Source organism: Pseudophryne corroboree, chromosome 10, assembly GCF_028390025.1.
Source record: "Pseudophryne corroboree isolate aPseCor3 chromosome 10, aPseCor3.hap2, whole genome shotgun sequence".
Lineage (NCBI taxonomy): Eukaryota > Metazoa > Chordata > Amphibia > Anura > Myobatrachidae > Pseudophryne > Pseudophryne corroboree.
The window spans coordinates 87,121,952-87,410,309 of record NC_086453.1 but is presented as its reverse complement, the minus strand read 5'-3'; the positions used below and the strand labels follow the sequence as shown (position 1 = coordinate 87,410,309).

Below are 288,358 nucleotides of genomic sequence, written 5' to 3'. Positions count from 1 at the left end.
GTGCCGACACAGAGGTAGCCACAGCCGTGAACTACCGCACTGTACTGTGTCTGCTGCTAATATATAGACTGGTTGATAAAGAGATAGTATACTCGTAACTAGTATGTATGTATAAAGAAAGAAAAAAAAACCACGGTTAGGTGGTATATACAATTATGGACGGGCTGCCGAGTGCCGACACAGAGGTAGCCACAGCCGTGAACTACCGCACTGTACTGTGTCTGCTGCTAATATATAGACTGGTTGATAAAGAGATAGTATACTCGTAACTAGTATGTATGTATAAAGAAAGAAAAAAAAAACCACGGTTAGGTGGTATATACAATTATGGACGGGCTGCCGAGTGCCGACACAGAGGTAGCCACAGCCGTGAACTACCGCACTGTACTGTGTCTGCTGCTAATATATAGACTGGTTGATAAAGAGATAGTATACTCGTAACTAGTATGTATGTATAAAGAAAGAAAAAAAAACCACGGTTAGGTGGTATATACAATTATGGACGGGCTGCCGAGTGCCGACACAGAGGTAGCCACAGCCGTGAACTACCGCACTGTACTGTGTCTGCTGCTAATATATAGACTGGTTGATAAAGAGATAGTATACTCGTAACTAGTATGTATGTATAAAGAAAGAAAAAAAAACCACGGTTAGGTGGTATATACAATTATGGACGGGCTGCCGAGTGCCGACACAGAGGTAGCCACAGCCGTGAACTACCGCACTGTACTGTGTCTGCTGCTAATATATAGACTGGTTGATAAAGAGATAGTATACTCGTAACTAGTATGTATGTATAAAGAAAGAAAAAAAAACCACGGTTAGGTGGTATATACAATTATGGACGGGCTGCCGAGTGCCGACACAGAGGTAGCCACAGCCGTGAACTACCGCACTGTACTGTGTCTGCTGCTAATATATAGACTGGTTGATAAAGAGATAGTATACTCGTAACTAGTATGTATGTATAAAGAAAGAAAAAAAAACCACGGTTAGGTGGTATATACAATTATGGACGGGCTGCCGAGTGCCGACACAGAGGTAGCCACAGCCGTGAACTACCGCACTGTACTGTGTCTGCTGCTAATATATAGACTGGTTGATAAAGAGATAGTATACTCGTAACTAGTATGTATGTATAAAGAAAGAAAAAAAAACCACGGTTAGGTGGTATATACAATTATGGACGGGCTGCCGAGTGCCGACACAGAGGTAGCCACAGCCGTGAACTACCGCACTGTACTGTGTCTGCTGCTAATATATAGACTGGTTGATAAAGAGATAGTATACTCGTAACTAGTATGTATGTATAAAGAAAGAAAAAAAAACCACGGTTAGGTGGTATATACAATTATGGACGGGCTGCCGAGTGCCGACACAGAGGTAGCCACAGCCGTGAACTACCGCACTGTACTGTGTCCGCTGCTAATATATAGACTGGTTGATAAAGAGATAGTATACTCGTAACTAGTATGTATGTATAAAGAAAGAAAAAAAAACCACGGTTAGGTGGTATATACAATTATGGACGGGCTGCCGAGTGCCGACACAGAGGTAGCCACAGCCGTGAACTACCGCACTGTACTGTGTCTGCTGCTAATATATAGACTGGTTGATAAAGAGATAGTATACTCGTAACTAGTATGTATGTATAAAGAAAGAAAAAAAAACCACGGTTAGGTGGTATATACAATTATGGACGGGCTGCCGAGTGCCGACACAGAGGTAGCCACAGCCGTGAACTACCGCACTGTGCTAATATATAGACTGGTTGATAAAGAGATAGTATACTCGTAACTAGTATGTATGTATAAAGAAAGAAAAAAAAACCACGGTTAGGTCACTGGTATATACAATTATGGACGGGCTGCCGAGTGCCGACACAGAGGTAGCCACAGCCGTGAACTACCGCACTGTACTGTGTCTGCTGCTAATATAGACTGGTTGATAAAGAGATAGTATACTACTAATATTATATACTGGTGGTCAGGTCACTGGTCACTAGTCACACTGGCAGTGGCACTCCTGCAGCAAAAGTGTGCACTGTTTAATTTTAATATAATATTATGTACTCCTGGCTCCTGCTATAACCTATAACTGGCACTGCAGTAGTGCTCCCCAGTCTCCCCCACAATTATAAGCTGTGTGAGCTGAGCAGTCAGACAGATATATAATATATATAGATGATGCAGCACACTGGCCTGAGCCTGAGCAGTGCACACAGATATGGTATGTGACTGAGTCACTGTGTGCTGTGTATCGCTTTTTTCAGGCAGAGAACGGATTATAAATAAAAGTGGTGGTCACTGGTCACTATCAGCAAAACTCTGCACTGTACACTACTGAGTACTCCTAATGCTCCCCAAAATTAGTAAATCAAGTGTCTCTCTAATCTATTCTAATTCTAAACGGAGAGGACGCCAGCCACGTCCTCTCCCTATCAATCTCAATGCACGTGTGAAAATGGCGGCGACGCGCGGCTCCTTATATAGAATCCGAGTCTCGCGATAGAATCCGAGCCTCGCGAGAATCCGACAGCGTCATGATGACGTTCGGGCGCGCTCGGGTTAACCGAGCAAGGCGGGAAGATCCGAGTCGCTCGGACCCGTGAAAAAAAACATGAAGTTCTGGCGGGTTCGGATTCAGAGAAACCGAACCCGCTCATCTCTACTCTGAACTGTAGGACTCTGCAATCTCCCCATTTGGTGTCATCTCTTCTAGGGGTAGACTATTCCACCCTGTGTAATCCTACGCAGTGCGCCCAAGATGGCTGCCGCACCTGGTACCTTGTGAGGGTGGAATATACAACCCTTGGAAGTTATTACCCAAAATGCCTACACCAATCATGCATTATGCTTTCTCTGAGCTCAAGGTTTTCTTGTATGTCTGTGTGGCTTATATATTGCTGTATTACTTAAATCTTCTGTATTATGAGGGTCATTCCAAGTTGATCGCTAGCTGCAGTTCGCAGCGCAGCGATCAGGCAAAAAAATCGGCATTTCTGCGCATGCGTATGGACCACAATGCTCACGCGAGACGTACGGGTACAAAGGCCTTTGTGGTTTTGCACAGGTTCTAGCGACGTTTTCATTCGCACTGGCGGCCGCAAGAAGATCGACAGGAAGGGGGCGTTTCTGGGTGTGAACTGACCGTTTTGAGGGAGTGCTTAGAAAAACGCAGGCATGCCAGGGAAAACGCAGGCATGGCTGGCCAAACACTGGGCGGGTGTGTGACGTCAAAAGCCAACCCACCAACGTTAAAATCAATACACACAAAGAGTAACTACAGGACTGGTCTTGTTTTGCACAAAATGTTTTTGTAAGTGCTCTGATGCACAGGCGTTCGCACTTCTGCAAATCGAAAATACACTCCCCGGTGGGCGACGACAATGCGTTTGCACGGCTGCTAAAAACTGCTAGCGAGCGATCAACTCGGAAAGACTGTGTATGTAGGGCATATAATGTGACCGAGCAGCATAAACTCACCGTCTGGGCTTACGGCGCGCCTCTCAATGCAACACCTTGGCTTGGAAGGGGTTAATGTTTTTTGGTGGGAGGAACTTAGGGAAAACGTTCAGGATCTTGATTGGCTGGATCGTGGATAGGGGCTGGTCTGTCATACATATAGGTTGCTGACCTAGGACTTCCTGCCTCTTGCCAGTTTTCTCGTGGACTGCTATGTGCTATAGAATTATTAATACCTACTTCATACCTACTTCATTCTCAATAATCCTTTACATTTCCTAGATCTTTCTCTCTTGTTCTTTCCCTACTCTTCCTTCTATCCCCTCCCTGCTGTCTCCTATTCCTGCAACCTTTCCTGTTCTTTAGTGCTCCTTTTTTCTAATGGCCGCCAGACCCAGGCGCAGCGCGGGCCTCCCACCCGGCTCATGGACTCCGCTGAGGTCCGGCCAGCCCAGGGTAGAACTGCTGCGGCTGCAGTACGGGGGACTCTGGGCGCGCGCGGGCGGGTGCTCCCCTATGTCCGTGTTCTCCTTCTCCGTCACCGCCGCTGGCTGCGGCGGTGAACGGAGCGCCGGGGGTCCGGGGGCGTCTGAGGCGGCCTGATAGGGACGGCTGGCGGCCGCGCGAGTCACGTGGGGCCGGGACAGCGTTCCCGCCCTGCGGCTCGGCGGATCTCTCTTGCCAGGGAGGGCAGCCCCCATTCTTCACCAACACGCTCCAGCGGGCGGGCGGGGGGTCGCGCAGCTGCCGGACGCGAGGGGTCTGGGCGGCGCGTGCGTGCCGGTTTTCATACAGTCACCAGGGGGCCCATATGAGGCCTACTCCCGCTGGTGCTGATCCCCATGTACACTCCCGGGTCCGGGCAGTGCCCTCCCACGATGGGGCGGGGCGACACGCCCGCTCTGCGGCTGCGGATGGGCTGTTGCCGCCAGTGGTCATTGCAGGGCCCGTCGGGCGGGGGCTTGCCGCGTCCGCCCGCGGTGGGATGGTCCACCTGGCCTCTCCTGCCGTGGATGGACCCGTGGCACAAGCCCCTGCCGGGTTGGCTCGCATGGCAGTTAGTACTGCCGCCTGCCGTGGCCGTGCGGCCCCTGCCGGTCACAGGCCGGGGTCTCAGCTGCCGGTCACTCACCCCTTACGGGGAGCGGCGTGCACAGGCGGGTGGTGAGCGATCTGGCCCTCACCGCATCCAGACGTCTACTTCCGACGCTGCAGCGGACAGCCCTCAGTCTGACGTTGCGCTGCCTCTTTCTAGTAGTGACGACTCTCCGGTTTCTCATCCTGAGGCCAATGCTCGGGATAGGAGGAGGTCGTGGCGCAGGCGGTTCGGGCGGGGTTTATCGCAGCAGGATGGATGTGCCGTGATACCCAACAGTGAGGGATCATCCGGGTCCTTGCTCCCGACAGGAGGTTTGCGAACCTCCCGTGGGGCGCGCGACTCGCGTGTCGGGTCTGATCTTAGAGCACCTGCCACGGGGGCTGCACCCTTGGTGGACGCCACCGTCTTGTCCGCCATATGTGCCGCTGTCGTGTCGGCGGTGGCTACCTTGTTATCCTCCGTACTCGGGGGACTGGGGCGGCCCACTGCTTCTTTGGCAGATAGCATTGCGCAAACTCTTACTCCGCTCCTGTCCTCTGGTGCGACGGTCGCCCCGCCAGCCCCGCTCCTGGCGACTGCGGGACCGTTGGGGGAGCAGGGGAGCAATGTCTCTTTTGTCTCCCCTGATGTGGACGTCGGCTCAGGAATGGAGTCAGTCGGTGCATCCACAAGTCGTCCGGAGGCTGCTGGGATGGACGGAGTTCCCTTTCGTGCAGGTGAGTCTTCATCGGACCCTGACTGGTCCAAAGGGAGCGCGGTTACCCCCATAGCGGCTTGGGATCCAGTACTCAGTCCCGCTCCTCTAGCGGCGGCAGCAGTATGCGTAGGGTTTCCAGCAAGCGCAGTAGACACAGACGCAGGCATCGAGGCACGGACTCTTCCCTTGCCTCCACGTCCTCGGAGGGTGTGTCCTCCGGCGGCGGTTTGCACAGGGTCAAGCGGCGCAAGCGGCGCAAGTGCCGGTATTCAACCTCTTCCACCTCGCAAGTATCGGTGGAGTCAGACACCGTTCACTGCGCCAACACAGCAGTGCAACGTGGGCTCAGGCCCCGGGTCCGGGACCGGATCCGTAAGGGCCAATACGTCAATATTTTTGCTCTTACTAGCGACGATCGTAAAGCCTTGCTTTCAGCTAAGAAAAAGGGCCAGGGTAGCGAGGACGCTTTGCGATCCTACCCGAATTGGGTTAGATGCATGTTGATCTTCGTGGCGTGTTACTTAGAAACGCGCCCGGACGAACACATGAACATTGTGCGCTATCAGTTCCTTATACACGTGCTGTACGATAAGTACAAAGGGTCGGCTTGGCGACGGTACGATGAGGACTTCCGGCGCAAACAACACGGACGGCAGATCTATAACTTTGGTAAAAAGGATGTGGAATTGTGCTCGGAGCTGACGCAGGGTTCAGACGGCACGGAGGAGAGCCCTACAGCGAGACGTTGGGCAAAACGACCTGCCTCTCGTTCTGCCTGCTTTCAAGGGGGTTCATTGCGCGCGGGGCATGAAAAATGCTTCGCTTTCAATAATGCCCAATGCGACTTGGGGGGGGGGGGGGGGGGGGTGCGGGTGTCGTTTTCGTCACTCCTGCATCAGATGTGGCGGAGGCCACGGGATCAAGGACTGCCCCAGTCCAGGGACCGGGGGTAATTCCGGCCCGCAGACCCGGCAGAGCTGCGCTCCCGCGGCCCCCGGCGCTGGCCACAGCCCCCACCCCAATTAGACTTCGGGCACTCATTCCCTTGCCGATACATGGACTGGTGGGTCCCGGGGCTGGTACGAACCTGCGTTCGGCTATGGAGTTTCCGGACATGCTACGGCAGAAGGTTGAGGCCGAGGTGTCGTTAGGCAGAATGATGGGCCCTTTTCGGGACCCCCCCCCCTTACCAGACTTGGTATTGTCCCCCGTAGGCATAGTGCCCAAAAAGACCGCGGGCAAATTTCGGCTCATTCAACATCTTTCCTGCCCTCTCGGGTCATCGGTCAATGGGGGTAATTCCAAGTTGATCGCAGCAGGATTTTTGATAGCAATTGGGCAAAACCATGTGCACTGCAGGGGAGGCAGATATAACGTGCAGAAAGAGTTAGATTTGGGTGGGTTATATTATTTCTGTGCAGGGTAAATACTGGCTGCTTTATTTTTACACTGCAAATTAGATTGCAGATTGAACACACCCCACCCAAATCTAACTCTCTCTGCACATGTTATATCTGCCTCCCCTGCAGTGCACATGATTTTGCCCAATTGCTAACAAAAATCCTGCTGCGATCAACTTGGAATTACCCCCAATGATGCTATCCCTTATGATCAGTGTAGGGTTGTTTACCTATCTTTTGATTCGGCCATAGACACCATCCGGTCTTTTGGTCCGGGGGCAGTGATGTGTAAATTGGACATCCAGTCAGCGTTTCGTCTCCTCCCGCTGCACCCTTCCGCCTTTCGATTTATGGGTTTTAAACTGGACGATGGCTATTACATCGATCGATGCCTCCCTATGGGTTGTTCTATCTCTTGCACATACTTCGAAAGATTCAGTTCTTTCCTCCACTCAGGGCCGGTGCAAGGTTTCTTAGCACCCTAGGCAAAACTTCAGCCTACTGCCCCCCCCCCCCCCCCCCCCTCACACTTATTTTTCAGCCAGGCACTGCCGACAGTGCCGAGGCTGTGTAGTGCTGTCATCCTGGAATGCTGTGTGCGTGTGTGCCTGCAGTCACTACTGGTGTCCTGCATGGGAGACAATGGCATACATACAGTCTGTAGACCCCTGTTAATATATTAATCGCGTCTAGAGCTGGCAGTGCCCCCACCAGACCAGGCTCCAGCCACAGGGGAGGATGCACTCAGTGTGACCAGTACAGTCACAATCACACTATCCTAAGTCCATATGGTTCTGCTCAGGGACTCTCTGCTGTTAGTGGGTCTCCTGGGGGTTGCCCATGCTTCCACAAAGAGTTGCAGGGATGGATAAGCTGGTGAAGCTGTGACACAGGATCTGGGCACATGAAGGGGGAGAGGGACACAAGACCTTGGGGCATGAGCGGGGTGGTGGGAGAGGGAGGAGGGACACAGGACCTGGGGACATGAGGGGGAATGGTAGCGTCTAGTTTACCTTCGTGGAGAGGACCTTTCCCATAACCCCCTGCGTCCAAGTCACAATCTATTTGTAATAGTAAAGTGTGGCGAGCGGAGCGAGACACCGAGCCCGAAGCGTGGCGAGCGTCCAATGCTGCATAGAAAAATAAAATTCCCCCAAATGAACGGAGAACGAAGAAGACATTTAGGTGCTGTAAGGGCGGAAGTTCTCTCCTGCCCTCTCATTTTATCACTTCCAGGTCCTGAGCACGTAGGGAACATAGACACAACCGAGGGGGAATGACACGGGACATGCGGACATGAGGGCGATGGGGTGTGGGAGGAGGGACACAGGACACGAGGGGGTGTGGCACAGGATTTTGGCACATGAGGGGGGAAGAGACACAAGACATGAGGGGGAAAGGCGAGGAGAGACACCGGACCTGGGGACATGGGGGGGGCGGGGGGAAATGACATAGGACTTAGGAGGATGACAAAGGACCTGTGCATATGAGGGGGAGAGGGTGACACGGGAAATGGGGGGGGGGGCACAAGACCTGGATGCATGATGGACACAGGATTTAGGGGATTGACACAGGGCCATAGAACATGAGGGAGAAGGTGGGGGGTGGAGAGGGGGAGTTGGGACACAGGACCTGGGTACTTGAGGGGGGGTGACACAGGACCTGGGTACCTGAGGGGGGAGGGGGTGCCACTGGACATGAGGGGGAGGAGAAATACATGACCTGGGCACTTGAGGGGGGAGGGGCTGCCAAGGGACATGAGGGGGAGGAGGGACACATGACCTGGGTACTTGGGGGAGAGCATCACGGAACGTGGGGACATGACGGGGTGGAGAGGGGGAGGAGGGACACACGTTGTCACACAACCTGGGGACATGAGGGGGGGTGACACAGGACCTGGGGAAAAACGGGGAGAAGGGGGGCTACAGGATACCAAACTTTTTTGGATGGAGACCTGCTCACTAAAAGCTTTATATGCCACAATAACAGAGTTCTGTACAGTTAGAGACGGCTGCTGGGAATCTGATGCACCTCAAGGTGTCAAATGGACGTCCTTTTACTTAACAGCGGGCTGTACCCTTAATGGCTGTCAGTGTCACCCACCTGACACCACGGAACGCTCCCCTCAAAAAAGTGCTGTCAGGACGCTGTAAGAAGTGAATCAACGGTAAGTATAACAAACGCCAGATTGGTCTAATTTGGCCGCACACTGACGAGCTGTAACTGGACATTACTCAGCCACTTAGCACGAGCATTCACATCTGGGCACCTTTATGCTGTCCTGCGCTGTACGAGCGGGGAAGGGAGGGCGGGCGGCCAGGCGGCGGGCGGCGGAGACGGTATCTTCCCTCACCTCGGCTGGGCTCGGATCAGTTTCATCTCCTCCTCAGCAAACGTGCGCCTCTACAGGAACGGACGTCGAGGGGCGGTGCTTGTGACTAAGGCTGTCAGCGCTGTGCCCTCTCTCCCTGGTGCCGATCTGTAGGCTGGGAGTTACTTGTGCCTGAGGAGCTGTGTGGCCACATACACTGCTCCGCTCTTATGCCGACAATAGAAAGCTATTTCAGAGATTTTTTTCTTCTACGCAGCCGTAGCAGGCCGCCCTCAGGTACCGCCGCCCATAGGCAGCTGCCTAAAGCTGCCTAGTGGAAGCGCCGGCCCTGCCTCCACTGGTGTTTGTAGCAGGCGACGGGCAAGCGGGGAATTTCGCATTACTTGGATGATTTTCTTTTGATCGGCCCACCGGGCTCAAATCGCTGCGTCAACTTGCTGCAGAGGGCATTGGCCCTCTTCGCACACTTTGGGGGCTTCTGTTGCACCAGAAAAGACGGAGGGTCCCTCCGCCTACTTGGTTTACCTCGGGATTCAGATTGATATGGTCGGTGGTCTCTGTAGGCTCCCTGTGGACAAGGTGTTGCGTCTTCACGATGGTATCCTCTATGGGCTCGCGGCGGGCAAGCTTACTCTGAAGCAGGCTCAATCCTTATTGGGCCTGTTTAATTTTGCTTGCAAGGTTATCCCCATGGGTAGGGTTTTCTGTAGGAAATTGGAACGGGCGACAGTTGGGATTAGACGCCCGCATCATTTTCTTAGATTATCACTCGAAATCCGGAGGGATTTACATATTTGGGATGAATTTCTAGTTCGTTTCAACGGCGTCTGTATTTGGCAGGAGGCGCTCGTGTCTAGCTCGGCCCTGGAGCTTTTCACGGACGCCTCGGGTGCTTTCGGTTTCGGAGCTTATTTCGCTGGCTGATGGTGCGCGTCTCCTTGGCCGCGTGCCTGGATTAGCGAGCGCCTCACGACAAACATGCTGTTGCTGGAAATTTTTCCCATTCTGGTCGCATTGGAATTGTGGTGCGATGCCCTGTGTAACAAACAGGTTATCTTCTGGTGCGACAATTTGGGCGTGGTTTTTGCCATAAACCTGCAGAAATCCACATCTTTGCCTGTCCTGCGGGTCCTTGCGCAGCTAGTCTTGCTATGCTTGGTGAACAACATTACGTTGCGAGCCAAGCATGTCCCAGGCGCGCGTAACGAAATTGCTGATTGCCTTTCTCGCGGCGACTGGCAGCGGTTTAAGCGCTTGGCTCCTGCAGCTCTAATCCAAGGGGAACCATGTTCTGCTTATGTGTGGCAGGTTATCTGCCCGGATTGGAGGATTTAGCCCACAGGTCGTTGGCCCCTGCAATTTTCACGGCTTATCTGGCCGCCTGGGAGCGGTGGAGTCGCTTCCTCCTGGAGAGAGGCCATAGTGGTAAGACCTCTCACGACTTACTTTTAGATTACATCTGGGTTTTGTGCACCTTCGGGATTTCGCGGGCGTATGTTGGTAGGGTTCTGGCGGGTATATCTTACTTTCTGCAGCTTCAGGGGGAGGAGGACTTTACCAAGTCCTTTTTCCTTCGGAGGGTGTTGAAAGGATGGGCTCGGGCGATCCCGCCCAGGCCAGACAATCGCCGGCCTATCACTGGGTCTTTGCTGAGGCGAATTTTGGGATCCCTACGGAGTATTTGCTCTTCTGGGTACGAGGTTTGCCTCTTCATGACGGCCTTTACGATGGCCTTCCACGGTGTGTTCAGGGTGGGTGAGCTGGTGTCCGTTTCTCGGACTTCTGCCTCGCCCATGCTGGCGGCCCATGTCGTCATACGCCCCGACGGTTTGTGGTGTAGGATTCAGCGCTCCAAGACTGACATAGTCGGCAGGGGGCAGTGGGTTCGAATGGGTCGGGCTTGTGTTCGGGGCATTTGTCCAGTTATCGCGGCCTGGTCTTATTCATCCGTACGGCCTCCAACGCCTACCGGGTGGCTCGTCCATAGTGACGGTTCCCCGTTGACCAGATATCAATTCCGGTCGGTTTTGGGGCGTTGTATTTTATACCTGGGTCTTCGGCCGACTATGGGACTCACTCTTTCTGCATCGGCGCTGCTTTAGCAGCCACTGCGGTGGGTTGGTCCGAAGTCGAAGTCCGGGCACTGGGTCGGTGGAGGTCTGGTGCAGTCAGGCGCTATATCAGGCCTTTTCCTCCCAGTGCGCCCATTTGAGGATTAGCTACTCGTCGCAGTTGCAATTTGCGATTGCGGGGGCCTTGAGGAATTTTTGTTTTATCGTTGGTTTTAATTACGGCTTTTGCCGGCTGACGGAGTTTTGCGTTTTTGCCTCAAGTCAAATTGGGCGACCCCCCCCCCCCCCCCCCCCCCTTCCCGTTAGGGATGCAGTTTAGGTTGCCCATTTTCTCATACTACCTATATTTCGTTTATTAACCTCGTCACACCCTTCTTTTGCAGGACGGTGGTTAGATCCACACTTTATATGGTTTGTCGGCCATTCCTACATATACTGGCTGTCAGTGTCGGCTCTGGCTTGTGACATGATCTGGCTTGTGACATGATCCGGTTTCCGGAGCTGCAGGCTGTGCGCTGGTTGGGGCATAGAGGCCTCCGCTGGGACGGCCTGCAGGATTGGCTGAGGTCGGCAGTCGGCCGATTCGGGTATCCGCTTTTTCTGGTCTTGCATCTGGGTGGCAATGATCTGGTACGCCGCACTGGGCTTGACATTCGCCTCGAGATCAGACATCAACTGTTGGAGCTTATGGCAGACTGGCCATGTTGCCTGATCCTCTGGTCAGACATCGTCCCTCGGAGGTCTTGGCGCGGAGCCTTTAACCCCGGGGCGATTGACCTGGTTCGGAGGCGGGTCAATTCGGTGGTCGGTCGTGCTGTCCACCAGCATGGCGGGCTGGTAGTGGCGCACGGTAGAATTTCTTTCCGTGATCCGACGCAGTACTGGTCTGACGGGGTGCATTTGTCGCTAGCGGGTATGCTGATCTTCTTGGAGGACATTATTCGGGTCCTTCGGTCTCTTTGTTCTGCTTTGTTTAGTTGAGTTGGGTTAGGTCTCTTTAGATAGTATTCTGCTTTGTTTAGTTGAGTTGGGTTTTTGAGTTCGGTGGCGGTGGCAGGTTGGTAACCTGGCATTTGGTCGGTTTCTGAACGGTTATTTTAGTTTAATTTAGGAGTTCAATGGGGGTAATTCCAACTTGATCGCAGCAGGAAATTTTTAAGCAGTTGGGAAAAACCATGTGCACTGCAGGGGGGCAGATATAACATTTGCAGAGCGAGTTAGATTTGGGTGGGTTATTTTGTTTCTGTGCAGGGTAAATACTGGCTGCTTTATTTTTATACTGCAATTTAGATTGCAGATTGAACACACCACACCCAAATCTATCTCTCTCTGCACATGTTATATCTGCCTCCCCTGCAGTGCACATGGTTTTGCCCAACTGCTACAAAATTTCCTGCTGCGATCAACTTGGAATTACCCCCAATGTTAGTAAGTTCGGGTGTACTTTCAGGTAAATTTGATAGTTTTATAATTAATTTACGGGCATCACTGTACCAGGTGGGTCCATATGATAGATATAAACATATGTGGATGTCTGGGCCAGTGGCCCAATTTTTACCCCGTAGGGGCGGAGTGTACCTCCATCCCTACAACTGTTGGTGGGCAGGGGTAGTGGCAGAAGGTCGACCCCTGTCCTTGGAGTTTTGATTTCCGATGTCTGGGATGGAGGCAGGAGGCTTGATCCTGGAACATCTGGGGTAGAAGGCTCCCTCACACACAGGGCCGGATTAAGGGCCACTTAGGCTTGGAGCTGAAAATATTCAAGGGCCTATTATGAGAAACAAGGGAGGTGTGATCAGTGCTGTGTGGGTGTGGCCAGAGCCATGTGGGTGTGTACTTCCCCTACACTATCAGCTACAATGTCTCCCAAAATATATAAAAACATACCCTCCAACTGTACCTTTTTGCCAGGTACAGTACCTTTTTTATATGGTCTGTAGCTGTACCGATTTCTGACTCTCCAAATGTCCATTGAAAGTATAGGAAAAGGGGCATGGCCAAACCCCCTTTACCCGTGACCATGCCCACTTTCCCGATTTGTACCGATTTTTATGTATAGAATGTAGGAGGGTATATAAAAATATAAAAAATTGCATAATTTTGTGAGAAAAATAGAAATGCAATGTTAATATTAGGATTTATCGGCAACCATGTGGCCAGCTGGTGGCTAGTGATCATCATACTGCCATGATGATGGGCCTATTTTTATGTGGAGGCCTGGAGCTGGAGCTCCAGCCGCCCCATTGTTAATCTGGCCCTGCTCACACATATGTTTTTTATTGCTTGTTTTTCGTATTATAATGTTGATCACCCACGTTACGTTTTTATCATGTTTAACCGTTCTTCTCCCCGCCACCTTAGTTAGAGAGGGAAGTCTGCAGTTTAGTTTTAGCATTAATAGGCCTTTCTCTCAGTCAGAAAATAAAAGCTGACCCCTTTCACGCCAATTACAGTTGTTGTGTCTTTATTTAATAAGATAAGTGTGCTTGAGTGGCGCGCGTATGCATCTGACGTGTGAGGTTTATGACCACCTATGTGCATTGTTTTTGATGTCTGTAAAGCACCTTGAGTCCTGTTGGAGAAAGAGCGCTATATAAATACAATTATTATTATTATTATTATTATTATTACACCGGGCAGATGCATGTATGAATGATCAGTCACACCGGCAGGCGTCCCTGCAATGTGTTCAGAGTGGTTCCGGTACTCGTGCATTCACATGCCTCTACATAAGGACCTGGCTCTGGTACATTTTCCTGCTTAGTCAACGTACTTGATTGTGCAGAGCCAGATCTCCATATGTAGCATTGCGCTTCAAGCAGACATATTACAGACTGAAGGGAATGCAATCTGCACCAACTTATCCGTGCCATTCTGCAAACCTATTAAATCCAGAAAGACTTCACAGTGGCTGTAATCCTGGGTACACACTACAGGACATAACGGCTGATATATAATTTTGACACGGATCGGAAATTATATATCAGCCACATCACATAGTGTGTACCGCGATTGTGCGCTCCCGGCCATCATCAACTGAGTCATGCAGTAAATCCGATAGGCCGTTTCGGCGAACAACAGCACACAGGCAATGTAGGGTGCACCAATATATCTCACCATTGTGCAATATATCGTGTAGTGTGTACCCAGCCTAAGATAAAGCTAAGCAATATCCCTGTTGTCTCTGGACAATGCTAAAGGCTTCTATTATAATTTAGGGCCTAATTCAGACCTGATCACAGCAGCAAATTTGTTAGCAAGTGGGCAAAACCATGTGCACTGCAGGGGGGCAGAGATATCGTGCAGAGAGACTTAGATTTGGGTGGGGTGTATTCAAACTGAAATCTAATTTTCAGTGTAAAAATAAAGCAGGCAGTATTTACCCTGCACAGAAACAATATAACCCACCCAAATCTAACTCTTTCTGCACATGTTATATCTGCCCGCAGTGCACATGGGGCCTAATTCAGACCTGATCGTAGCCGTGCAAAATTTTGCACGGCTACGATCAGCCACCCTGACATGTGGGGAGACGCCCAGCACAGGGCTAGTCCACCCCGCATGTCTGGCTCTCCCCCCGCCGCACAGGTGGCCCTCCCCCCTCGCACGGCGGCGATGCTTTTGTACCTGAAAAGTAGCTATCTACCAGCGCAGCTCCTGCACGCTGGCAGGGAGCTACCTGACGCTCTCCGGGTTGCAGCGACTGCGTGTGATGTCACGCAGCCGCGGGCCCCCCCAAACGGTCCAGGCACGCCTGCGTTGCCCAGACGCGACCCCAAAATGGCGGCCCAACGCCGCCGGCCCTCCCCCTTCCTCCCCTTTGGCAGAGGCAATCACTGGGCAGAGATGCCGATTGTATCTCTGGCATGCGCCGGCGCACTGCAGCGCCTGTGCAGTGCAGACCTGATCGCCCGCTGTGCGAAAACTCACAGCAGCGATCAACTCTGAATTAGGCCCTAGGTTTTGCCCATTAGCTAACAAATTTACTCCTGTGATCAGATCTGAATTAGGAAAAAGGCTTCTTGACAGATGATCTGCAGTCATATCATTATACCTGCGACAAACTGTTCATCTGCTGAGCTGATGATTTCTAATACTTCACAGAACGTTCTTCATGTTTTTGAAAAATGTTTAAATTAATTTCCTGAAGACTCAATGAAGAGCTCTGTAACAGCTTCACCAGCAGAGGCAAAGACCCAGAGGTCTTCACGATACAATCTGCACATGAAAATTATAAAGCAGTTTCTGTCTTGAATGACATGCATAAAATGTGTAGGAATAATTTGTTAAGCCCAATAAGGCATAACATGCTGAAAACTAGACAACCTACTACATCATTTGACCCATGATTTTATGTGTGGGACATTACGGCATTATACAGTACCTGACCCCGAACCTGAAAACCTTAATACTTTCCCTAGTGCAGGGAGTTATTGTCGCAGAATCATCAGACAGTGACTGCTAAAGTAACTACTGAAAGACTGAACTATTCTCTTTTAAATGTGTTCCCCTCTAGTTTCATCCAGGATGGATGAGATGGGACAATTTTAGTTATGTGGGCATTAGCAACAGTGACCACTAGCTGGCGCCTTTATTTGACAGAGGGTACTCCCCTGAGTATGAGTTTCATGAAGCCATAATGGGGGACATCCATGTGTATCATTGCAATTTACCTCTAATATATTGTGGGACAGCTGCCACATACCCTCCAACTAAAAAAACTGTAAAATTAGGAAAAGGGACGTGGCCACGCCCCCTTTCCAATACGTTCAATGGAAATTCAAAAATCGGTACAAAGCCCTTTTTGACTGGTACAGACCATAAAAAAACTCAACTTAGGTCAACAGTCATTAGGTCGACCACTGAATGTCGACATGAGCATTAGGTCGACATGCACTAGGTCGACCTGGGCATTAGGTAAGACATGTACTAGGTCGACAGGTAAAAAGGCCGACATGAGTTTTTTTACTCTTTTGGAGTCATTTTCTTCGTAAAGTGACGGGGAACCCCAATTAGTGCACCGTGTCCCCTCGCATAGCTCGCTTCGCTGCCCATGCTTCGGGCAGGTTACCATTCCAATCATAGTCCACGTGGATCGTCAAGAATGGAAAAATAAAAAAAATTTAAATTAAAAACTCATGTCGACCTTTTGACATTTTCACCTAGTACATGTCGACATAATGAACATGTCGACATTCAGTGGTTGACCTAATGACTGCCGACTTAAGTTGTGTCGACCTAACGACCACATCCCAAAAAAACTGTACTGTACCGGCCAAAAAGGTACAGTTGGAGGGTATGTGGTCTGATTCTCAGTTACAGTGATACCAGCTGACAGCAGTAGAGCTGGACTTTATGCTTCAGCGACAAGCCTTTATGCATATGCAGCTCCAGTTCCACGCTCTGCAAATAAAATTAATACAGTAATGAATAAAGTATATAAAAAATAATATACAGCAAATATGTTGCCATGCTGAATTGCTCAGATTGCTTTACTCAACATGAATTATCCAATTAGTAAAGTGCTTGTGTTATTGTGTGGATAATTTCATGCACGGTACATTCAGTGGGTGGACCCAGGGCCGGTTCTTGCCCTTTTGGCGCCCCGGGCGGGAAATATGGGCGTGGCTTCATAAGGGGGTGTGGTCAGTTACGCCCCCTGTACAGTAGAGTAGCACCGCTGTAAAAGAAAAAAAAAAAAGAAATTTAATACTTACTATCCCCGCTCCCGACCGCTGCAGACCTCCACCGGCGCCGCTCCTCTCCTCGGATCTGGCATAGACAGACACTAGAGGTCAATTATGACCCCTAACGTCTGTGTCTGTCCCACAATGCTGTGCGGTGCGCTATGACATCATCGCGCATTGCACAGCAAAGGTCCTCTCCACGAAGGGAAACTAGACGCGTAGCGTCTAGTTCCCTTCACAGCGGGGGACCAGCGGGGTGGCGGGGGACACAGCGGGCAGCGGGAGGCACAGCAGTAGCGGATCTTGCCATGGTGCGGCACCCTCGAATGGCGGCGCCCCGGGCAAAAGTCCTGCTTGCCCATGGCAAGATCCGCTACTGGGTGGACCTAATTAGATCGACCGATTAATAAGTGTTTATAAAGGGATTCAACTCACTGCTCCACAAAGTGGAAACACTCACACAGATCTTTCACAACAGTAATGTTCACCCAATGAGTATATTCTATATTCAGGGCCAGTTCTGGGACTTTGCGCGCCCCGGGCGGCAATGGGGGGCGTGGCTTCGTACAGGGGACGTGGTCATTTACGCCCCCTGTACAGACTACTGTAGCGCTCTGAAATGTGCCCGCCGCTGGCCGCTGTGAAGCCCTTCGTGGAGAGGTCCTTTAATGTGCGGTGCGCGATGATGTCATCGCACACCGCACAGTAACGGTCCTCTCCACGAAGGGAAACTAGACGCGTAGCGTCTAGTTCCCTTCGTGGAGAGTACCTTTGCTGTGCGGTGCGCGATGACGTCATCGCGCACCGCACAGTAAAGGACCTCTCCACGAAGGGAAACTCTAGTTTCCCTTCACAGCAGGCAGCAGGGGGCACAGCAGCAGCGGATCTTGCCCTGGTGCGGCGCCCTCCAGATGGCGCCGGCGCCCTCCGGAAGGCGGCGCCCCGGGCAAAAGTCTTGCTTGCCCGTGGCAAGATCCGCTACTGTCTATATTGCAGCACTGCTCTTTATAACTTCTGCCGATCACTCACATTTACATAAGTGACATCAAAAATCCATGCCTAAAAACAAAAAATGTTAATGGACAATAAAAATGTTTGCTAGCCCTCAAATATATACACAGAGTGGCTACTTTATTAGGTACACCTGTATACCTGCTCATTAATGCACATGTCAGTAACTTAATGTAATAAAGCATGAAAACATGGTCAAGAGGTTCAGTTTTTTTGGTTAGATCAAACCACAAGAAATGACTTTTACTGTGGAATGATGTAAATAACATAAATCCAACCTACCAAATGTCTGAAAATCATGCTGTTGGTGGTGATGGTGTAAGGGAGTGGGGAATTTTTATGTGGCCCCTAAATACCAGCTGAGCATGACTTAAATGCCATAGCATACATGAGTACTCCCACTGATCATGTGCATCCCTTTATGGCAACAGTCTTCTAATGGCTGCTTCAAGCAGGATAACGGCACATGTCACAAAGCACACGTCATCTGGTTTCATGAACATAACAATGAGTTCAGTGATCATCAATGACCTCCACAGTCACCAGATTTCACTCCAATACAGCACATTTGTTCCAGATGGGAACTGGAGATTTGTAACATGACTGCGCAGCCAGCAAATCTTTAGCAATTGCATGATGCTACCATGTCACCATGGATCAGAGGCCCTAAGGAATGCTTCCAGCATTGTATTGAATCCATGCAAAGAAGAATTCCAGCTGTGCTGAGGGCAAAGACTAGCCAGTTCTAGAACAGTGTAAATAATACAGAGTCCACTGAATAAATGAGTATATATATGGCACTGGATCTCTGGTGTACTCCTATACTACTTCTCTGCTCTTGTACGAAGGTTATGCATTGTACTAGTCCTAACTAATCTGAAAGTGGTGTAAATAAATATATAAGTTCTATACAAGTAAGGGCAACAACTAGTAATGTATTGCATACAGATTTACACACATACATGCATACCTAATGATCTGTCCCTTCTTTCTCCCTCTTCCTTGTGCACATCTTGGTGCCATCATAAAATATTTTTTTTTCTCAATTAAGTAAAACAATAAAATACAAAATAATGTCAGCACTCCCACATCAGCCATTTGCTGCTTCCTAGTATGGCCTCACATGTCCCTCAGACCTTGTAGATATCCCTTAGACCTTCAGCATGTCCCTCAGACCTTCTACATGTCCTTCAGATCTTCCACATATCCCTCAGACATTCTACATACTCATCAGACCTTCCACATGACCTTCAGACCTTCTACATATCCCTTTGACCTTTTGCATGTCTCTCAGGCCTTCTACATGTCCCTTAGACCTTCTACATGTCCCTCGGACCTCATACATGTGCCTCAGAGCTTGTAGGTGTCCTTCCGACCATCTGTGTGTCCCTCAGACCTTCCACATGTCCCTCAAAACTTCCAAATATGCTTCAGACAGTGTACATGTCCCTCATACCATCTACATGGTCCTCAGAACTTCTGCATGTAACTCAGACCTTCCACAAGTACATGTTCCAGAGACATCCCACAAGTCGCCCGGACTTTACACATGTCCATCAGACCTTGTACACATCCTTCAAACCATCCACATGTGATTCAGCCCCTCCCCCCAGCAATAAAATGCTTCAACCACAAAACAACCACGTCTCTCAGCTCTATACTTGCTCCAAAATGCCCCATATACCACTGAGACCTCCCACTTTCTCCAAAATAATCCGGCTCAACCAAAAACCTAGATCAATCAGATCTCACAAAGTAATATCCCCAAGTAACCACAAAATACCCCCTTTCCCCATAGATATCATATGTACTCCAAAACTCAATGTAGACTTCCTTACTATTCACACAGAGCTCCCCATATCCCCACTTACTAGGAGTAACAGTGCCCCCCCCACACACACACACACTACTAAACAAGTGCCCATTAACTAGTCACTAATCAATACCAATGAAGCTACCACAAACCTAAATCAATGATTGCAGCTTTCTCCAACCATGGAAAGAGTGGACACCACATGGTGCAGACTGCACTGCACTGTCAGATGTACTGCTTGTGCAGAGCATGTCATGTAAAACTGGAGTGGGCTGCTTTGATCTCATTCAGTATTATTCTCTTCTTTATGGTAGGCTGGGGACGGAATACAAATGTATTCCCGGCAGACGGGATGCTGGCTGTCAGTACCCCGACAGCGACATCCCATCCGCCAGAATGCCGGCAGCGGGGCAAGTGCCATGAATACCCTTGCGGGCTTGCTGCGCTCGCCACGCTGTGGGCACGGCGCTCGCTGCGCTCACAATAGAATCTATTCCCAGTCTATGGATGTCGTGGACACCCACGAGTGGGAATAGCCCCTGTGAGCTGGTATTCCGGCTGGCAGCATTGCCAGCTGGCAGGATTCCGGTATCGGTATCCTGACCGCCGGGATCCCGACAGCCGGCAAATTGATTGCCTCCTCTGGGGACATGTCATGCTATAGATCTGTTCTCACTTATGTACTATTCTATTAGTAGATCATATTGGGTATGTTGATATTAATATAATTAGTATTAAGATTTCAATTTGGTACATGCCACCACAGGATTTTTTATACTTGGGTTTGCGGTATGATGTGCACAATCCCTTATTTCCTTTAAATTAATATATCTCCATTTCCTCATTGAGCCAGCATCTGTTACTTCCCCATAACATGTTGTTCTAACTAGTTTCAACATCCTGCTGCAGCATTTGCTCTTCACTTCTGTCTTTGTTACACCATTTGGCATGAAGTCAAAGTCCTTACTTACTATATATCTCCAACAGTTTGCCAATGACCATGTTATTGTCTTTTTAGTTTACTTTAATTATGCATCATAGGCAAAAAGATACTGCAGCATTATTTCTGACAAAAATATCTGCTTATTGTAGTTTGGCTCTAAAAAGGGGCCCCCAAAGGTATGTGAAAAGTAACTAAGAATTCATGTTAGAAACTGGCCCTTGACCCGTCCTCCCTCTCCAGTTGTTGACCCATTTCTCTACTTCCATTTGCTTCCAAACTTCTTGAGCTATTTGTTTTCAACCAACTGACACATTTCCACATCGCCAGCCAACTTCATGACCCTCTTCAGTCTGATTTCCACCCTTTTCACACTGCAGAAAGTGCTCTCATTAAAGAGACCAGTGACCTACTCCTAGTTAAGTTTAAGGGCCACGTTACTGTCTTCCATTTACCAGCTTTGCCAGTGTCAATCACTCTCTTCTCCTTAACACTCTCCATCCCCAGCACATTCAGGACACTGCCCTCTGCTGGTTCGCCTCCTACAGATGGAGCCTCGCTCATCTGAGGCGGCTCCATCACAGGTGTGCACTCCCAGCGTGACTAGGCGATCCGTCCGCCTTACCCCACCGGGAGTGCACAGAGACGCTCTCCCATTCACTAGAATGCCGCGCATCTCCGTCAGCATCTCAGTCCACCCCATTCTAGTGAATGGGGTGCGTCTCCATCACGAGCGCATGTACCCGCTGGACGGAGACGCTGTAGTCGTAGGCGTGCCAATCGGGCACGCCCAGGCACAGGCGATGCCGCAATTAGAGTGGCTCCATCTGTACCTCTGTATCGTCACTCCTTAAGTGTCTCTATTCATCATTCTTGCTCTTCTCACCTCCTCCTCTCGCTCAGGGTCCCCCAAGGTTCTGTTTTCATCCCTTTATTCTTCTCTCTCTACACTGCCTTTCTAGAAGAACTCATATCCTCCTTTGTTTTCTGCTATCTTCTCAATGCTGATGACACTCAAATCTACCTTCCCCCCCTGACCACCTGGATGACTCAACATCACCTCAAGTTTAATTTGTCCAAATCTGAGCTTGAGATCTTTTCTCCTCCTCTAAGGCAATATCTCTGTCACATTTAACAACATAACTCTCTCCACCCTCTCTCATCAGTTACACTACAAGACATCCCAACCATACCTCTGACATTGTCACCAGATATATCCTTTCTCAACCTCTCCACTCTGCCAAAGACTTTACCCTCTTCTGCCCGCTTATAACCTCCTCTCATTTCTGGCTGCATGATTCATCCTACACAGCCCCTCACTCTGGACTCCTTACATCGTCCTACCAGATTTTATCTACCCTTCCTGCTTTTAGATTCCAACATTGCATTTTTTTCCTCCTTCTTCTGTTATACTCCACATTCACGTATATCCTGTATGTCCCATCTGCTCCTACTGTCTCTCACTTCTCTAGACTTTAAGCTCTTACGAACTGGGTCCTCTCTATAGTATACTGTAGCAGTGATAGAAGGAGCAATATCTAAGGGTTCAGGACATGAGAGGGGCACCAGTCAATCCACTCAGCCGGCCCCCACACTGCTTCAGTGAGCATGTATATGGGGCCAGTGTATACTGAGTGAAATTATATTTCAGTTACATCCGTTTTATAAACATAGGGCTCCATATTATCGCAGTGATATGAAATGAATGTCATTGATATTCATCATTACTTACCTCACCGGCAAGGTCTAGTGATGCCCCCTCTTCAGTGGCATCTCCTGCTCCATTGCTGGCAGCCTAACTCTGCCTGTGATGGGCTGCTGAGTCACGCGCTTGCGCTATGGCCAGTCTGTGCCAACAGTTTCACACCTGGCGGGGACCTGGCAGTGCCTGGAAGGCTTTGCTGAACCCAGAAAGGCTGCGTTGGGTTCCCATTGCTGGCAGTGGGGACAGTAGCACTCTTGCAAGAGGGTAAGAATCACAGGGTCTACCCTAATTAGGGCAACAGTCATTATGTTGACCACTGTTGGTCAACATTGTGTCAGGTTGATATTATGAAAAGGTCGACATGGTCAAAAGGTTGACACTGGAAAAGGTTGACATGCCAAATGGTCAACACAAACATTATTATTATTATTTTTTTATATTTTTTTTATGTCATTTTACTGCCATACCAAATGGAACCCCAATTTGTGTACCACGTCCCCTCACATGGCTCTCTTTGCTTGCCATGCTTCGGTTAAGGCTACTTTCCCAATTGTAGTCCACGTGGATGGTAAAGTACATAAAAGTTGTAAAAAAATGAAAAAAATAAAAAAATCCACCAAAAAGCAGTGTTGACCATATGTGTGTCAACAATTTGCACCTGTAGATCTTTTGTACTTGTTGATTGTTTACATGTCGACCTAATGTCCATGTTGACATTTTATTTATGTCAACCTAATGCATGTCGACCATTAGTGGTCGACCTATTGCCTGTCGACCTATCATCCAGATAGTATGATACCCTCTTGAGAGCAATACAGTGACAAACAGTGGTAAACTTAGTTTACCACTGTTTATTGAATACAGAAAGGAGGCCATAACCCCTTTAGGGGTCTATTTACTAAGCCTTGGATGGAGATAAAGTCACTGGAGATAAAGTACCAGCCAATCGGCTCCTAACTGCCATGTCACAGGCTGTTTGAAAAATGACAGTTAGGAGCTGATTGGCCGGTACTTTATCTCCAGCGACTTTATCTCCATCCAAGCCTTAGTAAATAGACCCCTTAGTGAGTGCCAAATGGGGCCCTAAATATGTTATCAATGCTCTTCACTCTACAGAACAGCATCCCATGTTAGGAGAAAGTGCTTTCTCTAACTGGATGAACAGAGAAGAAGATTATTTATGAAGCACAGTTGATGAGCACAACATACGGATTCGTACATAGGAGAAGAGGCCGGTGATGTCAGAGCATCTCAGTCTCAGCTTGTTGACCTGTATCAGATCCAATCCATGAATGTAGGTAGAGTTGTGGCTGTCTGCAATGGTGTGGGATGCTGTACTTTTGGGCAAAGCTGCTTGTGATGCCAGGTTAATGCTCACAATTTTACAATCATGGGGCCTGATTCAGATTTGTACGGTGTTGCACAGCCGCAGTGTTTTATACCGTGCAACTAAAATGCAAATACAGCATCTATTTCCTACTGTAGGAAATAGCCTCCTCCTGCCTTCATCTGCGATCAGAGGTTCTGTGTCCATAGACACAACATGGGTCAGTCTGTGTAAGCCGAAGCATACTCAGACTGGCCGTCGGAACTGGCCAGCCGGGTCCAGGAAGTCTACAACTGACGACACAGACTTTGGGCTCGGTACGCCTACAAAATGAGGTGCCGGGTCACCGCCATTGCTCCGCCCCCCAAGCGCCACAGCATATCGATCATGCTGCAGCTTAAGGGGGGACTGCAAGCAATCTGCACATGTGCAGTTCCCCCACCATTGGATTTGCGTGCGAATCACAATCGGGCCCATGGTTCATACTGTGGGTAGATTTATCAAAGCTTGGAGAGAGAGATAAAGTACTGAGCAAATCAGCTTCTAACTGCCATGTGACAGGTTGTGTTTGAAAAATGACTGTTAGGAGCTGATTGGCTGGTACTTTATTTCTCTCCACTTTATCACTCTCCAATTTTCATAGATCTGCCACTGTATCTGAAAACAGAAGCTTTAAGCTATTATTTATTGTAGTCTGTGGATTTTTCTGATGGAACAAATAGCTCCAGCTACTGTACATTGGGCCTAATTCAGATCTGATCGCTGCTGTGCGTTTTCGCACAGCAGCCGATCAGGTCTGAACTGCGCAGGTCTGAACAGGCAGAGGCGGTCGCTAGGCGGGAGGGGGCTGGCCGGCGGCATTTGGCCGCCGTTTAGGGGGCGCAGTCCGGGCAACGCAGGCGTGCCCAGACCGTTGGGGGGGGGGGGGGTGGGCGGGCTGCGGCGACTGCGTGACATCACATGCAGCCGCTGCGACCCTCACAGCGACGAGTAGCTCCAGGAGCTGTGTTGGCAGGGAGCTACTCCTACAGTACAAAAGCATCGCCACTGTGCGATGCTTTTGTACTTGTGCAGGGGGGGGGTCGGGCCTGACATGGGAGGCGGACTAGCCCTGTGCTGGGTGTCCCCCCGCATGTCAGTGTGCCTGATCGTAGATGTGCTAAATTTAACACATCTACGATCAGGTCTGAATTAGGCCCATAATTGGTAATGCAGAGCTTGCAATCCGTGTTAGCTTTTATTCCATGTTGTGTCTGGACAGACTTGCTACCTCTATCACTGCTCACCACTGTCAGTACTAGGCTGCAGGAATCACAGAGCTGTAAGAAGGGCTGTGTGCAGGATGGCATTATATGACTACATTAATGTCTGAAACTTCTATCCCCAGGCTACACTCTTATCTCCCCCCTGCCATCGCCCCCTCCCCTCTCCTTGAACCCTCCCCACAGCGTTGGCAATTAGTGCTCCTCCTGTTCGCTCCAGCGCCCTGATTCGAGGTGACCACACTGCAGTTCACAGTGACAGCTTCCTGGCGCTCAGGGGCACAACTGTGTGCAGAGGCAAAGGAAGGCAAGAGAGAGCGAAAGGGATAGGGGGCATTTGTAGGGAGAAGGGGGATGGATTCAGGGAAATATATGACTGGGTGAAGAGCTGTGTAATATAGCACGCTTCATTGTATTACTAAAAGGGATTGTACTTTTACATTTTACACCTAATTTAATCAAATATAATCTGTGTAAACACATTCCTCGGTTCTCTCTCAGAGTTTAGCAGAGGGCCTATATACATATACTGTAAGTAAATGTACATGTGCTCTGAGAGAGTCATTTCCTTACATGTCACAGGCTGTGGTCAGGATTTTGTGTGAGCGCTTGTCAAATAATTATGGTACATCATCCCGATATGCCTAATTCACCTGAGTACGCCCATTAATATCATTATGACCCTTGTCTAGTGTTAACTGATGAGCTGTATATATCCAGACACAGATGAAATGCATACTCCGTATGGCTTTACTGATGAGATTTCACAGGTATTACTGCAATCAGGGCCGGTGCTAGGGTGTTCGGTGCCCCCCTGCAAACTATAAATTTGCGCCCTCTCATACTTTACAAAGGGACATCGCACGCCTTTGGACCGCAACAAAAAAGGGGTGTGGTCTTACAAGGAAGAGAAATGGCCACACAATAGTATCACCATTTAAAATTTTGCCACACAGTAGCACAATCTTATTCACATTACACCGCACGTAGTAGTGATGCTTATAAATAATGCACCAAGTTGTGGCGCCACTTATACACATAAGGCCCACAGTAGTGGCGCCACTTACAAGTAATGCACCAGTAGTAATGCTGCTTATACCTAATGCTCCCAGTAGTGGCACCGCTTATACACATAACGCCTCCTGTAGCAGTGCCACTTATACACACAACGCCCTCTGTAGCAGTGATACTTACATACACAATGCACCCTGTAGCAGTGACGTAAGGACATATAACGCACCCCTGTGGCAGCGCCGATTAAACATGTAACACCCACTGTAGCAGTAACGCTTACACATATAAGGCCCCCTGTAGCAGTGACGCTTAAACAGATAACACCCCCTGTAGCAGTGATGCTTACACATATAATGCCCCCGTAGCAGTGATGCTTAAACATATAACGCCCCCCGTAGCAGTGATGCTTAAACATATAACACCCACCTTAGGAGTGATGCTTACACATATAATGCCCCTATAGCAGTGATGCTTACAGATATAACGCTCCCCCGTAGCAGTGACGCTTACACATATGACGCCCCCCTGTAGCAGTGACACTTACAAATATAAGGCCCCCTGTAGCAGTGACGCTTACAGATATAATGCCCCCTGTAGCAGTGACGCTTACACATGTAACACCCACCTGTAGCAGTGACGCTTACACATGTAACACCCACCTGTAGCAGTGACGCTTACACATGTAACGCCCACCTGTAGCAGTGACGCTTACACGTATAACACTCCCCTGTAGCAGTGACGCTTACACGTATAACGCACAAGCGATCGCTCTCTGGCACAGCGTTTACCCGCTCGCCTGTAGGTGGCGATTATCTGGTCGCAGCAGTGCAAAAATCCGCCTGCGTGCGACCAGGTCGGAATTACCCCCATTGTCCGATCTGGCTGGTTGGAATGAAAATCTGGTAATGTATGTGAGCAAATGACAATTGACCATTTGCTCCGAAATGCTGGAAGACAGACAAAAACGGTCGTTCAGACAAATTGGTTAAATCGAATGGATGCATTCGCATAGAAAAGCCACAAAGCCATATTCAATATTTTATCTATATAGTGCATCATTTACACATAGTCTATACACACTTCACCAGCAAGTTACTGTGGGGCAGATTTATTAAGCTCGGTGAAGTGATAAAGTGGAAGGTGATAAAGGACCAGCCAGTCATTTTTCAAACCCAGCCTGTAACGCGGCAGTTAGAATCTGATTGGCTGGTGCTTTATCACCTTCCACTTTATCACTTCACCAAGCTTAATAAATTTGCCCCTGTGTGCATTATGGTAGAACAGGCATGTGTTAAATGAAAAATCATATTGTCACAAAATAGCAAATCTCTCTTACACACACATTCAAAGGTGATACTTCCAAGAATACAATACAAAGTGTATTTCTTAAACGTATCTGACTGTCTTGTTTAAGCAGACATGATCATGGAAGATGGACCTTGAACTGAGGGAATGTGTAAATACCGTTGTTTGCCCCAATTGTTTGGGAGTTGTATATTGAGTCAACAGATACTGGACTGTCATTGTCACACTAAAGGTCAGAACAAACAAGAACACAATAACATACACAAACACAAGCCAGACCATTGTTTGGTTAATACCTTTCAAGAGTACCAAAAAAGGTGACATTACAAACCAGACATTTGATGTATGATAATAAGAATTTACTTACCGATAATTCTATTTCTCGTAGTCCGTAGTGGATGCTGGGGACTCCGTAAGGACCATGGGGAATAGCGGCTCCGCAGGAGACTGGGCACAAAAGTAAAGCTTTAGAACTACCTGGTGTGCACTGGCTCCTCCCCCTATGACCCTCCTCCAAGCCTCAGGATACTGTGCCCGGACGAGCGTACACAATAAGGAAGGATTTTGAATCCCGGGTAAGACTCATACCAGCCACACCAATCACACCATATAACTTGTGATCTAAACCCAGTTAACAGCATGATAACAGAGGAGCCTCTAGAAAAGATGGCTCACTACAGCAATAACCCGATTTTTTTGGTAACAATAACTATGTACCAGTATTGCAGACAATCCGCACTTGGGATGGGCGCCCAGCATCCACTACGGACTACGAGAAATAGAATTATCGGTAAGTAAATTCTTATTTTCTCTGACGTCCTAGTGGATGCTGGGGACTCCGTAAGGACCATGGGGATTATACCAAAGCTCCCAAACGGGCGGGAGAGTGCGGATGACTCTGCAGCACCAAATGAGAGAACTCCAGGTCCTCCTCAGCCAGGGTATCAAATTTGTAGAATTTTACAAACGTATTTGCTCCTGACCAAGTAGCTGCTCGGCAAAGTTGTAAAGCCGAGACCCCTCGGGCAGCCGCCCAAGATGAGCCCACCTTCCTTGTGGAATGGGCTTTTACAGATTTTGTCTGTGGCAGGCCTGCCACAGAATGTGCAAGCTGAATTGTACTACAAATCCAACGAGCAATAGTCTGCTTAGAAGCAGGAGCACCCAGCTTGTTGGGTGCATACAGAATAAACAACGAGTCAGATTTTCTGACTCCAGCCGTCCTGGAAACCTATATTTCCAGGGCCCTGACAACGTCTAGCAACTTGGAGTCCTCCAAGTCCCTAGTAGCCGCAGGCACCACAATAGGTTGATTCAGGTGAAACGCTGAAAACCACCTTAGGGAGAAACTGAGGACAAGTCCTCAATTCCGCCCTGTCCGAATGGAAAATCAGATGAGGGCTTTTACAGGATAAAGCCGCCAATTCTGACACGCACCTGGCCCAGGCCAGGGCCAACAGCATGACCACTTTCCATGTGAGATATTTTAACTCCACATATTTAAGTGGTTCAAACCAATGTGACTTTTGGAACCCAAAAACTACATTTAGATCCCAAGGTGCCACTGGAGGCACAAAAGGAGGCTGTATATACAGTACCCCTTTCACAAACGTCTGAACTTCAGGGACTGAAGCTAGTTCTTTTTGGAAGAAAATTGACAGGGCCGAAATTTGAACCTTAATGGACCCCCATTTCAGGCCCATAGACACTCCTGTTTGCAGGAAATGTAGGAATCGACCTAGTTGAAAATTCCTCCGTCGGGGCCTTACTGGCCTCGCACCACGCAACATATTTTCGCCAAATGCGGTGATAATGTTTTGCGGTTATATCTTTCCTGGCTTTGATCAGGATAGGAATGACTTCATCCGGAATGCCTTTCTCCTTCAGGATCCGGCGTTCAACCGCCATGCCGTCAAACGCAGTCGCGGTAAGTCTTGGAACAGACAGGGTCCTTGCTGGAGCAGGTCCCTTCTTAGAGGTAGAGGCCACGGATCCTCCGTGAGCATCTCTTGAAGTTCCGGTTACCAAGTCCTTCTTGGCCAATCCGGAGCCCGAATATAGTGCTTACTCCTCTCCATCTTATAATTCTCAGTACCTTGGGTATGAGAGGCAGAGGAGGGAACACATACACTGACTGGTACACCCACTGTGTTACCAGAGCGTCTACAGCTATTGCCGGAGGGTCCCTTGACCCGGCGCAATACTTGTCGAGTTTTATAAACATGTGGAAGACTTCTGGGTGAAGTCCCCACTTGCTGACAGTGCTATCACATGATTTTCCGCCCAGCGAAGAATCCTTGCAGCTTCTGCCATTGCCCTCCTGCTTCTTGTGTCACCCTGTCTGTTTACGTGGGTGACTGCCGTGATGTTGTCCGAATGGATCAACTCCGGGTGACCTTGAAGCAGAGGTCTTGCTGAGCTTAGAGCATTGTAAATGGCCCTTAGCTTCAGGATATTTATGTGAAGTGATGTCTCCAGGCTTGACCATAAGCTCTGGAAATTCCTTCCCTGTGTGACTGCTCCCCAGCCTCGCAGGCTGGCATCCGTGGTCACCAGGACCCAGTCCTGTGTCGAATCTGCGGCCCTCTAGAAGATGAGCACTCTGCAACCACCACAGGAGAGACACCCTTGTGCTTGGTGACAGGGTTATCCGCTGATGCATCTGAAGATGCGACCTGGACCATTTGTCCAGCAGGTCCCACTGGAAAGTTCTTGCGTGGAATCTGCCGAATGGGATTGCTTCGTAGGAAGCCACCATTTTTCCCAGAACCCTTTCATTGATGTACTGAGACTTGGCTCGGTTATAGGAGGTTCCCGACTAGCTCGGATAACTCCCTGACTTTCTTCTCCGGGAGAAACACCTTTTTCTGGACTGTGTCCAGGATCATCCCTAGGAACAGACGACGAGTCGTCGGAATCAGCTGCGATTTTGGAATATTGAGAATCCAATCGTGCTGCCACAACACTACCTGAGATAGTGCTACACCGACCTCCAACTGTTCCCTGGATCTTACCCTTATCAGGGAATCGTCCAAGTAAGGGATAACTAAAATTCCCTTCCTTCGAAGGAGTATCATCATTTCGGCCATTACCTTGGTAAAGACCCGGGGTGCCGTGGACCATCCATACGGCAGCGTCTGAAACTGATAGTGACAGTTCTGTACCATAAACCTGAGGTACCCTTGGTGAGAAGGGTAAATTGGGACATGAAGATAAGCATCCTTGATGTCCCGAGACATCATGTAGTCCCCTTCTTCCAGGTTCGCAATCACTGCTCTGAGTGACTCAATCTTGAATTTGAACCTCCGTATGTAAGTGTTCAAGATTTTAGATTTAGAATCGGTCTCACCGAGCCGTCCGGCTTCGGTACCACAACAGTGTGGAATAATACCCCGTTCCCTGTTGCAGGAGGGGTACCTTGATTATCACCTGCTGGGAATACAGCTTGTGAATGGCTTCCAAAACTGCCTCCCTGTCAGAAGGAGACATCGGTAAAGCCGACTTTAGGAAACGGCGAGGGAGAGACGTCTCGAATTCCAATTTGTACCCCTGAGATATCACCTGAAGGATCCAGGGGTCTACTTGCGAGTGAGCCCACTGCGCGCTGAAATTCATTGAGACGGGCCCCCACCGTGCCTGATTCTGCTTGTAAAGCCCCAGCGTCATACTGAGGGCTTGGCAGAGGCGGGAGAGGGCTTCTGTTCCTGGGAACTGGCTGATTTCTGCAGCCTTTTTCCTCTCCCTCTGTCACGGGGCAGAAATGAGGAACCTTTTGCCCGCTTGCCCACGAAAAGACTGCGCCTGATAATACGGCGTCTTCTTATGTTGAGAGGCGACCTGGGGTACAAACGTGGATTTCCCAGCTGTTGCCGTGGCCACCAGGTCTGAAAGACCGACCCCAAATAACTCCTCCCCTTAATAAGGCAATACTTCCAAATGCCGTTTGGAATCCGCATCACCTGACCACTGTCGTGTCCATAACCCTCTACTGGCAGAAATGGACAACGCACTTAGACTTGATGCCAGTCGGCAAATATTCCGGTCAGAACTGCGCATATGCTGCAGTCCGCTGGCGCATGCCAGATGGCCGAAGAGCGTTGCTGCGCTATGATCACCTTTGTCTGATTAACAGGCAGAGGCGGTCGCTGGGCGGGGGGGGGGGGGGCGGAATGGCGACGTTTGGCCAGCGTTTTGTGGGCGCAGTCCGGCCAACACAGGCATGGCCAGACTGTGCGGGAGGCAGGCCGCAGCGGCTTCATGACGTCACACGCAGCCACTGCGGGCTGGGGAGCGACAAGTAGCTCCCAGCCAGCACGCTAAAGCTGCTCTGGCCGGGTGCTACGCCTAAAGTGCAAAAGCATCGCCGCTGTGCGATGCTTTTGCACTTCTGCTGGGGGGGGGGGGGGGGCGGCACTGACATACGGGGCGGGATGGCCCTGTGCTGGGCGTCCCCCTGCATGTCTATGGTCATGATCGTAGCCCTGCAAACTTTTGCAGGGCTACGATCAACTCGGAATCACCCCCATTATGCCTTCTATTTATGGTGGTCATTCCGAGTTGATCGCACGTAGCAACTTTTTGCTGCTCGTGCGATCAACTAGACGCCTCCTATGGGGGAGTGTATTTTAGCATAGCAGTGCTGTGAACACTTGTGCAGCCCTGCTATGCTAAAAAAGTTTCCTACAAAACAAGACCAGGGTCAGACTTACTTACATTGTGCGACAGATCCAGCGACGAAGGTCCCGGATTTGACGTCAGACATCCACCCTCCAAACGCCTGGACACGCCTGCATTCGGATCTCCACGCCCAGAAAACGGTGAGTAGATGCCCCGGAACGCCTCCTCGCTGTCAATCTTCTTGCGATCGCGCTAGCGATCACTTTCTTCTTTGTTCTAGCTGTGCGCATTGCGTCCGCCGCGCATGTGCAGTTCCGACACGTTCGCACTGCAGCAAAGAACCGCTGCGTGCGAACAGATCGGAATGTGTCTAATGTCTACACACATGGCCTATTTATGGCCCTCATTCCGAGTTGTTCGCTCGTTTTTTTTTTTTCGCATCGCAGCGATTTTCCGCTAACTGCGCATGCGCAATGTTCGCACTGCGGCTGCGCCAAGTAAATTTGCTAAGAAGTTTGGTATTTTACTCACGGCATTACGAGGTTTTTTCTTCGTTCTGGTGATCGGAGTGTGATTGACAGGAAGTGGGTGTTTCTGGGCGGAAACTGGCCGTTTTATGGGTGTGTGTGAAAAAACGCTGCTGTTTCTGGGAAAAACGCGGGAGTGGCTAGAGAAACGGGGGAGTGTCTGGGCGAACGCTGGGTGTGTTTGTGACGTCAAACCAGGAACGACAAGCACTGAACTGATCGCACTGGAAGAGTAAGTCTGGAGCTACTCAGAAACTGCACAGAAAAATCTTTTCGCAATATTGCGATTCTTTCGTTCGCAATTCTGCTAAGATAAGATTCATTCCCAGAGGGCGGCGGCTTAGCGTGTGCACTGCTGCGAAAAGCGGCTTGCGAGCGAACAACTCGGAATGAGGGCCTATGTTCAAAAATGTAAGAAGCAGTTTAAACTGTAAAGATGTTATATTTAAAATGATACATGTGAGGTAACATGTACATTACTTTTTCATAAACAATAAAACCAAAACTTTTTTGCAACATATCCCTTGTGTCCTCTATTGTGTCCTAGCAGTGAGGATGTTACGGATTTCCTCAGCACTGCCACTAATTATCTCCCCCTCGTAGGCTGCTTCTGCTGCTTCTACCGAAGTATCGCACAGTTCAGAGTTCTTAACATTCCACTCTGGTAAAAAGTGTTCCTTCTGTATCTCACAGAAGTTGTGGAGGATACAACAAGCAGCAACCACATCCGGCACCAGGGTGATGGCAATGTCATTGCGCTTTAGTAGTCACCGCCAGCGCCCCTTCAGTCTCCCAAAGGCGTTCTTCACCACCATCCTGGCCGAGCTGAGAGTGTGGGTGAAATGCACTTGTTCCGGAGAGAGGGGGAGATGCTGTGTGAAGCCCTTGATGAGCCAACGCCTCAAAGGGTATGCCTCATCTCCAAGAAGGTGCACCAGGATCTCCACCCCATCAACAAACTTTGATTTCTGTAATGGGAATTTTTCTTTCTCTGACGTCCTAGTGGATGCTGGGAACTCCGTAAGGACCATGGGGAATAGCGGCTCCGCAGGAGTCTGGGCACAACTAAAAGAAAGCTTTTAGACTACCTGGTGTGCACTGGCTCCTCCCACTATGACCCTCCTCCAAGCCTCAGTTAGATTTTTGTGCCCGGCCGAGCTGGATGCACACTAGGGGCTCTCCTGAGCTCTTAGAAAGAAAGTATATTTTAGGTTTTTTATTTTACAGTGAGACCTGCTGGCAACAGGCTCACTGCAACGAGGGACTAAGGGGAGAAGAAGCGAACCTACCTGCTTGCAGCTAGCTTGGGCTTCTTAGGCTACTGGACACCATTAGCTCCAGAGGGATCGACCGCATGGAACTGGCCTTGGTGTTCGGTCCCGGAGACGCGCCGCCGCCCCCTTACAGAGCCAGAAGCAAGAAGAAGTCCGGAAAATCGGCGGCATGAAGACTTCTGTCTTCATCAAGGTAGCGCACAGCACTGCAGCTGTGCACCATTGCACCTCATACACACTTCACACTCCGGTCACTGAGGGTGCAGGGCGCTGGGGGGGGGGGCGCCCTGAGCAGCAATAAAAACACCTTGGCTGGCAAAACAATCACAATATATAGCCCCAGAGGCTATATATGTGATAATTACCCCTGCCAGAATCCTTAAAAAAGCGTGAGAAAAGTCCGCGAAAAAGGGGCGGAGCTATCTCCTTCAGCACACTGGCGCCATTTCTCACTCACAGCTCCGCTGTAAGGAAGCTCCCTGGCTCTCCCCTGCAGTCTACACTACAGAAAAGGGTAAAAAAGAGAGGGGGGGGCACTAAATTTAGGCGCAGTAAATATTATAGCAGCTATAGGGGACATAATTCAGTTAGTCCCTGCATTATATAGCGCTCTGGTGTGTGCTGGCATACTCTCTCTCTGTCTCCCCAAAGGGCTTCTGTGGGGTCCTGTCCTCTGTTAGAGCATTCCCGGTGTGTGTGCGGTGTGTCGGTACGGCTGTGTCGACATGTTTGATGAGGAAAATTATGTGGAGGCGGAGCAGATGCCTATAGAAGTGATGTCACCCCCTGCGGGGCAGACACCTGAGTGGATGGTTTTATGGAAGGAATTACGTGCAAGTGTCGACTCCTTACACAAAAAATTTGACGACATGCCAAATGCGGGACAGCCGGCTTCTCAGCTCGTGCCTGCCCTGGTGTCTCAAAGGCCATCAGGGGCTCTAAAACGCCCGCTACCTCAGATGGCAGACGCAGATGTCGACACGGATACTGATACCAGTGTCGACGACGATGAGTCTAATCTAATGTCCACTAGGGCCATTCGTTGCATGATTGAGGCAATGAAAGAGGTTTTACACATTTCGGATATAAACCCAGGTACTACTAAAAAGGGTATTATGTTTGGGGAGAAAAAACTACCCGTAGTTTTTCCCCCATCTGAAGAATTAAATGAAGTGTGTGAAGAAGCGTGGGCTTTCCCCGATAAAAGATTGGTAATCTCTAAAAAATTACTAATGGCGTTCCCTTTCCCGCCAGAGGATAGGGCACGTTGGGAAACACCTCCTAGGGTGGATAAAGCGCTCACACGTTTGTCTAAAAAGGTGGCACTTCCGTCTCCGGATACGGCCGCCCTAAAGGAGCCTGCGGATAGAAAGCAGGAGGCGATCCTGAAGTCTGTATATACACACTCAGGCATTATACTTAGACCAGCTATTGCGTCAGCATGGATGTGCAGTGCTGCCGCTGCATGGTCAGATTCCCTGTCAGAAAATGTTGACACCCTAGACAGGGACACTATTCTCCTAACCATAGAGCATATAAAAGACTCAGTCTTATACATGAGAGATGCACAGAGGGAGATCTGCCGGCTGGCATCTAAAATAAGTGCATTGTCCATTTCTGCTAGGAGAGGCTTATGGACTCGGCAGTGGACAGGGGATGCAGATTCCAAAAGGCACATGGAAGTTTTGCCTTATAAGGGTGAGGAGTTATTCGGGGATGGTCTCTCGGACCTAGTTTCCACAGCGACAGCTGGGAAGTCAGCATTTTTACCCCATGTTCCCTCACAGCCTAAAAAAGCGCCGTTTTATCAGGTACAGTCCTTTCGGACCCAGAGAAACAGGCGAGGAAAAGGCGGGTCCTTTCTGTCCAGAGGCAGAGGTAGGGGAAAAAGGCTGCAACAAACAGCAGGTTCCCAGGAGCAAAAGTCCTCCCCCGCTTCTTCCAAGTCCACCGCATGACGGTGGGGCTCCACAGGCGGAGCCAGGTACGGTGGGGGGCCGCCTCAAAAATTTCAGCCATCAGTGGGCTCGCTCACAGGTGGATCCCTGGATCTTGCAAGTAGTGTCTCAGGGGTACAAGCTGGAATTCGAGGCGTCTCCCCCCCGCCGTTTCCTCAAATCTGCCTTGCCAACAACTCCCTCAGGCAGGGAGGTTGTGCTAGAGGCAATTCACACCAGCAGGTGATAGTCAAGGTGCCCCTACTTCAACAAGGACGGGGTTACTATTCCACACTGTTTGTGGTACCGAAACCGGACGGTTCGGTGAGACCCATTTTAAATTTGAAATCCTTTAACACATACATAAAAAAATTCAAGTTCAAGATGGAATCGCTCAGGGCGGTTATTGCAAGCCTGGACGAGGGGGATTACATGGTATCCCTGGACATCAAGGATGCTTACCTGCATGTCCCCATTTATCATCCTCACCAGGAGTACCTCAGATTTGCGGTACAAAATTGCCATTACCAATTCCAGACGCTGCCGTTTGGACTGTCCACGGCACCGAGGGTGTTTACCAAGGTAATGGCGGAAATGATGATACTCCTTCGAAAAAAGGGAGTTTTAATTATCCCGTACTTGGACGATCTCCTAATAAAGGCGAGATCCAGGGAGCAGTTGTTGGTAGGAGTAGCACTATCTCAGGAGGTGCTACACCAGCACGGCTGGATTCTAAATATTCCAAAGTCACAGCTGGTTCCGACGACACGTCTACTGTTCCTGGGAATGATTCTGGACACAGTCCAGAAAAAAGTGTTTCTCCCGGAGGAGAAAGCCAAGGAGCTGTCATCTCTAGTCAGAGACCTCCTGAAACCAAAACAGGTGTCGGTGCATCACTGCACGCGAGTCCTGGGAAAGATGGTGGCTTCTTACGAAGCAATTCCTTTCGGCAGGTTCCATGCCAGAATCTTTCAGTGGGACCTGTTGGACCAATGGTCCGGATCGCATCTTCAGATGCATCGGCTAATAACCCTGTCTCCAAGAACCAGGGTGTCTCTGCTGTGGTGGCTGCAGAGTGCTCATCTACTAGAGGGCCGCAGATTCGGCATACAGGACTGGGTCCTGGTGACCACGGATGCCAGCCTTCGAGGCTGGGGGGCAGTCACACAGGGAAGAAACTTCCAAGGACTATGGTCGAGTCAGGAGACTTCCCTACACATAAATATTCTAGAACTAAGGGCCATTTACAATGCCCTAAGTCAGGCAAAACCCCTGCTTCTACACCAGCCGGTACTGATCCAGTCAGACAACATCGCGGCGGTCGCCCATGTAAACCGACAGGGCGGCACAAGAAGCAGGACGGCAATGGCAGAAGCCACAAGGATTCTCCGATGGGCGGAAAATCACGTGCTAGCACTGTCAGCAGTGTTCATTCCGGGAGTGGACAACTGGGAAGCAGACTTCCTCAGCAGGCACGACCTCCACCCGGGAGAGTGGGGACTTCATCCAGAAGTCTTCACGCTGATTGTAAATCGTTGGGAACGGCCACAGGTGGACATGATGGCGTCCCGCCTAAACAAAAAACTGGAGAGATATTGCGCCAGGTCAAGGGACCCTCAGGCGATAGCGGTGGACGCTCTAGTGACACCGTGGGTGTACCAGTCAGTTTATGTGTTCCCTCCTCTGCCTCTCATACCAAAGGTACTGAGAATAATAAGAAAACGAGGAGTAAGGACAATACTCGTGGTTCCGGATTGGCCAAGAAGAGCTTGGTACCCGGAACTTCAAGAGATGATCTCAGAGGACCCATGGCCTCTGCCGCTCAGACAGGACCTGCTGCAGCAGGGGCCCTGTCTGTTCCAAGACTTACCGCGGCTGCGTCTGACGGCATGGCGGTTGAACGCCGGATCCTAAAGGAAAAGGGCATTCCGGAGGATGTCATTCCTACGCTGATTAAAGCCAGGAAAGATGTAACGGTAAAACATTATCACCGCATATGGCGGAAATATGTTGCTTGGTGTGAGGCCAATAAGGCCCCAACAGAGGAATTTCAGCTGGGTCGATTTCTGCACTTCCTACAGGCAGGAGTGACTATGGGCCTAAAATTAGGCTCCATTAAGGTACAGATATCGGCTCTGTCGATTTTCTTCCAAAAAGAACTAGCTTCACTACCTGAAGTTCAGACATTTGTAAAAGGAGTGCTGCATATTCAGCCCCCTTTTGTGCCTCCAGTGGCACCCTGGGATCTCAACGTGGTGTTGAATTTCCTAAAATCACATTGGTTTGAGCCACTAAAGACCGTGGATTTAAAATATCTCACGTGGAAAGTGGTCATGTTATTGGCCTTGGCTTCGGCCAGGCGTGTATCAGAATTGGCGGCTTTGTCATTTAAAAGCCCTTATCTGATTTTCCATATGGATAGGGCAGAATTGAGGACTCGTCCCCAGTTTCTCCCTAAGGTGGTATCTGCTTTTCACTTGAACCAACCTATTGTAGTGCCTGCGGCTACTAGCGACTTGGAGGATTCCAAGTTACTGGACGTAGTCAGGGCCTTGAAAATTTATGTTTCCAGGACGGCTGGAGTCAGGAAAACTGACTCGCTATTTATCCTGTATGCACCCAACAAACTGGGTGCTCCTGCTTCTAAGCAGACTATTGCTCGCTGGATTTGTAGCACAATTCAGCTGGCGCATTCTGCGGCTGGACTGCCGCATCCTAAATCAGTTAAAGCCCATTCTACAAGGAAGGTGGGCTCATCTTGGGCGGCTGCCCGAGGGGTCTCGGCTTTACAACTTTGCCGAGCTGCTACTTGGTCAGGGGCAAACACGTTTGCAAAATTCTACAAATTTGATACCCTGGCTGAGGAGGACCTTGAGTTCTCTCATTCGGTGCTGCAGAGTCATCCGCACTCTCCCGCCCGTTTGGGAGCTTTGGTATAATCCCCATGGTCCTTACGGAGTTCCCAGCATCCACTAGGACGTCAGAGAAAATAAGAATTTACTCACCGGTAATTCTATTTCTCGTAGTCCGTAGTGGATGCTGGGCGCCCGTCCCAAGTGCGGACTGTCTGCAATACTTGTACATAGTTATTGTTCACTAAAGGGTTACTGTTATGAGCCATCTGTTGAGAGGCTCAGTTATGTTTCATACTGTTAACTGGATATGGTATCACGAGTTATACGGTGTGATTGGTGTGACTGGTATGAGTCTTACCCGGGATTCAAAATCCTTCCTTCTTGTGTCAGCTCTTCCGGGCACAGTATCCTAACTGAGGCTTGGAGGAGGGTCATAGTGGGAGGAGCCAGTGCACACCAGGTAGTCTAAAAGCTTTCTTTTAGTTGTGCCCAGACTCCTGCGGAGCCGCTATTCCCCATGGTCCTTACGGAGTTCCCAGCATCCACTACGGACTACGAGAAATAGAATTACCGGTGAGTAAATTCTTATTTTATATATAGTATAGGTGGCATACATAATGTTCAGGAAAGTACAGGGAATAATTAGGAATTCCAACAATCTAATCCTGACATGGGTGAGATAAATATCCTAAACCCTTCCACCCCTCCCCTACCGCCTAACCCTCCCTTTTTGCAGCCTAACCCTTCCCTCCATCCATCCATCCCCACCTTGGGGGTCACAGCTGTGAGGATCCTCACTGCAAACCTTTCCCATATTCCATGGAGAAACATAATGGTGTTAAACTTGCGTGCCTCCAGCTGTAGTGGAACTACACATGCCAGCATGCCCTGCCACAGTTGCAGCACCCCCAAATAGAAAATTTGTGGCAGGGGCAGGCTGGGAGGTTTAGGTCCACAGCAGCTATAGTTTAACACACCTGCTACACAGCGCAAGAGGCCGGCCCTATACCATCATTGCAATCTATTGTATTATTATTCTGCTGTGAAAAATATAACCCATCAAAAGAGATATATTTACTTCTCTAGGGAACAACCAGCCATGTTGGTTCTTTTCTGCAATCTGGAACAATTCAGAGTTGCCAAGTACTCTGGAGTCGTGAGCACGACCCGGCCAGCCAATGAAGACATCTGTGAAACTGAACAGTAGGAGAGAGAATTGACTGCATAGGAAAGGAAAGAGTTAAACATCTGGTGAGGGGTGGACCTAGCTGTGAGGAAAGTACAGCCTTTTTTGGAAGGGGAGGGTTTAATATATATAGGGAAGGTGAGGCCATTTTAGCTCTCTCTTGTGGTGATTTGCCTTGTGGGTGAGTGCTGCAGTGCAGAAATTTTTCCCACATAAATTGTGAGAGTGTTTTTACACAGCCACTTTGTCCCCTCTGCCTGTTTAATCTTCCCTGCAATTGATCATGTCTGCCCGCCCTCAACGTTCCGCCGGGCCTCCAGCTCGGTACCGCGTTTCTGGCGGTGGAGCTGGGCCAGGGGAAGGGGTGGTTGGCCTGGGGGACGGGGCTCCGTCCCCCGGGGCCTCCACGAGCGCGGGCAGGAGCACAATGCGGCGGACCAGGTCGGCCTCGCCGCTGGGGGCCGGGCCGGCGTTGCCGGCCAGGCGCGGGCAGCGGGGGGGGGGGGGGCGGAGGTCCGTTCAGGCCACCCGGAGGTTGACGGGCATCGGCCCTCGCCTCCGGGAGCGGCGGTTTCAGCGGCGGCGGCGGGCGCGCGCATGCGCACCGTGGAGGGCGCCGGGCGGTGCGTCCGGACCCGGCCTATATCGTCCCCCCCTTGCCGCGGCCGGGTGGAAGTGCCGGGCGGGGGGAGAGGGCCGGACGGGGGTCGTGTGGTCGCCGCGCGGGGCCTGTCTCGGAGCCTCGCGCGGCGACGGTGACTGATGCGGCGGCCGGGAGCTCCGTGGCGGGAAGCAGTGGGACACTCGCACGAGGTGCGCGCGCGCCCACGCTCGCCACAGGCGGCGCACGGGTACGCGCAGCGGCGCCGCCAGCACCTCTGTCCCCACTCATAACTCCCCGGCTGCCGGAGTCCGGCAGGGGCCGGGGGGCGGGGGGGAGGAGCAGGGGGGTGCAGCAATGTCAGTTAAGAGACAGCGCTGGGCAGGAGAGGGCAAGGCAGGCAAATGGGGACACGGCAGTGAGCGGTGATGGGGCGCGCGCACGGGATGCGCGCGTGCCCACTGCGGGCGGGGCAGTGCGCGCGCGACCGCGGTTTTCCCTGTCTCCCCATAACACTCCACCGGAGCCGGGATACAGCGGCTTTCGGGGGAGGAGGGGGGACAGGGAATGGGTTAGTGGCCGCAGGGCCGCGGTACGCGCTGCTTGGCATGGCGGCGGGTCCTCCCCAGGATCGGGAAATAGTTCTGATCTGCAAGGGGAGGAAGCGTTTTCGGAGGGGGAGAGTGAGGGCTCCGACAGGGGTGCCCCCGCTTTCCCGCTGGGGCGGCGGGCGTCGGGTGCCCGGGTCACGACTGTCGGGCGGAGGGCGCGGGATCGCGCCCAGGCACGGGCCGGGGGTCCTTCGGGGTCCGTTGCCGAGTTTCACGGCGGTCGGGACCCTTCCGGGGCGCTGGCGTCGGCCCTGGCCACAGTGGTGGAGGCGTTGGGGCCGCTAGCCGCGGTGGCCTCCCCGAGGGCGGCGGCAAGTTCCGGCGCGTCTGCAGGGGCAGGCGGGTCCGGCAGGCGGAGGGCCTCAGCGGCGCAGCGGGTGGCACGCGCCTGCCGGGAGCTTGGAGCGGCCGCCGCGGAATTGGAGCTAGGTCCGGGACAGGATGGGCAGGGGCGCGCGGCCGCAGCGCCCCCCCCCACGTAGGGCTCGGCATGCGCCGCGAGTACGGGCCGGGTCCCCCTCTTCTTTATCTTTTATAGGAGACCACGAGGAATTAGAGATGGCAGACTCCATGGAGGAAGACGTCGAGATGGACGCGCCAGAGGATTCCATGTCGGGGCGGTCGACGGCATCAGGTGAGGTGGTGTAGTCGGTATCTGGTTCCCCCACGAGCTCTAGTTCTCGTAGTTCTTCTTCTTCCTCCTCTTCATCTTCTCTGTCGTCGCAGGCGTCCGAAGTAAGTAGCACTACTAGGGCGAAGAAGAGGGCGGCGAAATTTGCCAAGCGGGCAGCAGGTCAGCAGAAGAGGCGAAAGAGGCGCAAGCGGCTTAGCGAGGAAGCTCGTAGGGCCAAGAAGCGCCGCGATTTGCCCGGGGTCGTTCGCTGCGACTACACTGCCGTAATGCGAGGGCTGCGGGATAGCTGCCGCAAGAAGATTCGCAGGGGTGACTTCGTGGATGTGTTTGTATTGACGAAGGCCACGAAGAAGGATTATAAGGCGGCGGCCGCGAAGAAGGGCATCGGGGCTGAGGCATTCCGGACCTTCGATAATTGGCTGGCCGGTTTCTGGGTATTTGCGGCGTGCTACCTGGAGGACAGGCCGGAAGAGCACATGAATGTAATCCGGTACCTGCATCTCGTACACGACATGCAGCGCACATCCTCGGGCTCTGAGTGGCGTCGGTATGACCAGGAATTTAGGGAAAAGCAGGACGGTTTGCGGGTCATGGACTTTGGGTTCAAGGATGTGGAGGTCTGGCTCAAGGTAACTCGGACCTCGCAGCAGGCTGAGGAACCCCAAAAACCGGGGGCGGACGGGCGCCGCGCAGGGTCGTCCGCCCAGGGGTCCGGCGCGGACGGTGGATTGGCCAAAGCAGGTGGGTCGGCCGTCCGTGCAGGGGGGCGAGCCGCCACAAGAGGAAAGTGTTTCGCATTTAACAGCGCGACATGTTCCTTCGGCAAGCAGTGTCGTTTTCGACACTCCTGCCTGCAGTGTGGCGGATCCCACCCAGCCTCCTCCTGCTTCAAAGGCAGTCGGCAGGGAGCGCGGGGTAAGCAAGCTTACCCCAGACAGGCCGCGAGCGGGGCCGCTCTGCAGAGCTCCAACACCAATTAACTTGGAGACTATGGGTCGGTGGTTGGACTTGTATCCGAATAGGGAGGATGCAAATTTTTTTGTTTTCCGGTTTTCAGTTTGGGTTTCGCTTGCCTGTTGCGAGCGAGGTGTCCGTGCGGGCACAGAGGAACCTCCAATCTGCCCGAGCCTTGCCGTTAGTGCTACGGGAGAAAGTGGATAAAGAGGTCAGGTTGGGCAGGATGGAGGGACCGTTTATATCACCCCCGGTGGATGACTTGGTCATCTCTCCGGTCGGGGTGGTTCCTAAGAAGACTCCAGGTACTTTCCGGCTCATTCAGCATCTTTCTTACCCGTCGGGGGCGTCGGTCAATGACGCGATACCGCCGGCTCATTGCTCGGTGGTATATCAGTCGTTTGACGAAGCGTTAGAGATGGTCCGCAGCTACGGGACTGGGGCCCTCATGGCTAAGATTGATGTTGAGTCAGCTTTTCGGTTATTGCCGTTGCATCCGGACTCATTCCGTTTTATGGGTTTCCGGATTGGGGCGGAATATTTCATCGACAAATGTTTGCCGATGGGATGTTCCGTTTCATGCTCATTTTTCGAGCGTTTTAGCACATTTTTACATTGGTGCGTGGCGTCTTCGTCAGGGGGTCACGGGGTCGCCCATTACCTCGATGACTTCCTGTGTGCGGGTCCGGCAAATTCTCCACGCTGCGGCGACTTGCTTTTTAGCATCCGAGCTCTGTTTTACCACTTCGGCGTTCCCGTGGCCGTGGATAAAACAGAGGGTCCGGCCTCCTGTTTGTCATTTTTGGGGATTGAAATTGACACTGTGGCGGGAGAGTGTCGACTGCCTCGGGACAAGGTTTCGAAGCTCCGTGACGCTATTTGCCGGTTCAAGGGGTCGCGTAAAGTCACGCTGCGGCAGGCGCAGTCCTTGCTGGGCATGTTGAACTTTGCTTGTCGGGTGATACCGATTGGCAGGGTTTTCTGCCGGAAGCTAGAAAGGGCGACGGCGGGGTGTGCCAGACCACACCATTTCGTGCGGTTGTCCTCCGAAATAAAAAGGGATTTGGCCGTATGGGCCTCGTTCTTGGAGGATTTCAACCGGGTGTGTATATGGCAGGCGCCAGCGGTGGACAGCGAGCGGTTGCAGCTGTTCACCGACGCAGCAGGTGCCTCTGGATTCGGTTGCTATCTGGAGGGATCTTGGTGCGCGGCATCCTGGCCGGCGGAATGGCATAGCGAAGGTTTAACTAAGGACCTGGTGCTTCTGGAGCTTTTCCCCATTATGGTGGCGTTGGAGGTCTGGGGCGATCGGCTGGCTCATCGCAGCATTTTGTTTAGATGCGATAATCTGGGCGTGGTGCATGCAATTAATAACCAGAGGGCAAAGTCGCTGGTGGTTCTGCGGGTGCTGGGGCAGTTGCTATTGACATGCTTGCGCAGGAACCTTTGGTTCCGCGCGCAGCATGTGCCCAGTCTTGAGAATGGAATTGCCGACGCTTTGTCGCGAGGGCAGTGGGAAAGGTTTTGGTTGTTGGCACCCGAGGCTGACGAGCACGGTTTTCACTGTCCCGGTTATGTTTGGCAGGTGATCGGGCCGGACTGGAGGGTCTAGCGTTGCGATCAGTAGCGCCAGCCACGCTCAAGGCTTACGGACAAGCTTGGAGCGAGTGGGAAGAGTTTGTTCAAGGACGTAAGCAACAAGGTAAGGGCAGGCATCGGATGATGCTTTCTTTTATTTGGCAGCTGTATGTTTCGGGTAGGTCCAGAGCGGTGGTATCCCGGTACTTGGCTGGCGTATCGTTTTTCAGCAAACTGCGGGGCGTCCCTGACGTGACTAAAAGCGATGTTCTGCGGAAGGCGATGAAAGGATGGGCGAGAGTTGCGCCGACGCCACCTGACAGGAGGCGGCCCATCGATGCGGCTTTGTTGCCGGCTGTCATAGCGGCGGTTGGACGAGTTGCCTCGTCCAGGTTTGAGTCGCTATTGTTCAGTTTGGCTTTCTCAATGGCTTACCACAGGGCCTTTAGGGTTTCGGAGTTGGTAGCACCTTCTAAGAGAACAGATTCGCGCATGCTGGTCGGAGACGTGGTGGTGGGTGAGAGGTCCTTGCTATGCAGATTGCGGCGCTCTAAGACGGACCAAGTGGGGAGAGGTCGTTGGGTCACTTTGGTTCCGGCGCTTGAGGAGAGCGTTTGCCCAGTAGGTTTGGCGGTGCAATATGTGGCGGTGCGACCCGTTAGGAGGGGTCATGGCTGCTGCATTATGACGGGCTGCCGGTGACGAAATACCAATTTCGTTGGATGCTGGGTCGTTGTTTGGCGAGCTTGGGCCTCCCACCCGCTGCGTTCGGGACCCATTCCTTTCGCATAGGTGCTGCGACGTCGGCTGCGGCGGCGGGTTTGTCCGGGACTGAAATCCAGGCGGTGGGGCGATGGAAGTCGTCAAGTTACAGACGATATATTCGCCCCGTGGCATGAGAGGTCGGATTGCGCGTGGTGTTTTGTTATTTACCTTGTATGATCTTGTTGTTACAGTTCTGTGCGTTATGGTATTGTGCGTTTGTTTGTCACCCCTTTTTTATCCTACTCAGGGATTAGCTACTCGCCGTTGCTGGCATGAGCTGGCAGCGGGGGTCTGGAGTTCTTTTGCGAATTTTTGCCTGACTTGACGGACTGAATTCTAATCTACAATTCAGCTGATCAGTTCTAATCAAAGTCCCTCAGCAGGTTTTTACGCTTTCACCTCCAGCTGAGTTATTACATGTGTTTCCCATTTTATACCCCCCCCCCCCCGTTTTATTTTTGTTGACTTTAATTTGGATTTCCCCACTGTGTGTTTATGTTCGCTTCAAATTGGCTAGAAGCTTGTGCAGATCGGCTAGGCCGTGACTACTGCAATATCGAGAACTAAAAGTTTTTCTTTTTGGCAGATCCTTCAGGTGAATGCAATTAATGAAACTTATTAGTAATCAATTTTACCCCCTTTTTCCCCCTCTTCAGGTTGGTTTGAAGACGAGTTGGCTATTTGGGTGGTCGGCCACTCTTATGTATACTGGGCCGCCAAGTTTGTGGCCTAGGAGGGGGCTCAGACGTTGCCTAGAGCTCAGGGTGTTAGATGGCTTGGCTGGCGAGGGATGATGTGGAGCGAGCTGAGGAGTAGGCTAGTTAGTCAGGCCAGCAAGCATGGAGTCCCTAGGGTCTTGGTTGTCCATCTAGGTGGCAACGACCTGGGGAAGAGGACATCCTTGGATCTGCGGTGGGCCATGATACAGGATCTGGCAAGTGTGGCCGCAGCATGGACCAATTGCGTATTGGTTTTCTCCTTGATGGTGCCAAGGTTGAGTTGGAGGGGTGTGGCGGATGGTCGCCAGATTGATGAGGCCCGGAAAAAGGTGAATGGGGCGGTGGCGAAGTGGGTACTGTCCCACGGAGGCAAGGTAGTTCGCCACCCTAGGATTCGGTTCAGAGACAGTCACCTTTTTCGGCCTGATGGGGTACATCTATCCAATGAGGGGATGATGTTTTTCCTGGAGGATCTGGGTTTCGTTTTGCAGGAGTTAGGGTAGGTTATGGTGGCGGTGCGAAGACTTTGGGGATGAGTCTTTCGCTGTTGGCGGAAAAGAACGGCAGTTTGTATTTGTATGGTAAGCTGTAGTGTTTTACAGTTTGGTGTGGTTTAGGTGCACTCACCTCCATCGACTTATTGGCCGCTTGACCACCCGTCCGGGAAGGCAGCGGCAGGGCACCCATCAGGGTGGGTAGTCACTGCGGGGGTTGAGTTGTCACCTATTACCGTTTTTTTGATAGTTGTAGTAAAATTAGGATGGTTTTCGAATTTTTAGATTTTACGGTTAATTTAGGTTAATAGAGCCGTTCTTTTTGCTGCCACCATATGCCGGCTGGATCGGCATCTTAATAAAATTTTCTATTACAGGTTTGCTATTTGTTAGGGTCAAATAAATAGCTAGCAATTTTTCTGCCAAAATTCAAGTCTCTGTGTCTTTATTTCTGGGTTTGAAGGTAATGAATGCTTTACTTTGAAGGAAGGGGGTCCACCAAATATCACTAGGATGTTTAGGAGAGAGAATTGACTGCATAGGAAAGGAAAGAGTTAAACATCTGGTGAGGGGTGGACCTAGCGGTGAGGAAAGTACAGCCTTTTTTGGAAGGGGAGGGTTTAATATATATAGGGAAGGTGAGGCCATTTTAGCTCTCTCTTGTGGTGATTTGCCTTCCCACCCTCCCGCCCCTTTTGTCAGAAGTTCTGGCACGTGGTGCCTTGGCGTTAAATTGTTGGCTGGTTTATCGTTGGCTATTTATTGGCGGAAAAGAACGGCAGTTTGTATTTGTATGGTAAGCTGTAGTGTTTTACAGTTTGGTGTGGTTTAGGTGCACTCACCTCCATCGACTTATTGGCCGCTTGACACCCGTCCGGGAAGGCAGCGGCAGGGCACCCATCAGGGTGGGTAGTCACTGTGGGGGTTGAGTTGTCACCTATTACCGGTTTTTTGATAGTTGTAGTAAAATTAGGATGGTTTTCGAATTTTTAGATTTTACGGTTAATTTAGGTTAATAGAGCCGTTCTTTTTGCTGCCACCATATGCCGGCTGGATCGGCATCTTAATAAAATTTTCTATTACAGGTTTGCTATTGGTTAGGGTCAAATAAATAGCTAGCAATTTTTCTGCCAAAATTCAAGTCTCCGTGTCTTTATTTCTGGGTTTGAAGGTAATGAATGCTTTACTTTGAAGGAAGGGGGTCCACCAAATATCACTAGGATGTTTATACGTATTAGCTGTGTTTAACAATACACATCATGGGCCCAGCATATGACTCACATTAAAACACACCATACTACTTACCAATACTTATGGTCCACTACAGCCTGCAGGATGATGGAGTGCAAGCTTTTTTTGGTTATAGTAATCGGCTGGGTTATCTCTGGGGGCAATAATGGGTATGTGGGTCCCATCTATGGCTCCAGCACACTGGGGATAATTACGTTGCAGGAAACCTTTTATGGTATCATCCAGCCAGGCACCTTGCGGTAAGGAGATGAAGCAGTGGTAAAGGGTTTCCAACAATGCCTGGGTCACTTCCCTCACTAGCACACACACCATCGATATGCCAACACTGAACAAGCAGGAGATGGTGCGGTATTCCCCCGGGGTTGCATACCACCACAACAAAATCGTCTTTCTCCTGCACGGCTCAATAGTCTTGCGGTAGTTGGGGCTTCCCCTGGTGAGCGCTGGAGTGAGAAGTTCCAGCAGGTAGCAAAACGTGCCACACAATATCCGAAAGTGTGACATCCACTGCTCTGGCTGATAAGCTTCCATGGTTGCCCAGAAAGCTTGTCCATGCCTGCGGTCCCTGGCCAACAACGATTGTTTAGTCATGCTGGTAAATCTCAGGGTAGATGTAATGCTGGCCAGAATCAGGGCTCTCCTCCGGTGCAAATACCTGCGTTGAGTATTAGCCCTCTGCCAGAAATTGCTCCCTTCTCCTCTTGGTATAAGACTGTGCAGGTAGCACAGTGCAAGCAGCTGCATCAGGCTCTCATTTGCTGTGTGAAACAGCAAAAAACAGCAAGAACTCAGGAACTCCGGGCTACTCAGCAGTAACTCGTCGGCCATGGTTACTGCAATGCTGTGAGCAGTCACCACTCACTTTTCATGACCTCATCTCTGTGTGCCATAAAAAGTCAATTTCTTATGACACACAAGTCTATTGTAGGGCTGACACGGGTTCTGTCTGAAAGGGATCGACCGGGGAATAATCCGGATTAAATGTGATGTGTGAATTTGTGAAATGGGGGTAGGAACTGTAACCCAGGGTTTTCTCGGCTTCACAAAACCGGGGGAAAACGTGAATTTTAGATTTTTCTGTCTGAAAGTGGTAATAGAGTAACAATGTATAAATCAGGTACACAGTCTGGAAACTAATCACCAGGGGAGGGAGTGGGCCCTCAGGCAGTGCAGCCCACAGGGGATAAACCCATCCCCAACCCCACCGACCCAAGTCCAACCCTGGGTAGGGTTATGGTTAGATTAGCGTTAGGGTTAGGCTCATATTACAAGTGAACAGGAAATTGCATTGTCGATATGCTGACCGTCTAGATCCACAATTTCAACTTAATAAACCAGTAATATAGGCAGTGCCGTAACTAGACATCTTAGCACCATTTGCAAGAAACAGCATGCCCCCCCCCCCCCATACTTAAAACAAGGCAAGTGCACGGCGTAGGTGCGTGCCAAAAATATAGGTGCTTGGCTTCTTGGGGAAGGGGTGTGGCCACAAAATAATGCCAGTTCCTTTTATGATACACAGTAGTCTCCATAATTCAAATTACTTAAAAAAAATTCTAATCTGAATATCTTTTACTGCATGAGGAGGGATCCAGAGCTAAGCTAGGTATGCATTATAAGATTTGCCAAATTGTGGTAATGAGTAGGCCCATTTTATCCCACCAAAACGTTCCTGAAAACGGGCAACAATCGTTTTGTTTAGATCCCTCAGCTTACAAATCATCTCCATGCAAGTATCAGCAGAAATCAGGCCAAGGTCCATGCACACTACATTTTATGAATGATTCCAAAATGACATGAAGCTGTTATGATTCTGTTGGTGCATGTATTCCCTCTGTTCTGAATGCACCTGGTGTCAGCTGACATTAACGATCCATCAGTGTATTTTCTGCTCCTTAAGGTGCATACACACGGAGAGATATAACTGAGCGATTTTGACTATATAGTCAAAATCGCTCAGAAAGTTAGTGCATATCTCTCCACAGTGGCGTAAGTTCGCCCCAGTCGCCCGGAGGCATGATAAAATGTTGGTGCCCCCCCACCACCCCTATACATATAGGGATATATATACATATAGGGATATATATATATATATTGACAATGCTAAATTCCTATGTCGTATAAACAACCCTTATGAAGCTAAGAACACTGTACGCTGTTTACTTAAGAAATACCGTAATGGTACGCTATTTGCGTAACGATCGCTCAGCCGTAGGCGAGACGCTCAAGCGTTACGTTCGCTCACGGCCCAGCGATCACAGGACACGTTATTGGTTATGTCTAGGGGAAAGATTCGCTATGGCGTAGCATACACTCGAGACCACGAGGAGGTCACCAGCGATGCAGACGCTCACAACACTATACCTTGATATTAAACCTTATACCGACGAAACACACAGAATACCTTTAATGTGAGTACAGGGTGTAAATGCAACTTTGTGTAGCCTGACTACCTACAAAGCTGTTTGAGCGTCACCGACGCTCAAGTGAACACTTAACACTATAGTAAATACACAGATACTGTTTTAGGGTTCCAAAGCCTATTATCTGTATTATATCTAGTATACTTGTAAAAGAGTAACACAGTACAAATGATACACTACAATATAACAAAGACTTCCTAACCAAACACCTAACTAAGGGATAAACTACAATACTATCCTGGCCTAACACAATACAATACAATACTATACTATAAAGTTTAGTCTAGGGGAGTTACGAGAGAGAAGAGAAAATAGAGAGAGAGAAATAGACACAGAGGGAGAGAGAGGAATTGGCTCACAGAAAGACAATGATTACGGAGAGAACTTACGCACAAAGGGTATGATCGCCTGCGCCTCGATATCCAGCTCCCGATTATCAGCAGATAACCGTTGATGAGAGAGTGAGAGCTGGATGTGGTCGGCCTGCCTATTTATGCCCCACACACAATGCAATCTCCTGGTCCTACAATCCTTCAGTTTATTGGACACAGGAATTCGGCCCTGTACTGTAACCAAAGGTCATAGGTTGATTCATACAGGTGGGCTGTGCTGAGTTTAAACGGCTCAGGTGGGTGGGAAACTGGGTTTCCCGCCGCATACCTGAGTATGGGTAAATAATAGAAATGGACATAAACTTCTTATGTTCATAACTATTCGCACGAGCGATTAATACGCTCCAAACCAACACCGGAATATTGCTAATTAAATACTCTTCCGATGGGTACCAAATACTGCTGTATGACTCCTGTTAGACCCTTCGTACAATACAAAGAGGGATTCCTCCGCTCAGGGACATTCTATCTAAACCAAACTTACAGAAACTATTGAGGGGAACATGATCTATAAACGACATTAATTGTGAACTTTTGTAACGAATGAGTCGCACGCTACGATCACATAAACTCTACCGTAAATGCGCATACTGCGCGTGCGAGTGCACGCTATTGCGGGTATGCGCTTCCACGGGAGAGCATACGCATGCGCAGCACGGACCAGTGTGCGGTGCAAATATGGCAGTGTGCATTGAGACATTTTTCTGACTTCGACAGTCCACCCTTTGGCAGTCAATAATAACTGCCACAAAATATTTAAGGAGAAAAATGTAAGTCAGGGGTTAATTGATTTCCATGGTGGGGAAAGGAGGAAGAATGGAGTAGGTGTGAAGAGAGTATGACCTAGTGAGAAAGCAGGAGCATGTGTGTATGAGTCCATGTTTGGGGGGGGTCATGTATCATCGTGCCGTACGTGTGGTAAATCAAGCTTCGAGGTATTGCGAAGTATACATTTGAATTCCTTCTTATCCTGTGGTACAGGTCTGTGGATGGGCTGTCAAACTCTACCGAGCTCATTTCGGCTGTGGTTGTAACACAATGGGGATGCACATTTTAGTTGATGATACATGAATTGGGGGGGGTATGTGGTTGCTGCTATCTGTGCCTGTATTCCCTATCGACTATGTGTGTTATTACCTGAGGGTTGCAGAGATGAAGATAAAGAACACTTACGAAAAATGCAATGATATTCTATGTCAGGTTAATGTACGTTCGTCGATTGAGGTCTTGATTGGTGTCGTTTGATTGCAGTCTTCTTCTTTGTGCTTTTGCTCATAAATCGTGAGTAAAGCAAACAACGTCCATGGATTTACAAAAAATGTTGGGCTAGCGTGATTTTAAAGTTCCTAGGGAAACTGGGGTACCCATGGCATTGTCCATAAAATCTTGTATATCAGGTCGTCTGCTCTTCTTCTTTCCATCTTTCCGTTGTCGGCCCCTTGGCTCATCAGGTCCTTCGTCTACGTGGGTCTTTGTACCTCGGAGGAAAACATAGAAATGGGTGAAAGACGGACCGTATACTCATTACATCATTACGTCATGGTTTCTAGCATTGGGTCATAAATCAAATCCAGGTTAATTACAGTTTCCTCACTCCTCAAGCTCATCACTTTCGTACTTTGTTTGCACCTCATTAAAGCCTGCCCGCATCTAAATATCAATCCAATAGATATAACGACACCCAAAATACATAGGAGAAACTTTCCAACATCCATTATGACTCCTTGAGCCCAGTCTCCTAAACCGGAGAACCAATTTCGCGGGTTCAACCATGACACCCAACCAGTCAGCTCATTACCTACAGCAGCAAGGGTGAGATTGTGTTTCCGACGAAATTCCCACTTTAATTGCAGAATATCGTCCATCTTTTGGTCTATGACCTCTACCGGATCCTCGGTGTTATTTGTGATATACGTGCAACACTTTATACCGTACTGTGTTGCCAATGTAACACAATATCCGCCTGTTACTGCTGTAAGGTAATTAAGAACCATCCTATGCTGAACTAGTTCTGTTTTGTAAGCTTGAAGTTCTCTTCCAGTGTATCTAAACGTGTCATCATACATTTCAGTGATATTATCTAACAAATTGGCGAGTGCGGAAATGTATTTATAATTCATCACTCCTCGAGCGGTACGAGTGAAATCTAACGCTACCAGAACCTGAATCCCGGTGGATTCATGGATAAGATCAGAGGCCGGATGCTCTAACCTTTCTGACAGTTGTCTTTTAACTCGGTGTTCGTAGTGAGTGTGAGTATAAGGAGCTTGGGCACCACGGTGTATGTCTTTCATTTTGTCATGTGTTACAGTCATCACTTCAGGCAATACTTTTCCAATATAACACAATCCTTCAGAGTTTGGGGCAAGCCACTTGTACGCCTTTCTCCCGCATATGAAATATGCATCATCGGGGAGAACATAAGGGACGGAGAAGGACATGACCATGTTACAAACCTTCCAGGTGAAATCTCCTGACCCTAATTCTTCCATCTGTCTAATACATGTATCAGTCTGTATGATATGTGCACAGTATCCTGGTGATACCTCTCCCACTTTAGTAATTCTATTTCCTAAGGTATACCTATACCGGAAAGATTTTCCTCTACTGGCTATGTGGCGTACAAGCTCTGTATCTGTAGGCATTCTATCTGCTCTGTGTGAAAAGGTCATGGTAAGGTTGCTCCATGACACTTCCCAATTTCCCGGTTTTCTGGGATTGGAGATGTTAAAACATAAGAGGGACCTATCCACATGGTATTGGTGGAGCTTCAAACTAGGAGGGCTGGAGATGTTAAACCTCCGGTCCACCGGTCTCCCACCACTTAGCTCAAGTACTTCCCCTAACGTTAAAGGAAATGGTACTAGCCCTGATTTGCTGTGACCCTGAGGTACTTGAGAGCATACCCAACAATCTGTTTGGTTCAACACGTTACCCACTAGAGAGTGATAGTCACTCAATGGATGCCGGTCCATATGGATATTAAAACTAGATTGGCATTTCTTTATGCATCCATCTTCAACCAGATTATCACAGAGCCTACAGATACAATTTTCCTCAGCTAACAATCCATCACAATTTCTTCTATCGGATCGTTTTCTGATACTCGCCTTTGCTTGTTGGATTGGTTGATCTTGGAAAACTACGCCTCCATCATCATAATCGGAACCCATTCCAGAACCTCTCTCGACCTCTATGGTACTCTCGCCGGAACAGACTGCTCTGGTCAACATCATGGTTAACATCAAAATCCGGATCACAGTCTCTTTGGGCAAGTCCATCTTTGAGGAGGAAATGGAGAAGAATGAGAAAGGGGAAAAAGAAATATCAAGGGAGAAGGGATGGGAAGTGGAGAAAAACAATAAAAGGGAGAAGGGAGTCGACAACTGCTTTCGATCTTCAAGGCTCAGGTGCCGCCTCAGTCCTCCTGGAACAGACACTCCAGTGATACAACCTCTACCGTCTGTTCCTTATCACGGGACTTCTCTGGGTCAGCAACCTTCTTGCAGTGGGATGAATGGACCCAAGTCTCTCTCTCAGCAACCTTCAATGCTGTGGTGCTAGTCAATAAGACCTGGTATGGTCCTTCCCATCTATCAATAAGACAACCTGAGCGTAGAAAATTTCGTATCATTACATAATCCCCAGGTTCAATGTCATGACAATTACTATCTGGTAAATCAGGAATCACCAACTTCAGATTATCATTTTGACTCCTCAACTGCTTACTCATGTTAATCAAGTACTTTACAGTTACTTCATTGTTACATTTCAAATCATCCTGAGGGTTAATCATGACATGCGGTTGTCGACCAAACAGAATTTCAAAAGGAGACAGATTAAGAGGGGACCTGGGAGTGGTTCTGATGCTATATAAAACAATGGGTAAAGCTTCTGGCCATGTCAATCCTGTCTCTGCCATTACTTTACTCAATTTATTTTTAATAGTGCTGTTCACTCTTTCGACCTTCGCACTCGCCTGTGGACGGTACGGAGGGTGCAGCTTACTATCAATTCCCATCAACTTACACATTCCTTGAAAGACATCACCTGCAAAATGGGTACCCCTATCACTTTCAATTATTCTAGGGATACCATATCTACATACAAATTCCTGCACAATTTTCTTAGCTGTAAACATGGCGGTATTTGTAGCTGCTGGAAAAGCTTCGACCCAATTCGAGAAAACATCTATACAAACAAGTACATACTTTAAGTTTCTACATGGGGGCAATTGGATGAAGTCAATTTGTATTACTTGGAAAGGGCCGCCGGCAGGTGGGATATGGGAGGGTTCTGTAGGTATTGCCTTTCCAATATTCTTTCTCAGACAGGTAAGGCATGACATTGCTCTTTTACCAGCATGAGAGGAGAATCCTGGGGCGCACCAGTATGCTCTTACCAATTTGCACATCCCCTCCTTGCCTAGATGAGTCAGCCCGTGAGCTGCTTCAGCCAGACATGGAAGGTATGCCCTGGGGGCCACTGGTTTACCATGTCCATCCGTCCAGAGCCCTGAGGGCTCCTGGCCATATCCCTTTGCCTTCCAGACTGCTCTCTCTTGAGTGGAACACAAATTCTGCATCTCACACAACTTCTGTGTGTTGATGGTATTAAATACCATCAACTGTGTGGTGTCTGTCCGTATGGGGGTAGCAGCTGCAAGCTTTGCAGCTTCGTCTGCTCGGCTGTTACCAAGGGATACTGGGTCTTGGCTATACGTATGTGCTTTACATTTGATAACAGCCACTCTGTCGGGTTCTTGTATCGCTGTTAGAAGCCTTTTTATATACGCTGCATGCGCTATCGGTGTGCCAGCTGCCGTCATGAAATTTCTGAGCCGCCATAGGGCTCCGAAATCATGGACTACCCCGAACGCGTATCTAGAATCGGTGTAGATATTGGCAGACTTACCCTTAGCCAATTCACATGCTCTGGTTAGGGCGACCAGTTCAGCAACCTGGGCTGAGTGAGGTGGGCCTAGCGGTTCCGCTTCTATGGTGTCTTGGTCATCTACGACTGCGTATCCAGTACACAAGTCTCCCGAGTCTGACTGTCTGTGACAACTACCGTCCGTGTAGAACGTGAGTTCTGCATCTTCTAGTGGATTGTCACTGATGTCAGGCCTTGCGGTAAAATTTTGGGTCAAATATTCCATACAATCATGTGCATCTTCCTTTGCATTAAATCCTCCTTCCCCATCACTCTCACCTCCCACCCTTTGTGCCTGTCCAGGCACACCTGGGAGAAATGTTGCAGGGTTTAATGCGCTGCATCTCCTTATGGTGATGTTTACTGGGGCCATTAATGCCAATTCCCATCTCGTAAACCTTGCTGATGAGACATGTCTGGTTTGGGCAGAATTTAATAAGGCAGATACTGCATGTGGTGTATGGATTGTGAGGTTGTGGCCTAGCACGACATCTTCGCTTTTCGTCACTAGCAATGCTATCGCCGCAACGCTACGCAAGCATGTGGGGAGGGACCGCGCTACCGTATCTAGCTGAGCGCTGTAGTATGCAACTGGCCTGCTGGCGTCACCGTGTTTTTGTGTTAGTACACCTGCTGCGCACCCAGCACTTTCTGTTCCGTATAGTTCAAAGGGTTTCCCATAGTCTGGCATACCTAGTGCAGGTGCCTGTGTTAGACACTGTTTGAGTCTCTCAAATGCCGTTTCAGATTCGTCTGTATGCGAAATCCGATCAGGTTTGTTTGAGGAGACCATTTCCTGCAGAGGTAGTGCCAATATGGAAAACCCTGGGATCCAATTACGGCAATACCCACACATTCCTAAAAACGTTCTGATCTGTTGCTGGGTTTGTGGTAGTGTCATGTCTCTAATGGCTTGGATTCTATCCGCGGTCAGGTGTCTCAGTCCTTGTGTTAGACAGTGTCCCAAGTATTTTACCTTAGCTTGGCATAATTGCAACTTGTCTTTGGAGACCTTGTGACCTGTGTCTGAAAGATGAAACAGGAGCTGTTTCGTATCTTTCAGGGATGCCTCCAATGAATCAGAACACAGTAGTAGATCATCCACATACTGTATCAACACTGATCCACTTTCCGGTTGGAAAGACTGTAAACAATCATGCAAAGCCTGAGAAAATATACTTGGACTATCTATGAAACCTTGGGGTAATCGAGTCCACGTGTATTGGACTCCTCTGTATGTGAATGCAAACAAATATTGACTGTCAGGGTGCAGAGGTACCGAAAAGAAAGCGGAGCAGAGGTCAATAACAGTGAAAAATTTGGCAGTGGGAGGAATTTGCATTAGGATGACAGCTGGATTAGGCACTACGGGGAACTGACTCTCGACTATTTTGTTAATCCCCCTTAGATCCTGCACTAGCCTGTAACCCCTCCCCCCACTCTTTTTAACAGGGAAGATGGGACTATTTGCTGTGCTGGACGTTCTTACTAGAATGCCCTGTTGTAGCAAGCGCTCTATTACGGGAAAAACTCCTAACTCCACCTCTGGCTTCAGAGGATACTGTGGGATTTTTGGAGCTATCCTACCATCTTTTACTTGCACTACTACTGGAGCTACGTTTGCCATTAATCCAGTGTCTTGTCCATCTTTTGTCCAAAGTGAATCTGGTATCTGAGATGTCATCTCTTCTACCTGGGATGGGTTCCTATTTGTCATAATGGAATGTGACATTAATTTTGATGGGGAGTCTAACATATCTCGTACTTCTTGAGCGTGATTCTCAGGTATGTCCAAGAATACACCTTCAGGAGTACAATAAATGACGCAACCCATTTTACATAGTAAGTCTCTTCCCAGGAGATTGGTCGGTGCCGATGCAGCCAGCAAAAAGGAATGCTTGGTGTGCAGAGGCCCTATTGTAATCTCGGCTGGTTTGCTAACAGGGTAGTGCTGGACTACTCCTGTTACTCCTATGGCTGGAACTGTCCTACCAGTGGTTCTCATGCCCACTGTCGAATTTATCACTGACTTGGCCGCCCCTGTGTCTACAAGAAAGTTTAAAGTTTTACCAGCCACATTGATTGCAATCTCTGGTTCGCTTCCAAGACTGGCAATCAATTTAACTGGTTGCAGATTACAGGTATGGCCACACCCCTATTGGGTATGCTGACCGCCCTGAATCCCATTGGCAGCAACTACTTGTGCGGGGGTTAGCTGGGAACTACCAGAGGCATGCCAATCTCTGTTTGGGGGATATCTTTTTGTTTCCCCTGTATGTGGCTCAAAACTCCGCCTCTGTGGACCCTGCTCCCAATGTCGTGTGTGGTGTTGTTGTCTAGGGGGTTGAAAAGATCTTTGTACATTTCTTACTCTACAGTCTCGTGCAAAATGTCCTGGTTTGTTACAAGAAAAACATGTTATCATACTTGCCTTATCCACAGGATTCGGTGGTACATACGCAGGCTGCCTTGTGGTCAGCGCCTGTATACTTACGGACATCAACTTATCACTTTGCGACTCCCTGTGCCTAGTGATGTTTTTGTCGTGATCAACAGCAGCCTCTCTCAAAGTGGACACTGACAGACCTCGCCAGCATGGCTGCGTGGTCTGTACCCTAGCCTTTAATGTTTCTTTCAAACCATCCATCAGTACAGATACTGCTACTTCTCGATGGTTTGGGTTGGTCTTTATGTCTTCTATACCAGTGTATTTTGCCATTTCTGATAATGCCCGGTGGAAATATTCTGCTGCCGTTTCAGACTCCTTTTGTTTAATGGAGAATAGTTTATTCCATTTAGCAACGGCTGGGAAATATTCTTTTAGCTGCAAATTTATCCTTTTTACATTATCCTGGTCGTACACATCTGTAAGTGGTACATCTTTATCTAATAGACAATCAGCTAAGAATTTAACTGAGTCGACACTGGGAGGTAAGCAAGCTCTTAACACTATCTGCCAATCCTTATTATTGGGCTCTAAAGTGTTTCCTAAATCCCTGATGTATTTTTGGCTTGCCACTAAATCCTTTCTGGGGTCTGGGAATTCAGACACTATGGTCCTTAATTCCATTCTAGTTAACGGGCAATACATGGCAATGTTCCTGACGGGTGTGACTCCTGATGCATCTGTTTTCCCATTGGGAACTACTATCACCTTTACAGGAGCAATTCTAACAACTTCATTCTGTGTAGATTCTACAACTTGTGGTACAATTGTTTCAGTGTAATGCATGGTGCCGTACTTACCCGCTGACACGACCTCACCTATCCCTCCGCTAGGGGCCTTCACTAATCTCGTGGGTGGTGCTGTGCCTACTGTGGTCTCTGCTATGGTGGCCGCTAGAGAGAGCGCTGAAATCGTTGCCGAATCGTCTTCTTGTTCACACTCCTGAGGAAGGTTCAAAACAGGGTACAACTTGCACGGGTTAATACTTGCATGAGTTATTTGGTTAACATCATTAACATTTACATTGTTACTAAGAGTTTGTGTTTTACAACCCAGTGCGTTTCTCTCCGCAATCAACTTCTCTCCTGCAATATATGGTGGAGGAGGAGCTGTGGCAATCAACTTCCTGACTGCCCCAGATCCTGCCGCCAGAGCCAAACCTCTCTGTATCTCACCTTCCTGGTGCCATAACTGTAAGTAATCATGATGCTGAATTCGTCTCTTTGATGATTTTACGAGACATATCCTCCTCCTTAAATTTTGTAACACTTCCGGACTGAAGCTACCTATTCTTGGGAACTTGTCCCTGTCTTGTACAGTCATTCTCTCCCATTCATCACATAAAGATTCGGTGTGAATTCCATATTTTTCACACATTACATATCGTGCCGACCCAACTGGTCGGTTCACAGAATCAACCTGAACCAGGGTTGATCGCCCCCTACCTGAGCAACTGGCCCCCATCGTCTGTAGGTGTTGCTTAGTCCTCCTTGGATTTTCTGTATCAAGGTTTTCAGCAAGCCTTTACAGACAACCAAATTACTCCGCAGTAGGCCGGCGGTGGCGGTTTACCGAGTACCCCACTCACTCGCCCACCTCGACCAATACGACCTGATCACACCGACGTGGTGCTGGCGTACTCGATACAGGGCCCCTATGGAACCTTCAGTTTACTGGAACATATGAGGGATACCCGCAGGACACTTACTCTTTCCAGTAAACGTTGGGGTTGTTAGATAGTTCCTGAGTGACCAGCGAACTTCCCTTCCAAAAATAAAAAATTACACAAATCACGTCAGAATGTACAAATAGCGTTTATGACCTTCGTACACAAATAGTACCGGTCAGGTTTACTAATGCACACAATTACGTGCGGTACAATCGTTCAGCACATAAGCAACTAATCTTATGTGCGGAGCGACCAGTGGAATCGAAAATTTCGGCTGCGAATTCCTTCAGCCAGAGCTTAATGGCCTATATGGGTTCTGCACCAACACCCCAGGCGTTGTGCCACTGGACTTTTATAGCGGACCTTTTTACCTTATGACCTCCTGGTCTTGTTCCTTATGACCTCCTGGTCTTGTTACCTTATGACCTCCTGGTCTTGTTACCTTATGGTCCGCTATACTCTAATGCTCAAATATTATTTAACCAGAGATGCCTCCCTGGCCACCGTATATGTCACTTATACGTATGTTCCTTAACGAGTACCCGACTTTCCTTTTGGTTCCACCTTAAAGTTATATAAACTTTTGTATACAAAACACACTCACTCAACACATGTACACTTTTGTTTCTATATCTATTTCTGCGCAGAAATTGTCTTCAGGCCAAGAGTGTTACCAATTAGGAGCAGGATCTGTTAAACTAAATTTCAGATTTTCCAAAAATAGATTTGCGTTATTTACCGCGTCGCGTTATCTACCGCTGTGCGTTACTTATCGCCTTTGCGCCACTTATCGCTTTTGCGCTACTTATCGCTTTTGCGCTAATTCAACTTTATCACAACTTGAGCTACGTGGGCGTAACCAGACGCTACGTTGCGTAATGTACGCTGCGTGCGTCCTGCCTTTCGGATTGCGTACACTAGTCTTTGTTAGCGACACGTGTACGCAATGCAAAGGATCCACCGTAACACAATATATATTTTATCAATGTAGATGATCCCTGATCATCTACCGCAATCCACACTGCACACTGGCTGCCTCGTCTCTCGGACAAGCCGTGTGTTGTTCTATTCTTTAACTATTACCTCTATTTATTAAATAACAGCAAATCTCCTTTTAGCCCTTTCTATCAACTATAAAATTTGGCAAACAGGAATAGTGATATACGAAAAATGAAACAGAAATGCAGATATATGCGTGCGTACGCAAGACAAAAGACAAATAAACAGTTTTAAAAAGACACAAGCGTTTTGTTCTTACTTCCGGTTACCGGATTCCTTCAGCACTCTTTACCTAAGTGAAGCAGACGCTTATCCCGTCAGCAACTGCGAGACAACCTCCCACCCTTTTGCTGGGGGATAATGTCTGCTGATCTACCTAGTGCAGATGTGAAAAGGATCGGACGAGTCCCCAATTGACAATGCTAAATTCCTATGTCGTATAAACAACCCTTATGAAGCTAAGAACACTGTACGCTGTTTACTTAAGAAATACCGTAATGGTACGCTATTTGCGTAACGATCGCTCAGCCGTAGGCGAGACGCTCAAGCGTTACGTTCGCTCACGGCCCAGCGATCACAGGACACGTTATTGGTTATGTCTAGGGGAAAGATTCGCTATGGCGTAGCATACACTCGAGACCACGAGGAGGTCACCAGCGATGCAGACGCTCACAACACTATACCTTGATATTAAACCTTATACCGACGAAACACACAGAATACCTTTAATGTGAGTACAGGGTGTAAATGCAACTTTGTGTAGCCTGACTACCTACAAAGCTGTTTGAGCGTCACCGACGCTCAAGTGAACACTTAACACTATAGTAAATACACAGATACTGTTTTAGGGTTCCAAAGCCTATTATCTGTATTATATCTAGTATACTTGTAAAAGAGTAACACAGTACAAATGATACACTACAATATAACAAAGACTTCCTAACCAAACACCTAACTAAGGGATAAACTACAATACTATCCTGGCCTAACACAATACAATACAATACTATACTATAAAGTTTAGTCTAGGGGAGTTACGAGAGAGAAGAGAAAATAGAGAGAGAGAAATAGACACAGAGGGAGAGAGAGGAATTGGCTCACAGAAAGACAATGATTACGGAGAGAACTTACGCACAAAGGGTATGATCGCCTGCGCCTCGATATCCAGCTCCCGATTATCAGCAGATAACCGTTGATGAGAGAGTGAGAGCTGGATGTGGTCGGCCTGCCTATTTATGCCCCACACACAATGCAATCTCCTGGTCCTACAATCCTTCAGTTTATTGGACACAGGAATTCGGCCCTGTACTGTAACCAAAGGTCATAGGTTGATTCATACAGGTGGGCTGTGCTGAGTTTAAACGGCTCAGGTGGGTGGGAAACTGGGTTTCCCGCCGCATACCTGAGTATGGGTAAATAATAGAAATGGACATAAACTTCTTATGTTCATAACTATTCGCACGAGCGATTAATACGCTCCAAACCAACACCGGAATATTGCTAATTAAATACTCTTCCGATGGGTACCAAATACTGCTGTATGACTCCTGTTAGACCCTTCGTACAATACAAAGAGGGATTCCTCCGCTCAGGGACATTCTATCTAAACCAAACTTACAGAAACTATTGAGGGGAACATGATCTATAAACGACATTAATTGTGAACTTTTGTAACGAATGAGTCGCACGCTACGATCACATAAACTCTACCGTAAATGCGCATACTGCGCGTGCGAGTGCACGCTATTGCGGGTATGCGCTTCCACGGGAGAGCATACGCATGCGCAGCACGGACCAGTGTGCGGTGCAAATATGGCAGTGTGCATTGAGACATTTTTCTGACTTCGACAATATATATACATACATACACATACGCCATATGTAGATATCTGGTACACAGGGTGAACAGTAGCAGTGTACTCAGGCGCCTTTCAAAATAGTATAGATACACACACACACACACACACACACGCCTCTTTTCTTTGCACACACACGCCTTTTTCACTTAAAACACACACACCTCTTTCACTTAAACACACACACACACACACATCTTTTTCACTAACTCGCACGCCTCTTTCACTTACACACGTCTCTTTCATTTACACACACGCCTTTTTCACTTACACACACCTCTTTCACGTACACACACGCCTCTTTCACGTACACACACGCCTCTTTCACTTACACACACGCCTTTTTCACTTACACACAATTACACACACACGTCACTTTCACTTACATACACACGCCACTTTCACACAATTACACACACACACACACACACACACGTGTCACTTTCACTTACACACAAATTACACAAATGACTCTTTCACTTACACACCCACACACACACACACACACACAATTGCTCACACACCACTTTCACTTACACACACGCCACTTTCACTTACACACAATTACACACACACGTCACTTTTACTTACACACACAATTACACAAACACACATGCCTCTTTCACTTACACACACAATTACACACACATGCCACTTTTACTTACACACAATTACACACACACACACACACACACACACACACACACACACATGTCTTTCACTTACACACACGCCACTTTCACTTACACACAATTACACACACATCACTTTCACACACAATTACACAAACACACACATGCCACTTTTACTTACACACAATTACACACACACGCCTCTTTCACTTAAACACACAACTTTCCTTTAAAAAACACAGACACACACCTCACTTAAAAACATTCACACACATAAGCACAGTGCTGCCAACATTTATTAAAGATACCCCCCACACATACACACACACACACACACACACACACACACACACACACACACACACACACACACACAAACATACACATACACCCCACACATACAGTACACACACAATGCAGCAGCTGGAGGCAGGTGGTGCCAGTGCCTACCTGTTGCTATCCCCAGGACGGAGGAAGAGAGAGCTTCAGCCGGCCAGCTCTGTTGGAAGTCCTGTGAGCAGCTGTGCGCTAGAGCTCCCCCTAGCTGCAGCCAGCTGTCAGCTGAGCTCTCGTCTCTGTGCATAGATACGAGGAGGCAGCTGCTGCTGCTGCTGCTGCCGTGTCCACAGCTCCTCCGTCCACTCGCGGCGATGGATTGTCGGGTGGGAGGCAATGGAGAAGTGCCCCCTGCAGGTCAGGAGCCCGGTGGCAGCCGACTCCATTGCCTCCCACAGTTCCGCCACTGTCTCTCCATGTGTACACAGCCAGCGATAGCGATGCGCGTCCCCGCCAGGTCGCTATCGCTGCTAAAAATAGACTGTGCAGGCAAGTCAATTTTGGCTATGTCGCTGGAAAAGAAAAAGCATCCCTTGCTTGAATGAGTTAGCCAAAATCGCCCATAGCCAAAATCGCTGGAAAAGTTAGTCAAAATCTCTGGTAAAGTTAGTCAAAATATCCTACAGGCAGATCAAGGGAAATCGCTCAGTCAAAATCTCTCATAGTTAAAATCTCTCCGTGTGTATGCACCTTTAGGCTCTGGGTACATGCAGCTCTGCAGGTGCACGGGGTTTGGGGGGATGCAGCTCCAGGCCCCCCATCAAAATAGGCCCACAGGATTTCTGTGCTGCTGTAGACAGGAAAATGTAGTTTCCTGTCTCCAGCAGCATAGCAATCGGCCATCTGAAGCCCAGCCTATCAACCTCGCCTGTAACCCCGTCCAGGCAAGCCTGGGTGTCAAATACAAATGGCTGCGCAGTGGTAGGCTTCCCAAGCCCTCCCTGCGCCGCCTAGTATTTTAGCGCATGCAGTGGGAAGTTGCAGCCGGGTCACCATCTCAAATGAATGGGGTAATTATAGTTGATCCTTCAGCATCGTAGTGTACTGCATATATTTGCTCTCTATCTTCTTGCTCCTTAAGCCACATGCCCAGTTCACTGACCACGGCACGCACAGTATTATGCAGGAGGCGGAGCTGGAGAGACGTGCCCGGAGGTATTCTATTAGGTGAGGAGCCTGCTGGGAGATGGATACTAACACTCCCAGCATTCCCTGGCCAGCCAGTGTGATAACAGAGTAGTGATTGAGGAGCAGACGATGAGCTGCGTCTGTGTGAGTGGTCTGAAGCTTTCTACCTACAGCTCATCTGTTAATGCCTGTGTAATATGGGGGGGGGGGGGGTTCGTCTGTTAATGCCTGTGCAATATGGGGGGGAGTCTGTTAATGCCTGTGTAATATGGGGGTGAGTCTGGTAATGCCTGTGTAATATGGGGGTGAGTCTGTTAATGCCTGTGTAATATGGGGGGGAGTCTGTTAATGCCTGTGTAATATGGGGGGGGGGGGGGGGAGTCTGTTAATGCCTGTGTAATATGGGGGTGAGTCTGGTAATGCCTGTGTAATATGGGGGGGGAGTCTGTTAATGCCTGTGTAATATGGGGGTGAGTCTGTTAATGCCTGTGTAATATGGGGGGAAGTCTGTTAATGCCTGTGTAATATGGGGGGGGGGGGGGGATGCCTGTGTAATATGGGGAGGGGGAGTCTGTTAATGCCTGTGTAATATGGGGGGGGGGAGTCTGTTAATGCCTGTGTAATATGGGGGGGGGGGGGGGAGTCTGTTAATGCCTGTGTAATATGGGGGGGGGAGTCTGTTAATGCCTGTGTAATATGGGGGTGAGTCTGTTAATGCCTGTGTAATATGGGGGTGAGTCTGTTAATGCCTGTGTAATATGGGGGGGGGGAGTCTGTTAATGCCTGTGTAATATGGGGGGGAGTCTGTTAATGCCTGTGTAATATGGGGGGGGAGTCTGGTAATGCCTGTGCAATATGGGGGGGGGGAGGGAGTCTGTTAATGACTGTGTAATATGGGGGGGGGAGTCTGTTAATGCCTGTGTAATATGGGGGGGGGGGGAGTCTGTTAATGCCTGTGTAATATGGGGGGGAGTCTGTTAATGCCTGTGTAATATGGGGGGGAGTCTGTTAATGCCTGTGTAATATGGGGGGGGAGTCTGTTAATGCCTGTGTAATATGGGGGGGGGGTCTGTTAATGCCTGTGTAATATGGGGGTGAGTCTGTTAATGCCTGTGTAATATGGGGGGGAGTCTGTTAATGCCTGTGTAATATGGGGGGGGGGGGAGTCTGTTAAAACCTGTGTAATATGGGGGGGGGGAGTCTGTTAATGCCTGTGTAATATGGGGGGGGGAGTCTGTTAATGCCTGTGTAATATGGGGGGGGGGGAGTCTGTTAATGCCTGTGTAATATGGGGGGGAGTCTGTTAATGCCTGTGTAATATGGGGGCGGGGGAGTCTGTTAATGGCTGTGTAATGTGGGGGGGTCTGTTAATGCCCGTGTAGTGTGTGTGTGTGTGTGTGTGTGTGGGGGGGGGGTCTGTTAATGCCTGTGTAATGAGGGGGGTCTACTAATGCTTGTGTAATGAGGGGGGTTCTGTTATTGCCTGTGTAATACAGGGTGGGGCTTCTAATGCCTGTGTAATGAGGTGAAAATAGGGGAGGGGGGATTTGTTAATGCCTGTGTAATGAGGAGAGAGGGGGGAAATTTGATACTGTCAGTGTAATGAGGGAGTAGGTGGTGGGGGGGGAGATTTACTGATGTCAGTGTGACAAAGGGGTGTGTGAATATGTTAACGTCACTGTGACAGTGGAGACATTGCTGTCAGTGAAAGGACCCTTCAAAATGATGTTATACACAGACATGAGACAGGGCAGAAGCCAGGTTACTTCAACGTTTTGATTTTACTCTAAAATCATCATCACAAATACCGGACATTACAAAACTTTTACCTTATATACCATATAGATCGAGATAAGATGCTACTACAGAAAGAGGTGGATCTGTAAGTTGAATACCGTGCAGCCGCACGGGGGTTACATTAATATCTTTCCTTTGACTGCTTGTTATGATCAACTTAAATGTTATTTGTTTGTTTTCACAAACAGTTATAGGGGCTCATTCAAAGTGGATCGCAGCAGCGATTGCAGTCTGAATTGTTTTGTGGAGTGCGCACACGCAGCGGCTGCATGTAGGTGCACACCCTGGGAGACCAGTGGGACGCTAAAAGCATCTCAGGGCTGCGATTGCCTCTGCCTGTTTGACGAGCAGAGACGGTCTCAGGGCAGGAGAGGGCATGCCAACGGTGTTAGAACGCGTTGGCGGGGCGCGGTCCGGACAACGGATGCGTGTCCGGAGCGTTACGGGGGCAGGCTGCGGCTGCTGCGTGACATCACACGCAGCCGCTGCGACTCGGGATGCGGTGAGTAGCAGCCTGCCAGCACACAGGAGCTGCGCTGGCAGGGAGCTACTCAGTGGGTGCAAAAGTATTGCCGCTGTGCGATGCTTAACCACCCTTGCGGGGGGGCAGGGCCAGACATGTGGGGCGGACTATCCCTGTGCTGGGCGTCCCCCCGCATATCAGAGAAACTGATCATAGATGTGCTAAATGGGTGTAGTATGGTTTGCCGGCGCCGGGATTCCGACCACCGGCATGCCGACAGCGGAGCGAGTACAAATGAGCCCATGTGGACTCGGTGCGCTCACCACGCTGTGGGCATGGTGGCGTGCTATGCTATTTATTCACCCTCCAGGGGGGTCGTGGGCCCCAAGAAGGAGAATAGGTGTCGATATGCCGGGTGTTGGGATTCCAGCGCCGGTATACTGAGTGCCGGGATCCCAAGAGGCGGCAAACTGAATACCACCCTGCTAAATGTAGCACATCTACGATCAGATCTGAGTTACCCCCATACTCTGTGTTAACACAGTTACATGTATCCAGTGTTATACGTTACATTTCGGTAGAATTTAAGCTGTGACATATATGCTACATGTATCCAGTGTCAATAGTTATACGTTGGAAGTGTCTAGCTGTCCTCTGTTGTATTTAGTTACCTTGGTAATGGAATCACTAGGGAGGAGCTGACGCTGGTTGTCTGGGTTTCACTGGGCGGTAACTGATGACATCAGTGGGAGCCGGAAAACGGTGGCATTCAGCGTGTGTGGCACGCTGGTGATGGTATATAAGGTAAAAGTCTTGTAATGTTCAGTATTCCTGATGATAGAGTAAAATCAAAATGTTAAAGTAACCTGTCTTCTGACCTGCTTCATGTCCGTGAGTGCCGCCAACTACTTGCTGAATATATATATATATATATATATCTTAATGTTTTTATCTCTAGATATATATGGTGTTCACTGATGTTTTCTGTAGTATATGGTGGTCACTGTAATAATCTCTGCATTATATTGAGGTCAGTGATGCTCTCTGTATTATATGGCGGCCCCTGTGATATTCTCTGCATTATATTGTGGACACTGGAATGCACTATTGTATAGTATAGTGGTTACTATGTGGTTCTCTGTATTTTATGGTGACCATATGGGATCAGTACTAAATCCCGCTGGACGGGATCCTGGCGGTCGAAAAATACCGACGCCGGAATCCCGACCACACAATCCCGACGGGTGGCGAGCGGAACGCAGCCCCTTGCGGGCTCGCTTCGCTCGCCACGCTCGCCACACTATTATATTCTCCCTCTATGGGTGTCATGGACACCCACGGAGGGAGAATATGTCGGGATTGTGCCGGTTGGGATTCCGGTGTCGGTATTTCGACCGTTGGGATTCCGTCTGGCGGGATCTTGACCGCCTCCCGACCATATAGGTAGAGGGGGACTAGTATCTACTTGGTAGGGGGAGGGGTGCTGTGCTGCTTCTTTGTCCTAGGTGACAGAAAGTCTAGTTTACCCCTGACCCTCTCTATCCACTGCTCTGCCCTCATTTCTGTCCCTCCCCCATACTTATCATTCAGTACTGTACTTCTGTTGACCCTGATCCTCGTCCTCCTCCTTACCTGCTTGGCAGAGGCGGATTGGCCATAGGGTTTACAGGGAAGATCCCCGGTGGGCCGACACACCCGTGGGGCCTGTTTTGTTTGAGGACATGTGGTCCTTTTTATAGACATAATGAATAAATAAATAAAATAAATAATTTTACATATATGATAATAATAAATTTACATATATGATAATTACTTTGCCACTTAGCCTGTGATTGCAGATGATCTAGTGTATGCTCTGTCTGCCTGCTTGGCTGACATATAAGATTGAGTGAATAGTGATTGGGATACGGTTGGTGTAATAAGCAAGAAAATATATCTTTCTAAATAATTATATTGTTTCCTAAATTCTAAAGATGTATCATATAATGTGCTCATAATATTTAATTTTATTTCTTTTTAACTTCCCCCTTGATGCTGGACATCCCCACTATCTGGAAAGTCTTGGGGAAAGGCTGCTGCTGCCATGGCCCATGGCTAGACCTTACACCTCTGGTGCTGCCCATGTGGGGCCACTAGTACTAATTTTTCCAGGGCCGCTTTTTGTTCCCAATCCGCCCCTGCTGCTAGGCTAGGGTCTGTCCCATCAAGCTAGCAGTGGGAGTAGCGCCCCTTAGAGAATTGTTATTAGCGATCTCATTACTCTTGGTTTCTGGGGTTGGACACATGTGCGGTCTACTGATCTTGCATGCACAAGTGGAGAGTGCCGGAGAGGGATCTGTAGTATACCTGGTACTTTTTGCAGACTGTAGCCTATTGGCTAAAATGGCTGGAGTGTTTTTCCTGATGAAGTCCTGCTACAAGCACTACGGACAAAACAAATTGAGGATATACCGTATGACTAAGCTTCCTCTTATTCTCTATGGACATGGCATGCTGGGATGTGTAGTCCCACAGCAGGTGGAGGGCTGCTAATTGCCCACCCCAACTGTTAAACCAAAGTTTATATCCCCGTGGTGCTAGTCACACCCCATGGCAAAGGTCACACACCCTTTGTAGATCACGCAAACACATAACTAGTCACACCTCTGCAGCATTGAACACACCCACTACAGCGGCACACAATAGGCCCTTCGTCAATTTCAGCACCAGGCCCATGGGGACCTTACTCTGGCACTGGGTTAGTGTGGCTGTTATAAACCAGCTAGCTGAGTTCTCCCACGCTGGTGAATTTATATTATTTTCCTGCCTGAACTAGCTGCATTGTCTGATGTCTTATGGGCCCTACACATTGAGTGATCCGCCGCCGAGCTGCCCGGCGGTGGATACGGCCGACCTGGCGGTGGGGGGTGGGTGGGGCAGTGAAGGGGGAAAATAAGTTTCTTCACTCCCCCCGTCACCCGGCTCCATAGATGTACAGGCAAATATTGACGAGATCGTCCATATTGGCCTGCATGCACAGGCGACGGGGCACCAGCGATGAACGAGCGCGGGGCCGCGCATAGTTCATCGCTGGTGCCTCCACACTGAAAGATATGATTGTTATCTCGTTCATTAATGAACGAGATCGTTCATATCTTCGTTCATTAATGAACGAGATCGTTCATATCTTTGAGTATTATCGGCCAGTGTGTAGGGCCTATAAGTCCTAGCGGGTGTAGTACTGGTGATCGGCTGTCTCCTGACCGCCGGTCACCTTACCGACGCCGGGATCCCGGCAGCATACCGACGCCGGGATCCCGGCGGGGAGGGGCGAGTGCAGCAAGCCCCTTGCGGGCTCGGTGGCGACCTGCGGTCGCCACGGGTTCTATTCCCACTCTATGGGTGTCGTGGACACCCACGAGTGGAAATAGTCCCTGTTGGTCGGCATGCCGACCATCGGGATAGTGAGCCGTCGGGCTCATGGAGGTGGTCATGTGACTGTCGGTCAGCTGACCGGCGGTCACATGAATACCACCCGTCCTAGCTCCTGTTCATGCCGAGAAACCTGGTCTGCCAGTTCATGTTATCCAGCAACTCCTGTTTTTGCCAGTTTGTGTTCCAGGACTACCTTGGCTATGTATTATGGACTTTTATTGTGCCCTGTGGATTCTCTAAGCATTCATTACTTGTGTTTACTTATACTGTGGACTTCCTCTATGCTGCATGCATTTCTGATTTATTGTGCAAATCCTGCAATCTGAGTGGATTATATTACTCTGGATTCTTGTTCAACTATTTCATTACTCTGCTGCAAGTCTCATTCTGGATAACCATTTACTCTCTGCTCGTATTGGGCGGGATGTACTAACATATGCGATCAATATCGCAATGCGGTGATGGAGGCCCCCCGTGATTCTTGTGAGGTGGTCTGCGGGGGGTCTCTGTCACCTCCCCAGGATCTTCACCTGCTCCCCTGCAGGCAGCAGGCTTTCCCCGGCGCCTCCTCCTACCCCTTGCAGCCGGAAGGACCTCCAACTGCGTTGCTAGGGGTGAGGAGGAGATTAATAAAGCAAAAAAATACCAGCGCTAAGAGTTGTTTTAACCAAAGTATTGATAGGAAACAGTTGGATCAGTTAATCAGTATCTTTATTTTACTTATTAGATATAAAATAATATTATTAAAACATTACTAAAAACCGTAATAAAGACTAAATAGTCACCAACAGCATGTAAATAAAAAATGATGAGGAAACAATGGTTAATCCTATATGGCTCTGAGATAATCAAAATATTAGGTTTTGCTGATAGGAACAGTACCATCAATTTAAAAGATCCCAGAAGCTGAGGAAGCTGGACGACCTAGTCCAGGGAAACGCGTTAAGGCCTATGCTGAGGAACGTTTGCACTTTCTACCATCTAATATCGATCTGGATAAGGACTTTTCCCTTCTCATTGGAATACAACAAAACCGCAGATACTCCCTGTGTTGAGCACTTCCAGCAATCTATGGAAACCCCTTTAATCACCTACACAGACGAATATTGAGAGTCATCTTTTTCGTGGAACTGTGGATGAGGTATATCCAGGGTATTACCAGCTGACTGTGCTTTTTACTGCTATTTGAGGAGGAGCGGATTTCCACTTAAGTCCGGGATCTTTTAAATTGATGGTACTGTTCCTATCAGCAAAACCTAATATTTTGATTATCTCAGAGCCATATAGGATTAACCATTGTTTCCTCATCATTTTTTATTTATATGCTGTTGGTGACTATTTAGTCTTTATTACGGTTTTTAGTAATGTTTTAATAATATTATTTTATATCTAATAAGTAAAATAAAGATACTGATTAACTGATCCAACTGTTTCCTATCAATACTTTGGTTAAAACAACTCTTAGCGCTGGTATTTTTTTGCTTTATTTATTTACCTTCTGGAGGTCTGACAAACCCCTTCCAGCAGCTGTGACTTTTCAGTGGGTTTATATACATTTTTTTCACTACGTGAGGAGGAGATTACCTTCCGGGTCTAGGCTTCCTGGAGGAAGGTATACCGGGGGGAGGGGGGTCAGCGTCTGCGGTGGGGGTCGGCGTCTGCAGCGGGTTACGGCGGCTGGCAAAAAGAAGCTCATAGGCTTCTATAGGGTATCGCCATCCAGAGGTGGCGATACCCTCATCGGTGAAAACGCGGCGGTTGGGTGATAGTACATACGCATTTTCCCTCTAGTACATCTCACCCACTGTACCTTGGATTGTTACTGTGATTCCTTTGCCATACATTATTATATCACTGCTACATACAAAGTACCTAGTATTTCCTCCACATCTGTGGACATTAATTACCTGCAACAGTGATTGGGATACATTCTGGTCCTCAGCAGCGTTTCTAGAGAGGAGGGGCCCGTGTGCAGACTCCATGTGTGGCCCCCTCCTCTCCTGTAGCCATCACCGCCGCTGCTAGCGCTCTCAGCGCTGAGACTCTGGCACAGTGCCAGAGTCTACAGCGCATGCGCAAGACTCCGAAAAAAATGGCTGCCGCGCTCAGTGCGCTAGCAGCGGCGGTGACGCCTACAGGAGAGGAGGGGGCCCACACACAGTCGCCGATGGACGCCGGAAAGGTAAGTATAGAAGAAATGGGTACACTGCACCCATTATACATACGCCAGTGCTGGTCCTGTATTCAAGCCCTGGCTCATACCTGTGTAACTACTGCATCTGCCTGCATCTCCAGTGGTGGTTCCGGTATGAATAGTCAACCATAATATGGTGGACAGTCATTAGGTTGTCCACTATTGGTCGACATTGGCATGGTCAACATGGACAAATGGTCGACACATGAAAAGGTCGACATGATTTTGTTTTTTTGTTTTTTGTTGTCGTTTTCTGCGTAAAGTGACGGGGAACCCCAATTAGTGCATGGCGTCCACTCGCCTTGCTTCGGGCAAGGTGCCTAGCTGCGCTCGGCACAAGTTACCATTCCCAATTGTAGTCTACGTAGATCGTAAAGTATGGAAAAGTGTCACAAAAGAAAAAAAAATGTGAAAAACTCATGTCGACCTTTTCATGTGTCGACCTTTCATGCGGTGACCATTTTCATGGGTTGACCATGTCAATGTCGACCAATAGTAGTTGTCTTAATGACTGTCGACCATAGCGTGATTGACCATCCAAACGGATACCCCAGTGGTAATCCTCTTCTTGTAATTCACCTGCCAAACATTAGAGGCAGGTGAATTGTAACAGAAGCTCAAGCTACACCAGGAGCCGATTCTACACGTTTGTAGAAGCAAAATGACAAATCTGAAAGGAGTGGGTTAAACCTTGGTGGCTGGGGGTGAGTTTATTACATGCTTGCCGATATTCTGGCTGCCCAATGCGGGAGGGGGCAGCCCGGTCGGCACAGGGAAGGGCATGGTGGGGCTCGATGATGCTGCATGTATGCGGATCTGGGGCGTGGCCACGTGATTGCAGCCGAGATTACTCTGCCATTGAGTGGCAGGGGCGGGCCATAATGACGTGATTAAGCGTGAATCACGTCATCTAACACTCCCAGACCGCCCACTTCAGAGAGCAGCAGAGTGGGGGGGTTGCTGGACAATGCGGGGGAAGGGGGGGCTGACAGTGCCCGGCCGGGAGACTTGACCACTCTTCTTCATTAATGAACGAGAACTCGTTTATATCGTGCAGTGTGTTCATATCGTGCTGCGCTCATTAATCGTTGGTGCCGGTTCGCTTATGCATGCAGGCCAATATGGACAATCTCGTCCATATTAGCATGCACTGCTATAGAACCGGGTGATGGTGGGAGTGAAGAAACTTCACTTTCCCCGTCACCTCCCCCCCGCCGTCGGCTGTATCCGCCGCCGGGCAGCTCGGCGGCAGATCGCCGAGTGTGTAGGGCCCATAACTCTAAGGGGTATGTTTACTAATTATTTCATTCTAGTGCCCGTAATTATACAGGTTGATTCTCCCATATTTGAAATGCGTAGGACCAGAAGTGTTTTTGATTTTGGATACTATAATAAGATCTCTTGGGGATGGGACCCAAGTCTAAACTAAAATGCACTTATGTTTCATATTCACATAGACTTAGGTTATTTTATGCAATATTTTTTATCATTTTGTGCATTAAACAAAGTTTATATATATTGACCCATCAGAAAGCAAAGGTGTCACTATCTCAGTCTTGTTTAAAAAAAATTTGAATTTCTGAATATTTTGGATATTGGATTTTTGGATATGGCAGACCCAAACTGTAATTTTGTTATCGTCATTCTTTGTGGCCATAAGAAATGAAGTACCACCATGATGTACTAGTGTACATATCCAAATGTCAAGCGTAACTTCCCAGGGGCTCCACACTTCTGCACATGTATGTCTGCTGCCCACTATACGTGAGTGGTGGGTACTGAGGAGAGATCCTAAGGATCCGGAGGCAGGAGAAACAAAATCCCCAATAACTTCTGTTTTTTCGTGAAAACTGCTGTTGGTCGCAATAAACACATGGATCCGGTATAAGTTCCCAGATCCCTGTGTTTTCGCACCAAAAAACACAAGTTAATTGAATTACCCACCAAAAAAAATCGTGGTAAATTGGGTATTTACAGCAATTTTTTACCGGCAAAAATGGGATCGTGGGTTATTAAATTCCCCCCATAGTTTCAGTGTTTCCTCACTAAATGAATAAATTGCAGCTAAGCAGTGTTTTAGGAGAAAACTGGAATATTTGAAATGAAGACCTCATTGCACTTTATTTGTGTTCCGGTACATACAAGATTACTAAGCAGTTGCTAACAAAGATCCTGGAGCTCTGTATATCCGTATCTGGTCATTTTTACATAACACTCTCGTTCACCTTTTGTTTCTCTCCCCGCACCTCATTTACATTGAATTCTCCAGAAAACCAGACCCTCTCGCTTTCTGTTTCAGTGAGTGCTCTCTTTCTGTCACTGCATGTTCATATCTCCTGGATTATACAGCACACCAAATGTAGTGATAAAGGGTAATAATTGTGTGGCCCGTCGTCCCCTTGCCCCGCATCCCAGACGTTTTCGCTGGCTCTCTGCTGCTAGTGTAACTTATGTTCTGGCTATTTGTGCTCCTCATACTTTTAAGCTAAAACGGAATAAATACTCATTTGATCCATGGGTGATACTTTTCATTAATTAAAAAAAAAAGCTAAAAATTCTGATTTTACAACCACACATTCAAGAAAATATTGAACTCCCTCTTAAAATAAATAAAACTGTTACCTAGTACATTACTGTTAACTGGTAGACTTAGGAGGCCACATTGAGTGGCCCTCTAACCTTCAAAAGTGCAGCCCATTGGGTTTAATTCTCAGTAATAAGTTAAAAGAACACATTTAAAGAAAGAGACTCCTGTCTATAATAACATACCAGCAGTCCTTTCACACAAGTGTTACAAGCTGGATATTACTGCACCAATATTATTGCACTAATATATGCTTTCGCCATAATTAAAGAAGATGCCTATTTCTCCAGCAAGGGCACTGGAGTTTGTGTCTTTAAAACCAACATGAGGGCAGCCTGGGATGGTGAGCCTGGGATGTCGAAGTGATGTTTATTGTCTGTGACATCCTTCCTCTCTCTGCCTCGCTCCTACCTCCCCCACTGAACGCCCTAGGGCCAGGATTCTGCTCCTGTCGCCTAACACCCATTCCGCTGCGCCAGCTCCCTCCGCTACGGTGTCAGAGGCAGAGCACAGGATGGGTGAAGGGAAAGGAGAGAAATAGAGAGGTTATTTTTATAAAGAGAACATGACCTTTGAGCAAGGCCCTGGAAGGAAGCCGGAGCTTGAAAGAGCATGGAAGAATGTAAATACAAACTGTATATGCTCTTTACCCCGGGATTCTGAAAGGGGGGGCACTACAGCTTCTTCTGCAAGGAGCGTGCCAACTAGCTTCAAGAAGTCAATTAATTTGGAAGTAAAATAAACATTTAGATTTTTGTTTAAGGCTAACAAACATATACGGCTTCATCATTTTCTACAAGTATAATGGCTTTGCAGTAGTGAATGGGTTAACTGAGCATTGCACTAAGAAATAAACAGTATCTCCCATGGTAGAGATCATTGCAGACATCAGCCATGTATTCCCGTCTAGGAAGTTTCGTCCATGCAGGTAGTCGCAGCTGGAGCCCTTGGTTCCCTTTATGAGACTTTTTGAAAATGTGATGTTTTGGGGTTTTTTTTAGTAAAAGGCTGGTGCATATTCAATTGCGAGTGATATTTTATTTCCTGCGGCGCTTGGGTTTTCCCACAGCTGCATGGTCTTTCCTATTCAATAGGCTGTGAGAAATTCAGCCGCAGTAATTTCAGTAGGAGTTAGTAATTTCAGTAGAAGTTAACACAGCTTATTTCTCGCAGCTTCAGAGCAGGAGCAAAATTGTGAAAATCTTTATTTTAAGGTAAAAATGCTGGGACTTCATTTATAACCCCTTGGACACCCCCACCTCCCTTCCTAATTACTGATTAGGCCAGTGGTTCCCAAACTTTTTTTAATCACGGCGCCCTAGAGTATCAGAATTTTTTTCACAACACCCCTAGGCCAAAAGTTTTTTTATTGAGAAATTCAGAAAAAAAAATATTAAATTTAGTAAATTGTGTTTATATGTCATCCTAAGGTTCAGGATTGTGGTGAGGAACAGGATTAGATTGTTTATTCACATATTTGATGATTGGAGCACTGGTTTTGTCTACTACATTGATCATAAATAATTTGAATTGGTCCTGGACCACCAACCCATGGCACCCCTGCAAGTACAAGGAGGCACCCAAGGGTACCTAGGCACACAGTTTGAGAAGCACTGGGTTAGGCACTTGGAGTTTTCAGTTAGCTTAATTGGTCCAATAATTAATTACATGTTATTATTATTGCGTTGCAAAAAAAAACTACTGAAAATGACCCCATATAAACTTTTTCATTAATGTATGCACCCCACATTAATATGACAGAATTCAAACAATAAATAATAGATTTTTTTTATAATTTCCATTGTCTTTTTTTTTTAAACTTTGTTTCACCTTTTTCATTTTTTTGTTTTTAGCTAAATTAAAAAAGTTTGCTTTATATCATTTTATTTTACATTTAAAATAAAATGCAAAAATCAGCCATTAGAGCATTTTCTTTTTAATCAAAATAGTTTTATTTGGGACTGTACTAAGCATCATTACTGTTACCCAATATTTTTTTTAGGGTACAGGCTGTTCTACGTGTTGGAAAAAAAAATTGACAAATTTTTTTTCAAATGAATAAGATGGCAATCACGAGAGGCCGTAGGCACAATGGGGGTGATTCAGAGTTGATCGTAGCTGTGCTAAATTTAGCACAGCTACAATAAGGCACACTGACGTATGGGGGGACGCCCAGCACAAGGCTAGTCCGCCCCGCATGTCAGTGCCTGCCCAGGCACGCACAGCACTGATCAGCACCGATCAGAACACGCACAGCACCGATCAGGTCTAAATTAGCCCCAATAATAAGAAAATCACAATAGCTGCGTTCGGTTTTGCATCAAAAGTTATGCAGCCACTTAAATAAACCCCATGGAAAATAATGCTTTAGAATCCATGGCTGGCAGTAACTTTTAGGGTATCTGTTATATTGCACCAGCCGCCAGCGAGACACTTTTACACAGGATGGAGGCATTGAATTTTTAGGACTCTCATCAAGCTCAGCGGAAAACTGTGACTGTGGTATCACCTCAGCAATTAGCCAGGTGGGGTCTTCTAGCTGAAGACTCTTGAAATACTCCCAGTCCCAGAGATGGGAACTGTTGCCATTGATATAAGAATCATTTAGTATTTATTTTAATATTTTTAAAACCAGGATGGACTTTAAACAACAACACATCATTTATGCAATTAATTGTAATACATATCAAAATATGTCCCATTATATGTGCTTCATAGAATGAATCTGAGGCTTTATTTGTGGCATACTATTGGCATTTATAGAAATTAAATTGTGTTCCCCGTTCTCTCTCTTTAGATGGGTCTTGCCTTCTATTCATACTGTACAGGTATTCTATTCTAGTATTTATTAAAGATGAATATATAAAATAATTTTTTTGGAATCATTATATGAAGGAGATTTACAGTCCACAGATCAAGTACGGCAAGTGATGTGCTGAGATGTACCAGCTCAGCAGGATGGTGTCCCTGGAAACTATCTGAAGAAGATGACAACTATGTTTGATATGTACATTTTAGTATTGCTTACATTAACCATTTTATCAATTGTAACCAATCAGTTAGTACCACACTCAGACAGTACCAGGCAATAAGGATAAAAGTGTCATTTTTCTGTTACCCCTTGCTTTGTTTCTTCAGGTTGCTATTAATTATTTATAATTCGGCACAATGTCATGGACTACCATAGCAACCACAGTTACATGGCTCATGATGTAATGAGCAGAGCTGCTTTGGAATACCCCTTGGGCAATGTCTTGTAATGTAAGATTCTACTGCAGCCATATTGTGTAATTTTCAGAGAAAATTTTAAAATTAGATGACTTGTAGAAAGAGTTACGAAAAATGACTATAAGATACATGATTTAAAAGTAGATGACTTACTATATACAATTGTGTAGCGAGAAACATGATTGCTTAAAGTCAGAAATGGTTGCGATTGCTGACCTGTCGTATGTTAGTATAAAACAGTTATTATTTTATTACTAATATAGTATTGTTACATGCCAGAATAAAAGTCTCATGTCTTACTATAAGACTAAAGGGTTGATGTTTAAAACCTGCTAAAAAAGGACAAGTAAAGGACCTGCCTGCAGCAACCAATGAGCTTCTAGCGATCATTATCTAGCACAGTCTATAAAATGATAGCTAGTAGCAACTGATCCGTTCCGATGAGCAACTTCTCCACCGGACTTCTGTAGAAAGCTTGATACATCTCCCGCTCAGTCACTATGAGTATTCTACTTGATAACAGCCTGTAGTTTCCCAATCTGTTTAAGTCACACTAATCAAAGAAAGAAAAACCGTGCAGTGCCATCCTGATCTGTTTGTCCCACCCTGACGACATGCACTACACACCTCATTGATTGCTGTTACTGTACCTACGTTAATGACTGCATAATGAATCATGTTCACTACACACCCTGTAATGTGTGGTTAAACTACAGGAAATAAATGTCAGAAGATAGATAGAGAGAAGCATCGTTTAATAGTATTACAGCGCAGTACAGAGAGGGCAGGTCATGCTATACACTAGGTAGGAACGTGCCAACCAGACTGCATCTGAAACACAGCACAGGGAACGTGTGGGGCAGCAGGCAAAAATATAGTACAAAACGAAGCAGCAAAGTAGAGATTCTGAATATATAGGGCTCTCTTATCAGCTGTAGTAAGGAGCCAGCTGCTGCAAGGGTTAATTCTTCCCAAGTACTATCCCAAAAACTTTACTCAACACAATACTTAATGACACAATAAAATACTGCTATATGTACAATCATATCAGCAGATTGCATGACACCAGTGGAACATGAGTAATACACACTCACTATATGTTGCGCTGAATAATCTGTGAATGCAAGTGGATTCATTATGTAAAATAAATAGTTTTTTTTAATTGAAATAAATATTTTTTCTGTACATTAGTTGGTTTCTATGCTGTCCTCAAACCTGGCATCCGTACGAGTTTCCAAAAAGAGGTGTGGTTTGGAGGTGGTGAGTAGGATTGGGGCATGCCTAGGCTTACTGTACTATCCCTCTAAACCGGGACACTCATGAATTACACAGGTTCTGTGGCTGGCTGACTTCAAACCTGCATTTCATCTGGTTGTAATCAGCCACAGCACCTGTATAATCCATGTGTGTCTTGGATTAAATGGATAGTATGGTAAGGATAGGAATGCCCAAAAGTGTCATGGACGTTTCTGTCTCTCAGCCTGCAATTTTGTCGTACAAGTTAAGGACTGCTCAGTGCCACTTCTCGATGCTTACTGTAATTCTAAGTACAGTGACTGCACCTATTCTGTCAATGAATGATATTTCAGTATATTGGGAAATAGTAGAAGACTTCATTAATATATAATAATGAAGGTAAAATACAAATAAATATAAGGATAACTTCCTAAGCTACTGTATTAGAATTTCCCTCAGGTATCACTTTCACTTACCTATTTAAACTGTGCAAGTCACCTGCACACAGTGGACTCCATTGCTTGGACTGAGCCAATATCCGTTATGCTGGCCACACATTGTTAGCTCATACCCTAAAACTGAACAAAGTGTCACACAGCCCATAGCTGCTTCTTCTCTGGGAGCTTACACAAGCAGTGACTGCTGCCCCGAGGAAGCGGAGTACTGTATGCCCAGGTTGGGGGGGGGGGGGGGGGGGAGTGTGGTTGGTAGGTAGTGTAGTGCATGTCTGGGGAGGGGTAATGTATGTCTTTGTAAGGTGGGAGAGGTAATTTATATCTGATACAGACAATGTATGTCAAGGGGGGAGGGTTTTCTCGCCCCTTGACATGAGACTGCATACGCCTGTGCTTACACGTCACACAACTGGCCTGTCAGATCCAATCACAAATTATTGCATTATGCCCAAAAGACCAATAATTCCTGCCCAGGCATGGCCATACACTATGCAATTATTGTCCGGTGGTTGGTGGGACCATATTTTTGGACAAAATTATGCTAAGTGCCTCAAATTTCCTCTATGTTATATTGCAGAGTTTATAATTATTCTGATTTACAGTGCTTAGTATTGAGAGTGTGCACCTGCATTTTCTAATTTTTTTTTCTTATTGTTCAGTGTTTGTCTGCCTTAAGGCTGCATTTATCAATTTTGTTACTTACTAGTGACATTGGGGCACATGTTATCAAACCTTCTCAAGAGTACAATTGGCATACCTGCCAACTGTCCCGATTTTGATGGGACAGTACTATTTTCATGGTCTGCCCCGCTGTCCCACCCGCGGGTCGCAGTGTCCCACAGAGTGTGTGTGTGTGTGGGGGGGGAGGGGGAGGGGGGGGAGGGGCAGTTGGGCTATCCCCTTGTCACTCGCTGCTCTGAGCAAAGCAACAGTGAATAGAAGCTGTGCACAGCTTCTATTCCCGACAGAGAGGGACAGGGGGCATGGCCAGCAGCTCTCTCAGCAATGTTCATGCCCCCATAATGAGGAAAATGGGGGGGGCGTGGCTTGAAATTGCGGCACTTGTCACGAGGCCATGCCCCCTATTAGATAGGCCATGCCCCCTTATTTCGTGCACGTCCCTCCTTAGAACAGAGCAAAGTTGGGAGGTATGGGTATGGGTGTTGCCCATAGCAACCAATCAGATTCTAGCTAGCATTTTAAAGAATGTACTAGATAAATGGTAGAATCTTATTGGTTGCTACTGGCAAAACCTTTACTTGTCCTCTGCAGTAGGTTTGATAAATCTCCCCCATATTATTATTATTAAATCACTGTGTGTAGGTGACCAGATCACTTACAAATGCCACATAACCCCAAATACAAGTTGATTCAAATGGAAACAGTTAGAAATATACATATAAAAAAATGTGGTACCATGACAAAGAGATCCAGTCGTTTCCTGGAGTGTCCTTCAGTACCACTCACCGCAGGATAAGTACAAAGCAGACACAAGCACTAACAAACACCAATGTATATTGATGTACAACTAATGAAACAGTAACACAGATCTTGTGAAATACATTAGTACACAGCTGGCCAAACCAGTCCTTGAGATCTACCAACAGTTCACATTTTCCAGTCCACCTATCTGGTGCACAGGTGTAGTCATTACTAATTAAGATGTGCTGCATTCATTCCTGACAATTCTACAGATCTCCAGGAGGCCTGGAAAACATGAACTGTTGGTAGATCTCGAGGACCGGTTTGGCCAGCCCTGCATTAGTAGAATTATGTTATAGAATTTGCATTTGGAGGTTGGTTGTCATTTAATCATTTATACCTCTCACCAGTGGTGCCGAGAGAGGGGGGGAGAGGGTACAAATTACCCGGGCCCAGGTCTGATGGAGGGGCCCAGTGAGGGTCCAGTAGGGATCCAGGCCCCTCCCTCTTAGCTAGCAGTAGCAGCTGCAGCTCTTCTCAGCCCAGTACACGCCGCTGTGTACTGGGCTGCAGTGTGGCCATGGAGGTGCTTAAAATACTATTTTTTTTAAAATATTTTTTTCTAAGGATACATAACTACACCTACTCTGATTAGGCCACGCCCCTTGAAAAGTACCTGGGCCCATCCCGGCTCTCGACTGCCCTGCCTCAATCTTAACAGTGTACAACTTTTCAATCCCAACTGCAGCATTTTGATTTTGAATTATAGGTCTCCGCTTCTTTGTATTATCGGGATTCGGCCCATAGATCTACAATGTCTAGGTCAACAGTCAACAGGTGGACACCACATGGTCAACATGCATTAGGTCGATATTGACAAAAGGTCAACATGGACAAAATGTCAACAGGTTCAAACAATTGTCATTGCAATGGCCGACACACATATGGTCGACACATCATTTTTTTGAGTTTCATGTCTTTTTTACTTTTTCCATCCTTGACTATCCATGTCACAAATCATAACCAAAAACTATCCACACTAACCCCAAAAAAGCAAAAAAGTGTGTTGACCATTTTTTGTGTGTTGACCATTGCCATGTCAACCTTTTCACCCTGTATACCTTTTGCCCATGTCGACCTTTTCCAGTGCCAACCTTTCATAGGTCGACCTTTTGTCCATGTCTACCTTTTGTCAATGCGACCTAATGCATGTCGACCATATGGGGTCGGCCTAATGACTGTTGACCTAGACATTGTAGATCTTCTATACCACACCCTGTGTTATCATGTTACTCCTTTTGTTTTTCCTCTGTGCAGTACATGTCCATAATCACTACACTTATTTATCCTCCCCCTCTCCACTATCTTTTACCAAGTCTATTAAGCTTATAAAATTATCTTGTATTTGTAGTTTTCCAAATTTTCAAGCATTATAAAGTTAATATTTGCAGGTCATCGTCAATGAATTCTGGTTGGATTTTGTCTAGTTCTCCTTCAACTCAAAATCCTTTCAAAATATCTGTTTACAGCATGCATGTGTGTTTATACATATCTACATGTATATAACATACAGAATGTCCATAAGGTGCAGCAGATGCTGGAGGATGTCCATAGAAAATCCTTGTGTTCATTCATCAGTTGAGGGTATCTGCAGTCTTCTAGACAGTGTTTCCATCTGTGTCATTCTTTTAGAAGTTGTGGTGATTGCACATTGGTAGCAGACATTTACAGTGTTCTACAGTAGTTCCTAGTAGACCAAAGGTGACTGTCTTTACTCTGCTTTCAGTGACGGAATTGGTGACATCACATTGATCTTTAGGTGCCAATGACTAGTCTTTGGAATCTACTAAAAAATGTTACTACTGACCTGTTAAAGATAATTTATTTTCTCAAAAGTATTTACTACCAAATACAAGAACTAAAATGGAACGTTCAAGAGTAGATTTTTTAACATGTAGGGGAGGTGACCACATAACAAAACTTGCTGGACAGTGTGAATCCAACCAGGTGGGACATCCTTGGTATCGTAGACAAGCAACTTTGTGCCCCAGGAACCGTCAACTTCATTGAGCACGGCAAATGTGTTTGGATGAGTCTGTGTGCAGTACACTATAATATTATATGCACTATATACAAAAAAAAAATAATGGTAAATAAATATGTTCATCAAACATAAATCTTTTCAGAACACAGCTGTAAAAAATACCAACAATGGATACTAAGACACTGGATACTAGAAGAGTCGATAAAGACGTGAAACGTAAAATAAAATGCTAATTGGAGTGAAATAGTCTTTCCAAATGCACTCAAATCACTAGATGTTCCTTTTCCGCAGCAAAATAAACACAGGTAGTTTAGTCCTGGTGCTAGTGAACTGTTACGGACCATTATAACTTGTTGCAATGGGATTTGCTGCCGTTTAATGATGTCACATCTTCCAGTGAAGTATTTAAACCATCAATTCCTAAATTAATTGTCTGGCCCAAGGATGACAAGGAGTTGTCAGAGGGAAGTGCTGCAAGGGTATTGACGGATATTATCAGCCAGCCATGCGGATCTCTTTCAAAGAAAAATGGAGGAATCTAACTATTATACTGGGCACCATAGGGTAAATACAACACTGCAAACACGCCAGTAAAGAGCTACTTCTTACACAGGGTAGTGCTGGCAATAGTCTAGCTGTGGAGGTTTCTGAAGCATTACATATATTATTTCCTCTTTTTTTTTTTTTTAGGTATTAAAAAGGAAATCTAGAAAAGAGCCTAAAAGCACAATTTGTAAAATGAACTCCAGGAAGTCTTCAGACGCACTTCTGAGCAGAGATGTGAATGTATAGGGCTTGTCTCAGCAAAAACAATCTATTTATGTTCACATCGCTATCATATGATCCCCTCCTATCTGCATACAGAATGTTAACAGCTACAGACTTGTAATAATATTCCCGGATTCCGAAGTTAAGAGCCCAGAAACCGTTGTTGTCCGGATAACCTTGCATATCTTGCAATAAGATATTTTGTTAACGGGGTCTGAGGTTATGTTGTTGATATTCTGTCTTTATATAAAATCAGGAATAGAATGGTAGAAAGTAAGTGTGGCCTAATCACTTGCTTATCTGGTAGATGTCCCCTGCGTTTACGGCCTATTCCAGCACTTAAGCCTATGCGGAGGTATTCCTCTCAATCCATTCCCATCCACCAGAGTCATGTGTTCTTCACTGGAGTCTAGGCCAGTATTGGGCCAGATCGGGGTCTCCTCCTGGGACTTGGACAGGAACAGAAACGCCCGGAGAAATTAGTCCTGCACAAAGTAGAGGCATTTTCTGATAACGTGTTTCTGACACACACTGAATCCACAAAATGCTTTTTATATTACAACATTATGTTATCTGTTATCCACGTACATGGAAAGTAAATGCCACCAATTGTATCACCTGTATATTATATTTGCTTTATAGCATTGCATTATATTGCAACTTGTGCCTTTACCAGAGCGCACCACACTAAATATGCAAACGTCTATCTTATATGAAGTATAATGCAGGGGCGAAACTGGGAACAGGGGTGCAGGTTGTATTGTAACCAAGTACAGATGGCCTTAGCACTCTCTTTCCTAGTGAAAAAACTCCCAGAGTGTGAAAAAGGATCCATTTAGATCCCTCTGCCTCCTCCATGTATCCTTCCACCGCAGATCCCTCTGCTGCCTCCACCGACTCTCAGAATAACCTACGCTCCTATGTCTCTCTCTAGGAGAGCTGCTTATTGGAGCTGTCCCAGCAGGAGGGCAATAATAAACAGCACTTAAACTGAATCCCAAATCTCTGCAAATAGCAGCAATAATGTTACTTTTCAGGGCATTAATCTGAATTTGAATCCTCGTATAGATCCCTATAGTACATAATGATGCTGGATGGAGTTATGTGACTGGCGGTCAGGAGACCACCAATCACAATACCTCCCCCTACATCCCGCCCCCTCACAATCCTGACGGGCGGCATGCCACCCAATGATACAATGCATGGGAAAATTGGCATTCCAATATGCTGCAGCCAGATAGCTATGGGATCCAATGGATGAGGGGAAAAAGTTCTATGTTTCAGGCAGAACATTTTCTTTAGAGTTCTTTAGCTTTCTCTATGTAATGAATGGACCTTATAACCGGCAGCCGGACTTGGCATTGCTGTTGCCACAGTAATTTATGTAAGCCAGTAGCAGCAGATACCCAGTGTCCAAGCTCCATAGTGTGTTGCCACTGGGAGAATGCTGAATAGGGGAAGGTGATCGGGGACAGGAGATTGGAATAGACTGGAGTCCTGTTTCTCCATAGGAGCCCCTGGGTCACTGCTCGCAATGGGGGAAAGTTAGGAAACATACTCTCCAAATAATGATTGTTATATCTATAACCCTGATTGAGGGGGATCCCTAACACTTGAGTTACTGTTTGCCTACAGCTGCCGTCAGGTGCAGTGATGTGGACTGTAGGAGTTGTAGGTCCAATTGTTGGTCGCTTTTGTGATCCAGAAGCCAGACTGACCTGTGGAGCCGCTGGCGCCGGATCCAAGGCTTTGGTTATTCATGTGGGACTGAAGCTGAGGCGGTGTATAGGCATCATAACTGCGGACACTGACTGAGGGACTTGGTATCATGCAGGAATAAGAAGAGGTCTGGCTGGTTACCGGCTGTGGAGATGAATAATAGGATGTCAGTGGAAGCAAAATCTCGTAGAATGTAATAAAACAAAATATTACAAAAGAACAATATATAAGTAATGATCAAGGGTATGACATAGGCCTGTACTCACCTGAATGGGGAGGTTATTTGGCATAGTGAAGCTCGGCAAAGGAGGTAGGGAACCATAGCCGTTGGTTATAGCTGCCTCACTCCGGCTCAGCATAGACCCTAAAACAGAAATGTGCACATTCTATAATGTCTACGGGCTCTGTACATCAAAGCTGCCAACTTCCCCTGATTAATGTTATGTAGATTTGTCTTAGATTTGATATAGTGGCCAACAGCACATTATCTATGTTACTTCTGTACGCTGATTCTGGTTTCATTTAATATTAGGACAAGAAGAATATCTCACATTTAATATAATTGCTGTTATGTGCATGTCCTATATAATGTGGACAGGGCATGCTGATATACATTGTGTCGCTTTCCGTCGGCTGGTGTGGAGCGACCAAATATTCAGCTGATAGCGGTGTTCTAGTATAATGTGGCCTAATTCAAATCTGATCGCATAAGCAAATTTATTAGCTAATGGACAAAAGCATGTGCACTGCAGGTGTGGCAGATGTAACATGTGCAGAGAGAGTTAGATTTGGGTGTAGTGTGTTCAAACTGAAATCTAAATTGCATTGTAAAAATAAATCAGCCAGTATTTACCCTGCACAGAAACAATATAACCCTCCCAAATCTAACTCTCTCTGCACATGTTATATCTGCCCCCCCCCCCCCTGCAGTCCACATGGTTTTGCCCATTAGCTAACAAATTTGCTGCTGCGATCAGATCAGAATTACCCCCATTGTCGCATTTACCAACATGCATCACAGTCCTGTTAGTACCGTTCACACTGCGCTGTCGCCCAGTTGCCCAGTAAGAGGTGAGATATTGCAGCATGTATGGTCAGGCGAGAAAATGGTAGCATTTGGTGATCTCTCCAACGTTATCATTTCTCTACAAGAGAATGATGCCTCCAGCATTACTGGGAAAGCTACACATCATGGTGATTGATGCTGGTAATATAAGTGTGTCTGATTCTTACAGCAATTAGGGTCACATCTCCTGAGAACAGGTAGAATACGAATATTGACCCCTTTCTCATCCACTCTCACCTGAGCTGCTGGGCTGTGGTATGGACTGGTAAACGCTGCTGGAGAATGAACTGTTGATTGAAAGATGACTGGAAGCGTTACCCGCTTGACGTCTCTGGTTCCGTAGTTTCTCTTCCCGTCTCCATTTTGCCCTTCGGTTAGAGAACCAAACCTGCAACAGAAGTGACACTGTTTGTACATTTCTATATGTTTTCTTTTACCAACTTAAATAGGATCTAAAATAAATCCTACGCCAGAGGTTCTCAAAACTCCATGCTTGGCCACAGGTGACTTAACTTGTACCTCAGTCAATTTGATTTAAGCATCTGTGCTGAACCTTGGAAAAACTTAAAACTTGGACGGTTGGGGTGTCTTGAGGACAGTGTTTGAGAACCTCTGGACTACACAGTGATTGGGGTTTCACCTGGAATGAGTGCAGACATGTGATTTCACTGAAAAGAAAGGCCTCACGCCTCAGTAAATTTACCAATTCATAGGGAACTCATAAGGATAAATGTGATAGTCAGCGACTTGAAGGCCTCAGCGACTTTCCTGTGAGTCCAAACAAACATGGATTTGACTATGAATTGATTGCTTCTTTAAAACATTTGCCAGACTCACAGGAAAGTCGCTGATTTTTGCAAGTCGCTGACTAATACATTTCCCCTATAGGCTGCATTATCACAAATATTAATTAATTTCATACACAAAATGGCAGCCTCAGCTGTGAAGGTTGCTGCATTTTGGGAGACGTATCAAGCCTTCTAAACAAGAGAGATGGAGAAGTTGTCCACAGCAACCAGTCAACTTCTAGCTATTTTTAATCAGGTGGTACATTCTATAAAATGATAGCTAGAATATGATTGGTTGCTATGGGCAACTTCTCAACCTGTCCTCTTTAGAAAGTTTGATACATCTCCCCATTAATATATTGGAAAGTCTTAGGGGTATGTTTACTAAAGTGCAGGTTTTCAAACAGTGCCCATAGCAATCAATCAGATTCTACTCATCATGAATTTAGCACCTTCTAGAAGATAATAGCCAGAATCTGATTGGTTGCTATAGGCAACATCTCCACCAGTGGCGTATCTATAATGGGTGCAAGGTGTGCGGAACAAACGGGCTGCTGGCTCCAGAAGGGCCTGCACCACACACCCTGCACCCATTTCTTGAATACCTACTCCTCCAGAGTACCACATCAGTGGCTGCAGCGCTGCACAAATCACCAGGAAAATGGCCACCGCACCATTTTCTCGGAGACCTGCACATGTGCACCGGACTCTTAGTGACTCAGTGCGCTGCCAGCTAGATAGGAGGGGGCCCAGATGGAGACTGCACCCAGGCCTCCTGCTCTCTTAAGACGCCCTGATCTCCACTTTTGTAAACCCACACTTCAGTAAATATACCCCTTATTCTTTTACGAGCAATCATTAATATTACGTTTACCTGTATCCGTGCTTCAGGTAAATCAATCTTTGCAGCTAACCTCTCCCTGGCAAAGACATCCGGGTAGTGCGTCCTTTCAAACTCTAAGGAGAAAGAAAACAACAAGCGTACAGAATATTGCCACATCTCAGAGTAAATTTCAGTCAAGAGATATAAATTTGCCAACATTCTGTTTCTCCTAAGTTAATTTTTTCATGGTAACATTTCTTGCTAAAGGACTATAGGTCTGATGATGCGGATGACAGGTGATAAAATCATCCAAACTCGCACTGCGATAATTCATTACATCGCAGGGATGTATAAATTATTGCATGCAGGGACAGAGCACTGGAGCACCAATCACCGGTCCCTGGGTAGGTAAGTATGTAGTGCTCACTGTATACATACAGTGACTACTTACACATTTCTTGTAGATTTGTCCAGGTAGCATTTCCCATTATAAGTCTATTTACTACAAAAAAAAGTGAATTAAAGAGTTTGGAGCAGTTTTTCCTAAAAACTGCTCCAAACGCCATTTAAAACACCCTTTTTCACATTATTTTAGTAACTTTTTTTAAAATAAATATGCCCGTAAATGAGCTAATTAAACAGTGCATAAGGTTATTTACTTCTCCATGTAATCAGTGGTGCATGCAGTATTTCTGGCTGCAAAGCTCAATAACTGGGAGGGAGGCGGCCGATAGACGCATCCTGTGACAGGTGTCCCAATCACACTTCCTCTTTCTCAGAAAGCTTGTGTACAGGGCTCAGTTCCCCTGAGTGGTGAATTTTCAGGTGAAATGCAAAATACCCCATAGACCTAATGGGAGGACAGCTTTGGGTTAGTCCATAGTCCATACCCAACAATAGAATGCATATGAAATTCCGGAAGATGAGATGCCGGCGGTAATATGACCGACACCAGCATTCCGATGCACAGAATCCCGACGGGGGTCGGGTAAATATGTTTTCCCTCCTGCCTTACCCTCCTAACCCTAACTCTGCCTTCCCGCAGCCTAACCCTAGCCCTCTTAGTCATCCCGCCCCCATGCTGTTCAAAGTTGCAATATGCTGAATTTTACAGTAGCGTATGGCCGCAGTGATGAGATTCAGTATGAATTGTGTCATCCTTACTTCACTAGGGAATGTGAGCAGCATGCGTGAGACTGGCTCACTCTCTGGGAGGTCCGGGAGAGTACCCCCAAAATTTGTGACTTTTCCAGAAAGTCCTGGGGCGGGATGCATGACGCATTGCCTTTTGAATGTGATGTATCCCACTGCTCATCGCAAGTGTATATTATCGTCATATGCTTGAAGAAAATTACAAAGGACAGGGTTAGGCCTAGTTTACTTACACGCCCCTGTCGGGATTACGGCAGTTAGAATGCCGGGGTTGGTATTCTGACCCCGGCATCCTTTACCCAACCCTCATGGATATGTAGGTCATACAGACCTGCAGAAACAAGCAAACAGTATACACCTGTTAGGAGGTGTGACTGTTGTATCTCCGAGGGAGAGATGCAAGTATGTATGCATGTCTGGTGATTTCCTGCTGCTTTTAAATAATATTTAACTGTGTTCTATGATTTCACCAAAGAACAGTTATAGAAGGTTCCCAATGTAAAGGCTATTTCTCTGACGTCCTAGTGGATGCTGGGAACTCCGTAAGGACCATGGGGAATAGACGGGCTCCGCAGGAGACTGGGCACTCTTAAAAGAAAGATTAGGTACTATATCTGGTGTGCACTGGCTCCTCCCTCTATGCCCCTCCTCCAGACCTCAGTTAGAATCTGTGCCCGGCCAGAGCTGGATGCACCTAGTGGGCTCTCCTGAGCTCACTAGAAAAGAAAGTATTTGTTAGGTTTTTTATTTTCAGTGAGATCTGCTGGCAACAGACTCACTGCTACGAGGGACTGAGGGGAGAGAAGCAAACCTACCTGCTTGCAGCTAGCTTGTGCTTCTAAGGCTACTGGACACCATTAGCTCCAGAGGGATCGAACACAGGGCCCGACCTCGATCGTCCGTTCCCGGAGCCGCGCCGCCGTCCCCCTTGCAGAGCCAGAAGACGGAAGATAAAGATGAAAAACGGCGGCTGAAGACTCCTGTCTTCATTAAGGTAGAGCACAGCACTGCAGCTGTGCGCCATTGCTCCCATAGCACACCACACACTCCGGTCACTGTTGGGTGCAGGGCGCTGGGGGGGGGGCGCCCTGGGCAGCAATTAGTTTACCTTATGGCACAAATAGCACATAATACAGTGTAGAACACTATATATGTGCAAAAACCCCCGCCATTAACATTATAAAAAGCGGGAGAAGCCCGCCGCTGAGGGGGCGGGGCTATCTTCCTCAGCACAGCCAGCACCATTTTCTCTTCACAGCTCCGCTGGAAGGACGCTCCCCAGGCTCTCCCCTGCAGTATACAGTACAACAAGGGTAAAAATGAGAGGTGGGGCACATAAATTTAGGCGCAAATTGGTGTTAATAAGCAGCTATTGGGAAAAATCACTCAGTATAGTGAAAATCCCTCTGTTATATAGCGCTCTGGTGTGTGCTGGCATACTCTCTCTCTGTCTCCCCAAAGGACTTTGTGGGGTCCTGTCCTCAGTCAGAGCATTCCCTGTGTGTGTGCGGTGTGTCGGTACGGCTGTGTCGACATGTTTGATGTGGAGGGCTACGTGGAGGCGGAGCAGGAGCCGATAAGTGTGATGTCGCCCCCTACAGGGCCGACACCGGAGTGGATGGATATGTGGAAGGTATTAACCGACAGTGTCTACTCTTTACATAAAAGGTTTGATGACGTAACAGCCTTGGGACAGCCGGCATCTCAGCCCGCGCCTGCCCAGGCGTCTCAGAGGCCATCAGGGGCTCAAAAACGCCCGCTAGCTCAGATGGCAGACACAGATGTCGACACGGAGTCTGACTCCAGTGTAGACGAGGATGAGACAAATGTAAAATCCACAAGGGCCATCCGATGCATGATTACGGCAATGAAAAATGTGTTGCACATTTCTGACATTAACCCGGTTACCACTAAAAAGGGTATTATGTTTGGGGAGAAAAAGCAGCCAGTGACTTTTCCCCCATCTGATGAATTAAATGAATTGTGCGAAGAAGCGTGGTGTTCCACTGATAAGAAACTAGTGATTTCTAAGAGGTTACTGATGGCGTACCCTTTCCCGCCAACGGATAGGTTACGCTGGGAGACATCCCCTAGGGTGGACAAGGCGCTCACATGATTATCTAAAAGGGTGGCACTGCCGTCGCAGGATACGGCCGCCCTAAAGGAGCCTGCAGATAGAAAGCAGGAGGCTATCCTGAAGTCTGTATATACACACTCAGGTACTATACTGAGACCTGCTATTGCTTCAGCATGGATGTGTAGTGCTGCAGCAGCATGGTCTGATACCCTGTCAGACAACATTGATACCCTCGACAGGGATGCTATTTTGCTAACCATAGAGCATATAAAGGACGTAGTCTTGTATATGAGGGATGCACAGAGGGACATTTGCCGGCTGGCATCTAGAATTAATGCAATGTCCATTTCTGCCAGGAGAGTATTATGGACTCGGCAGTGGACAGGTGATGCTGATTCTAAAAGGCACATGGAGGTTTTGCCTTATAAGGGTGAGGAATTGTTTGGGGACGGTCTCTCGGACCTCGTATCCACAGCAACAGCTGGGAAGTCGACTTTTTTACCTCAGGTTTCCTCACAGCCTAAGAAAGCACCGTATTATCAAGTACAGTCCTTTCGGCCTCAGAAAGGCAAGCGGGTCAGAGGCGCATCCTTTCTGCCCAGAGGCAGAGGTAGAGGAAAAAAGCTGCACCAGACAGCCAGTTCCCAGGAACAAAAATCCTCCCCTGCTTCCACTAAGTCCACCGCATGACGCTGGGGCTCCACAGGTGGAGCCAGGTGCGGTGGGGGCGTGTCTCCGGAACTTCAGCGACCAGTGGGTTCGCTCACAGGTGGATCTCTGGGTTCTACAAGTGGTATCTCAGGGATACATGCTGGAGTTCGAGGCGACTCCCCCTCGCCGTTACCTCAAATCAGCCTTGCCAGCGGCTCCCAGGGAAAGGGAGGTAGTGCTGGCGGTTATTCACAAGCTGTACCTTCAGCAGGTGATAATCAAGGTTCCCCTCCTTCAACAGGGACGGGGTTACTATTCCACAATGTTTGTGGTACCGAAACCAGACGGTTTGGTGAGACCCATTCTAAATTTAAAATCCTTGAACACTTATGTAAGGAAGTTCAAGTTCAAAACGGAATCGCTCAGGGCGGTTATTGCAAGCCTGGAAGAGGGGGATTTTATGGTGTCGCTGGACCTCAAGGACGCTTATCTGCATGTCCCCATTTACTCACCTCACCAGGAGTACCTCAGGTTTGTGGTACAGGACTGTCATTACCAATTCCAGACGTTGCCGTTTGGTCTGTCCACGACACCGAGGGTATTTACCAAGGTAATGGCCGAAATGATGATACTCCTTCGGAAGAAGGGAGTTATAATTATCCCGTACTTGGACGATCTCCTTATAAAGGCGAGGTCCAAGGAGCAGTTGTTAGTCAACGTAGCACTATCTCGGGAAGTGCTGCAACAGCACGGCTGGATTCTGAATATCGCAAAGTCGCAGCTGATTCCTGCGACGCGTCTGCTGTTCTTGGGCTTGATTCTGGACACAGAACAGAAGAAGGTGTTTCTCCTGGTGGAGAAGGCCCAGGAATTGTCATCTCTGGTCAGGGACCTCCTGAAACCAAAACAGGTGTCGGTGCATCACTGCACGCGAGTCCTGGGAAAGATGGTAGCTTCTTACGAAGCAATTCCCTTCGGCAGGTTCCATGCAAGGATCTTTCAGTGGGATCTGTTAGACAAGTGGTCCGGATCACATCTTCAGATGCATCGGCTGATCACCCTGTCCCCGAGGGCCAGGGTGTCTCTGCTGTGGTGGCTGCAGAGTGCTCATCTTCTCGAGGGCCGCAGATTCGGCATACAGGACTGGGTCCTGGTGACCACGGATGCAAGCCTACGAGGTTGGGGGGCAGTCACTCAGGGAAGGAACTTCCAAGGACAGTGGTCAAGTCAGGAGACTTCCCTTCACATAAATATTCTGGAACTAAGGGCCATTTACAACGCCCTGAGTCAAGCAGAACCCCTGCTTCAAAACCAACCGGTACTGATTCAGTCAGACAACATCACGGCGGTCGCCCATGTAAACCGACAGGGCGGCACAAAAAGCAGGATGGCGATGGCAGAAGCCACAAGGATTCTTCGATGGGTGGAGAATCACGTGCTAGCACTGTCAGCAGTGTTCATTCCGGGAGTGGACAACTGGGAAGCAGACTTCCTCAGCAGGCACGACCTCCACCCGGGAGAGTAGGGACTTCATCCAGAAGTCTTCACGCTGATTGTAAATCGTTGGGAACGGCCACAGGTAGACATGATGGCGTCCCGTCTCAACAAAAAGCTAAAAAGATATTGCGCCAGGGCAAGAGACCCTCAGGCGATAGCTGTGGACGCACTAGTGACACCGTGGGTGTACCAGTCGGTTTATGTGTTCCCTCCTCTTCCTCTCATACCCAAGGTACTGAGGATTGTAAGAAAGAGAGGAGTAAGAACTATACTATTCTTTCCGGATTGGCCAAGAAGATCTTGGTACCCAGAACTACAAGAAATGATCTCAGAGGACCCATGGCCTCTGCCTCTCAGACAGGACCTGTTACAGCAGGGGCCCTGTCTGTTCCAAGACTTACCGCGGCTGCGTTTGACGGCATGGCGGTTGAACGCCTGATCCTAACGGAAAAGGGCATTCCAGATGCAGTGATTCCTACGCTGATAAAGGCTAGGAAAGACGTGACAGCACAGCATTATCACCGTATATGGCGAAAATATGTTGCTTGGTGTGAGGCCAGGAAGGCCCCTACTGAGGAATTCCAGCTGGGTCGATTCCTGCACTTCCTACAGTCAGGAGTGACTATGGGCCTAAAATTAGGATCCATAAAGGTCCAGATTTCGGCCCTATCTATTTTCTTTCAAAAAGAACTGGCTTCACTGCCTGAACTTCAAACGTTTGTTAAGGGAGTGCTGCATATTCAGCCCCCTTTTGTGCCTCCAGTTGCACCTTGGGATCTTAACGTTGTGTTGGATTTCCTGAAATCCCACTGGTTTGAGCCACTTAAGACCGTGGAGCTAAAATATCTCACGTGGAAAGTGGTCATGCTATTGGCCTTAGCTTCGGCTAGGCGTGTGTCAGAATTGGCGGCTTTGTCGTGTAAAAGCCCTTATCTGATCTTCCATATGGACAGGGCAGAATTGAGGACTCGTCCCCAATTTCTCCCTAAGGTGGTATCAGCGTTTAATTTGAAACAACCTATTGTGGTGCCTGCGGCTACTAGGGACTTGGAGGACTCCAAGTTACTAGATGTAGTCAGGGCTTTGAAAATCTATGTAGCCAGGACGGTTGGAGTCAGGAAAACTGACTCGCTGTTTATCCTGCATGCGCCCAACAAGCTGGGTGCTCCTGCTTCAAAGCAAACTATTGCGCGCTGGATCTCTAGCACGATTCAGCAAGCTCATTCTGCGGCAGGATTGCCGCATCCTAAATCGGTAAAAGCCCATTCCACAAGGAAGGTGGGCTCTTCTTGGGCGGCTGCCCGAGGGGTCTCGGCTTTACAGCTTTGCCGAGCTGCTACTTGGTCGGGTTCAAACACATTTGCTAAGTTCTACAAGTTTGATACCCTGGCTGAGGAGGACCTAGCCTTTGCTCATTCGGTGTTGCAGAGTCATCCGCACTCTCCCGCCCGTTTGGGAGCTTTGGTATAATCCCCATGGTCCTTACGGAGTTCCCAGCATCCACTAGGACGTCAGAGAAAATAAGAATTTACTCACCGGTAATTCTATTTCTCGTAGTCCGTAGTGGATGCTGGGCGCCCGTCCCAAGTGCGGACTCTCTGCAATACATGTATATAGTTATTGCTTAACTAAAGGGTTATTGTTATGAGCCATCTGTTGCTGAGGCTCAGTTGTTGTTCATACTGTTAACTGGATATAGTATCACGAGTTGTACGGTGTGATTGGTGTGGCTGGTATGAGTCTTACCCTGGATTACAAATCCTTTCCTAGTAATGTCAGCTCTTCCGGGCACAGTTTCCCTAACTGAGGTCTGGAGGAGGGACATAGAGGGAGGAGCCAGTGCACACCAGATGTAGTACCTAATCTTTCTTTTAAGAGTGCCCAGTCTCCTGCGGAGCCCGTCTATTCCCCATGGTCCTTACGGAGTTCCCAGCATCCACTACGGACTACGAGAAATAGAATTACCGGTGAGTAAATTCTTATTTTCCATCTGACTATCGATATAATCATTATGTCCATGTTTTGGTGTTACCATGGCGAAATTTCAAATATTTCTTTATAGGGGCTTCTGTGAGCACTGTTAGCAGGCTTCAGGCCTTGTATCTTTCCAGTTCTGGTGTGAGGGCCGTCTGCGGGGAGTCAGGGACAACATAGCTAGCGATGTGCATAATGGGCCTGATTCAGAGCAGCCAAAGGGCAGAGCATCCCATTGGATGTAACCTGTGTTGGAGGGTGTTTCTCGCCCAATCAGCTGTGGACTAGGTGTGATAGACCTGCTGCTAACCCAATGAGAGCTCCTAGCCACACCCAGCATTATACACGCAGTCACAGGCCTGGGCTATTATATATATATATTTATATATACACACATATATATATATATATATATAAAATATATATATATATATATATATATACTCTATTGTGGAAAATGCAGAAGCAAGTCTGATCTTGTAGACAATGGGGGATGAAAGTCGCTGAGGGGACCAGCACTTACACAGAAGGCAGTTGCACTCCAGTTCCTCCTAGTGCCTGCCAGCTGTCGCAGGTAAGCAAAGGCAGAGCAGAGCTCACCTCTAACAGCAGAAGCTTTACACCTCTATGACCATCATGATCTGCTGTGCAGCTCTATTTGTGCAACATTAGACTACATTACATTATTGTTCATCTGTGATGCGCAATGATTGTGGCAGAGGACTAGATGTTACTCCTGTGTTGGAGTATCTGTCTCTCCCTCCTTACATCGTTGCAAGGCTTGCTTTCTGTAATCTAAGGGCAGTAGAAAAGATAACCCAGAATGGAGTCTGAAGTTATAGAGGTCCAGCCAGGCAGGCCTAAGGCTTCATAGCACTGTCTGTTACCCAAAGTAACCAAGGTAAACAATTGTCTCTCTCTCTACAGGAAGCCAGGCAGTACTGTGGCCCTCATTCCGAGTTGATCGGTCGCAAGGCGAATTTAGCAGAGTTACACACGCTAAGCCGCCGCCTACTGGGAGTGAATCTTAGCTTCTTAAAATTGCGACCGATGTATTCGCAATATTGCGATTACTAACTACTTAGCAGTTTCAGAGTAGCTTCAGACTTACTCTGCCTGTGCGATCATTTCAGTGCTTGTCGTTCCTGGTTGACGTCACAAACACACCCAGCGTTCGCCCAGGCACTCCCACCGTTTCTCCGGCCACTCCTGCGTTTTTTCCGGAAACGGTAGCGTTTTCAGCCACACGCCCCTGAAACGCCGTGTTTCCGCCCAGTAACACCCATTTCCTGTCAATCACATTACGATCGCCGGAGCGAAGAAAAAGCCGTGAGTAAAAATACTTTCTTCATAGTAAAGTTACTTGGCGCAGTCGCAGTGCGAACATTGCGCATGCGCACTAAGCGGATTTTCACTGCGATGCGATGAAAAATACCGAGCGAACAACTCGGAATGAGGGCCTGTATCTGATAATCTAATGCTGCTTTCACATCGCAAACCCTGCTTTTAAAACTTTTCTTAAAACGGGTCTTAAAACGGGTCTGAGCAGTTAAACCCCCTTCACATCGCATGTTGTAACCAGTATATTACCATTTCATTACCGTTTTGGTACCTTTCACACTGAACCCCTTTCACCCATAGAAAACAGTGGTTGTCATTTTATATGGACTTTTCTGGCCCACACATTATTAATAATTATGAATAATTTGGCTAGTCGTACGATGGAACCCAGCAGCTTCAAGCATCTTTACCATGGTTTTGTAGATTACTGTATCCTTCACTGTCCCAGTGATTTGTCTACATATTTCTTCATCCCCTCTGATCCTAAGCAGCTCCCTAACCTCCTCATCGCTCCAATTTGCCATTTTAAACTGTATTCTGTATAATAAAACGCTCCCTTCACTCTCATGTGTTTCCTCCAGATTATTTCCTGCTTCTGCCTGGTAACATCACGCATGGAGACAGCATATCACCTTCTGTGGCTTGGAAATACCGTTTCTGAGCCTTTCACACTGCACAATGAAACGGGTCTGAACCGTGTAGGACCCTGCTTTTTAACCGTTTCAAAATACCGGTATTTTGAAAACGGTATATTCAAGGTGGCCCTTTCACTCCACAGCTAGAACCGTTTTGGAAGGCTTAAAAATCGGCAATTTACCGGGTTAAAGCTGCGGTGTGAAAGGGGTATTAAATCTCACACTGACCTTCTTCTATTGGCAAACATGTGTTTGTCATAAAAATATGTGTCTCACCCATGGGCTCATGAGTTAAGACTGATTGACCCGATGCAACAAGAGTGTAAAGAGATGAATCACCAATAAGTGGTGATGAAAAAAAATATTTTATCAGGCATCCGGTTTGAAGATCGACACTGTCTGGGTCAACAATGTTTAGGTTGACCACTATAGGTCGACAGTCACTAGACCGACAGGGTTTGAAGGTCGACATGTGCTAGGTCGACTGGTCAAAAGGTCGACATGAGTTTTTCAAATTTTTATTTCTCTGACGTCCTAGTGGATGCTGGGAACTCCGTAAGGACCATGGGGAATAGCGGGCTCCGAAGGAGACTGGGCACATCTAAGAAAGAATTAGGACTACCTGGTGTGCACTGGCTCCTCCCTCTATGCCCCTCCTCCAGACCTCAGTTAGAATTCTGTGCCCGGCCGAGCTGGTTGCACACTAGGGGCTCTCCTGAGCTCCTAGAAAAGAAAGTATATATTTAGGTTTTTTATTTTCAGTGAGACCTGCTGGCAACAGACTCACTGTTACGAGGGACTTAGGGGAGAGAAGCGAACCTACCTGCTTGCAGCTAGCTTGGGCTTCTAGGCTACTGGACACCATTAGCTCCAGAGGGATCGAACACAGGCCCAGCCTCGGTCGTCCGGTCCCGGAGCCGCGCCGCCGTCCCCCTTGCAGAGCCAGAAGCAAGAAGAACGTCCAGGAAATCAGCGGCTGAAGACTCCGGTCTTCATTAAGGTAGCGCACAGCACTGCAGCTGTGCGCCATTGCTCCCCATGCACACCACACTCCGGTCACTGATGGGTGCAGGGCGCTGGGGGGGGGCGCCCTGGGCTGCAATAAGAGTACCTTATATTGGCATAAAACACATAATATAGTCAGTAAGACTATATATGTGTAAAATCCCCTGCCAAAAATATCCTTAAAAAAGCGGGAGAAGTCCGCCGAGAAGGGGGCGGGGCTATCTCCCTCAGCACACTGGCGCCATTTCCTCTCACAGCTCCGCTGGAGGGACGCTCCCCAGGCTCTCCCCTGCAGTTTCCAGGCTCAATAGGGTGAAAAAGAGAGGGGGGGCACTAAATATAGGCGAAAACTGTATATTTATAGCAGCTATAGGGGAAAAATCACTGTGTGTAGTGTGAATCCCTGCATTATATAGCGCTCTGGTGTGTGCTGGCATACTCTCTCTCTGTCTCCCCAAAGGACTTTGTGGGGTCCTGTCCTCAGTCAGAGCATTCCCTGTGTGTGTGCGTGTGTCGGTACGGCTGTGTCGACATGATTGATGAGGAAGATTATATGGAGGCGGAGCAGGTGCCGATAAGTGTGATGTCACCCCCTGCGGGGTCGACACCAGAGTGGGTGGATATGTGGAAGGTATTAACCGACAGTGTCAACTCCTTTACATAAAAGGCTAGATGACGTACAGCAGTGGGACAGCCGGCTTCTCAGCTCGTGCCTGCCCAGGCGTCTCAAAAGCCATCAGGGGCTCAAAAACGCCCGCTACCTCAGATGGCAGACACAGATGTCGACACGGAGTCTGACTCCAGTGTAGACGACGATGAGACAAATGTAAAATCCACAAGGGCCATCCGTTGTATGATTACGGCAATGAAAAATGTGTTGCACATTTCTGACAATAACCCAGTTACCACAAAAAAGGGTATTATAGTTGGGGAGAAAAAGCATCCAGTGGTTTTTCCCCCATCAGATGAATTGAATAAAGTGTGTGAAGTGGGGTTCCCCCGATAAGAAAATAGTAATTTCTAAAACGTTACTGATGGCGTATCCTGTCCCGCCAAAGGACAGGTTACGTTGGGAGACGTCCCCTAGGGTGGAGAAGGCGCTCACACGCTTGGCAAAAAAGGTGGCACTGCCGTCTCAGGATACGGCCGCCTTAAAGGAGCCTGCTGATAAAAGCAGGAAGCTATCCTGAAGTCTGTATATACACACTCAGGTATTATACTGAGACCTGCAATTGCTTCAGTGTGTAGTGCTGCAGCAGCTTGGTCCGATACCCTGTCAGATAATATGGATACTAGACAGGGATACTATTTTGCTAACCATAGAGCATTTTAAAGACGTGGTCTTATATATGAGAGATGCACAGAGGGATATTTGCCGGCTGGCATCTAAAATTAATGCAATGTCCATTTCTGCCAGAAGAGTATTATGGACTCGGCAGTGGACTGGGGATGCTGATTCTAAAAGGCACATGGAGGTTTTGCCTTATAAGAGTGAGGAATTGTTTGGGGAGAGTCTCTCGGACCTAGTATCCACAGCAACAGCTGGGAAGTCGACAGTTTTACCTCAGGTTTCCTCACAGCCTAAGAAAGCACCGTATTATCAGGTACAGTCCTTTCGGCCACAAAAAGGCAAGCGGGTCAGAGGCGCTTCCTTTCTGCCCAGAGGCAGGGGAAGAGGGAAAAAGCTGCACCAGACAGCCAGTTCCCTGGAACCAAAATCCTCCCCCGCTTCCTCTAAAGTCCACCGCATGACGCTGGGGCTCCACAGGCGGAGCCAGGTGCGGTGGGGGCGCGTCTCCGGAACTTCAGCGACCAGTGGGTTCGCTCACAGGTAGATCCCTGGGTTCTACAAGTGGTATCTCAGGGATACAAGCTGGAGTTAGAGGCCACTTCCCCTCGCCGTTACCTCAAATCTGCCTTGCCGGCTGCTCCCAAAGAAAGGGAGGTAGTACTGGACGCTATTCACAAGCTGTACTTCCAGCAGGTGACAATCAAGGTACCCCCCCCCTTCAACAAGGGCGGGGTTACTATTCCACAATGTTGTGGTACCGAAACCAGAGGGTTCGGTGAGACCCATCCTAAATTTAAAATTCTTGAACACTTATATAAGGAAGTTCAAGTTCAAGATGGAATCGCTCAGGGCGGTTATACAAGCCTGGAAGAGGGTGTCCCCATGTACCCACCTCACCAGGAGTACCTCAGGTTTGTGGTACAGGACTGTCATTACCAATGCCAGACGTTGCCGTTTGGTCTGTCCACGGCACCGAGGGTATTTACCAAGGTAATGGCCAAAATGATGATACTCCTTAGAAAGAAGGGAGTTATAATTATCCCGTACTTGGACGATCTCCTGAAAAGGAGAGGTCCAAGGAGCAGTTGCTAGTCAGCGTAGCACTATCTCAGGAAGTGCTGCATCAGCACGGCTGGATCCTGAATATCCCAAAGTCGCAGCTGATTCCCGCGACGCGTCTGCTGTTCCTGGGTATGATTCTGGACACAGAACAGAAGAACAGAAAAAACGTACAATATACAGCGCTTGGAAAAAACTGGATATGGAGAAAAACAATTGAGTTTTATTTAGTAAATTATGTTGCAACAATTAATTAAAAATTCATGGATGTACATCAATTAAAAAATAAAATAAAAGTAATATTATACTGATATATAAGCTTATTGGGCAAGCACAGCACAGCAGAATGGTTTGGTATATTACCATATGAGAAGTTGAGAGATCAATTGGTGCATATACTCCTTGGAACTTGTGCCACAGTCCTGGGGGCAATTTGCAATGCAGGCAGATGTGAGTCCACAAATTTCTTTTAGAAACCGACCTTTTGCTTTGTTCCGAGCGGCAGCTCAGTCCTATTCGTAGCTTGGTCTTCTTTCGTTATAGTGGATATCTGTCAATTCCCCATTTAGGCAGGTGGATGGACTTCCAGGCTTGTTCCAGGTGTTTTGGCAATTGGAGTCTGTATGCCCAACTTCTCCAGACCAACGCGTTTCACTGTAACAACAGCTTTCTCAAGGTATTATACCTTGAGAAAGCTGTTGTTACAGTGAAACGCGTTGGTCTGGAGAAGTTGGGCATACAGACTCCAATTGCCAAAACACCTGGAACAAGCCTGGAAGTCCATCCACCTGCCTAAATGGGGAATTGACAGATATCCACTATAACGAAAGAAGACCAAGCTACGAATAGGACTGAGCTGCCGCTCGGAACAAAGCAAAAGGTCGGTTTCTAAAAGAAATTTGTGGACTCACATCTGCCTGCATTGCAAATTGCCCCCAGGACTGTGGCACAAGTTCCAAGGAGTATATGCACCAATTGATCTCTCAACTTCTCATATGGTAATATACCAAACCATTCTGCTGTGCTGTGCTTGCCCAATAAGCTTATATATCAGTATAATATTACTTTTATTTTATTTTTTAATTGATGTACATCCATGAATTTTTAATTAATTGTTGCAACATAATTTACTAAATAAAACTCAATTGTTTTTCTCCATATCCAGTTTTTTCCAAGCGCTGTATATTGTACGTTTTTTCTGTTATTCTCAGGGGCTAACTACCCCTCCTTTTACAGCTGCTTAACGAGAAGCACCACACCTCATAAGCGCCGAACTTATTACCTTGGTAATTTTCTCTTTTACAGAACAGAAGAAGGTTTTTCTCCCGGAGGAGAAGGCCCAGGAATTATCATCTCTGGTCAGGGACCTCCTGCAACCAAAACAGGTGTCGGTGCATCACTGCACGCGAATCCTGGGAAAGATGGTAGCTCTTACGAAGCGTTTCCCTTTGGCAGGTTCCATGCGTGGATCTTCCAGTGGGATCTCTTGGACAAGTAGGTCCGAATCGCATCTTCAGATGCATCGGTGGATCACCCTGTCACCAAGGGCCAGGGTGTCTCTGCTGTGGTGGCTGCAGAGTGCTCATCTTCGTGAAGGCCGCAGATTCGGCATACAGGACTGGGTCCTGGTGACCACGAATGCAAGCCTCCGAGGGTGGGGGGCAGTCACTCAGGGAAGAAAACGTCCAAGGACAAAAACTTCCTTGCATATAAATATTCTGGAACTACGGGTCATTTACAATGCCCTGAGTAGAACAGAAACCCTGCTTCAAAAACAACCGGTGCTGATTCAGTCAGACAACATCACGGCTGTCGCCCATGTAAATCGACAGGGCGGCACAAGAAGCAGGATAGCAATGGCAGAAGCCACAAGGATTCTTCGATGGGCGGAGAATCACGTGATAGCACTGTCAGCAGTGTTCATTCCGGGAGTGGAAAACTGGGAAGCAGACTTCCTCAGCAGACACAACCTCCACCCGGGAGAGTGGGGACTTCATCCAGAAGTCTTCAAGCTGTTTGTACACCGGTGGGAACGACCACAGGTGGACATGATGGCGTCCCGCCTCAATAAAAAGCTAAAATAAGAATTTACTCACCGGTAATTCTATTTCTCGTAGTCCGTAGTGGATGCTGGGACTCCGTAAGGACCATGGGGAATAGCGGCTCCGCAGGAGACTGGGCACAACTATAAAGAAAGCTTTAGACTACTGGTGTGCACTGGCTCCTCCCACTATGACCCTCCTCCAGACTTCAGTTAGGATACTGTTCCCGGAAGAGCTGACACAGTAAGGAAGGATTTTGAATCCCGGGTAAGACTCATACCAGCCACACCAATCACACCGTATAACTCGTGATACAATACCCAGTTAACAGTATGATAACAACTGAGCCTCTCAACAGATGGCTCAACAATAACCCTTTAGTTAAGCAATAACTATGTACAAGTATTGCAGACAATCCGCACTTGGGATGGGCGCCCAGCATCCACTACGGACTACGAGAAATAGAATTACCGGTGAGTAAATTCTTATTTTCTCTGACGTCCTAAGTGGATGCTGGGACTCCGTGAGGACCATGGGAATTATACCAAAGCTCCCAAACGGGCGGGAGAGTGCGGATGACTCTGCAGCACCGAATGGGCAAACTCTAGGTCCTTCTCAGCCAGGGTGTCAAACTTGTAGAATTTAGCAAACGTGTTTGACCCCGACCAAGTAGCTGCTCGGCAAAGTTGAAGAGCCGAGACCCCTCGGGCAGCCGCCCAAGAAGAGCCCACCTTCCTCGTGGAATGGGCTTTCACTGATTTAGGATGCGGCAGTCCAGCCGCAGAATGTGCAAGCTGAATCGTACTACAGATCCAGCGAGCAATAGTCTGCTTTGAAGCAGGTGCACCCAACTTGTCTTTCTGACTCCAGCTGTCCTGGAAACATATATTTTCAGGGCCCTGACTACGTCCAACAACTTGGAAGCCTCCAAGTCTTTTGTAGCCGCAGGCACCACGATAGGTTGGTTCAGATGAAAAGCTGATACCACTTTAGGGAGAAACTGGGGACGAGTCCTCAATTCTGCCCTATCCATATGGAAAATCAGATAAGGGCTTTTACATGACAAAGCCGCCAATTCTGATACACGCCTGGCCGAAGCCAAGGCCAACAACATGACCACTTTCCACGTGAGATATTTCAAATCCACGGTTTTCAGTGGCTCAAACCAATGTGACTTTAGGAAATCCAACACCACGTTGAGATCCCAAGGTGCCACTGGAGGCACAAAAGGGGGCTGAATATGCAGCACTCCCTTAACAAAAGTCTGAACTTCAGGTAGTGAAGCCAGTTCTCTCTGGAAGAAAATCGATAGAGCCGAAATCTGGACCTTAATGGAACCCAATTTAAGGCCCATAGTCACCCCTGACTGTAGGAAGTGCAGGAAACGGCCCAGCTGAAATTCCTCCGTTGGGGCCTTCCTGGCCTCACACCACGCAACATATTTTCGCCATATGCGGTGATAATGGTTTGCGGTTACTTCTTTCCTAGCTTTAATCAGCGTAGGAATGACTTCCTCCGGAATGCCCTTTTCCTTCAGGATCCGGTGTTCAACCGCCATGCCGTCAAACGCAGCCGCGGTAAGTCTTGGAACAGACAGGGCCCCTGCTGCAGCAGGTCTTGTCTGAGCGGTAGAGGCCATGGGTCCTCTGAGATCATTTCTTGAAGTTCCGGGTACCAAGCTCTTCTTGGCAAATCCGGAACAATGAGTATAGTTCTTACTCCTCCGTATTTTCCTCAGTACCTTTGGTATGAGAGGAAGAGGAGGGAACACATAAACCGACCGGTACACCCACGGTGTCACTAGAGCGTCCACAGCTATCGCCTGCGGGTCTCTTGACCTGGCGCAATACTTTTCTAGCTTTTTGTTTAGGCGGGACGCCATCATGTCCACCTGTGGCCTTTCCCAACGGTTTACAATCATTTGAAAGACTTCTGGATGAAGTCCCCACTCTCCCGGGTGGAGGTCGTGCCTGCTGAGGAAGTCTGCTTCCCAGTTGTCCACTCCCGGAATGAACACTGCTGACAGTGCTAACACGTGATTTTCCGCCCATCGGAGAATCCTTGTGGCTTCTGCCATTGCCGTCCTGCTTCTCGTGCCGCCCTGTCGGTTTACATGGGCGACCGCCGTGATGTTGTCTGACTGGATCAGTACCGGCTGGTTCTGAAGCAGGGGTTTTGCCTGAATTAGGGCATTGTAAATGGCCCTTAGTTCTAGAGATGAGCGGGTTCGGTTTCTTTGAATCCGAACCCGCACGAACTTCACTTTTTTTTTCACGGGTCCGAGCGACTCGGATCTTCCCGCCTTGCTCGGTTAACCCGAGCGCGCCCGAACGTCATCATGACGCTGTCGGATTCTCGCGAGACTCGGATTCTATATAAGGAGCCGCGCATCGCCGCCATTTTCACACGTGCATTGAGATTGATAGGGAGAGGACGTGGCTGGCGTCCTCTCCATTTAGATTAGATTTAGAAGAGAGAGAGAGAGAGAGAGATTGCTGTGATACTGTAGATTAGAAGAGAGTGCAGACAGAGTTTAGTGACTGACGACCACAGTGACCAGTGACCACCAGAGACAGTGCAGTTGTTTGTTTTATTTAATATATCCGTTCTCTGCCTGAAAAAAACGATACACAGTCACACAGTGACTCAGTCTGTGTGCACTGCTCAGCCCAGTGTGCTGCACATCAATGTATTGTATATAAAGCTTATAATTGTGGGGGAGACTGGGGAGCACTGCAGGTTGTTATAGCAGGAGCCAGGAGTACATGATAAATAATATTATATTAAAATTAAACAGTGCACACTTTTGCTGCAGGAGTGCCACTGCCAGTGTGACTAGTGGTGACCAGTGCCTGACCACCAGTATATTAGTAGTATTGTATACTATCTCTTTATCAATCAGTCTATATTAGCAGCAGACACAGTACAGTGCGGTAGTTCACGGCTGTGGCTACCTCTGTGTCGGCACTCGGCAGGCAGTCCGTCCATCCATAATTGTATTATAATATATACCACCTAACCGTGGTTTTTTTTTCATTCTTTATACCGTCGTCATACTAGTTGTTACGAGTATACTACTATCTCTTTATCAACCAGTGTACAGTGCGGTAGTTCACGGCTGTGGCTACCTCTGTGTCGGCACTCGGCAGGCAGTCCGTCCAACCATAATTGTATTATATACCACCTAACCGTGGTTTTTTTTTCATTCTTTATACCGTCGTCATACTAGTTGTTACGAGTATACTACTATCTCTTTATCAACCAGTGTACAGTGCGGTAGTTCACGGCTGTGGCTACCTCTGTGTCGGCACTCGGCAGGCAGTCCGTCCAACCATAATTGTATTATATACCACCTAACCGTGGTTTTTTTTTCATTCTTTATACCGTCGTCATACTAGTTGTTACGAGTATACTACTATCTCTTTATCAACCAGTGTACAGTGCGGTAGTTCACGGCTGTGGCTACCTCTGTGTCGGCACTCGGCAGGCAGTCCGTCCATCCATAATTGTATTATAATATATACCACCTAACCGTGGTTTTTTTTTCATTCTTTATACCGTCGTCATACTAGTTGTTACGAGTATACTACTATCTCTTTATCAACCAGTGTACAGTGCGGTAGTTCACGGCTGTGGCTACCTCTGTGTCGGCACTCGGCAGGCAGTCCGTCCATCCATAATTGTATTATAATATATACCACCTAACCGTGGTTTTTTTTTCATTCTTTATACCGTCGTCATACTAGTTGTTACGAGTATACTACTATCTCTTTATCAACCAGTGTACAGTGCGGTAGTTCACGGCTGTGGCTACCTCTGTGTCGGCACTCGGCAGGCAGTCCGTCCATCCATAATTGTATTATATACCACCTAACCGTGGTTTTTTTATACCACCTAACCGTGGCAGTCCGTCCATAATTGTATACTAGTATCCAATCCATCCATCTCCATTGTTTACCTGAGGTGCCTTTTAGTTCTGCCTATAAAATATGGAGAACAAAAAAGTTGAGGTTCCAAAATTAGGGAAAGATCAAGATCCACTTCCACCTCGTGCTGAAGCTGCTGCCACTAGTCATGGCCGAGACGATGAAATGCCAGCAACGTCGTCTGCCAAGGCCGATGCCCAATGTCATAGTACAGAGCATGTCAAATCCAAAACACCAAATATCAGAAAAAAAAGGACTCCAAAACCTAAAATAAAATTGTCGGAGGAGAAGCGTAAACTTGCCAATATGCCATTTACCACACGGAGTGGCAAGGAACGGCTGAGGCCCTGGCCTATGTTCATGGCTAGTGGTTCAGCTTCACATGAGGATGGAAGCACTCAGCCTCTCGCTAGAAAACTGAAAAGACTCAAGCTGGCAAAAGCACCGCAAAGAACTGTGCGTTCTTTGAAATCCCAAATCCACAAGGAGAGTCCAATTGTGTCGGTTGCGATGCCTGACCTTCCCAACACTGGACGTGAAGAGCATGCGCCTTCCACCATTTGCACGCCCCCTGCAAGTGCTACGAGGTTACATCCAGAAAATGTGGAGAAGATGATGTTCATTAAAATGAATTATAATCAATTCCTCCGCGGAGACATTGACCAGCAGCAATTGCCTCCACAAAGTACACAGGGAGCTGAGATGGTGGATTCCAGTGGGGACGAATTGATAATCTGTGAGGAGGGGGATGTACACGGTGATATATCGGAGGGTGAAGATGAGGTGGACATCTTGCCTCTGTAGAGCCAGTTTGTGCAAGGAGAGATTAATTGCTTCTTTTTTGGGGGGGGTCCAAACCAACCCGTCATATCAGTCACAGTCGTGTGGCAGACCCTGTCACTGAAATGATGGGTTGGTTAAAGTGTGCATGTCCTGTTTTGTTTATACAACATAAGGGTGGGTGGGAGGGCCCAAGGATAATTCCATCTTGCACCTCTTTTTTCTTTTCTTTTTCTTTGCATCATGTGCTGATTGGGGAGGGTTTTTTGGAAGGGACATCCTGCGTGACACTGCAGTGCCACTCCTAGATGGGCCCGGTGTTTGTGTCGGCCACTAGGGTCGCTAATCTTACTCACACAGCTACCTCATTGCGCCTCTTTTTTTCTTTGCGTCATGTGCTGTTTGGGGAGGGTTTTTTGGAAGGGACATCCTGCGTGACACTGCAGTGCCACTCCTAGATGTGCCCGGTGTTTGTGTCGGCCACTAGGGTCGCTAATCTTACTCACACAGCTACCTCATTGCGCCTCTTTTTTTCTTTGCGTCATGTGCTGTTTGGGGAGGGTTTTTTGGAAGGGACATCCTGCGTGACACTGCAGTGCCACTCCTAGATGGGCCCGGTGTTTGTGTCGGCCACTAGGGTCGCTAATCTTACTCACACAGTCAGCTACCTCATTGCGCCTCTTTTTTTCTTTGCGTCATGTGCTGTTTGGGGAGGGTTTTTTGGAAGGGCCATCCTGCGTGACACTGCAGTGCCACTCCTAGATGGGCCCGGTGTTTGTGTCGGCCACTAGGGTCGCTAATCTTACTCACACAGCTACCTCATTGCGCCTCTTTTTTTCTTTGCGTCATGTGCTGTTTGGGGAGGGTTTTTTGGAAGGGCCATCCTGCGTGACACTGCAGTGCCACTCCTAGATGGGCCCGGTGTTTGTGTCGGCCACTAGGGTCGCTAATCTTACTCACACAGCTACCTCATTGCGCCTCTTTTTTTCTTTGCGTCATGTGCTGTTTGGGGAGGGTTTTTTGGAAGGGCCATCCTGCGTGACACTGCAGTGCCACTCCTAGATGGGCCCGGTGTTTGTGTCGGCCACTAGGGTCGCTAATCTTATTCACACAGCTACCTCATTGCGCCTCTTTTTTTCTTTGCGTCATGTGCTGTTTGGGGAGGGTTTTTTGGAAGGGACATCCTGCGTGACACTGCAGTGCCACTCCTAGATGGGCCCGGTGTTTGTGTCGGCCACTAGGGTCGCTTATCTTACTCACACAGCGACCTCGGTGCAAATTTTAGGACTAAAAATAATATTGTGAGGTGTGAGGTATTCAGAATAGACTGAAAATGAGTGTAAATTATGGTTTTTGAGGTTAATAATACTTTGGGATCAAAATGACCCCCAAATTCTATGATTTAAGCTGTTTTTTAGTGTTTTTGGAAAAAAACACCCGAATCCAAAACACACCCGAATCCGACAAAAATAATTCGGTGAGGTTTTGCCAAAACGCGTTCGAACCCAAAACACGGCCGCGGAACCGAACCCAAAACCAAAACACAAAACCCGAAAAATTTCAGGCGCTCATCTCTACTTAGTTCCAGAATATTTATGTGCAGGGAAGTCTCCTGACTTGACCATAGTCCTTGGAAGTTTCTTCCCTGTGTGACTGCCCCCCAGCCTCGAAGGCTGGCATCCGTGGTCACCAGGACCCAGTCCTGTATGCCGAATCTGCGGCCCTCTTGAAGATGAGCACTCTGCAGCCACCACTGCAGAGACACCCTTGTCCTTGGAGACAGGGTTATCAGCCGATGCATCTGAAGATGCGATCCGGACCACTTGTCCAACAGGTCCCACTGAAAGGTTCTTGCATGAAACCTGCCGAATGGAATCGCTTCGTAGGAAGCTACCATCTTTCCCAGGATCCGCGTGCAGTGATGCACCGACACCTGTTTTGGTTTTAGGAGGCCTCTGACTAGAGATGACAGCTCCTTGGCCTTCTCCTCCGGGAGAAACACTTTTTTCTGTTCTGTGTCCAGAACCATCCCCAGGAACGGTAGACGTGTCGTAGGGACCAGCTGTGACTTTGGAATGTTTAGAATCCAGCCGTGCTGTTGTAGCACCTCCCGAGATAGTGCTACCCCGACCAACAACTGCTCTCTGGACCTCGCCTTTATCAGGAGATCGTCCAAGTACGGGATAATTAAAACTCCCTTCTTTCGAAGGAGTAGCATCATTTCGGCCATTACCTTGGTAAAGACCCTCGGAGCCGTGGATAGACCGAACGGCAACGTCTGGAATTGGTAATGACAATCATGTACCACAAATCTGAGGTACTCCTGGTGAGGATGGTAAATGGGGACATGCAGGTAAGCATCCTTGATGTCCAGTGATACCATGTAATCCCCCTCGTCCAGGCTTGCAATAACCGCCCTGAGCGATTCCATCTTGAACTTGAATTTTTTTATATATGTGTTCAAGGATTTCAAATTTAAAATGGGTCTCACCGAACCGTCCGGTTTCGGTACCACAAACATTGTGGAATAGTAACCCCGTCCTTGTTGAAGTAGGGGTACCTTCACTATCACCTGTTGTGAATACAGCTTGTGAATTGCCTGTAACACTGCCTCCCTGCCTGAGGGAGTGGTTGGCAAGGCAGATTTGAGGAAACGGCGGGGGGGAGACGTCTCGAATTCCAGCTTGTACCCCTGAGATACTATCTGAAAAATCCAGGGATCCACCCGTGAGCGAGCCCACTGATTGCTGAAATATTTGAGACGGGCCCCCACCGTACCTGGCTCCGCCTGTGGAGCCCCAGCGTCATGCTGTGGACTTAGAGGAAGCGGGGGAGGACTTTTGCTCCTGGGAACTGGCTGTATGCTGCAGCTTTATTCCCCTACCTCTGCCTCTGGGCAGAAAGGACGCGCCTTTAACCCGCTTGCCCCTATTGGGCCGAAAGGACTGTACCTGATAATACGGTGCTTTCTTTGGCTGTGAGGGAACATGGGGTAAAAATGTAGACTTCCCAGCTGTTGCTGTGGAAACGAGGTCCGAGAGACCATCCCCGAACAACTCCTCACCCTTATAAGGCAGAACTTCCATGTGCCTTTTGGAATCTGCATCTCCTGTCCACTGCCGAGTCCATAACCCTCTCCTGGCAGAAATGGACATTGCACTAATTTTGTATGCCAGCCGGCAAATATCCCTCTGTGCATCCCTCATGTATAAAAGTGCGTCTTTTATATGCTCTACGGTTAGCAATATAGTGTCCCTGTCTAGGGTATCAATATTTTCTGACAGGGAATCTGACCATGCAGCTGCAGCACTGCACATCCATGCTGAAGCAATAGCTGGTCTCAGTATAACACCTGTGTGTGTATATATAGATTTCAGGATAGCCTCCTGATTTCTATCAGCAGATTCCTTCAGGGCGGCCGTATCCGGAGACGGTAGTGCCACCTTCTTTGACAAGCGTGTGAGCGCTTTATCCACTCTAGGGGATGTTTCCCAACGTGCCCTATCCTCTGGCGGGAAAGGGTACGCCATTAGTAACCTCTTAGAAATTACCAGCTTCTTATCAGGGGAAGCCCACGCTTCTTCACACACTTCATTTAACTCCTCAGATGGAGGAAAAGCTACTGGTAGTTTTTCTCTCCAAACATAATACCCTTTTTTGTGGTACCGGGGGTAACATCAGAAATGTGCAACACATTTTTCATTGCCTCAATCATGTAACGTGTGGCCCTACTGGAAGTTACATTAGTCTCATCGTCGTCGACACTGGAGTCAGTATCCGTGTCGACATCTGTGTCTGCCATCTGAGGTAGCGGGCGTTTTAGAGCCCCTGATGGCTTTTGAGACGCCTGGGCAGGCACAGGCTGAGAAGCCGGCTATCCCACATTTGGTATGTCGTCAAACCTTTTATGCAAGGAGTCGACACTGTCGCGTAATTCCTTCCACAGCACCATCCACTCAGGTGTCTGCCCCGCAGGGGGTGACATCACATTTACAGGCATCTGCTCCGCCTCCACATAAGCCTCCTCATCAAACATGTCGACACAGCCGTACCGACACACCGCAAACACACAGGGAATGCTCTGACAGAGGACAGGACCCCACAAAGCCCTTTGGGGAGACAGAGAGAGAGTATGCCAGCACACACCAGAGCGCTATATAATACAGGGATCCCACTATAAATGAGTGTTTTCCCTTATAGCTGCTTTTTATATATATATATATATATATATATATATAGCCTGCGCCTAAATTTAGTGCCCCCCCTCTCTTTTTTACCCTTCTGTAGACTTGTAGACTGCAGGGGAGAGCCAGGGAGCTTCCTTCCAGCGGAGCTGTGAGGGAAAAATGGCGCCAGTGTGCTGAGGGAGATGGCCCCGCCCCTTTTTCGGCGGACTTCTCCCGCGTTTTTGAAACTCTGGCAGGGGTATTAATTTACACCTAAATAGCCTCTGGGACTATATATGGTGTATATTTGCCAGCCAAGGTTTGTAATATTGCCCTCAGGGCGCCCCCCACCCCAGCGCCCTGCACCCATCAGTGACCGGAGTGTGAGGTGTACATGAGGAGCAATGGCGCACAGCTGCAGTGCTGTGCGCTACCTTGGTGAAGACCGAAGTCTTCTGCAGCCGATTTTCCGGACCTCTTCATGCTTCTGGCTCTGTAAGGGGGACGGCGGCGCGGCTCCGGGAACGAACATCAAGGTCGGGTCCTGCGGTCGATCCCTCTGGAGCTAATGGTGTCCAGTAGCCTAAGAAGCCCAAACTACCACCTGTTAGGTAGGTTCGCTTCTTCTCCCCTTAGTCCCTCGCTGCAGTGAGTCTGTTGCCAGCAGATCTCACTGTAAAATAAGAAACCTAAATTACTTTCTTTCTAGGCGCTCAGGAGAGCCCCTAGTGTGCATCCAGCTCAGCCGGGCACAAGATTCTAACTGAAGTCTGGAGGAGGGTCATAGTGGGAGGAGCCAGTGCACACCAGTAGTCTAAAGCTTTCTTTATAGTTGTGCCCAGTCTCCTGCGGAGCCGCTATTCCCCATGGTCCTTACGGAGTCCCAGCATCCACTTAGGACGTCAGAGAAAAATATATGGCGCCAGGTCAAGGGACCCTCAGGCGATAGCTGTGGACGCTCTAGTGACACCGTGGGTGTACCAGTCGGTTTATGTGTTCCCTCCTCTTCCTCTCATACCCAAGGTACTGAGGAGAATAAGAAGGAGAAGAGTAATAACTATAATCATTGTTCCGGATTGGCCAGGAAGAGCTTGGTACCCAGAACTTCAAGAAATGATCTCAGAGGACCCATGGCCTCTGCCGCTCAGACAGGACCTGCTGCAGCAGGGGCCCTGTCTGTTCCAAGACTTACCGCGACTACGTTTGACGGCATGGTGGTTGAACACCGGATCCTGAAGGAAAAGGGCATTCCGGAGGAAGTCATCCCTACGCTGATTAAAGCTAGGAAGGATGTGACCGCAATACATTATCACCGCATATGGCGAATATATGTTGCGTGGTGTGAGGCCAGGAAGGCCCCAACGGAGGAATTTCAGCTGGGTCGTTTTCTGCACTTCCTACAGTCAGGGGTGACTATGGGCCTCAAATTGGGTTCCATTAAGGTCCAGATTTCGGCTCTGTCGATTTTCTTCCAAAAAGAACTGGCTTCACGGCCTGAAGTTCAGACTTTTGTTAAGGGAGTGCTGCATATTCAGCCCCCTTTTGTGCCTCCAGTGGCACCTTGGGATCTCAACGTGGTGTTGGATTTCCTAAAGTCGCATTGGTTTGAGCCACTTAAAACCGTGGAGCTAAAATATCTCACGTGGAAAGTGGTCATGCTGTTGGCCTTGGCTTCGGCCAGGCGTGTGTCAGAATTGGCGGCTTTGTCTTGTAAAAGCCCGTATCTGATTTTCCATATGGAAAGGGCGGAATTGAGGACTCGTCCCCAATTTCTTCCTAAGGTGATATCAGCGTTTCATTTGAACCACTCTATTGTGGTGCCTGCGGCTACTCGGGACTTGGAGGATTCCAAGTTGCTAGATGTAGTCAGGGCCCTGAAAATCTATGTTTCCAGGACGGCTAGAGTCAGGAAGACTGACTCGCTATTTATCCTGTATGCACCCAACAAGCTGGGTGCTCCTGCTTCAAAGCAGACTATTGCTCGCTGGATCTGTAGCACGATTCAACTTGCACATTCTGCGGCTGGACTGCCGCATCCTAAATCTGTAAAAGCCCATTCCACGAGGAAAGTGGGCTCTTCTTGGGCGGCTGCCCGAGGGGTCTCGGCTTTACAACTTTGCCGAGCTGCTACTTGGTCGGGTTCAAACACATTTGCAAAATTCTACAAGTTTGATACCCTGGCTGAGGAGGACCTTGAGTTTGCTCATTCGGTGCTGCAGAGTCATCCGCACTCTCCCGCCCGTTTGGGAGCTTTGGTATAATCCCCATGGTCCTTACGGAGTTCCCAGCATCCACTAGAACGTCAGAGAAAATAAGAATTTACTCACCGGTAATTCTGTTTCTCGTAGTCCGTAGTGGATGCTGGGCACCCATCCCAAGTGCGGATTGTCTGCAATACCTGTATATAGTTATTGCTTAACTAAAGGGTTATTGTTTGGAGCCATCTGTTGAGAGGCTCAGTTGTTATTCATACTGTTAACTGGGTATAGTATCACGAGTTGTACGGTGTGATTGGTGTGGCTGGTATGAGTCTTACCCGGGATTCCAAATCCTTTCCTTATTGTGTCAGCTCTTCCGGGCACAGTTTCCTAACTGAGGTCTTGAGGAGGGGCATAGAGGGAGGAGCCAGTGCACACCAGGTAGTCCTAATTCTTTCTTAGATGTGCCCAGTCTCCTTCGGAGCCCGCTATTCCCCATGGTCCTTACGGAGTTCCCAGCATCCACTACGGACTACGAGAAATAGAATTACCGGTGAGTAAATTCTTATTTTTTTTACTTTTTCATACTTAACGATCCACGTGGACTACGATTGGAACAGTAATCTGTGCTGAGCGAAGCGAGCCATGCGAGGGGACACAGTGCACTAATTATGCTTCCCGGTCACTGTACGCAAAAAATGACACACAAAAAACAAAGAACTCTTGACGACCTTTTGACCTGTGGACCTAGCACATGTCAACCTAGAAACCCTGTCGCCCTTCAAGCCCTGTCGACCTAGTGACCGTCGACCTATAGTGGTCAACCTAAACATTGTCAACCTAGACATGTCGATTTGATAATCCACATCCATTTTATCAGTGTGATAAGCATCAATACAAAAATGACCATGGCTTCCACCTCTTAAATAGGATACTACGGTAGGGATGTCACACAGCACGTTATATCTTGCCAAACATTATTACTGGAGATACTGCGCCTTGTTGGGAATAATATGCCATTCCCACACATTTACATGCGCGACCCAACTGGCAACTTAACTGAACTGCTAGGAGCGGTGGACATGTCTGTAATATATGGTGTCACCGATCAGCAGCACATCATATGACCTGAACAGCAGAATTATTTTTACATTAACACATAGCAGCAATTGCTATAACATAAATTAAAAACTGCAGTCAAGTATAATATTCTGTTTGATATGCTGCAGCATCTAGGGGATGCAACCGGCACTGTTTTCAAAACGGGCTTGTCAGACCAGGGTCAGCCCGGATCCTACAGCCAGGGTGTGTAAGCTTCAGCTTATGCAGACTGACCGCGGGTCTGCTAACATCGCAAGTTGTGACGGATGGTCGCCATGGTTATCGGATGCTGTGCCCTCAGTCGTAGGACTCGAATCTCACAGATGGATACGTCTATCTCCTACAGACTCCTCCTGCTGCATTTTAAAGTTTGGCAAAATTAAAATTAAATAAGTTGATGAAACCCAGCAGGGCGAAACGCGTTGGTAGTTCGCCATTGGCGCTGTTTCCATCTAGTATATAGATAGCAGTTAATCGCTTAATCGCTAAGGTACTGACTACTGATTGGAGACTTGGATCTAGCAATAAGGATAATTTTTGTTCGCCACAGGTTATAATAGTCCCTCATTGCATCACCTGTCACACAGACATTGCTGGGACAGCTAAGCAATCATTAGCAGGGTCTGTCCTTGTAGATATGAGTACTAAGAGCTCATACATGCGCAAAAAGAATAAGTATAAAACATTGAAACAGTGGGAAAATGCTTTATGCAGAGAATAGATTATCTTTATTCATTGATTGTCATCTGGTATTGCCATAACAGAACAGGTATCACCGTGTGCCCCCCAACATTGATGGCCTTTTGATGGGTATAAACCATCACTGGTTCCATTGACGGTTTCATGCCATCAATAATATCCACCACTGGCACCACTGATGGTATCCCTCTGATGTCCAACCCTAGTATCGATGATGCAAGTACAGTATCCCTGTGATATCTGTATAGGCTCCCCTATACAAATACAGAGGGTTGTATGGATAGGGTAGAGCAAGAAAACAGACATTTTCATTGGCATTGGAGTTTTTCACCCTAACCACTTAACTGACGAGTTTTTTCCGCAAAAACCTCTCCGAAATTGTCGGGGGGGGGGGGGGGGGGGGTTTATGAGTGAATTAGGTGAAGAACATGATTTTAACCTTATCCAAAATGATTTTAAAAAAGAAAGAAAAGTTTTAATTTTTAATTTTTATAAATTATTTTTCTCAAGCAACGGTCAGAAAGATCGTGGCATCGGAACATCGGTAACATCGCATCAATCGCAATGTTGCTTTTTACATCCAAGACAGTTGCCAGGTACACCGGAAGGGGGTGTTTGTTTTACACTTTCCCAGCGGCTGCTATTGTCTGCAGCCGCAGGGTGTGGGGTCCTGCCGTGCTGACCGATCAGCAGTGATCGGCAGTATGGCAACACTGAGGGGAGGGTGCAGGGTCCCTCTGAGAGCAGCAGCCAATGGAAGTTTCCCTTCCCTGCAACTGCTAACACACTTTATCTGACTGGTCGCATAATATGCAACCAGGTCAGATAAAACACTTGCTGGTGTGGTGGCATCTGATGCGACCATGCCAGGTAAGTGGTTATTAAATGTGCCTACTATGATCAGTGCTATAGTGGTTAAGCAGCATGTTTAAATGCCAGCATTTAACGGGGGTCATTCCGAGTTGATTGTAGCTGTGCTAAATTTAGCACAGCTGCGATCATGTTCCCAGACATGTGGGGGGATGCCCAGCACAGGGCTAGTCCGCCCCGCATGTCTGTCCGGCCCCCCCTCCCCTGCACAAGTACAAAAAAATCGCACAGCGGCGATGCTTTTGTACTTGCTGCTGGCCGGGAGTTGCTCGTCGCTGCCCCTGGTCATCGCTGCCCCTGATGTCACGCAGCCGCTGCGGCCCGCCCTCCGCTCGGTCTGGACACGCCTGCGTTGGCCGGACCGCGCCCCCACAGCGGCGGCCAAACGCCGCCGTTCCGCCCCCTCCCGCCCAGTGAACGCCTCTGCCTGTCAATCAGGCAGGGCCGATCGCAAGGGAGCAACGGCCTTCGGCCATCCAGCATGTGCCGGCGCATGCGCAGTTCCGACCCGATCGCTGCGCTGCGATAAACTGCAGCGAGTGATCGGGTCGGAATGACCCCCAATATCTCATGCGATCTTATATAATAATAATAATTGTATTTATATAGCGCTTCTCTCGTGCAGGACTCAAAGTCGCTTTACAGACATCAGAAACATGGTACATTGTACAAAGGCATTACAATTACAGCAAGTGGAAAAACACACAGACATCAATAAGAACAAGTAAAACCTAGAAAGCACAATGAACATAATTGCAGACATTTTGAGCAGTAACTTCCATGGGCTGTATATTCTACCCACCAAAGGTATGATGTCACACAGGGCTACAAATTGCTTCATGCATATGGTGGTTTTATTACAACATTGTGCATTGCCCAGATAACTGCAATTCTAGCATAGGAAGAACTGGGTGTGCTATGTTGGGAGGATATAGTAGATGTATATAGACAGAGATGTCTGCAGCTGTCCCTGTGCAGCAATAAGCTGTGAGGCTGCTGAGTAAGAGCTCAGCTCTGGTGCACAGCGGAAGCAGCGATGGTTTCACAGGCTGGCTTCCCTTGGGTGCACTGCGGTCTCATCCGCTCAATGCACTACTGACTCCTTCCTTTACTAGCACATGTGTGCAGAGGCTGCAAACGCACAGACACTAGACAGACGCTTGTATTTTTACTTCTGCAAACTAGTCTCCAGCGCTAGCTGCTCTGCTGGTCTTAATTAGCTCATAACTTGGATGGAGCATTCTATTGAAACAAATGACATAGGTCCTCATTCTGAGTTGTTCGCTCGGTAATTTTCTTCGCATCGCAGCGATTTTCCGCTAATTGCGCATGCGCAATGTTCGCACTGCGACTGCGCCGAGTAAATTTGCTAAGAAGTTTGGTATTTTACTCACGGCATTACGAGGTTTTTTCTTCGTTCTGGTGATCGGAGTGTGATTGACGGGAAGTGGGTGTTTCTGGGCGGAAACTGGCCGTTTTATGGGTGTGTGTGAAAAAACGCTGCAGTTTCTGGGAAAAACGCGGGAGTGGCTGGAGAAACGGGGGAGTGTCTGGGCGAACGCTGGGTGTGTTTGTGACGTCAAACCAGGAATGACAAGCACTGAACTGATCGCACTGGAAGAGTAAGTCTTGAGCTACTCAGAAACTGCACAGAAAAATCTTTTCGCAATATTGCGAATACTTCGTTCACAATTCTGCTAAGCTAAGATACACTCCCAGAGGGCGGCGGCTTAGCGTGTGCAATGCTGCTAAAAGCGGCTAGCGAGCGAACAACTCGGAATGAGGGCCATAGTACAAAAAATGTGCAGACATATATATTGTGATGAGAAGGCTTGTGTCTCACCACAATTGCCCACATTTCTGTGGGATCAGCTTCCTTCACGAGAGAGGAAAACAAGACCTGCACATTCTGCACCTGCAGTAGTAATTTGGAACTCTGGATTGCACAGCTCCAGTGGGAAAAATAAAAGTCCGGGTTTACCAGTTCACCCAGAGCCAGCAGGAAGTCAGAAGCAGGAGAGGGGTTTAAAACTCCCATACACCCACTGCACAATGGGGGTCATTCCGAGTTGATCGCAGCATCAAATTTGTTAGCAGTTGGGTAAAACCATGTGCACTGCAGGGGGGGCAGATATAACATTTGCAGAGAGAGTTAGATTTGGGTGGGTTATTTTGTTTCTGTGCAGGGTAAATACTGGCTGCTTTATTTTTACACTGCAATTTAGATTTCAGCTTGAACACACCCCGCCCAAATCTAACTCTCTCTGCAAATGTTTTATCTGCCACACCTGCAGTGCAAATGGTTTTGCCCAACTGCTAACAAATTTGATGCTGCGATCAACTCGGAATTACCCCCATTGTGCTGATGCCTATTAGAGGCCAGCGAGTGTGATGCAGTTTTGTAGTGACAGGGACTGTGTACGTTGGCTGTGCCAGGAAAGCATGGTGGATGGTGACTGCAGGTCATTGTAGTAGGATGACCATTAAGCACGGGGAGTGCTAAGATATTTACTTTGATGTTTGGACTTCCCAGCAGGATCTTCAGTCACATCTTCTACTGGGTCTGATATAGATGTGGCTGCTGCTGTTGCTGTCTTTTGCCATATACAGTTGTGATTATATGCTAATATGGGCAGAAGCCAGTGGCGTGCGGTGAGGTCAGTGGCAGGTGAGGCACTGCAGCCAGAATATCCACTGAGTCCCGCCAATGACCCTTACCACTGCAGAGCTGGTGCCCGCTACCGCCACCGCCCCTGATGCCCACTACCCCTGCCACTAAAGGCCACCACCTCTGCCAATTACTTACAAAATTGCCGCCATCAACTGCCTGACCCCTCGCCACTAATTTGCATCTCAGACTGATGCCATCACCGCCATGCCCGCAACCTGCCTGCTCATCAAACTTGTGATAAGCAGGCAGCTAATATATTTTACATTTTTATAAAAAATAAATATTAGTGTTTGGTATCAGTGAGACAGTGGGAGGAGTACATAAATGCAATTTTGTCCACGGCTTACATTAACTTAATAGTGCCATATGTGCGACACAATTAAGTTAATGGATATCCTGGACAAAAAAATAGACAGCAGGAAGAGCGTGACACCAGGTAGAGGGTGACAGTAGTGGGTGACAGGGAGGGTGACGCCTAGCGAGAGGGTGACAGAAGTGGGTGACAGGGAGAGGGTGACAGCATTGGGTGATGCCAGGGAGAGGGTGACAGGAAGAGCGTGACACCAAGGAAAGGTTGACAGGAAGAGCGTGATGCCAGGGAAAGGGTGACAGCAGTGGGTGATAGGAAGAGCGTGATGCCAGGGAGATGGTGACAGGAAGAGTGTGACGCCAAGGAGAGGGTGACAACAGTTGCTGACAGGGAGAGGGTGTTACCTGTGAGATGGTGACAGGAAGAGCGTGACGCCAGGGAAGGGTGACAGCAGTGGCTGTCAGGGAGAGGGTGACGCCAGGGAGATGGTGACAGGAAGAGCGTGACGCCAGGGAGCTGGTGACAGGAGTGGGTGACAGGGAGAGTGTGACACCAGGGAGAGGGTGATAGGAAGAGCGTGACGCCAGGGAAAGGGTGACAGGAAGAGCGTGACGCCAGGGAAAGGGTGACAGCAGTGGCTGACAGGGAGAGGGTGACAGGAAGAGCGTTAAGCCAGGGAGCTGGTGACAGGAGTGGGTGACAGGGAGAGTGTGACACCAGGGAGAGGGTGATAGGAAGAGCGTGACGCCAGGGAAAGGGTGACAGTAAGAGCGTGACGCCAGGGAAAGGGTGACAGCAGTGGGTGACAGGAAGAGAGTGACACCAGGGAGAGAGTGACAGCAGTGGCTGTCAGGGAGAGGGTGACGCCAGGGGGATGGTGACAGGAAGAGCGTGACGCCAAGGAGAGGGTGACAGGAGTGGGTGACAGGGAGAGTGTGATGCCAGGGAGAGGCTGACAGCAGAGGGTGACAGGAAGAGTGTATTGCTAGGGAGAGGGTGACAGTAGTGGGTGACAGGGAGAGGGTGATGCCAAGGAGAGGGCGACAGTGGTGACGAAAGAGAGAAGGTGACAGGATGCAGTAGTAGAGGGTGAGAATTTGACAGAGAGAAGGAAAGGGTGATGGAAACAGACAGTGAATGATGATTATATTGCATTTTCTTTCCTGGTCCTGGACCTAGAACTGCAGCGCGGCTCCCCCCTTTGGTGGCAAGGACAGCATGAACATGAATCTGGAGTCGTGGAAGAGTGAGGGAGGAGGGGAGGAGCAGGAATCGTGGCCCCCTCATCATCCCTCTGGTCAGCAGGCCCGGCGACAGGGGGGGTCAAAGGGGACACCCATTCCGTGCCCCGATGTTGTGAGGGGCCCCAAGGTCCAGCAGCGGCAGCACCCATTCCGTGCCCCCCCCCCCCTTCCCCCAGCCCTGAGGTCACCTCTCAGTGCCCCCAGCCCAGCCACAGGTCATCTGTCAGCCAGTCCCAGTTTGGTGCTCCTGTCCTCATCATGGACTGCATGCGAGTGGCCCGAGTCTGTAGGGTTTCAGAGTCGGGCAGTGGCAGCGGTGTCACGGGGGGAGTGAGGAGGAAGTGTCCGCAAAGTACGGGACTGGGGGCTCTGTGGCAGCGCCGCACGCAGGGAACTTTCCCTGCATACACTTCCTTCCCTGGCCGGCAGCGCAACCCTTTTTCCGTATCTGCCTCTGTGCATGGAAGCGGGCTGCTGGATGGGCTGGGGGTCGTACTGGTGGGCAGGGACGGTTGTCCTCATACAGTGAAAATATTCATAATTAAAAAAAGTTCTAGACGTCCTTGCCCCCCTCCCCCCCCCCCCCCCCCCAAACCGCTACTGCCCAATCACAGAGACAGGGTCGTGCTTTCATATGGGCTGAAAGCACACTCCTGCCAAAGAGGCACTTATACCAGTGCCGCTTCTAGGGCTTTTTTGAACGGGCTCTTACTGTCCGGTGCTTGGCCCCGCCCCCATCTTCCAGCACTTTCCCATTGACAACGGGAGGCACTGAGAGCGGTGCCCCTGAAAGACTTTTAAAACAGTTTTTTTACGGGGTACAAATTCTTTAAATAATACAATGGGTAAAGCAGATACTTATGACACAGAATATGTGTCATAAGTATCTTCTTTGTATTATTTTAATCAATAAGGACAGGGGAGGCACTGCCTCCCCTGACTGCACGTCCCTGGCAGAAGCTAACCTGAGCATAGGGACGCCCACTGCTATTGCATCATTTCCAACAGCGTACAATTGCTGATACATCGGTACCATCGTTGCAAATGGGAACATGTCACAGAGTCTGAGTGCCTCTGAAGACGCAGAGGCTGAGCTGCTCTCCTGGAATGCAGAGAGCTCTCCAGTAGCAAGTAAGATCGCAATTGCTAATTTATGTACACCCACAAAAACGCAGTCTGAACAGCCATGAAACGCCTGCATTTGGCTGACCACTCCCCGTTACCACCCCAAACACTGTCTTCCTGTCACATACTTTGTGACTATCCTTGGTGCGACTGCAATAGCAATTCACTCGCTGCACACGCATACTGTGTGTCTCAGACACATGTGCAGTAAGAAAACATCTCCTGATTTGTTTCCAATAGCAGCATTGCGACCGCAACTGAATCAGGCTATTTTCTTTCTGTACCCAGAATTCAAACCCATGACCTTCCATATTACAGTCAGACTCTTTACTCATAAGCTATTTGATCCTGTATGGGAAGTATGAGAGTATTTTGAAATGTATGTGACTGAAGGTGTTTAGGGAAGGGCCAGGTGATGCTGGAGGAAGTGAGACTGATTAAAACAGAAAATTGACAGGTGAAACAGCGCTCTCTGCCTTGCAGTACCCTGTGCGGTGGCACATGTCGCACAACCCTAGTTACGCTAGTTACACCTAGTTAAGCCCTGAGAAATCAGATTGCCAATACTACTTCCCTACGATTAAAGCTATTCCCTGAAACGAAAGTGTTTTGTTTCGGTGAGATCTAATACCACCTTGCATGCATGCAAGGTCCATCATTAAATCCAGGGCCGGGCTGGGACTAAAATCATTTAAAGCACACAGGCCCTGAGGACAATGTCCAGCTCCTGGCATCCTCTATTTGGCTCAAGTGACTTTCAGCCTTGCCTAGTATATGCAATGTGATGTCACGTCGTCACGTTGCACCTTACATCCGTCCCTGAGATGGAGCTGCTTAGCCAGGCATCCGAAAAGGCTCAGCCTCTGACTGCCGATTGGGCCAACCCATCATACCATTGGCCCCTCTGGCATTTGCCAGACGTTCCAGATGGCTAGTCCAGACCTGATTAGGTCCAGGTAACAACAGTTCCAATGATGTTACTGTAGCAGGAAGTCATCCAGACTCTCTGATTTATGATGCCGATGCAAAGTGAAAAAAAAACAAAACAAAAAAAAACATTTTCTTTGGACACAATAAATAAAGGGCCTAATTCAGATCTGATCGCAGCAGCAAATTTGTTAGCTAATGGGCAAAACCATGTGCACTGCAGGGGGGGTCAGATATAACAGGTGCAGAGAGAGTTAGATTTGGGAGGGGTGTGTTCAACTTCAAACTGAAATCTAAATTGCAGTGTAAAAATAAAGCAGCCAGTATTTGCCCTGCACAGAAACAAAATAACCCACCCAAATCTAAATCTCTCTGCACGTGTTATATCTACCCCCCCCCCCCCTTGCAGTGCACACGGTTTTGCCCATTCGCTAACAAATCTGCTGCTGCAATCAGCTCTGAATTAGGCCCAAAGTTAAAATACACAATGCATTGCAATGTCTAAAAGCATTTATGTTACCTAGGAGACTGCAACTCAGTTATGTGAACTCTGACTGTGCGCTACCTCAGAGTTATGCATCATAATCATAAATCGTCGCCCTCTTGACAATATTTACTTCCTCAACATTATGTTGGGCAGCAGTACATCCTGTAAACACTTACAGTATCCCATAATTATATATGATAATTGACAGTTTAGTTTAAATTTCCCCAGGGCAATGTGCACATTAAGTTAAGAGTGGTTTATTTTTCAGTATAGGTATTTAATACTTTGTAACTAACAATGTCGAGACTTCAGTTTGGGGTAAATTACTGAAATCCCAGTGATGAACTAAGGTGGTCATTCCGAGTTGTTCGCTAGCTGCATTCGTTCGCTGTGCAGTGATGAGGCAAAAAAACGGCACTTCCGCGCATGCGGCGCAATGCGCATGCACGGCGTACTATTACAACGAACAATGTATTTTTACACAGGGTCTAGCGATGCTTTTCAGTCGCACAGGCAGCCGCAGAGTGATTGACATGAAGTGGGCGTTTCTGGGTGTCAACTGACCGTTTTCAGGAAGTGTTTGGAAAAACGCAGGCGTGCCAGGAAAAACGCAGGCGTGGCTGGATGAACGCAGGGCGTGTTTGTGACATCAAATCAGGAACTGAATGGTCTGAAGTGATCGCAAGCGCTGAGTAGGTCTGAAGCTACTCTGAAACTGCACAAAATTATTTTGTAGCCGCTCTGCGATCCCTTTGTTCGCACTTCTACTAAGCTAAAATACACTCCCACTCCCGCTAAAAACTGCTAGCGAGCGATCAACTCGGAATGACCACCTTCAGTTCATAGATCAGGGACACGTAAATTACCTTTTTCTAATGCCTCGATCTGCTCCTGAGTGAAGGATGTACGGTTACGCTGAAGTTTCCGCTTCAGTTGAAGCCGGATCTGGGAGTCATCCAGGTCCTCATTTACTGCTCCGGTCTGGTGTTCTGAGTCTAGACTGCTGTCCAACTGCTGGCAACTATCTGTGGAATACAAAGGCAGTGTTACATAACTGGCTGGTTAATGAAAGCTAGCAAAACGTTAAAGGAGCTCTTAGTGATGATATTTATCAAATCTGCTAAAGATGACAAGTGGAGAAGTTGCCTATAGCAACCAATCATATTCAAGCTACCATTTATCTAATACATTCAAAAATGATAGCTAGAATCTGCTTGGTTACTATGGGAAACACCTACACTTTTCCTCTTTAGAATGTTTGATAAATCTGCCCCAAAGTGGGAAAGAATTGGTCAGTATTCATTGTGAAAACTATCAAATAAGAGCAATTAAAGCTATTTTTTGTAAGATCCATATCGTCTCTTGAGAGATATAACCTGTATCCTATTTCTATTAGTTGCTAGATATTCTGCTAGAGAATGTAACTATCTAGCACTAATCTTTCCTTCTGAAATTCCGTCTTCAGACATATGCAGTTCTGTGCCTACTCTCCAAATGGCGTTAGGTAGGATATGCCAGCGTTTGGGATGCTGGCGGTCAGAAGACCAACCGCAGCATCCCGATGCTTAGAAGACTGACAGAGGGTAGGTAAGTATACTTACCTTCCCCCCATGCCTCCCTAATCCTAACCATCCCTTTCTGCAGCCTAACCCCAACACTACCCGGTGGTGCCTAAAGCTAACCCCAACTTCCCACAGCCTAAACCTAACCCTACCTCCCCCACAGCCTTACCCTAGCCCTCCCCGGGGGGTGCCTAAACCTAACCCCCACTTCCCGCTGCCTAACCTTAACCCTCCCATCCCCACAGCCTAATCCTAACCCTCACTCCACACCCTAAACCTAACCTCCCGCAGCTGCAACTTACCTAAGTGTAAACCTGCTGAACACTCGTTCGGGATCCCGGCGATCTGGATTCCGGCGCTGGGATTGCGATTTTTGTCGGGATGCCGGCTGTGCCAGCATTCCGAACAATGTCGGGATTCCTGAGTTGACATTTCAGCTGCCGGGTTCCCGACCGCCGGGATCTTGACCAGATACCCTCCAAATGTCATATCATCTCTCCAACATCAGTGGTTTAGCCTGCCTAATACAATATACTACAGAAGCTCAATCTGGATGGTTTTGAGTTTGTGACACACCTGTGCAGTTTACTTTTCCTTATAATTAAGAAGATTATTATCAGTATACAGTGTGAGAAATTATAGGTCTGGACTCTGGGTATTAGTAGTAAGCAGAGGGATTAAGGAGAATGCAGAGGGATTTAGGAGAACGCAGAGGGATGAAAGAGAACGCAGATGGATTAGGGAGAATGCAAAGGGATGAAGGAGTAAGCAAGAGGATAAAGGAGTAAGCAGAGGGATGAAGGAGTAAGCAGAGTAGTGAAGGTGTAAGCGGGGGGTGAAGGAGTAAGCAGGGAGGAGAAGGAGAAAGCAAAGGGCTGAAGGAGTAAGCAGAGGGATGAAGGAGTAAGCATGGGGGTGAAGGAGTAAGTAGGAGGATGAAGGAGTAAGCGAGGGGAGGGTGAAGGATAAAGCAGAGGGATGAAAGAGTAAGTAGGGGGATGGAGGAGTAAGCAGGGGGATGGAGGAGTAAGCAGGGGGATGGAGGAGTAAGTAGGGGGATGGAGGAGTAAGTAGGGGGATGGAGGAGTTAGTAGGGGGGTGAAGGAGTAAGCAGAGGGATGGAGGAGTAAGCAGGAGGATGAAGGAGTAAGCAGGGGGATGGAGGAGTAAGTAGGGGGGTGAAGGAGTAAGTAGGGGTATGGAGGAGTAAGTTGGGGGATGGAGGAGTAAGTTGGGGGATGGAGGAGTAAGCAGGAGGATGAAGGAGTAAGCAGAGGGGTAAAGGAGTAAGTAGGGGGATGGAGGAGTAAGCAGGAGGATGAAGGAGTAAGCAGGGGGATAGAGGAGTAAGTAGGGGGGTGAAGGAGTAAGTAGGGGGATGGAGGAGTAAGTTGGGGGATGGAGGAGTAAGCAGGAGGATGAAGGAGTAAGTTGGGGGATGGAGGAGTAAGCAGGAGAATGAAGGAGTAAGCCGGGGCGGTGAAGGAGTAAGCACATGAGACAAATTAAACTGCTAAGGATAAGAAAAGAGAGCTAGAAGCGATTTAGCTGTGGTATGAGGAAGAGGCCTTATTGGAGTTACACTACTACCGGTGACCATGTTAGCTGAATATAGCGGGAGCAGGTCTGTGGAGGAACCACAGCTGGAGATGGAATTTATTATTAGTCTCAGTTTTGGTATGTCATATTACACAATGTGACAATACAGAACTTTGCAGGCAAACTGTACTAGTTATTTATAGAGATGAGCGGGTTCGGTTCCTCGGAATCCGAACCCGCCCGAACTTCAGCTTTTTTTACACGGATCCGAGCGACTCGGATCTTCCCGCCTTGCTCGGTTAACCCGAGCGCGCCCGAACGTCATCATGACGCTGTCGGATTCTCGCGAGGCTCGGATTCTATCGCGAGACTCGGATTCTATATAAGGAGCCGCGCGTCGCCGCCATTTTCACACGTGCATTGAGATTGATAGGGAGAGGACGTGGCTGGCGTCCTCTCCATTTAGATTAGAAGAGAGAGAGTGAGATTGAGACAGAGACACTTGATTTACTGGAGCTTAAGAGTACTAGAGAGTGCAGAGTTTACTAGTGACTGACCACTGACCAGTGACCACCAGTGCAGTTTTATTTAATATAATCCGTTCTCTGCCTGAAAAAAACGATACACAGTGACTCAGTCACATACCATATCTGTGCTCAGCCCAGTGTGCTGCATCATCTATGTATAATATCTGACTGTGCTCACACAGCTTAATTGTGGGGGAGACTGGGGAGCAGTTATAGGTTATAGCAGGAGCCAGGAGTACATACATATTATTAAAATTAAACAGTGCACACTTTTGCTGCAGGAGTGCCACTGCCAGTGTGACTGACCAGTGACCTGACCACACTGACCACCAGTATAGTATACTATATTGTGATTGCCTGAAAAAGTTAAACACTCGTCGTGTGACTTGTGTGGTGTTTTTTTATTCTATAAAAAACTCATTCTGCTGACAGACAGTGTCCAGCAGGTCCGTCATTATATAATATATACCTGTCCGGCTGCAGTAGTGATATATATATATATTTTATATCATTATTTATCATCCAGTCGCAGCAGACACAGTACGGTAGTTCACGGCTGTAGCTACCTCTGTGTCGGCACTCGGCAGTCCATCCATAATTGTATACCACCTACCCGTGTTTTTTTTTTTTCTTCTTTATACATACTACATCTCATTATCATCCAGTCTATATTAGCAGCAGACACAGTACAGTACGGTAGTCCACGGCTGTAGCTACCTCTGTGTCGGCACTCGGCAGTCCATCCATAATTGTATACCACCTACCCGTGGTTTTTTTTTTCTTCTTTATACATACTACATCTCATTATCATCCAGTCTATATTAGCAGCAGACACAGTACAGTACGGTAGTCCACGGCTGTAGCTACCTCTGTGTCGGCACTCGGCAGTCCATCCATAATTGTATACCACCTACCCGTGGTTTTTTTTTCTTTCTTCTTTATACATACTACATCTCATTATCAACCAGTCTATATTAGCAGCAGACACAATACAGTACGGTAGTCCACGGCTGTAGCTACCTCTGTGTCGGCACTCGGCAGTCCGTCCATAATTGTATACCACCTACCCGTGGTTTTTTTTCTTTCTTCTTTATACATACTACATCTCATTATCATCCAGTCTATATTAGCAGCAGACACAGTACGGTACGGTAGTCCACGGCTGTAGCTACCTCTGTGTCGGCACTCGGCAGTCCATCCATAATTGTATACCACCTACCCGTGGTTTTTTTTCTTTCTTCTTTATACATACTACATCTCATTATCATCCAGTCTATATTAGCAGCAGACACAGTACAGTACGGTAGTCCACGGCTGTAGCTACCTCTGTGTCGGCACTCGGCAGTCCATCCATAATTGTATACCACCTACCCGTGGTTTTTTTTTCTTTCTTCTTTATACATACTACATCTCATTATCAACCAGTCTATATTAGCAGCAGACACAGTACAGTACGGTAGTCCACGGCTGTAGCTACCTCTGTGTCGGCACTCGGCAGTCCGTCCATAATTGTATACCACCTACCCGTGGTTTTTTTTTCTTTCTTCTTTATACATACTACATCTCATTATCATCCAGTCTATATTAGCAGCAGACACAGTACAGTACGGTAGTCCACGGCTGTAGCTACCTCTGTGTCGGCACTCGGCAGTCCATCCATAATTGTATACCACCTACCCGTGGGTTTTTTTTTCTTCTTTATACATACTACATCTCATTATCATCCAGTCTATATTAGCAGCAGACACAGTACAGTACGGTAGTCCACGGCTGTAGCTACCTCTGTGTCGGCACTCGGCAGTCCGTCCATAATTGTATACCACCTACCCGTGGTTTTTTTTTCTTTCTTCTTTATACATACTACATCTCATTATCAACCAGTCTATATTAGCAGCAGACACAGTACAGTACGGTAGTCCACGGCTGTAGCTACCTCTGTGTCGGCACTCGGCAGTCCGTCCATAATTGTATACCACCTACCCGTGGTTTTTTTTTCTTTCTTCTTTATACATACTACATCTCATTATCATCCAGTCTATATTAGCAGCAGACACAGTACAGTACGGTAGTCCACGGCTGTAGCTACCTCTGTGTCGGCACTCGGCAGTCCATCCATAATTGTATACTAGTATCCATCCATCTCCATTGTTTACCTGAGGTGCCTTTTAGTTGTGCCTATTAAAATATGGAGAACAAAAATGTTGAGGTTCCAAAATTAGGGAAAGATCAAGATCCACTTCCACCTCGTGCTGAAGCTGCTGCCACTAGTCATGGCCGAGACGATGAAATGCCAGCAACGTCGTCTGCCAAGGCCGATGCCCAATGTCATAGTACAGAGCATGTCAAATCCAAAACACCAAATATCAGTAAAAAAAGGACTCCAAAACCTAAAATAAAATTGTCGGAGGAGAAGCGTAAACTTGCCAATATGCCATTTACCACACGGAGTGGCAAGGAACGGCTGAGGCCCTGGCCTATGTTCATGGCTAGTGGTTCAGCTTCACATGAGGATGGAAGCACTCAGCCTCTCGCTAGAAAACTGAAAAGACTCAAGCTGGCAAAAGCACCGCAAAGAACTGTGCGTTCTTCGAAATCCCAAATCCACAAGGAGAGTCCAATTGTGTCGGTTGCGATGCCTGACCTTCCCAACACTGGACGTGAAGAGCATGCGCCTTCCACCATTTGCACGCCCCCTGCAAGTGCTGGAAGGAGCACCCGCAGTCCAGTTCCTGATAGTCAGATTGAAGATGTCAGTGTTGAAGTACACCAGGATGAGGAGGATATGGGTGTTGCTGGCGCTGGGGAGGAAATTGACAAGGAGGATTCTGATGGTGAGGTGGTTTGTTTAAGTCAGGCACCCGGGGAGACACCTGTTGTCCGTGGGAGGAATATGGCCGTTGACATGCCTGGTGAAAATACCAAAAAAATCAGCTCTTCGGTGTGGAAGTATTTCACCAGAAATGCGGACAACATTTGTCAAGCCGTGTGTTCCCTTTGTCAAGCTGTAATAAGTAGGGGTAAGGACGTTAACCACCTCGGAACATCCTCCCTTATACGTCACCTGCAGCGCATTCATAATAAGTCAGTGACAAGTTCAAAAACTTTGGCCGACAGCGGAAGCAGTCCACTGACCAGTAAATCCCTTCCTCTTGTAACCAAGCTCACGCAAACCACCCCACCAACTCCCTCAGTGTCAATTTCCTCCTTCCCCAGGAATGCCAATAGTCCTGCAGGCCATGTCACTGGCAATTCTGACGAGTCCTCTCCTGCCTGGGATTCCTCCGATGCATCCTTGCGTGTAACGCCTACTGCTGCTGGCGCTGCTGTTGTTGCTGCTGGGAGTCGATGGTCATCCCAGAGGGGAAGTCGTAAGCCCACTTGTACTACTTCCAGTAAGCAATTGACTGTCCAACAGTCCTTTGCGAGGAAGATGAAATATCACAGCAGTCATCCTGCTGCAAAGCGGATAACTGAGGCCTTGACAACTATGTTGGTGTTAGACGTGCGTCCGGTATCCGCCGTTAGTTCACAGGGAACTAGACAATTTATTGAGGCAGTGTGCCCCCGTTACCAAATACCATCTAGGTTCCACTTCTCTAGGCAGGCGATACCGAGAATGTACACGGACGTCAGAAAAAGACTCACCAGTGTCCTAAAAAATGCAGTTGTACCCAATGTCCACTTAACCACGGACATGTGGACAAGTGGAGCAGGGCAGGGTCAGGACTATATGACTGTGACAGCCCACTGGGTAGATGTATGGACTCCCGCCGCAAGAACAGCAGCGGCGGCACCAGTAGCAGCATCTCGCAAACGCCAACTCTTTCCTAGGCAGGCTACGCTTTGTATCACCGCTTTCCAGAATACGCACACAGCTGAAAACCTCTTACGGCAACTGAGGAAGATCATCGCGGAATGGCTTACCCCAATTGGACTCTCCTGTGGATTTGTGGCATCGGACAACGCCAGCAATATTGTGTGTGCATTAAATATGGGCAAATTCCAGCACGTCCCATGTTTTGCACATACCTTGAATTTGGTGGTGCAGAATTTTTTAAAAAACGACAGGGGCATGCAAGAGATGCTGTCGGTGGCCAGAAGAATTGCGGGACACTTTCGGCGTACAGGCACCACGTACAGAAGACTGGAGCACCACCAAAAACTACTGAACCTGCCCTGCCATCATCTGAAGCAAGAAGTGGTAACGAGGTGGAATTCAACCCTCTATATGCTTCAGAGGTTGGAGGAGCAGCAAAAGGCCATTCAAGCCTATACAATTGAGCACGATATAGGAGGTGGAATGCACCTGTCTCAAGTGCAGTGGAGAATGATTTCAACGTTGTGCAAGGTTCTGATGCCCTTTGAACTTGCCACACGTGAAGTCAGTTCAGACACTGCCAGCCTGAGTCAGGTCATTCCCCTCATCAGGCTTTTGCAGAAGAAGCTGGAGACATTGAAGGTGGAGCTAACACGGAGCGATTCCGCTAGGCATGTGGGACTTGTGGATGGAGCCCTTAATTCGCTTAACAAGGATTCACGGGTGGTCAATCTGTTGAAATCAGAGCACTACATTTTGGCCACCGTGCTCGATCCTAGATTTAAAACCTACCTTGGATCTCTCTTTCCGGCAGACACAAGTCTGCTGGGGTTGAAAGACCTGCTGGTGAGAAAATTGTCAAGTCAAGCGGAACGCGACCTGTCAACATCTCCTCCTTCACATTCTCCCGCAACTGGGGGTGCGAGGAAAAGGCTCAGAATTCCGAGCCCACCCGCTGGCGGTGATGCAGGGCAGTCTGGAGCGACTGCTGATGCTGACATCTGGTCCGGACTGAAGGACCTGACAACGATTACGGACATGTCGTCTACTGTCACTGCATATGATTCTCTCAACATTGAAAGAATGGTGGAGGATTATATGAGTGACCGCATCCAAGTAGGCACGTCACACAGTCCGTACTTATACTGGCAGGAAAAAGAGGCAATTTGGAGGCCCTTGCACAAACTGGCTTTATTCTACCTAAGTTGCCCTCCCACAAGTGTGTACTCCGAAAGAGTGTTTAGTGCCGCCGCTCACCTTGTCAGCAATCGGCGTACGAGGTTACATCCAGAAAATGTGGAGAAGATGATGTTCATTAAAATGAATTATAATCAATTCCTCCGCGGAGACATTGACCAGCAGCAATTGCCTCCACAAAGTACACAGGGAGCTGAGATGGTGGATTCCAGTGGGGACGAATTGATAATCTGTGAGGAGGGGGATGTACACGGTGATATATCGGAGGATGATGATGAGGTGGACATCTTGCCTCTGTAGAGCCAGTTTGTGCAAGGAGAGATTAATTGCTTCTTTTTTGGGGGGGGTCCAAACCAACCCGTCATATCAGTCACAGTCGTGTGGCAGACCCTGTCACTGAAATGATGGGTTGGTTAAAGTGTGCATGTCCTGTTTTGTTTATACAACATAAGGGTGGGTGGGAGGGCCCAAGGACAATTCCATCTTGCACCTCTTTTTTCTTTTATTTTTCTTTGCGTCATGTGCTGTTTGGGGAGGGTTTTTTGGAAGGGACATCCTGCGTGACACTGCAGTGCCACTCCTAGATGGGCCCGGTGTTTGTGTCGGCCACTAGGGTCGCTTATCTTACTCACACAGCTACCTCATTGCGCCTCTTTTTTTCTTTGCGTCATGTGCTGTTTGGGGAGGGTTTTTTGGAAGGGACATCCTGCGTGACACTGCAGTGCCACTCCTAGATGGGCCCGGTGTTTGTGTCGGCCACTAGGGTCGCTTATCTTACTCACACAGCGACCTCGGTGCAAATTTTAGGACTAAAAATAATATTGTGAGGTGTGAGGTATTCAGAATAGACTGAAAATGAGTGGAAATTATGGTTTTTGAGGTTAATAATACTTTGGGATCAAAATGACCCCCAAATTCTATGATTTAAGCTGTTTTTTAGGGTTTTTTGAAAAAAACACCCGAATCCAAAACACACCCGAATCCGACAAAAAAAATTCGGTGAGGTTTTGCCAAAACGCTGTCGAACCCAAAACACGGCCGCGGAACCGAACCCAAAACCAAAACACAAAACCCGAAAAATTTCCGGCGCTCATCTCTAGTTATTTATAGTAAAACAATGTGTATGTTATTATATTTTGTTGGACCCTGTTGTGCCCCTGAACCCCTGGTTGCACCATCTCTGTCAGCAACTCGTGTAGTTATTGATCAGTCTCACAGCGCTGTGAATGGATTTTATCTCACTCTTCCTGCTGTACCTCAGTGACATTGGGGGTAATTCTGAGTTGATTGCAGCATCAAGTTTGTTAGCAATTGGGCAAAACCATGTGCACTGCAGGGGGGGGGGGGGGGCAGATATAACATTTGAAGGGAGAGTTAGATTTGGGTGGGTTATTTCGTTTCTGTGCAGGGTAAATACTGGCTGCTTTATTTTTACACTGCAATTTAGATTTCAGTTTGAACACACCCCACCCAAACCTAACTCTCTCTGCACATGTTACATCTGCCCCCCCTGCAGTGCACATGGTTTTGCCCAATTGCTAACAAACTTGATGCTGCAATCAACTCAGAATTAGGCCCATTGCTGGGTTGCTGTGCACTAACTGCTCATTTCCGTGTTAGCACAATATTTAGGCCTACTTTTTGGGGGGCATTGGCGTTCCTATAATGGGCACAATATGTGTGCTGTGCACACGGGCCCCTGGGTACAGGGGGGCCCACACCGCACACACCACCCATATTTTAATACTCACCTTTCCAAAGTCCAGCGCCGGGCGCTGCTCTTAATGACCGCCGCGCATGCGCAGTAGCCAAATTGGTCTCTGGAACATGGCGGACGGAGACTACTGTGCCGTGCAGAGGAGGGAGCCCACCCGGAGGTGCACATGGGCCTCCTCTTCTGTTAAAGCATCCCTGATGGGGGGGTTGGCTTTTCAAATATCCCTGGGCTCAGCAAGGTACAGCAACAGGATAATACTTCCTGGAGTAATTGAAGGGAACAGGTTGTTGCAACTCCATCAGCCAGCAGTGCCCAGCAGAGATGGAGATACTGCATACCTCCCAACATGATCCTCTCCAGGAGGGACACAATGCTCTGCTCCTGGACTTTTCTCTGAATTTGTGATTGCCATCACCTGTGCTGAAACAGCTTTCTTTATTCATTTACCTGTTCAAAACAGGTGATGGCATTCACAAATTAAGAAAAAAGTCCAGGAGCAGAGCATTGTGTCCCTCCTGGAGAGGGTAATGTTGGGAGGTATGATACTGTAGCATGCTGGGTACAGACATATAAAGGACTGAAACAGATAAGTGGCCGGAGTAAAGCACATAATTATGCTAATTGCATCATCCTTTATTTGCTCACTGAGGAAGGCTGATGTGATTTGTGGGGTCCCCATCCACCTTGCAGACACATAACTTAATACCTCCCAACATGATCCTCTCCAGGAGGGACACAATGCTCTGCTCATGGACTTTTCTCATCATTTATGATTACCAGCACCTGTGTTGAACAGATTAATGGATAAGAAAGGTGTTTCAGCACAGGTGCTGGCAATCACACATTAAGAGGGAAGTTCAGGAGCAGAGCATTCTGTCCCTCCTGGAGAGGGTCATGTTGGGAGGTATGTAACTTTTCTGGGAGTCCGTGCTCTCCCTGGAGTCCAGGAGACCTCACCCCAATATGGCTGTCACCAGAACATTTCAGTAGGCAGTTATGCATGGCCAATTTCCCTGTAACTGCAGTAGATCATCAGGGTTATTAAATATGCACCCACCCAGTTGCTGTATAACTGCACATCCCGGCATGCCCTGCTACAGTTTTAGCATGCCCTAATAGCAAAACCATGGCAGGGCATGCTGGGATGTGTAGTTCGCCAGCGGCTGGGGGGGGGGGGTGCATGGCATACTTGCCTACCTGACACTCTCCATGAGGGAGAAAATGCTCTGCTCCTGGACTTTCCTGGTAATGTATGATTGCCATCACCTGTGGTGACACACCTTTCTTATCAATTAACTAGCTCACCACAGGTGATGGCAATCATACATTACCAGGAAAGTCCAGGAACAGAGCATTTTCTCCCTCATGGAGAGGGTCAGGTAGGCAAGTATGGTACATGGTAGTAAAACTAAGATCATACTTGCCTACCTGACCCTCTCCATGAGGGAGAAAATTCTCTGCTCCTGGACTTTCCTGGTAATGTATGATTGCCATCACCTGTGGTGAAACACCTTTCTTATCAATTAACTAGCTCACCACAGGTGATGGCAATCATACATTACCAGGAAAGTCCAGGAGCAGAGTATATTCTCCCTCATGGAGAGGGTCAGGTAGGCAAGTATGACTAAGATGCTGGTGACACATACAAACTCTGTCAAATTGGAGGTTGCAAATGATATGATCATCCAGTGCATTGCATGGAGTCAACACAAGGGATTTGCATCATCAAAATCTGATTGGATCCACGTGTTTATACATTTGTTCTCCTGATGACCACATTGTTATTCTGACACTGCTAAATCACTTGGGTTTTGAACTAGTGCTGAGCTTTGTAAATGAGATTTACTGTATTTGATGGGCTGCTACGTGGTATCCCGACAACTTGTAGGTAAGCAGGGTAACCCTAACCCCCTACCACCCTAACACTCCATTCCCGCAGCCTGATCCTAACTCTCCTAACCCTCCTCCCCTCGCAGCCTAACCATAATCCTCCCCCCTTAGTGCCTAACCCTAAAGGGCCCCATACACTAGTGCGATATTGTTCCTGAGATGGATAGCATGAAAAATGTCAAATTGCATGTACTTTTCTTGCGATTGCACGCTCCCATGTGTCACCCATCAAATCGCAGATCACACATGCTGCACGTGAGATTTATCTCAATTGCATGGAAATAGGTTTAATAACATTAGATTGCCTGAGATAAATCACATGTAAAAATACACTCTAGTATGAAATCGCAATTGCAGGCCTCCTGGGAAGCTCCCGGCCAGATTGCAGGAAAATTGCATGGAAGTCACTGCTGAGATACAGCTACCTAGTGTATAGGGCCCTTAACTCTCCCTCCCCACAGCCTAAACCTAGCCCTCTCTCCTTAGTGCCTAACCCCCCTTTCATAGGGGTGGTCTTCAGTATGCCGCCGGCCGGGATCCCGGCGACCAGCATACCGGCGCCGGGATCACGACCGCCGGCCTGTCAACAGATATTCTCCCTCTTGGGGGTCCACGACCCCCCTGGAGAGAGAATAAATGCGCCACCATGCCCGCAAGGGGCTTTTTAGCACTTGCCCAGCTGTTGGTATGCCGGCGGTCAGGATCCCAGCGCAGGTATGCTGGCCCGTGGGATCCCGGCCACCGGCACCTCATACTACACCCCTTCATAGTGCCTAAACCTAACCCTCCCTCCCCGCAGCCTAACCACAATCCTCCCCCCCCCACAGCCTAACCTCAATCCCCCCACCCGTAGCATGACCCTAACTCGTCCCAACATACTTACCTTTAGGATGCCAGCAGTATTATGATTATGCTTTATTTACGTGGTGCCATAAGGGTTCCGTAGCGCCCAAGTACAGGGTACATAAACGAATAATCAAAACAGCGACTTACAGTTGAAGACAATATAGGACGGATCAGTATGAAAACCTGCAGCCGGGTTCCCTGCCGTCAGTATACTGAGAGCAGGATCCCGGCCACCGGTATGCCGACAGTGGGGTGAGTACTAGAAAGCTCATTGCTCGCTGCGCTCGCCACACTGCAGACACGGGTGCTCGCTGCGCTCACCACAGGATATATTCTCCCTCTATGGGTGTCATATACACCCATAGAAGGAGAAAAGCCTGTGGCACCAGGATTCGGGCAGCGGTATTTCACCGCTAGTTGAGATTCCGGCGTCGGCATTGTTACGTCCGGGATCCCGACTCCGATTAGCGGTTATGTAACCGCATCCCTATAGGACAAGTACAGGGTAAATAATAAGCTACATCAGCAGACGACACTGAAATAATCATCACGGTGGCAGAAAACCGCAGAATTTGGTGCCGTTGAAGATAGTTTAAGTGAGAGAAGGAAAAGCACCTGAGGGAGAGGGACCTGCTCGTGAGAGCTTACATTCTAAAGAGGAGGGGCAGACAGACAGGGGTGGCACAGACAGGGTACATAGAGAGTGTGGAACAGAGGGTTAGGATGAGATTTTGCTGGGTTTGGTGAAGAAGGGGGTCTTGAGGGATTCCGCCCTAGCATTATGATCCATGTTGGGATCCCGGCATCAGTCTTCTGACCAGTATCGGGATTTTGGCATCAGTTTTTCGACTGCCGGCATCCCGAATGCTGATATGTTGACCAGATCCCGTTCCGTCCTGTTCCCCAAGTGTCTCCCCAAGGGCATAATGCCAGGATAGGCAAACAATTGAGTTTTTGACCTAAATTCAGTAGCATATATCCCCAAAATACTAATCTTAGTGCCAAACTAAACACGATTTCTCTCCATGTGGAGAATTACCGCCATTCCTGGCAGTATTTCTACATATGAAAACAGCTGATCGCTTACCCTTACCAACTTCTGAATAAAATAACTCTCATAACTGGGAAACGGCCTCATTCTGTAATACAGCGGTTAGGTGGCACCTAGGTACAGCATGACAGTGTTCAACTTATCCTGAAAAGCGGCAGAATACTAGAGTACTACCAATAAATAATATTTAATCCAAGTAGCGATGGACCACAAGCATTATTCTTTAGGAGAGGCAATATAAAAGTACAATGCACAACATACATATACCCTAAAATAAATAAGAATAAATGTAACAAAGCACTATGAATGAATACGTAATCATCTTGTAAACAGAATGTATAAGTCACCTCTCATGTCAGACTCTTAAGACCCCTGGGCTGAGCACCAGCAGGATAATACAAGCAGGAATACGTGAAGGGAACAGGTTGCGGTAACCCCAAGCGGCCATCCCCTTGGCTGGGAGCAGACATACGATGCTGAAACATAAGCCCATGGGCCTGAGTAGCCCCTGGATGCAGTACATGTTACTATAGTTATCATGGGCTGCGGGGCAATCAGTGCCTCAAACACTAGTGTCATGTCGGACACAAATTACTGTGGGCGCAAGTTACTCGCCAGCACAAGATGCTACAAGCTGCAGTCATTTCTGGTGTTAAAACCAGTCAATCAACAGTCACCGCTGCTGACCACATAATGCTGCAGAACCCCCAGTGACCTGGATGGGATTTAACTCTTCATGAATGGGTGGAATATCAAAGCTGTCTCTAGATCTGTGTCTCCACTCAGCAAGCTGACACCAAGGTCCTAATAATGACTGGACGCATCTCTTGATTTCAAGCTGACTGTGCATGCACTGCATGATGTGTCTGAGGTTGCATGGGGAGCGTGCTGCATCTTGTGCAAATGAAAACCATTGCGAAATAGGTATTTCTGGGTGGCATTTGGGCAACTAGCATTAAGACACATGGAGCAGCTATTTCTGATGGCAGTATGGTGGCCGTGAACATAGAGCACCGTGCGATTCTCAGTAATATGGGGAAGGGAAGCCTGCTTCTGACCGGTACCTTGCATCAAGCAAGGAGCTGCTGCAGGGGTGTATTAAGAGAGGAGGAGAGGAGGGGACCCGTGTGCAGTCTCCGTCCGGGCCCCCTACCCTCTAGCCGGCAGCACAGTAGACTGAGCACTAGGGTCTCTAGGAGACCCTAGCGCCAGTGACGTGCGGTGGGGGGAGGCAGGTGAGGCAGAGCCTTTCCTGTCATACTAACGTTTGTTCAAATGGATGGAGGCTGCGCTCACAGGGGGAAGGGGTGCTAATGAGTGCTGCTAGACCTGGAGGTGTCCTACCTCCTAGTGGATTTTATATTTTGGAGTGGTCAGCGCGCTCATTAGTAGAAATGGAGGGAAAAAATAGGTGTTGCGGAATGTGTGAAATCTATAGGTGTATGGATGTTTGAATCTGCTTTCTTATGGATGTATATATAAGGCAATGATCAATCTAGGAGGGGTATTTATCATTCACTTTATTGTGTATACAGTGTTCAGATGCAGTATGTAAGCTGCCCTTCTATCAGCATCCTCCTTTTGAAATGTTACTAGTTCCTTATTGTCGTTCTTTCACCACTGTCAGGTGTGTCTTGCAGACTACCCTTTGCAAGGTATACCTTCCTAATGGTATACCAAAATGAACCCCAGCTCAGGTAAATGTCAGGTGTACCCTGCGGGTCACCTTTACCATAGGAGTGGTGGGTGCCTATGTTCCCTCTGAAGCTGTGTCTTAATTCAGTACTTGGGGTGTGTGACCAGTGCGGCGTCCCGCCTGTCAGTAACCTTCTATGTGCAGCGCTGAGGTGTGGGGTCGTGGGCTGAGTGTCTTGCACTTACCGCCGGGGGCAGGTCTTGGCCTGCCGCCGGTGACCGCGTCTCTTCCTTCCCCACCTCAGGCTGTCAGTCCTCATCCTTGGTGTCCTCCGTCTCCTTCGGTCCGCGCGTTGCCCAGCGGCCGCCGGTCTCCTCCGTCTATGTGTCCCGTCTGCTGCTTCCGGGTTCGCGCGACACGTGCGATGTCACGTGAGCGCTCTGTCTGTCTGGGGTGAATACTGCTGCGTTCCCTTCTCCGGCCGGAGAGGGAAATCTGTAGATGAATGTGGTGTCAATTAGCAAGTCCCAACGCGTTTCAGCACGGATGCCTTTGTCTAGGGTCTAGACAAAGGCATCCGTGCTGAAACGCGTTGGTACTTGCTAATTGACACCACATTCATCTACAGATTTCCCTCTCCGGCCGGAGAAGGGAACGCAGCAGTATTCACCCCAGACAGACAGAGCGCTCACGTGACATCGCACGTGACGCGCGAACCCGGAAGCAGCAGACGGGACACATAGACGGAGGAGACCGGCGGCCGCTGGACAACGCGCGGACTGAAGGAGACGGAGGACACCAAGGAAGAGGACTGACAGCCTGAGGTGGGGAAGGAAGAGACGCGGTCACCGGCGGCAGGCCAAGACCTGCCCCCGGCGGTAAGTGCAAGACACTCAGCCCACGACCCCACACCTCAGCGCTGCACATAGAAGTTTACTGATAGGCGGGACGCCGCACTGGTCACACACCCCAAGTACTGAATTAAGACACAGCTTCAGAGGGAACATAGGCACCCACCACTCCTATGGTAAAGGTGACCCGCAGGGTACACCTGACATTTACCTGAGCTGGGGTTCATTTTGGTATACCATTAGGAAGGTATACCTTGCAAAGGGTAGTCTGCAAGACACACCTGACAGTGGTGAAAGAACGACAATAAGGAACTAGTAACATTTCAAAAGGAGGATGCTGATAGAAGGGCAGCTTACATACTGCATCTGAACACTGTATACACAATAAAGTGAATGATAAATACCCCTCCTAGATTGATCATTGCCTTATATATACATCCATAAGAAAGCAGATTCAAACATCCATACACCTATAGATTTCACACATTCCGCAACACATACTAACGTTTGTGCCAGAGTTCTGACTGTATAAAGTGTATGAAAAACACAAAAAATGTGTTTGAAATATCTTCTTTTTTATTATTCTAATAATTTTTATAGCCAAAACTCTGAAGTAAAAAGTCTATGGCACGTGAGGCAGTGCCTTCCCTTCCTATCTTTTCCGCACATCTCTTATCAAAATGCACTAAATTTCCAGGCGTTTATACTGCTGCACCTGTGTATAATACCCAGATGTACCCTTTAGCTCATATATTGCGTGTAAATCTGGCTCTGGTGCTAGCCAGTGCCTCCTGAGCCATTTAGCTCACCGCACGTTCCCTGCCTAACACTGTACCAAAATCTTATGCACATGCGCAGGTCTCCGGAAAAACGGTGCGGCTGCCATTTTCCCAGTTATATTCCTACTGCGCATGCGTAAAATGCAGAGAAAATGGGCACCGCACCATTTCATGGTAGTTTGTGCAGCGGTGATATGGGACTCTAGAGAGGTAAGTATTGAAAAAATGTGTGCAGGGTGTGCGGTGTGGGCCCCTCTGGACCCAGGGGCTTGTGTGCACCACACACCCTGCACCCATTATATACAGTGCATCCGAAGAGTATTCACAGCGCTTCCCTTTTTCCACATTTTGTTATGTTACAGCCTTATTCCAAACTGAAATAAATTAATTTTTTTCTCAACATTCTGCACACAATACCCCATAATGACAACATGAAAAAAGTTTTATGAGATTTTTGCAAATGTCTTAAAAATAAAAAACTAAGAAATCACATGTACATAAGCATTCACAGCCTTTGCCATGAAGCTCAAAATTGAGCTCAGGTGCATCCTGTTTCCACTGATCATCCTTGAGATGTTCCTACAGCTTAATTGGAGCCCACCTGTGGTAAATTCAGTTGATTGGACATGATTTGGAAAGGCACACACCTGTCTAGGTCCCACACTTGACTGAGCATGTCTGAGCACAAACCAAGCATGAAGTCAAAGGAATTATCTGTAGACTTACGAGACAGGATTGTCTCGAGGCACAAATCTGGGGAAGGGTACAGAAAAATATCTGTTGCTTTGAATGTCCCAATGAGCACAGTGGCCTCCATCATCCATAAATGGAAGAAGTTCGGAACCACCAGGGCTCTTCCTGGAGCTGGCCAGTCGTCTAAACTGAGCGATCGGGGGAGAAGGGCCCTAGTCAGGGAGGTGATCAAGAACCTGATGGTCACTCTGTCAGAGCTACAGCATTCCTCTGTGGAGAGAGGAGAACCTTCTAGAAGGACAACCATCTCTGCAGCAATCCACCAATCTGGCCTGTATGGTAGAGTAGCCAGACGGAAGCAACTCCTAAGTAAAAAGCACATGGCAGCCCACCTGGAGTTTGCAAAAAATGCACCCGAAGGACTCTCAGACCATGAGAATCAAAATTCTCTGATCTGATGAGACAAAGATTGAACTTTTTGGTGTGAATGCCTGGCATTGAGCTTAACTGCAGGTGATTGAGCTTAACTGCAGGTATGGAACTGTGGGGCATATGGAAACCAGGCACTGATCATCACCAGGCCAATACCATCCCTACAGTGAAGCATGGTAGTGGCAGCATCATGCTGTGGGGATGTTTTTCAGCGGCAGGAACTGGGAGACTAGTCAGGATAGAAGGAAAGATGAATGCAGCAATGTACAGAGACATCCTGGATGAAAACGTGCTCCAGAGTGCTCTTGACCTCAGACTGGGGCAAAAGTTCATCTTTCAGCAGGGCAACGACCCTAAGCACACAGCCAAGATAAGTCGCAAAAACTTTTTTTCACGTTGTCATTATGGGGTATTGTGTGTAGAATTTTGAGGGGAAAAATGAATTTATTCCATTTTGGAATAAGGCTGTAACATAACAAAATGTGGAAAAAGTGAAGCACTCTGAATACTTTCCGGATGCACTGTATATGCCACTGGGCTGGTGAAAGTCAGTGCCAATACTAATGATGGCAGTTGCATCTGCAGATGCTAGAAGAGTGGGCGGGATAGGCTTGCACTTTCACATGCACAGATTTGGGACTTGGGGGTCTATTTACTAATTCTTGGAGAGTGATAAAGTGGGTGCAGATAAAGTACCAGCCAACCAGCTCCTTACTGTTATTTTTCAAACACAGCCTGCAACACAGCAGTTAGGAGCTGATTGGCTTGTACTTTATCTCTTTCCACTTTATCTCTCCCCAAGCTTTGATACATATGCCCCACAGTTCCATACCTGCAGTTAAGCTCAATCACCAGTAATAAAACAAGCAAGGTCAACTAAAATCCTAATCCTTTCTATGTTACAGTTCCCAATGTTTCAGAATAATCTCCAGAGAATCTCTGTAACTGGGCAGGGGCATGAAGCTTCGTGGCTGCAGCACAGGACCAAAGTACGGAAGCAGGGGCGTAGCCAGAACTTTGTGGGGCCCTTAGCAAGATATTGAAGGGGCCCCTGTTTCAATGCTTCTAGAGACACCTCTGCAGCAGTTGACAATTTTACGTCCCATAGCAGTGCCCTATTTTATTTTATGCCGCATAGTAGTGCCCTATTTTATTTTATGCCCCATAGTAGTGCCCTATTTTATGCCCCATAGTAGTGCCCTATTTTATTTTATGCCCCACAGTAGTGCCCAATTTTTTTTAAAGCCCCATAGTAGTGCCCTATTTTTTTTAATGCCCCATAGTAGTGCCCTATTTTTTTTAATGCCCCATAGTAGTGCCCTATTTTTTTAATGCCCCATAGTAGTGCTCTATTTTATTTTATGCCCCATAGTAGTGCCCGATTTTATTTTATGAACCATAGTAGTGCCCGATTTTATTTTATGCCCCATAGTAGTGCCCGATTTTATTTTATGAACCATAGTAGTGCCCCATTTTATTTTATGAACCATAGTAGTGCCCCATTTTATTGTATGCCCCCATAGTAGTGCCCTATTTTATTTTATGAACCATAGCAGTGCCCAAATTCACATTATGTGACATTAAAGGAATTACAGTACACATTATGCAACAAAATAAACCCCCTCCAGACATGACAGATGCACAGGCATAGCTCAGTGATAAAGCAGAATATTTATCGTATATAATACCCTTTATGAGGTATAAGAACACTGTACGCTATCTACGTATGAAGTACCGTAAGGGTACGCACGTTGCGTAACAATCGCTTAGCCGTAGTCGAGACGCTCAAGCGTCACGTTCGCTCACGGCCAAGAGATCACAGGCAGGCACGCTATTGGCTGCTGACTAACGTAATGATTCGCTATAGCGTAGCGGACGCTCGGGACCACGAGGAGATCACCAGCGGCGCTGACGCTCACAATGTTAAAACTTTATATCTAAACCATAAACAATGTAATATGCTGTAAAACCTTAGTGTAGAGATAGGGTGTAGATGCAACCTAGTGTAACCTTATTACCTTTTTAGCTGTTCTAGCGTCACCGACGCTCTGAGAATATTTAACACTATAAGAAATACACAGATACCTGGGCTTAGGGTCCAACGCCTAATATATATATTATGAATGATATACTTGCAAAAGAATTAATACAAATACAAATCATACACTACAATATAACATAGACTACCTAACCAGATAACTACACAGGAAATACAATACAATTACTATTTAAGGGAAAATAAGAGAGAAAGAGGAGAAGAGAGAGAGAGAGAGAAATTGGCCCACAATAACAAGAAGATCAATATAGTTGCGGAGAAAAACTTACGCACAAAGGAAACGATCGCATGCGCCTCTGGACATCCAGCTCCCGATTTTCAGCAATGATAACCGTTGAAGAGTGAGAGCTGGATGCGATCGGCCTGTCTATTTATGCCCCACACACAATGCAATTCAATGGTCCCTACAATCTCATTGTTCATTGGACACAGGAATTCCTCCTCGCATTATAACAAAAGGTCATAGGTTGATTCATACAGGTGGGCCGTGACTATTTCCAACAGCTCAGGTGGGAGGGAAACTGGGTTTCCCGCCGCATGGATAAGTAAGTGCAAATACAGTAAATGTTCATAAACTTCTTATGTCCATAACTATTCGCACGAGCGATTAATCCGCTTCAAACCAACACCGGAATATTGCTAATTAAATACTCTTCCGATGGGTACTAAACACCACTGTATTACTCCTGTCTGACCCTTCGTATCAAACAAAGAGGGATTTCTCTGTTCACGAACATTCTATATTAACCAAACTTTCAGAATCTATCAAAGGGACCATGATCTACAAAATACATCATATAGTGAAAATATGTAACGATTGAGTCGCACGCTACGATCACATAAACTCTACCGTAAATACGCATACCGTGCGCCTGCGGGTGCCCGCGACTGTGAGTATGCGCACGTACGGGAGAGCGTACGCATGCGCAGCACGGACCTGTGTGAGGTGCAAATATGGTAGTGTGCATAGAGATATTTTTCTGACTTTGACAGTCCACCCTTTGGCAGTCAACAATAACTGCCACCTTCTAAAACATTTCAAAAAGAGAAAAATATATGTCAGGGGTTAATACATTTACATGGTTGGGTAGGGGAGGAGAGGAGAAGGTAGGAAAAGGGTATGACCTAGTGAGATAGCAGAAGCATGTGTGTATGAATCCGTGCTTGGGGGTCATGTATCATCGTGCCGTACGTGTTTTAAATCAAGCTTCGAGGTATTGCGAAGTATACATTCGAATTCCTTCTTATCCCGTGGTACGGGTCTGTGGATGGGCTGTCAAACTTTACCGAGCTCTTTTCGGCTTGGGTTGTAACAAAATGGGGGAGCACATTTTAGTTGATGATACATGAATGGGGGAGATATGTGATTGCTGATATCTGTGCCCGTATTCCCTATCGACTATGTGTGTCATTACCTGAGGGTTGTAGAAATGAAGAAAAGACATAATTACGGTAAATGCGGTGGTATTCTATGTCAGGTAAATGTACATTCGTCGATTGAGGTCTTGTTTGGTGTCTGTTGAATGCAGTCTTCTTTGTGCTTTTGCCCATAAGGTGCGAGCAAAAGCTGTCAATGTCCATAGATTTACAAAAGTGTTGGGCTAGCGTAATTTTAAAATTTCTAGGGAAACTGGGGATCCATGGCATAGTTCATCAAAAATCTGTGTATCAGGTTGTCAAAACTTCTTCTTTAATCCATCTGTTGTCTGTATATCGGCTCATCAAATTCCTCGTCCAAGTGGGTCTTTTTACCTTGGAGGAAACGGAAAAACAGGTGAAAGAAACGGACCGTATAATCGCATTTTCATTACATCATTGTTTCTACCGTCGGGTCATAAATCAAATCCATTGGAATTACAGTTTCCTCACTCCTTAAACTCATTACCCTAGTACGACGATTGCACTTCATTAAAGCCTGACCGCATCTAAATATCAGACCAATCGTTATGATAACACCTAAGATACATAGGAGAAACTTCCCAACATCCATTATGACTCCTTGAGCCCAGTCTCCTAAACCAGAGAACCAATTTCGCGGGTTCAACCATGACACCCAACCAGTCAGCTCATTACCTACAGCAGCAAGAGTGAGATTGTGTCTCCTGCGAAATTCCCACTTCAGTTGGAGAATATCGTCCATCTTTTGGTCTATGACCTCGACCGGGTCCTCGGTGCTATTCGTAATATATGTGCAACATTTCACGCCGTATTGTGTTGCCAGTGTGACACAATATCCGCCTGTCACTGCTGTGAGGTAATTAAGAACCATTCTATGCTGTACCAGTTCTGTTTTATAAGCTTGAAGTTCCCTTCCAGTATACCTAAACGTGTCATCATACATTTCAGTGATATTATCTAACAAATTGGCGAGCGCAGAAATGTATTTATAATTCAACACTCCTCTAGCGGTGCGAGTGATGTCTAACGCGATTAGAAACTGAATCCCGGTGGATTCATGGATCATGTCAGAGGCCGGATGCTCTGTTCTTTCTATCAGGTGCCGTTTAACTACGTGTTCGTAATGGGTGTGAGTATAAGGAGTTTGGGCAACACGGTGTATGGTTTGATTACTCCATGACACTTCCCAATTTCCCGGCTTTCGGGGATTGGAGATGTTAAAACATAATAGGGACCTATCCACATGGTATTGGTGGAGCTTCAAACTAGGAGGGCTGGAGATATTAAACCTCCTGTCCACCGGTCTCCCACCACTTAACTCAAGTACCTCCCCTAACGTTAAAGGAAATGGTACTAGCCCTGATTTGCTATGACCTTGAGGTACTTGAGAGCATACCCAACAATCTGTTTTATTTAACACACTAACCACTAAGGAGTGATAGTCACTCAATGGATGCCGGTCCATATGGATATTAAAACTGGATTGGCATTTCTTTATGCACCCATCCTCAATGACATTGTTACAGAGCCGACAGATACAGTTTTCTTCAGCTAACAATCCTTCACAATTCCTTCTATGGTCAATGCTATCGGATCGTTTTCTGATACTCGCCTTTACTTGTTGGTTAAGTTGTTCTTGGAAAACTACGCTTCCATCTTTGTCATCAGAACCCATTCCAGAACCTCTCTCGACCTCCATGGTACTCTCGCCGGAACAGACTGCTCTGGTCAACATCATGGTCAACAGGAAAATCCGGATCACAGTCTCTTGGGGCAAGTCCATCTTGTAGGAGGAAACGGAGAAGAATGAGAAGGGGGAAAAAAATAGTTTGAGGGAGAGGGGATGGGAAGTTGGAGAAAAACAATAAAAGGGAACAGGGGATCGACAACTGCTTTTGGTCTTGTGATTTTCAATGCTCAGGTGCCGCCTCAATCCTCCTGGAACAGACACTCCAGTGATACAACCTCTACCGTCTGTTCCTTATCACGGGGCCTCTCTGGATCAGCAACCTTCTTACAGTGGGACGAATGAACCCAAGTCTCTCTCTCAGCAACCTTCAATGCTGTAGTGCTAGTCAATAAGACCTGGTATGGTCCTTCCCATCTGTCAATAAGGCAACCTTAGCGTAGAAAATTCCATATCATTACATAATCCCCAGGTTCAATGTCATGACAATTACTATCTGGTAAATCAGGAATCACTAACTTCAGATTATCATTTTGATTCCTTAACTGTTTACTCATGTTAATCAAGTATTTTACAGTCACTTCATTGTTACACTTCAAATCATCCTGAGGGTTAATCATAACATGCGGTTGTCGACCAAACAAGATTTCAAAGGGAGACAGATTAAGAGGGGACCTGGGAGTGGTTCTGATGCTGTACAGTACAATGGGTAAAACTTCTGGCCATGTCAATCCTGTCTCTGCCATCACTTTACTCAGTTTATTTTTAATAGTGCTGTTCACTCTTTCACTCTTTCCACTTTCGCACTCGCCTGTGGACGGTATGGAGTGTGCAGCTTGCTATCAATTCCCATCAATTTACACATTCCTTGAAAGACATCACCTGTAAAATGGGTACCCCTATCACTTTCGATAATTCTAGGGATACCATATCTACATACAAATTCCTGCACAATTTTCTTAGCAGTAAACATAGCGGTATTTGTGGCCGCAGGAAATGCTTCGACCCAATTTGAAAAAACATCTATACAAACAAGTACATATTTCAAATTTCGACAAGGGGGTAATTGAATGAAGTCAATCTGTATTACCTGGAAAGGGCCGCCTGCAGGTGGGATATGAGATGGTTCTGTAGGTATTGCCTTTCCGATGTTCTTTCTCAGACAGGTAAGGCATGACATTGCCCTTTTACTTGCATGAGATGAAAATCCTGGGGCACACCAATATGCTCTTACCAACTTGCACATCCCTTCCTTGCCCAGATGAGTCAGTCCGTGAGCTGCCTCAGCTAAACATGGAAGGTATGCTCTGGGGGCCACTGGTTTACCGTGTCCATCCGTCCAGAGTCCTGAGGACTCCTGGCCATATCCTTTTGCCTTCCAGACTGCCTTTTCCTGTGTGGAACACAAATTTTGCATCTCACACAACTTCTGTGTGTTGATGGTATTAAATACCATCAGTTGTGTGGTGTCTGTCTGTCTGGGGGTAGCAGCTGCTAATTTAGCCGCTTCGTCTGCTCGGCTGTTACCAAGTGATACTGGGTCTTGGCTATATGTGTGTGCTTTACATTTGATAACAGCCACTCTGTCGGGTTCCTGTATCGCTGTTAGAAGCCTTTTTATGTGAGCTGCATGCGCTACCAGTGTACCAGCTGCCGTCATGAAATTTCTGAGGCGCCATAGGGCTCCGAAATCATGGACTACCCCGAATGCGTATCTAGAATCGGTGTAGATATTGGCTGATTTGCCCTTAGCCAATTCACATCCTCTGGTTAGGGCGACCAGTTCAGCAACCTGGGCTGAGTGAGGTGGGCCTAGCGGTTCCGCTTCTATGGTGCCTTGGTCATCTACGACTGCGTATCCAGTACACAAGTCTCCCAGTCTGACTGTCTATGACAACTACCGTCCGTGTAGAACGTAAGTTCTACATCTTCCAGTGGGTTGTCACTGATGTCAGGCCTTGCGGTAAAATTTTGGGTCAAATATTCCATACAATCATGTGTGTCTTCCTTTGTATTAAATTCTCCTTCCCCACCACTCTCATCCTCCACCCTTTGTGCCTGTCCAGGCACACCTGGGAGATATGTTGCAGGATTTAATGCACTGCATCTCCTTATGGTGATGTTTACGGGGGCCATTAGTGCCAATTCCCATTTTGTAAACCGCGCTGATGAGACGTGTCTGGTTTGGGCAGAATTTAACAAGGCTGACACTGCATGTGGTGTATGAATTGTGAGGTTGTGACCTAGCACGACGTCTTCGCTTTTCGTTACTAGCAATGCTATCGCAGCAACGCTTCGCAAGCATGTGGGGAGGGATCGCGCTACCGTATCTAGCTGAGCGCTGTAATATGCTACCGGCCTGCTGGCATCACCGTGCTTTTGGGTTAGTACACCTGCTGCGCAACCAGCACTTTCTGTTCCGTATAGTTCAAAGGGTTTCCCATAGTCTGGCATACCTAATGCTGGTGCCTGCGTTAGGCACTGTTTAAGTCTCTCAAATGCTGTCTCAGACTCGTCTGTATGCGAAATCCGATCAGGTTTGTTTGAGGAGACCATTTCCTGCAAGGGTAACGCTAGGATGGAAAACCCTGGGATCCAGTTACGGCAATACCCACACATTCCTAAAAATGTTCTGATCTGTTGCTGGGTTTGTGGCAGAGTCATGTCTCTAATTGCTTGAATTCTATCAGCGGTCAGGTGTCTCAGTCCTTGTGTTAGACAGTGTCCCAAATATTTTACCTTAGTTTGGCATAATTGCAACTTGTCTTTGGAAACCTTGTGTCCTGTGTCTGAAAGATGAAACAGGAGCTGTTTCGTATCCTTCAGGGATGCTTCCAATGAATCAGAACACAGTAGTAGATCATCCACGTACTGTATTAATACTGATCCACTCACTGGTTGGAAAGACTGTAAACAATCATGCAAAGCCTGAGAAAATATACTTGGACTATCTATGAATCCTTGTGGTAATCGAGTCCATGTGTATTGGACTCCTCTGTATGTAAATGCAAACAAATATTGACTGTCAGGGTGCAGAGGTACCGAAAAGAAAGCGGAGCAGAGGTCAATAACAGTGAAAAATTTCGCAGTGGGAGGGATTTGCATTAGGATGACAGCTGGATTTGGCACTACGGGGAACTGACTCTCAACTATTTTGTTAATCCCCCTTAGATCCTGCACTAGCCGGTAACCCCTCCCCCCACTCTTTTTAACAGGGAAGATGGGACTATTGGCAGGGCTGGACGTTCTTACCAGAATGCCCTGTTGTAGCAAGCGCTCTATTACGGGATACACTCCTAACTCCACCTCTGGCTTCAGAGGGTACTGTGGGATTTTTGGAGCTATCCTACCATCTTTTACTTGTACAACTACCGGAGCTACGTTTGCCATTAATCCAGTGTCCTGTCCATCTTTTGTCCAAAGTGACTCTGGTATCCGAGATGTCATTTCTTCTACTTGGGAGGGAGTCCTATTTGTCATAATGGTATGTGACATTAATTTTGACGGGGAGTCTAACATGTCTCGTACTTCCTGAGCGTGATTCTCAGGTATGTCCAAGAATACACCTTCAGGAGTACAATAAATGACGCACCCCATTTTACACAGTAAGTCTCTTCCCAGGAGATTGGTCGGTGCCGATGCAGCCAGCAAAAAGGAATGCTTGGTATGTAACGGCCCTACTGTAATCTCGGCTGGTTTGCTAACAGGGTAGTGCTGGACTACTCCCGTTACCCCTATGGCTGGAATTGTCTTACCAGTGGTTCTCATGCCCACTGTCGAATTTATCACTGATTTGGCCGCCCCTGTGTCTACAAGAAAGTTTAATGATTTACCAGCTACATTGATTGCAATTTCTGGTTCACTTCCAAGGCTTGCAATCAATTTTACTGGCTGCAGATTACAGGTATGGCCACACCCCTATTGGGTATGGTGACCTCCCTGAATCCCGCTGGCAGCAACTACTTGTGATGGAGTTAATTGGGAGCTACCAGAGGCTTGCCAGTCTCTGTTCGGGGGGTATCTTTTTGTTTCCCCTGCATGTGGCTCATAACTCCGTTTCTGCGGACCCTGCTCCCAATGTCGTGTGTCGTGTCGTTGTCTAGGGGGTTGGTATGAGTTTCGTGAATTCTTCACTCTACAATCTCGTGCCATATGTCCCTGTTTATGACAAGAATAACAAGTAACCACATTTGACTTACCCACAGGGTTTGGTGATATAAACAAAGGCTGCCTTGTGGTCAGGGCCTGTATACTTACTGCCATTAACTTATCACCTTGTTGTTCCCTGTGTCTGGTGATGTTCCTATCGTGATCAATAGCAGCCTCTCTCAAAGTAGCCACAGACAGACCTCGCCAACATGGTTGTGTGGTCTGTACCCTAGTCTTTAATGATTCTTTTAAACCATCCATCAGTACCGATACTGCTACTTCTCGATGGTTTATGTTTGTTTTAATGTCCTCTATGCCTGTGTATTTTGCCATTTCTGATAATGCTCTGTGAAAATACTCTGCAGCTGTTTCTGACTCCTTCTGTTTAATGGAGAATATTTTGTTCCATTTAACTACGGCTGGGAAATACTCCTTTAACTGTAAACTTATTCTTTTTACATTGTCTTTGTTGTACACTTCTGTAAGAGGTACATCCTGATCTAATCCACAGTCAGCTAAAAATTGAGCTGCGTCAACATTGGAGGGTAAACATGCTCTCAGCAATATCTGCCAGTCTTTGTTGTTGGGCTCTACCGTGTTACCTAGGTCTCTGATGTATTTTTGGCTGGCAACTAAGTCTTTTCTAGGGTCAGGGAATTCAGACACTATGGTCCTTAATTCCATTCGGGAAAATGGGCTATACATGGCAATGTTCCTAACAGGAGTGACTCCTGAAGTGTCTGTTTTCCCATTTGGAACTACTATTACCTTAACAGGATTAACTCTAACAACCTCATTCTGTGTAGATTCTACAGGCTGTGGTGAAATAGTTTCAGCATAGTGTATGGTGCCGTACTTAACCGTTGATACGACCTCACCTATCCCTCCGCTAGGGGCCTTTGTTACTAATCTCGGGGGTGGAGCTGTGCCTACTGTGGTCTCTGCTATGGTGGCTGCTAGAGAGAGCGCTGAAATTGTTGCCGATTCGTCCTCTTGATCACACTCCTGAGGAAAGTTCAAAACAGGGTACAACTTGCACGGGTTAATACTTGCATTGGTTAATTGGTTAACATTATCTTTAACATTAATACAGTTGCTAAGTGTTTGTGTGTTACATCTTAGTGCGTCATTCTCCGCAACCAATTTCTCTCCTGATATGTATGGTGGCGGTGGGGCCGTGGCTATCAGTTTTCTGATCGAGCCAGATCCCGCCGCCTGAGCCAATCCTCTCTGTATGTCACCCTCCTGTTGCCACAACTGCAAATAATCATAATGCTTGATTCGTCTCTTTGCTGATTTAATGAGACATATCCTTCTCCTTAAATTCGTTAACACTTCTGTGCTGAAGCTACCTACTCTTGGGAATTTCTCCCCGTCATGTACCGTCATTCTCTCCCATTCATCACATAAAGCTTATGTGTGACTTCCGTATTTCTCACACATTACGTACCTTGCCGACCCGACTGGTCGGTTCACTGAATCAACCCGAACCGAGGTTGATCGCCCCCTACCTGAACAAGTGGCCCCCATAGTTCGAAGGTGTTGCTTTATTCAGCCAACCCTTACGCAAACCAAAATGTTCAAAATAGGCTGACGGTGGCGGTTTACCGAGTACCCCACTCACTCGCCCACGCCGACCAATACGACCTGATCACACTGATATAGTGCTGGCGTACTCGACCCAGGGCCCCTGCGACCTGAACCTCTATTTACTGGAACCTGCGAGGGTGATCCGAAGAACACTTACTCTTTCCAGTAACTATTGGTTGTTGGATAGTTCCTGAGTGAGCAGCGAACCTCCCTTAAAATAAAAAAAAATTACACAAATCACGTTAGAATGTACAAATAGCGTTTATGACCTTCGTACACAAATAGTACCGGTCAGGTTTACTAATGTACACAATTACGTGCGGTACAATCATTCAGCACATAAGCAACTAATCTTATGTACGGAGCGACCAGTGGAATCGAAAATTACGGCTGCGAATTCCTTCAGCCAGAGCTTGTATGGCCTATATGGGTGTTGCACCAACCCTTTTAGGTGTTGTGCCTGTGGACTGTATAGCGGACTTCCTTGTCTGCTGTACCTAAACCTGCTGGTCTGCTATGACCTCCTGGTCCGTTACAGTATGACCTCCTGGTCTGCTACACTCTAATGCTCAAATTGTATGTTTTAACCAGGGATGCCTCCCTAGCCACCATGTACGTCACTTACACGCATGTACCTCACGAGAACTCGACTTTTCTTGTGGTTCAACCTCAAAATTGTAAAAACAAACACTCACTCACCACATATACACTTTTGTTTCTATTTCTATTTCTGCGCAGAAATTTTCTTTAGACCAGATGTGTTACCAATTAGGAGAAGGATCTGTTAATTTAAATTTCGAATGTTAAAATAGATTTGCGCGATTTATCGCCTTGCGTTATTTACCGCGTTGCGCTACTTATCGCGTTGAAAAAAAAATTAACACTTGTGATTTGAGTTACGTGGGCGTACCCGTACGCTCCGTTGCGTAATATACGCTGCGTGCGTCGGCCCTTGGGTTGCGTACGCAAGTCTCAGTCCTTTGTTAGGGACACGTGTACGCAAAGCAAAGATCCACCGTAACACAATTTATACGTTTATCAATGTAGATGATCCTTTATCATCTACCGCGCACCACACTGACTTCGCCTTGTCTCTCAGGCACAGCTGTGTTTGTCTATACTTTAACTATATTACCTTTTTACTCTTAAACTATGAAATAGCGGCAAATCTCTCCTAGCACGTTTATCAACTATAAAACTGGCAAACAGGAGAGTGATATACGAAAATACACAAATGAAAAAAAAAAGAAATGCAGATATATGTGTGCGTGCGTGTGTACGCAAGACAGAAAAATAAACAGTTTTAAAAGAGACTAGCGTGTTGTTCTTACCTCCGGTTCCCGGATTCCTTCAGCACCCTTTACTAAGAGAAGCAGACGCTTATCCAAACAGCACTACAAGGAATATGATCTCCCGCCCTTTGCTGCTGGATAATGTCTGCTGAAATTACCTAGTGCAGATATGTGAAGGACAGGACGAGCCCGCAATTGATAAAGCAGAATATTTATCGTATATAATACCCTTTATGAGGTCTAAGAACACTGTACGCTATCTACGTATGAAGTACCGTAAGGGTACGCACGTTGCGTAACAATCGCTTAGCCGTAGTCGAGACGCTCAAGCGTCACGTTCGCTCACGGCCAAGAGATCACAGGCAGGCACGCTATTGGCTGCTGACTAACGTAATGATTCGCTATAGCGTAGCGGACGCTCGGGACCACGAGGAGATCACCAGCGGCGCTGACGCTCACAATGTTAAAACTTTATATCTAAACCATAAACAATGTAATATGCTGTAAAACCTTAGTGTAGAGATAGGGTGTAGATGCAACCTAGTGTAACCTTATTACCTTTTTAGCTGTTCTAGCGTCACCGACGCTCTGAGAATATTTAACACTATAAGAAATACACAGATACCTGGGCTTAGGGTCCAACGCCTAATATATATATTATGAATGATATACTTGCAAAAGAATTAATACAAATACAAATCATACACTACAATATAACATAGACTACCTAACCAGATAACTACACAGGAAATACAATACAATTACTATTTAAGGGAAAATAAGAGAGAAAGAGGAGAAGAGAGAGAGAGAGAGAGAGAAATTGGCCCACAATAACAAGAAGATCAATATAGTTGCGGAGAAAAACTTACGCACAAAGGAAACGATCGCATGCGCCTCTGGACATCCAGCTCCCGATTTTCAGCAATGATAACCGTTGAAAAGTGAGAGCTGGATGCGATCGGCCTGTCTATTTATGCCCCACACACAATGCAATTCAATGGTCCCTACAATCTCATTGTTCATTGGACACAGGAATTCCTCCTCGCATTATAACAAAAGGTCATAGGTTGATTTATACAGGTGGGCCGTGACTATTTCCAACAGCTCAGGTGGGAGGGAAACTGGGTTTCCCGCCGCATGGATAAGTAAGTGCAAATACAGTAAATCTTCATAAACTTCTTATGTCCATAACTATTCGCACGAGCGATTAATCCGCTTCAAACCAACACCGGAATATTGCTAATTAAATACTCTTCCGATGGGTACTAAACACCACTGTATTACTCCTGTCTGACCCTTCGTATCAAACAAAGAGGGATTTCTCTGTTCACGAACATTCTATATTAACCAAACTTTCAGAATCTATCAAAGGGACCATGATCTACAAAATACATCATATAGTGAAAATATGTAACGATTGAGTCGCACGCTACGATCACATAAACTCTACCGTAAATACGCATACCGTGCGCCTGCGGGTGCCCGCGACTGTGAGTATGCGCACGTACGGGAGAGCGTACGCATGCGCAGCACGGACCTGTGTGAGGTGCAAATATGGTAGTGTGCATAGAGATATTTTTCTGACTTTGACATCAGCATTGCCACGCCTCCTCCCAGTAATGCATCTGTGAAGACCCGGCTAGGACAGAGCATGGGATTAGCATGCTGCAGCGGCAGACTTTTTAGGAAGAGTCGCTGCTGGGATTCGGAGGTAATCGCCTCTCCGCACCGGGGTGTGTGGGGGGGGGGGAGTGATTGGGGGGATCGCCAAAATTTTTTTTTTATGCGCCCCGCCAACCTCAAAACATTCTGTCACCCCTGCAGCATAGGCGTGCGCACGGAGGTGTCTGATACACACAGGCACCCCCTAATGTCCGGCTCCCCCCACACGCCACACCTGCAGCACAAGGATCACACGCCGAGGCCAGCCTGCAGCCCATTCCTGTGCATCTCCCTCTCCCCGCTGCTGTCGGGTATGTTTATACTTCACTAGCCGGCAGCTGCACAGGGGGGGGGACTGACATCACGTCAAAACATCCTTCCGCCTCGCGATGTAACCTGATGTCACACTGAGCACCCTCCCTCGCTGCCCGCCCACCCAGGGAAGAGATGATGGTGCGGCTGAGAGGTGCATTGAGGAGATGATGGTGTGGCTGAGAGGCGCAGGGAGGAGATGATGGTGTGGCTGATACATGCAGCAAGAGATGATGGTGCAGGGAAAAGGTAAAGGTGTGGCTGAGAGACAGAAGGAGGAGATGATAGTGTTGCTGAGAGATGCAGGCAGGGAATGATGCTCTGGCTGAAAGACACAGGGAGGGAATGATTGTGGTGCTGACAGATGCAGAGGGCAGGAGGTGAAACGAGTTTGGTTGAACCTCTGTTGTATGATGATGACATTGGTTATATTCCTACACAAACAGGCATATTTGGACCATGTGATTTCCTACATAAAAAGTGAATGCCAACTAAAGACGACGTCTGCCCAGGGAGGATACATTTCTTCAGAGGTTCCCCGTTATGAGAAACCACCATATAGGTAAGGTGCATATGGAATGAACAGCCAATAGTCAGGGCTAGATACACCCAACAGGCGGTGCTAGGCACGCCCAATAGGTGGTGCTAGACACGCCTCTTTGACAGTGCACCCCCTAATAAAATGTGCTCTGCACGCCTATGCCCTGCAGTAACTTCAATTCACGTTTTGCAGTGTCTCCAATTATGTCACATTTACAGCGCTGCCCTCAGTTATTAATACAGTATTTTCTTTGTTAGTATTAGAACAAAACTTTCCTTATGATTTTGTACTGTATGTCTACCCTCACTGTAGTTATTACATGGGTGCAGGCAGTATCAGTCATGCTGTATATAAATACACAAAAATGATTGTCACAAAAAGTGATGTACAGTAGCAACATTTTAGACAGCACATAAAGGGGATAATTCAGACTTGATCGCTGGGCAGCGATTATTGCGATCAGATAGTCCCCGCCTACGGGGGGAGTGTACTTTAGCTGTGCAAGTGTGCGATCGCATGTGTAGCAGAGCTGCAAAAACAAATTTTGTGCAGTCTTTGCGCAGCTCAGGACTTACTCAGCCGCTGTGATCACTTCAGCCTGTTCAGGACCGGATTTGACGTCAGACACCCGCCCTGCAAACGCCTGGACACGCCTGCGTTTTACTAAACACTGCCTGAAAACGGTCCATTGCCACCCACAAACGCCTTCTTCCTGTCAATCTCCATGTGATCGCCATGCGAATGGATCCTTTGCACAAACCCATCACTGAGCGGCGATCCGCTCTGTAGCCATGCGACGCACCTGCGCATTGCGGTACATACGTAGTTTGTGTCTGATAGCCCGCTGTGCGAAAATGCACAGCAGTGATCTGGTCTGCATCGGCCCCAAAGACAGCCAAATATAGCCCAAACATTGCTTTACACTTTATGGGGATATTCAAATCTTTGAAAAGTCGGTTGGGTGTCTTTTTTTTCCTGTCTATTAGGAAAAAAAAGACACCCAACTGACTTTTCAAACAATTGAATTCCCCCCTATGTGACTAGCCTTTCCATTCCATATGGAGATAGACGACTGAGTGCCATACTTTGAGACTAAGTATTATTAGGTGAACTCGAAAGGGTTCAAAGGCGAGCTACTAAATTGATTAAAGGGCTAGAGGGGCTGGATTACGAGGAAAGGCTTACTAGGCTGAATATGTATACACTGGAAAAGAGGCATCTAAGAGGAGACATTATTAATGTCTTCAAATATGTAAAGGGACACTACAAAGAGTTATCAGAGGAATTATTTATTAAAAGAACTCTGTTTAGGACACGTGGGCACTCGCTGAGGCTGGAGGAGAGAAAATTCCGCACGCAATGGAAGAAAGGGTTCTTCACTGTTAGGGCAATAAGGATTTGGAATTCCTTGCCAGGGAAGGTGGTAATGGCGGACTCTGTAAATGCATTTAAAAGGGGATTGAATTAATTTCTGATTGAAAAAGATATCCAAGGTTACATTTAAAATATTGAAGTTGTTAATCCGGGTGTAACATGATTTGTAGTCATAAAACATTCTTCAGCAGGTACATTAAAATCAACTCCACTTATTACAAAATACAGGTTGATCATTGAACATTGAACAGGTTGGGCATTTTGCCTTTTTTCAACCTTGAATACTATGTTACTATGTTAATATGTGCAACGTGCATTGTGGCATGATTATTGGGGAAGGAGAGTGTACACACACACACACACACACACACACACACACACACATATATATGTATATATATATATATATATATATATATATATATACTATACTATGGGGGTCATTCCGAGTTGTTCGCTCGGTAAAAATCTTCGCAGCGCAGCGATTTTCCGCTTAGTGCGCATGCGCAATGTTCGCACTGCGACTGCGCCAAGTAAATTTGCTATGCAGTTAGGAATTTTACTCACGGCTTTTTCATCGTTCTGGCGATCGTAATGTGATTGACATAAAGTGGGTGTTACTGGGCGGAAACAGGCCGTTTTATGGGCGTGTGGGAAAAACGCTACCGTTTCCGGAAAAAACGCAGGAGTGGCTGGAGAAACGGGGGAGTGTCTGGGCGAACGCTGGGTGTGTTTGTGACGTCAAACCAGGAAGGACAAGCACTGAACTGATCGCAGATGCCGAGTAAGTCTGGAGCTACTCAGAAACTGCTACGAGGTGTGTAATCGCAATATTGCGAATACATCGTTCGCAATTTTAAGAAGCTAAGATTCACTCCCAGTAGGCGGCGGCTTAGCGTGAGCAAATCTGCAAAAATCAGCTTGCGAGCGAACAACTCGGAATGACCCCCTATACACACACATATATGAAATTAATAGAAATCTTCCCTGAATAGAAAGTGAGCCCAGACTCAGAGGTAGGAGAGTTGATAGCTGCACGAATGCACGCTTAACCTTTGCTTGACTGAGCCCTGTGGGGCTGCTGTGTAAAATTTTGAACATTTATAATTATCCAACACTGTTCCCAAACGTTTTTGAATCATGGCGCCCTAGAGTATCAGCATTTATTCATGGCCAAAAGTTTTGTATTGATAAATTCATGAAAAATAAAATAATAATAATAATAATAATAATAATATATATATATATATATATATATATATATATATATATATAGCAAAAGAATGTGAAGAGGGGGCGCTTCATAGTGTAAAATCGTTTTATTCAAAAAGAACTCTCAGACAACAACAGTACGTTAATTAGATTTCAAGACTCGTACCGCAAATCAACCAGGGTGAGCTGGTTACTTGCTTCGGGACGGATGCAGCCGGAGGATGATGACGTCAGAACAGCTCCGCCCTAACGCGTTTCGTCACAGACTTCGTCAGAGGGCGGTCCGGCTGCATCCGTCCCGAAGCAAGTGGTCCAGTGATCCGACCCGCGACCACCGCTGATTAGCGGTTAGACGTGGAAGGCAGGAGTCCAGTGACCTACGAGACGAGGTTCGGGGTATGCCGGGAGTTGTAATTGATTATATCATGTGGTAACCAGCCCACCCTGGTTGATTTGCGGTACGAGTCTTGAAATCTAATTAACGTACTGTTGTTGTCTGAGAGTTCTTTTTGAATAAAACGATTTTACACTATGAAGCGCCCCCTCTTCACATTCTTTTGCTAGATCCATTTACCCGAAGGAGTTCCGGGGAAACAGAACGAGGGAGAGCTGCTGTCCAGGAAAATTGAAATTGGACTTTCTAGTGATCAGCATATGAGGAGAAAAAACTTTTAATACCTATGGTGGCCACAGATGTGGATTTAATTAATCTATTTAACCAATTATAAGCAAAACGAGCGCTGGGTCCACATTTCCATTTATATATATATATATATATATTTTATTACAGAATACCTCCCAACATGGCCCATTATGGTTATGGTGCTAGGCTCCACCCATCCACCCACTGCCCCTCCCCTCCACCCAAGGCCCCACCCCCTTTCCAGACACGGATGCACCTCCGGCGCGGTGTGTCCCTATTCAGAAGAGACGTAAGTTGGTAGGTATGATTTATCTACTGCATTCTATAAAATGATAGAATAGTATTGGTCTCTATGTGCAACACCTGCAATAGTCCTGTTTAGAAGATTTAATAAATCTCCTGTTTCTACCATAAGAACAAATTGTTAGAATTGTATGCTGCATATACATAATATGGGGAATGGTTAGCAAAAGCTGGCGTTACCCTCTGCACCGAAAACCCGGCGGCCAGGCAGTAGTACACATGAAAATTTTTACCGCATTTTCCCTTTAGTACATCCCACCCTAAGTGAGCCTGTTTGCATGTCTGACAAGTGACATTGGGGCAGATGTATTAAGCCTGGAGAAGGGATAAAGAAGTGATAAAGCAGTGATAAGTGCACGGTGATAACGCAACAGCCTATCAGCTCCTAATTGTCATTTTTTAAATCCGTAATGACTGGCTGGTGCGTTATCACCTTGCACTTATCACTGCTTTATTACTTCTCCAGGTTAAAATACATTTGCCCCAGTATTCTTAACTTGGTGACCAAAACATGTACCCAAACATTTCTATATTGTATAATACATACATTGTGCATGTGATGTAAATCTACTCATTGGCTGTATTGGTGGAAAAGTTAACCTTCCTTGTATAGAGTAGGACAGAGGTATATTTTCCAGGAGTGCTCAGACTGATGGACTGAACTCATAACCAGAGCCGGATTATGGGAAGGGCGACAGGGGCGGCCCTCCCATGATCCGGCCTCCAGAGGAGACTGCATGTAGCCGGAGAAACTGGCCTCAGAAAATGCGCTCTGCTGAGGATGATGAGTGGGCACCAGGACACTGGAAAGAACATCCCCAGCAACCTGGCAGCAAACAACAGATCTGCTAGCACTGGGGTCCCAGTCCTGGCACCCTGATCTTTGGGGCCCCTTTGAACCCCGTGGCCCGGTAAGGGTGCCCCCTTTATCCCCCCTGTCACAGGGCATGGGTAAGTGGTGGGATGTATCACATTCAAAATGCAATATTTGATGCATCTCACCCAAAGTGTATAAAACGATACATTTTATGGATTGACATTTTAGATTTTCAAGACTACTCTCCGTGTAGCAGGGGTCATTTCTGGTGGGGTCTAAATTTCTGACATTTCACCTATGTATGATTTAAAAAGCAAGAACAAAATACTCTCAATGTTTTCTGAACTGAATTATTAACTAGCACAAGTTTTGACTGGCCTGAGTCTTTTGCAGAACATGTAAACAAGTGTTAATGCATTTAAAAAAAAAAAAAAAGGCGAGTTCTTAGATAGACAAAGGGTTCAGGCTCCGTGCAAAAAGCAAACTGTGTGCAGATCTGCCGAGAGCTATGAACATGGTACGTTTCCTGCCCCGACCACAGCTCAGTACCGCAGCAGTGCTAGGAGAGATAAAGTACCAGTCAGTAATATCCTAACTGCCATTTTTTCAAACACAACCTGTAACATGGCAGTTAGAAGCTGATTGGTTGGTTGGTCTTCAGTTTGCCGCCTGTCGGGGGGCCCGGCGCACAGTATACCGGCGCCGAAATCCCGACAGCCGGCATACCGACTCCTTTTCTTCCTCTTGGAAATCCATGACCTCCAAGGAGGAACCCGCACCGTACCCGCAGCATGGCGAGCGCAGTGAGCTCGCAAGGGGCTCATTTGCGCTCGCCCAGCTGACGGTATGCCGGCGGCCGGGATTCCGGCGCCGGATGCTGTGCGCCAGGACCCCGTCAGCCAGCATACCATACTACACCCGATTGGTTGGTTCTTTATCTTTCTCCACGTTATCAGCTGATAATACTTATTGGCAGAAGGACGAAAACAGAGAAAAACCAAACACCCATGTTTATCCATGTTCCTGCTCTATCAGGAACTGACCCTCTACACTTTATCACTTTCGAAGGCTTAGTACATCTGCCCCTTAATATTTTCTTGTATGAAACTAATGTTCAAAAAATATAGGCCCTCATTCCGAGTTGATCGGTCGCAATGCGAATGTAGCAGAGTTACACACGCTAAGCCGCCGCCTACTGGGAGTGTATCTTAGCTTCTTAAAAGTGCGACCGAAGTAATCGCAATATTGCGATCACAAACCTCGTAGCAGTTTTGGAGTAGCTTCAGACTTACTCTGCCTGTGCGATCAGTTCAGTGCTTGTCGTTCCTGGTTGACGTCACAAACACACCCAGCGTTCGCCCAGGCACTCCCACCGTTTCTCCAGCCACTCCTGCGTTTTTTCCGGAAACAGTAGCGTTTTCAGCCACACGCCCCTGAAACGCCGTGTTTCTGCCCAGTAACACCCATTTCCTGTCAATCACATTACGATCGCCGGAGCGATGAAAAAGCCGTGAGTAAAATTACTTTCTACATAGCAAAGTTACTTGGCGCAGTCGCAGTGCGAACATTGCGCATGCGTACTAAGCGGATTTTCATTGCGATGCGATGAAAAATACCGAGCGAACAACTCGGAATGAGGGCCATAGTATATTGCAAACTACAATGGAGTTGTATAAAAAAAAAGTAACAACTTCAAAGTCATCCCAGTGGTAATAACTTAGAAACTGTAACCTTGTTTTTTAAAATGGCTGGTTAACAGTAACACTGATGACATGGATATACTGTCGACACTACAGAGTTAAGGTTAGGGCTAGGTTACAGTTAAGGTAGGACTATCACAGTAGAAAAAATGTCTTATCAACATGACAACTGCCGACATGCGCAATGTTGACCTTATGACCATGTCGTCATTGGGCATGCCAGCATAACATATGTCAACATTGCGCTCATCTCGGCAATTGGAATGCCGACATTCAGACCATGTGGACATTCGGCATGTGGACATTCAACTCTCAGTATCAACATTTTGGTGTTGACATTCCAACTTTACGCTACTATGCGGCGCAAGTATATACAACTGAATGCCTGATGCACGCCTGTGCAGCTGTTATTGTTTTTGAACTGGATGTAAAGTGTACATGTAAGTGCGCGTTCTCTTCCATTCATCTTTTCCTACATTCAACTGTAAGGGGGACATGTACTAAGCAGTGATAAAAGTGGAGAAGTGAGCCAGTGGAGAAGTTGCCCATGGCAACCAATCAGCTGCTCTGTATACATTTATAATCTGCATACTATTAAAGTATACAGAGCAGCTGATTGGTTGCCATGGGCAACTTCTCCGCTGGCTCACTTCTCCACTTTTATCACTGCTTAGTACATGTCCCCCTCAATGAGTCCTTTGATTTTCTGAAAGCTTGTGTCTTATGTTTAATCAGCCATTAGATATTATCATCTATATATAAACTTGTGTTGTTGTTTTTTTAATTTTGAGAATTTTGTTAACTGGTTATCAGTATCACACACTACCTGTATAGCATAATGGTCTTACACAGGGCGTTAATCACGCATAATACAGCACAACGCTCCATCACTGACGGGCAGCTACAGTAGGAGTAAGTTAGTTTTGATGAGAGGCTGTATAAATTGGCCTCAAATTTTTCTTTGTCTTACCGGGAGGCTGAAAATAACCGTCAGTAAATCTACTGGCAGTTGACATAGGTTTGTAGAGGCAACGCTGTGTTTAGTTCATAAATCGGTCTTTTTATTTTGAATATTAATAAATGATTTGCTGTATTACTGTATAAATATAAGATTATCATCCGCCAGGAGGCAGCACCGTTCCTGTGTCCCTGAGCATGTATCTCTGCAGCTACAGTAGTTATTCTGTCCTATGCATCACGTGAGGTGCACCCCACATCTCTTCAGGGGTAATTCAGTTATCCGTGATGTGCGGCTCTGCACAGCATGGATCATTGCGGCAGAGCACATCGATCATTTACTGCACACCCCTACAGGTGTACGAGGTATAGAGAGCAATGCTGTGCCTGCGGTACGCTGCATTTCCGAGCTTTCCCAGGCTGTTCCAGCGGCACTTTGCCTGCATCCCTCACAATTGAATTGCCCCCCTTAGAGTGCCAACTCTACCCTACTTTACCCTCTGTTAGATGTCATTTGTTTGTATTCTGATAAATTTAATTTACAGCGCTGCGTAATATGTTGGCACTCCATAAATAAATAAACAATAGTAATATATATATTTTTAAAATGCTGAAAAGCACAAAATGATTGTGAAATATGTTTTTTTATATAGATAAGATGCAGTGCTTGTCATGATTACAGAGAGTTATGGGCCAGCACAGAAATGATGTCCCAATGGGGCCAAACATCTCCTCTGTGCCTGTACATAACGCCTCATCCCCTTTCCCTATACAGATTGGCACTCTACTAACTTATAGGCCCTACACACATGCCGATTTGTTTGAAAGATATGAACGATCTCGTTCATAAATGAACGAGAACTCGTTCATATCTTTCAGTGTGGAGGCTCCAGCGATGAACGATGCGCGGCCCCGCGCTCGTTCATCGCTGGTCCCCCGTCGGCTGTGCATGCAGGCCAATATGGACGATCTCGTCCATATTTGCCTGCACTTCAATGGAGCCGCGTGACAGGGGGAGTGAAGAAACTTCACTCCCCCCGTCACTGCCCCCCCACCGCCGGGTCGCCCGTCTGCCGTATCGGCCGGCGGGCACCTCGGTGGCGGATCGGCATATCTGTAGGGCCCATTAGGCTCATATCATCATGACCATTGTTCTACATACCTGGATTGGGCGGTCCGGTCACCAGGTTATCCTGGTACCAGTCTTGACGGCTGCCCCAAGCTGCGTTCTGAATGTTCAGCATTCTGATCTTTTGGTCAGTGCCATCAGCCCCCATGGGACATCTGCCTGTTCCTAGAAAAGGTTTGTATAAGTAGATCAGCAGGGCATGCTGGTAAAAGATCTTCGGTGATGACCTAGAACAGAAAAACATGGAGGATGCCAGTCAGTCATGGATTTCCCAGCATGCAACTTGTCAGTAAAATTAAGGGCCTAATTCAGACCTGATCGCAGCAGCAAATTTGTTAGCAGTTGGGCAAAACCATGGGGGTCATTCCGAGTTGATCGCACGTAGCAACTTTTTGCTGCTCGTGTGATCAACTAGACGCCGCCTATTGGGGAGGTTTTTTTTGCATAGCAACGCTGTGAACGCTTGTGCAGCCCCTGCTATGCAAAAAAAGTTTTGTGTAGAACTAGACCAGGGTAAGAGTTACTTACCCTGTGCGATAATTCCAGCATTGCAGGTCCCAGAATTGACGTTGGACATCCGCCCCCCCAAACGCCTGGACATGCCTGCGTTCGCCGCACCACTCCCAGAAAACGGTACGTTGACGCCCCGGAACGCCTTCCTCCTGTCAATCTTCTTGCGTTCGCAGGAGCGATCGCTTTCTTCGGTCTTCTTGTCATTGGCCAGCGACGGTCGTCGCTGGGCAACGACGCGCCTGCACATTGCAGCCGCCACGCATGCGCAGAACCGACCCAAAAAACAGTGGCGTGCGAACGGGTCAGAATGACCCCCCATGTGCACTGCAGGTGTGGCATATATAACATGTGCAGAGAGAGTTAGATTTGGGTGGGTTATATTGTTTCTGTGCAGGGTAAATACTGGCTGCTTTATTTCTACACTGCAATTTAGATTTCAGTTTGAACACACCCCACCCAAATCCACCTCTCTGCACGTTATATCTGCCCCACCTGCAGTGCACATGGTTTTGTCCATTAGCTAACCAATCTGCTGCTGCGATCAGATCTGAATTAGGCCCTAAGTGATAATTACCTAAGTAGGAACATTTGCAACGGCATAGATATCCAGGGCAGAGCTTACAAAGCTGGTGCTTTTCTTAGAAATTACAAATTAAAGTCACAGGCAACTATTCATTTATTATCACTGACTATGTTAATCTACTTAAAACAACACAACTGGAAAAAAAAATCAGTTTTTTTAGTGGCTTTGAAACTCTGACGTAGTAAATGTACTCCCTTGTGTGGGACGTGCAGTGTTTGGTGGACGAAGAAGATGAATGCATGACAACATAAGGTTGTTTGGTGAAAGAACTGTGCTACTGTGCCATATTGTTGGTAAAGGGCTGTTCAACAGGATGGCATGCTATTTTTACTGTGGCAGCGGACTGACAATGGGGCAGATGGACACTCATGGGCTATTATTATTATTTGTCTGTTTTAATAACCTCAGCACTATAGATGCATGTACAGTATACATTGAACAGGCTGATCTAAGAATACATGGGGCCCCATAGCAAAACTGTGATGGGGCCCCCAATACATTATTATAGGTACACCCAGTTGGGTGCTGCTCCATCCCAATTCTGTACTCAACAGGGCAGAGTAGTAACTGCATTAATACCACCCATAGCAACATCACTACCAGCATGATAATAATAATAATAATAATAATTCTAATTATTATTAATTTTATTTATATAGCACTCTTTCTTCAACAGGATTCAATACGCTTTACAGACATCAAAAACAAAGCAATTAGTACAAAAGATTTAAGTAATACAGCAGTAGAGAAGCTACACAAACATTAAAAGAAAAAACAAACAAAAAACAACAGCCTAGAGCAGGCATGTCCAAACTGCGGCCCTCCAGCTGTTGAGAAACTACACATCCCAGCATGCCCTGACACAGCTTTAGCATTCTCTGACAGCAGTGTGTCAGGGCATGCTGGGATATGTAGTTTCACAACAGCTGGAGGACCGCAGTTTGGACATGCCTGGCCTAGAGCATACCATAAGCATAATGCAGGACTGGTGTAAGCATATTGGAAAATAACTTTCATGGATTGTATATTGCCCCCTGACAGGTACCAGATGAGGCAGCCGTCTTGGGCGCACTGCGTATGATTACCCTGAGTACTAACGCTAGTAGTAGGGTCCCATCCAAACATTCAGGTCCATATATTTTTCATCCCATCCACGAGTGCACCAGATGAGGCAGCCATGTTGGGCACACTACAAAGGTTATACTATGGGAGATAAGCTATACCAGGACCCAAGGCATATATGGGAATACGGACACAATGAAGTATATTCTGCCTCACTACATAGGATTACACTGAGCAGGATAGGCAATGCCTGGAACTGACGACATAACTGTAAAGAATAACATACTCAGCCAGGTCCTTGCACGCTCATCCAATCATGCATTTTTTTCATTCTACACAGAGCACTATGTGAGGCAGCCATGTTGGGTGCGCTACATTGTTTACAATGTGCAAATAAGTAATACATTGGAATGAGACACGCCAGGATAGAATGAACTAATGACTAATAAGATAGCCACTGCAAATATAATTCAAATATGGGTCGCTCATCCAGCCCTTGAAAGTACCAGGCAAGGCAGTCTTCAACATGCACTACACGGGTTACTTTGGGCAGGATGAACAACTCATAGAAGTGAAACATACTGTATGGTGGGAAGTTAGAGACAGGAAAGGCACAGATGAAGTGAAGATCATGACGTGGCAGTAGGAAGAGACAGCAGGAGGCAGCATTAGCATAGGGGACACAGACATACAACGAACCCAAACAGAAAGAAGTGATAGTTACAGATCAATATAGTGCAATTAGCAGATAAAGTGAAAATAGCGCAAATTCTTATAGTGTTAGCGGTGTGCATCGGGCCATTCTTCGGGTTTTGAGTTTTGGATCTGGATTTCCTTCGTGTTTTGGATCTGAATTGGTTTTGCCAAAACCACCCTTGCAGATTTTGGTTTTATTTTTGGATCTGGATGAAAAAATCATCAAAACAGCTAAAATAACAGAATTTGGGGGTGGTTTTATTCCTACAGTATTATTAACCTCAATAACATAAATTTTCACTCATTTCTGGTCTATTCTGAAAACCTCACAATTCACAATATTGGGGGTGATTCAGACTAGAGATGAGCGCCTGAAATTTTTCGGGTTTTGTGTTTTGGTTTTGGGTTCGGTTCCGCGGCCGTGTTTTGGGTTCGACCGCGTTTTGGCAAAACCTCACCGAATTTTTTTTGTCGGATTCGGGTGTGTTTTGGATTCGGGTGTTTTTTTAAAAAAACACTAAAAAACAGCTTAAATCATAGAATTTGGGGGTCATTTTGATCCCATATTATTATTAACCTCAAAAACCATAATTTCCACTCATTTTCAGTCTATTCTGAATACCTCACACCTCACAATATTATTTTTAGTCCTAAAATTTGCACCAAGGTCGCTGGATGACTAAGCTAAGCGACACTAGTGGCCGACACAAACACCTGGCCCATCTAGGAGTGGCACTGCAGTGTCACGCAGGATGTCCCTTCCAAAAACCCCTCCCCAATCAGCACATGACGCAAAGAAAAAAAGAGGCGCAATGAGGTAGCTGACTGTGTGAGTAAGATAAGCGACCCTAGTGGCCGACACAAACACCGGGCCCATTTAGGAGTGGCACTGCAGTGTCACACAGGATGTCCCTTCCAAAAAACCCTCCCCAATCAGCACATGACGCAAAGAAAAAAAGAGGCGCAATGAGGTAGCTGACTGTGTGAGTAAGATTAGCGACCCTAGTGGCCGACACAAACACCGGGCCCATTTAGGAGTGGCACTGCAGTGTCACGCAGGATGTCCCTTCCAAAAAACCCTCCCCAATCAGCACATGACGCAAAGAAAAAAAGAGGCGCAATGAGGTAGCTGACTGTGTGAGTAAGATTAGCGACCCTAGTGGCCGACACAAACACCGGGCCCATTTAGGAGTGGCACTGCAGTGTCACGCAGGATGTCCCTTCCAAAAAACCCTCCCCAATCAGCACATGACGCAAAGAAAAAAAGAGGCGCAATGAGGTAGCTGACTGTGTGAGTAAGATTAGCGACCCTAGTGGCCGACACAAACACCGGGCCCATTTAGGAGTGGCACTGCAGTGTCACGCAGGATGTCCCTTCCAAAAAACCCTCCCCAATCAGCACATGACGCAAAGAAAAAAAGAGGCGCAATGAGGTAGCTGACTGTGTGAGTAAGATTAGCGACCCTAGTGGCCGACACAAACACCGGGCCCATTTAGGAGTGGCACTGCAGTGTCACGCAGGATGTCCCTTCCAAAAAACCCTCCCCAATCAGCACATGACGCAAAGAAAAAAAGAGGCGCAATGAGGTAGCTGACTGTGTGAGTAAGATTAGCGACCCTAGTGGCCGACACAAACACCGGGCCCATTTAGGAGTGGCACTGCAGTGTCACGCAGGATGTCCCTTCCAAAAAACCCTCCCCAATCAGCACATGACGCAAAGAAAAAAAGAGGCGCAATGAGGTAGCTGACTGTGTGAGTAAGATTAGCGACCCTAGTGGCCGACACAAACACCGGGCCCATTTAGGAGTGGCACTGCAGTGTCACGCAGGATGTCCCTTCCAAAAAACCCTCCCCAATCAGCACATGACGCAAAGAAAAAAAGAGGCGCAATGAGGTAGCTGACTGTGTGAGTAAGATTAGCGACCCTAGTGGCCGACACAAACACCGGGCCCATTTAGGAGTGGCACTGCAGTGTCACGCAGGATGTCCCTTCCAAAAAACCCTCCCCAATCAGCACATGACGCAAAGAAAAAAAGAGGCGCAATGAGGTAGCTGACTGTGTGAGTAAGATTAGCGACCCTAGTGGCCGACACAAACACCGGGCCCATCTAGGAGTGGCACTGCAGTTTTCTGGCGAGAGGATGAGTGCTTCCATCCTCATGTGAAGCTGAACCACTAGCCATGAACATAGGCCAGGGCCTCAGCCGTTCCTTGCCACTCCGTGTGGTAAATGGCATATTGGCAAGTTTACGCTTCTCCTCCGACAATTTTAATTTTAGGTTTTGGAGTCCTTTTTTTACTGATATTTGGTGTTTTGGATTTGACATGCTCTGTACTATGACATTGGGCATCGGCCTTGGCAGACGACGTTGCTGGCATTTCATCGTCTCGGCCATGACTAGTGGCAGCAGCTTCAGCACGAGGTGGAAGTGGATCTTGATCTTTCCCTAATTTTGGAACCTCAACATTTTTGTTCTCCATATTTTAATAGGCACAACTAAAAGGCACCTCAGGTAAACAATGGAGATGGATGGATACTAGTATACAATTATGGACGGACTGCCGAGTGCCGACACAGAGGTAGCTACAGCCGTGAACTACCGTACTGTGTCTGCTGCTAATATAGACTGGTTGATAAAGAGATGTCGTAGTATGTATGTATGAAGAAGAAAGAAAAAAAAACCACGGTTAGGTGGTATACGATTATGGACGGACTGCTGAGTGCCGACACAGAGGTAGCCACAGCCGTGAACTACCGTACTGTACTGTGTCTGCTGCTAATATAGACTGGTTGATAAAGAGATGTCGTAGTATGTATGTATGAAGAAGAAAGAAAAAAAAACCACGGGTAGGTGGTATACAATTATGGACGGACTGCCGAGTGCCGACACAGAGGTAGCCACAGCCGTGAACTACCGTACTGTACTGTGTCTGCTGCTAATATAGACTGGTTGATAAAGAGATGTAGTAGTATGTATGTATAAAGAAGAAAGAAAAAAAAACCACGGGTAGGTGGTATACAATTATGGACGGACTGCCGAGTGCCGACACAGAGGTAGCCACAGCCGTGAACTACCGTACTGTACTGTGTCTGCTGCTAATATAGACTGGTTGATAAAGAGATGTCGTAGTATGTATGTATGAAGAAGAAAGAAAAAAAAACCACGGTTAGGTGGTATACAATTATGGACGGACTGCCGAGTGCCGACACAGAGGTAGCCACAGCCGTGAACTACCGTACTGTACTGTGTCTGCTGCTAATATAGACTGGTTGATAAAGAGATGTCGTAGTATGTATGTATAAAGAAGAAAGAAAAAAAAACCACGGTTAGGTGGTATACAATTATGGACGGACTGCCGAGTGCCGACACAGAGGTAGCCACAGCCGTGAACTACCGTACTGTACTGTGTCTGCTGCTAATATAGACTGGTTGATAAAGAGATGTAGTAGTATGTATGTATAAAGAAGAAAGAAAAAAAAACCACGGGTAGGTGGTATACAATTATGGATGAACTGCCGAGTGCCGACACAGAGGTAGCTACAGCCGTGAACTACCGTACTGTGTCTGCTGCGACTGGATGATAAATAATGATATAAAAAATATATATATATCACTACTGCAGCCGGACAGGTATATATATTATATAATGACGGACCTGCTGGACACTGTCTGTCAGCAGAATGAGTTTTTTATAGAATAAAAAAAAAAACACCACACAAGTGAAGTCACACGACGAGTGTTTAACTTTTTCAGGCAATCACAATATAGTATACTACTAACTATACTGGTGGTCAGTGTGGTCAGGTCACTGGTCAGTCACACTGGCAGTGGCACTCCTGCAGCAAAAGTGTGCACTGTTTAATTTTAATATAATATGTACTCCTGGCTCCTGCTATAACCTATAACTGGCACTGCAGTGCTCCCCAGTCTCCCCCACAATTATAAGCTGTGTGAGCTGAGCACAGTCAGATATATAATATATACATAGATGATGCAGCACACTGGGCTGAGCAGTGCACACAGATATGGTATGTGACTGTCTTGTACTCCTGGCTCCTGCTATAACCTATAACTGGCACTGCAGTGCTCCCCAGTCTCCCCCACAATTATAAGCTGTGTGAGCTGAGCACAGTCAGATATATAATATATACATAGATGATGCAGGCATGCAGCACACTGGGCTGAGCAGTGCACACAGATATGGTATGTGACTGAGTCACTGTGTGTACCATTTTTTTCAGGCAGAGAATGGATATATTAAATAAAACAACTGCACTGCTGGTGGTCACTGTGGTCAGTCACTAAACTCTGCACTCTCTTCTACAGTATCAGCCTCAGGTCAATCTCTCTCTCTCTCTCCTAATCTAAATGGAGAGGACGCCAGCCACGTCCTCTCCCTATCAATCTCAATGCACGTGTGAAAATGGCGGCGACGCGCGGCTCCTTATATAGAATCCGAGTCTCGCGAGAATCCGACAGCGTCATGATGACGTTCGGGCGCGCTCGGGTTAACCGAGCAAGGCGGGAAGATCCGAGTCGCTCGGACCCGTGAAAAAAAACATGAAGTTCGTGCGGGTTCGGATTCAGAGAAACCGAACCCGCTCATCTCTAATTCAGACCTGATCGTAGCTATGCTAAATTTAGCACATCTATGATCAGCCACACTGACATGCGGGGGGACGCCCAGCACAGGGCTATCCCGCCCCGCATGTCATGCCCGGCCCCACCGCACAAGTACAAAAGCATCACACAGCGGCGATGCTTTTGTACTTGAAGAGTAACTGTCATTCAGGCGGAGGCCACCGCTGGGCTACAACAGCCGTCGGCTGTCTGGCATGTGCCGGCGCATGCGCACTTCTGACCTGATTGCTGCGCTGCGATGAACGGCAGTGTGCGATCAGGTCAGAATGACCCCCATTGTCTTTATCCAGTTTAGGCAAAAAGGTTGCACCGAGGTAGCTGGACGGAACAGCAGCAGCCCTGGGATGTATATACTGGGAGGATAAAATATTTAAAAAAATAATGTATTTAAAAAAAGACGCACTAGGCAAGGCTCAAGATTTCAGTTCACAAAAAGATTATTAAGCAAAGAAGAATAAAAAAAGACAATATTTTAGATTTTAGATTTCATTTATTTAATTTATTTTTCTTTTTATTTATTTTAATTTCATTTAAGTTATTAGAATCAAATTCATTTCCTCCAAAATATCTTCGATATGCAGAAAGTTCACCATGTGAGTGTAGAGAGTTTATTTATATTCATTTAATTTAAATTAATCTAATTTATAATTATTAATAATAATATTAATTTGAATTAAGTACAATGTGGTGATAAGAAGAGTTATGAAAATAGGACAACAAGCTATAATAAAAATATGAGCTACAGACACAACACCCTGAAATGGACGGAGCATGCCTGGATGTATTCTGGGAGGATACAGCACACAATAAATAAAAAAATGTCTTATTTTGGGTGGACTGACCCCTAGATGGACGGAGCAGCTGCAGTCCCTGGATGTATACTGGGATGTCACCGCACAAAATATAAATTTGAATCAAAATATATATATTATTTCTTATATCACACACTGCAGTTACAGTGTTGCACAAAAGAGTCAAAAATATGTAGAAGTCTACGTGCATTTCCGGGTGTTGTACACTTCTCTCTCCACTTTCACAAATAAAGAGATTTAAAAAAAAAAAAAATATGTAGAGGTATTTTTGATATCAAACACCGGCGGTTACAGTGTCGCATAAATGAATCAGAAATACAGGTTGAGTATCCCTTATCCAAAATGCTTGGGACCAGAAGTATTTTGGATATCGGATTATTCCGTATTTTGGAATAATTGCATACCATAATGAGATATCATGGCAATGGGACCCAAGTCTAAGCACAGAATGCATTTATGTTTCATATACACCTTATACACACAGCCAACATTTTTAATAAGTTTGTGCATTAAACACAGTTTGTGTATGTACACACAATTCATTTATGTTTCATATGCACCTTATACACACAGCCTGAAGGTCATTTAATACAATATTTTTAATAACTTTGTGCATTAAACAAAGTTTGTGTACATTGAGCCATCACAAAACAAAGGTTTCACGATCTCTGTCTCACTCAAAAATTTCTGAATTGCGGAATATTCCATATTTCGGAATATTTGAATATGGGATACTCAAGCTGTATATATAATATTAATTACACACTGACTACACCGACAGCGCTGCACAATGGGTTTATGAGTAGGAAATAATATACTACGGTCTGAACGACAGTGTCACAGTACTTATGAAGATAAAATTTAAATTGTACAGTACACTGGGGTACAGCAGAAACAAAAATATATGTATATATTTTTAGAAATTAATTTTAGGCTTTTTATTTTTACTTTTATTATTTTAATTTTACACTGGGGTGGAGCCCCTGGATGGACGGACAGATCACCCCTTTCAGATACAGCAGACACAGCACCTCTTTCGAATACATAATAGAAATATATTTTTGGCTTTGGATCACACACAGAGAATATATAGCAGTAGTGTACGGCAGCAGCAGTACTAGTAGTCAGTGACGCACCAATAGAAATATATTTTTTGCTTTGGATCACATACAGAGGATATATAGCAGTAGTGTACGGCAGTGCACATCCCCTTAGAAAGAGAACAACACCTGGTCCTATATTCAGCCACAGTATGCTATATGCAGTGCACTGTCTACTATGAAGAGCCCTAACACAGTGACAGTGACAGCAGACCTACACAAGCAGCACCCCAGGTTAACTCACCTCTCCTGCTACTATCCTTCTGCTCCCTCCTGCCCCCTTCCCTAACCTGCCTATCCGATTACAGCACAGAATACAGCACAGAAGGAACACGTCCTTACTGTGCAATCTCCCAGTCCGGAGTGAAGACGGCGCCGATCATCGGGACTATATATGAAACCACAACCCGCAAAATCCGACAGCGGGATGATGACATTTTGCCTCGTTTACAGATCCGAGTTAGGCGCGAAACATCTAGCCTGACGCGGATCCGGGCCCGGATCTCAAAGTTCGGGGGGGGGGGGGGGGGGGGGGGGGCATTTGTTTCGGTTCTCATCCCTAGTGTTAGTATGAGGGCAATCAATACTTGCCTACTATCTGTCAAATTCCGGACTAAATTCATATCATTTGGTGACTTACTTCTGCCATCAGTCCTGCATGTTTTCTGCTGGCTGGGACAAACAGCTCACCAGCACCATGAGTTCCCTGTGTGCTGAGTTCACTCTCTGCTAATGAGCTGCATCTGAGTTGATTACCTTCTGTGTGAATTCTGAACTCAGCGAGTCTCTGCATGGTGTCTCTGCACAGCAATCATTCCGTGCCAGCATCCACAAGTCCAGTGGTCACCAGATACACCTCCCCGTGCTTTCAGGACCTGCAGCCAATACTGTCTGTCTATGCACACACCACCCCTGAGTTCCCTCCAAAACCAGCTATGGACATTGCCATGACAGTCTCCAGTCAGCTGATCTTCCAGGAGCCAATCCGGATTCACTTCTGCATCATGTGAGCTGCTCATCCACTCAGCTGTAAGCACTGGGTATAAGTTCCAGGTCTCAGCACTAGCAAGCAGTCAGTGCTTTGGTGTCTCTCAGCCTGGAGTGAGCTCCAGAATCTCCTGCTGGTAATAGACTCAGTGCAGTTACCATCTATCACACTTCCTGGCTCCCTGGATGATTTAAAGGGTCATCACTGCCACTACATCCTGGCATCTCCAGATTCACTGGAAGTCCCCCAGTGATCCATATGGACTATCCTATATACCTAGCGGCCTTAGAGACTTTGCTGGTTCTTGCCAGCTTCCAGTTCACCACTGCTCAACGTAGTGCACCATAGTATCCAGAAAACCTGCCACTGCTGTCTACAACATTGCAGTATCCATTGTGCAGAACCACCGCATCACAGCTACTGGGAAACCAGCAGTGCCAACACTGCACTGCGCAGCATACGGAATCCTTATTGCACTACCTCAGCTGCCCAGCATCTGGAAGCCCGTGTTGCTGACATCCTCAGCTTCGTCTACAGGCATTGCTGACATCCTCGGCTTTGTTCACAAGTATTGCTGACATCCTCGGCTTCGTCTACAAGTGTTGCTGACATCCTCAGCTTCATCTGCAAGCATTGCCAACATCCTCAGCTTTGTTTACAAGTACTGCTGACGTCCTCAGCTTCGTCTTCAAGTATTGCTGATGTCCTCAGCTTCCTCCGCAGTCATTGCTGACATCCTCAGCTTCATCTTCAAGTATTGCTGACGTCTTCAGCTTCCTCCGCAGTCATTGCTGACATCTTCAGCTTCATCTTCAAGTATTGCTGACGTCCTCAGCTTCGGTTACAAGTATTGCTGACATCATCAGCTTCGTCTTCAAGTGTTGCTGACATCCTCAGCTTTATCTACAAGTACTGCTGATATCCTGAGCTTCGTCTACAAGTACTGCTGATATTCTCAGCTTCGTCTACAAGTACTGCTGACATCCTCAGCTTCGCCTACAAGTATTGCTGACATCCTCAGCTTTGTCTACATTTATTGCTGATGCCCTCAGCTTCTGCTACAGTCATTGTTGATGTCCTCAGCTTCGGTTACAAGTATTGCTGACGTCCTCAGCTTCGGTTACAAGTATTGCTGACATCCTCGGCTTCATCTACAAGTACTGCTGACATCCTCAGCTTCGTCTACAACTATTGCCAACCTCCTCAGCCTCGTCTATGAGTATTGCTGATGCCCTCAGCTTCATCTGCAGTCATTGCTGATGTCCCCATCTACATCTACATTTATTGCTGATGCCCTCAGCTTCCTCTACAGTCATTGCTGTTGTCCTCAGCCTCATCAACAGCAATCATGCTGGTTCCAGTCAGCGATCTATGACTTTCCTGCATTGCTGGTCCTCGTAGCATTCCGTAACTCACCAGTTCTCACATGACTCTCCATTAGGGGATAACCCAGCTACCCATTGCACTGGTGGCTTCCACCACCAGTGTGCGAGTACCCATAGCTGGTCACCTTTCCTCATAGAGTATACTGCCTGACTGCCACATCTGGATGAGCGGATCATTCATGAAGCCAGCCTGATTCTGTCCACTGTGCTCAAGACCAAACCCAGTGTCCAGTACTAGTCCGGGTTTACAAACAAACTCAGCCGTGACACTATCCCAGTAGTTGCCAGAGACTCCCGATTTTCCGGATAGTCCCTGTAGTATCTATGAAGATAGTTTATGTGCATTAGCTAGATGAGTTAGGGTACCTTTAAGAATCTTGCAGCACAGATGAACATGTGATCAAGAAGTAGAAGGAGAGAGAAGGAGAAGGAGAGCAGCCATGTGAATTTGATGTCAATCTGTAACCATGCAAGTATTACTTACCAATAAGAAATAAAATACATAATCTTCATACTGCATGATTAATTGAAATAAAGAGATGTACATCAGGATATAACAGTCCCCTGCATTCCCGGAAGATTAGGCAGATCTCCCACATCCCATCCGCTTCCTATTGAAGTGATCGGGATGGGGAGATAATCAGGGGAATCACAGTGTGGAGGGGGTGCAGCTCAATGACAAAAATTGCACATTTTAGCGCCCCCTCCCCACTGACCCGCAAATCACAGCATGTTCCCATGAATGGGTGGTGCCTAATGACAGAGAATCCCACCTCCCAAATTGTCCAGCAACGTCTCCTCTCCAGGTTTCTCCCAGAGAGGAGGCAGAGAAAGTGGGCAAGTATGGGGTAATCCAGAAAGGCAGTTTGGCTGTAAAAAAAACCATAAAAAAATATCTTTTTGATGTTTTAAACTCAGAACGCCTTTGTCTGTTTCTCACATAGTCATCTCCTTCATTTCAGCGCAAACGGTCTTTACTTTTTTGGATTACCCTCATATATCTGCTCACAGACTGCTAGTTTAGAGATACAGATGCTTATTTAATGTCATGTTTGATTAGTCCTGGATTACAGGCCACTACTATAACATTTGGCAAATGCGTCATGAACTTCAGTATGAAGCGTGTTACTACCCTAAGCAGTCAATGCCATCTTGATGCTCTAGTCTATGTTATGGTATAACTCATAGGTTCTCAATCTTGGTCCTCAGGACCACAAACAGTGCATGTTTTCTAGGTCTACTCACAGAATCACAAGTGAAATAATTAGCTCCACCTGTGGATCTTTTAAAATGTGCCAGTGACTATTGAATACACCTGTGCACCTGCTAGGTGACCTGGAAAACATGAATTGTTTGGAGTCCTGAGGGTAGAGTTGGTGAACCTATGGTATAACTTGTACAAACTGGTGTAAAGTCATAGAAGGCCTACCATATTATCCCTTTAAACCGGGACACCCATGAATTACACCGATTCTGTAACTGATTAAACTACGTGAAATGCAGGCTTGACGTCAGCCAGACACAGAACCTGTGTAATTCATGAGTGTCTCAGTTTAAAGGGATAGTATGGCAAGCATATGTATACCTCTCGTAATGAGGTAACCTGAGACAGCTGTATCACGCAGAAAGCTATGAAGGGCAATTGAAAAAGATTATTTTATAATTCAAATTAGTGGTATATTTCTTGTCAGATCTAATAACGCTAAATTACAATATTTCTCTCAAAAAGTAGTTGGCAGTTTTGTGAATGACATTTCAGTTCACCTCAGGCAGCAGACTGGCTAGGCAGCAGAGTGACTAGGCAGCAGAGTGACTAGGCAGCAGAATGCTAGGCAGCAGAGTGGCTAGGCAGAAGAGTGGCTAGGCAGCAGAGTGACTAGGCAGCAGAATACTAGGAAGCAGAGTGGTTAGGCAGTAGAGTGAACACACAATGTAGTGACCACACCCGGCGCTGCTAGTTTCACCCAACAAGTGCACTGAAGATTTATGAGAGCTGAGAACCTATACCATTCGGTGGATGATATGCTATATTTATCCATATTTATTACATCTACGGTTCTGAGCGTCCTATGCCATCTAGTGGATGATTTCCAATACTGCACTGAAGATTTATGAGAGCTGAGAACCTATACCATTCGGTGGATGATATGCTATATTTATCCATATTTATGTGAGTTGAACAAATAAATAGCCCCTTCATCCACCATCAAAATTGGTTGCACTATGTTGTGTATGTCTTACTCTTTCAGACATGTGTCTTCCTTGAAATGAATTCATGACAACAAATGTAAAAAATTTTTCTAAAAAGTAAGCTATCAAAAAGATTTATCCTTGTTGGGTGAAACTAGCAGCGCCGGGTGTGGTCACTACATTGTGTGTTTGGTTCTTGTTTGGGGTCTTGGTGAAGGCTCATCTGTACCACATAGGCTGCCACTATTAAGTTTTAGCGCAGATCAAACTACACTATTCTATTAGGCAGTAGAGTGGCTCGGCAGCAGAGTGGCTAGGCAGCATGGTGGTTAGGCAGTAGAGTGGCTAGGCAGCAGAGTGACTAGGCAGCAGAGCGGCGGAGTGGCGTGGCAGCAGAATGACTAGGCAGCAAAATGCTGGTCTGCCTAGGCATCCTCCTGTGTTGTCACAATTGGGGAAAATAGCACTTTTTCTGCATACACAGGTTTCTCCTATTTTGTAAATGACACTAAATACAGTTTAAAATTTATTAACTGACATGGGCTGTATATATATTTTTTAAACAACTGACAGGCATAGCAACATATTCTATATAGTAAAGTAATTATCATATAACAGTTGAATAATGTCATTGTGTAAGTGGTTCCTGTGCGTGCTGAGTACGGAAGCTTCTCCTCTTTTCCTGTCACAGAAATAAAAAAAAACCCACAGGAAATACACGTGTGGCAGAAATCCTCCAATTCAGAGTCCCCAGATACAAGGGACACTTTATTTATAACCCTAAACATTCATATCCTCTACAACTTACGCATATCTGTCAATAATATATAACTAATAAAATGGTTTCATTTGGTAACTGTGAATTATGCAATTTCAAATTCCCATAAATGATTACTTAATTTCCCACTGAAATGAGAGATTAAATTGTCACAGTCAGGGCCGTCTTAACAGCAATGCAGGCCCCGGGCATAGCAATCATGGAAACCAATAAAAAAAAAAAACCCTCCTGTGGTTCCGCACCATGGCCCTCATTCCGAGTTGTTCGCTCGCTTGCTGCTTTTAGCAGCATTGCACACGCTAGGCCGCCGCCCTCTGGGAGTGTATCTTAGCTTACCAGAATAGCGAACGAAAGATTAGCAGAACTGCTACTAAATAATTCCTTGCAGTTTCTGAGTAGCTCCAGACCTACTCACAGATTGCGATCAGCTCAGTCCGTTTAGTTCCTGGTTTGACATCACAAACACGCCCAGCGTCCGGCCAGCCACTCCCCCAGTTCTCCAGACACTCCCGCGTTTTTGCCTGAATCGCCTGCGTTTTTTAGCACACTCCCGGAAAACGCTCAGTTATCACCCAGAAACGCCCATTTCCTGTCAATCATTCACCGATCAGCAGTGCGACTGAAAAGCGCAGCAGGATCCACAGCAAATCTACTAAGTTTTTAGTTAAATAACTAAGCGCATGCGCCCTGCGTGCCTTGCGCATGCGCATTTAGCAACAAATTGCAGCATAGCGAAAATCGGCAACGAGCGAACAACTCGGAATGACCACCCATCTCGCCACATGCTTACATACAGTGAGTGACTGTCAGCACTCTGAGTGGCGGATAGCTCCAGCCATTCACCCATCAGCATGTTGACAGCCATTCACTGCCTGGCTGCAGGCTGGAAGGCAGATAGAGAATGCTGTCGCACTGCTATGATTGTGTGACCACCACCTGAACCACCACCACCCGAACGCCCCTAAAATAATGGGGCCCTGGGCAGTCACCCAGTGTGCCTCTACGTTAATATGGTCCTGGTCACAGTGAACCATTTGTTCATTAAATTCAGAAATCTGCTTATTGGGGTTAATTCAGACCTGATTGCTGCTGTGCGTTTTGGCACAGTAGTGATCAGGTCTGAACTGCGCCAGCGCCGCAGTGCGCCAGCGCATGCCAGACAGCCGACGGCTGTCTTAGCTCTGCGATCGCCTCTGCCTGATTAACAGGCAGAGGCGGTCGCTGGGCAGGCCGGCGGTGTTTGGCCGCTGTTTAGGGGGCGCGGTCCGGGCAACGCAGGCATGCCCAGACCTTTGGGGGGGCAGAACGCGGCGGCTGCAGAACATCACACGCAGGCACTGCGACCCTCACAGCGACGAGTAGCGCCAGGAGCTACGCTGGCAGGAAGCGTCTCTTCCAGTACAAAAGCATCACTGCTGTGCGATGCTTTTGTACTTGTGCAACGTGGTAGGGCCTGACATGCGGGGCGGACTAGCCCTGTGCTGGGCGTCCTACCGCATGTAAGCAGGTCTGAATTAGGCCCATTGTTTTGTTAATCTGCCATTTAAAACGCAATGCTTCAGCCCTGGTCAAGTATCAGCTGTAATGTTTTTATGACATATGTGGGATTTAGTAGTTTTATTTTTATTCTCTTAAAATGTCCCCTTCTTTTGATTTTACAGTTGATTGATTATGTGCATTCATTAGATACTAATGGGGACATTTACTAAGCAGTGATAAGAGCGATGAAGTGAGCCAGTGGAGAAGTTGCCCCATCAACCAATCAGCAGCTCTGTATAATTTTATAGTATGCAAATTACAGATGTTACCTCAGTGCTGATTGGTTGCCAGGGGCAACTTCTCCACTGGCTCAGTTCTCCGCTCTTATCACTGCTTAGTAAATGTCCCCCTTAATTTTAGGTCACATGTAACTATATTAAGTATATGGATTGTAATTTTAACCATCTCATTCACCATACTGTGATATTTATTTGAGTGAAAATGTGGTATTTCTAAACTGCTCATATTTGTGAGTTGCTGGTTTAAGTTATATTAAAATAATGTTTACCACACCAACTGCGCTGGATATTAGTTATTCCCGTGAGAAAGAAGCTTTTACAACACAGTCCGTTTTCTGGTGAACGTAGATGACGGTATAATAAAAACAACTGACCCACAGCTACTGCAAAACAAATGTAAAAAAATAAATGCATTTATAGTACAATTTAGAGATGCAATTAGAACAAAGTATTTTAAACCACATCTACTTAACTATTTATTTAATTGAATTAGATGTTTATTAAAACAGATACTTGTTTGTGGGTAGTAAGTACAAGCTATGGCCCTCATTCCGAGTTGTTCGCTCGGTATTTTTCATCGCATCGCAGTGAAAATCCGCTTAGTGCGCATGCGCAATGTTCGCACTGCGACTGCGCCAAGTAACTTTACTATGAAGAAAGTATTTTTACTCACGGCTTTTTCTTCGCTCCGGCGATCGTAATGTGATTGACAGGAAATGGGTGTTACTGGGCGGAAACACGGCGTTTCAGGGGCGTGTGGCTGAAAACGCTACCGTTTCCGGAAAAAACGCAGGAGTGGCCGGAGAAACGGTGGGAGTGCCTGGGCGAACGCTGGGTGTGTTTGTGACGTCAACCAGGAACGACAAGCACTGAAATGATCGCACAGGCAGAGTAAGTCTGAAGCTACTCTGAAACTGCTAAGTAGTTAGTAATCGCAATATTGCGAATACATCGGTCGCAATTTTAAGAAGCTAAGATTCACTCCCAGTAGGCGGCGGCTTAGCGTGTGTAACTCTGCTAAATTCGCCTTGCGACCGATCAACTCGGAATGAGGGCCTATGTTCTGGTATGTGTGCTACACTTCCTGCAATGTTCTATTCAGAAGGATAAAAATTGAACTTTAAGGCCTGGGTTAACTGATAGGCAACTCACTGGCATTGCTTTGTTTCAGTCTCTGTAACCACACCAACTGTACTGTAGTATTGATGGCGCTTTAGATTTAAAGTACTATACACCAATAATACCCCTTTCAGACCGCCAGCTTGTAACACGAGTTATTGCACATGAGTGCGCATAACCCGTGCTACTGTGCGGTCTTAAAGGGGCCAGTTGAAATAATCCAGGTCGAGCGACTCAGTATTTCAACTTGGGTAGTGACCAGGGTTGAACACGTGTTCAACCCGGATCGCCGTGCGGTGTGAACGGGTTGCCGTGTCAATGCGACACGTTTCCCGTTTACAATGTATGGACGGGCGGCGCTCGGAGATCATCTGATCTCCAATGCTGCCTCAGCACACGTCACCGCTGACGTTTCCAACCTGGCAATATGCCGAGTTGGGGACAGCGGTATAAAGGGGCTCAGGTGGGTCACACCCGGAAAGCACACGTGTACGGCTCCCAGGAGGGACCCGCCTTAGGTGGTCTGAAAGCGGTATAATTTGTAAACACACCTAAACCAGTACTTTTACCACATACAACTCTATAATCACTAACTACACCTTATATGCATACTTACAGACATTCTGGCTGTTCTCTGCGGGAGAGAGCAGCCAGGTCAGCTCAACAGGCGGGCCGGGGAGCGCTCTGACGTAAGGAGGGGGTGGACCGGAGGCGGGACAGGGGTGGAGCAAGGGTGGGACGGGGGCGGGGATTACAGTGACTCCTTCTTTAAGCCACGCCCTGCTCTGTAATGCCGCGATCACCGGCATTACACTGCAGGGAGCGTGGCTATGATGACGCGATTCAGCAAGAATCGCGTCATCGCTGCCCGGACCGCCCACTTTACACACAAAGCGGGCGGATGGGCAGGGGACCCCTCATATCGGGAGACTTGCCTGCTCTTCCGGGGGGCCGGGAAGGTCACCCGATTTTCGGGAGCCTCCCGGCCATTCCGGGAGAGTAGGCAAGTATGCTTATATGATAATTTCAGCAATGAAATAAAGATATTTGAATGGGATGCAGTCAATATACCGGCTGTCCAGGGGGATCCTGGTGTTCAGGAAACTGTCAGCCGGTGAAATAACGACGCCCGGAATCCAAACATACGCTCAGTATTCCCACTCGGATGGTGGTGCCTAGAAAGTTCTGCACTGCCATACGCCTTTAAAGGACAGAAAATGCAGTATGTCTGTAAACGGACAAATCTAATCCGTATACACACTGAGCACTTGCAAATCTGTACATATCTGTCAAAATTAAATTACGAGGTATAAATTCATCTTTTCTTGCAGCCTACATCACAGGCCCTCAGTTCCTACAATGGAGCAGCCGTGACGTGGGTTAAAAGCTAAAGTGTTTTGCAATAGTAAGGACAAGTACTGGCAGCAACTGTCTTTTTGTTTTGTAACCGTATAGGGCATTAATATTACTGGTGCCTATATACATAAGCCTGCTCCCCATACTTATCCCTTGTAGGTAGAAATTAAATAGGTGAGTATCTTGCAATGTATGTGTGCAGGACACGATAGCCTGACTGGGAAGCGGAGCAGGGATTTCGGATGGAGAACCTTATAATATTACAATTGTATATAACATAAACACTCCAAGCGTACTAATCAGTAGTCATGGGACAGTACCTGCAGAATCAGTTACATCTTACACATACAGTACATGTAGCATCATACTGTGCAGCCCACACACACAAAGGGAGACTGCAGATGACCCAGTAGTGATATGTGTGGATATATAGAATATTACTGTAATACCATTTAGGCATCAGACACACATACTTGGCACTGTAGTGTTGAATACATAGGGGGTAATTCAGACCTGATCGTAGCAGCAAATTTGTTAGCAGTTGGGCAAAACCATGTGCACTGCAGGGTGGGCAGATATAACATGTGCAGAGAGAGTTAGATTTGGGTGGGGTGTATTCAAACTGAAATCTAAATTGCAGTGTAAAAATAAAGCAGCCAGTATTTACTCTGCACAGAAACAATATAACCCACCCAAATCTAACTCTCTCTGCACATGTTATATCTGCCCCCCCTGCAGTGCACATGGTTTTGCCCAACTGCTAACAAATTTGCTGCTACGATCAGGTCTGAATTACCCCCATAGATCGGTATCCTATTAGGTGCAATCCTTTTTCGGACGATAAAAATGGCCTGATAGAGTGTTTTGGTGTGGCTCCCCTATTTGAATTTTGGACTGCCCTGCAGCCCCACCTGTGAAGCCGCCACTGGTACACACTTAAACGCTATTGCGCCTATTTGCCGTTTCCGGGCAAATCGGAACGATAAATTGGGGAAGTATTGTCAAAAGTGTATCCTGATTAAACACTTCCACATGACGCATGCAATATTTTTGGGTCAGCTATGCTGCATGGCCAACCAGAATATATCATGTACAATGCCATGCTGCCGCATTTTACATCGCGGCGGCGGCCCCTGCATCGTGCTAGTGTGTATGCACTGCATAATGCAGGGTCCCGTCGCCTGTCGGATTGGCCGGGTACAGTTAGAGAAGGGTTAGGCTGCAGTTAGGGAAGGGTTATGCTGAAGTTAGGGTTAGGGTTAGGCTGTAGTTAGAAAAGGGTTATGCTGAAGTTAGGGTTAAGGTTAGGCTGCAGCTAGAGAAGGGTTAGGCTGCAGTTAGGGTTAGGCTGTAGTTAGAAAAGGGTTATGCTAAAGTTAGGGTTAGGCTGCAGTTAGAGTTTGGCTGCGGTTAGGGTTAGGCTGCTGTTAGAGTTTGGCTGCGGTTAGGGTTAGGCTGCAGTTAGAGTTTGGCTGCGGTTAGGGTTAGGCTGCAGTGGGTGTGGATCATTGGGTCGACCAGAATTAGGTCAACAGTCAATATTTTGACCCAATATGGTCGACATCCAATAAGTCAACAGGGTCAAATGATCCGACATGATTAAAAGATCGATAAAGCCAATAGGTCACTATGTATAAGGTAGGCAGTAGAAAAGGTTGAGTGGCACAAAAAGTTGACATGATCAAATGGTCGACATGGAAATAGTCGACACAAAAAAAAGTAGATACCTTTTTTTTGGCATGTGGGGTCATTTTCTATGTTAAACCACAAGTGACCCCAATTAGTGCACTGTTTCACTCACCACACTTCGGGCAAGGTGTCTCGCTCCGCTACTGCTGTGCTCGGCACAGGTTACTATTCCCAATCGTAGTCCACAATTATTGTAAATGAGAAAAAAATAGAAAAAAATACATTAAAAAAATCCCCCAAAAAACTTGTCAACCATTGTCATGTCAACCATTTGAACCTGTAGACCTAATGCATGTCAGCCATATAGGGACAACCTATTAACCGTCAAACTATTTACTGTTGAGATACAGGTATCATCCGGTTACGGTTAGGTTGCAGTTGGGGTAGGGTTATGCTCAGCAGCAGCTGCAGCGCCGACCACACAGTGCAGGTGGTGGTTACTAATACGAAGGGGGGGGGGGGGCTTAGCACATATAGGATAGATGTACTAAGCAGTGATAAAAGTGGAGAAGTGAGCCAGTGGAGAAGTTGTTCATGGCAACCAATCAGCATTGACGTAACAATTATAACTTACATATTATAAAAGTGTTCAGAGCAGCTGATTGGTTGCCATGGGCAACTTCTCCACTGGCTCACTTCTCCACTTTTATCACTACTTAGTACATGTCCCCCATAAACAGTTATATTATGCTATATATAATATATGTGCTGACTGGTTATCCCAAGGACCTGCAGCGCTGTGTGTATTAAGCTGATGTGTGGCACCCAGGACCAGCATTAGCCTTCACTCTCCTTCTTACCCTCAGACTCCTGTGAAACTAGCCAATGGGAGTTTGGGGGCAGCATAGTCAACCAAAAGAAACTGCATTCGACATGTGGAAGCGCGCAGTCAGGCATACATACGATATGCCCAATTTGTCTGGAAATAACAAATCGCCCCAGTATGATTTAAGTGCGTACCCACCCTAACTGCAGCCTAACTGTAACTCTAACTGCAGCCTATCCCTAACTGATGCCTAACCATAACTCTAACTACAGCCTAACCCTAACTGCAGCCAAACTCTAACTTCAGCCTAACTGTAACCCTAACTAAAATATAGAAAAAAGACAACGCTGACAAGAGACTTGGATATGACAAATTTACTATTTGAATAAAACAAATCTAAAAAATGTACATACAATCAATTAGTATTTAATAAATACCATCCGTCATTAACCACAATTGGGACACATATAAACCAATTCTTATTATAAAAAAGACAGAAAACCAGGAACGACCATTATGTTTAGAGCCTCATACTATTTCTTTATCCTAACGACTGTGTAATTGATGAAAGGATCCACAGCTGGACAGAGTCCTCTGGTTTTCACCAAAGTGGATTTAATAACAATAGTCTCTCATTGGGAGGATTCCATGCATTGAAATAAGCGCATTAGGCAATGGTTCTTAGTCCTGGCCAGGACAATATATAATTTTAAAAGTCTTGGGTAGTACCCACTCATTTATCCACTGGGGAGGTCCTTATGTCTCTGCATCCCTTATAGGTCCCAGAAATCGGTTACCTGGAGAGACAGTCTTTCAGGGATATTCTCCTCTCAGTTAGTGAATAATGCCGACTTATGCAGCGTGCAAACGGGGCTTCTGATGCATTTCTCCGCCTCCTCTAGGTGTCAGCGGCTTCCTCCGAGGTCATAACTGTAACCCTAACTGCAGGCTACTCCTAACTGCAGACTAAACTTAACCCTAACTACAGCCTAACCCTAACTGCAGCCTAACCATAACCCTAACTGCAGCCTAACCCTAACTGCAGTCGAACTGTAACTCTAACCACAGCCCAACCCTAACTGCAGCCTATCCGGAACCCTAACTGTAACCAATTGCAGCCTAACCGTAACTCTAACTGCAGCATAACTGTAACTCTAACTGCAGGCTAACCCTAACTGCAGCCTAACCGTAACCCTAAATGATTGTAAAGGTTATCTCAAGCATAAACTGAAATTCTATAGTCTTTGATAAGTGAAATTTGTTGGCTGGAAGTAAACATTTCCTTTTTTTTATTGCATTGTACATCTAATATTACAATTGCTCTAGATATGGCTATGTATATTAGCGTTGGCTCCAGATATAGCTCTTTAAATAGCCTTGGCTCCAGATATAGCTCTGCATATTAGCCTTGGCTTTAGAGATGTCTCTGCATATTAGCCTTGGCTCCAGATATGGCTCTGCATATCAGCCTTGGCTTTAGAGATGGCTCTGCATATCAGCCTTGGTTTTAGATATGGCTCTGCATATCAGCCTTGGCTCCAGATATGGCTCTGCATATCAGCCTTGGCTCCAGATATGGCTCTGCATGTCAGCCTTCGCTCCAGATATGGCACTGTGTATTAGTCTTGGCTCTAAATATGGTTCTGTATATTAGCCTTGGCACCAGATATGGCTCAGTTATTAGCCTTGGCAGCAAATAGGATTATGTGATAAGAGACACATTTTGGGCCTAAGCTGGACGCAGTTGTGTCTATGTTATTATGCTAATGCACTCAAAGCCCTTCTGTGGTGTACAGCCATGCGTCTGACTGTGCAAGGACTGAGACAGCCACTATCAGCATCTACAGACACTGTAATACCACTTGGTGCATCTGTAGACCCACCACCGGTCGCATCACTGACACTTGCACCAGCCTCTCCACTTTATCTTTCTCCAAGGCTTAGTACATCAGACCCATAGTCTCCTATTTTCAGTCCCTGAACACCTTTAGCTTTAGCTCCTTTTCGTAAATTATGAACAAAAAGTTGTTAGGGGGGAATTTAGTTATGCCGCTTTCAGACATGTGACCCAGGAATTTGCTAGGTCTAGCAAGCCGGCAAATCCCAGGTCTCATCTGCGTGATCCTGGTTGGGAACAAGGTTGTGGATCCAAGACGCTGTTTGCATTCTCACATGCAGAAATCCCAGGTTGATGCACATTTACACCTTTGTATTAGGTGTGAGTTTGGTCCTGCGAGCCATATTCATGGTAAACTCGCATTGTGAATTACATTTGCAATTCATTTCCAAACTCGCATTTCTTTTTCAGAGTAAATGTGGTGGTTTTGAGCGCAAACCACTGAGGATTAGAAATGGTAGGGAAAAGCTTCAGAACTCCTCTGACAACTCCCTAATGACTAATTAGGCATTTGGAAGTTTTCAATTAGCTTAATTGGGCCAATAATTACATGTCATTATTATTGTGGTTAAAACATAATAATAATAATAATAATAATAATAATAATAATGGCTTCAAATTACCCCAAATCAACTTTTTTGTTAGTTTATGCACCCCAAATTTAATTCAAGTATTTATTTCAATGAAAAATAATCGCTTTTTATTATTGCATTTTTTTATTGGCCTCAAATTGCCCCCACATCGCCTTTTTTCTACATTTGTTCATTTCACTTGTTTACATTTACACAAAAAGTTTGCTTTTATCTTTTTTTTTCCTTTTTTTAATTTTTTTCCCGCCATTTGACACCTTTTCAGAGCATCTAGTACTTTATTTGTGCCCACTAACACTAACAGCCTTCTATATGGTCCCGCTAAGAAACCTGTCACTTTTTTGGGGACCAGGAAAGTCACAACCTCACTGCGAGTAGTGCGAATTGCCATTCTATTTGAATTGTGCGTTTCTCGGGTGCACGCATGAAGGCGAAGTGTGTGAGCGTAACAATGTAAATTTGTCTTTTGCAAACTCGCACCTAATTGAATTCCCCCTTAGTACTTGGTGTTTTGGAGCTGTAGCTTATTACTATTACTTCTCTCTATTACTTCTATTACTTCTCCCTATATCGGTCTTTTAATCATTAATAGTAACCTGTATTTATATAGCGCCAACCAGTGGCCAAAGTAAAGTGTAGAAGTAGCTGTGGCTATGGAAAATGTAAGTGAATGGAGTTTGATAATATAACAGTAGGATCGGTGGCGTTATGGCATATGGGCCTATTTTAACACTGGTGCCAAAATATAATACAGTGTTTTACAGAGGATGTTAATTCATAATGACCTGTAAGATTTCACTATGCACTAAATAACAGGACCTTAGCATCAATTTCATGACATTTGGCCTAATCCTGTTCATTTTATTACACCCTCTGTGAGCAGACCACATATATTTGGTGTTCATGATATATCAAAATCCCTCTACATTCCTTGTGGTCTAAGCTGCACAGCACACTCTGCACCTATTATAAATACACCAGTGCCCTGGAGCCTGTAACCTGGAGCTTGCCTTGCTATTAAAACATTGGTACCCTATTAAGGTCCCTATATCTGATCATTATGTCCTCAGACTTATCTGCAGTACGGATGGTGTAATGGTTAGCATTACTGCCTCACAGCACTGAGGTCATGGGTTTGATTCCCACTATGGCCCTAACTGTGTGGAGTTTGTATATTCTCCTTGTACTTGCGTGGATTTCCTCCAGGTACTCTGGTTTCCTCCCACAATCCAAAAATACACTGGTAGTTTAATTTAACCCTAGTGTGATGGAGTGTACATGGGCAGACTAGATGGATCAAGTGGTTCTTATCTGCCATCAAATTCTATGTTTTATATATACCATTGCCCAGCAATGGAAGTCCTCCTCACTCCCCCACCCCCCTTCATCAGCAAAGTTGTTACCAAAATTCAACTTCATTACAAAATGGAGACTTAAGAGGTTCCCTACTCTATGACCCCCCTCCTCTACCTTTGTGACATGGTACACATGGCACTTGTATGTTCCTGAGTGTAAGGGTATCCCCTCCAAGACCAAGCCCATGGTGTTGCACTGCTCTTCTTGTCCATTTAACCTGAATGGGTCTCCCTCCTCCAAACCTGACACTTAGGCTGTTGGAGCCTCTCCCTCCTCCTTCTTTCCATATGACTCATTTTTTGCACTGTATTCCCTCTCTTTCACTTTTTGCACCTACTATGAGGTAAATATACTAAGGGGGAGTTTTTTTTTGAACTGGTGGGGAGTTTTTTTTGAACTGGTGTTGTTGCCCATAGCAACCAATCAGATTCTATCTATTATATCTTCTAGAAGCAGCTAGATAAATGTTAAGTAGAATCTGATTGGTTGCTGTGAGCAACATTACCAGTTCTAAAAAAAACTCCCACCTTGGTAAATTTATCCCTATGTCTTGTCTTCAAATAATTATTTTGTTTGTTGATGCCTATTGTCATAATTACTTATGAACGTATCGATGCCTTTTTCCCTGTTTTCTTATATCTCCAACCTCTTCTTTTCTGTACCCTATGTTTACGTTTTTGGCATATTCAATAAAATGTAATTTTGGAAAAAAAAAAGACTCTCCGTTTACTGCTTCACCGTGCAACAAATATATACAGTACATATGAAGAGATACATAGAAAGCAACAGCTACAAAGGCTACGTGCTGCAGCACTGTAAGCTACAATGAGTGCCAGCTCGTAGACTCAGGAATGTTGGCTGGGGTACATGGTGCATGGGACAAGGTGTGTGCAGAGAAGCCCCAACCCCTGATTATAGTGTCTCACCACAATGTACCAGAGGATACAGAGGGCCCAATGCAGGATCAAACGCAAGTTGGCTGTATTCACTTCTGCACTGCGTCCACGCAACTGAGGCCCCCATTTATCAAGCCTTAGAGGTGAGAAATAGCACGGTAATAAAGTACCAACCAATCAGCTCCTAACTGTCATGTTACAGGCTGTGTTTAAAAAATGAATTAGGAGCCCATTGGGGGTATGGGTCGTTGGGTAGACACAATTTAGGTCGACAGTCATTAGGTCGACCATGGAAGGTCAACATGCATTAGGTCAACAGGGACCTAGGCCGACATGTTTTTCTTTACTTTTTTTGGCGTTGTTTTCTTCGTAAAGTGACGGGGAACCCCAATTAGTGCACTGTGTCCCTTCGCATGGTGAGCGAACCTTCGGGCCAAGTTACTGTTCCAATTGTAGTCCACGTGGATCGTTAAGTATGAAAAAAACGAAGAAAAAATGTGAAAAACTCATGTCGACCTTTTGACCTAGTACACGTCGACCTATTGACCATGTCGACCTAATGCATTTCGACCTTCAGTGGTCGACCTAATGACTGTCAACCTAAGCTGTGTCAACCCTAACGACCGTATCCCGCCGATTGGCTGGTGCTTTATCACTGAGGAATTTATCACTCTCCATGGCTTGATAAATCTGGGCCTAAATGCTCATATTGTGCACACATCTCCATTCCCATGCGTACGCATGGATTCATAGTCATCATTATTATCAGTGCGCAATTCCACATCTGAATGCCCTGACAGCATCCAGTTATTATACCGCTTCAGAAGTGGAGACACGACTTCGTACAATGCTGCATCTCCCGTACTTTCTTGCGCTCAACCCCATAACATGCGGAGAAACACAAAAGATGTGTCTGCAAAACCGACTTGAGCGTAATCTCTGCATCGGTGTCAGAGTCTCTCCTGATATAGACGAATCGTACAGACCTTTATAGGAAAGCGTTAATATGTTCTGTATTACGTTATTATTACAAGATATGATGGAAGGAATAGAAGAGACAGTGACTGCTCTATAGCGACTGCAGAAGGCAGTTACTGGGGACAGCTACAGACAGGAGTGAATGCTGTAATCAGGATAAGGCGAGGATGAGCCTGTTCAGTCTTTCTGTCCTCAGTAATACTGGTTACTGTCTCTGATGCATGCCAAGATCACATATTTCTCAATATCTGATTTTAATTAACCTCTCAAGCATATGCACCAGCTCCTGCAACCCATCCTTGTAAGGCTAAGCCTTGTCTGGGCACAAAACCAATGGCGGACCAGACTGATGGGAGATGTGGCAGATGATGATCCAATGTGACAGGGCCATGTTATCATGATTACGCCATGCTACTGTAGCTGATAGCAACACAGGGGGTTTGGCACAGCCCATGCTGGCGTTTGTGAGTGCAAAACTGATCATCCATCCTACATAGTATTCATTTAATAACAGTGGATGGCCAATAGGATTTACTTAACATTCCTATCAAATCCTTGCAATGTTCTACAATGGATAACTAGCCAGAAATCCAATGTGAATAGGATATTAATTAACCCACTTTCACTGCTACATCACCAAAGCATTATCTCAGCGATTTTTAGTTTCTGATACATTTACATATATATTTCTGATAATGATTATTTGATTGTAAGGTTAGTGTTCTTTTACTTTACACGTGGAGTTTATTTCACTGGGCAAGTGATCTTCTACAGTCATAGATGTCATAAGGTCCAGCTATTGTTGAAGTACACATACCAGCATGTCCTGCTACAGGTGTGCTATTTGGCCATGCTAAAACTGTTGCAGGGCATGCTGGGATGTGTTGTTCAACAACAGCTGGAGGGCCGCAGGTTCCCCATCCCTGGTTTATACACTCATTTTGCCTATTGGTAAATCTGCACTGTTCATCCACCTCAGGCATAATATGATACACATGTGCTGTGTACACAACTGCCGGTCTGAATGTATGAATCACGCATCCACTTACTCTGGTCCTGCAAGGACCACAACGCAAGCTAGGACATCGGTGCCTTAGCAATCAGTATCGGAATACATACCAGGCTAATGCAGTGTGAGGAAGCGCCAGTGCCCCCTGCAAAATGCGTACTCAGGTTTATGTTACTCCTCTACATATCCAAATCAACTTTATGAACTTTATTACACTGTATCACGTGGATATTAGAACCATTCGTATACCATATGCGGTTCCAATAAATCTAAATTTACTTTATATTATTGGACTGACTGTTATTTGGTAGAATCTGCACCAAAGGAATAATCTTCTCCTGTACATTGTATGGCACCAAAGAAACACAGTTATGCGTGCATATCTACACACGTGCAATGTGGCCCGTCAATTTGGACACTAAGAAAAGACTGCATCTGATTTCAGCAAGGCTAACAAGGCTATATTCCTGGCTATCAATAATCCTGGATGATAAGAGAAAGATCATTATGATGTAGGTTAAGACAAATACAAAAAGTAGATGCTGACATTGGAATGCTGTGTGACCAGTTTGCATGCTGCCCACTGTCCTAATATTACCTATAATATCCTTTCAGGGAGCTGTCTGTATGGTCAGACTGGTGATCGGGCATAGCCAGATTAAGGGGGGGATGCAGGGCATACTGTACACCGGGTCCCGCTCTTTCAAGGGGACACCATACTGACATTACTACCTTTCCCTCTTGTGCAGCAGCAGAACCAGACTGCCAGAATGTGAACAGGACAGTATGCATTGCAGGCAGAGACACAGGAGTATCAGGTTTCATGAGATACCGATGGAGCTTCCAGACCAGAGTTGAGATAGCAGAGGGGAAAGAGCTGTAAGTGACCCAGGGATCCCAGCTTCTCCTCCCATCTGGTTGTCAGGGTCTTGTGTATCCTGTTATCTAATGAGAGCGGTCATGTCTAGAGAGAGACACACACAGAGTCCTCCTGAGTCCTGTCCCAGTGTGTTAGCAGTACAGAGGCTGCTGCTATTGCATTTTTGCAAGATAAATTATAGATTTTATTTTTCTATGTGTACTTTAAGCTTAAATTGTCTTTGTTCCACTGTAGGAAAACATTATAAAATAGTTGTTTCTCTATTAGGTGGAGATATAAACAGTACCCAGGCCTTATTAAACTATTAGTTGAAATCTAATATACACCATTGGTTTATATTTAATATACACAATCCATACCACCCACCATGACCCATTCCAGGAGGGACATAATGCTCTCTACCTGGACTTCCCTCCTAATTTATAATTGCAATCATCTGTGTTGAAATACCTTTTTTTATCAATGAAATAGTTCAACACATGTGATGCCAATCATATAGTAAATGGGAAGTCCAGGTACAGAGCATTTTGTCCATCCTGGAATGGATCATGTTGAGAGGTATGCACAACCTAATATACACCCCTCCACCACCACCACGGCTTAATCCGGCCCTGTGATCGGGTCCTATGACTTGATTGTGTTGTGGAAATGTCTGCACAGCTTTCAGTTTATTTGACTATATCACATTCTGTGTTGCTGTGAAGCTTCTATTCTTTAAGCTAGCATATGCATTGAGAGAGAGAGAGAGAGAGAGAGACAGAGAGAGAGAGAGAGAGAGAGAGACAGAGAGACTTGATTGCCCTTTACTTTATAAATTTGGGCGATATGTCTGCATACTCTCCAACAATTTACACATAAAAAACGGTACAGATTAGAAAAGGGTGCATGGGCACGGGTAAAGGGGGCATGGCTACGCCCCTTTTCCTGTACTTTCAATGGAAGTTTGGAGAGCAAAAAATCGGTACAGACCATAAAAAAAAAGGTACTGTACCTGCCAAAAAGGTACAGTTGGAGGGTATGTGTCTGTGGGGTCTTCAGATGACTTGTAGATAAGATGCTGCATTCACGTGGACAAATTGCCTGCAAGTCTGACGACACACTGACCGTGCCAAACATTAAGATCTGCATATATGTGATTTACATGTATTCCCTGTATGTCAGGTAGCAGCTTAGCGCCAACATTATACAGTCATTACCAGTCTGTAACAGAACAAATGTGTAAAATAGTCTCCGTGGGCCTTGGTGCACTAAAATCCCTATCTGTATATGTACTGGGCTGCTTAATATAATGTACTTTGGGGGTAATTCAGACCTGATCATAGCAGCAAATTTGTTAGCAGTTGGGGAAAACCATGTGCACTGCAGGTGGGGCAGATATAACGTGCAGAGAGAGTTAGATTTGGGTGGGTTATATTGTTTCTGTGCAGGGTAAATACTGGCTGCTTTATTTTTACACTGCAATTAAGATTTCAGATTGAACACACCCCACCCAAATCTAACTCTCTGCAAATGTTATATTTGCATACCTCCCAACATGACCCTCTCCAGGAGGGACACAATGCTCTGCTCCTGGACTTCCCTCTTAAATTGAAATTGCCATCACATGTTTTGAACAGGTTAATGGATGAGAAAGGTGTTTCAGCACATGTGATGGCCATCATACATTAAGAGGGAAGTCCAGAATCGGAGCATTGTGTCCCTCCTGGAGAGGGTCATGTTGGGAGGTATGTATTTGCCCCCTCTGCAGTACACATGGTTTTGCCCGACTGCTAACAAATTTGCTGCTGCAATCGGGTCTGAATTACCCCCCAAATTGCATTTTACATACTCTTCTTTAATCAATACTAACCCTGAAAAATCAATGATAATGGACATGCCATATGCACAATAACAGGTGCTGTGATAAACAGTGTGGTCTATATCAATAAGTAGGGATCTATAAACCCATAAACGCTGGGACCTTTCCTTTAACTTAGCAACAGTAGTCACCTGTGGGTAACCGAACTAAACACTTATACAGCAGCAACATAATGAGAAGGATAACGTGAGAGCACAGTACATCCTGATATAACAGCACAGTCTTATTCCTTATATAGGTTAAACCATACTTAAAACACACAGGCAGCAACAAACACATCTTATTTACAATGCAAAATGTGCTAGTGGGTGTCGGATACATACCCCATTTTGGCCCTAGCTACCTCTATTTACTGATTAAGGGGTCTATTTACTAAGACCTGGATGGAGATAAAGTGGATGGACATAAAGTATCAGCCAACCAGCTCCTAACTGTCATTTTTCAAACCCAGCCTATGACATGGCAGTTAGGATCTGATTGGTTGGTACTTTATCTCCGTTCACTTGATTTATTTATTATTTATTTATTTATTAACAGTTTCTTATATAGCGCAGCATATTCCGTTGCGCTTTACAATTAGAACAACAGTAATAGAACAAAACTGAGTAAAAACAGACAGACATAGAGGTAGGAAGACCCTGCTTGCAAGCTTATAATCTATAGGGAAATAGGCATAGATACACAAGGAAAGATGCTATCTATTGCATAATGGTCCATCAGATTGCTAGGTTCTTAATGGGTTGTATGATATGATCACCAAGCAATATTGGCCAAGTGTCAGGAGGGTGTGAGAGTAAAGAAAGACAAGATATGTGATGTTATGTGTACTGTATAGAGAGGATGTCATTAGATAGGGAAGCACTGAAGGTGTCTATTTCTATACATCCAATGCTTAGTAAATAGACCCCCAACACCCCCAAACTTTCACAAGTGCTGCTCTGCCAGCTCCACACTATACTCTTCACATTGCATATAGTATACATGATTACTTTACTCTTATCCATCCACAGGTGTAACCCCTCCAGTGATAACCATGCCATGTACAGTTGTCTACTGTTGCCAAGGGAAAGGCCTGAAATCTAGCAACAGCAATATTAATACTAAAGCAATAGTAACGTGTAACAGGGCAGGTTAGCCTACTTTCAATCAGTGTAACCAAATACACTCATTGCTCCACCTCCTACAACGTATTAGCAAAATATATTATGGGTGTATTATGGGGGTCATTCCGAGTTGTTCGCTCGGTAAAAATCTTCGCATCGCAGTGATTTTCCGCTTAATGCGCATGCGCAATGTCCGCACTGCGACTGCGCCAAGTAAATTTGCTATGCACTTAGGAATTTTACTCACGGCTTTTTCTTCGTTCTGGCGATCGTAATGTGATTGACAGGAAATGGGTGTTACTGGGCGGAAACAGGCCGTTTTATGGGCGTGTGGGAAAAAACGCTACCGTTTCCGGAAAAAACGCAGGAGTGGCCGGAGAAACGGGGGAGTGTCTGGGCGAACGCTGGGTGTGTTTGTGACGTCAAACCAGGAACGACAAGCACTGAACTGATCGCAGAAGCCGAGTAAGTCTGGAGCTACTCAGAAACTGCTACGAGGTGTGTAATCGCAATATTGCGAATACATTGTTCGCAATTTTAAGATGCTAAGATTCACTCCCAGTAGGCGGCGGCTTAGCATGAGCAAATCTGCTAAAATCCGTTTGCGAGCGAACAACTCGGAATGACCCCCAATGTTGGGTGTTGTACACCTTTTACATTGTGTCAAAAACGAAAAAAACAATAATAAGAAAAAAAAAGTAAGATTTAACCATTATGCTGTTCCAGCTATTTTATACTGTATATCACCAAAAATGTACAGGAAGCATCAAGCGTAATGACCAATGTTATTCTATAATCTTATGTCATGTGTAAGCAATTGGCTCATATACTATATCAATTATTATTATTATTATCATCCTTTATTTATATGCAGCTACAAGGGTTCCGCAGCGCCTAACACAGTATTTAAACAAGCAAAACAAGAACACATTGGGGGAGATTCAAATGTTTGAAAATTCAGTTGAGTGTCTGTTTTTTCCTATCTAATAGACAGGAAAAAACAGACACCCAACCGACTTTTCAAACATTTGAATCTCCCCCATTGTCTTACAGTACAAGACAATGCAAGACAGGTAACATGGTATATAAACATTGCTGTATCAGCGGACACTGAAATAAGCATCAGAGAAGCAGAAAGCAAGGATTAGGTGCCGTTGTAGGGAGTATGGAGTAGATGATAGACTAAGGAAGAGAAGGAAAAGCACATAAGGAATGGGAGGGGGGTGTGGGGGAGAGGGCCCTGCTCGTGAGAGCTTACATTCTAAAAAAATTTAGTATGGACAAACATCATTCACTTATCATTGATTTTTATGAAGTACTGTAAGTACTAAATTATATAACAATCAACAACTGATATGTAATATACAGAATTATTATTCCCCACTTTCCAATTTGAACCTCTGCTAATCAAGTCTCATGGTCTCATGGTATTTGTAGAAGACCCCAGTTTGTACAAGAATGCCTCTGCTACTTCCACAAGCTTCCATTCTCCGATGTGACTAATAAAACAATATAAAAGTTATATACTTGGCAGAAAGTAATATGGCAGATAGCTATAATATCTATCAGCCTTTCTGCACATGTTCCACAATGTTGGCACCTTCAAATCCATACACCATACCACAAACACAAAATGACATTTAATAAACCAGGAAAAAGCTCAGTTTGTTCAAGGACCCTTGTCATAGTTATTTTGTACTGCGCCACATAAATGCATTGCTGTGTGGGTGCCAACCGTCCAATCAAAGCTACTCAAATTCAGTAACAGAGAAGTATAATGTTCACTTGTCAGTAATAACAAATACTGATATCACTAAACTATTCATAGCACGCAGAGGATTGGGCCTGTATATGGTATATCTAATGTTATATATCCATTTCACATCCATTTTCATTTAATTTTTATATAGGCTGAAATATTTAGTTAATACGTCAGTAAAAGTATGATTGTTGGTACATTTTTGGTCACAGAAAACCTTTTGTGGTTGACAAGACGGTATATCTATCACATATGTGTGAAATTGTAGGGGGTCTTTCATTGCCCCGTGTACATGCTCTGCAGTGTATGAAGCATCTCTGCCAACTGTTCTAGTCACTGTCTATACCGCCGCACTACAACAGGATCACAGAACGCGTCTAGGCACATAGCTCACGGGAATCATCCTGTTGTTTGTTATGTTGGTGTAAACTGTGACTAGAAAACACTTATGTGCCTGAATAGATCTCATCAGACCACTTTCACTGATCGCTTATGCCAAGCCAGCTATTCCCGGGTCAGTCCGATTAAAACACAAAATATAGTTATTATTAAGACATAAAATCTGCTGTTCTCACGGCCAAAATCTGCATCTACAGACGCTCATTGGGCTTCTGTTAGAGCATAGGTCTGCAAACTCGGTCCTCATTACCCCCACACAGTGCATGTTTTCCAGGTCTCCTCACAGAATCACAAGTGAAATAATTAACTCCACCTGTGGACCTTTTAAAATGTGTCTATGAGTAATTAAAACCGAGTAAAACCGAATCCGCTCATCTCTATAATTAATACACCTGTGCATCTGCTGGGTTACCTGCAAAACATGCACTGTGTGGGGTAATGAGGACCGAGTTTGCAGTATGTGTTAGAGCAGTGGTTCTCAACCTCGGTCCTCAAGTACCCCCAAAAGTTCATGTTTTCCAGGTCTCCTCCCAGGATTGCAAGTGAAATAATTTGCTCCACCTGTGGGTCTTTTATAATGTGTCAGTGAGTAATGAATACACCTGTGCACCTGCTAGGTGACCTGGAAAACATGAACTGTTGGGGGTACTTGAGAACAACTGTGTTAGAGCATTGTACACAGGGCATTAATGTGAGCATTCAACGCACTTCGATGCTGATAACTATATATGTAAGTGAATGAATCTGTACACAAAATCTCTAAAATGTGTTTTCTTCAATTTGCTTCAATCTCAGACTTGCAGCGTCAACAACTGTTAATACTGGGTAAAACTTATTGGACTGGTCATTAAGACCATAGTACACTATGCTGCAGGACGCACTGATAACGCGCTCTTATTGCTGTGGAAAGTGAAAAAAATCACCTGGTTCTGTTTAAGCTTGAAACAGGCGTTGTTGCTAAACTCCAAATCTAATCTCTTCCAATCAGGGTTCTAATCCTTGTTGTGTCCCTATTTTGTCTATCCATTAAACTGTGTAATTGCCACATTGCGCTATGTGTATGTATGTATCACACACTCTGTACTGCCCTGCAGGAGTTATCTGGCGTTCTATAAACGAATACTAATATTAGACATGTTTTATTTGTTTACGGTTAATAGCTTTGCGTTCATGTGTCGCTAAAATACATCACACATATAACATAGTTTATGAATGGTTCTCTAACTGTATGTGCTATATTTGTACGTATTAAATATATTAATGTTCTAAATTGTCCCCATATTCAGTTATTGCAGGGTGTTAGCTACATGGACGCTATTTAAATTTCTACATACTGTACATATGTTGAAAAATGTCAAATACACACAATGATATCATATATAATGACACACACACACACACACACACACACACGTTGGTGCGCTGTGCAGAACTTGACATGTTTTGCAAACTACTGTGATTCTCAGATCACAACTCGGATAACAATGGTCGCCTCCGGTCAATCACACTCCACTCAGGGTCATCAAACAAAACTGACATAGCCGCTGGGCAGCTAACGATAATCACTTGTATTATTTGGAGCCCTCTCTCCAGAGCAGACCACAGATCTTGTGCCCCCCCACCCAAACCGCCAATTACTGTATCTAGCTGGAGTGAAACAACTTCCAGCTCCCTCGGGTTCTCTAAGGCTCCTTGTCCTCTTTTATCCCAAGGCCAAAAGGTTGTTATAGAGGGTCAACAGGAAACCAAAACATGTAGCGCAACAGACTCAAAGAGAAACATTAAATAAGGCTTTCATCATCTTCAGAAAGCAGGAAAGATGTAATAATCATGGCAAAAAGTATATAAGCATACACCAATTAAAATTTGGAAGCATGTTAAATCCATCAACTGCAATATAACCATCACAGTAACTTTGTAAAGAATTTCTTTAAACAGAAAAAATAAAATAAACATAATAAAAAAATAAATAAATACAATTTCAACAATTCTCCAAACAGCCTTACCTTTTAAATGCAAATGAAACACACACACACACACACACACACACACACGCACACGCACATACGCACACACACACACGCACATACGCACACACATAAATTGTAGACACAATTTACAGGCTATTTTAGATGTCAACCTATTGTATAGAACTAAAATACAACATAAGAAAAGTGATAAAAAAACACAACAAAATGAAGTATAAATCATGCATTATCCAGGTAATATCTTATCACCTCCAAAAGCTGACAGAACATACCACAAGCCACTATCCCTATGGATCTAATGTGTACGTCTCGCAGCAGTAGGGAGAGCTAATTCTATCACCTTTCAGAGGCTGGAGCTCTCTTGGTTGGACCTGGTTAGCGCTCCACACATATGGGTCTTCCTCACCCACAGCTGGCAGCCGCTCCAAATGACTGTGCCACTCTGAAGCTGAAATGAATAAATAAGTTCTGGGAGCTATGAAAAACCAACAGGATGGTTCATCTTGATGACACTTGTACTAACCATTAATGTCATGTTTGAACTTAATTCTACAGAATGGTTGGGGGATGGGTGGGAGAGGGAGAGGAAAAAGAGAGATAGAGAAAGGGAGGGAGCAAGGGAATGGATATAGAAAGGGAGGGCAGAGGATAAGAGTAGTAAAAGGATAGAAGATGAGAAGAGGAAGGAGAACAGCAGTCCCTGAGTATCAACCATGGTCTGTTGGGTGAAGAGAGAGCCACAAAGGTTTCTGGCAGGGCCTGTCAGCTCTCGTCAGGGTCCAAACCAGGCTACTAATACATAATCACTGAACAAGGCTTTGCATTTGACACACAGCAGTATTAGGCAAAATGCCACTGCCAGCCAGTGGTGTTAGGGGCACACAACTGAGACATACCTGCTCTATGACAGCAGTTTACCGCGCTGGACCATCAATGTCTCCCCTACGCTACCTATTCTATTCCTTTCCTCCATTTCCATGTCTTGCTATTCAGCTTGTAGCACAAGAATCCTATTTTATACATTTTACAAGAAAGTCAGTGAAATTTAGCAGCAGTCAATCCGTTACTCGCATTATTTGTACTTTTACACCATTTAGTGACATCAAAATAGTTTTCTGGGTCAGTGATGTTTGTGGGTCACTGCTTTTGAACTCCGTGCGCATGTGTGTTTGTGTATGTGTGTGTGCGTGCGCGCACACGTGTGTGTGTGTGTGTGTGTGTGTGTGTGTGTGTGTGTGTGTGTGTAGGGACAGGACACTTGTCAGGCAGCATCAATATAGTTATGGCAGAGATAATAGTCTCAATTTGCATCCTAGCCTCAGACATGCTTATCACCAGCTCCCCCAGTCAGACACCCCTCAGATGCTTCGCTCCCCCTTAGGTGCTTCTTACCTTAGCAGGGAGGAAGGGGAATGCGGGCATCATCTGCTCCATAGGCTGGCACTGAGGTGCTGGGAAATGCGTGGATGGAGGGTGATGGTCTGTCTGGCACTCATCTTGAGTCTCTTGACAGTAGTTTCTTTGCAATCTACTCATCCCCTGCCCAAAAGCACACAGCCCACCTACACAAGCTACTCTATGGTAACTGAGCAAGTCATGTGTGATACCCACAGAAGCTTTAGTTAGTAGTAGCCTTACTAACTACATACATGGGCCCTGAACACACTAACCGACCCGCTGTATCAACTTAAACTCTATACAGCTGAGGGTGCTGCACGATGCTAGCTACTCAGCACTTACACTAATACAGGTACACAAACAAAGCAGCACTGTCAGAAACAAACAACATAAACAGGCAAATGCACCCGCAGCCTTCCTCTCCTCTGGATACCTGACTGTAGCAACCTATGTCCAGGGCGGGAGGGGTTACATAGACTTATTCTACCCTGGATGTCTTACCTTTGTGTGTGAAAAGACCTCTCCAGTCCAGTAATCATCCCCTGGTGGCTTAAGGTCACTGGGCCAAAAACTCAGCACAAGTGAGACCTAACCTCCTAACAAGGACCAGATCTAGGTTTCTCTTCGATGTAGTTGGCCTAATGCCACACAAAATCATACACAAGTCACTGTGGATAATGAACCCTATCTACACCATGGTCCATCAGGTTCAATTAATAGAGATCACAAAAATATAGGTGAAGGCCTTTTGCCTGAAATTGTGCAGGTACTGCGTGGGACAAAATGTGTAGGAGTCAGGGCATAATGCCCAAGGTGTAGCATTGGCCTAATGCCCAAAATCATTGGTGGTCAACAAGGTCATATAAAGACAAGCATCCCAGTGGGACCTTACCCGATCTGGAAGACCTCACTGGGCACATGAGGGACACATTTTGGGAAGTTCTTTTGTATGGGGTACTCCCTTATGCCAGCCCTCCCCGGAGGGTCCAGCACCACTTCCCGTCTGGTCCGGGTCACGTTGACTCTCCCAGGCATCACCTGGGCAGCTGAAGGCAAGCATTAGCTCTTCTAGCAATTCTTTAGGCTTTATTCCTAAACTATTGTAACATTTTGTCTTGATTGTTTTCTTTTTGGTTTTCCGAACTTTCTGGATTATGGGCTTCTGTATAAAAGATTGGCTCGCTCACCTAACACGTGCGCTCACACTATGTGATGTCACTGGCTTAATTAACTTTCTGTATTCTCAAAAATATGGTTTTAGCCCAAAAAAATCTGCCTAATTTGCATGTAGAGGATGAGTACATTGGCATAAATAATAATAATAATAATAATAATAATAATAATAATAATATTGTACAAGAGAGGTGTCTTTAGAATTTGTCATACCATTCTTTACAAAAATATATATATTTTTTTCAATACCGGTGAGCTACGTAATGAATTATTACAGCATTTGAATGATCTACTAGCACCATGTATGTATAAAGGGAGACCCATATATTATAAACTTTTCCTTCTCTAAATATAAACCGGTTTGTGGAAGTGTAATCACTCTTGACCCAGATCTAATAATTAGCTGTAATATGTTACATCCTCTTGAATAAGCATTCACAATAATAAGCTGCCCCCCTTGAATTTCAACATCTGCTGCTTTGACCCTTGCAGAACAGTTGACCCGTATTAACCATTTCAGTGGCAATCAACGTGACTTATGTGGGGAGAACTACTCTTCACAAGCGCAGTGATGTAAGACAAATCATCTCTCCTTTGATGAGAACTGTAACATTAAAGTGAAACTGTTATTCTACATAAAAATAGTCTATTTACAGCATCAAACAAAGATTTGTCTAGCGGACGCCTGGAGTCAGTATTACAGATGCGTGTTGTGTTGTTTTTACATTAATATACCTTTAGTCTACTGCGCTGTTATGTATGCATCTACAGGTGCACAGTACTTTATAATATGTTATGGCTGGATTCAGTTCTGTTGGGGCGATTCAATTAGCTATGAGGTTCTGTAGAAGCCTCACACATTATCGGCCTGATTCTGAGTTGTACATAATGCTGATGTTGTGCGCTGTAGAGCGATTTGTGGCCACTGCGCATGTGTGTAAATGAAACTGCGCTTGCATATGTGACGACGGTTGCAGTGAGGATTTACAGTATTTGCAAAGTAAGTCACAGACAGGGGGGGTAATTCCAAGTTGATCGCAGCAGGAATTTTGTTAGCAGTTGGGCAAAACCATGTGCACTGCAGGGGAGGCAGATATAACATGTGCAGAGAGAGATAGATTTAGGTGTGGTGTGTTCAATCTGCAATCTAAATTGCAGTGTAAAAATAAAGCAGCCAGTATTTACCCTGCACAGAAATAAAACAACCCACCCAAATCTAACTCTCTCTGCACATGTTATACCTGCCTCCCCTGCAGTGCACATGGTTTTGCCCAACTGCTAAAAAATTTCCTGCTGCGATCAACTTGGAATTTCCCCCAGGGAGCGCTAATGGGCGGTATTGGGGGAGTGGTGCTCAAACGCAGGCGTTACGCAACCGTTACTGGGGCGTGTCACAGGTTGCGGCTGTGATACCTTATGTAGTTACAATTGCCCCGGCGCTTCCATGATGTGTGACCCGTAGGGTTACTGAGAAGGCTGAAGTTTGACCGTTGTGCGCAAATGACAGATCTGAGAAGTCTTCAGCGGGTGTCTCAATCCAAAGGCTGCAAAATCTGCATATATAAATATATATATATATATATATATATATATATATATATATCTATCTATCTGTCAATAGAACATATATAGGGGGCGCTCCATAGTGCATAAACCTTTTTTATTTAAAAACACAAAGTGCTTAAAACAAATGTTTTACATTCGTACCAGACGGCAACCAGTGTGGGCTGGCTACCACATGATTCCACAAACAATCACCGGGCAATAGCTGGAACAGGTGTCACTCAGTCGCGCTGGAAACCTCCACCAGTCGGCAGCTGATTTCTCTGAGACTCACGGGCAGGAAACACACACGTCCGTGACTCCTCGTTCAGCAACTACGGTGATCCTCAACGTCACTAGTGACGTGACGGAGTCTAGTGACGTTGAGGATCACCGTAGTTGCTGAACGAGGAGTCACGGACGTGTGTGTTTCCTGCCCGTGAGTCTCAGAGAAATCAGCTGCCGACGGGTGGAGGTTTCCAGCGCGACTGAGTGACACCTGTTCCAGCTATTGCCCGGTGATTGTTTGTGGAATCATGTGGTAGCCAGCCCACACTGGTTGTCGTCTGGTACGAATGTAAAACATTTGTTTTAAGCACTTTGTGTTTTTAAATAAAAAAGGTTTATGCACTATGGAGCGCCCCCTATATATGTTCTATTGACAGATGTTTTTCTCCGGTGGAGTTTGGATTGTTTGAAGGGGAGCAGCGGTCCTGAAGTTTCACAGGAGGATCTAGTGCTTCTTTGAGCGACTATTGAGTAGCTGTGGTTCCACTCTGAAATATATTCATATATTTTACATCCGCCAATACTCCAGACTGTATTGACCAGCGCTATATCTTTTATGTCTGTAATATATATATATATATATATTGTGACAAGAACACTGGGATAGTGTTTGAGGGCAGGTATGTTTGTCCCAGGTTCTTGTCTTACATACATGTTTTAGAAAATGAAAACTTCTAGGAAAATGCATTTGTTTTGTTAGAACCTTTTCAGTTTGCTGGAAAAGCTGGATAAGGGCCCTGAGAGAGAGATAGGGCAAGTTCCAGACATTGGGCCCAGTTCGGATCTTTGGCCTCACAGAGGGCTAATCAGGGCTTTCAGCTGTGTAAGAGCCTTATAGGGCTTCTAGCCTGATTAGGGTGTGCAGACTGCCTGGGAAGACTGCAGGATCTCTGTGAGAGAAACACGCTCCCTGATACAAGTGAGCTATACAGTGTTTACTGGAGAACTCTGTGTTTTTGTTTAGTGATAGTTAGGAACATCTTGTGTTTAGTTAGTGCCGGACAGGCAAGGTATTTTCTTTTGCTGTTTGTTTTATTTTCTGTATAATAAAACTGGCTGGGGCCAGTTGTACCAGAAACTGGACTTGTGTGGTTCCTCAGCTGCTGCATGCTGCCATTTATTCCTGGAAACGGCACCTTGTACCCTTACAGTGTTACAACATGGTGGAGAATGCGAGCATGCCGTTCTGCGCATAAGTGAAAGCAGCAGCTTTGTGAGGCCTGCAGAAAACGGTGGTTTATGCAGATACATCCCAGTGTGAAGTTACTGAGACTCGCCCTGAGGATTTGATATATGTCCTGGGTGAAAGCAGCTACAAAGCCGCCTGAAAAATCTGTCGACATGGAGGAACTGCTTAAAGCCTTGCTGCAAGCTACAGCGGCTCAGCAGGAGGCCAACAGACAGCAGCAGGGGGCAATGGAGGAAAATTGGAGACAGCAGCAGGTGGCAATGGAGGAAAATAGGAGACAACAGCAGGCAGCTGTTGACGAACTTTACAGGCAACAGCGTCAGGATAGAGAGGCCTTAACAGAAGTGGTGCAGAGCCTTGCAGCCTGGATTGGAGATGTGGCCGTCAGTGCTCCGACCAGCTCTAGTTCTATACGGACCAGTCACTTCCTGCAGAAAATGACAGAGGCTGATGATGTGGAGGCCTACCTGACCACGTTTGAAATGACTGCCGAGCGTGAGAACTGGCCAAAAGCACAGTGGGCCAGTCTGCTGGCACCTTTTCTGTCAGGTGAGCCCCAAAAAGCGTACTTTGATTTAAGCCCTGCTGAGGCTCGGGACTATGATAAACTAAAGACTGAGATCCCGACCCGCCATGGGAGTCACGCTGTCAGTACGAGCACAACGGGTGCACCGTTGGGTGTACGCCATGGAGAAGCCTCCTCGCTCCCAGATGCACGACCTTATTCAGCTAACAAAAAAATGGTTACAGCCAGAGACATTAACTGGTCCCCAGATGGTTGAAAGAGTCGTCATGGACCGCTACTTGAGATCTTTGCCCATGGTCCTGCGCAAGTGGGTGAGCCATGGAAACCCGGGTACTGCTGACCAAATAGTGGACATGGTAGAGAGGTATTTGGCAGCAGAGGAACTACTGATGACCACCCAGCAACCCATAGATCCTCGACAGCGCCCTTCAGTAAAGACTGGTAAGACAGTTCCGTGGGAAAAGTTTGCTGGGCGGTTAAGAGAACGCAAGGCTGGAGAGACTGTAAACACTGGCCCTGGAGACAGGCCAATGGGGCTAGAACGGTCTATGCTGCCCAAACGGGTTGATAATCGTGTGGTTAAATGTTTTAGGTGTGGTATGCCAGGTCATGTTATTGCCAATTGCCCAGTCACGCAAGTACCCATGCAATGTGATGCTGCCTTTGAATGTCGCAGAATGTCTTTCTTTGCTAGGTTAGCCTGTACTGTGGTACCTTCACCTGAGCTGGAAAAACAAATGTGTGATGTGTTCTTAGAGGGTAACCGGGTAGAGGCCTTGCTAGATTCAGGAAGTTTAGTTACCCTCGTGAATGCGGGGTTAGTGAACCCCTTAAAGGTCCAGCAAATACCTATTGGGGTAACTTGCATACATGGGGATACCCAACATTATGTCACTGCTGAAGTGAATATAGAAACTTGTTGTGGGTCAGCAATTGTTAAAGTAGGACTGGTCCCCACCTTGGTGCATGAGGCCATAATAGGGAGGGATTTTCCTCATTTTTGGAAACTGTGGGAATCACGTTTATCAACAGATGTGAGAAGTAAAGAGCCAGTTGATAATACCGGTGATTTCTTTTTTTTTTTTCCAATAAGTGTTTATTGATTAAAGGTAATAACAGGTTATTGCAAGTTAACGGTGACAGCAGTTACAGGTCAAATATCAATATGTCAATTTTGGTACAAGCAACGACTAATTGCAAACTTAACATGGCCTACTGTTGGGAGGATTCCCTGGCCATGGCCTTATCTTGAATTCACGGTCGCTTCCGGCCTTTCTAGGTGCTGGCTGTCTCAAAAAACATTCCTACATTTAAGAACAGTAAACAGTACAGTTGAGTATAGGGTGAAAAGAGAGAGAGAGAAAAAAGGAGAATTGAGGGGGGGGGAGGGGTTATAGGGTCTGAGAAGGGGGGGTAAGGGAGGAGGGGTAAGGTCATAACGTCTCCCCCATGTCTTGTCCGGTCGGTGGTCCGCAATATGTGCTTCTAGCTTAGTCGTTCCCAAGAGGATTGCAGCAGAGCCCAGGTAGGGGGTGAAGGCAACTGATCTAGGTCACTATGTCAATGTCGAGTATGTTTGTGAGGCCTTAAATTCCAGCCAAGGGGACCAAGTAGTCGTAAACCTTTGATTCGTCTCTGGTGTCACCCGCAGTTCCTCCATAATCATATACCAATCTACCCTGGCGACCCACTCTCTCACGGTAGGAGGTTTAATAGATCGCCAGTGAACCGGGATGACCGCTTTGGCTGCGCTATTGAGAAACTTTAATAGAGATTTTTTATATGTTGACAGGGGCCATGAAGTACAGTTGAGGAGCCAGAAAGTAGGCTCCGAGGGAACCCCTGGGTCCACCAACCCTTTTGAAATTGCTATAACTTTGTCCCAGAAGGGACGAAGGACGGGGCAGCTCCACCAGATATGCATCGGGGAGCCCGGTTGGCTATTACATCTCCAGCATGTGTCTGGTACATTGGGGAACATTTTAGCTAATGTTTGGGGACACCTGTACCAACGAGATAAGACTTTAAAATGTGTCTCGAGGACCGAATAACTAGAGGAGCTGGCAAAGGTGGCTTGGAAGCTCCTCTCCCAGTCCTCCTCTGACAAGTCGACCTGCACATCATGGCCCCAATCTCTAGCGTATTTGGGTAGATCTGGGAATTTATTCTCAATCAGTAGTCTATAGCATCTTGAGAGGAAGTGTGTTGGGCGAGAAGGTTCCAGGCAGAGGCTCTCAAAAGCTGTTAGTGATCTGCTCAGGTTCGGGCGTATAGTACTCCCCGTGGCAAAATGTTTTAGTTGAAGGTATCTCCAGATCTCTGAAGGTGAAAGGTTCCACTTAGATTGCATTAAGGGGAAAGGGATCATCTCTCCACGTTCCACCAGCCCACCAACCCGCGTCACCCCCACCCTTTTCCAGGAGTCGAATCCCCGGCCTGAGGCTGCCGGTGGGAAATCTGGGTTATTGAACAGTGGGGTCAATGGGGAGTATTTAGAAGAGATATGTGGTAATGACCTAAGTCTACCCCAGCGTGTAAGTGTAGGGCCAATAGTAGGATGGTCTATATGTGGTAGCCTTGAGCGCCAAGGGTAGTATGCAATAGGGGCAGGCATCGCTGTTCCTTCAATATGAACCCACTGTTTTATGTCGTGTGGGCGCGACCATTCCATAATTCGGTGGAGGATAACAGCCTCATAGTACAGTGTAAAGTTCGGTAGCTGGAGACCACCCTTGTGTTTGGGGCGAAAAAGAATGTTGTGTTGGAAACGAGGCCGTTTATCTCCCCAGACAAAGTCCCTCACCAGATTATGCAGGTCTCTGAACCACGCTTTGGGAATGGATATCGGGAGAGCCTGGAGGAGATAAAGGACTCTCGGCAGAACATTCATTTTAATGACACTTAGCCTCCCCAGCCAGGACAGCCTCCTGTTGCCCCAGTCCCGAAACTCAGAACGGAGTGAGGTCAATAATTTTTTGAAGTTTTCGTCAAAAAGACGTGATATATCTTTATGGAGCGTGATCCCCAGGTATTTGAAGTTAGAGGGATGCCAGTGGAAGGGGAAAGATTGTTTGAGGTTATCAAGGGCTTGGGAGGGCATTGACACGTTCACTGCCACTGACTTAGAAAGGTTAATCTTGAAGTTTGACATAGAGCCATATCTATCAAGTTCGGCCATCAGGTTGGGGACAGACACCACCGGGTTCGACAAGATAGCTAACAGGTCATCTGCGAACAGTGCAAGTTTGAATTCTCTACCCCCCCGCCATGAGTCCCGTGATGTTCGGATTTAATCTAATGGCTCCCGCCAAGGCCTCCATACAGAGGACAAAAATTAGGGGTGAGAGGGGGCATCCTTGTCTAGTACCATTCCGTATCGGAACTGGGCGGGACAAGTCTCCATTAATTTTGATCCTTGCAGAGGGGGAGTTATAAAGCGCTAAAATGCGTCCCAAACTGACCGGTCCCAGCCCCAGGTGACGCAGGACTCCCTCCATAAATATCCAGTCAACCCTATCGAAAGCCTTCTCAGCGTCGGTGGAGAGCACCACCATCGGTTCATGTTTGCTCGAGGCCAAGTGCATCAAATCAATGATCTTTGTGGTGTTATCGCGCGCTTCTCTTCCGGGTATGAAACCCACCTGATCCGAATGCACAATGTTGGGAAGTAGCCGCTTCAGTCTGTTTGCTATAAGTTTAGCAAACAGCTTGACGTCTGTGTTGAGGAGGGATATGGGTCGGTAGCTAGCGCATTGGGCCGGGTCCTTCCCCTCCTTTGGTATAACCGTAATGAAAGCCTCTAAGGATTGAGGGGAGAAACCACGGTCATCAGAGATCTCATTGAATGCCAGCAGCATTTTGGGCAGGAGGGTAGTCTTAAAAAGCTTATAGTAAGAAACTGTGTAGCCATCCGGGCCTGGGCTCTTCCCAGAGGGAGCTTCCTTAAGGGCTTGTTCCAATTCTGGGAGGGAAAAGGGGGAGTCTAGCCAAGCACTCTCATCCGCCGATATTCTAGGGAGTCCCGCGTCATCAAGGTATCCCTCCACCAAGTCTCGAGTTGTCGACAGGGATGTCGGAGTTCTAGGAGTCTGAAGATTGTATAGTTTGGTGTAGTAAGCGTGGAAGGTTTCAGCGATGTCTTTTGTAAGGGTGCGGCGGGTCCCCGCCGCATCCTGTATCGACTGTATAAATAACGTGGCCCTCTGCGCGCGAAGTGCCCTAGCCAATAGTTTCCCTGGTCTGTTGCCCCATTGGTAAAAGCGGTTTCTGCAGAGCCTATAATCCCTCTTAATGTCTGCAAACAACAATGTGTTGAGAGCAGATCTCGTCTCAATCAGGTCGGTCAACACCGACGGGGAAGGGTTCGCTTTGTGTGTTGTCTCTAAGTCCTTAAGCCGCTGGAGCAGAGCGGTCTTTTCCCCGAGTCTCTCTTTTTTCAGTTGGGAGCCTAGCTGTATAAGTTTTCCTCTCAGAACACACTTGTGGGCCTCCCATACCGTGACCCGGGAGACATCTGGTGTCTCATTAGTTAGGAAATAATTCTCCAGAGTCTCAAGCAGCTGGGGTTGGAACCTCGTATCCATCAGAAGTTGTTCATTCAACCGCCAGGTACATTGCTTGGAGTGTGGATGGGATGTCCCCAGGGTCATGCAGACAGGGGCGTGGTCCGACCAAGTAATTAGTCCAATAGCTGTTTCCCTAACTAGATGTAGGAATCTATGGGGCAAGAGGAGGTAGTCCAATCTAGAGTAAGTGTCGTGGGGTCTGGAATAAAACGTATAATCCCTGTCCCCGGGGTGTTGGAGCCGCCAGGCGTCAATCAGCTGGTGGTCGTGGAGGGACCGTCGCACTCTACGGTGCGATGCTAAGGAGGGTCTCGTCGGCGTTCCGGAGATGTCCACCTCTGGTTGGAGGGTCCAATTAAGATCGCCTCCAATAACTGGAATACCCACTACCAAGGGAGCAATGCGATTGAGAGCCTTTGCCAAGAAACTGGGTTGCGATTGGTTGGGAGCATAGAGATTAATAAAAGTGTATAGCTGGTCAAACAGTGTACATTTCACTAAGAGTATCCTGCCCTCCCCCAAGGATTCAGACGTGATTTCCCGAAAGGGTAGACGTTTAGATAGCAAAATAGCCACTCCCAGAGATTTACTTTTGCTGTTATTATTGTAAAAGGAATGTGGGTAGTTTCGATCCTTGAGGCCCGGGGCCATCCCCACTTTAAAGTGGGTTTCCTGTAGGAAGGCCACATCAGCTCTGGATGCGAAGAGATCCCTAAGCAACCTTGAGCGTTTCTCTGGGACATTGAGGCCCTTCACATTAAGGGAAACCAGTTTTATATTCGTCACTGTCAGGTTCGGTCTGGTTTGTGTCCCCGGAGGGGGCGCTAGTGGGTCAGTGGAGGTAGGATGGAAGAAGTGAGGATACTGGATTGGATTCCTGCGCATGTGCGCAATGTTGTTTATTAAGCAGAAAGATAAAACAATATGGCAGCAGGAATACTTGGAGAAATAAACAATAATAAATGCAATGGGTATGATGCAGCGTGGAAGCTGAGAGTCTATGGCAAAGCAGTGAGAGTCTATGGCAATGTAGTGAGAGTCTATGGCAATACAGTGAGAGTCTATGGCAATATGCTGGTATGGGAACCAGAGATGATAAACACGTGGAGCCAGCAGAGGTGATGATAATGGTAGCAAACCTGGTAGCAGATGCAGAAGACTTGATGCAGGGTTCACAGTGCTATTGGAAAGCACAGGCAGCTTGCAAGCTGATTCACAGGTGAGGTGATGAGCTGCACCTGGAGATGGAGTCTCTACAGCTGAGGCTGAAGCACACTGTGTTGGAGATTGGTGTGAAGCCTGTAAATGAATGCAGGAATTGCTGATGCTTGTAGTTCCACGGAGATGCAGGAGGATAACCAGGAACACAGGGGATCTGGAGACTGGAACACAGGGAACCACTGGATGCAGCAGGAGAGCTGGAGTGGTTGCTGGAACTTGTAGTTCCACAGAGATGCAGGAGGATAACCAGGAACACAGGAACTTGCACACGGAATGTCGCAGGAGAGCTGGAGGGGTTTCTGGAACTTGTAGTTCCACGGGAACACAGGAACAACTGGGAACTGGAACAGCTGGGACCTGTTGTTCCACAGGTCTAATACACAAGGAAATCTCTGTAGACAGAGGATTGCAAACAGGAGCGGTCTGTTCACGGGATGTGACGTGTTGTCCAAGGCGATGTGAGAGAGCCACAAACTGGAAGTTATACCTCCTGCCCAGCAGTGATTGGACACAAACTGCAGGCAGAGATACTAGCTGGATTAGGTGTCCAGATCAGCTGTGAGTTGGCTGAAGCATTCCAGGCTGCAGAGGACTGAAAACCAGAACTGGAACAGAACTGAACTGGTTAGGTGGAGCACGGTGAGCTGTGGGCTGCAGGAGACTGAAGACTGGAACAGAACTGGAACTGCTGGGACCTGTAGTTCCACAGCAGTGATGCAATGGAAAATGCAGATTCCTGACAGTACCCCCCCTTTTATGGGTGGGCACCGAACACCCACGCTGGAACTTGGAGGAACCTTGAAAAAGAACTTAGGAAAACACAAAAGCAGAGGTCCTCAAAAGTCTTCCCAACTTTCATCTTCAGAAGACAGATTTTCCTTGTCAGAACAAGTAGACCATTCAGGGTCATTTGAGACAGAATTTTCTTCCTGGGAAAAGGCATAGCTAGGAAGGATAGAACCTCCCATAATGTAACTTGAGTCTTCATCAACAAACTCACTTTCAGAGTCAGAGTCCAGGTCTAGTGTGGTCATGGGAGCCTTTTGTTTAGGAACAACAGAATCTGAGACAATCTGTGGACCAGTCAATTTGAAGCTATATGAGACACCAGGACTAGGGGTAACGGCAGCATAGCCAACACTTACGTCAACAGATGGTAGACTTTGAACTGGTTCTGGAGCTCTCCAATTCCTGTAATTCTTGAAATCTCTGATACATTGATTCAACAGAACCTGTTCATGTTTGGAAGGAGTTGAGTCGAAAAACTGAGAACTGGAAGACTGATCAGATGTTGAATCCGGGGAGTCAATACTTTCAGAAGTGTTGCTGTAGGATGGAGACACGGGAGTATATGCAACTTTAAAATCTGAAGTCTGAGAACCTTGTCTTGACTTTACAGCTTGGAAATCTTTAATAGCTTGGTCTAATGTATCCTGATCTTGCACAGACAGAGATGTTGAAGAGGATTTAGCAGTAGACAAACTGTTGACAAATTGGCCAGAATGCCCAGATGACTCTGAATGCATAAACTTTGGAGCAAACTCCTGTTTTACGGCTTCGCAGAAAGCGGGAAGATCACTCAGTAACGGATCTTTAGATTCAATGAGAGGATTCGCCCAGTCCAGTGCTCTACCTTTGAAGAACAGGAGAAAGTATCTGATTGCATTGGCTGGAGAAATAGTCACTGAAGGTTCAGACTCAGTAAAAGCGAGGTATTGGCTCGCCACTGCACGAAACTGAGCATAGTCACCATCAAAGTAGACTGGAGCTTTTGTATCTGGTGGACACTTGGAAGGCTGAATGTCAGTTGAAGTCTCGGAAGACAATGTAGGACACTTGAGAGTTGAGGACTGGAATAAGCATTCAGAAGCAGGAGTAGAATCAACTTGAAATGCTCGAGGGTGGAGAGAGGACGTCATCTCCTGGATTGACTGACGGGAATTCTCTGCTGAGGTTGACAGAATGCTAGAAGCTTCATCTTGGGGTGAGATGCGTAGAGCCTCCATCTGGGTTGAGGCAACTGCAATATCTGCAAGAACTGTAGACTCTGGACATAGCGACAGGAGTTGCTTACTTGAAACACTGGAGAGAACCACACCGGGTTCAGAGGAACTGGAATCGGCAGGAACCGACGACAACTTTGGACAAACGGATGGAACAGGGATTTGTCCAGGACTACTTGAATTGACTTGAACTGTAAGAGGCTGATCTGGACAGACGGATGGGACCGGATTGGGTCCAGATAAGCTTGAACCGGCTGGAACCGCAGGAGTCTTCGGACTGACGGATAGAACCGGATTTGATACAGAGAGACTGGAATCGGCTGGAACCGAAGGAGTCCTCGGACTGACGGATAGGACCGGATTTGATCCGAGGATGCTGGAATCGGCTGGAACCGAAGGAGGTAGCTCAGCATTGGAAACAGAGCTACTCGGGTTGGCTGGAACCAGAGGAGGCTGATCCGGACAGACGGATGGGACCGGATTGGGTCCGGAAGAGCTTGAAGCGGTAGGAACCGGTGGAGTCCTCGGACTGACGGATAGGACCGGATTTGATCCGAGGATTCTGGAATCGGCTGGAACCGAAGGAGGTAGCCCATCATTGGAGCCACTCAGGCTGGCTGGAACCAGTGGAGACTTTGGACCGACGGCTGGAACCGGGCTAGGTCCATTGACACTTGACTCTGTATAGACAGAATCCGGATGTTCTGATGATCCCTTTTGGAGTGGTACTGAGCTGGTAGCACTCTCTGAAGTTGGCAAACAAAAGTTCATGTCTGTATCTGTGACTTTAAGAATTCCTCCTGGGATCTTGGCCCTGGATTCCTCACTTGAGGCTGAAACTCTAAAGACCCCTCCTGGGGTTAATAGATCAGACACACTTCTTTGAGTTGCATGCCCGGATGCCACTTCTGGAACCTGAACATCAGATACCCCTACTGGGGTCACAACATCAGATGCCCCACCTGGGGCTGTAGACACGGATGCCCCTTCTCGGGCTGTAGACATGGATGCCCCTTCTCGGGCTGTAGGCACAGACGCCCCTTCTCGGGCTGTAGGCACAGACGCCCCTTCTCGGGCTGTAGGCACAGATGCCCCTTCTCGGGCTGTAGGCACAGATGCCCCTTCTCGGGCTGTAGGCACAGATGCCCCTTCTCGGGCTGTAGGCACAGATGCCCCTTCTCGGGCTGTAGGCACAGAAACTACTTTAGTTATGGGTAACATAGATAGTCTCTGTTGATTTCTGAACTTGGGATTGGGTCTATTTGTCACAGGACCCCAATCGTATACTTTTTGGACTCTCCTGTCCGAGGAAAAGGAACTTGAAACTGCAGAGGATACATTGGAAGGTTTGCAGGTGAAAACACTGTGATGCTGGGACCGGTCACCAACTTTTGAGTTGCGGAAGGAACAGTCCTTAATAAGATGACTAGAACTCCCACAGTAAAAGCAGAGGTGAAGCTGCTTGCGATGCCGGCGTTCAGCTTCCGTTAGTTTGGAGCACGGGTAGCTCTGGAATCTGCCCTCTCTCTGCATAGGAGAAGAGACTTTAGCTTGAAGAAAAGTTGACACGGAGGTCGCACTAGTCTCAATACTTTGAGCGGTACTCTTGACTGCGTTTAAAGCACCACCTAGGATTTCTGGCATTATTGGAATGATTTTTGTTAGGAGACTTTGAAGTTGTTCCAATAGATGATAAAGAGTGCTTATTGGTTCAGAGTTCACAGCAGACAACAAAGGAGTCTTGAAGCTTTCAAAGGAGGAAGTCGCTCTCTCAGGAGAATTAGCTGTGAAGGGACTGCCATAGGACTGACTTGAGCAAGATCCATCCACAGGAACGGATTGTGCAGGGAAAGTTGAAATGACTGGAGCAGGAGTGACTTGAACAGGAACTGGAGAAACAACAGAACTTGGAAGGGATTGCTGCAAGGTATCCAAACGGATAGACATTCCCTGTAGGAACTGGAACATCTGCTGCTGCGCAGCCTCTTGACCATCCAAACGGGAGACCAGATTTTGTAAGGCCCCTGACCCCACATTCTGACCACCATCCGAGTCCATGGGCCTTGGACAAACTGTCAGGTTCGGTCTGGTTTGTGTCCCCGGAGGGGGCGCTAGTGGGTCAGTGGAGGTAGGATGGAAGAAGTGAGGATACTGGATTGGATTCCTGCGCATGTGCGCAATGTTGTTTATTAAGCAGAAAGATAAAACAATATGGCAGCAGGAATACTTGGAGAAATAAACAATAATAAATGCAATGGGTATGATGCAGCGTGGAAGCTGAGAGTCTATGGCAAAGCAGTGAGAGTCTATGGCAATGTAGTGAGAGTCTATGGCAATACAGTGAGAGTCTATGGCAATATGCTGGTATGGGAACCAGAGATGATAAACACGTGGAGCCAGCAGAGGTGATGATAATGGTAGCAAACCTGGTAGCAGATGCAGAAGACTTGATGCAGGGTTCACAGTGCTATTGGAAAGCACAGGCAGCTTGCAAGCTGATTCACAGGTGAGGTGATGAGCTGCACCTGGAGATGGAGTCTCTACAGCTGAGGCTGAAGCACACTGTGTTGGAGATTGGTGTGAAGCCTGTAAATGAATGCAGGAATTGCTGATGCTTGTAGTTCCACGGAGATGCAGGAGGATAACCAGGAACACAGGGGATCTGGAGACTGGAACACAGGGAACCACTGGATGCAGCAGGAGAGCTGGAGTGGTTGCTGGAACTTGTAGTTCCACAGAGATGCAGGAGGATAACCAGGAACACAGGAACTTGCACACGGAATGTCGCAGGAGAGCTGGAGGGGTTTCTGGAACTTGTAGTTCCACGGGAACACAGGAACAACTGGGAACTGGAACAGCTGGGACCTGTTGTTCCACAGGTCTAATACACAAGGAAATCTCTGTAGACAGAGGATTGCAAACAGGAGCGGTCTGTTCACGGGATGTGACGTGTTGTCCAAGGCGATGTGAGAGAGCCACAAACTGGAAGTTATACCTCCTGCCCAGCAGTGATTGGACACAAACTGCAGGCAGAGATACTAGCTGGATTAGGTGTCCAGATCAGCTGTGAGTTGGCTGAAGCATTCCAGGCTGCAGAGGACTGAAAACCAGAACTGGAACAGAACTGAACTGGTTAGGTGGAGCACGGTGAGCTGTGGGCTGCAGGAGACTGAAGACTGGAACAGAACTGGAACTGCTGGGACCTGTAGTTCCACAGCAGTGATGCAATGGAAAATGCAGATTCCTGACAGTCACTTTAGGGTCCACCGCCATCATCCAGGGGCAAATAGGGAATGCTTAATCCAATCAGAAAGACAGGGCAATTCGCACAGCAATGAGTCGCACAGTGGGGGAGGGGGGGGGAGAGGGAGGGAGAAGAGGAAGAGGTGGAAACAGAAGCAAAGAAAACATAAAAGAGGTAAGCCAATAGACTTAACATATTCAGATATCAGCAGAAGAAAACGACTGAATGGGTGAAAACTCTACCGCCTCCCGGGAGCTCGGACGCGCTAGTCGCGTCGGAGACCAAGAATACTCGGGCGGTGTAGGGGCGAACTGGGGGGTCAGTGCCAATCCCAACCCCAACAGGAAATATAACATCACAGTCAGTAATATTTCTTAACAATTAAACACACAACACAGAAAAACGACCACTGAAAAGAAATGGCATTTAACCAGGAGCAGGTATCCCCGCCCTATTCAGGGCCGGAGAGCGTTCGTTGAGTCGAGCACGATCTCGATGTCCCGGCCACCTCCCCTGGGGGAGGGTGCGCCGCACGGCTAAGAGATCCCTCGAGTCGGCAGTACTTCTTTTAAGCTAAGGAAGGATTATTCGGGGTTACTGCAGTGAATGTTCCGAACCAGGTCGGGACCTTCATCTTTTCGTCGACTGCGTGGAGGAACGCTGTTCTCTAGGGGGTCTCGGGTTGCGGTGGACAAGGTGCCAATCGTTGTCGGGGTGAGAGAGTTCAGGTGGGGCACCATCGGTCAGGGGCTCCTGCCATTCTGGAAGAGAGACCTGAGGTATTCCCAGCGCTTTGCAGAAGAGGGGCAAGTCGGAGGAGTCTTTAAAGGTGTATAACGTCCCATTGTGCGAGGTCTGGAGGCCAAAAGGGAAGTTCCATCTGTACTTAATGCCCAGCTTTCGGAGTTCTGCAGTAAGCGGGTGTAGGGCTCTACGCTTTTGAAGGGTCGTCCACAAGAGGTCCTGGAAGATCTGTAGTTTATGAGAGGCAGTCTCTATCACGTCCATGCGGCGGGTTTTTCTAAGGATCTCCTCTTTTTCCGTGTAATAATGTAGGCGACAGATGATGTCGCGGGGACGATCAGACGGTGTACCCCTGGGTCTCAGGGCTCGGTGGGCCCTGTCGAACTCGATGATTGAGGCGGGATCACGGCCCAGGATTTCATTGAAAACCGTTGTGAGGAAGTCAACGAGGCTGGCAGGTGCGATATCCTCTGAGACCCCTCTGATCCTCAGGTTATTTCTCCTTCCGCGGTTATCCAGATCTTCTACACGGTCTTGAAGCTGTTGGAGGCAGGCGAAAGACGTGGAGTCGAGGGTAGTGAGGCGTCCGTCGTGGGGGCGGAGCCCTGGGGGAGAAGAAATTGCCTCATGCCAGCTGAAGTCGGGGTATCCATTGCACGCGTCGGGGTAGGTGTATGTAACTTCCTTCCTCTCCCTTGCGATCCCTTCTTTCCTCTCACCATGAGGCACCTTGGGTACGTCAATAGAACATCAGAGGTAACGTTGTGTGATTAGAGCATCATCCCGTCAGGGTCAGCACCAGCACGCCACCCCAGATTCTAGGTGGCTAGCCGGCCATCATTATAGAAGTAAACTTGCAAAAAAGAAAGCAGTCGGGCCGCCGGGCCATGGGTTAGCAGAAATATCCGGGTCCTCTATGGTAAAGAAATGGTGGCTGGGTGGCACAGCAGGGACTGATCGCAGAGATGGTAGGGATGGCAGGAGGGGTGTCCTCCACACCCCATGCGACCCGTCCCAGGGACCCGAGGAGGCAAGGAGCGCGTATTTGGGTTATGGTCTGGCAAGATCAGGGGTGTCAGCACCATGGAAGTCACTGTGTGCAGTTTCCTCCAGAGGATGCCAGTCCCAAGATGGCCGCCGGCAGGTCCCTGAAATCCCCTCAGTCCGCTATCCCTTTCTCTGTTGCCAGGCTCCAGGGGTTAAATCAGCGGGGGGTGGTAGGTGTGTGGGTCCGGGTCCGAGGGCCACCCAGGAGAGCCCCGACAGCAGCCGCGCAGGCCGAGCGCTCGGCGGCGCCAACCACAAGATGGCCGCCGCGGCCCTTACCTCGATCAGGCTCCGGTCCCCCGCTGGGTTCTCTGTGTGCCTGGTGATGCGTCCGGCGGTGGGATGCGTCGTCCGAGCGGGGGAGACACTCCACTGAGCAGGGCTGACTTTGACGGGTCTGGCAGACGGGTCGCTCCGACGGTCCACTCTCCAAATCGAGGTCCCGGCCTCAGCACCGGAGGTAGGCCGCAATCCGCAGGGGGCAACACAGGGCCCCCCCGACTCCGCAGCACTAACCCCTCGATACCGGGCAGGTCAGCAGGCCTTGATAGGGACGATGCAGCTGAGTGGTAGGTCCAATCGTGGGCCCAGGGACTTTTATAGGGGAATTCGGCTGGAGCTCCACTGATTCCCGGCCTTTCCTGATGCCGGCCAAGCCACGCCCCAATACCGGTGATTTCATGGATGTACGTGTGTCTTCTGAACTTTCTGACCCTTTGCCTTTTGCTAGTTTGGTTGGGGAAGGGACAGATGGGGAATCCAGTGAAGACCCTCTTGCTGGGAACAGAGACACAGTAGTTAGAACTGAAAGCGTGCCTGACCTGGAGGTAAAGAAGGATCTGTTTGCGTCTGAACAGTTAAAGGATCCTACCTTGATAAAGGCTAGAGAGAATGTTAAGATTGTTAATGGGGAACCTGTGGTACCAGGTGACAGGGTTACGTATCCCCACATGGCCATCTGTAATGAGCTCTTGTACCACATTGTCAAAAGGGGTGAGGATGTGGTGGAACAGCTGGTAGTTCCCCAGCCTTATCGGAGAACGGTACTAGATTTAGCTCATAGTCACGTTACCGCAGGACATTTAGGGGCAGAAAAAACCACTGAAAGAGTTTTACAAAGGTTCTTTTGGCCAGGGGTTTATAAAGAAGTGTCTGAATATTGTTCTTCCTGTCCTGAATGCCAGTATCATGCCCCTAGACCGCATTTCAGGAGCCCACTAGTTCCCATGCCTATTATAGAGGTCCCGTTTGACAGAATAGCCATGGATCTCGTGGAGCCCTTGTTTAAGTCTGCTCGGGGCCATCAGTATATCCTGGTAATTATGGACTATGCCACTCGATATCCTGAGGCTGTCCCTTTACGCACTATCACAACCAAGGCGATAGCTAGGCAGCTGGTGCAGGTTTTTAGTAGAGTGGGGAATACCAAAAGAAATTTTGACTGACCAAGGTACTCCATTTATGTCAAGGATCATGAAAGAATTGTGCAAATTATTTAAGGTCACTCACCTCAGGACGTCCATCTACCATCCCCAAACTGACGGGTTGGTGGAAAGGTTTAATAAAACATTAAAAAGTATGTTAAAAAAGGTTGTTGAGAGAGATGGGAAAAACTGGGATTGTTTGTTGCCCTACTTGTTAATGGCCATCAGAGAAGTTCCTCAGTCCTCTACGGGGTTTTCTCCATTTGATTTGTTGTATGGTAGACACCCCAGAGGGCTGTTGGACATTGCCAAAGAGACGTGGGAAGGACAGCCCACTCCTTATAGAAGCGTTATTGAACATGTAACACAAATGCAGGATAGGATTGCAGCCGTGGTACCTATTGTCAGAGAGCACATGGAACAGGCCCAAAGTGCTCAACAGAGGGTCTATAACCGGAGTGCCAAGATACAGGAATTTGCTCCTGGAGATAGAGTTCTTGTTTTGGTACCCACTGTGGAAAGCAAATTCCTAGCTAAATGGCAGGGTCCATTTGAGATTAGGGAAAAAGTGAATGAGGTTAATTACAAAGTATACCAGCCGGGAAAGAGAAAACCCGAACAAATCTACCATGTTAACTTAATCAAACCCTGGAAAGATAGGTTGTCTCTGTCAGCGGAGCCTTGTCCTTCGGTGTCTTCACCTCGGTTGCTTCCCGCAGTAAAGGTGTCAGAGACATTATCAGCTGATCAGAACAATCAGGTTAAAGAATTTCTCATCCAAAATAGGGAGATATTTTCAGAGCTGCCTGGCCGAACGACCATAATAAAACATGACATTGTCACAGAACCAGGGGTCAGGGTTCATTTAAAGCCATATAGGATTCCTGAAGCTCAGCGAGAAGCTGTTTCTAAAGAAGTTAAAACCATGTTAGAACTTGGAGTCATAGAGGAATCTAACAGTGAGTGGTCCAGTCCCATAGTTCTCATCCCGAAGCCCGACGGTAGCATACGCTTCTGTAATGACTTTCGTAAGTTAAATGAGGTATCCAAGTTTGACGCATACCCCATGCCCCGTGTGGATGAGCTTATAGAAAGGCTGGGAACAGCCAGGTTTCTCACCACATTGGACCTGACCAAAGGTTACTGGCAAATACCTTTATCTGATAGCGCAAAAGAAAAAACAGCCTTTTCGGTTCCGGAGGGGCTGTACCAGTATAAGATGTTACCCTTTGGGTTGCATGGGGCTCCAGCAACCTTTCAATGGGCGATGGATAAAATTTTGAGGCCCCATAGAAAATATGCAGCTGCCTATTTGAATGATGTGGTAATTCACAGTACAGACTGGGGGTCCCATTTGGTTAAAGTACAAGCAGTACTGGACTCAATCAGAGAGGCAGGGTTAACTGCTAACCCAAAGAAGTGCTGCCTCGCAATGGAGAAGGTCAAATACTTGGGCTTCACCATAGGCAGAGGTCTGATTAGGCCCCAATTGAATAAAATTGATGCTATTCAAAACTGGCCTCGTCCAGTGAATAAAAAACAGGTAAGGGCTTTTTTGGGAATAACTGGGTACTATAGACGGTTTATTCCCAATTTTGCGGCCACAGTGGTGCCGTTGTCAGACCTTACCAAAGGGAAGCAGTCAAATATGGTGAAATGGAACCCTGATGCAGAAAAAGCGTTCCAAACGTTAAAAGTGGCTTTGTGTTCACAACCGGTATTGATAACACCAGATTTTTCAAAAGAATTTGTGGTACAGACAGATGCCTCAGAGGTAGGGATAGGGGCTGTGTTGTCCCAAACCAGAGATGGGGACGAACACCCTATCATTTATTTGAGTAGGAAACTCAATGAGCATGAAAAAAGGTATGCCATTGTGGAAAAGGAGGCTTTGGCCATTAAGTGGGCACTAGATACCTTGAGATATTACCTCTTGGGTAGACAATTCAGACTAGTGACAGATCATGCCCCTTTAAAATGGATGTATGTAAATAGAGGCAAGAATGCTCGTGTAACTAGATGGTTTCTAGCGTTGCAGGATTTTAAGTTTACTGTCGAACATAGACCGGGTACACAATTGGCCAACGCAGATGCATTGTCCCGCATCTTCTGTTTGGGGGCTACAAGTGTTCCGGCCCCTAGGTCGAAACAGGGGAGGGGGATATGTGACAAGAACACTGGGATAGTGTTTGAGGGCAGGTATGTTTGTCCCAGGTTCTTGTCTTACATGTTTTAGAAAATCAAAACTTCTAGGAAAATGCTTTTGTTTTGTTAGAACCTTTTCAGTTTGCTGGAAAAGCTGGATAAGGGCCCTGAGAGAGAGATAGGGCGAGTTCCAGACATTGGGCCCAGTTCGGATCTTTGGCCTCACAGAGGGCTAATCAGGACTTTCAGCTGTGCAAGAGTCTTATAGGGCTTTTAGCCTGATTAATGTGTGCAGACTGCCAGGGAAGACTGCAGGATCTCTGTGAGAGAAACATGCTTCCTGATACAAGTGAGCTATACAGTGTTTACTGGAGAACTCTGTGTTTTTGTTTAGTGATCGTTAGGAACATCTTGTGTTTAGTTAGTGCCAGACAGGCAAGGTATTTTCTTTTGCTGTTTGTTTTATTTTCTGTATAATAAAACTGGCTGGGGCCAGTTGTACCGGAAACTGGACTTGTGTGGTTCCTCAGCTGCTGCATGCTGCCATTTATCCCAGGAAACGGCACCTTGTACCCTTACAGTGTTACAATATCTCCTATATAATAGCCCAGATCTGTGACTTTGTGATTCATTTGCTAACGCTGGGCGGAGTCACAAAACTGGGCGGAGTTAGTCAAATGAGTCACAGATCTGGCCAAATCTATAGGAGACTAGGAGCAGGAGCAGATGGTATGGGCATGGCACAGGCAGGGGTGCATACCTCCCAGCTTTCTTCAGGCAGGAGGGACACACGCGCACATACACACACACACAGCGAAAAGGGGGCGTGGCTTCACGGGAGGGCCCCCGTTTTTGTCAGTGAGGGGGCATGCCCAGAGCTCTGTGAGCTGCTGGCATGCCCCCAGGGGCTGATTATGAGTCCGGGGGGGGCCAGGGCACTTGAGATAGGGGGCCCTATCTCATTGCTGTGCCTGCTATGGGGTTGGGGGCGTGGCCTAATCGCGCCCGCGAGGCCACGCCCTCATATGCAAATTACAAGGTGTTTTTTTTAAATGGAATTTTGGCCCCTCAGCTAGGGCTAAATCCAGAGGGGGTGGTCGCTCCCCTCTACACACCCGCACAGGCAGAAGAAAGCAGGGAGACTGCTGCCTCCCTGCAACACCACAGACCTGTCAATACGCAGCAGCGTGTGCTGACTGTAGCACATTGCTGCTGCTGTTACCGGCAGGACGGGGGAGCTTCTGAGCTGGGACAGAGCTACTCGAGCCGGGGGGCCCCCTAAAACTGTGGGGCCAACTGTACGTACCGCCTGCCCCCCCCCCCCTTAATCCGGCTCTGCTGCTGGAACCCCCCCTTAATCCGTACCCCCTGATACCCCCTCTCCCTCTGACTCCACTATTCACCGCTGCTCTGCTAAGCAGAACAGCGAGTACAGGAGCTTTCCAACTGACCCCCCGTTACCGCGGGACACTGCGACCCGCGGGTGGGACAGCGGGACAGACCCCCAAAAATGGGACTGTCCAGTGAAAATCGGGACATTTGGGAGGTATGGGGGTGTGTGAGGGGGTATGCCGTACTTGACCCCCCACATCAGGACACTCAGCAGGGTCTCTCTGGCGCGGAGGAGCGTCACTTTCTGGCACACTCCACGCTTCTTAGCTGCAGTTTTGTGGGGCACCTGCCGCTGTGCAGGTTCCGTACTGCCTCTGTTATCTCCAGCCCCGGCAACCCCACCGCTAGCTGCAGCGCTGCCACCCGCAGTGAGGTGCGCCCAGCTCCTTCACACACTTTAGTCGGCGGGCAGCGCTGCAGAAGTCCGAGCTGCTTGCAGGCTCTGACCCCCTCCTCCCTCCAGCCGCAGCTTTTCCTGGGAGCTAACCAGTCACTCCCAGTCTCACCTTACCACAGTGCCCGGCAGCCGCGAGGTCCGTGCCACGTGCATGCTATGACCCCCTCCTCCCTCCAACCGCAGCATCTCCTGGGGGCTAACCAGTCACTCCCAGTCTCCTCTTACCACAGTGCCCGGCCGCTGCGCGAGGTCTGCAGTGTGTGACTGAGGAGGGGGGGAGGGATGCGGACGGGCAGAGGAAGCAGGACTTCAGCCTAAGAGAGTCAGCCATACCAAGTCTCCACCAGCAGCAGATCCCAACAGGTTGGAGTGGAACAGCAGCAGCCAGCAGCAGTGACTCCGGTAACACACATCTGTCTGTCACCACTGTTCTGTCCCTAATACCAATCTCTCCCGTGCCCTGTGTTCTGTCATGTCCCTGTCACCCCTGGCCTTGCCCTGCCACCCTTATCCTGGGCCTTTCACCCTTATCCTGGCCCTTTCACCCTTAACCTGGCCCTGTCACCCTTATGCTGGCCCTGTTACCCCCTATCCTGGCCCTGTCACCCCTGTGCTTGCCCTGTTAACCCTATACTGGCCCTGTCACCCCTGTCCTGGTCCTGCCGCCCCTACCCTGGCCCTGTCACCCCTATCCTGTCCCTGCCATTTCTGTCCTGGCCCCGTCACCCCTGTCCTGGCCCCGTCACCCCTGTCCTGGCCCCGTCACCCCTGTCCTGGCCCCATCACCCCTGTTCTGACCCTGTCACCCCTGTCCTGGCCCCGTCAACCCTGTTCTGACCCTGTCACCCCTGTCCTGGCCCTGTTACTGCATACCCTCCAACTACCTTTTTGGCATGTACAGTACCCACAGCACCTCCAGACCTCTCCCCAATGCACCACACCTCTGCACCTTCCCCTCCACCACATGCGGCACTCCACCCCTCCCCCACACGCTGTGCCTCCAGACCCCCTACACCACCCGCAGCTCCCACTCCTCCGCCCCTTCACCACCCCCAGCACCTCCAGGCCCCCTCCACCATTCACCCCCCTTATATGTCTCCCCCCACACCTGCCCCCCTCCACCCGCAGCATCTGCAGACACCCTCCTCCATCCGCGGTCCCCCCCTCACCCACCCCTCCCCCACCAATGGCACCCCTGCATCTGCCCCTCCACCACCTGCAGCACCTCCAGACCTCCTTCCCCATCCGCCGCAACACCCGTACCTGCCCCTCCCCTACCCATGGCGCCTGCGGACCCCTACCCCACCAGCGGCACTCCCGCCCCTTCCCATCCCACAGCACCTCCGGAACCCTTCACCCATCCACAACATCCCCACACCTGCCCCTCTCCCACCCATGGCACCCCTGCCCCTCCCCCACCTGCAGTGCCTCTGGACCCCTTCCCCATCTGCATCCCCCACTCCTCTGCCCCTCCCCCACCCGCAGCACCTCCCGACCCTTCCCCATCCGTGCCCCACCCCCACTTCCACCCCCCCCTCCACCCGCAGCATCTACAGACACCATCCGCAGTCCCCCCCGCACCCGCTACATTCTGTACATCGTGCCCTGCAGGTGCTGTTCACGCCGTCGCAAGGGGCTGCGCCTCCTTCACCATCGCACGCCCTTTCATTGTGCAATATTTAACCACTGAAAAAGGAATGCAGGTAATACTCCATATAATACAAATATTGAACACCAGAAAGGCATGCAAGGGTAGCCCCTTGCGACGGTGTGAAGAGCGCCCGTAGGGCGCGATGAAGCGCCTAGTATATATATATATATGCACTGAATCAGGCCCTATGTTTCTGCATGACATGTAGGTAATGCTCACTTGATAAATATGTGCAATGCACTAATTTCTTCTCGCATCTCCTAGGGGACTGCAAGGGGTATGAACAAAAATTCTAATTTTTAGAATTATTGTAATTGACGCAACCTGCGCAGAAATCTAAGTTATATGGAACTTACCGCTAACTGACTTACCCCCTTAGTATCAGTTCTGCATCATCGATTCCTGGAGATCCACCCCCCAATCCCAACCCCCCGCGGCACCAAGCAATGTTCATGTAAATAAAATGATGTACCATAATTATAAAATATTTTACGTACAAACAATCTAAATGAAACAGTGTATCTATATAAATGGGAATATAATAGTCGCCACTTGGATAAATTACAGGCATTTGGTGCCTTAAAACTAGATTGTGTGGAAGAGGGAAGAACCATGGAAGTGTAAAAGGCCCTACACACTGGCCGATACTACTGAAAGATATGAATGATCTCGTTCAGTAATTATTTCAGTTTGTATCAGTGACGTGCGGTGAGGTCAGAGGCTGGGGAGGCACAAACGGTGGAGGCTCTCAGTGCCAGGAGCCTGTCTCACCCCCTACACAATTTAACTCTTATGTTCCTGCACTACATCCATGCAAACACAGGGAGAACATACATATAGTAATAGCCAGGTCACAGCCTTCACCCTAGTGAGTAAACTGGTGCAGCGAGGTGCCACCCATTGCCCCCTCACCTGCAGAAACACATCTGGCCTGGTGCAGCAGGTTACACAGGGCAATACAGTCATCAGTGATATTAGCACTGCGGGTCCCCACTTTCCTCCTCCCCTGCCATTCTGCTCATCTCCGGTGTCTGCCTTCCTTCACTTCCTGGATTGGTCACATGACCAATCTGAGCTATCCATCAGAGCTCACACACGCCCCCACTGTGAGGCATGCCTCACATTTCTGTGTTCTATGCAGTCTGATTGGCCGCTGTGTAGCCCCGCCCATCTGTAGAGGCAGTGTCCGACAGTGTGAAAGATGAGGATGAGCTGCTGCTGCCTCATCTCTATCTCTCCTTCCAATTCCCAGAGCCCTGCAACTCTGGTAAGTTTTATCTATAAAGATGATTGCATTAATACAAAGAAGATGCTTATACTGTAAGTTATAAATATCTTCTTTGTGTTCTCCAGTGGTGCAGGTACGCTCGGGTATGGAGTACCCTTAAGAATTTGGCAGTGCGTACTCACATTCCCTCCAACTGTACCTTTTTAGCAGGTACAGTACCTTTTTTTATGGTCTGTACCGATTTTTGGCGCTCCAAACTTCCATTGAAAGTATAGGAAAAGGGGCATGGCCACGCCCCCTCCACCCGTGACCACGCCCCATTTTTTAATATGTACCGATTTTTATGTTTAAAATGTTGGAGGGTATGTACTCAGTACCACCTGCCACACACTTTGCACCCATGACCGCCATTACCACAATTATAATGCGCCACAAAGCAACAAGACCATGGTGCTTAGCAGCATGACGGCACCTCCCACTTTGTCAGGTTACTGTGGCATGACGGTGACATCATGGTGTCACATCACACTTCTTCCTCTGGCGGCTGTGGCTGGCGTGAAGAGAGGAGCCTGAATGCATTTTCCCACAGCATCCCTTACTGGGTGCAGCTGTTTCCATTCACTTGGCTCGTTTGATGCATCAGCACTGAGCGGCTTTTGTTCTTCACAGGCTGGGCTGCTCGGCATGTCTCTGGCATCACTGTGTGGGGTAATTCATTTCTAATATAATGTGGACACTACTATATAGTTCTATTAATATAGGGTTATTACTATATATTTCTATTGTAATGTGGACATAACTATATATTTCTGTTATACCAGGGGCACTACTACAGTATATTTCCTGGTATAATGGAGGCATTACTATATAATGTAATTAAATTGGGGGCATTACTACATATATTTATTATACTGGGGGCATTACTACATATATTTATTATACTGGGGGTATCACTATATATTTCTATTATACTGGAGGCATTACTATATATTTCTAGCCTTGCCTCCAGAGTGCAAAGAAAAGGGGCTGTGTCATGTGGCAACGTCGCTAGTGTCATGTAGCCACTCCCATTAGTGGCATGCGGTCACTCCCCTCACAACACATGGCCACGCCCATTTCCCGGCACTCAATACCACTAAGAAAATATTTCTGCTTGCACCACTGGTGTTCTCCCAATAATTTTTATAATGAGAGTATGAGAGGGAGCATGACAGGTGAGGCACTGCATCCCCTGACTGCACGTTCCTGGTATGTAGGCAACAACGATGAAAGATGTGCGGCCCCACGCTTGTTCATCGTTGGTGCCGGCTCGTTTAAACATGCAAGCCAACATGGACAATCTCGTCCATATTAGCTTGCACTGCTATGGAGCCGGGTGACAGGGGGAGTGAAGTCCCCGTCACCACTAGCCCGCCGCCGGGTCACCTGTCACCCATATCGGTCATCGGGCAACACAGCGGCACATTGCCGTGTCTGTAGGGCCCTTTAGTGTTGCACACAACCTAATCAATATCAAGCTTCAACAGGTTAAACAAACAAATGCACTAATAAAAGGTGTCTGTTAGTGATTAAAAAATATACATATATCTATATATAACTTGAGCCTCTATTTGTTTCATGCATGCTCATTATAGTATAAATATATGTGTGACATGCCTGTCAGCTCTCGTTGCTCTTCTCACATGAGCCAGGCCGGCGTTATTTCACCACCTCAGCCCGGGGAAACGCTGAGGAAGAGCTGCCGATGGCAGTGTCAAGGCTCAGTCTGGGCTGAACACAGTCTTGCGAGATTTGATGTCATCATCTCGCGAGACAGTCACTGTAGTTCACCGAGTTCCTCGGCTGCCAAGGAACACTGCTGGTGCTCCCAGGCAGAGCCGGCCATAGGCATAGGCAAACTAGGCAATTGCCTAGGGCATTTGATATGCCTAGGGGCATCAGCAGCTTCTGCTGATTAAAATGATATGCGGCATGCCTATATTCTGTGTGTAACATTTCATATGCAGATACAGCCACAGTCTCACGCAGTATATAGGCATGCTGCATATCATTTTAATCAGCAGAAGCTGCTTGTGCATCCTAGCCACATAGCAATGCAAATAAGATGCATTTTCAGAAAAAAAGGTGCCCAACATTAGCATTGATGCAAGATTTATGAGGACACATCTGTATCCAAGCAGAGGTCACAGTGTTAGTGGCAGTGAGAGTGCTGTGTGCATGTGAGTGGGTTGGTTGTGCAGTAGTGTTCGGAACATGTGTGTCATGTAAAAATGCATTATTAATGTGCAACATATGTGTAAGGGGCACTATGTGTGTCATTATGTGTATAAGGGCATTAATAATGTGCAGCATATGTGTAACAGGGTACTACTGTATGTGTGTCATTATGCTTATAGGGGCACTAATAATGTGCAGCATATGTTTAAGGGACATTATGTGCAAAAGGACATTAATAAAGGTTGTCATAATGCGTAAGGTGCATTATGTTTATAAGGACATTAATAATGTGTCTCATATGTGTAAGGGGCATTACTCTGTGGCATTATGTGTATAAAGTGCTCTATTATGTGTCGTTGCATATAGAAAGGGCACTACTGTGTCGTCTAATGTGAATAAAGAGCAATAGGGTGTGGTGTAAATGTGAATAAGGAGCAATTCAGTGTGATGTAATGTGAATAAGGGGCTCTACTCTGAGGAGTAATGTTTATAAGGTAAAGTGATACTACTGTGGGATGTAATATGAATTATGGACACTATCGCATGATCAAATGTGAATAAAGTTGCAGTACTGTGTGGCGTAATTGGAATTGGGGTTACTATTGTGTGGCCATGCCCCTTGCCAGCAAAAACACACCCCTTTTTGGGCTGTGGGCCAAATGTGCGAACTGTTCCTATTTAAAATATAGGGGTACAAACACCAAAATAAGGACTGCTATGGGTGAGGGGTGATGGTGCTGGGAAAGAGGTGCAAGGTCAGAGGCGGAACCAGCGGTGGTGCTAGTGGGCACCACCCAAAATCGTGCCTAGGGCATCATATTGGTTAGGGCCGGCTCTGCTCCCAGGGTCCCCTTATTCCTGGAGAATCCAGGAATCCGGGTGAAGGGAAAAACCTCCTGGAGGGTTGCCACCAAATCCTGGAGAATCCAGGAAATCAGGGAGAGGTGGCAACCTTAGGCTGGGGGCATGTCCAGCAGCTCCCAGAGCACTGGCCATGGCCCTAAAGTTATGAATAACAGAGGTGTGTCTAGTTGGTATGGCATTTCCAATGAGGCCATGCCCCCTAGCTGCATAGTCACATCCCCTAATTTCCTTTGGCATGTGTAAATGTCCCTCCTTCTACCGGAGAGAAGTTGGGAGGTATGCATCCATACCTCCCAACATGACTCTCTCCAGGAGGGACACAATGCTCTGCTCCTGACTTATCTCTTAATTTATGATTGCCGGCACCTGTGTTGAACAGGTTGATGGATAAGAATGGTGTTTCACCACAGGTGATGACAATCATACATTAAGAGGGAAGTCCAGGAGCAGAGCATTGTGTCCCTCCTGGACAGGGTCATGTTGGGAGGTATGTGCATCTGTGGTTTATTGTTTTATCACATATCACCAGAATTAGTTGCTATTTGGCAGCGGCATCTGTTTGCACATGAGATCTTGTGATGCATCTGCACTGGGGCCCGGACGGGAGGAAAGGGGCAGCGCATCAGTCCAGTGCCGATGCACTATGGGACTTACAGGGATCTCTAGGTTATTCTTCCTGCTTCGCCCCGATAAAAGGTGAATATTAGCAGCACAATAAGTGCTGTAATAAATAATAATACATATGCCTTATATATCAGCTCCTTATTGCTAGATCAGGACTGTCTAGTTGGATACAGGAAGTAACCTTAGCACTGTTTATAGAGACAATACCACTTCCTATAATGAGCTTCAGCTAAATGGTGGTCACTATGCCTTGCTGTAGTGGCTATAGCAGGGTACGCTGACAGTAGTTAAAGCTGCACATTAGCTCAGCTCTATGCATTCGCTATTTCCCTATAACATGGCAGTTAGGAGCTGATTGGCTGGTACTTATCTCTCTCTGCTTTATCACTTTCCAAGGTTAGTACATCTCCCCCTCATTATCTAGTCTCACAAATATCTCCAATTTGTGGTTAAATTACACTGTAGTGCAGAGGAGCATCATCACACCACAAACAGGTTTTTCTGAAGACCTACCGGGCTACCATCTCTGCTCAGCTGCTGGTCCCACTGAGATTACCTACAGGGGAGAAGGTGTCAAAGTACACTCCACCTCCTCCACTGCCTGCTGCCTGCACTGCCTGCATCAGCTGGCCTTACCCCAAGTAATCCGCATTCATCCACATCTCGTGCATCACTCTGGCATGCACTGCTCATTCTGCCTTCTGCTACACACGGTCACTACGCTTCTCTCCAACTCCTCTTCTCTCTTATTATTATTTCCTCATTGCTTCTGCCCCCCTTACTGTTCTGCTCCCTGCTCTTCCCTTAGTTACCAACCAGCACAAGCCGTAACAAACATCACACCCACAAATCATCCTGCCACACCCTCTTTCTCACTCAACCCTGGACAGGTGCAATCCCCACCTTTCTTGTTCTGTGTAACCCTCCAGTTTTATCTGCTTCTCTCTGCTATCCTCCATTCCATTTTCCTGTGTTTGTAACAAACTGGCATCCTTCTCTGATCATCATCATTACTGATTTTATGCAAGGTTCAACAAAGCTCTGCAACATTGGTCAGCCAGCGTTACAACTCATATAATACACAAGCGCACAGAGAGGTCAATCCTCTTTGGAGTGAGGGAGTCGAATTGCCATTGCAATTGTGTAGTAACACCAGTAGAGACACAGCAACTCACCCCCTCCCCTTGCGGGCCGATCTTGTCCTAGATTGGCAGAATTATGTACACAGCCCTATGGGCCTACAAACAAATAAAGAATCCGGATGTACCATAGTGGTCTGATCTGGTTGCCTTATTCTATAATAGCCCACTTACTTCATTGCTAGATAAAGTAGCTTCAGTGTCTTCCCACTTACTGTAGTATACAATTCTGCCTCCTTCAACCTGCTTCTCTTCCCACTTGTACCACCACCACTTGTACCACCATACCCTTTCCACCTTCAAAGGACAGTAAAAGTGTGTCAGCACAAGATTCATCCCAAGATGGCCTTCTTGAGTTATAGAGTACACAACTTGTGTAATTCTTACACTGATAGCCGACAGTGAAGGCACCGAAGCCCTGGGATAACACTCTCATCTCTGCATCGTTACAGACAAATGTTCATGGTGCGATTTTTCCCGGGTTGCATTTTACATTTCTACTGAGACGCAGCTTGTGTCCACCTCTGCATAAAGCCCTCAGCTTCCACATTTATGCTAATGGACCCAAATGACTGTCTCCTTTCCCGACCCATCTCTACTACCCTATGTGACCAACGGGCTTTCTGCAAATTCCACATGGATGCCCCAATGTTACCTAAGGCTTAACACTTGTAGAGCCCATCGCCTTGCCTTTTTGTCAGCAATGCCAGATTTCCTGCTGTGGTTCAAGTGTATAACCTAGGTAATTATTGGCACCCTTTTATTATATATATATATATATATATATATGTATATATACACACACACATCACACAATAATAGCAAAAATACCACATTACCAAGGGGTTCACAGCACTTATATACCTCATCAGCATCTTTGTCTCAATCATTTCCATGTGCAATCCCGGCTGCTTAACCATACTTCCACTCCTCAAATGGTAGGGACTGAATTTAATGTCTTCTTGCTTTTGGCTGGAACACACAGGCCCTCATTCCGAGTTGATCGCTCGCTAGCTACTTTTTGCAGCAGTGCAAAAGTATAGTCGCCGCCCACGGGGGAGTGTATTTTCGCTTTGCAAGTGTGCGATCGCATGTGCAGCCGAGCGGGACGAAAAAGTTTTTTGCAGTTTCAGAGTAGGTCTGAACTGACTCAGCCCTTGCAATCACTTCAGCCTGTCCGGTCCCGGAATTGACGTCAGACACCCACCCTGCAAATGCCTTGATACGCCTGCGTTTTCCCTACCACTCCCAGAAAACGGTCAGGTGACACCCATAAACGCCCTCTTTCTGTCAATCTCCTTGCGATCGGTTGTGCGAATGGATTCGTCGCTAAAAGCAATGCACAGCAACGATGCTGTTTGTACCCGTACGACACGCGCGCATTGCGGTGCATACGCATGCGCAGTAGTAACCTGATCGCTGAGCTGCGAAAATCGGCAGCGTGCGATCAACTCGGAATGACCCCCTCATTACCAAATCAGAGTCCATGGGAGCTTGGCAGTCTGCCCCCATGTAATCAGCCCATGAACCTTTCCCAGTCATCTGCTGCTCACTTGCATGCAGTGTGTGGCTTCAGCACGTCTGCCAAAGTAGGGTGCGACTCAATGGAACTAGTGTTGCCTGCATATAGATGCACAGGCCGGGAGGCATATTGTAATGTACAAACAAAATACATTTTTACACAATAATAGCATTGTGTGCAACACAAAATGGCAATATTTAAGTTTGGGACAATAGACATAAAATACATGCATGGTCAACATGTTAAACATAGTTTGGAATACCAAGCAAAACATTATTATTTTTTCAACTTTTGACACCCTCATCTCATCATCATCATCATCATCATCATCATCATCATTATCATCCTCCTCCTCATCATCATCATCAACATCACTTTTTACAATGTAACAGCTTTGTTCACATTGTATTATGAAGATGATACCAATAGTGGACTTTAAAAACCACCCGTAAATGTAGCAAAATTGAAGGATATACACAGTCCTAAGAACAGTGTCGGACTGTGGCATGAAGGGCCCACCAAGGGGATGCAGTGATAGGGGCCCATACTCAGGGATGTGGCTTGACATACACCATAGTCCTGTGCATTATAATGTAACATTTGTAAAATGTATCTTTCAAATGCAGTGTCTTGAATCTGATCCCTAGAGGAGGGGGTGGCCCTCAGGCAGTGGGGCCCATTGGGGGGGGGGGGGTCCATTCTACTACTGTGGGCTAGTCCACCTAGGCTGGTATAGATTGATATAAATTGATACAGTAACAAAATAGGGCAAGGTTTACAAAACCGCAGCATTTGCTAACTGCTGTAACTAAATGGGTATCACATATACAATCTTTATAATAATCCTGTATGGTCTGTCCCATCTCCGTCATGTGCAGTGGGAGCCAGGGCTTGCACCACAGAGCTGGGGGGACCAATAAACACAAGGAGGTCTATTCATCATTATCATCATCATCATCATCACTAATGGGCCACATGTTTTTGTAACGGGCCCGTTCATTATTAGAGGCTTGATTGGGCCACCTAATATTCAGCAAACTGCGAAAACTAGAAGTTTTTTGAGTTTGCTTGCAAGAGTCAATGCCATCCTCAGATAGCGCTGATTTCCGGTGCCCAACTCCTTACTATGGGATTGAGGTCAAGTGGGCTGAGAAAAGAGATCCCTCTTCCTTCTCCGCAGCGAGTGACCTGTGGTCATGTGGACAGGGGAGACGCAGCACGTATCACTGCTACTGCAGGGGACAGCTGTTTTCGGAGCAGCTGTTCCCGCACCAGACCAATGATAAATTGTTCAACTAACTGACCCCTATGATGAATATTATTATTATCCTTTATTTATATGGCGCCACAACGGATCCGTAGCGCCCAATTACAAAGTACATAAACAAATAATCAAAACAGGACAATAGCGACTTACAGTTGAAGACAATATAGGACAAGTATAGGGTAAATAAACAGACACGGCAACAGACGACACTGACATAAGTATCAGGGTGGCAGAAAACCGCGGGGTTTGGCGCCGTCAACAATTGTTTAAATAAAAGAAGGAAAAGCACATGAGTGTTGAGTGCCCTGCTCGTGAGAGCTTACATTCTAATAGGCCCCTTGGTCATTATTACAAATGTTCTCACACAGATGTGGTGCAGGGGAGGCCTGGATCAGACTCCCACCCCTCCACCATCACGCAATCCCTTTTTCCCATTTGATCAAGTAAAAAATAAAAAGTTTAGAAATAGTCTTTGTCCCGCAATACTTTTCCAGTACAGCAGCCCCAACCCATTCTGTGTTACACTGATGCATTTGGAATAAATAAAATCTCCCAACTATACTGTATGTCATAGAATCTCAAGGGTATATAACATGTAGATTTATATGTTAAAAGTATTCTTTTGATTAGACTACTTGACATAACTGGAAATAACTGTTTTTAATGACATGTAATGTAACCATACTCTTTGTCATACAACGGTAATATTATTGCAGATAATGCATGTATACAGCCAGCCGAGGCGAGAGGCTATTCTAGTATTGGAATCATAGCCGCAGAGCGCTGTTCTCCTTTCTAGTACATTGTCTTCCTCTTATCAGACAGGGATTGTGATTACAGAGGTGGCAGCTCAGTCTGCTCATACATAAGTACATTTGCTCGTTGCCTGAGTAGTTCGTGATTTATAATGTATAGAGCACTCAGGTCACAGCTGGATGGTCCCAATCCGTGTCAGCACAAATCTCTTTTCCTACACATGGCTGTGTACAGCGGTTCCTCATTATACCAGTCACCTGGGATGGCCCACCGGAGACGCACAGCTTCTGGAACAAGGATCTGACATTCAGGTTGTAAAATATTAACAGAGGTGCACCTACGAGACCAGCAAGTGCTTCATCCTTATCTACAGGAGCATGCCAGCTTGGAGACAGTTCTATTCTGCGTATTGATCTGCAGGCACCATCAGGCTCTGGTACAAAGCCACACTACTAGGAGGATAGGACGTTACCTGCACCACAAAACCACCCAGACTGAGTACTTTTATACTGGCCCTGGAACTCACCAAATATCTCTCATACGGGGAGACGTACTAAGCTTTGGAGAGTGATAAAGTGGAGAGAGATAAAGTACCATCCAATCAGCTCATAACTGCCACATTACAGGCTGTGTTTGAAAAATGACAGCTGTGAGCTGATTAGTTGCTAGTTTATCTAAGGCTTTTCCGATATATCATTATGACCTGGATCGGAACAATACATTGGCCATATCTAGTGTGCACACCCAATTTTGCGCTCCAGCGAGTCGTTTATTGGGTCCTCCCATTGGGCATACTGCATGCCCAATGTTGCGATTCCTGGCAATAACGACATGTATTCTAAATGCGGACGTGAACTATATATCTGGCGGTTGCGCGATATATCATTCAGTGTGTATGGCCGACTGATACTGTATATCGTTTTGATGTGTACCCAGCCTTAGAGATGTGCGTGGACCACCATGTGTTGGTTTTGGTTAAAGTTCATCGTGTTTTGGTTTTGGTTTTGGCAAGACCACCCTAAAGTGCTTTGGTTCAGATTTAGATTTTGGTTCGGTTTAAAATCATTTAAAAAAATAAGATTTTACTTACCGATAAATCTATTTCTCGTAGTCCGTAGTGGATGCTGGGGACTCCGTCAGGACCATGGGGATATAGCGGCTCCGCAGGAGACAGGGCACAATAATAAAAGCTTTAGGATCAGGTGGTGTGCACTGGCTCCTCCCCCTATGACCCTCCTCCAAGCCTCAGTTAGGATACTGTGCCCGGACGAGCGTGCATAATAAGGAAGGATATTGAATCCCGGGTAAGACTCATATCAGCCACACCAATCACACCGTACAACCTGTGATCTGAACCCAGTTAACAGTATTATAACAACGAAGGAGCCTCTGAAAAGATGGCTCACAACAAGAATAACCCGATTTTTGTAACAATAACTATGTACAAGTATTGCAGACAATCCGCACTTGGGATGGGCGCCCAGCATCCACTACGGACTACGAGAAATAGATTTATCGGTAAGTAAAATCTTATTTTCTCTGACGTCCTAGTGGATGCTGGGGACTCCGTCAGGACCATGGGGATTATACCAAAGCTCCCAAACGGGCGGGAGAGTGCGGATGACCCTGCAGCACCGAATGAGAGAACTCCATGTCCTCCTCAGCCAGGGTATCAAATTGTAGAATTTAGCAAACGTGTTTTCCCCTGACCAAGTAACTGCTCGGCAAAGTTGTAAAGCCGAGACCCCTCGGGCAGTCGCCCAAGATGAGCCCCCTTCCCTTTGGAATGGGCTTTTACCGATTTTGGCTGTGGCAGGCCTGCCACAGAATGTGTAAACTGAATTGTATTACAAATCCAGCGAGCAATCGTCTGCTTAGAAGCAGGAGCACCCATCTTGTTGGGTGCATACAGGCTAAACAGCGAGTCAGATTTTCTGACTCCAGCCTTCCTGGAAACATATTTTTCAGGGCCCTGACAACGTCAAGTAACTTGGAGTCCTCCAAGTCCCTAGTACCCGCAGGTACCACAATAGGTTGGTTCATGTGAAAAACAGAAAACACCTTAAGGAGAAATTGAGGACGAGTCCTCAATTCTGCCCTGTCAGAATGAAAAATTAAGTAAGGGCTTTATATATGATAAAGCCGCCAATTCTGACACACGCCTGGCTGAAGCCAGGGCTAATAGCATCGTCACCTTCCATGTGAGATATTTTAAGTCCACAGTGGTGAGTGGTTCAAACCAATGTGACTTTAGGAAACTCAAAACAACATTGAGATCCCAAGGTGCCACTGGGGCACAAAAGGAGGCTGTATATGCAGTACCCCTTTTACAAACATCTGAACGTCAGGCACTAAAGCCAGTTCTTTCTGGAAGAAATTCGACAGGGCCGAAATTTGAGCCTTAATGGACCCTAATTTTAGGCCCATAGACAGTCCTGTTTTCAGGAAATGTAGGAAACGACCCAGTTGGAATTCCTCTGTAGGGGCCTTCTTGGCCTCACACCACGCAACATATCTTCGCCAAATGCGGTGAAAATGTTTTGCGGTTACATCCTTCCTGTCTTCGACCAGGGTAGGGATGACTTCATCTGGAATGCCCTTTTCTGGATCCGGCGTTCAACCGCCATGCCGTCAAACGCGGCCGCGGTAAGTCTTGGAACAGACAAGGCCCCTGCTGGAGCAGGTCCTTTCTTAAAGGTAGAGGCCACGGGTCTTCCGTGAACATCTCTTGAAGTTTCGGGTACCAAGTCCTTCTTGGCCAATCCGGAACCACGAGTATCATTCTTACTCATCTCCCTCTTATGATTCTCAGTACTTTTTGTATGAGAGGCATAGGAGGGAACACATACTCTGACTGGTACATCCACAGTGTTACCAGAGCGTCCACCGCTATTGCCTGAGGGTCCCTTGACCTGGCGCAATATCTAGTTTTTTGTTCAGGCGGGACGCCATCATGTCCACCTTTGGTTTTTCACAACGGTTTACAATCATGTGGAAGACTTCCCGATGAAGTCCCCACTCTCCCGGGTGGAGGTCATGCCTGCTGAGGAAGTCTGCTTCCCAGTTTTCCACTCCCGGAATGAACACTGCTGAGAGTGTTATCACATGATTTTTCGCCCAGCGAAGAATCCTTGCAGTTTCTGCCATTTCCCTCCTGCTTCTTGTGCCGCCCTGTCTGTTTACGTGGGCGACTGCCGTGATGTTGTCCCACTGGATCAATACCGGCTGACCTTGAAGCAGAGGTCTTGCTAAGCTTAGAGCATTGTAAATTGCCCTTAGCTCCAGTATATTTATGTGGAGAGAAGTCTCCAGACTCGATCACACTCTCTGGAAATTTTTTCCTTGTGTGACTGCTCCCCAGCCACTCAGGCTGGCATCCGTGGTCACCAGGACCCAGTCCTGAATGCCGAATCTGCGGCCCTTTCATAGATGAGCACTCTGCAGCCACCGCAGAAGAAACACCCTTGTCCTTGGAGACAGGGTTATCCGCTGATGCATCTGAAGATGCGATCCGGACCATTTTTCCAGCAGATCCCACGTAAAGGTTCTTGCGTGAAATCTACCGAATGGGATCGCTTTGTAAGAAACCACCATTTTTCACAGGATCCTTGTGCAATGATGCACTGATACTTTTCCTGGTTTTAGGAGGTTCCTGACTAGCTCGGATAACTCCCTGGCTTTCTTCTCCGGGAGAAAACATCCTTTTCTGGACTGTGTCCAGAATCATCCCTAGGAACAGTAGACGTGTCGTCGGAAAAAACTGCGATTTTGGAATATTTAGAATCCACTCGTGCTGTCGTAGAACTACTTGAGATAGTGCTACTCCGACCTCCAACTGTTCTCTGGACCTTGCCCTTATCAGGAAAGCGTCCATATTTCTTTTAAGAAGAATCATCATTTCGGCCATTACCTTGGTAAAGACCCGGGGTGCCGTGGACAATCCAAACGGCAGCGTCTGAACTGATAGTGACAGTTCTGTACCACGAACCTGAGGTACCCTTGGTGAGAAGGGCAAATTTGGACATGTAGGTAAGCGTCCCTGATATCCAGTGACACCATATCGTCCCCTTCTTCCTGGTTCGCTATCACTGCTCTGAGTGACTCCATCTTGATTTGAACGCTTGTATGTAAGTGTTCAAATATTTCAGATCTCACCTAGCCGTCTGGCTTCAGTACCACAATATAGTGTGGAATAATACCCCTTCCCTTGTTGTAGAAGGGGTACTTTGATTATCACCTGCTGGGAATACAGCCTGTGAATTGTTCCCAATACTGCCTCCCTGTCGGAGGGAGACGTTGGTAAAGCAGACTTCAGGAACTTGTGAGGGGGAGACGTCTCGAATTTCCAATGTACACCTGGGATACTACGTGTAGGATCCAGGAGTCCACTTGTGAGTGAGCCCACTGCGTGCTGAAACTCTTGAGATGACCCCCTACCGCACCTGAGTCCGCTTGTACGGCCCCAGCGTCATGCTGCGGACTTGGCAGAAGCTGTGGAGGGCTTCTGTTCCTGGGAATGGGCTGCCTGCTGCAGTCTTCTTCCCTTTCCTCTACCCCTGGGCAGATATGACTGGCCCTTTTGCCCGCCTGCCCTTATGGGGACAAAAGGACTGAGACTGAAAAGACTGTGTCCTTTTCTGCTGAGATGTGACTTGGGGTAACAAAAGGTGGATTTTTCAGCTGTTGCCATGGCCACCAGGTCCGATGGACCGCCCCTTTATACGGCAATACTTCCATGTGCCGTCTGGAATCTGCATCACCTGACCACTGTCGTCTGGCAGATATGGACATCACATTTACTCTTGATGCCAGAATGCAAATATCCCTCTGCGCATCTCGCATATATAGAAATGCATCCTTAAAATGCTCTATAGTCAATAAAATCTTGTCCCTGTCAAGGGTATCAATATTTTCAGTCAGGAAATCCGACCAAGCCCCCTCAGCGCTGCACATCCAGGCTGAGGCGATTGCTGGTCGTAGTATAACACCAGTATATGTGTATATACTTTTAGGATATTTTTTCAGCTTCCTATCAGCTGGCTCCTTGAGGGCTGCCGTATCTGGAGACGGTAACGCCACTTGTTTTTATAAGCGTGTGAGCGCCTTATTCACCCTAAGGTGTGTTTCCCAACTCGCCCTAACTTCTGGCGGGAAAGGGTATACCGCCAATAATTTTCTATCGGAGGAAACCCACGTATCATCACACACTTCATTTAATTTATCTGATTCAGGAAAAACTATAAGTAGTTTATTCACACCCTACATAATACCCTTATTTGTGGTACTTGTAGTATCAGAAATATGTAACACCTCCTTCATTGCCCTTAACATGAAACGTGTGGCCCTAAAGGAAAATACGTTTGTTTCTTCACCGTCGACACTGGAGTCAGTGTCCGTGTCTGTGTCTGTGTCGACCGACTGAGGTAAATGGGCGTTTTTACAAGCCCCTGACGGTGTCTGAGACGCCTGGACAGGTACTAATTTGTTTGCCGGCCGTCTCATGTCGTCAACCGACCTTACAGCGTGTTGACATTATCACGTAATTCCTAAATAAGCCATCCATTCCAGTGTCGACTCCCTAGAGAGTGACATCACCAATACAGGCAATTTGCTCCGCCTCCTCACCAACATCGTCCTCCTACATGTCGACACACACGTACCGACACACAGCACACACACAGGGAATGCTCTGACAGAGGACAGGACCCCACTAGCCCTTTGGGGAGACAGAGGGAGAGTTTGCCAGCACACACCAAAAACGCTATAATTATACAGGGACAACCCCTTATACAAGTGTTTTCCCTTATAGCATTTTTATATATGTAATCATATCGCCAAATAAGTGCCCCCCCTCTCTGTTTTAACCCTGTTTCTGTAGTGCAGTGCAGGGGAGAGCCTGGGAGCCTTCCTCACAGCAGAGCTGAGCAGGAAAATGGCGCCGTGTGCTGAGGAGAATAGGCCCCGCCCCCTTTTCGGCGGGCTCTTCTCCCGGAGTTTGTGAGATCTGGCAGGGGTTAAATACATCCATATAGCCTCAAGGGCTATATGTGATGTATTTTAGCCATAAAAAGGTATTATACATTGCTGCCCAGGGCGCCCCCCCCCCAGCGCCCTGCACCCTCAGTGACAGTTGGTGACTGTTGGTGAAGTGTGCTGACAACAATGGCGCACAGCTGCAGTGCTGTGCGCTACCTTATGAAGACTGAAAGTCTTCTGCCGCCTGTTTCTGGACCTCTTCAACTTCGGCATCTGCAAGGGGGGTCGGCGGCACGGCTCCGGGACGAACCCCAGGGTGAGACCTGTGTTCCGACTCCCTCTGGAGCTAATGGTGTCCAGTAGCCTAAGAAGCAAATCCATCCTGCACGCAGGTGAGTTTTCTTCTCTCCCCTAAGTCCCTCGTAGCAGTGAGCCTGTTGCCAGCAGGACTCACTGAAAATAAAAAACCTAACTTAAACTTTTATTCTAAGCAGCTCAGGAGAGCCACCTAGATTGCACCCTTCTCGTCGGGCACAAAAATCTAACTGAGGCTTGGAGGAGGGTCATAGGGGGAGGAGCCAGTGCACACCACCTGATCCTAAAGCTTTTATTATTGTGCCCTGTCTCCTGCGGAGCCGCTATATCCCCATGGTCCTGACGGAGTCCCCAGCATCCACTAGGACGTCAGAGAAAAATTGATAATTGATAACAACTAAAATCTTGTAATTTTTGCAAACCAAAACCCAAATTTTGGATTTAAAATTCAAATTCAGAACCGCGGGAAGATTCATACTGGGACTCAGATTGGATCTCCTCGGGGTATCTGGACTGGGTTTTGGATATGTTCGTATCCACAAAAATTGGAAGGATATGGATTTTGGGACAACTGAACCAACACATCTCTAGCTTATCTCTCTCCACTTTATCACTGTCAAAGGTTTAGTGCATCTACTCTAACTACAGGGCAGTATATGTAAAGTGCTCTGTGTGCAAATCACCATAGGACTCTGGAGAGCTGTAGAAGTGTGTCTTTACTCACTACAAGCATGCTGAATTATGGCTGCAGAGGCACTTCCTGTGTAACAAACAGTTTCTAAATGACACAGTGGATGGCAATGATCCAACTTCAACCATCCACATCCAGCATACATCTACAGTATACATTTCTCTTCAAACAATAAAACAATGACTAGCCCCTCAAAAAAATCTTTACATTTATCAACAGGACATTGACAGTACTGATTTCTGAAGGGTTGGAGGGGTCCACGCTGAGGTCTCTGGTGGAAGGTGGCACTGCCTCACCCGTACTTATTGACACCAGTTCAGTGATATGAGAATGGCCACCTGAAAGCTGAAAGTGCACACATCCCTTCATGTCACGAGACAGTGCCATCCAGTCAGCAATATAGTCCATTAGGGGGCGCTGATACCACATTTTCCCTACACCCTCCCCATCACAAAACACATCCGGTAAATTTGCTATAGATACTTGTATTATGGAGAAGGCATGTCACAATGGTGACCATAGTATATATAAGCCAAATCTGTGGCAACTGTTCGTGCGTTCAATATAATTTATTGTACAGAGAACCTTTGCAGTGGGAGCAGCCATACGGGTTGTCATGTCAAACGTAGAATAAAACATTATCTATAGAAAGCAATAAAATTACTTACACAAGTAGGAAAGTTGTGTAAAATATTACAGAAGAAAATGAAATACATTTTTTTGTACAACAAGACGTAGGGTGGGGCCATGTCCAGGAGGTAGGTGCTGCGTGTGCAGGAGGGTTGTCCAAGGATCTCTTGAAGACCCAAATTCAGGAGTCTCATGTAACAAAATTGCAAAGTAGGACAGTCCAGGCCCTGTATACAATCAGGTTAATAATAACATGTATTTAACTGTAATACATTATTACAATTTACTTGTATTCATAAAACAAGTTTGCAGAATCCTGTGTATTATGGATTTCCCATTATACCAGGAAAAGTGACAAAACCTATAGAGATGGAGCACATGATAAACACTTGAAGTATGTAAAGGCATTAATTAATAATGTTTTTTTCAGCTATTGGCCCAGATTTATCAAGCCTTGGAGATTGATAAATTGTACAGTGATAAAAGTACCAACCAATCAGCTCCTAACTGCCATGTTACAGACTGTGTTTGAAAAATGACCGTTAGGAACTAATTGGTTGGTACTTTATAAGAGTGCAATTTATCCCTCTCCAAGGCTTGATAAATCTGGGCCATTACATGAACAAATTGGTACATGTTTGCTGCAAAGTGGATGGGCAGATAATCACTGCTGCATTAGCTGAATTGTGTATACCTGGAATGAAAAGACACAGTTAACATATTAACCACTTAACTGACGATTTTTACCCCCAAAAACCACTAGAAATTGTCGTGTTTTTTTTATGAGTGAATTAGGTGAAGAACATTAATTTAACCTTATCCAAAATGATTTTAGTAAAAAAAAAAATAAGAATTTACTTACCGATAATTCTATTTCTCGTAGTCCGTAGTGGATGCTGGGAACTCCGTAAGGACCATGGGGAATAGCGGCTCCGCAGGAGACTGGGCACATCTAAAGAAAGCTTTAGGATCACCTGGTGTGCACTGGCTCCTCCCCCTATGACCCTCCTCCAAGCCTCAGTTAGGATACTGTGCCCGGACGAGCGTACACAATAAGGAAGGATTTTGAATCCCGGGTAAGACTCATACCAGCCACACCAATCACACTGTACAACTTGTGATCTGAACCCAGTTAACAGCATGATAATAGAGGAGCCTCTAGAAAAGATGGCTCACTACAACAATAACCCGAATTTTTTGGTAACAATAATTATGTACCAGTATTGCAGACAATCCGCACTTGGGATGGGCGCCCAGCATCCACTACGGACTACGAGAAATAGAATTATCGGTAAGTAAATTCTTATTTTCTCTGACGTCCTAGTGGATGCTGGGAACTCCGTAAGGACCATGGGGATTATACCAAAGCTCCCAAACGGGCGGGAGAGTGCGGATGACTCTGCAGCACCGAATGAGAGAACTCCAGGTCCTCCTCAGCCAAGATATCAACTTTGTAGAATTTTACAAACGTATTTGCTCTTGACCAAGTAACTGCTCGGCAAAGTTGTAAAGCCGAGACCCCTCAGGCAGCTGCCCAAGATGAGCCCACCTTCCTTGTGGAGTGGGCATTTTAAGATTTTTGGCTGTGGCAGGCCTGCCACAGAATGTGCAAGCTGAATTGTACTACAAATCCAACGAGCAATCGTCTGCTTAGAAGCAGGAGCACCCAGTTTGTTGGGTGCATACAGGATAAACAGCGAGTCAGATTTTCTGACTCCAGCCGTCCTGGAAACATGTATTTTCAGGGTCCTGACCACGTCAAGCAACTTGGAATCCTCCAAGTCCTTAGTAGCCGCAGGTACCACAATAGGTTGGTTCATGTGAAATGCAGAAACCACCTTAGGTAGAAAATTTGAGGACGAGTCCTCAATTCTGCCCTTTCAGAATGAAATATTAAGTAAGGGCTTTTATATGATAAAGCCGCCAATTCTGACACCCGCCTGGCTGAAACCAGGGCTAACTCGTCACTTCCATGTGAGATATTTTAAGTCCACAGTGGTGAGTGGTTCAAACCAATGTGACTTTAGGAAACTCAACACAACATTGAGATCCCCAAGGTGCCACTGGAGGCACAAAAGGAGACTGTATATGCAGTACCCCTTTTACAAATGTCTGAACTTCAGGCACTGAAGCCAGTTCTTTTTGGAAGAAAATCGACAGGGCCGAAATTTGAACCTTAATGGACCCTAATTTTAGGCCCATAGACAGTCCTGTTTGCAGGAAATGGAGGAAACGACCCAGTTGAAATTCCTCTGTAGGGGCCTTCTTGGCCTCACTCCACGCAACATATTTTCGCCAAATGCGGTGATAATGTTTTGCGGTTACGTCTTTCCTGGCCTTGACCAGGGTAGGGATCTTCAGGATCCGGCGTTCAACCGCCATGCCGTCAAACGCAGCCGCGGTAAGTCTTGGAACAGACAAGGCCCCTGCTGGAGCAGGTCCTTTCTTAGAGGTAGAGGCCACGGTTCGTCCGTGAGCATCTCTTGAAGTTCCGGATACCAAGTCCTTCTTGGCCAATCCGGAACCACGAGTATAGTTCTTACTCCTCTCCTTCTTATGATTCTCAGTACTTTTGGTACGAGGGGCAGAGGAGGGAACACATACACTGACTGGTACACCCACGGTGTTACCAGAGCGTCCACCGCTATTGCCTGAGGGTCCCTTGACCTGGCGCAATATCTGTCTAGTTTTTTGTTTAGACGGGACGCCATTATGTCCACCTTTTGTTTTTCCCAACGGTTTACAATCAGGTGGAAGACTTCTGGGTGAAGTCCCCACTCTCCCGGGTGAAGGTCGTGTCTGCTGAGGAAGTCTGCTTCCCAGTTGTCCACTCCCGGAATGAACACTGCTGACAGTGCTATCACATGATTTTCCGCCCAGCGAAAATCCTTGCAGCTTCTGCCATTGCCCTCCTGCTTCTCGTGCCGCCCTGTCTGTTTACGTGGGCGACTGACGTGATGTTGTCCGATTGGATCAATACCGCCTGACCCTGAAGCAGGGGTTTCGCTTGACTTAGGGCATTGTAAATGGCCCTTAGTTCCAGAATGTTTATATGAAGAGATGTCTCCAGGCTTGACCATAAGCCCTGGAAATTCCTTCCCTGTGTGACTGCTCCCCAGCCTCGCAGGCTGGCATCCGTGGCCACCAGGACCCAGTCCCGAATGCCGAATCTGCGGCCCTCTAGAAGATGAGCACTCAGCAACCACCACAGGAGGGATACCCTTGTCCCTGGTGACAGGGTTATCGCTGAAGCATCTGAAGATGCGACCCGGACCATTTGTCCAGAAGGTTCCAGTGTGCGTGGAATCTGCCGAATGGGATTGCTTCGTAGGAAGCCACCATTTTTACCCAGAACCCTTGTGCATTGATGCACTGAGACTTGGTTCGGTTTTAGGAGGTTCCTGACTAGCTCGGATAACTCCCTGGCTTTCTCCTCCGGGAGAAGCACCTTCTTTCTGGACTATGTCCAGAATCATCCCTAGGAACAGAAGACAAGTCGTCGGAACCAGCTGTGATTTTGGAATATTGAAAATCCAATCGTGCTGCCGCAACACTACCTGATATAGTGCTACACCGATCTCCAACTGTTCCCTGGATCTTACCCTTATCAGGGAATCGTCCAAGTAAAGGATAACTAAAATTCCCTTCCTTCGAAGGAATATCATCATTTCGGTCATTACTTCAGTAAAGACCCGGGGTGCCGTGGACCATCCCTACGGCAGCGTCCGAACTGATACAGTTCTGTACCATAACCTGAAATACCCTTGGTGAGAAGGGTAAATTTTGACATGAATGTAAGCCTCCTTGATGTCCCGAGACATCATGTAGTCCCCTTCTTCCAGGTTTGCAATCACTGCTCTGAGTGACTCAATTTTGAATTTGAACCTCTGTATGCAAGTGTTCAAAGATTTTAGATTTTAGATTTTAAAATCGGTCTCACCGAGCCGTCTGGCTTCGTTACCACAATAGTGTGGAATAATACCCCGTTCCCTGTTGCAGGAGGGGTACCTTGATTATCACCTGCTGGGAATACAGCTTGTGAATGGCTTCCAAAACTGCCTCCCTGTCAGCGGGAGACGTCGGTAAAACAGACTTTTGGAAACGGCGAGGGGAATACGTCTCGAATTCCAATTTGTACCCCTGAAATATTATCTGAAGGATCCAGGGGTCTACTTGCGAGTGAGCCCACTGCGCACTGAAATTCATTGAGAACGGGACCCCACCGTGCCTGAACTTGTAAAGCCCTAGCGTCATACTGAGGGCTTGGCAGCGGCGGAAAAGGGTTTCTGTTCCTTGGAACTGGCTGATCTCTGCAGCCATTTTCCTCTCCCTCTGTCACGAGCAGAAAAGAGGAACCCTTTTGTCCGCCTGCCAACCAGGACTGCGCCTGATAATACGGCGTCTTATTTTGAGAGGCGACCTGGGGTACATCCCCTCTTTTAAGGCAATACTTCCAAATGCCGTTTGGAATCCGCATCACCTGACCACTTTACTGGAATAATTGGACAACGCACTTATACTTGATGCCAGTCGGCAAATATTCCGCTGTGCATCCTGCATATATAGAAATGCATCTTTTAATTGCTCTATAGGCAATAATATACTGTCCTTATCTAGGATATCATATTTCCAGTCAGGGAATCCGACCACGCCACCCCAGCACTGCACATCCAGGCTGAGGCGATTGCTGGTCGCAGTATAACACCAGTATGTGTGTAATTACATTTTAGGATACGCTCCTGCTTTCTATCAGCAGGATCCTTAAGGGCGGCCATCTCAGGAGAGGGTAGAGCCCTTGTTTTTACAAGCGTGTGAGCGCTTTATCCACCCTAGGGGGTGTTTCCCAACGCACCCTAACCTCTGGCGGGAAAAGGTATACTGCCAATAACTTTTTAGAAAATATCAATTGTTATCGGGGGGAAACCCACGCATCATCACACACCTCATTTTATTTCTCAGATTCAGGAAAACTACAGGAAGTTTTTCCTCACCAAACATAATACCCCTTTTTTTTGGTGGTACAGGTTGAGTATCCCATATCCAAATATTCCGAAATACGGAATATTCCGAAATACGGACTTTTTTGAGTGAGAGTGAGATAGTGAAACCTTTGTTTTTTGATGGCTCAATGTACACAAACTTTGTTTAATACACAAAGTTATTAAAAATATTGTATTAAATGACCCCCAGGCTGTGTGTATAAGGCGTATATGAAACATAAATGAACTGTGTGAATGTACACACACTTTGTTTAATGCACAAAGTTATAAAAAATATTGGCTAAAATGACCTTCAGGCTGTGTGTATAAGTTGTATATGTAACATAAATGTATTCTGTGCTTAGATTTAGGTCCCATCACCATGATATCTCATTATAGTATGCAATTATTCCAAAATACGGAATAATCCGATATCCAAAATACCTCTGGTCCCAAGCATTTTGGATAAGGGAGACTCAACCTGTATTCATATTATCAGAAAAGTGTAAACTTTTTCCATTGCCTCAATCATGCAATGTGTGGCCCTATTGGAAATCACGGTTGTCTCTTCACCGTCGACACAGGAGTCAGTACCCCTGTCGGCGTCTGTATCTGAGGTAACGGGCGCTTTAGGGCCCCTGTATGAGACGTCTGGACATGCACAAGCTGAGTAGCCGGCTGTCTCATGTCAACCACTGTCTTTTATACAAAGCTGACACTGTCACGCAATTTCAACAGTACATCCACTCAGGTGTCGACCCCCTAGGGGGTGACAACACTATTTCAGACACTCTACTCCGTCTCCTCATCATTTTTCTCCTCATACATGTCGACACCAACGTACCGACACACAGCACACACACAGGGAATGCTCTGATAGAGGACAGGACCCCACTAGCCCTTTGGGGAGACAGAGGGAGAGTTTGCCAGCACACACCAGAGCGCTATATATATACAGGGATAACCTTATATAAGTGTTTCTCTATCGTCCTAGTGGATGCTGGGGTTCCTGAAAGGACCATGGGGAATAGCGGCTCCGCAGGAGACAGGGCACAAAAAGTAAAGCTTTTTCAGATCAGGTGGTGTGCACTGGCTCCTCCCCCTATGACCCTCCTCCAGACTCCAGTTAGATTTTTGTGCCCGGCCGAGAAGGGTGCAATCTAGGTGGCTCTCCTAAAGAGCTGCTTAGAAAAAGTTTAGCTAGGTTTTTTATTTTACAGTGATTCCTGCTGGCAACAGGATCACTGCAGCGAGGGACTGAGGGGAGAAGGAGTCAACTCACCTGCGTGCAGGATGGATTGGCTTCTTGGCTACTGGACATCAAGCTCCAGAGGGACGATCACAGGTACAGCCTGGATGGTCACCGGAGCCACGCCGCCGGCCCCCTTGCAGATGCTGAAGTCAGAAGAGGTCCAGAATCGGCGGCTGAAGACTCCTGCAGTCTTCAAAAGGTAGCGCACAGCACTGCAGCTGTGCGCCATTTTCCTCTCAGCACACTTCACACGGCAGTCACTGAGGGTGCAGGGCGCTGGGAGGGGGGCGCCCTGGGAGGCAAATGATTACCTATAAAGGCTAAAAATACCTCACATATAGCCCTAGAGGCTATATGGAGATATTTAACCCCTGCCTAATTTTTCTAAATAGCGGGAGACGAGCCCGCCAGAAAAGGGGCGGGGCCTATCTCCTCAGCACACGGCGCCATTTCCTCTCACAGCTCCGCTGGTCAGGACGGCTCCCAAGTCTCTCCCCTGCACTGCACTACAGAAACAGGGTAAAACAGAGAGGGGGGGGCACATTTATGGCGATATTTTGATATAACAAAGCAGCTATAAGGGAGCACTTATTATAAGGCTATCCCTGATATATATATAGCGCTTTTGGTGTGTGCTGGCAAACTCTCCCTCTGTCTCCCCAAAGGGCTAGTGGGTCCTGTCTTCGTTAGGAGCATTCCCTGTGTGTCTGCTGTGTGTCGGTACGTGTGTGTCGACATGTATGAGGACGATATTGGTGTGGAGGCGGAGCAATTGCCAAATATGAGGATGTCACCCCCTAGGGAGTCGACACCAGAATGGATGCCTTTATTTATGGAACTACGGAATAGTGTCAACACGCTAAAGCAGTCGTTTGACGACATGAGGCGGCCGGACAATCAATTAGTGCCTGTCCAGGCGACTCAAACACCGTCAGGGGCTGTGAAACGCCCTTTGCCTCAGTCGGTCGACACAGACCCAGACACAGGCGATGACTCCAGTGGTGACGGTGACGAATCAACCGTATTTTCCAGTAGGGCCACACGTTATATGATTTTGGCAATGAAGGAGGCGTTACATTTAGCTGATACTACAGGTACCACTAAACAGGGTATTATGTGGGGTATGAAAAAACTACCTATAGTTTTTCCTGAATCAGAAGAATTAAATGACGTGTGTAATGAAGCGTGGGTTGCCCCTGATAAAAAGCTGATAATTTCAAAGAAATTATTGGCATTATACCCTTTCCCGCCAGAGGTTAGGGAGCGCTGGGAAACACCTCCTAGGGTGGACAAGGCGCTAACACGCTTATCTAAACAAGTGGCGTTACCCTCTCCTGAGACGGCCGCACTTAAAGATCCATCAGATAGGAGGATGGAAAATATCCAAAAAAGTATATACACACATGCAGGTGTTATACTACGACCAGCTGTAGCGACTGCCTGGATGGGCAGTGCTGGGGTAGTTTGGTCAGAGTCCCTAATTGAAAATATTGATACCCTGGACAGGGACAATATTTTACTGTCGTTAGAACAAATAAAGGATGCATTTCTTTATATGCGTGATGCACAGAGGGATATCTGCACACTGGCATCACGGGTAAGTGCTATGTCCATTTCGGCCAGAAGAGCTTTATGGACGCGACAGTGGACAGGCGATGCGGATTCAAAACGGCATATGGAAGTTTTGCCGTATAAAGGGGAGGAGTTATTTGGAGTCGGTCTATCAGATTTGGTGGCCACGGCTACAGCCGGGAAATCCACCTTTCTACCTCAAGTCACTCCCCAACAGAAAAAGGCACCGATTTTTCAACCGCAGCCCTTTCGTTCCTTTAAAAATAAGAGAGCAAAGGGCTATTCATATCTGCCACGAGGCAAAGGTCGAGGGAAGAGACAGCAACACGCAGCTCCTTCCCAGGAACAGAAGCCCTCCCCGGCTTCTACAAAAGCCTCAGCATGACGCTGGGGCTTCTCAAGCGGACTCGGGGACGGTGGGCGGTCGTCTCAAAAATTACAGCGCGCAGTGGGCTCACTCGCAGGTAGATCCCTGGATCCTGCAGATAATATCTCAAGGGTACAGGTTGGAATTAGAGACAGATCCACCTCGCCGTTTCCTGAAGTCTGCTTTACCAACGTCCCCCTCCGAAAGGGAGACGGTTTTGGAAGCCATTCACAAGCTGTACTCTCAGCAGGTGATAGTCAAGGTACCTCTTCTACAACAAGGGAAGGGGTATTATTCCACTCTTTTTGTGGTACCGAAGCCGGATGGCTCGGTAAGGCCTATTCTAAATCTGAAGTCCTTGAACCTGTACATAAAGAAGTTCAAGTTCAAAATGGAGTCACTCAGAGCAGTGATAGCGAACCTGGAAGAGGGGGACTTTATGGTATCCTTGGACATCAAGGATGCGTATCTCCACGTTCCAATTTACCCCTCACACCAGGGGTACCTCAGGTTCGTTGTACAAAACTGTCACTATCAGTTTCAGACGCTGCCGTTCGGATTGTCCTCGGCACCTCGGATCTTTACAAAGGTAATGGCCGAGATGATGATTCTTCTTCGAAGAAAAGGCGTATTAATTATCCCATACTTGGACGATCTCCTAATAAGGGCGAGGTCCAGAGAACAGCTAGAGATGGGATTAGCACTGTCTCAAGAAGTGCTAAAACAGCACGGGTGGATTCTGAATATTCCAAAATCCCAGTTAATGCCGACAACTCGTCTGCTGTTCCTAGGGATGATTCTGGACACGGTTCAGAAAAAGGTTTTTCTCCCGGAGGAAAAAGCCAAGGAGTTATCCGAGCTTGTCAGGAACCTCCTAAAACCAGGAAAGGTGTCTGTACATCAATGCACAAGAGTCCTGGGAAAAATGGTGGCTTCTTACGAAGCAATTCCATTCGGCAGATTCCACGCAAGAATTTTCCAAAGGGATCTGTTGGACAAATGGTCAGGGTCGCATCTTCAGATGCACCTACGGATAACCCTGTCTCCAAGGACAAGGGTGTCTCTTCTGTGGTGGTTGCAGAGTCCTCATCTATTGGAGGGCCGCAGATTCGGCATACAGGATTGGATCCTGGTGACCACGGACGCCAGCCTGAGAGGCTGGGGAGCAGTCACACAAGGAAGAAACTTCCAGGGAGTATGGACAAGCCTGGAAACGTCTCTTCACATAAACATTCTGGAACTAAGAGCAATATACAATGCTCTAAGCCAGGCAGAACCTCTGCTTCAGGGAAAACCGGTGTTGATCCAGTCGGACAACATCACGGCAGTCGCCCATGTGAACAGACAGGGCGGCACAAGAAGCAGGAGTGCAATGGCAGAAGCTGCAAGGATTCTTCGCTGGGCAGAGAATCATGTGATAGCACTGTCAGCAGTGTTCATCCCGGGAGTGGACAACTGGGAAGCAGACTTCCTCAGCAGACACGATCTTCACCCGGGAGAGTGGGGACTTCATCCAGAAGTCTTCCACATGCTGGTAACCCGTTGGGAAAGACCAATGGTGGACATGATGGCGTCTCGCCTCAACAAAAAACTGGACAGGTATTGCGCCAGGTCAAGAGATCCGCAGGCAATAGCTGTGGACGCGCTGGTAACGCCTTGGGTGTACCAGTCGGTGTATGTGTTTCCTCCTCTGCCTCTCATACCAAAAGTATTGAGAATTATACGGCAAAGAGGCGTAAGAACGATACTAGTGGTTCCGGATTGGCCAAGAAGGACTTGGTACCCGGAACTTCAAGAGATGATCACGGAAGATCCGTGGCCTCTACCTCTAAGGAGGGACTTGCTTCAGCAGGGTCCCTGTCTGTTTCAAGACTTACCACGGCTGCGTTTGACGGCATGGCGGTTGAACGCCGGATCCTAATGGAAAAAGGCATGCCGGAAGAAGTCATTCCTACTTTGATTAAAGCAAGGAAAGAAGTAACCGTGCAACATTATCACCGAATTTGGCGAAAATATGTTGCGTGGTGCGAAGATCGGAGTGCTCCGACGGAGGAATTTCAACTGGGTCGATTCCTACATTTCCTGCAATCAGGATTGTCTATGGGTCTCAAATTGGGATCTATTAAGGTTCAAATTTCGGCCCTGTCGATTTTCTTTCAAAAAGAATTGGCTTCAGTCCCTGAAGTCCAGACCTTTGTTAAGGGAGTGCTGCATATACAGCCCCCTGTGGTGCCTCCAGTGGCACCGTGGGATCTCAATGTGGTTTTGGATTTTCTAAAATCTCATTGGTTTGAACCACTAAATAAGGTGGATTTGAAATATCTCACTTGGAAAGTGACCATGCTTCTAGCCCTGGCTTCTGCCAGGAGAGTGTCAGAATTGGCAGCTTTATCTTACAAAAGCCCATATCTGATTTTCCATTCGGACAGGGCAGAACTGCGGACTCGTCCGCATTTTCTCCCTAAGGTGGTGTCAGCATTTCATCTGAACCAGCCTATTGTAGTGCCTGCGGCTACAAGTGACTTGGAGGACTCCAAGTTACTGGACGTTGTCAGAGCATTAAAAATATATATTGCAAGAACAGCTGGAGTCAGAAAATCTGACTCGTTGTTTATATTGTATGCACCCAACAAGATGGGTGCTCCTGCGTCTAAGCAGACGATTGCTCGTTGGATCTGTAGCACAATCCAACTTGCACATTCTGTGGCAGGCCTGCCACAGCCTAAATCTGTAAAGGCCCACTCCACAAGGAAGGTGGGCTCATCTTGGGCGGCTGCCCGAGGGGTCTCGGCATTACAACTTTGCCGAGCAGCTACGTGGTCAGGGGAGAACACGTTTGTAAAATTTTACAAATTTGATACTCTGGCTAAGGAGGACCTGGAGTTCTCTCATTCGGTGCTGCAGAGTCATCCGCACTCTCCCGCCCGTTTGGGAGCTTTGGTATAATCCCCATGGTCCTTTCAGGAACCCCAGCATCCACTAGGACGATAGAGAAAATAAGATTTTACTTACCGATAAATCTATTTCTCGGAGTCCGTAGTGGATGCTGGGCGCCCATCCCAAGTGCGGATTATCTGCATAAATTGTACATAGTTATTGTTAACTAATTCGGGTTATTGTTGAAGGAAGCCATCTTTCAGAGGCTCCGCTGTTATCATACTGTTAACTGGGTTTAGATCACAGGTTGTACGGTGTGATTGGTGTGGCTGGTATGAGTCTTACCCGGGATTCAAAATCCTCCCTTATTGTGTACGCTCGTCCGGGCACAGTACCTAACTGGAGTCTGGAGGAGGGTCATAGGGGGAGGAGCCAGTGCACACCACCTGATCTGAAAAAGCTTTACTTTTTGTGCCCTGTCTCCTGCGGAGCCGCTATTCCCCATGGTCCTTTCAGGAACCCCAGCATCCACTACGGACTCCGAGAAATAGATTTATCGGTAAGTAAAATCTTATTTTTTCCCTTTATAGCTGCTGTATTGTTATATACTGCGCCTAATTTGTGCCCCCCTCTCTTTTTTAACCCCTTTCTGTAGTGTAGTGACTGCAGGGGAGAGCCAGGGAGCTTCCCTCCAACTGAGCTGTGAGGGAAAATGGCGCCAGTGTGCTGAGGAGATAGGCTCCGCCCCTTTCTCGGCGTCCTTATCATCCTTTTTCTGTATGTTTTGGCAGGGGTTAAATGCATCCATATAGCCCAGGAGTTATATGTGATGCATTTATTTTAGCCATATAAGGTTTTTTTTTCTCGATTTATTGCGTCTCAGGGCGCTGCCCCCCCCCAGCGCCCTGCACCCTCAGTGACCGGAGTGTGAAGTGTGCTGAGAGCAATGGCGCACAGCTGCGGTGCTGTGCGCTACCTTATCTGAAGACAGGATCGTCTTCTGCCGCCGATTTTTCCGGACCTCTTCGCTCTTCTGGCTCTGTAAGGGGGACGGCGGCGCGGCTCCGGTGACCCATCCAGGCTGAACCTGTGATCGTCCCTCTGGAGCTAATGTCCAGTAGCCTAAGAAGCCCAATCCACTCTGCACGCAGGTGAGTTCGCTTCTTCTCCCCTTAGTCCCTCGATGCAGTGAGCCTGTTGCCAGCAGGTCTCACTGAAAATAATAAACCTAAACTAAAACTTTCACAAAGAGCTCAGGAGAGCCCCTAGTGTGCACCCTTCTCGTCGGGCACAGAAATCTAACTGAGGCTTGGAGGAGGGTCATAGGGGGAGGAGCCAGTGCACACCAGGTGATCCTAAAGCTTTCTTTAGATGTGCCCAGTCTCCTGCGGAGCCGCTATTCCCCATGGTCCTTACGGAGTTCCCAGCATCCACTAGGACGTCAGAGAAAAGATGTTTTTTTTTTTGTTGGCGTGGCAAACATCGAAACATCAATCGGGAACATCATGACCATCAGAACATTGGTAACATCGCGACCATCGCGACTTTAGGTTTTAGAGCCCGGGCAGCTGGCAGGTACACAGTGGGGGTCTGGAGGTGGATTGGGGGCGATGATTTACACTTATCAGCGGCTGCAATTGTCTGCTAGGGTTGGGGGATCCTGCCGTGCTGATCGATCAGCAATGATCGGCAGCACGGAAACACTGGGGGAGGGTGCAGGGAGGCAGAGGAATCTTCCGGTCCCTCTGACAGCAGCAGCCGAGGGAAGTTTCCCTTCCCTGCCACTGCTAAGACAGTTTATCTGACTGGTCGCATCCTGTGTGACCAGGTCAGATAAAGCACTTGCAGGCATAGTCGCATCTAATGCAACCATGCCAGGCAAGTGGTTAAAGTAGTTTGCAGTGACCATTTGATGGGGAGTATGCCACATGTAGTACTGTCACTTGTACCTGAGGCCAAGGGCATAGGTACTATAGGGGCAGGGAGTGCAGCTGCTATGGGGCCCAGAGCTGAGAGTTGCGACCTTCCCTGTCACAGTTCTATCTATCTATCTATCTATCTATCTATCTATCTATCTATCTATCTATCTATCTATCTATCTATCTATCTATCTATCTATCTATGGCAAATACTACTGACTCATCACAAAATCTCCTGAACCATAAGGACTAGGAGCTTGACATTTGGACAGTAGTTTGCTTTTGTGACGTAGGCACCCACTGAGAAGAGATTTTGTTCAAAATTCCACCCACAAAGTGGTTAAAAGGGGTGAGACAATTCCCCAATCACAGATTAGAGTTAAGACAGCCCACCCAGCCGGGGTTATAAAGAATGCATGGTGCCGGCGATACCAATTCGCAGAGGAGAGAGGACACAATGCTCCTTTCCTGGACTTCCTTGCAGTGGCAGTTGCAGAGCAGTCCATTATTCAAATAGGGGAGCCACATCAGCTGCCACCCTGAAACACTGTCAAACATCGCTGAGTGTGGCTCCCCTATTTGAATATTGGACTGCTCTAAAACTGCCACTGGCAAAGAAGTGCAGTGTTATAGTTCAGGAGATTTTGTGATGAGTCAGTGGTATTTGCCTTTTATATATATATAGATTTCAGATATAAGTACTTAACCAACTTATTTCCAGTTAGGAGAGGATAGTGTCGCAATTATCAGAGGTTAACCTGTCACTTGAACTAAACATTGCCGAACCTCTGAGAGAGCAATAGGAGGAAAGGAGACATAGATATTTTGACTCTTAAATGCACTAAAGCATGGGTCTTCATCCTGTGGCCCTCCAGCTGCTGTGAAACTACACATCCCAGCATGCCCTGCCACAGTTTTGCTATTAAGGTATGCTAAAACTGAGGCAGGGCATGCTGGGATGTGTAGTTCCACAGCAGCTGGAGGGTCGCAGGTTGAAGACCCATGCACTAAAGGAAAGCTTAATAGTTAGCAACTGCTTATCTGTTGTGTAAAGGGTACCGACAGCTCTCCAACTGACTTTGTGTTGTGCGAAAATCTTTACCTTTTTACCTCAAAGGAGGAGCCCTACGGAAAGCGAGAAGCTAAACAAGGGGACCTAGGGCCCTTTGGAATAGAGTCAGCCTATCCCTGCAAACCTTACATACTTAACATACAGTGGGCGGAGCTTGGCCTGTCATCACAGCATTTACAGCACTGAGCAGGGCAGCATCAGAGGCAAGACGAGGCAGAGCAGGCAGATTATTCTCTTCCGCACCAGCATTTTGACAGCATCGATCCAGGGAAGGCCCGCCAAGAGGTGCGGGCGGAGCATGTCCTATTGTACACAGAACAATAAATAAGAATACAATGGCGCTGTGTGGGTTATTGCTAGATGTCTATAGTCAGCAGCCAACTGAAAAGAGGTTTGCCGGTTTCCTAATTACAGAAAAATACAATATGGTTACAGTTGGCGCTTAACTAAGACAGACCATAATTAATGAATAAAAAGTTTTTTATAAAAAGTTGCTCTAAATATACAATACATGCATGTATTACACATATGTAAGATAATATTCTTATACGCATATAACATTACATACACAAGTGAAAAAATGTCTCTCTGTCGCTGATGCCTGGGTGTAAAACATTGGAGCGTTGCCATCCATCCATATTAGGCAGTAAAGTTTTTAATTGATGTTAATAGCGGAGACACTCAGTTGTCATAGTCTATGTCAACGCTATAAATAGTAGCAGGGCGGCAAATAAGTAACGGGTACATTCACTTCTCCCGTTGTGCAAGGGGAGTTTTAATCCAAAGTGAGGTAGTTGGGGCTGGGTATGTACCGGGCACCAGCCAGCGCAAACAGCTTGGAGTTCTTACCGGCCACAACGTGCACTGTCCCAGCTCTCCTCGTTCTCCCGGATATCACTGCACCAGCATGTTCCGATATGTTGTAAAGGGCACAGTGCCGCAAGAAATATAATAGCGGGATGGCTCACTCTACTCCATGTAGAGATGGTAATCAGTTGGTAATGACAATCAACAGGCACAGTGCAGTCCACTTTAATAGAGCACTCGTGTGTGCAAGATATTCTTTTGTATCCTCGACCAGGACGAGAATGAAATGTACATAGATACAGTGCTGTATTTCCCACAAGGCGATACAGACGGCCACTTAGGGCCCGTTGGGTCCAAGGGAGCCCCCATATGAACAGCAGAAACAATGAGATGCCTTTTTTTAACTAAAAACCATCCTATTCTAATTCTCACCAGCTGAGTGGGTGCAGGCATACTACTAATCCCAATACAGTGAATATGCAGTCACTGCCCTCTGTTTGCCAGAGGATGCAGTTCTTCTGATGTACATGCTGCGTCCCCTTATTTCTCCTATGCTGGCCGGGTGCTCACTTCCTGGGCCAGATGATGAAGTTGCCTGCGAGGCTGATAGGATGCTGACCACTCCCTAGGAATTACTGTGCGAGGCTGATAGGACGCTGACCACACCCCTAGGAATTACTGTGCGTGGCTGATAGGACGCTGACCACGCCCCCAGGAATTACTGTGCGAGGCTGATAGGATGCTGACTACACCCCCAGGAATGACTGTGCCAGGATGATAGGATGCTGACCACTCCCTAGGAATTACTGTGCGAGGCTGATAGGACGCTGACCACACCCCTAGGAATTACTGTGCGTAGCTGATAGGACGCTGACCACGCCCCCAGGAATTACTGTGCGAGGCTGATAGGACGCTGACCACGCCCCCAGGAATTACTGTGCGAGGCTGATAGGATGCTGACTACACCCCCAGGAATTACTGTGCGAGGATAATAGGATGCTGACCACAGCCACAGGAATTACTGTGCGAGGATAATAGGATGCTGACCACAGCCACAGGAATTACTGTGCGAGGATGATAGGATGCTGACCACACCCCCAGGAATTATTGTGCGAGGATGATAGGATGCTGACCACACCCCCAGGAATTACTGTGCGAGGATGATAGGATGCTGACCACACCCCCAGGAATTACTGTGTGAGGATGATAGGACGCTGACCACACCCCCAGGAATTACTGTTCAAGGATAATAGGATGCTGACTACACCCCCAGGAATTACTGTGCGAGGATAATAGGATGCTGACCACACACCCAGGAATTACTGTGCGAGGATGATAGGACGCTGACCACGCCCCCAGGAATTACTGTGCGAGGATGATAGGATGCTGACCACACTCCCAGGAATTACTGTGCGAGGCTGATAGAACGCTGACCACACCCCCCAGGAATTACTATGCGAGGCTGATAGGATGCTGACCACACCCCGAAGAATTACTGTGCGAGGATGATAGGATGCTGACCACACCCCCAGGAATTACTGTGCGAGGATGATAGGATGCTGACCACACCCCCAGGAATTACTGTGCGAGGATGATAGAATGCTGACCACACCCCCAGGAATTACTGTGCAAGGATGATAGGATGCTGACCACACCCCCAGGAAATACTGTGCGAGGATGATAGGACGCTGACCACACCCCCAGGAATTACTGTGCGAGGATAATAGGATGCTGACCACACCCCCAGGAATTACTGTGCGAGGATAATAGGATGCTGACCACACCCCCAGGAATTACTGTGCGAGGATGATAGGATGCTGACCACACTCCCAGGAATTACTGTGCGAGGCTGATAGAACGCTGACCACACCCCCCAGGAATTACTATGCAAGGCTGATAGGATGCTGACCACACCCGAGGAATTACTGTGCGAGGATGATAGGATGCTGACCACCCCCCCTGGAATTACTGTGTGAGGATGATAGGATGCTGACCACACCCCCAGGAATTACTGTGCGAGGATGATAGGAGCAAGGATGATAGGATGCTGACCACACCCCCAGGAATTACTGTGCGAGGATGATAGGACGCTGACCACACCCCCAGGAATTACTGTGCGAGGATAATAGGATGCTGACCACACCCCCAGGAATTACTGTGCGAGGATTTTAGGATGCTGACCACACACCCAGGAATTACTGTGCGAGGATGATAGGATGCTGACCACACCCCCAGGAATTACTGTGCGAGGCTGATAGAATGCTGACCACACCCCCAGGAATTACTATGCGAGGCTGATAGGATGCTGACCACACCCCAAGGAATTACTGTGCGAGGATGATAGGATGCTGACCACACCCCCAGGAATTACTGTGCGAGGATGATATGATGCTGACCACACCCCCAGGAATTACTGTGCGAGGATGATAGGATGCTGACCACGCCCCCAGGAATTACTGTGCGAGGATGATAGGATGCTGACCACACCCCCAGGAATTACTGTGCGAGGCTGATAGAACGCTGACCACACCCCCAGGAATTACTGTGCGAGGATGATAGGGTGCTGACCACACCCCCAGGAATGACTGTGCGAGGATGATAGGATGCTGACCACACCCCCAGGAATGACTGTGCGAGGATGATAGGATGCTGACCACACCCCCAGGAATTACTGTGCGAGGATGATAGGATGCTGACCACGCCCCCAGAAATTACTGTGCGAGGATGATAGGATGCTGACCACGCCCCCAGGAATTACTGTGCGAGAATGATAGAACGCTGACCACACCCCCAGGAATTACTGTGCGAGGATGATAGGATGCTGACCACGCCCCCAGAAATTACTGTGCGAGGATGATAGGATGCTGACCACACCCCCAGGAATTACTGTGCGAGGATGATAGGATGCTGACCACACCCCCAGGAATTACTGTGCGAGGATGATAGGTTGCTGACCACGCCCCCAGAAATTACTGTGCAAGGATGATAGGATGCTGACTACACCCCCAGGAATTACTGTGCGAGGATGATAGGATGCTGACCACGCCCCCAGAAATTACTGTGCAAGGATGATAGGATGCTGACCACACCCCCAGGAATTACTGTGCGAGGATGATAGGATGCTGACCACACCCCCAGGAATTACTGTGCGAGGATGATAGGTTGCTGACCACGCCCCCAGAAATTACTGTGCAAGGATGATAGGATGCTGACTACACCCCCAGGAATTACTGTGCGAGGATGATAGGATGCTGACCACACCCCCAGGAATTACTGTGCGAGGATGATAGGATGCTGACTACACCCCCAGGAATTACTGTGCGAGGATGATAGGATGCTGACCACACCCCCAGGAATTACTGTGCGAGGATGATAGGGGCTCCTAGTTTGCTATCTCTTTTACTAGTGGGGACCCCTACAACTTTGTTGCCCCTGGGCCCATACCAGCCTTAATCTGGCCCTGGTGGGCTGACGCACTTGCCATGGAGGGTGCTGGAAGGGATCCAAACTGATCCCTATCAGGCGGAAAACGCGAAAGAAGTCCATAAGCTTCTATTGGGAAATGCATCTAAAGATCCAAGCCCTGGAATCTATCGCATTCCAGGGCTTGGTGCATATGCGGTACATGAGCAATCCTCAGAAAACTGTATTTCCAGAGGTTTGGCTGCATTTTAAAGGTTGGTGCATTCTGCTTATTTATGTGATTGCCATGTATGTATGTATGTATGTATGTATGTATGTATGTATGTATTCATTCTTAATTAGTATTATATTCTATTTTGATAGTAATTAAATTGTATGCTTATTTTAATACACCTGCCTTGATTGGTATTATTATTGCCATGCCAATACCATTGTGTTTTTATGAGTGCAGTGACTTATTTTGATACAATATAAATTGCATTTTCTTCTTTCTTCCCTGAAGTTGTGGTGAAGCATCCACAGGCTCATATTAGGCTGCTACAACTGTTATTAAAATACCTTTCTATGTGTGTGTTCATAAACCATATTAGCGCCTGACATATATTCTTTTACATGCATTTTGTTTTTTTAAATAGTATAAAGACCTTATGGGTTATTCAGAGTTGTTAGTAAGCCAAAAAAGTAAAACCATGTGCAGTGCAGGGGGAAGGGGGGGCAGATATAACATGTGCAGAGACAGTTAGATTTGGGCGGGGTGTGTTCACACTGAAATCTAAATAGCAGTGTAAATATTAAGCAGCCAATATTTACCATGCATAGAAACAATATAACCCACCCAAATGTAAATCTCTCTGCACATGTTACATCTGCCCCACCTGCTGTACAACATGGTTTTGCCCAATTGCTTGCTTTTTTGGTTTCCTAACAACTCTGAATAGCCCCCCCTTGTTGTAATTTTATACATCCATTATGTAGATATTTTAGCAGAAAACTGGTAAAATGCTATAAAAAAATCAACCTTGTTACATCACACTAGAATTACAATGAATTAATTATTTTTATTTATTATGAGGGACACTGCTGCAACTTGGGGTATAGAAGGCCGTAGTGTTGGAGCAGGGCACAACGACACTACGGAACTGTAGTATAGTTGATGCTTTTACTATGGAAAAGACGTCAGTGTTTAACTTTGTGCCTATGGAGTGGGGCACGGTTTTTCTGCTTTTTGTTGTAGTCACACATTAGTGCATTAAGGTGCTCATGGAACACTGGTGCTGAGAGCGTGGGGCTCCGGCACTGATAGCTGCTGTTCTGCCGCCCCCAGAACTCCATCAATGGCTTCCTGTCAGTTTAGGTCACCCAGCCTGTCACAGCAGTGTTATTTCATTGGAGAGGTGATGTGAGGAACTCTCTCTAGCAGTTATCCCTTACACAACAGTTGAAGGTAAAGCAGCAAAGATCTGTGGAAGATGAATCCCAACACCCAAACAAATATGTACAGTATGCAGTGTACCGTATTCACTAGAGAAGGAAACAAGTTACAGTACGTGTATAAAGGTTTCTTTTGGGTGTCACAGTGCGCTCCATGGAGTCACTTGCACAACACTCAGAAAGGTGAATTCAGCAAGCATACCTCACTTACAAGTGAGAAGCCGAAAACAGACCCTAAGAGGTTTCTTTAGACTGTATAAAAACAGATTAGGTTTACACAACTCACAATCCCAGGAGTTGGGATCCACTCATAAAGCTATCTTTGTGTAGTCTACCTTGCTTTGTAATGATGGATGATGGGAACACAAATAAGCTCCAAAGAGTATAATCCTCTCCTAAAGGGCTATCTTATAATATTATGCCTTATATTAGCAGAAATAAGTTCCAAAATATAAGATTTAAGAATTTATTTTAATAATCCATCAGTTAAACAATGTGTCCTGTAACATGACAGTAAGGAGCTGATTGCTGGTACTTTATCTCCACTGTCCAAGGCTTAGTACATCTCCCCCAAAGTATCTTAGTCTCCAAAAACTCCTCCCATTTACTTTCTAGCCATACCATTTTACTTCAAAACCTGTCCCCTCTACGATGCCTGGTCTCCTGTCCACCACCCTTCCTTCTCTTTCCTCCCCTGTGCAACGTGTAAATGTTTAATTCATGTACAGTGTCTGCCTACAGCTCCATCTCAGGCCGGTGACACCGGATCCTTTGTGACAGACCCTCCTGCTCTCTGCAGTCTTTTCTGTCCTGTATTCCATGGCCTCAGGGTGAGAGGCCTGAGCGGCACTGATGGCGGCCATCAAATGTCTTAATGTTTCTACTTTACCAAACTCCGATACAGTACAAAGGATACCTATTACACCAGTGTGACAGGAGCGTCTCCTGATCACTACACACCCAGCGTGCCAGATGCGCTTGTTCTGTATCCCTGCAGCCTTGTAGTCAGATAAGCCAAGACACCTATCATGGTACTGTACGTTTTAGTTTGTTGATGTAAAGGCGACAGCTGTAATATAATATATATTGGCCTTGTACTTCATTTTGTTAATGTACACAGTGTCATGGAAGAGGTGCTAAGCTTAAACATAGGAGTAAGTTCAATTAGTCAGGACTCACAGCCGCGAGTAAGTCCGGTTATGTGCAGTGGCGGATCCAGAGGTGAGGCTGCAGCACAGTCCAAAATTCAAATAGGGGAGCCACACCAACTGCCACCCCAAACCCTGGCAAACATCAGCAGCTGGGACTCACTGGCAGTTGGTGTGTCTCCCCTATTGAATTTTAGACTGTGCTGCAACCCCACCTCTAGAGCCGCCACTGGCTATGTGTTATGGTAACGCCTACAAAAATAAACGTGACTGAGCCATGAGGTGACCGAGTTCCGCTGCTGACGTCGGCATTTCTACACCTTTTCAATGGTAACTTGCCTCCACTCGCTCCTCACTGAATTGATCTCGAAGCCAGGATCGTAACTGGGGTGTGCCATCTAGCCCGCTGCAGGTTTCTGCAGGCGACACCAGCACCACCCCACGACCCTTGCTTTTTGTATCATACCATCCAACATTTAGGGATAAATTTACTAAGGTGGGAGTTTTTTTAGAACTGGTGATGTTGCTCATTGCAGCCAATCAGATTCTACTTAAAAACATTTATCTACCTACTTCTAGAAGATAATAGATAGAATATGATTGGTTGCTATGGGCAACATCACCAGTTCTAAAAAGAACTCCCACCTTAGTAAATTTACCCCTTAGACAAGTAAAATTGAGGCAACAGAAACTTTGCCCTCAATCTGCCTGAAATGCTTTGGGGCTACATTCCACTGTCATATAACCCTGGTCCATTCACTGTCTGCAAATCAAGACCGTCGGTAGATATGATGTGTTATGCTCTCTCCCAGCCAAACGCAGCACAGGGTAAATGCATGCTAACTGCATAGGGCGATATGTATAAAAGTACTTGTACACAGAGCTGACGCCCTCTATCCAGCTCATAGAGGGTCATTCCGAGTTGATCGCTCGCTGCCGATTTTTGCAGCACAGCGATCAGGTAAAAAAACGGCAAAACTGCGCATGCGTATGCACCGCAATGCGCACGCGCGTCGTATGGGCACAAAGAGCATCGCTGCTGTGCACTGGATCTAGTAAAGATTCCATGTGCACAGCCGATCGCAAGGAGATTGACAGTAAGAGGGCGTTTATGGGTGTAAACTGACCGTTTTCTGGGAGTGTTTGGGAAAACGCAGGCGTTTGCAGGGCGGGTATCTGACGTCAATATTGGGACCTTCGTCGCTGCAATCATCGCACAGAATAAGTAACTACAGGGCTAGTCTTGCTTGGCACAAAATGTTTTTGTACCACTCGGCTGCACAGGCATTCACACACTTGCAAAGCGAAAATACACTCCCCCGTGGGCGGCGACTATGAGTTTGCACGGCTGCTAAAAGTAGCTAGCTCAACTCGGAATGACCCCCATGGTGTAGTTCTACTTTCAGGGTTCCTTTGCAGCTGTTGTGAGTCAGCTTGCGTTGCTTTTTGTGTTACTACTGAAAGCACAACAGGTTCAAGTTAGGCTTATTTGTCAAAATAAAACAGGCAATACTGATACAGGTTGAGTATCCCTTATCCAAAATGCTTGGGACCAGAGGTATTTTAGATACCGGATTTTTCCGTATTTTGGAATAATTGCATACCATAATGAGATATCATGGCGATGGGACCTAAGTCTAAGCACAGAATTCATTTATGTTTCATATACACCTATACTGGCGTGCGCACATGTGCTGAAATTGCCTAATAGCGACTTCAGCACAATAGCGACTGATGCTGAATCAGCCACCAAATCCTGTGAGACTCTGCTAGTGCCAGGCACTTTTTTTTTTTTTGCCAAAAATGCATCTTAGTCACAATGCAATGCGATTAGGACGCACCAGGAGACTGTGCTGATTAATTATATGCTTAGATCAGTGGTTCTCAAACAATGGGGCAGATGTATTAACGTGGAGAAGGCATAAGGAAGTGATAAACCAGTGATAAAGCAGTGATAAGTGCAAGGTGATAACGCACCAGCCAATAAACTCCTAACTGTTAATTTACATATGGGAGCTGATTGGGTGGTGCGTTTATCACCTTGTATTTATCACTGGTTTATCACTTCCTTATGCCTTCTCCAAGTTAATACATCTGCCCCTGTATGCTGAGCGAGGGGGCAGATGGGGGGACGACGCTCATTTCACCCAGTGGTGAAATGAGTAATGTGCTAGATTGTGCCTGCATGTAGGCCAATCTAGTACCGGCGATAGTGATGAACGGAGCCGCGCATCGCTATCGCTGTGGGCCATACACACGGAGAGATCCGTGCTTCATTTCTAAGCAATCTAGTCAGATTGTTTAGAATTTAAGAATAGATTTCTTCGTGTTTACAGTAAGTCTCTGAATCTGTATACGAAGTGCTCTAATGTAGGTGCGCCATGTTGCCAGTGGCGGAAATAGAGAGTGTGGGCCCAGGCAACAATATTCATTGCCCCCTCTCTACCCAACCCCCATGATCCAAATAGGAACATTGCACCCCAAAAAAAATAAGAATTTACTTACCGATAATTCTATTTCTCGCAGTCCGTAGTGGATGCTGGGGACTCCGTAAGGACCATGGGGAATAGCGGCTCCGCAGGAGACTGGGCACATCTAAAGAAAGCTTTAGGACTATCTGGTGTGCACTGGCTCCTCCCCCTATGACCCTCCTCCAAGCCTCAGTTAGGATACTGTGCCCGGACGAGCGTACACAATAAGGAAGGATTTTGAATCCCGGGTAAGACTCATACCAGCCACACCAATCACACCGTACAACTTGTGATCTGAACCCAGTTAACAGCATGATAACAGAGGAGCCTCTAGAAAAGATGGCTCACTACAGCAATAACCCGATTTTTTGGTAACAATAACTATGTACCAGTATTGCAGACAATCCGCACTTGGGATGGGCGCCCAGCATCCACTACGGACTACGAGAAATAGAATTATCGGTAAGTAAATTCTTATTTTCTCTAACGTCCTAAGTGGATGCTGGGGACTCCGTAAGGACCATGGGGATTATACCAAAGCTCCCAAACGGGCGGGAGAGTGCGGATGACTCTGCAGCACCAATTGAGAGAACTCCAGGTCCTCCTCAGCCAGGGTATCAATTTTGTAGAATTTTACAAACGTATTTGCTCCTGACCAAGTAGCTGCTCGGCAAAGTTGTAAAGCCGAGACCCCTCGGGCAGCCGCCCAAGATGAGCCCACCTTCCTTGTGGAGTGGGCATTTACAGATTTTTGGCTGTGGCAGGCCTGCCACAGAATGTGCAAGCTGAATTGTACTACAAATCCAACGAGCAATAGTCTGCTTAGAAGCAGGAGCACCCAGCTTGTTGGGTGCATACAGGATAAACAGCGAGTCAGATTTTCTGACTCCAGCCGTCCTGGAAACATATATTTTCAGGGCCCTGACAACGTCTAGCAACTTGGAGTCCTCCAAGTCCCTAGTAGCCGCAGGCAACACAATAGGTTGGTTCAGGTGAAACGCTGAAACCACCTTAGGGAGAAACTGAGGACGAGTCCTCAATTCCGCCCTGTCCGAATGGAAAATCAGATAAGGGCTTTTACAGGATAAAGCCGCCAATTCTGACACGCGCCTGGCCCAGGCCAGGGCCAACAGCATGACCACTTTCCATGTGAGATATTTTAACTCCACAGATTTAAGTGGTTCAAACCAATGTGACTTTTGGAACCCAAAAAACTACATTGAGATCCCAAAGTGCCACTGGAGGCACAAAAGGAGGCTGTATATGCAGTACCCCTTTTACAAACGTCTGAACTTCAGGGACTGAAGCTAGTTCTTTTTGGAAGAAAATTGACAGGGCCGAAATTTGAACCTTAATGGACCCCAATTTCAGGCCCATAGACACTCCTGTTTGCAGGAAATGTAGGAATCGACCCAGTTGAATTTCCTCCGTCGGGCCTTACTGGCCTCGCACCACGCAACATATTTTCGCCAAATGCGGTGATAATGTTTTGCGGTTACATCCTTCCTGGCTTTGATCAGGATAGGGATGACTTCATCCGGAATGCCTTTTTTCCTTCAGGATCCGGCGTTTAACCGCCATGCCGTCAAACGCAGCCGCGGTAAGTCTTGGAACAGACAGGGTCCTTGTTGGAGCAGGTCCCTTCTTAGAGGTAGAGGCCACGGATCCTCCGTGAGCATCTCTTGAAGTTCCGGTTACCAAGTCCTTCTTGGCCAATCTGGAGCCACGAATATAGTGCTTACTCCTCTCCATCTTATCAATCTCAGTACCTTGGGTATGAGAGGCAGAGGAGGGAACACATACACTGACTGGTACACCCACGGTGTTACCAGAGCGTCTACAGCTATTGCCTGAGGGTCCCTTGACCTGGCGCAATACCTGTCGAGTTTTTCCCAACGGTTTATAATCATGTGGAAGACTTCTGGGTGAAGTCCCCACTCTCCCGGGTGGAGGTCGTGCTGAGGAAGTCTGCTTCCCAGTTGTCCACTCCCGGAATGAATACTGCTGACAGTGCTATCACATGATTTTCCGCCCAGCGAAGAATCCTTGCAGCTTCTGCCATTGCCCTCCTGCTTCTTGTGCCACCCTGTCTGTTTACGTGGGTGACTGCCGTGATGTTGTCCGACTGGATCAACACCGGCTGACCTTGAAGCAGAGGTCTTGCTAAGCTTAGAGCATTGTAAATGGCCCTTAGCTTCAGGATATTTATGTGAAGTGATGTCTCCAGGCTTGACCATAAGCCCTGGATATTCCTTCCCTGTGTGACTGCTCCCCAGCCTCGCAGGCTGGCATCCGTGGTCACCAGGACCCAGTCCTGAATGCCGAATCTGCGGCCCTCTAGAAGATGAGCACTCTGCAACCACCACAGGAGGGACACCCTTGTCCTTGGTGACAGGGTTATCCGCTGATGCATCTGAAGATGCGACCCGGACCATTTGTCCAGCAGGTCCCACTGGAAAGTTCTTGCGTGGAATCTGCCGAATGGGATTGCTTCGTAGGAAGCCACCATTTTACCCAGAACCCTTGTGCATTGATGCACTGAGACTTGGCTCGGTTTTAGGAGGTTCCTGACTAGCTCGGATAACTCCCTGGCTTTCCCCTCCGGGAGAAACACCTTTTTCTGGACTGTGTCCAGGATCATCCCTAGGAACAGAAGACAAGTCGTCGGAACCAGCTCCGATTTTGGAATATTGAGAATCCAATCGTGCTGCCGCAACACTACCTGAGATAGTGCAACACCGACCTCCAACTGTTCCCTGGATCTTACCCTTATCAGGGAATCGTCCAAGTAAGGGATAACTAAAATTCCCTTCCTTCGAAGGAATATCATCATTTCGGCCATTACCTTGGTAAAGACCCGGGGTGCCGTGGACCATCCATACGGCAGCGTCTGAACTGATAGTGACAGTTCTGTACCATAAACCTGAGGTACCCTTGGTGAGAAGGGTAAATTTTGACATGAAGGTAAGCATCCTTGATGTCCCGAGACATCATGTAGTCCCCTTCTTCCAGGTTCGCAATCACTGCTCTGAGTGACTCAATCTTGAATTTGAACCTCTGTATGTAAGTGTTCAAAGATTTTAGATTTAGAATCGGTCTCACCGAGCCGTCCGGCTTCGGTACCACAACAGTGTGGAATAATACCCCGTTCCCTGTTGCAGGAGGGGTACCTTGATTATCACCTGCTGGGAATACAGCTTGTGAATGGCTTCCAAAACTGTCTTCCTGTCAGAAGGAGACATCGGTAAAGCCGACTTTAGGAAAACGGCGAGGGGGAGACGTCTCGAATTCTAATTTGTACCCCTGAGATATCACCTGAAGGATCCAGGGGTCTACTTGCGAGTGAGCCCACTGCGCGCTGAAATTCATTGAGACGGGCCCCCCACCGTGCCTGATTCTGCTTGTAAAGCCCCAGCGTCATACTGAGGGCTTGGCAGAGGCGGGAGAGGGTTTCTGTTCCTGGGAACTGGCTGATTTCTGCAGCCTTTTCTCTGTCCTCCATCTGGGGGACGCTGCGCCGTTACTTGTGGGTTAGAGGTGTGTGGTAGTGGAGTTTGGCACAGAATCTAAAGCTGACTCCTCCCCCCTCTAACCCCTCCCATCTCCTTCCTGCTCAGCCATATTCAGTTTTTATTTTGTGCCTGTGGAGTACAGACACAGTTTTTATTTCTCCTAGATTTTTTTTTTTTTTTTTTTTTTTAGTTTGTTGTTTACAGGATGCCTAGTCCCTGTTTACGGGTGACAGGTATTGATGGAGTGGACTAATATTCCACTCGAGGATGCTGTCTAGAAAGGCCACCATACCTGGGTCACTGGGGCCTTTGTACATTAACGACGACAGAGCAAGGTAACGGACAGCCACAATCTGTCACCGACAGTATTGAGCTGTCCCTATTTATTTCACTTATTTATTTCACTTATTTATTACACGAGCCACCCGCCCCCCCCCCCCCCCCCCGCCCCCCCCCGCCAGCGGGAGCGGCGCCGGAGATTTCTCCCCTACAACCGCAGTGAGAGACCTGGAGGGTTGTGGGGACAGATGGCAGACTGGTCCGGGAGAATCTTCTGACCTCCCGGGGACCAGCTAGAAGCCGCCGCGGACGCTGTGAGTAGCGGCGCGCGGCGGCCCGAACTTCCGGTTTTAGCGCGGGGTGACGTCAGCAGTGCAGGGACGGCTTCCCGCCCTGCTCTGCCCGCGCGCGCACCAATCTGCCTGACGCCATCTTCTTCTGCACGGAGACAGGGGGACGCTGTGCGCTTCACACACGGAGCCTGCCAGGGGGAGAATTTTAACATAATCGCAAGTATAGAGGGGGCTGATCAAAGGGGGGATTACAGGCCATATTGGAATCCACCTAGGGATTAACCTAATAAGGAGAGTCTCTGATTTGCACTCAGTTATCCTGGATTAGGTCCCACTCTATCCTTAATGTACATTGTTAACACAGCTCATTAGTCAGAAGGTTTAGGGTGATTTTATTTTAGTGTATACCTTCAGAATGGAAAAAGTGACTAGTAAACCGGACAGACCTACAAAGGGAAAAACGGCCTCGGTAGTTTATTTTTCCTGCTCTCAGTGTGGCTCAAAGCTGGCTAAAGGTAGTTCTGACGCAGGTACCTTATGTGCTTCATGCTCTGGTGCATCAGTGACAGATCAGCAGGGAGGTTCCGCAGATCAGCCGACGCCCCCATGGGTTAAAAACATGGTGGACGCCATTTCAGATTTACGTCAATCTAGGGAGACTGAATCTGCTCGGACTCAGGTGGAGCCTTTATGGGCCCAAAATATGGGAAAGTGCCTCACTGATTTAACTCAATCTTTGAATAAGTTTGTAAATGCTGCCAGCAGTTCGACTGCTACTAAACGATCGCAGCCGTTACCCGCTATAGCATTTCCAGGTGAGGAGGCGGACACCCTGGCATCTCCATTGGAGGAGGGGGAGGTAGATCCTGAATGGGATGAAGTTTCGGCTTGGGAAGATGAGGAACCTTCTACTAGTTCAGGTGTTAGATTGTTAATAGAAGCCATTCGTCAGACTCTTAATATTCAGGACACGGTGGTAGAGGAAACTCCTTCCCCCTTCTTCAAACGACAAAAGAGACAGGTTACGGCCTTCCCTTCTTATTCTCACTTTGCGGATATTTTAAAAGAACCCTGGCTTAAACCGGATTCTCGTTTTCAGGCGCCTAAAAAGTTAAGATTTCTATATCCTTTTACAGAGGAAGATACGAAATTTTGGGAGACGGCCCCTAAGGTAGATGCTCCTATTTCACATCTAGCAAAAGCTACGGTTATTCCGTCGGTACAGTCTGTGACCTTAAAAGACGCTACCGATAGAAAGATTGAAGCATTACTAAAATCTATGTTTTCTTTATCAGGTGTTTCTCTCCGTCCAGTACTGGCGAGTGCCTGGGTACTTAAGGCCGTGGATGAATGGCTTGCACAGGTGGTATCGGGAATGCAGTCGGATGATCCGTCGGAAGCCATTCACGTAGCGGAACAGATTTCGGAGGCACTCACTTATGTGGGTGAAGCCTTGTTGGATTCGGTTGCACTACAGACCCGGGTTTCAGCCTTGACAGTATCTGCAAGACGCTCTTTGTGGCTTAGAGTTTGGAATGCTGATTCTGACTCAAAGCAAACATTGACGGCTGTGCCTTTTGAAGGTGAGTTCCTTTTTGGATCAGAGTTAAAGAAGATTATTTCAGATTCTACTGGAGGAAAGAGCCCTTTCCTTCCATCTGCACCTCACAAACCAAAACCTACAAGGTTTCGGTCCTTTCGTACGCAGGGCAGAGGTAACTTCCAATCCTTTCGTGCTTCCTACAGATTCCCAAGAAGGGGCTCTTTCAGAGGAAGAGGATATCAGGCTATTCGCAGACCGGCCAGTAAGCCTGCCGACAAACCTGAGGCATGACGTCTCAGGTCTCCTGGAGGGATCAATGAAGGTTGGGGCCCGGTTACTTCAGTTCAGGGAAGTGTGGCTCCTATCGAAACCGGATCGGTGGGTAATGGGGGTCATTTCCAGAGGATATATGTTGGATTTCGAAGAGACGGTCCCAACCCGACTATTCATAACACCTCTCCCAGACGATCCCTCCAGACGGCAAGCTCTTCTTCAGGCAATCACAACCCTCTTACAGAATGGAGTAATCATTCCGGTTCCCTCTCATCAAAGGGGGCGGGGGTTTTACTCAGGTCTTTTTCTTGTGGACAAGCCGGATGGTTCGTTTCGGCCCATTCTGAATCTGAAGGCTCTCAACCCGTATCTCTCAACCCAAAAATTCAAGATGGAATCCATTCGCTCAATTATCGCCGCCATGGAGCCAGGGGAATATTTGGCTTCAATAGACATAAAAGACGCCTACTTACATGTCCCGATTTGGATAGGACATCAGTCTCTGCTGAGATTTGCAATCGGGCCGGAGCATTTTCAGTTTCAAGCTCTTCCCTTTGGTCTTTCTACGGCTCCCCGAGTTTTTACAAAGGTCTTAGGCCATGTAGTCGCAGTTCTTCGTTGCCAAAAGGTCAACATCACTCCATATTTGGACGACCTGTTGGTCAAGGCACCGTCAGCGGAGATTCTCACTCAGAACCTGCAGTTAACAATGGAGACTCTACAATCGTTCGGGTGGATAATCAACTTTCCAAAGTCATCTCTACTCCCTTCTCAGAAGATGATTTTTCTGGGACTTTTATTCGACACCAACAGCCAGAAGGTGTTTCTTCCTGCGGACAAGATTCAGGATCTGCAGTCGAGAATCCGAACCCTGTTACACTTACCAGTAGTGTCGGTCCTCAGATGTATGCAGGTGTTGGGCAAAATGGTATCCTCCTTCGAGGCAGTTCCATATGCCAGATTTCATGCCCGTCCTCTTCAAACGCAGATTCTCAACTGTTGGACTCGGACGGAACCACGTCTCGAATTGCAGTTGATCCGCTTGTCGATAAAGACTCGTCAGTCTCTTCACTGGTGGCTTCACAGTCACAATTTGAAAAAGGGTGCACCGTTCACAATCTGGTCTTGGATGATGGTCACCACGGACGCAAGCCTCAGTGGTTGGGGGGCAGTTTTCCAGACTCATCACTTCCAGGGACGCTGGAGCAATCAGGAGTCAAAATTGCAAATCAACATTCTGGAACTAAGGGCGATTCGGTATGCACTCATTCGCATTCAAACCATGGTGCAGGGTCAACCAGTTCGGGTGCAGTCCGACAATGCCACCGCAGTGGCTTACATCAACAAACAGGGAGGAACTCGCAGTTGGTCCACAATGAGAGAGGTCGCTCAGATCCTCGCGTGGGCGGAACGCTGGGTTCCGGTGATCTCCGCGATCCACATTCCAGGAGTCGAAAACTGGGAAGCAGACTTTTTGAGTCGTCACACGATTCATCCGGGGGAATGGGAACTTCATCAGGAAGTGTTTCTCTCTCTAGTGGATCGATGGGGAATGCCAGACATAGACCTGATGGCGTCTCGCCTCAACGCGAAACTTCCTCACTACGGAGCAAGGACGCAGGATCCACAGGCAATCCTGATCGATGCTCTTACTGCCCCATGGCAATTTCAACTGGGATATGTGTTTCCGCCAATCCCACTGATTCCGCGTCTACTCCAACGCATTTGGCGAGAGGGTCTCGCAGTGATTCTAGTGACTCCAGATTGGCCGCGTCGACAATGGTACACTCTTCTGCGCAGTATGGTAGTCGGAGATCCCTTTCGTCTACCTCTGCGACCAGATCTGCTTCTTCAAGGGCCTTGTCGCCACCCAGATTTACATCGGATGGCTTTGACGGCTTGGCTCTTGAATCCAAGATTTTGAAGGCAAAAGGTCTTTCTCGATCGGTTGTCCAGACGATGATTCGAGCTAGGAAACCGGTGACCTCAGGCATTTACCATAGAATATGGCGTATTTACATTGCATGGTGCGAAAAACGGAGACTGACTCCGCATTTGTTTAGACTACCTCGCCTACTCTCTTTCCTTCAGGAGGGTCTCGACAAGGGCCTAAAGCTTTCTTCACTAAAGGGTCAGGTTTCAGCTTTATCGGTTCTTTTTCAGAAGAAACTAGCAAATATTCCAGAGGTTCAAACATTCCTGCAGGGAGTACTTCGGATTCAACCACCTTTTGTCCCTCCGGTTCCTCCCTGGGATTTAAACTTGGTCCTTACGGCTCTTCAGACCTCTCCATTTGAACCTTTAGAATCAGTTGAGCTCCGTTATCTGACACAGAAAGTTGTTTTTCTGTTGGCTATTGCCTCAGCTAGACGAGTATCTGAGTTGGCGGCCCTTTCTTGCAGACCCCCCTTGTTAGTGTTTCATGAGAACCGGGTGGTTCTACGGACTAAACCTTCTTTCCTTCCAAAGGTTGTTTCAGCATTCCATTTAAATCAGGACATTGTACTTCCTGCCTTTACTCCGACATCCTCTTCTGGGGAGGACTCTCATTTGGCTCTTCTGGATGTGGTTCGAGCCTTGCGTATCTATTTGTCTCGCACAGAGTCATTCCGTCGCACGGATAACTTACTGGTTTTAATTGATGTTCCAAAACGAGGTTGGCCGGCCTCCAAAAATACTGTGGCCCGTTGGATAACTTCGGCCATAAGACAGGCTTACCTGTCTTCTCATGTTTCGGTTCCTGACTCAATTAGGGCTCATTCGACTAGAGCTGTTGGAGCCTCTTGGGCTGTTCGCGGTGGTGCATCTGTTGAGCAACTGTGCAGAGCAGCGACCTGGTCGTCAGTTCATACTTTCACAAAGTTTTATCGTTTTCATACCTTTGGTTTGGAGACTGCCTCTGTTGGGCGTCGTATATTGAAGACGGCTATGCCGTCACCGTCTCCCTCCTCTCATTAGCTTGCTTTGGGAAATCCCACAAGTAACGGCGCAGCGTCCCCCAGATGGAGGACAGAGAAATTGGGATTTTTGTTTACTTACCGTAAAATCTCTTTCTCTGAGTCCATCTGGGGGACGCTGCGATCCCTCCCATAGTTTGTCTGGTTTAATTGGTTAATTTTTTATTCTGGTCTATCTCCTTTGGCTTGGCTAAACGTTAACTGAATATGGCTGAGCAGGAAGGAGATGGGAGGGGTTAGAGGGGGGAGGAGTCAGCTTTAGATTCTGTGCCAAACTCCACTACCACACACCTCTAACCCACAAGTAACGGCGCAGCGTCCCCCAGATGGACTCAGAGAAAGAGATTTTACGGTAAGTAAACAAAAATCCCAATTTTCCTCTCCCTCTGTCACGGGGCAGAAATGAGGAACATTTTGCCCGCTTGTCCACGAAAAGACTGCGCCTGATAATACGGCGTCTTCTCATGTTGAGAGGCGACCTGGGGTACAAACGTGGATTTCCCAGCTGTTGCCGTGGCCACCAGGTCTGAAAGACCGACCCCAAATAACTCCTCCCCTTATTAAGGCAATACTTCCAAATGCCGTTTGGAATACGCATCACCTGACCACTGACGTGTCCATAACCCTCTACTGGTAGAAATGGACAACGCACTTAGACTTGATGCCAGTCGGCAAATATTCCGCTGTGCATCACGCATATATAGAAATGCATCTTTTAAATGCTCTATAGGCAAAATATACTGTCCCTATCTAGGGTATCAATATTTTCAGTCAGGGAATCCGACCACGCCAACCCAGCACTGCACATCCAGGCTGAGGCGATTGCTGGTCGCAGTATAACACCAGTATGTGTGTAAATACATTTTAGGATACCCTCCTGCTTTCTATCAGCAGGATCCTTAAGGGCGGCCATCTCAGGAGAGGGTAGAGCCCTTACAAGCGTGTGAGCGCTTTATCCACCCTAGGGGGTGTTTCCCAACACACCCTAACCTCTGGCGGGAAAGGATATAATGCCAATAACATTTTAGAAATTATCAGTTGTTATCGGGGGAAAACCACGCATCATCACACACACCTCATTTAATTTCTCAGATTCAGGAAAACTACAGGTAGTTTTTCCTCACCGAACATAATAACCCTTTTTGGTGGTACTCGTATTATCAGAAATGTGTAAAACATTTTTCATTGCCTCAATCATGTAACGTGTGGCCCTACTGGAAGTCACATTTGTCTCTTCACCGTCGACACTGGAGTCAGTATCCGTGTCGGCGTCTATATCTGCCATCTGAGGTAACGGGCGCTTTAGAGCCCCTGACGGCCTATGAGACGTCTGGACAGGCACAAGCTGAGTAGCCGGCTGTCTCATGTCAACCACTGTCTTTTATACAGAGCTGACACTGTCACGTAATTCCTTCCAACAGTTCATCCACTCAGGTGTCGACCCCCTAGGGGGTGACATCACTATTACAGGCAATCTGCTCCGTCTCCACATCATTTTTCTCCTCATACATGTCGACACAAACGTACCGACATACAGCACACACACAGGGAATGCTCTGATAGAGGACAGGACCCCACTAGCCCTTTGGGGAGACAGAGGGAGAGTTTGCCAGCACACACCAGAGCGCTATATATATACAGGCAGTGCCAGATTAAGGTCCATATGGGCCTGGAGCTGAAATTTAGGAAGGGCCTATTGTGTGCCTCGGCAGTAGGTGTGACAAGTGCTGCGGTGGTGTGACTAGTGATGTGGGGGTGTGATCAGTGTGGTGTGGGTGTGGTCTAAATAGGAGGTGTGGCCTATGCCATGTGAGTGACACAGTCACCACTTACTGACAGGCACTACTTTTTGACACACACACACACACAAACACAAAGCTTACTGACACAATCACCACTTACTGACAGACAATATTTACTAACACACACACTCACAACACAAAACTTACCGACACAGACACTTACTGATAGATATTACTGACTGACACACACGCACAACACAGATAAACTTACTGACACAGACATTACTTACTGAAACACACACAACACAATACTTATACCGCTCTCACATCACAATGCCGGGTCCCACCTGGGAATTGGAAATGGGTCCATTCCTGGGTGGGACCCGGCATTTGACCCTACACACCGCCAACCCGACCCGGCAATTTGCCGGTTCGGGTTGCCATCTGTGGGCGGAGATGGAGTAGGCATCAGGTGCAGAGGCGGTGCTGGGAGATGAGATCATCCCTATGCAGTGAACGGGTCCCGGGTTGCATCGACCTGGGTGACCCGTTCACACTGCACCGGACCTGGTATTTAACCCGAGAATAACCCTTCTTTATTCCCGGGTTGAATTACTGGGTCAGGCAATCCAGAATTCGCCCATGACCCCTTTCACAACACACATCGGAACGTGTCGACCCAGCAATATACCCAGTCTATACCAGGTTATTTTTGCGGTGTGAAAGGGGTATTACTGACACAGACACCACTTACTGACAGATACTACTTACTGACACACACAGCGCAAAACCTACTGACAAACTACTTACTGACACACACAAAACTTACTGACACAGACACCATGCAAAATGTACTGACACAAACACTACTTACTGACAGACACTTCTTACTGACACCTGTGGTGGACACAGCATTTTTTTCTCAGTGGTACTGTGCCTGCGTGCCGTGGGCGTGGTCACATGTCATTAAGGGATGTAACCATGTGACACTAGGTGAAGTGGTTATATATTATGTGAATCCATGGCACAGACACCCCCTGTCCCTGCGGACTACAGAGACAAGGAGAGCAGGATGTGACACTTGTTATAGAATAAAAAATATGATATATAAGCTGTGTACCCAGCACTCATCCTGTTATGATGTGAATATTTGCTCCAATGAGTACAATGAGGCAGCACTCCCGAGTCTTGCTGGTGCAGTAAGATTTATTTAGTAAGATTCTGGATCAATAAATCTTACTGCACCAGCAAAACTTGGTAGTGCCGCCTCATTGTACTTGTGGGGAGGGGTCCCGACCGTTAGAGTTACTCACCGGGGTGTAGTATGAGTTGCCGGCGGCCGGGTCCCCGGCGGCCAGCATACCGGCGCCGGGATCCAGACTGCCGGCTTCCCGACAGCAAAGTGAGCGCAAATGAGCCCCTTGCGGGCTCAGTGGCGCGCGTAAGCGCCACGCTATCCTCCCTCCAGGGGGTTCGTGGACCCCCAAAACGGAGAAAAGGTGTCGGTATGCCGGCTGTCGGGATTCCGGCGCCGGTATACTGTGCGCTGGGATCCCAACAACTGGTATACTGAATACCACCCACACACCGGTGGCCCGGCACCCCATCGTCACTTTTTCTCTGCCAGTCTGCCAGGTGCGGGAGGGTGATGACATCACCTTCATGCTCCCAGCAGTCCTTTTCCTGGAAAAGGAAGAAAGTGCTGGCGGCGCCTCCGAGCAAGATCTAGGAGCTTGGTGGTGGTGTTTTACAGTGTGGCGGGGGTATGGCGTACTGGCGGACACATTCTTAATGGTACGCCGTACCGGAGCGTGCCGCCACACTTGCAGGACTGACTAACACGCACACACAACGCAAAACATATTGACACACACGACACAACACAAAACTTACACAGACACACAAAATGCAAAACTTACTGACAGACACAATGCAAAACTTACTGACACACACAAGCGCAAAACCTACTGACACTGACACTACTTACTGACAGACACTACTTACTTAGCGACACACACACATTCCCCCCCCCCCCCCCCCCCCCTTCAAAACTTACTGACATAGACACCACTTACACAGCAGACCTCGGGGCCTGGTGTGGGCTGCTACTCACATGGTTTGCATGCCCCCTCAGCTCTGACATCCAGGGACCCAGCTCTCCTAAAAGACAGCAGCCTCCTGTCAAGACCCTTCCCCTCTTTCAATGTTATTGTTGGGAAGCTGTAGCAGGAAAGGTATGCTGCAGCAAAAACATTTACGTTTTGATGGATAAGGGGGCGGGGCTTCTGATTGGTTCGGGGGCGGAGCCTCGGAGATATCTCCAAGGATCCGCCCCCATGCCCATCCGAAGCCCCGCCCCCTCACCCATCAAAACATAATTGCTTTTGCTGCAGCATACCTTTACTGCTGCAGCTTTCCAACAATAACATGCCTCATGAAAGAGGGGCAGGGTCTTGACAGGAGGCTACTGTCTCGTAACTATTTACGTGGCTCCGCCCCCTTGCCCGTCCGAAGCCCCGCCCCCTTACCCACCCGAAGCCCCGCCCCTTGCAACACGAAGAGGTCAGGGCACAGGTTACCCAGTTTGGGGTGGGGGTGAATGGGCAGCCGGAGGTGAGTGAGCTGATGTATGTGCTGACAGGAAATGTTTTTTTTCCTGGCAGCACTGGCTACTGCCTGCACTGCAGGGAGGTCTGTGGGCCTATTTTCAATGGGGGGCTTGAAGCTGCAGCTCCATCCGCCCCATTGTTAATCCGGCCATGTATACAGGGATAACCTTATATAAGTGTTTTTCCCCTTATAGCTGCTATATTGTTAATACTGCGCCTAATTAGTGCCCCCCTCTCTTTTTTAACCCTTTCTGTAGTGTAGTGACTGCAGGGGAGAGCCAGGGGAGCTTCCCTCCAACGGAGCTGTGAGGGAAAATGGCGCCAGTGTGCTGAGGAGATAGGCTCCGCCCCTTTTTCGCGGACTTTTCTCCTGCTTTTTTATGGATTCTGGCAGGGGTTAAAATTCATCCATATAGCCCTGGGGGCTATATGTGATGTATTTTCGCCAGCCAAGGTGTTTTTATTGCTGCTCAGGGCGCCCCCCCCTAGCGCCCTGCACCCTCAGTGACCGAAGTGTGAAGTGTGCTGAGGAGCAATGGCGCACAGCTGCAGTGCTGTGCGCTACCTTGGTGAAGACAGGATGTCTTCTGCCGCCGATTTTCCGGACCTCTTCTGTCTTCTGGCTCTGTAAGGGGGCCGGCGGCGCGGCTCCGGGACCCATCCAGGCTGGGCCTGTGATCGTCCCTCTGGAGCTAATGTCCAGTAGCCAAGAAGCCCAATCCACTCTGCACGCAGGTGAGTTCGCTTCTTCTCCCCTTAGTCCCTCGATGCAGTGAGCCTGTTGCCAGCAGGTCTCACTGAAAATAAAAAACCTAAACTAAAACTTTCACTAAGAAGCTCAGGAGAGCCCCTAGTGTGCACCCTTCTCGTTCGGGCACAAAGATCTAACTGAGGCTTGGAGGAGGGTCATAGGGGGAGGAGCCAGTGCACACCAGATAGTCCTAAAGCTTTCTTTAGATGTGCCCAGTCTCCTGCGGAGCCGCTATTCCCCATGGTCCTTACGGAGTCCCCAGCATCCACTTAGGACGTTAGAGAAATGGGGCGTGGTCTTATTGTGAATTGTCTTGTCCAAGCAATAGTACCCTCAGTTCAAATTATGCCACACAGTAGTGCAGGTTTATTAACATTACACTGAACAGTAATACTCCTTATACATGTTACGCCACACAGTAGTGCTCACTGTACACTTACACAACACAGTAGTGCTCCTTATACACCTTATGACACACAGTACTGCCGCTTATACATATTACGCCACACAGTATTGCTCCTTATATACCTTCTGCCACACAGTACTGCTCCTTATACATATTACGCCACACAGTATTGCTCCTTATATACCTTATGCCACACAGTACTGCTCCTTATACATATTACGTCACACAGTATTGCTCCTTATACACCTTACGTCACACAGTATGCTCCTTATACACCTTACGCAACTCCATATTGCTCCTTATACACCTTACTCCACTCCGTATTGCTCCTTATACATGTTACGTCACACAGTATTGCACCTTATACATGTTACACCACACAGAAATTCTCTTATACATGATACACCACACAGTATTGCTCCTTTACATGTTATGCCACACCATATTACTTCTTATATATGTTACGCCACACAGTAGTGCTCATTATACATTTACTCCACACAGTAGTGCTCCTTATACACATTACGACACTCTGTATTGCTCCTTATACATGTTATGCCACACAGTAGTACTCCTTATACATGTTATGAAGAACTGTATTGCACCTTGTACATGTTACACCACATAGTAGTGCTCCTTATACATGTTATGCCACACAATAGTGCTCCTTATACGTGTTACACCACACGCAGGAGAGGTGGTGGTGGTGTGTGTGTGTGTGGGGGGGGGGGGGGGGTGTTGGGGGTGCCTCAAAAGGGGGAAGGGGTCTGGAGCAGTGAGGAAACAGAGGGTAGCCTGTGTGGGAGAAGGGCATGGGGGTGGGGGAGAGTTTGGAGCAGTGAGGGAGGAGAGTGGAGTGGAGAGCTTGTGCTGGAGGGGGATGTCATGGTGCTACGAATGGGGTGGTGGTGGGTCCCACCTGGGAATTGGAAATGGGTCCATTCCTGGGTGGGACCCGGCATTTGACCCTACACACCGCCAACCCGACCCGGCAATTTTTTCTCAGATTCAGGAAAACTACAGGTAGTTTTTCCTCACCGAACATAATACCCCTTTTTGGTGGTACTCGTATTATCAGAAATGTGTAAAACATTTTTCATTGCCTCAATCATGTAACGTGTGGCCCTACTGGAAGTCACATTTGTCTCTTCACCGTCGACACTGGAGTCAGTATCCGTGTCGGCGTCTATATCTGCCATCTGAGGTAACGGGCGCTTTAGAGCCCCTGACGGCCTATGAGACGTCTGGACAGGCACAAGCTGAGTAGCCGGCTGTCTCATGTCAACCACTGTCTTTTATACAGAGCTGACACTGTCACGTAATTCCTTCCAACAGTTCATCCACTCAGGTGTCGACCCCCTAGGGGGTGACATCACTATTACAGGCAATCTGCTCCGTCTCCACATCATTTTTCTCCTCATACATGTCGACACAAACGTACCGACATACAGCACACACACAGGGAATGCTCTGATAGAGGACAGGACCCCACTAGCCCTTTGGGGAGACAGAGGGAGAGTTTGCCAGCACACACCAGAGCGCTATATATATACAGGCAGTGCCAGATTAAGGTCCATATGGGCCTGGAGCTGAAATTTAGGAAGGGCCTATTGTGTGCCTCGGCAGTAGGTGTGACAAGTGCTGCGGTGGTGTGACTAGTGATGTGGGGGTGTGATCAGTGTGGTGTGGGTGTGGTCTAAATAGGAGGTGTGGCCTATGCCATGTGAGTGACACAGTCACCACTTACTGACAGGCACTACTTTTTGACACACACACACACACAAACACAAAGCTTACTGACACAATCACCACTTACTGACAGACAATATTTACTAACACACACACTCACAACACAAAACTTACCGACACAGACACTTACTGATAGATATTACTGACTGACACACACGCACAACACAGATAAACTTACTGACACAGACATTACTTACTGAAACACACACAACACAATACTTATACCGCTCTCACATCACAATGCCGGGTCCCACCTGGGAATTGGAAATGGGTCCATTCCTGGGTGGGACCCGGCATTTGACCCTACACACCGCCAACCCGACCCGGCAATTTGCCGGTTCGGGTTGCCATCTGTGGGCGGAGATGGAGTAGGCATCAGGTGCAGAGGCGGTGCTGGGAGATGAGATCATCCCTATGCAGTGAACGGGTCCCGGGTTGCATCGACCTGGGTGACCCGTTCACACTGCACCGGACCTGGTATTTAACCCGAGAATAACCCTTCTTTATTCCCGGGTTGAATTACTGGGTCAGGCAATCCAGAATTCGCCCATGACCCCTTTCACAACACACATCGGAACGTGTCGACCCAGCAATATACCCAGTCTATACCAGGTTATTTTTGCGGTGTGAAAGGGGTATTACTGACACAGACACCACTTACTGACAGATACTACTTACTGACACACACAGCGCAAAACCTACTGACAAACTACTTACTGACACACACAAAACTTACTGACACAGACACCATGCAAAATGTACTGACACAAACACTACTTACTGACAGACACTTCTTACTGACACCTGTGGTGGACACAGCATTTTTTTCTCAGTGGTACTGTGCCTGCGTGCCGTGGGCGTGGTCACATGTCATTAAGGGATGTAACCATGTGACACTAGGTGAAGTGGTTATATATTATGTGAATCCATGGCACAGACACCCCCTGTCCCTGCGGACTACAGAGACAAGGAGAGCAGGATGTGACACTTGTTATAGAATAAAAAATATGATATATAAGCTGTGTACCCAGCACTCATCCTGTTATAATGTGAATATTTGCTCCAATGAGTACAATGAGGCAGCACTCCCGAGTCTTGCTGGTGCAGTAAGATTTATTTAGTAAGATTCTGGATCAATAAATCTTACTGCACCAGCAAAACTTGGTAGTGCCGCCTCATTGTACTTGTGGGGAGGGGTCCCGACCGTTAGAGTTACTCACCGGGGTGTAGTATGAGTTGCCGGCGGCCGGGTCCCCGGCGGCCAGCATACCGGCGCCGGGATCCAGACTGCCGGCTTCCCGACAGCAAAGTGAGCGCAAATGAGCCCCTTGCGGGCTCAGTGGCGCGCGTAAGCGCCACGCTATCCTCCCTCCAGGGGGTTCGTGGACCCCCAAAAGGGAGAAAAGGTGTCGGTATGCCGGCTGTCGGGATTCCGGCGCCGGTATACTGTGCGCTGGGATCCCAACAACTGGTATACTGAATACCACCCACACACCGGTGGCCCGGCACCCCATCGTCACTTTTTCTCTGCCAGTCTGCCAGGTGCGGGAGGGTGATGACATCACCTTCATGCTCCCAGCAGTCCTTTTCCTGGAAAAGGAAGAAGGTGCTGGCGGCGCCTCCGAGCAAGATCTAGGAGCTTGGTGGTGGTGTTTTACAGTGTGGCGGGGGTATGGCGTACTGGCGGACACATTCTTAATGGTACGCCGTACCGGAGCGTGCCGCCACACTTGCAGGACTGACTAACACGCACACACAACGCAAAACATATTGACACACACGACACAACACAAAACTTACACAGACACACAAAATGCAAAACTTACTGACACAGACACAATGCAAAACTTACTGACACACACAAACGCAAAACCTACTGACACTGACACTACTTACTGACAGACACTACTTACTTAGCGACACACACACATCCCCCCCCCCCCTCAAAACTTACTGACATAGACACCACTTACACAGCAGACCTCGGGGCCTGGTGTGGGCTGCTACTCACATGGTTTGCATGCCCCCTCAGCTCTGACATCCAGGGACCCAGCTCTCCTAAAAGACAGCAGCCTCCTGTCAAGACCCTTCCCCTCTTTCAATGTTATTGTTGGGAAGCTGTAGCAGGAAAGGTATGCTGCAGCAAAAACATTTACGTTTTGATGGATAAGGGGGCGGGGCTTCTGATTGGTTCGGGGGCGGAGCCTCGGAGATATCTCCAAGGATCCGCCCCCATGCCCATCCGAAGCCCCGCCCCCTCACCCATCAAAACATAATTGCTTTTGCTGCAGCATACCTTTACTGCTGCAGCTTTCCAACAATAACATGCCTCATGAAAGAGGGGCAGGGTCTTGACAGGAGGCTACTGTCTCGTAACTATTTTTTTCCTGGCAGCACTGGCTACTGCCTGCACTGCAGGGAGGTCTGTGGGCCTATTTTCAATGGGGGGCTTGGAGCTGCAGCTCCATCCGCCCCATTGTTAATCCGGCCATGTATACAGGGATAACCTTATATAAGTGTTTTTCCCCTTATAGCTGCTATATTGTTAATACTGCGCCTAATTAGTGCCCCCCTCTCTTTTTTAACCCTTTCTGTAGTGTAGTGACTGCAGGGGAGAGCCAGGGGAGCTTCCCTCCAACGGAGCTGTGAGGGAAAATGGCGCCAGTGTGCTGAGGAGATAGGCTCCGCCCCTTTTTCGCAGACTTTTCTCCTGCTTTTTTATGGATTTTGGCAGGGGTTAAAATTCATCCATATAGCCCTGGGGGCTATATGTGATGTATTTTCGCCAGCCAAGGTGTTTTTATTGCTGCTCAGGGCGCCCCCCCCTAGCGCCCTGCACCCTGAGTGACCGAAGTGTGAAGTGTGCTGAGGAGCAATGGCGCACAGCTGCAGTGCTGTGCGCTACCTTGGTGAAGACAGGATGTCTTCTGCCGCCGATTTTCCGGACCCCTTCTGTCTTCTGGCTCTGTAAGGGGGCCGGCGGCGCGGCTCCGGGACCCATCCAGGCTGGGCCTGTGATCGTCCCTCTGGAGCTAATGTCCAGTAGCCAAGAAGCCCAATCCACTCTGCACGCAGGTGAGTTCGCTTCTTCTCCCCTTAGTCCCTCGATGCAGTGAGCCTGTTGCCAGCAGGTCTCACTGAAAATAAAAAACCTAAACTAAAACTTTCACTAAGAAGCTCAGGAGAGCCCCTAGTGTGCATCCTTCTCGTTCGGGCACAAAGATCTAACTGAGGCTTGGAGGAGGGTCATAGGGGGAGGAGCCAGTGCACACCAGATAGTCCTAAAGCTTTCTTTAGATGTGCCCAGTCTCCTGCGGAGCCGCTATTCCCCATGGTCCTTACGGAGTCCCCAGCATCCACTTAGGACGTTAGAGAAATGGGGCGTGGTCTTATTGTGAATTGTCTTGTCCAAGCAATAGTACCCTCAGTTCAAATTATGCCACACAGTAGTGCAGGTTTATTAACATTACACTGAACAGTAATACTCCTTATACATGTTACGCCACACAGTAGTGCTCACTGTACACTTACACAACACAGTAGTGCTCCTTATACACCTTATGACACACAGTACTGCCGCTTATACATATTACGCCACACAGTATTGCTCCTTATATACCTTCTGCCACACAGTACTGCTCCTTATACATATTACGCCACACAGTATTGCTCCTTATATACCTTATGCCACACAGTACTGCTCCTTATACATATTACGTCACACAGTATTGCTCCTTATACACCTTACGTCACACAGTATGCTCCTTATACACCTTACGCAACTCCATATTGCTCCTTATACACCTTACTCCACTCCGTATTGCTCCTTATACATGTTACGTCACACAGTATTGCACCTTATACATGTTACACCACACAGAAATTCTCTTATACATGATACACCACACAGTACTGCTCCTTTACATGTTATGCCACACCATATTACTTCTTATATATGTTACGCCACACAGTAGTGCTCATTATACATTTACTCCACACAGTAGTGCTCCTTATACACATTACGACACTCTGTATTGCTCCTTATACATGTTATGCCACACAGTAGTACTCCTTATACATGTTATGAAGAACTGTATTGCACCTTGTACATGTTACACCACATAGTAGTGCTCCTTATACATGTTATGCCACACAATAGTGCTCCTTATACGTGTTACACCACACGCAGGAGAGGTGGTGGTGGTGTGTGTGTGTGTGTGGGGGGGGGGGGGGGTGTTGGGGGTGCCTCAAAAGGGGGAAGGGGTCTGGAGCAGTGAGGAAACAGAGGGTAGCCTGTGTGGGAGAAGGGCATGGGGTGGGGGAGAGTTTGGAGCAGTGAGGGAGGAGAGTGGAGTGGAGAGCTTGTGCTGGAGGGGGATGTCATGGGTGCTACGAATGGGGTGGTGGTGGGGGGGTTAGAGCTGTGAGGGAACAGTGAGGAGAGGGGAGCCTTTGCAGGGGAGGAGTTAGAGGTGGTCGGGGTGGAGCAGTGAGGGTGGAGCAGTGAGGGAACAGAGAAGAGAGGGGATACAAGGATGGTGGTACTGCGCTGGTTTCTAGATAGGTGACAGAAAGCTGTGAGGTTGCTGCAGGAAGGTGGAAAAACAGATTTTCCACAGTGGGAATTCAATAAAAGAACTGGGGGATATTCCCGCTTTACCTCAGTAATGTAATAAGGTTACATTTATTCTTTATTGAAGATGATGGATAATAGAAAACTAGAGATGTGCACCGGACATTTTTCGGGTTTTGTGTTTTGGTTTTGGATTCGGTTCCGCGGCCGTGTTTTGGATTCGGACGCTTTTTGGCAAAACCTCCCTGAAATTTTTTTGTCGGATTCGGGTGTTTTTTTACAAAAAAACCCTCAAAAACAGCTTAAATCATAGCATTTGGGGGTAATTTTGATCCCATAGTATTATTAACCTCAATAACCACAATTTCCACTCATTTCCAGTCTATTCTGAACACCTCACAATATTATTTTTAGTTCTAAAATTTGCACCAAGGTCGCTGGATGACTAAGCTAAGCGACCCAAGTGGCCGG

General features: G+C 47.3%; 1 protein-coding gene across 1 annotated transcript; it reads right to left on the bottom strand.

Annotated features, from left to right (window-relative positions):
- Positions 1-82,603: 82,603 nt before the first annotated feature.
- Positions 82,604-227,676, bottom strand: LOC134966099 (paired box protein Pax-6-like). The gene is made up of 8 exons (XM_063942579.1): positions 227,566-227,676; positions 164,566-164,759; positions 124,040-124,198; positions 87,997-88,079; positions 86,572-86,722; positions 85,535-85,632; positions 85,268-85,412; positions 82,604-84,034 (listed from the first exon to the last, which is right to left on the bottom strand). The coding sequence occupies exons 1-8, from the start codon at positions 227,577-227,579 to the stop codon at positions 83,949-83,951; spliced, it is 930 nt and encodes a 309-aa protein (XP_063798649.1). The 5' UTR covers positions 227,580-227,676; the 3' UTR covers positions 82,604-83,948.
- Between the last annotated feature and the right edge of the window lie 60,682 nt (positions 227,677-288,358).

Coding starts and splice junctions, on each gene's coding strand:
- LOC134966099 (XM_063942579.1), bottom strand. Junction 124,199..164,565: donor GACCGGACCGCCCAATCCAG/GTATGTAGAACA, acceptor TGTATTCCACAG/ATAGTTGCCAGCAGTTGGAC. Junction 84,035..85,267: donor CGGCGCCAGCGGCTCCACAG/GTCAGTCTGGCT, acceptor TACTTTGTGCAG/GACTAATTTCTCCGGGCGTT.